This window comes from Nipponia nippon, unplaced genomic scaffold, assembly GCF_047370975.1.
Source record: "Nipponia nippon isolate SJK-2023a ecotype South Korea unplaced genomic scaffold, ASM4737097v1 scaffold_4, whole genome shotgun sequence".
Lineage (NCBI taxonomy): Eukaryota > Metazoa > Chordata > Aves > Pelecaniformes > Threskiornithidae > Nipponia > Nipponia nippon.
In genome coordinates this window covers 65,438,440-65,726,797 of record NW_028262358.1, presented here as the reverse complement: position 1 = coordinate 65,726,797, position 288,358 = coordinate 65,438,440, and the positions used below count along the sequence as shown (strand labels likewise).

Sequence of the window (288,358 nt, the reverse complement as noted above, 5' to 3'; positions counted from 1 at the left end):
TGCCCATCAATTTTTAAATTTAATTCTATCCAAAATGTTGGATGCTCTGAAGGAGAATAAGACTGGCTTCTTCCTGTACTAAAAATCTTCTAAGTTCTTAAATTTAATTGTTATTACAGGTACCCCTGCTCCTTCCAAAATTTCCAGCTAATAAAATGTTTTATGGCAAGAATGAAGATCAGATTTTTTCCAAAAGAATAGAGTATCTATGTTGAATATTTTGGTGAATGTCTACATGTTATTATGAATTTTAACAGATTGCTTCTACATAAATGTTTTTCACTAATACAACCACTGATCTAATTTTGCAGTTGGGCATGGGAGAATGGGGTGGTAGATCACTGCTGATTGCCTTCTTGTATGCACTGGTCTTACCTTATTTATGTCAATGGAGTTGCTCCAATGCAAGCTAGCATGATGAGCCAGCTGTGTGCTTCATATCGGGAGCTATACTTAAATTTGGTTTTGTTAATTTAAGATCTCTAAGCATGCCTTGAGGCTTGCAATTTATTCTTCAAGTGCTTTACATTTTCTTAGCTATGTAATAAATGGATAGGATCCCACGCTGAGGCATGCATGCACTGCAGTGGTTTTTTGTAGGCGTAGAGTCAAAGGACAAGAAATTCTACACAAGAACCTACTCTTACTTTTTCTTTCAGCTTCCACTGGGACATGTCACAAATATCCTAGCTTTGCGAAGGCCTAAGCATCTTTTCCTCCCCCCAAAATCAGAGGAAGTCTATCTTCTTGCAAAATCAAGCTTTTACCATTTCACCCTCCAGCACAGAGAATTGTTTAGAAATTCTCCTTCCCTGTTGTATGATGGAAAGAACAGTTCCTTTCCCCTCTGTGTTTTTCAAAATTATGTCATCTGTCTTCATAACAGTCTTGCTAGATGTTTTCCTTGAGGAGATACAGAGAACACAAAGGCAATACTCAGTGTTGTTGCAAATACTTTTTTTGAGCTGAAAGTCAGAAATGTAACTCCCAAACTATTTCTGACTAGAAAGCATGATACCTTTTGACACCTGTGTCCTAAACTCATCCCAAACCCCCTTCAGTTCTTGTCTGAATCTAACTGCAGGCTGGATCCCTGTTACCACTTACATTTTTGTGCATGTTCAACTTTGCTGATGAGAACAGCTTCATTGGCTTCAGTGGGGCCACTCGTGGCACAAAATTAAGCACATGCATAAACCTTTCTAAGCTTGCTACAAATTATGCTCTTCTCAATAATGCCCAAACAGCAAACATTGGCTTGGCTAAGAGTCTAATGGTGACATGACATACTTTGTCAAAGCAATAAATAGCAAAATTTTGGTCATACTTTGCATGCAAAGAGTTGAAACACAAATAATTTTATACTTTAATTGACAGAGACTAAACCAGATCAAAACCAGAGTTCTCCAAACTTTATATCAACAAAATTCCCATCATGACCCTCTGCCATTGGTCTCATGCAGAGATCAATTTTTGGAAAGTCAGTCAATATATATAGTGTCAGTTCTTCAAAGGCTTGTGCTAATATATATGTACTTTAATGTATTACTAGAGAAATGTTTTCTCTGGTATCTCCCTGTCCTGACTGACACTAATCTATTTGCTTGTCTTCTGTAGTATTTTTGTGAATAATTCTGCTAAATATCAGAAATGCCATAGAAAAATTCAGAGTTCGTATGTTCCTGACAGTTCCCTTGCTGAGCAATGGGATGATACTATATTGATAGTAATTCAAATTATATAACAAATGGATACATAGCATATTAAAAATAAATCAAGGCCTTGTGCAATGTTCTGTGTTTCCTAATGCCATCCTAGAACTCGCATCAATGACAAATATATAACAGGAAGCAATTTGTTGGATTCTATGTATTATTTTGAAAAATAGAAGGAAAACTGCTTAAACAAATGCAACCATATGTCAATATGAAAATGTATTCTAGAGGCTGATAAACTTTTTCTATGTAAGTATGATTTGTCAGCCCAAGGTTGAATGAACCTTCTCTGTTCCAAGAATACCACCAGCTGATGCTCTGAATAATCCAACGAGCAGTCCCCAGCTGCTTTCAAGGGGGTTTAAATAGATGCTGTGGTCCACTCATGAGAAGCCTCACTGACTTTAATGAAGATAAGCTGTACTGAGGCAGATGCCAGTACTCAAACCAAGGTTTCTACAGAATGACCTTATCTTGACAGATCACTTGGATGCAGAAAGAATTTGTTCGTATTTTCTTTTCTTGATTAAAGTTATTTTCTCACAGTATTTTCAATTCTTTTGTGTCCTGATACTGTCTACAGCAAAGATTGTTTATTCATTGATTGAGCTGATAAGAACTAGAAGTAATTAGTTGAGCATGTCTAAATGTGTGGATTCTACTGACTGAAATTTAAACAATATTTTATTTTCCTAGGGTATCTTTTATCCATGGGTTGCAAGCACTGAACTTGAAATGTAAATTTAACTCATCTTAATGAAACCACAGTGCAGTAAAAAATTATTATCATGCCTGTAATGCCTACCCACTTACAGAATAATAAGCATGTGTGTGAGGGGTTAAAGACCTGTTTTGCAGAAGAAATGGCTGCATATGGCACCACACATATCTGATGGGATTCCACTGTGAATCAGTGCCACGGCAGAAAGCAGAACCCAGTACTCCTCTCTCTGGCTTCCCAACTTGCTCACATCTGACTGCCATTCTAGGACAGTGTTGTGGTTTAACACCAGTTGGCAACCAAGCACCACAGAGCCTCTCTCTCACCCTCCCCACACCTGGTGGGGTGGAGGAGAGAATCTGAAGAGCAAAAGTAAGAAAACTTGTGGGTTGAGACAAGAAGAGTTTAATAATTGAAATATTTTTTTTTTAAAGATTGTAATGAAAAGGAAAACAACAAGAGAGAGGAACAAAACACAGAAAAACAAATGATGCAACTGCTCACCACCTGCCAACCAATGCCCAGCCCATCCCCGAGCAGTGATTGTTGCCCCTCAGCCAATTCCCCCCAGTTTATATACTGAGCATGATGTCAAGTGGTATGAAATAGCCCTTTGGCCAGTCTGGGTCAGCTGTCCCGGCTGTGCTCCCTCCCAGCTTCTTGTGCACCTCCTCCTTGGCAGAGTATGGGAACCCGAAAAGTCCTTGACTTAGTATAAACACTGCTTAGCAACAACTAAAACATCAGCGTGTTATCACATTTTTCTCATGCTAAATCCAAAAGACAGCACTATAGCAGATACTAGGAAGAAAACTAACTCTATCCCAGCCGAAACCAGGACAGACAGTAAATAAAAATATGCTGGGTATCTTAGCAATCCATTTCTATGTCCATATAGCCTAGCTTCAGGCCAGGATTTTGATCATTCATTCTTTCTTCTGGAGACACATAGCAGTAACCAACATTTGGCTTTGCTGCTTAAACTCGCAACACATACCCAGCATTAGATGTGCAATAACCATCATATGGACTGACAAACGAATACACAAATGCAAGCACATTTAGAAGGAGAAGATGAAGGATGATGGCCATCTTTTACAATTACAGAGCTGTTACAATAGGCATTCTCTTAAGCTGGCAGGGAGATTCTTTTCCCTCTATGTGTACAGAGTTCACTTGCACAAATTTGAGTTATTGATTTTAGCAGGGAGGTATGTGTTTCACACTGCATTGTTACTTTTATCACACATAAAACCTCATGGAAACTTTGGTGCTGATAATAAGAAGCCCCATTACAGGGGGGCTAATAAGATTTCTGAGATGTTAAAGCTATATGCATTATTCATACAATACAAATGGAAGCACTGAAGCCCACAGCTGACTGTGGAAGCCTTGGAGGCTCTAATAGCCAGCGTGGTTACATTTTTTACACAGCAGTTGCAGGGTTAGGCGTGTCAAATGAAATCGGTATATTTTCACAAAATTGTGACACTGATGGTATAAGAAAGGGGTCGTACAGCAGGTTTCTTAACAAAGACTGCTTTAGTAGTTAGATTCCTATTCCCTGTACCTGGTTCCCCAGATCAGCAGTGGCAGTTCTGCATGCATTTATCTCTCTCTTCACCCATCTCCTGCTCCCTGTTAACCTTAATGGTCCTTAGAGAGGGAAGTGTCCTGAATTTCTGTGCTGGAAGAAATGATTGATGACTGTGAAAACTGACAGTGCTCAGTACTTCACAGGAGACACTTAGAAACTTAAAGAATTGGATCCTTTAAGAACTGTTTAAGAAAAATACCTGGTGGGAACTGGATTGGGTTTGTACTTAAAATATTTTCTGGATAAAAGCTACTTGAAATACCTTTACCTGAGGGATTACCAATAGTGTAAACCGTGTTGGTAATCTTGGTCCAGGTTCATATTCTCCATACAGTCCCACCTCAGCATTGCAATGGGTAGAGTGTAAATTCATCTCAACTCACACCATTGTAACTGTTGCCTTTATTTGCAAAGCTCTGACTAAGGGGTGATTTCTCAAGGAGTAATGGAGGACACTACATTTTTCCTAAAGGAAGGGAGCTGGAATTTGTCTCACTTTTTCCTGGGAGAAATAATGCACATGAAAAATGTGCTGTTTGCTATGATAATGATCCTGTCAGTAGTAAGATATTATACTGCCCCATAGGGTAGTCTCTTCTGCTTCCAAACTATGTAACATACTTCCAGAACACACTTTATTACTCTTTTCCTACTCTTTTACATCAACATATACTCTGATTCTGATTTCTGATATAAGGGCACATTTCAAAGCTCCAAATATAGCTTTGAAGCTCAATTTACATTATTTGATAATGATCAATCAATCAGCTGTATTTTGCATAACTAGTGGCATAAGACTTTTGGCTGATGACTAAGATACAATGTCTCCAGGGAGTGGGATATTACTTGATGTACTTGGACTAATTTAGGCTACCATTTCAGGGAATATCTGGAGCCTTAAGCAGCTCTATTTTAAGGTACATAGGCCACTAAAGCCAGAAGCTGATGGAATTGAGACACCCAACTCCAAATCATGGAGTTGGTAACTCCTTCCTTGTTTGACCTCAAGGTTCTTTGGCCTCACAAGCATCAGGAAGATCACTGGAGTGAACCTGCTATGTAAGGCAGTGGGTGAGAGACTCAGAGTCACTGCACTCCTCACTGAAGAGAGTTCAAACTTCAGAGAAGTTTGAAGGAGAACAAAATTTAGGAAGCCATTAAGTCCTTCTCACCCCTGGCCAGACTGGCAAAAATGAGTATGTCTAGTGACCAGGTCAGGTGGACAGGGAGTGGTGGGATGGTCCCTGGCTGCAGATGCCCTGCCTGGCTGCCCCCAGCCAGGGAGCAGGGCAGGATGGGTGGGCAGCTGGGGGCAGTCCTAGTCCTGGGCATCTTCTTTTAGTAGTAGTCTGCTGTTTTCCTACTATGTTTGTGTTACTTCTTTTACATCCTCCTCTTCTGTCTCCACTTCACTTGCTGCATGGAATCTTGTAGCTTTCCTCAAAGAGAAAGTTGACGGAGTACATGTCCTTCCCCTCATCTAATCCTCTAGTTGACTTCCCCTCCTATAACTCTCTTCTCTCACTTTCTGACATACACAGAGATGGAGATTTCTCGGCTGCTTTTTTTTGCTTGACTCTTCTTCACTTGCACAAGTAATTTTCAGCTCCCCTTTAATACTCGTGGTTATTTCTTTTGACAATTTTTGCTCATGAGTCAAACCTACCTAAAACTGACCAGTGAGTCTGCTTCCCCCTTCAGCCCCTTCTGCCCTTCTCTCATTCATGTATCAGCTCCTTGGCTGTCCTGTGCGCTGCTGTCCTGGTCCTCACACCTCTCCATTTGGCTTCTGTGTCTTGTTGGAGTTGCTTTCAGTAAAGATTATAAAAATCTTCTTGAACACAGTGGGACACTGCTGTTCTCATTCAGTACTATGATGGTTACACCTGCACATTGCCACCTTACCCTACATATTTAAACTGGTCTACAAGATCAGCTTCCCTTGCCGTGTTATTGTCAAGGTTGACCCTCCTGCCTGGGAAGCAAAGATCCACAGGATCACCATGAAAGCCTCCCTAGGGTCTCCTTTGCCATGATGCCTCCAAACCAATCTGGACAGTGGTTCGATTGTCGGTGTACTGAAATCACTACCTTCTTTGGTAAATAGTATTTTCTCATATGTTCTGTATACTCACCCATACTTCAAGCCTGTTGTCGTGGTTGTCATGGGGCAAGAATGGTAATTTTTATGCATTCACAAAGCATATAACGCAATGGGACCATCTTCAGGCCTTCACGAGGGCTCCTGAGCGCTGCAGAAGCATAGTCTCAACTTAGAGTAAGTGATTTGTGTTAGCTCTTTGTTTAACATGGCCTGAGGAGGCAAATTGTGTCCTTGAGATTTTGTCTTACGGTTGTGGGGAGTTGCTACTGCAATGTTCCCGAAAATCTGGATCTGAAGGTAAGCAGATGTTTTTATTATTGAAATCCTTAAACCACCATTAACTACACTACATCCTCAGTAGTCATAGCTGCTTTCTTTGAACTCTTCCAGACTAAACCAAGCCTAATTTACAAACAAGAAATCTTTCAAGTTGCTTGCTCATTAGTGCAGAATTAGTTCCTTTTGAAATTTTGACAATGAGAATTCGAAGTAACTAAACACTACCGTGATTTCTGAAACAGTGTTTGCGCTTGTATTGATCACACAATAGAGCAAAGTGTGTCTAAGCCCTTGGTTCATTATGAAAGTCTATGAAACTTTGAAATGTATTAGTCCCATGTTGGCTAATTAGTTTGTATGTAAAATTTCAGCTTTCATTTCTGTTGTCTTAGACACCAGCTTGCTTTACAACAACTGCCATATTAAGCGGATTTTGTAATGCTTGACTACAAACAAGAGCATTTCCTTATGTATGCTTCTGTCTTTAAACATTTGCTTAGCACTAATTAGCACAGTATGATTTTACCAGTATTTTTCCTAGAACTTGATTTGGCCATTATTTGAAGCCATTTACTTTTTCAGTTGACCATAGTGAAAGTACTCAAAGAGAAGACAAGTAGGGATCCAGTGAGAACTGTTTCTAAATGGTTTGCAAGGCTTTGAAGGCAGCTGCCTCCTGTGGAATCCCATCTGAATGGCATCTGAGAGGGTGACAGATACATACAGCCTTCCTGTATAATTTCTATCTCAACCTCTTCTCTAGGTTCCTCCTCCTGTTTACTCACCTGACTGGTTCCAGGCAACTCAGAAAACAGGCCACTTTCTGTAGCATTTGCATTTTCCACACACTATACCTGATCCCTCCCACTTCGTAATTATTTAGGCTTGGTCCTGCAGATGTTTAATTTTGGAAGCGAAAAGCAATCTAAGCTTTCTAATTATGCTGGGAGTTAGTCAGAAGTGGGTGTCAGAACCGAATCTGCTCCATTATCTCATGACTATCTGGGAAAAGAAACTATTTTTTTGAGAGCAACATCTTCAGGCATGCAGGTGTTCCAGCTGCAAGTGCCAGCTTCTGCACTCCTGCACTTGCCACTGTGGTTGAGTGAGAATATTCATGCCTGTTGGAACGGAATAGAAAGAAATATACTTTTTTTTTGGTCAAAGGAACATAAAACTTTGCTGTCTCAGGTTCTGTGTTTATTCTGAGAATAAGCTGCAACATTTACTTTCCCAAGGACAGTTATGCTTTGGTTTTGCTTTTAAACAAACTTACTAACCAAAACTGTAGTAGTAGTAGTAGCAGTATTGTTCTAACATTTAAGTGGCTTATTCCTATAGGCAGAGTAAAATCAGGGAAAGAGTGATGAAAATGAATGATGGAGTTCAGTTAATAACTCTCCTACTGAAACAACTAAGAAATATAGTTAGTAAAAACGTTAAGTATAAGACAGCATTAAGCAATTTCTGGCATTAACCCAGTCTGAAGAAAAGATTCTCATTAGTGGACATTATGGCATGGTATATCTGGTCTTAGATATTCACCAGCATTAATGTGAGGAACACTATTACAGACACAAATTCTGATAATGGTTCAACTCTGACCTCCTAAAAATCAAATTTTTTCTGGCTTGAGGAACAGGCTGACTCATAAGAAAAATAATGTAGTTGTTATAAATAAGTGGTTGAAGAACTCTGATTTGAAAGATCTTTCAGTGAGGGACCACCATCGCTGTGTGCGTTTGTAGCATCTGACATAACAAAGCCCTAGTCCTGAATAAGAACCTGCAAACACTTTGTTAATATTAATATTAATACTATTAATAACAAAACAAACACCACCACCATCTTTGGAAAGAAGATCTATCCTATCACTATCAATATGTGTGTAATTTAGAGATTAAAATGTGATTTCTTTGCAATTCAAATGATCTGTTGCATTACTTGTGTCAAACCATGTCCTGTCTCTCATGGGACAACACGGCTTTAGTGACTCGTTCCCTTTCCCGCCTGATGAAAAGATATACATAATGAGTGCAAGGTCTTGTAATATAATCGTGTCCTACTTTGCATACTTTTTTTAATCGGGTGAAACCTGTCAGAGTTAATGTAATTTTCAGGGAAGAAACTATGGAATTCTTGGTCAAACATGTTCCTCATGTAGTTAATTTAGTAAACTAAGACTTCATAGACAGAATCACACTAAGAACAATCTCTGACAAGAATTCTTCAGAATTTTACCCAGGATATTTTGCTTCTACAAAGTGATATGCGTACATATTACTTACATTAATTGTAATTAGAAAGTGTTATTTTTCCTAACTAGTAGAAATATTTCACTAACACTGAGCTAGAAGTGCTGCAGATTGTGTTATGCCATGCACTAAATGAACTGTCTTTCTTAATTTACACTGGGTTGTCCAATCTGTATTGTCCAAAGTTTTTTCTTTGCTGAAAATATCCAATTTAATTCTCTCTACGTTTGCCCTCGCTGCTATAAACTGACCACACATACTTAGCTCATTTCTCAGCATAAAGCCTATCCCAGGTAGCCAAGTCATATAAAATATTTATTTTTCACTCCCACAAGCAATAGATGCAATGCCTTTAAAATTTAAGAGGTGCAGGTACAGTTGCCTAGCAAAACCTGAAACCTTATGGAGCTTGCTGCAAGTGCAGCTGTTTCATTTCAGGCCAAATTTATTCTGAGTTAATACTTAATTTTCTATTTTAGGAACTATTACCATAAGCAGCTACTGATTTTTGGTTTTGGGGTGAAGATGTATGCAAGAGGCTTACAATTTTTTTTGTTTCTAAATAACACTGTCAAGGTTTTCTTAAAACATATTCTTGTTGCATAAGGCAATTCTCTTTGACTTCAAGCAAAGTATGGTTTTAGCAAGTGCTACAAACTGTCATCCTGTCCAACTCAGGCAATAATTGGACACAGGCGAAACATAGACATGAACTTGATTTTTTTTGTTTCCACTGATATCATTGTTGATACAGCACAATATGTATAGCTAGCTTTTCTATAAATGTATCTTACTGTGGGATATACTTTCTCACATGTGGGTGTGCATTTATGTCAAAATGGAGAAAAAAATATATTTGAATTTAGTCTGTAAAGTCTTCAAATTTAAATAACCTAAAAATTCCTCTTTGTACAACTGCAATGAAGGAGTACCATATTTCCTTGAACTGAGCATATGGCAGGGCTAAAACAGCAAAATGAGATTCATCACAACAAAACATATCTTCCCCTTCCTTGGTTTAGTATGGTTACCAGAATTCCCTACAAAGATTACTTTGATAGTCTCCAGACAGACAACCGTATGTGGAGGAAACATACTATAAAGGTTACATAAACCTGGCATGAAAAGTTGCTTGGTGTGGGAAGAATTTTTTCAGACTTATAACACAATTAGCCATTGCAACTTTAGGTAAAATGTTTCTGAGATGTTGCCTTAGGGATTTTCTGATCATTGTTGCTTTGCAGATATGAGGGAGCTTGACAAAAATACAGATGGCATACAAAGTTCAATGGCTTTTCCCCTCAATTTTCAGTGATAGTAAAGGTAGAAGATTTTAATTATGCATTTCCCACTCCTCATGTCTTGGTGGAGAAGTTAAGGTAGGTCAAGATGTGAAAATGAAACACTGCTTTGATTCAGGAAGGAATACTGCAACTGTGCTCTTGTTTGCTCTGCACATCAACACACCTCAAGGCTTCACTATGCTGCAGAGTTCTTTATAACCTTCCTGGCATCTCAACAGTAACTAATTTATAACCAAGTATGAAAGCCATTACAGACTCTGAAAGTGTCATTTACATTATAGAGTAGACTGTCTGGGTTTACAAAAGGGGTAAATTAATTCCCAGGATGCTCCCTATGACTTTATTATACCAAAAAATTCTTAAAAAAAGAAGCAGTCTTTGGCACTGGGCACAGCTAAAACACAACATGACCTGTTTTTTGATGTTTGCTGTCCTGTAAGAGCCTGATCCAAAGCCCTCCAAAGTTCATGAACATTTTTTCTTTATCTTCAGTGCATTCTGACTGGGTTCTAAGTGTAGAAAATAACTACAACATTTTTCCTTAAAATAGACTGCTACTGTGTATTAAGTATCTGAAACATATGCTTAGCACATCCTTTGTCTTAAACATAGTAACATGTCATGTGTCCTTGCATGCTCCAGGGTGCTAATCCTTTTCACGCTTAGACCTCTAGTCTCTTCTTGCAGGCTGCTTATTTAAGACTTTGTTGAGCAAGGTACCTACAACATCCCTTTTTCAGGTATCAGCCTTTCTGAAATGAAGACAAAGCTGTATCTTTCTTAAGAAAGCAAGCTGTGTCAGTCTTAACGCTGTATCAGTTTTCAAAGCTATATCAGTCTTAACGCTGACAACACTAAAGTACATCAACATCTAGACAGCTGGTGGAATTCATAGCCATAAGTTTGGTGGTCAGAGTGCTCAACGATTAGAGAGAGAGAGGTATCTGTGAGTCAGATCTTCAAAAGTTCCATAGGCAAGGTTTACCATTATTGTGGAAATTTCCAGTGTGTTGGGAGAGCAGAACTGCAGTGTATCATTTATTTTCTGAGGCAGGTGAAGGTTTTCAGCTTCTCTGGGCTCAGGCTGTTGCACACCATAGATATAACTAAATGCAGAGTACTCATAAATCTGTTATACTGGGGCAGACCAAAGGTCCAGTGTTCTATTAGAAGTAACCAACAGAAAATGCCTCAGGAAGAGCCAAAAAATAGAGCAAATATGTCAAGTTACTTCCCCAGGACACTCTCCTAGCCTCCGACATTTTGCAGCCCAGTCAGAGACGTCTTTGTGTCTAGTAGGTGTTAATGGATTTCACTCCCGTGCACTTGTTCAGTCACGTGCTAAACCCCGTTTAGCTCCCTACAAACCCAGATAGGCTAAATAGAGTCTACAAAAGGGCAATTCAGAGCACCTCAGAAAGAAGTTCTCAGTCTACTGAGCAGTAGAGGGATACTAGGCTTAAACTTAGCATAAATGTCAGTTCCCAGCTTTTTCCAAACATCCTGAACTTGACTCTGGCTGCTCATGCTTGTCTGAAGACAGAAGTCTTCAGGCCTGAGTATCAGCAAAGTGGTGAAGTGGTCTGGTAGGAACTAAAGCATAATTAACCAGATGAGATCAGTGTGGGATGGGATGGGATGGGATGGGATGGGAAGAAACCTCATCCTGGTTAGGAGTAATAGCTTGGGTATGGCTCTTTGTGAACATCTAGTGTAAGCAGAAGTCCAGGAGTGCTAATGCATGACAGAATTTTCCTACTGTGCTGGCAGTACCTGGAAGAAAAATAAGATGACCAAAGTCTGCTTGGTCCAAAGAGGTTGACACAATATATGAAAAGGACTGAACATACCTTTCTCTGCCCAAAAGACCAAATTTATGTTTTGCTCAGGCACAGACTGAACAGTAAAGCTGTTTCTATGCTCAGAACTGGCCATCCTGGTAGAGCAGAAGTTTGTATGCAATGATTGAAAACAGAAGTTGCCATTTCTCTGCTAATAGTGCATAAATCCAATTACTCGACCAGTTCATCTAATGGATATGTGGAAATATCAGTTTTCTTTTTCTCTGGCAGATTTTAGATTTTCTAAATCAAAGCCAATCATAAAACTTTTTTTTTTTTTTTTTTTTTTTCAGAACAGCCTGTCAGGAAAAAACAAACAAACCATTAAACCAGCAGAAAGATGCTGAATGAAAATGTTTCAAAACTGAAAATATCTGGTATCCCTCAATACTTAAAAAAAAAATATTACAGGGCTCTTTGAATCATCCTTCCACAGTACAGATATTCCAGAACTAACATCTGCTCATCTTTCTCTTTCAGCTGTTACTGTTTTGACTAGTTGCATAGACAATCTAGCTGATCACCTGATCCAAATTTAGTTCAAACTCACAGCGAGCATGTGGTACAAACATGAGAAGACACAATTTCATTAAACTACCCTGTTTCCAGAGCAGTTACAAAAGTTTAATACGGGGACAAAAAAGTTTAGCACTTCTCCCTGTGCGCTGACGTAGCTCCCACCTTCCCCCTGCTGCAGCTGATGTTCCTACTGGTTCAACAAACAGGACATCCAGTTCTGAAGAAATAAACCAGACTAGGAAAGAGGGAGGCCTTTTGCCTTTCGCCTAAACATCCAAGTGATGACTACTCATCAGGACAGTTTCAACTAGGATGAAATTTGTATTTTACAAGAATAATTTTGCTATGAGGCTTCTGGATTAAAATGATAAGGGAGATCCAGGGACGCATAAGTTTCTTTTGAGACTGATCTTTTAAGGAATTTGTACTTGCGTAGCTGAGCCTCTCTGCTGCCTTTCTCAGAACCTCTGGCCAGGTGTTGTTTAATAATGTGCTCCTGACAATTTTGCCCTAAAAAACCAAAAAGCACTCCTTGTCTGGCAGGAATACCACCTCCTACTCGTGCTTACAGGTCTGAAAGTTCAAGGAGGAAGCATCAAAGCCCCTGAAATTCAGTAGCAGCAGTAAACTTACTTCTATCTACTCTGCTCTGGTCGCTCACATACATTGCGGACTGCTTACAGGCCATTCAGGCTTTCTCTGAGCTGTATCTCCACTGCCATCACTCCTGCATGCTCACATAGATTAATATGCATGTATGCAGGAGTTTTCTTCCATTCCATTTCTCTGTTTTCCTTCTATTCAATTTGTACGGGTAAGAATTTGCTAATGATGCCAAGGCAAAAGCTTCTGAACCTTTATACATCCTCTGAAGATTCCCAGTCCTCTCTCATTGTTACATTTCCCAACATGTATAATGAATTTTGATGGAGACAAAATTGCATTGACCTCAAGTCATTCTGTCTCTATAAAAATGCTCATCAGTTACATGCCTTAATTTCAGAAGTAACCCAAGTAATACTGCTCAAAGCCTCTTTGAAATGTGAAAAGTTCTTTCAATAAAATCTTTGGAGAATTGATTTATTTTAATAATAACATATACTGATATGCACTAAGAGTCAGGTATGGCTCGTCCAAATGATTTTTAGAACACAGACAAATAATTTAAGTAATACCTTGTGATAGCAGTGGCTTTGTGTAAAATTATCTCACATTTGCAGCCTGTCACTAATATTAACTGCTCCCTATCACTGCTTTCCTCTGGTTTCTGAAAAGAAATTGCTACTGCTATCTTAAAGAACAGAATATATTTTGGTATTGTTATTTGTCATTGTTTTCCTCATGATACATTTTTATAGGCTTGATATCTGAAGGATTTTAATCCAATGCAAATATATATTTTAAACCGCATTCAGAGATGCTACTCTTGGAACCCTTAGATTTGTTTTCCTACTGAGGAATCCTTGTTTCAGAGCTGCAGTGGGATCTCACTTCATTTCCTGGAGGAAAAGCATTCACATGGTCAAAATCATCACCACAATTGGCACTAATTGGGAGCCCTTGTGAAAGTTTGAGCAGAAACCAAGGTTTTAATAAGCAAGGAGTATGAAACACCCACTCACCACCTTGTGCTGGGCTTCTCCATGGCAGTGTTAGACACATTGTCATGGCAATTGGGAAAGTTTGCACTGCAGTGCTTTAGGTAATTAGAAGACTTGATTCCCTGGAATCGCTATTCTTGAACCTTGCACCAAAATTTAATTTTTCTTAGCTCTGTTTCTAAGAGGTAAGAAAGAAAAACAATGTTCTTTTGTTGGAAGTAACTACAATACAAAATTCAGCAGCTGCAGTGCATTGGAAACTGCTAATTAAATAATCGATATCACCGCTCAGTATTAATTAGTGAGTTTCAACATCTATAGACTAATGAGCCTAATCAAGTCTTCCGTCAATTCCTACTGTGTCTCTCTGGTGTCCTGCAAATTGTTCAGTGTTTTCCTGCCTATGAATTTTTTTCTTTTCAATTACTTCCCAGTAAAAGATTTTAAATATCAAAGTGCAGCAGATGTTTCAGGAGCATAGTAGACTACGCAAGGATGATCTTCTGCACAAAATGCTCTGCAGGATCCACTCACAGTAAGCTTTACTGCATTGGGTGTGCAAGGGAATTTACATGGGAGACTATTGAATCTGAAAACTTCTTTTCCCCTTCCCCCAGCACTGAGTGTTGCTTCTTGTTGCATGAAAGAGGAATGCCATTGCTCCTGTGGAGAGATCAACCCAGTGACAAGATGGAGCAGGGCATTTCTAATACTGCCTAAACAGAGTCAAAAGCGGAGTAGAAGGGCAGGAAGCTGCAACCAGCGGTCCTCCACTGTGGCTGACTGGGGAGAGTAGGGGGGGATTTAGAATGTATTTTACAAGAAATAGTGAGTGTAACTGACTGGCTGGGTGATATTTTTGGCTTTGTTGGCTGTATAAATATGCTTTTTTTTTTAAGCAGTAATTCAAGTGCAAGCTTTTTAAAAGCATGTCTAACTATTCTTGGTTTGTTTGTGCATGTGTGTGGCTAATAGCTCTTGGCAGACAGAAAAGGAAGCAGAAGAGCCATATAAGATAAGTCCCGGAGTTCCCAGCCACCACACAACCTGCTATTCTCGTCTCAGGGATGTGGCATCCTCACTTTTTGGACAAGACAGGGTCTTGCCTCCCTTTAACAACAGCGTCTCCAATCCCCCAGTTTTTCTCCACATCCTATTACACTCTCATTTGCCCACAGATACAGACTCTTAGTTATTTGTGCACTCGTATAGCTTAGACAGACCCTGCCTCCAAGAGGATCTGATCCCAAAAATGCTCCTATACATGAGTAAACAAAGAGCCTGGGAACATAAGGAGAAAGATAGCAGTTACTAAACTGGTAACAAAAACTGGTCATATAAGCAGAGTTTTGGTTAGGATATTTTTAAAAGTATTAATAAATTAGGCAATTTTTTATTACAGTGGTTCTGTCATTTTACCCTCTCTAACCACTGTTTTCATTCTTTCAGGGCTGTGTCTGTGTACTTTAGTGAATGTGTTGTAACAAAACACACAATAGAACTTTTTTTCCCCTTAATAATATGAAGAACAATGTATGGAATAATATCTGATCATTTTTCACCCTGCCCCTATGTTCATACCTACCACACGAGTTGTTTAAAGTGGGTGCAGGAGATTTAGCTATCATGAGGCAATTAAACCCAATTAGGACTCACGCACTGCTCTTGGGGCAAGCCACGCTGATTCACCAGTACTACACATCAGCTGGTATTTGCCTTGCCTAGGCTGCTCTGTGAGGGAGATTTGGGGAGGGAAGCATAGACACAGGCTTTGTTTGGAGGCACTTTTATACTTGTGAGTTCTCTCCAGGGTTTTTTGCTTTTTGATCCCATGACACTGGTGCTGGATATTAATACAGAGACAAGAAAACACCAGCACTTTGCATCAAATCCAATCAATTATGATTGGGTTCATGACAAGGCTCATGAAGATTGGCAGGAAACTTGGCATGGGCATAGAGGAAGTGATTTAAACTAGAAGAGGGTAGATTCAGACTAGATATAAGGAAGAAATTTTTTACAATGAGGGTGGTAAAACACTGGAACAGGTTGCCCAGGGAGGTGGTAGATGCCCCATCAGTGGAAACATTCAAGGTCAGGTTGGATGGGGCTCTGAGCAACCTGATCTAGTTGAAGATGTCCCTGCTTACTACAGGGGGGTTGGACTAGATGATCTTTAAAGGTCTCTTCCAATTCAAACCATTTAGTGATTCTATGATTTTTATTTTCACAGCTATATCTAGTTTCTCTTAGTTACCTGTAGTAGCCATGACAAGTGGTAAGTCTTTTTAACTCTGCTTTGTCTTTAACAACAGTAATCATACATAAAATGCTGTGGTCCTTCTACAGCGATATAAAAATCAATCCAATGAAGTGTAAAATCAATGTTATAAAGCCAGATACTCTTCCAAATAAAGTTAATTGCAAAGGTGCTTTCTGCTGATTAAATATAATGTTATTAACTCTCGGGTCCTACACATACACAAATAAAGATAATCTTGGCACAGTACCAGTAACAGAGCTTAAGAAGTTTACTTCAAAAATAATTTTTCTCTTCCCAAACAGATCTTTGACTATATCTTGTGACTTTGTGTCATGAAATCAGATGGAGAAAAACTAGAACTTCTTTAAATCATCCCCTCCTCTTGTGACAGAGATCAGCTAAGAGGCAAAAAGCTCCATCAGGTGGAACGCACCTCTCCGGTTGCAGGCAATAGGGCCCTACTGAGCCCAACCTTATGTCTCCTGCGAGTGGCAGTGTGCAATTCCCAGGCAGCTGGCATAAGTGAGAGTGGGTTTGACACTGCCCTAAACATATGTCAAAAATATCTAAATCTTTTCAAATCATCCTTAACATCTCCAGGACTATACATGTGCACTACAACCATTTTTGTCCTGCCCAGCCCCTCCAGCCTTTATTTATTTTAGGCCCTGCAGTAAATTTGGTTAGGAATTGTCTCAGTGATGTTTCTACTGACCAACTAACTTCAGTGACATGAGCACTTTCAGCCTCTTGGTTCTGGGGTATCCACCAGGGCAGCCCAGCCCCGCTGTAGCTCTCCAGGCTGCCTGCTCTCCTGGCAGTAAATATACTGGTGCTCCCATGCAGCTTGGGAGCACTGGATTTGTTACTAAAAATACTGTCTTGACTTTTTTCCTAAGCAATTCCACTCTGTGTCCTCTTTTTCTGAAAAAATCTATCCCACTGAAATCCAAAAAACTGGACTAAACAGAAGACGCTTAATTAAATAGACACTATGCAACCTTTTAGGAGACACAGAGAAACAAAGAGGTTTTTAAGTGAGAGGTGCTCAATCCAAAATTCATTGTACTGTGACCACTGTTTATAGAGGTGTGACTTAGCCTAGATACTGCAAATAATCATTAAAAAAATTTGGAAATGAGTGAACAGAAGGAATACAGTGCAATACAGGGTCAGATTTGTACAATATGAAAGGCAGGAAAACTAGACTGTTCTGTAGCCCATCACCATGACAGCAAAATTAACTGGATACTCTGATTTCATTAACAATGTTTCAGTTAACAAAACTATCAACCCCCCCTCCCAACACATCTAAAAGAAAACATTTACTGCTGGTAGTTATCAATTCACACTACACAGACAGTATATGGCAATAGTGGGAACACTTGCTGCGCTGGCCACCTCCTGCTCTGCACTCCTGGTGGGTGCAAACCCCATCCTCCTTCCTTGTCCTCTCTGGATGACTGTTTCAGTTCCCCAACATGGATTTATAAACCCAAGTGAAACTGCAAATCCAGAACTTGTGCGATGAGCAGCAGGACTGCAGAGAAAAAGTGGGTCATTTCCTGTTGCATTGTATGTATGCAGTTGCTTACCCTTATATTGGATAAAAGATGAGAAATTCAGGCAAGAGGTAAGAGCTAAGTAGCTGTGGTCTTCCAAACAACGGCATGTGAAATGGATTAACGCAAAAAATGGCAGACATCATTGCCAAGCTTAGACATGCAGGATAACACTTCAAGTGGTCGTTTCTTCCAGGGAAAATCAGATTTCCCTGCAGTGCTGATAAAACTGGTAATTTCAGATTGTATTCCTCACCCAGCAAAAATGGTAGAGAGTGCTTGTGACAGTGCTCACTGCTGAACTGCAGTAATACCGATCCCAAACCATGTATCGTGGTCTGCAGCCCCTTCAAAACCACAATTCCTGCATATAGGCTTCTTAGACTTGCCAGGTCTGAGATGTTTGGGAGCGCTTAAGATTTAGCTGTTCTAAGCAAGAACAACCTGATCTGGCTCTAGCTCTCCCGGCTGCCAGGAGTAGTGGTTGTTAGGGGATCTCTTGCATCATTAAATGCTTATAAAGGTTATGGTCACTCAGTAACTCTTTTCTTCTCCCAGTTCTCTTTTCTCATGTCCCTCTGGCAGTAGGGTTACAATACTAATATTAACAAGTATGAAGAAACAGTCTTGTAAGAACAAAACTAAACTAATTTATTGAGACTGTATCTGTGAAATTGCTTTCCAAAGCAGGTTAGCAGCCTTGACAATTCCCAGAGATGCAATGACTGACTTAAATCGGAACTGAAAGGCACATCCTATGAGACACAGTCAGCATTAGGATTCATTTCCCTCCCATTCTTCCCCCAAGAATATATGTGTTAAATTTTCCAAGAATAAACACATTGTGTTTCTTGCCTTTTGAAGGTGGGAAGTGAAGAAAGGGTTGGAGGATTTAGGATTGTTCCTGTACTACATTTAGGATTATGATTTGTTCACCTATTAGAAATGTATTTATTCTTTGAAAGGAAAGGAGAAAACTCCCAAGTCAAATCAGACATTATTTTATCCTGGAGAGTATTGTGCTACTGATGTGATGAGTGCCTGAAGATAGCTGGAAAATATACAGTTATTGAAAGTGTTATAAGCACATAAATAAAACAGCCATCTGCTTGGCGACAAAGCTTGCACTTGGTTTCGCAGCCATGTTTGACTGTGGGAATTCCAGCATGGCTGGGAGGGAAGGAGGCGTTGACGGCTTTCTGTAGTTCTCCACTGAGTACCAAATATGAGAAATATAAACATTAAGCAGTAAATCAAATGTTGAAAAAATAAATAAATACAGAACAGATGGGCAAAAGATGTGTCCAGCTGGCTCATGACACTCTTTTTTTCTCATTTGAACAATAGCCGCATGCAAAGTGGGTTGGGTATTGTGCTGAAACCGTATTTTCTGATGTCACACTGCATCTACTTTCTCCCACAGGCATTTTAGAAAAATCAGAGGAAAAGTTTCTCTGGTAAGATTTTATGCAGTCAAATAGATAGGATCTTTCCCACATTTCACTTGCTTATGAGAAAGATAAGTGCCAGGGCCCATTGCACCATTGGTGACTTGCACGTTATCATCACCATCATCATTTGTGGGCTGCACAACTCTGTGCCCCATATCATGAGCTTATTGACAGTTCATGCATTCTGCAAATCCATGATAATGCGTGCACCCTCAGCTTTCAGTAGACATCACAATGGACCTTCTCTCAACACATTAGCAGGTAAACACGCTAACCAGGCAGTCACGGGGGCATCTCTTTGAGGATGAGTCTCCTTCTCTCTCCTCTACAACTGTTGGTGGTGCGTGTGTTTTGAGAGCTAGAGAGTTCTGAGGGCAACACCTTCAGAAGAATACCATGGCTTTGACGAAGCTTTGAACTAAAAGTAGTATTTCAAGTTCTGAAGTATAAATACTGTGAAACAAATTATTTATGCTATTTTCTGTGGCAGATTTCATAGCATTATGCAGGAGGGCAAAGAACTACTTTAGAAAGACCAATTATTTCTAGTTTGTGGTACTGTATAGACCACTACCAGTTATAATTACACTTCATTTTTTTTAGCCAACTTCCAAAAAGTAAAATGGTATGAAAGCTAGATTCTCATTCCAAATGCAGCTAAGTAAATATGGCGCAACTGATACTAACATTTGGCCTAGTAGTCCCAGGAATGAATGGGATGGTCCTAGTAAGCATGTGATGTGATTTATTGACCCCAAGTACAATCACTAAGAAACAGTTTGTTCTGATGAAACCTTTTCCTGTGTGTAGAGGAAAGGAAAACAAACACTCTAATTATTCTCATGACATTTGAAAATGTCACTCTACATTTTTTTCTCAAGGAGGATACAACATGATATACCTGCAGAGATCCCTTCCAATAACCTAAATTATTCTATGATTCATGATCAGTACATTAACAAAGATCCTGGGGAATGAAATTAAAAAGATGTAAGGTCGACAGTAAGAAAACACAACTACAGTGCAAGAATTGCCCACTGCAGTGCCCATCCCTGGCATGTTCATTTCCTTCATCTGTCACCTTAATATAACATGTGATTTGTGTTTGGCTTGATCAACAACTGAAAAGTATGATCTTTATCAAAAGTGTTAATTGATTAGTCTTCTATTAAATTAACACCTGAAGGCCAGATATATTGAGTGATAAAAAATTGCAGAGAAAGATTTGGAGACAGACGTGGCACACAGGACTTCAGAGCAGGTATAGCAAAGGCACTGAAAATACAGACATAAACAGACCACAAGGAATGTGTCCAGCTTGGCTTCAAGCCACTCTGCAGTGGTGAGGAAGCACTCCTAAGACTACTTCCTCCTTGCCATCTCCACCAAGCGTGGTGACTCATGCAAAAAACACCAATGCTTTTGACTTCATAAATATCCACTTTGGCCTCTTTGCTATGAGCTGAAACTGATCCAACCTTCAGTGGCCCATGGCCCACAGTCTATGATTCAAATCCAGCTCTTGAGAAAATTAATCATCTGGCCCATTGGTCCTCTTTCCGGCTGCCTCCTTTAGACATTCGGCTTCAGGCAGGATGAATTAATCTGGCAGATATAACATCTCGCTCTGGATCACCATTTTTCCTCAGCAGCCTTTCCCGTATCAGACTGGGGTGTGTATGTGGGGCAGGGGCTACGCAGCACATGTAAAGCTATGCATCCCTATGTGACATCTCCAGAGTTTCCCCACCCAATATTCTGTTCCTGCATCTTGACTTTTTACTGGGAATTATGTCAATACCTGTCACTAGCTGACCAGCTAACAGACCTATCTTAGCCTGTGCTAAGCACAAAGCTTTCATCCTTCCTCTAAACATTTCATATGTTTTGGTGGCATTTAGACAGTGCTTGAACCCTCTAAAGAGAATACATGTAGGGGAGAAAAAAAAAACAAACAAAACCAAAGAGAACAAGATGATGTACAAATGCACAAAGTCAAACTGAGTCATCACTTATTTTTCTTGCTGATAAAAATAGTGCTTTTAAGATTTATGACTGCACATAGAAAGTGATTTCATGCTTATGGGGTTCCACTTGCTCCCCAATATGTACTTAGTAATAAATCCACAACTTCAGTTTTGGGATTTGCTTTGCACTCTGAATCAAACTGTGCTAAGTTTTTCTTTCTGAGTTTATGCTTTACTGAGCAACTCGTCATTCAAAAAAAAAAGATTGACAATATCAGTTACTCTGCAAAAGGGATAGGAAAAAACAGCTAGGCATTATTTTGAAAAACCTACTTCCTGTCAATTTCTAGTTCAAAAGGATATGTAAAGATTACTTTTCTATTATATTTATGGACAAATTCATGAAGTCTTATATTTACTTCTAAACCTACAGCAATAAATGTGTGAGTGAAGTTTATTTTCCTGATTGAGGTATCAACTTTTACACTTCTGTTTTGCTTTGAAACATTTGCATCTGTTTGTTTCATATTTTCTCAGGCTGTTCCAACAACATTTTTCAAAACTTCTACTGCCAGAGTATCTGGGAACAGCCTCTTGCATTGACATAAGCTTCTTTCTCTTTATAGTTTCATCATCAAAAGATATTGGCAAGACAAGGCAAATCATCCTCTGTGCATTTCTTGGAGAATTACATCTTCTCATAGCAGGGTAAGCTCACCTGTGTCTGCAGCAATGCCTGTTATACAGCACAGGTCTCTGCTGACTCTGTTAGCCGTTGCAATGGGGAAGACCACATTTCTTCCAGGTTCACTGCATTGATTGTACTTTACCATAAGTTCTGTATCAGAAATTTGGGTTGTGTGGTCTCTCTCATATTTTCCAGTGGTGTTTTGTGGGCAAAGGTGGATGACTCCTGGAGGAAGGCTCCCTGTGAGGGGCTTGCCAGGCAGCTGGGATCCCTACAGGGAAGAGCTATGGGCCTCTCAGGTCACTGTAGGTGGGGAACTTCCTGGTGAATCTGTTCAGAGACTGCCATCAAAAGGAAATGGTGTAACCTTGTCGAAAACAGTAATATTAGTGAAAGCATGGTGATCCAGAGCAGTTTCAGGCACAGAGACAAGACTGCCTTCTGAAAGACAGCAGACGATAGAGAAATGAGTGTGAAGAGCAGGACAGCTCCCCTGTGTAGGTGGCCACTGATACCCATAGCCTGCAGTAAGTCCACCGTGAGATGAACACTGAACAGGTGTCTAATCTGAGCTTGAGTTATTCCATATCATGGATAGCCTTTTCCATGGATTGCGCAGTCCTTTGAATTATGAGGTGCTAGCAGTGCTGCAGTTCTTCGTATCTCCGCTGGAAAGTCCCCCGGCTGCAAGGATGTCCAGGTTTCACATGGGTCAGGCAACGGTCGGGCAGCAAAAACTTTTAGGCTTAGATTATGTTTTGCTGGATTCAGTCCCATTGCCATACCCCAGCACCTGGGGGCACTTGGAGGTAGAAGAGGTCACCATCTGACCACCTGCCCTGCTCGCCCGTGTGTTGTGGAACAGCTACAATACAGTGTTTCCCATTGGAAAGTATCTTCAGACACAAACTGCTTACTGGTGAGGTTAGCTTGCCTCATGAAAAAAATCCCTGTGATGAACTTCTCACTGATCTCTTGCTGGGGACTCCATTTCCTGCAGAAAACTCCACCTAGCAGGACATTCATGCAGTAGGATGTCACGGCACCAGGCTTCAAAGCAGAATTACAGCAATAACATGTTAGTCATTACATGAAATGCTCAAAATGCTTTGGTGTCATGTAATTACAGCATAGAATGGTGAAATTTTAATGCTGTAATTCCAGTCATTTTGTGAAGTGACTGGCATTTGTAATCAATGGACGACATACATAGTATAAGCACTTTGCAAACACAATCATTTCATTAAATTGCTGTTGCACTCCCTCAGTTCAGGCAAGCCTGATCATTCCCATGGGCTGCAAGCAGACAACTCCCTACTGTTGTTCCTGTAGATACCACCCATACTGCCACTGAGCAAAACGTGGGCCCTCCGTAAGAGCCCAGGCTAACTGGTGATGCTACTGCCTTGTTCCAGTTCCAGTGATTTAAAACCAGGGTCTTTCCCCAGAGTCCTTATGAGGCTGGGACTCACCAACACCGAGTCGTTATCCTTCCTCTTAAAAACACGAAGAAAACTTATGTGTGCCTACATGCTATGTAGCAAGCAGAGGCTTTTTGTGGTCACAGCAAGCTGCAGGCACCTGGTCTTTCCCCAGAGTCCTTATGAGGCTGGGACTCACCAATACCAAGTCATTATCCTTCCTCTTAAAAACACGAAGAAAACTTATGTGTGCCTACATGCTATGTAGCAAGCAGAGGCTTTTTGTGGTCACAGCAAGCTGCAGGCACCTGATCTTTCCAGTGGCCACAGAGATCTGTGAATTATATTGTAACAGAACTGCTTATGTTCAATGTCAGTTTTGGTAGCAGAGTGTGTCAGTAGTGGTGGTTCTTAGCTTGAAGATTTCTAGGTCTTCCTCCAAATAAGCTAAAAGAGATTTTGCCACTTGGAAACACTTACAGTGAGAACGCATACATGAACAAACACCCACGGAAGAGGACTTTTGTTCTCTGCCATTAACATGCTTCAAGATACACTTTCATCACTGAACCTCCTCCTCCTCTCTGTTGGTGTGCCTATTCCTTGATGGCATCCTGAGTTACCCAATGAAGATAATGAAGCATTGTCATGGGAAAAGATTGAGAATGATCAACAGACCAAGTGCTGTGAAAAATAAAGCACTGCCTGGGCTATGCTTTGGGAATCAGCTTAAGTTCCCTGCAGCCACATGCATTAAGTTTTTTGGGTTTTCCGTGGAGTACAGAATCCTCAAGTACACAGGAACCTACTCTTTATTCATATAAAACCTCTGAGTCAGGAACTGGATGAAATCCTCAGTGATCGGCATTCCTCAGGACAGAGCCAGCTGTGTATGGAGGGATGGGGCAGGATGCCTCAGGAAGATTCTTTTTTGCTCATCTAATTGGCTTACCTGCCAGGGATGATTTTTCAGCTGCAAAAAAATTGAAACATGAAACAACATAATAAGGCACATACAGAGATACTACTTTCTTCCTCATTTTGTGAATGCTACTATAGCTGCATTTGAATAGAATGTTAAATACTGGAAGAATTCCTCAAACTTGGATCTGTATTGGTAGTCCTCAACAGGACAGTCATTTAGAAGAATTTAGGAGCCTAACTGAAGTTTTCTAATGTTTAACTGACATTAGGACTAAGATAATATAGATACTATGATGCTGGTGGCATATGTTTTCTACTTATAGTGCCACTCCTACAGTGGTTAAAGGAAGAAAAAAGAATGTTGGAAGAATAAAACATTTGACAAACTTAAAAGAATTTTTTTTCCCATGGATTTAAGCAGATCTCATGCAGTACATAAAGGAGATTTTTCTATACACACAGTGGTTCACATATGCATACACTGGAAAAGTAATAACTTGGAATGGTGCCAAGAGAATTCACATTATTTTACTATTGTAAAATGAAGGACATCATACAAGAAACCACACTGCTATTATACTTGTGATAAGGCTTTACAGCTCTTTAAAAAGAAAAGTACTGAGGGAAAATTATGTCATTTATATTAGCCATGATATAAAGCATCACAAAAACTGTAACATGAAAAAGCAGTGATTTGTTCACTGTATTAAACACTAACCAGCTGCATGTTTTAAATCACAAGGTAATTTTGAGTATTTAAATAAATAGGATCTGATTAAATCTACAAAACCAAGAAATCAAAAGTAATGACTGAAAAGTAATCAGCAACTCATTTCCCCATGTTTAAATATTACAGCAATACACTCTAAGAAACTGAATCATGCACTAAAGTGTATTTCATCTCACGGTACCAAGCCTGAGACATACAATTACCATAAACGACCAAAATAATTGAACATTCAAAGAATACGTAGACACTTTGTGAAGGATCATCTATTGTAAGTATGCCTTCAGCTAGATGGTATGCATTAGATGTATACATATTTCCTTTAGCTGCTACAAAACATGACCCCCGCAGATTGCCATGCTATTAAGTACGTAAAAGTCTCCCTAGTATTCATTCGTCTACTATACAGCTCAGTCTTTTCACATTTTATTTGACGGCCAAACACATTTTCAATCATTTCTTTGGTTACAGAATTGCCTCACATAGCTCCAAGTTTACGCTGAACAGAGTAGCTGCTGTTGTGGTTAACAGAAAGAAAGAGGCTACGAGAGGAGGTGGTGAAAAACTGACTACATGCTGGACCTCTGCAGACCGTGCCAGACCGTGCAGGCACTGTGGCATCGACAGTGTGTGCATTTCAGAAGTTGTGTTAGATTGCAATTTGACATATTTTGAATTTACATGTTTTACCATTTTTCAGCTACTTCCTCACTAGCTGCCATCACCTCAGTCAGAGTATTTCTGCTTTTGCAAGCAACTGTGTGCTGTCCTGAGCAGACTCTTGTGTGACCTCTAGCCAGCCCTCCTTATTCCCTTGCCTGGAACAAACCTTCTCCCTGGCATAAAAACTGAGTCACAAGGATGCAGAGAGATCAAATCTGGCCAAATCTTCTGGTCCACTCTCTATTTTTCTTGTTGCTGATAGATTGCTGTGTACTTATCTCAGGCATTTTTATTCCACCTCATACTTAATGCTTTCAAGGCTCGTGCCTTGATGAACTCAAACACTTTTAACCATTCCTGCTGAATTACAGATCCTGGAATCAATCATGAGGGTGGAATGGAGGCAAAGCCAGGGGTGGTAAATCCAAAGTTGGTGAAGGAGCCTGGAGTGTTTAAGGGTTTGAAAGCAAATGTTTGTAGTCAAAGATTCAATGACGACCTGTCTGGAACTTCAGTCCCATTAAAAAGGGGAAATATTTACAGAAAATCTTTAAGCCATCTCAAAAAAGAGTGTTTAAGAACACAGAGAGAGCTTACAGAATAGGGGAAAGGACTGATATGAAAATTGGGACACCGGGCCAAAGGCTGGGTGAATAAGGGGAATGGGAATGACCCAGCCTGAGGTGGAAACAAGACTGATTTTGAGTCAGGGAGCCCATAAACTCTACAGTCTACTGGGCCATGAAAGCACACATCCTGTTGCAAATGCTTTTACTTAGTTTGTTTGACTAAGAAATTACGAGGTTTTAGCCCAAGAACCATTTTGGCAGAGTCTCCTAATGCACAAAATATCTAAGTGCATCTAGCTTTAAGACAGCACTTAAATGGTTACTAAAAGAGTGTGTGATGTGATTGCCTGAGACTGCAGACAAAGTAGAGGACTGGCCTCAATGAATCAGGAGGTCTGTTCCAGCTTCATATTCCCACAGGAGGTCTACTCTGAAATAAATCTAACGTTTTGAAATTATGCATTTAGAGAAAGCTACAAGGTTGAAATCCTCCCTGTAAAAGGAGCGCTTCCTGCTGTTCTTTTGGGATGGCAAAAGGAGCCGCAGAGCGAACTCAGCAAAGCAATATTGTCTGCACCTCAGAGGTGGGTAGTCAGCTCCCTGCTTATCTCTGGGCTTTACCTGTCTCTGTTAAAAGTATATGAGTGTACTAATTGCCATCCTATCCTTAAAAGCAGAGATCCTGGCAACCGATCCTAGCAATCATGTAACAAGCATAGTCTCAATCCCTTACTGCAAATTCTAGTCTCTGGCAAGTCTGTGATATGTAGGTGACAATAAAAATTAATTCTTATTTTCCCTTATTCTTTTTAGACAAGCCAAGAAGGGAAGAATGATGCAATAATGCTGATGAACATTGGTAGAGAATAATAATTAGGGACGCAAGAGATATCTGGTTGCTAACATTGGTCACATGGGTTAAAAGAAAAACTGAATGGTTTGTTTCAGTTTCTCATTAAGAAGCTGTTCAGCCAGAAGCAGCATTCTAGAGACATTGTATTTTTATAGGTGTTTGCACAGGTTAGTAGAAAACCAAAATAGATTTTAAAATCACGTCAGCAGGAAACCAGAGATTTGAAAGAGATAGACTAGACAAGTCAGAAAACAAATACGATGAGTGTCTATTTGAATAAATAGCAAAACTACATCTTCTACATATTTTTGCCTGTGGATTTAGATCCAGGCTTTGATTCACAGGCAAAATGTGAGTGGTTGGACTTCTATGTAAAAAAAATTTAAATCTCCCTGCACAAATACCTAGAGTTATGTTTTAGCATCATTCTTGGTTTCCATTCTGCCTATCCTGGAAGCTGGGATGCAGATGATGGAAGCTGACAGTGTTAGTCTGTGATAAGAAGGTTTAGTGCATACACACAAGTAGGCACACACAAACACACACGTACACATGCACATATATATGCCCCAGATCGCATGGGATTCATAGTGTTCAGCAAAGAAGTACTGAATTTCCTCTCACTTCTTCAGTACTATTTCACAGACAAAAATGTACAGACTTATGGAAAACACTAATTTTGAAAAAAAAATAAAAATGAGAGATGAGTGAGTGTAATGCACTAACATAGGATATTTCTCTGTCCATAAGGTTAAACTTGTCAAAGTTCAACTGATTATCCAGCTGGTTTAGGTTTAACTGGTGTGCCTGGAAGTCCTATGGATTGACAGAACAAACTTCAAGAGAAAAGCCTTTCAACTGGCATTTTCACACTCCCCCCTTTTATCTCAGCTGAATCTGTGCATAGGACTGTATAAAAAGGGATAAGAAAATGCATGATTTTGATTTTTGATGTGGGTCAAGCTGTGCTCTTCTAACCAACAAAGAACAAAGAGAATCATTGTGGTTTTGTTTGGAGAATGGGGGGATTCAAGTAAGTTTTATTTTATCTGACATTTTTGTGCTTCCATACTATCACTGATCACTATCACAATTCCATATTCATTAATTCATTACCTTCTTGAAAGGTTTCTGTATTATACTTCACATTTTCTCCTTTTTAAGGTCCTAGTTCTTGCTTAATCACTACCCACCCTTAGCTAGGCTAAATACTAAGCAGTGCCACAAACCTTGCACTGGAAAGCTTTGATTGGTGAAAAAGGGAATGCAACTGAAGAGCAGAATTGCAAATCTAGCTGCTTGGGTGCATTTGCTGGACAGAGGAAGAAGCGGTGGCTGTCATGGCTTTTGTCTGGGTCTTCTCTTCATCAAATTTACATCATGATCACAGTACCACCTTGACATTTAGCTTTGGGAATTGCTGCTGAGCTGCATTTGATAGTTCAAATGTGGTTCAGGGACTGAGACTTTTATTCTAAGTTGCCTGAGATAGCAGAAGTCTACTTGGGAATGTGAAACAGTTTTATGTAGGCCAGCCTACAAAACAAATGAGGACCAAATGGACCACTTATGCTACAAGATCTATGTTGAAGGGTCTTAAAGATTGTGAAAAATAATAATAATCTGAAAGATTCTAGAAATGGGAGAAATATTGTGGCTGAAATCACGAGAATATATTTGAAACAGTTAATTTTAACCAGATCGTATTGTTGTGCTTGAATGTTGTTTATCTGATGGTCACTGAACAGGAGAAGTAAGAAGGGAAGGCTGGAAGGAGCAACCTTTCTCTAATTGCTCCCCATGGCTACTCAGCCTCTCATACTAGGGTTTCTAGCAATGTTGTTTGGCTCAGTGTTGTGATGCCGGAAAGGTAATCTAAAAGCTAAGCATGAACATGGCAGCACTGCTAAAAGGCTTTCCTGTTCCAGAATAATTTACAAGGAAGTGCAATAGCTGGTGATGTCCTTGCAAATCACCCCACATGATATTTCACTCAGCTCAAGTGAAAGGGAAAACAGAAAATAATTTAAACGAGAGAAATTTGTATTTAAATGCTATATCTGTGCTTTCTCCCCTTCTCCTTCTGGTCTTACCTTCAATGAAAATTAAAGTTTTAATAACGGTTGTTATAATAGAAGTTGCCCTTTATATGTTGGTGTACAATGTTCATCATGTTTTAATGCTGCAAGTAATAAAAGATGCTTTTTCCTCATCTTCTTCTCTGGTGAATGTGAGTGCAGAAATGACTTCCTTTTCCTTGCTGAACTATGTATTGGAACCACATTTGATCTCTGAGGGGTCTAGTTTCTAAACTCTTGTTACAGCTTCTCAGCTGTGCCACAGCTTATGGATGGGACAAACAGCTATTACTGCAATTACTGGTGCAAAGGTAGCACAGAAAATACAATTCTGAGTATAACCAAATGTTGTCATATCATGTCATACAAATTGTAGAGATTTAAGAAAATAAAAAGGATTTTAAATATGGAAGCAAATCCTCGCACTGCTATAACTGTTACATGAGAGTGAACACGGAATATTGACATTAATCATGTAAGAAAGATCGAAGAAGTCAGATAGAAAGACCTGATGGCTTTCAGCATGAATTTGTATTTACTGGATGCATCTTCCTGGTTTACCTTAAACAGGAGATCAACATAATGATAGTACCTCCTGGCCTGAAAAGCAATGACTTTATGAAACTTCAGATGATATTTTTGGATGTATATCAGAAACTGCATGCCAACCTTTCAAAGTTTGCTGAGGTTCAACAAACTGGAAGAAATAATTACAGCCTAGAAGAAATAATTGGAAGAAACAATTACAGCCTGGAATAATTCTCCATGACATTTGCAAAACCATATTTCCTCTTCTATTTATTGAAAAAAAGTTCATTCATACATTTTTCAACACTTGGAAAAACAGTCAGGTATTTTACTCTGGCTATTGCTGATGAGAGACAAGCAGCTTTTACCTGTACTTTATCCTTCTGCATCCAGTCCTGACTTTTTAAACAGATGTTGAGAGGAAAGAGTGGGAAGAAGAGTGCTCTCTGACAGCCTGGGTACCAGCAGAGAAACCGTCAGCTCACTAAACACCAGTTTGGGCACAACATTTAGGCTGCTACAGCTGTGGTAGAAAAGATGATATATAGTCTGCCAATGCCCATTATGTCAGAGGGATGCATGGCCGAAGGGGAGTGGGACGTGCCACCAGCAGAGGAGCTGCTGCAGTGGGGGACAGCAGGGACACCCGAGGTGTGGGGGCAGGCATGGGGTGCTCTCCTGTGTGAGGCGAGAGCTTGCACTGTGTGTGGTTCCTCCATCCTGCAGCGCCATTTGTTTTCCTTGTCAATGTATAAATTGCATGTATGTGTTGGTCTAATGTTTTAGGCTCTGCTTGTTGAACGTCAAAGCACTGTCCCCGCCTGTTGCATTTATCTGTTTAATAGATAGTTAGAGGGTCCATAGAAGATGCGCTTTACAAGTCACACAGTGGTTCCCAGCAGTCCATGAAAAAAAAAAAAGCTGAAAAAAATAATAGGAAGAGAGCAGGGCAAATCAAAAGGCACATTGATGGTCTGTATCCCCCAGTACAGAATTACATAGAAATGCCCAGAAAATACTTTCATTCAAACAGAAACTAAAAATGGAGAGGCCTAAAGACCCTACTATTATAGACTAAAATGTTGCTTCTAGAAGTAGCTTGGATTATGTGGAACTGAGGGTTAAAGTAGCCATGAGGAACTGATTAAAAAAAAGTTTGTGATAGCTCTACCCATTTAATCAACAGTTTTGGCTGTAATAGAGACACATCCTCTGTGTCTTTAAAAGCTCAGATTAAAAATTTTCTTTGTAAAGGAAGACCCAGCGAAATAGCATAGAACAAGGCAGAGGAAAAGACGACTCACCTTGAGAGAAAATTACTGTGTGTCTTGTACAAAACCTTTTCAACTCCAGTGAAAATATTCTCCTTTCAATGGCAGTGCACCATATTGATCAATAGAGAATTGAAAATGCTACAGTAATAAGAGACGAAGTACAATTTAGCACAATAGGAGCAGACAGGAAATTGCAGATCTTCACAAATTGGCTAAGGAGCAGCATTATTTAACGACCAGGCAAGGAATTCCATTGCAGTAATGAATTACAGAGAATAACTCTGAGAAGCACTAGAGAAACAGAAGTATCAAAAGCTTCCTAACACTGTAAAACTTCTGTTTTCCACAAGAGAAAGGCAGAGACATTTAGTTTTCTATCAGCCATGTTTGTATTGTGAAACAAGCCAGTTAATTTATAGATTTCATAAATCCTTCATTTGATCTTGGCAATGCTCCACAGCATTTGAGATTTTTTTATCTCATCCCCACCTATATTCACCACATTACTGTTTTTTAAGTTCAATATGCAAATTATTCTTTTATACTTGGCTCATGAGCATTGAAGAAAGCTCCAGTCAATGAGGGTAGCTTTCTGACTGAGAAATGTAGGATCAGATCTCTTCCATGTTTCAAAGAGTGGTATTCGAACACCATATGAAGTGGTGTATGAAATATGCTCAATGTATCTTTCTTTAAACCTTGAATAACTCCTCTTTTTTATTTTTGAATTTTTAACTGGATTAGACTGGTTTGCTTTGCTTTCAGTCATGACACCAACTTTCTCTCTTAATGACCTACTGCGAAGGTGGGGCTGTGTTTCACTAGGTGTTTGAAAGTGCTGCTATTGAAGTGGGGCTGCATTAATAACATTTTTTCAAGAAAATGTCTTTTTGTTATATTATCTGAAAGACAGATGTGAGCCAGAATTCCATTCTTCTCTCCCCAAACACAATCTGCTTTTAAGCTGCAAATCAATCCAACATGCCTCAGATGTCTGCCTCCAGCTGACTTCTCCCTTTAAACGTAAACAGTGCAGATTCCCTAGGCCTGTTACTCTGACAACCCTATAATGCCATCCTTTTGCCTGTCCAAGCTCTGTAAATCTTCATTCCATCACAGCTTGAAACAGACCATTCTATTTTCACTGCTCAAGATATGGGAAGCTATAAAAACAGCTTCCTTGGTAAACTCATCAGATTACAAAATCGTTTCAATAAGATCTAAACACCCATTAATGACAGAGACAAGTTGCGGCTTTTATCATCTTATTTTATTTGCACTATAATTACCCAGTGCTGTTTCATACCGGCAATTTGGGAGGAAAACCCCATTAATTTCAGTGGTGACTCAGGCTGAAAAAACGGATGGCCAGGTACAAGCACAGGTAAGTATGTGCATGCATACGCGACACATTAAGTATTTGACAGATGGCCTTTTAGCATCTTTAAGTATCTAGCAATATAAGAGCAAGCACTTTCAAAGTGTTGTGATGCAAATCACCAAATTCCAACCTATGGAAAAACATGCAGGAGAACATGTGCTTAATGAAGCCAAATGGTTACCATTTTTAACATGATAGCATTCGTTTTCAGCCACAACTCCAAAATTTCTAATGCCCTGCCATAAAGCAGTGAGATATCCGTTCTTCTTAGAAATTGTAACCTACAAAAATGCCATTACTTCTCATGATAATTAGCAATTACAGGCTATACATCCAATGCTTTAAGTTTATTTAGAGGGGAAAGAGAAGGATTAATAATTTGGTGTGTTGGAAGCAGAGTGCTTCTTTCAGTCTTATAAACAATGTAAAGAGAACCCCGTTTATTTTAAAAGGGGCTAAACACATGTCTTGCAAGCAGCAAACATGATGTGCTGTTACCATAGAAACAGAGGTTGGTATTATTAAAAGAAGTGAGCCATTCTGTGGCTGGTTCTCCTGAGGGACCCTCATTTACAGCTAGTATTGGATAAACTGGGTAAGTGAGTTTTACCACCTGTTGTTAAAGATCATTAGATATGCCTGTTTAAAGCTTTATTAACTCTGTGCTAATTCATGAAGAAACTGTGAGGAAAAACATTACCCCCTACCTATAGGTTCTTCTGGAGTATTTTTTACATTAAAAATCAAACCCAAATCTTCCTTTAACTGAGTTGATCTTGAAGGGTGCTGCTTGCCCCTATCCTGAAAGAAGAACAGAGAAATAATTTTGGCTCCATCTCACAACCAAAAATATTTGCTTCCTGTGGAAGCCTTGAAAGACTGAATAAAGACAGCAAGATAAAACTCCTGAAGTTAGAAGAATTGAGTGGTACCAAGAAGACAAGGCATTATTTCAGAAAGTTACTGAAGCTTTAAAATTAAAATTATAGCTATCTATCTACTCATATCTCCTGTGGTTTATCCAGGTTTTTAATGCCATGAAGTACTTCTAGATATGATAAAGCTGAAGTCTTTATTTTTGTCTGATTTCTATATACCGATGTTGTTAAAGTCATTGCTGCCCTTGGCCTTCTCAGCTTTCAGTACCGACAGAGTAAATGGCACATTGGGTAAGGTATGAAAAAGAGCTCTCCATCTCCGTGCTCTGGACACGATATGTTAGGTGCTAAAAAGCCAGCTAATCATGTCATAACATCATGTTGTGCTACATAAAAAGTATAAGGCTGGTTTAGTAAGAGGGGGCTGGAGCCGTACATATTTCATTAACACTTTTCTTTCAATTTTGAAGCATAATTTCTCTGTATCTTCTCAAATCCAAAACTGAGCTCCCCATTTTTTCAGTTCCACCTGAGGCCATAGGAAACAGTGAGCTTGGTAAACTAGACATTTTTACAAACTATGGACTTTACCACACGAGGAAGCTGAACTGCTTTTGCCAAATACAGGAACGGCATGGCCATCATGCTCTGGCTACTGTGTGTAATCCAGATATAAATGGTTTGAAAGGCTTGATATAAAACACAGGTCTGGGCTCAGTGACATAAAAAAATCTTAAAGTCAGTGTGGGACACTTCACAAACTACAATACTCCTTTGATTCCCCATTTTTTGGCCAGCTTAAGTGATGTTTTTTTATTAATTCCTCTAGAGCAGGAGGGGTTGGCAGCAGTCTGTCAGCACATTGATTATGGTGCATGGACTTCACACCTTGATGTTGCTTCTGGAAGCTTTGTTCCAGTCTGTTTGAAGAAAGGAAGAGCTGCTTTGAAGTATCTGCTACAGATACCAGATTATCACTGTTTTTCTGTTTGCTGTCACAGTTTGAAAATGAAATTCATAGAAAGACAAATTAATGACATGTTTCCAAGCTTCTGCTTTTCAGTGGCAAACAGAAGGTCAATGTGCATGGGGGAAGGGCATAGAAAATTATTTGTTCCCTCTTCCTCTTTTGCTCTAAAAGAGCTTCTCTTTTCCCAGGGCAATTAGCCAGCACTGTTCCTAAAGCTGCCTGTTGCAGCAGGAGTCATCTTTTAAGCCCTCCTGCATCAGCATGACAACCTCAAAAGGGAACCACATTGAGCTCTTCAAGATGTTAATTAAAGTTGACAAAGGCTAAAGCCTGGGTATGCTGATGCGAAATGGTAGTGCTTTCAATGCAAAAGAATTTGAGTAGATAATGTAACTATGGAAAGAAGCTGAGACCTGCACTTGCTCTGCATTATGAAGGCTGCCCCGGCTGGAGGAAGTCAGTGAGTTTTGCGTGGCTGTTCACTGTACCCGCTGGTTCCTGCTCTGAGACTGCCAGGGGTGCGTCAGGGGGATGAACAACAGCAGTGAGGGTGCTTCAGGGAGCCAGGAGAGAGCTAGTTATCAGAAAACACCTGCTTGCCTGCTGTGAGGTATGCAAGCTGAGGTCAAATGCCATCCTGAAAAACAATATAATATGTTGACAAAAGAGAAAAAGAAGGTGAGCAAGCAGCAGTAGTTTAGGAAGAGAAAAGTATATACCTCTATATACATATATATATATATATATATATATATAAACCTGGCATATATGCAGTGCCTTCAGCAGGAATAGAGGGCGAATTGGGACTTAACTCTGTGTGTGTGCTTGAGACAGCTGGATATCCATCTAAGCTCTCAGAAAGGTAGGCAGGATGCAGATGAGCAGACGTGTGTGTGTTTAACACTTTTCTGCCTGCTCTGTGTCTGTGGGTAAATGAGCAACATCACCCAGCAGAAGCTGCCCTGATCTGCTCCAACCAGCTGCTGTTTGCAGACATGCAGAGAGGAGAGCGTCATGCAGCCACCAGACACAGCTGGACTCTGCACACTCCTACGTGGAGGGCAATGGAGAAGCCACCCCACAGGAATCTGCGGGTGTCCCCAGGCTGCAGGGTGCACGTCCAAGAAATTATGGCCTGGTATTGGGAGTAGGGGACACAGGAGCCTGGTGATCCAGGTGAGCATAGCTTGAACCACAGAGCTCCAGCAAGGACCTGTCTGTGCAGGTCTGCTCTGGAGAAAGGTGGCACACAAAGAGAAAGAGAGAATAAAAGAAATCAGCCCATTCCTTCAACAGGACACCCTTCATGTTTACTTTTACATAAGAAAGTTATCTTAGGACAAGGAGAGGACAAGCTCTCTAGGGAAACACACAACTTCATTTTCAAAGAAAAACACTATATGTATGCACCAGAACAAAATTTAGAATTCAAAAAAGTAAGCATTTGACATGTAGGGGAAGCCTATACAATTATTTCACTATAGGACACACTTTTATGATATACTGTTTTTTTTAACCTCCCTCCCATTCAGCACAAGGTTCTCATGCACCTGGCAGCTATTAAATACTTTGCTTTCTCCTTGTTTTTCAGCATGCAGCTCATCAAATGTCATTTACCACACTCTATAACCTCTTCTGAAGTTAGAATTAGTGATATCTCTGCAGGCTTTTCTGCATTTCCCTCCACTGTTTTATCTGAGTGCTGCTTAGACCCGAATGCATTTCTTCAATGTCCATGCAAGGTAGGAGGGAGTAGTTATCTCATGTTCAAAATTGAGAACCAGGACATGGGAATTAGTTTCCTAGGAAGGTTTAGGATGTAATTTGTAGCATCTGCTTTTTAAATACCCTGTCATTTAGTGCCTGGCCCACAGCAAACAGAGCAAAGAACATCATTAGCTAGCCAAGGAAAAAGGTTGTCAAGAGAGGTACAGAGTCAGCACTGTTTTTCCAAGACTGGGAGACCTCCATTTCCCTCAACATTTGCAGCTAAGGACGTACCTCTGGGATTAAATGACAGTGTAGCGGGGTGATGGAGTCAGTGCCATTCTTCTTGTGCTCTGTAGTCTGTAGGTAATAGCTTTTATCTACATTACAGAAAATAGATTCAAATCCTTCTTCTGCATAACTAGATTTAATTTGGATCAATCCTAATTGGATATGACAGTACTGAAATTGAAAACAAATATATCATGTCATAACACCAGCAGGTATTGCAGTACTTATAGGTTTTTTTGAGACAGGGTTTCAGAGGGTGTTTCTTTTCTCCTCACTGCCCCGCTGCTGTCCCACTGCTCCATTCCTGCTGTGGAGCTGGGACTTGACCCTGTGGATTTTTTCCTAGGAAACTGCTCTCCTCCTCCCCTCAAAGATGTGGGATTTTCAAACCAAGCAGAGACCTTCCTGAGCTCCCCACGCTGTGGGTTCAGGAGAGGAGAGCCCCGGGCTCCGACTGTGCAGCAACGCTCCCCTCGCTTTCTAGCATCAACTACATGTGGAAAAACAGAGGCCTGAAGTCAGGAGACCAGAAGGTTTGGGCAGAGCAGCACCACACTGGGCCCCCAACTCAGGGCATCCAAGTAGCGTTGCTGACTGTTCGGCATCATGGCAGAATATGGTATGTTTATTATCAGCAGACATTTCTTACTATGGTATTGCTGTACTGTCCATGATTAATCATCTGAGCTGTCAGTCTTTCCCTGTGTAGCTCACTTTATATAAATACCTATTCACCAGAGCAGGGACTACAACCTACCTTTCCTGCCTCCCTGATGCTCAGCCTCATTATCCAAAACTCTCCCTTTTTGTTAGAAATTTTGGATCAGGGTTGAGCCTGTTTTGTGAAGCCAGCTAACCTGTGGAGGAGTATTCAAGCAACTCAGAGCTGGCAAGATATAAGTGGTTCTCTACATAAATATAGCAAAAAGTAGGAGGTCTAGCTACACATACTGGCTGGATACTACACCTCTGGATATCTTCTTGGACCTTCCCCTTATGGATGTAGGCCAGAGATTTTAGTCAAGAGTATTTAGTAATGCTGAATGGCCACACTATAATACCTAGGATCTGATTTTACAGCATGTTTGGCATTATATATTGAAGGCCCGCTCCTATTGACTTCACTTTGAGCCTGATGTGTAAACCTGGAGTAACCACAGTAAAATTAGCAGAGTTACAGGTGGAGCTGAGAAGAAGAAGCAATTGGGAGTCTCATGCAAATTCTCACAAATTATTCCATCTGATGACTTTGGAGGCAAAAATAGATGTGTGAAAAATTGCCTTTAATGTAATCTGAAGCTTTGAACTCCCCAGCAGCATTTGTTGCAGAGCAAAGATCTTGTTTGGATAGTGTATTTTGAGTTTTAGAACTTGTAATGTAAAGTCTCTTGAAGAAGATACTTGAAAAGGAATGAAGTAAAATTAGAAGCAAGACAGTAAAGCATGACTACAAGTCTGAGACCAGGGACATGGCATCATAAGGTATGTCAAGAAACTGAGAAAATTACCCTAGTTTTTAAAAGACAGTTATAAAAATAGAATTTGAATATTGTCTGCAGACTATTACATGACACTGAGATGGGCGCTACCCTGGAACAGACCTTCCTTGGCACTGTGGGCTGAAGGAAGAAACAAAGAGACATTTTAGAAAAGGTCTCAGTGAGGGAAATGCCACTTGCCCTGCATCTTTCCAATTGCCCCATTGCATCAGTACTTTTGAACTGGAACAAAAAATATTTCACTAGTAGAAATGTACTACAACAGGGGGAGGAAGACTCCAAGAAAAAACAAGTGGTAAAACTGCATTTGGAAAATAATGATATTTCTATGCCAATCTTACACAGAAAAGAGTGAGATGCAACTAAAGACTCTGTTCCCAGGCATAGCATGGAAAGGCAAACAGAGCAAAATCCTGTTCATAAGTAATAGAGTCTTGTTAAAGTGCAAAAATAGGGTAAATCATTTTTCAAAAACAGCATTTCCTTCCTCACCCAAGTTGCTGTGCGTGTGGTTTCTACTTTGAAAGAAAAAAAGAAGAGAAAAAAAGGAAAAAAAAATAAAGTTTTTGCTTTGGGTTTTGGTTTTTTTTTTTGTTTTTTTTTTTTTAGAGCCTGCCAGCAGCATGAGCACAAAATGTTCTCTCCCATGTATAATCAGTCACGGATGCAGACAGATGTGTACTCTGTCACAGCCAAGGGAAGAGTTTGTCTGTCACCCCTCAGTGCCACACCTGGCTGATCCTGACCAGTCTTGGGTTAGGAATTGTGGTCTCTTCAGACCTGAGGTTCATGATATAACTGCACCAAGCAGAGCCAGGTTAGTAAAGCGTACTGCTTAAACTGTTTAAACTAGCTTATTTTGACTGAAGCAAATTAAGATGCAGTTTACACAAGAAGCAGTTTACACAAAAAGCAGAAAACATGCTGTTCAGCCACCAAGTCTGATGGGCAGCAATTTCCCATAGAGGCACAGTGATAAGTGAAGTGAGGGATAAGTGGCCTTTCTACTTCTCCCACTGCCACAGCTGGATTCAGATCAGAACAGCTGCTGGCTGCCAGATCACCCACTGTCTCTTGCAGAAAGACCTATGCTTTAAGACCCTGAGTTAGGGGTTTAAGGCTACTAATTAGGCAATTTCAGGGATTTTTTTTCTTTTTTTTATGCAATGATTATACTTGAGTCACTGAATAACAGAAAATCTGTAGCTTCCTGTGTCATTTTTACAGTACAAAACTGTATTTTGCTACCATCAGAAATGTTCAGAGAGCTAATGTGGTGTGACAGCAGTCCAAATGAAATTAATCTGCAAACTGAGATAGTAGGTTGAGGTTGACAAGAATTTCTTCCCAGCTGGAAACCTCTTAGGGAGAGCTTCACAGCTCACTTGGTCAGCTGTATGCCCCATTAAGCATCACTGACTGATATCAGTGAAGGCTTATCAATCTCATAAACTGTGAAGAGATTAGGAGTGCTACAATTTAGTATGGAAAAATAAAATCCTTGGGGGGTTTTCTACACCCTCCAGTCTGCTTTGCTTTGTAGTGAAATTTTAATAGGAGTTGAAGGAAAGAAGATGGAGAAGGGGTGAAGGTGCATTTTTGTCTCTTTTCTCACCTGGTTCCCTCTCTAACTGTAGGAAAGTACTAGCACAACCAGATTATCAGAGCAACTGCTCCATAATTGCAACGCGTCCTGTAGTAGGGGCATTGTACTTTGGTATGAAATGTATGTCCTCCTTTCGTTACCACAGACAGATGTGGCTGTAACCTTGCCCTGATTTTACACACCAGGAGATGAAGGCAGCAAATGCTGCTGTGATGCTCTCGCTGTTTCACTTGGCCATAATGACTAAATTTAATGTAAAACCCTGCTATCTACTTATTGAAAATGATGAAGATTCTTTTTCTGATGCCCTCATAGATAAGTGTCAGTGACTTTGGTTTCTGTGTCAGCAACAAGTTAAGACCATTTTATTTCCTAATTAAGAAGCTTTCATGCTTAAGCACACACTATAGTATTGATCACTTTAGTGTTTGCAAAGCATACTTTAGATAGGAAACTAAAATAAAAAGAAACCAGAACCTGAATGTTTCACAAATACAAAACAAAATCCCTCCTTCCACTTTTTTACTGTTTGCAGTCCTACTTTCACGTTTCTCAGATATTCAGCTGGAAGTCAAAACCCCAAAAAGTTCAAATAACAAGAGATTCTACATGTACAGCAATGAAACACCAATTGTGTGTTTAGAAAAGGTCAGAAGTCTTAAAACTCCCTGAGCTATCTATCAGTTTTCTGCTTGGAAAGGAATTTTATAGACCTTATTACAAGTGAGTTTGAACCTGAGACTCTCCATTTGCATGCCTGTGATATGGGCTGTTAATTTCAGAACATGAATAGAAACATGAACTCCCGAGGTGTACATGTCAGGTGAATGCCATTCCGTATCAGTGGCAACAGCTTCTTTGGGAAAATTAAGCTGTGTTCCATGTCAGTGAGCAGAATGACCACTGACCCATTACCGAGTTAGTTTACATTGTGGACTAAAGCTAGCCAGGCTTTCTAGCAAGAATCACATTTAATAACAGAGAAAACATGTTGAGTGAAAGGGAGGGAGTTCTGATGCCAGTAACTGATTCTGCATATTATAAATATCTCTCCCAATCACTGCATAGGCAACACTTTCTTATCTACAAAACATCCGCTCTGCATGCTGGCACAGCTGCATATCTTTGAAGCTCAACAACATATCATTTTATCATTCCAAAACCAAAACAAGTAGGAGTTATTAAAAAAAGAAAACAAAACTTGCAGAAATTAGGTCTGATAGAAATGGATGGAACTGAACTGGTATAATTTTTGCATAGAGAGTAAATTTCTAATGTCATTCCTAGTTTCAGTTTGAATTTTATGCTTCAGAATATTTTTGTCAATATCAGTGTACTCAAAATTGAAATGATTTCCAATTTAAGTCAGCTGGGAAGGAAGAAGTCTTAACAAATGTCAGAGATCTCAAGGTGAAGCTGAAGCGTGTTTTAAAGATCCGTCTAGAAAACCTGAATAAATGAGCACCCTGAAGCACCTACCTATTCCTATTGACTTTACTGTTACTTCTAAATGTACCTTCTTTCCATGAAGGAGGGAGGCTGTGTGAGCATTATTGCAAATAGCATAAGAAGATGCAGGTACCTGATGTCATTCTCCTGTTTCCATATCAAATGTGGAAGTCCATCCATTTTAAGAACTGACACACCGTCTCACCATTTGAAGCATGTTACTTCTATGCTTGATATCGCATAGTGACAGCATCTGGCCCAATGGTTTTGATTACAAGGCAAAAAGGCTTCTCTCCTTCACAGCACACATAGAACAGAAGAGGAACTGAACTGACTGCCCTCAAGTTTTCATGACAATAATCACTTCAGAAAGTTTGGACCAGACTTTTCAAAGCAATCTGACGGGATTGTGCTTCTAACCTCAACTCCAAATGAGCTCACCTCAGGAAAGTCTGAGCAAGTGAACAATAGCAGTTAAAATTCATATGACTGCCTGATAAAGTAATATATGATTGCCATGAAGAAAGCAGCCACTCTGAGCATTTATTCTATGTAATTTAGATATGCCCTAAAAGTCTTTTTTAAAGGCTCCTTTTCCCCCCTAAAACTGTATAACTGAGAGACTTAAACATGTAGTTTCAAGCATGACATTAGATTTTGCTCCAGCTATACTTCCTACATTGCAGAGGTTCTTGAAATTTCTAAAATGTGCACATACACTTTCTGGTATGGATTGCAGAAGCATGTTTGATATTGGAAAAGGTCCTCCAAACAGATACACTTTGATAAAATACATTTTTAAAAGAGAATTAAATTTAAAATATTCTTAGGAGCTATATTTCCCCATTTTTCAAGTTCTTCTCCTTAAGCAGCAGAATGTCATTTACCTCTTCATAATAAAGGCAATATAGCATTTTTATGTATAACAGTACTTTTCAGTTTTTGAGGACTAAATGTCCTGTCATACTGAAGGAATTATTCATCCTAATTGGAACACAACCATAATCTCACCTCTCCTTTATTGCTTATAATTGATTTAGAAAAAAGTAATTGGACAGCTCCAGGGTAACTGGTTTAGAAAACTGTGGCAAACATCTAATTAATGGATGGGTATCTGGAAAAAGGCCTGGAATCATCAGCCTTTGGTGCCTGGTCAGCTCTAGGTACATGTAGGAAGCAGCAGTAGTGATACTGCAAAATTAAAACCTGGAACAAGGCCAAGCATATGTATTTATATATGGGAAACAGCAGAGCGAATTGAAGGTGTGCTCTGGGCCCACTGGGAATGGCCCCAGCCTGACAAGCATGTCTGCAGTGCCCCGCTTAGGTCTGTCTTGCAGAGCAAGAGGATAGGTGTAGCACAATTTTTGCCTGATCCCTGTCAAAAAATGTAGAAAAGAGGTATTTCCACATTCTTGTATAGGGATCCAAAAATTTTGTCTTCATGTAATAAAAATCCCTGTAGTGATGTACTATTCATCTTTGCCTACCATTCCCTCAGTTCCTCTTTAAAAACTGTCTGAGAAGAAAGAAAAAGGCCAAGAGACTTTGCCTTTTGCTTCAAGATGACAATAGAAATTATGGGAAACATTTGAATTTCAGTCACTTTGGCATTAATCTGGAGAAACTTCATTGACTAATGGAATTACGGTGGATTTATATCAGCATAATTGAGTGGAATCTAGTCTTGTGCATTATAATGTAGGCTGATCTTTTTTTTCCTAAGTCATAAATTAGGGCTCATCCAATTACACTGTAACAGAATACTGAGCATTTTCCTCTTTCTAAAAAGAATTAATAGCAAGTAAACTTGCATACATGGCAAATCCGTAACAGTTAGTAAAAATTTGCTACAAGGAAGTCATTCAGTGTCTCTTCAGCAAATATTTGGATCCAGTTGCTAACTCTAATACCAAATGAAACATGCCCAAGTACAGTCTGGCTGAAAATGTTAGGCTGTACTGAACAGAATTATTAGACTGTCCATCATTATGCCCACAGATGGGTTTATTACATTTTGCATACGCTTCTTATGTAGCATTTAGCTAGAAGCTTTCTTTGGGCAGTGCTGAAAATGGGCTCCATATTGCAATAGCCACTTAACCCTCACAGTACCGTGCAGAAGTAAGACAAGGGCAGAGCAGGAGAAAGAGAAAGGACTGGAATTATTTCTGCATGAAGGAGTGCCAAATGTTAAAACTATAATTGTTTGAACTTCACCTGTTCTATTCTAAGGTCCATATAAAGTAGCCTGACTGAATCCTTTGCTGTCTTGCATGTGTAAATTATTGAGCGAACTTTTAATTATTAAATATCAGCATCTATTAGGTGCTTAAGACAAAATAATATATGCACATAAGGCACATATACAAGGAAACATAAGAAATGTACAGGCACACAGAAATCATTACTTTCACTGAAATTCATGTTGTACAAAAGTAGTGGTCAATTATTGTGCATGTTCAAATAATTCTGTTAAAAAACTCCTCTACATCTTTCAGGATAAGCACGAAAAAGATCTGTTTCTGCTCAGGCTTTGGATTTTCTCTGAAGATTTTTTCTTAAAATGTTAATTATATCTAACTGAAATCATCAATATGTCATAAAATATTCATCATCCAGTGGGGTGTGGCCTAGGCAGCCTGTTATTCACACAGGTGAATGAAACCTTAAGTAAGACCACTTCAGTATGTGCAAATGCAGAGGATCAGATCCTCAAACTTACTATTTTGCTCAATTCCTTAAAATCAGCATTTAAAGACAGGATGTGTCAAGGTACAAGAATGCGTATTGATCTCAAACACGTGGACAAATCACACCTTGCTGAAAATGTATCTATCTGTTGAAGATTTTTTTCATTGACTGAGTCAAAGCATTAGCCAGTCTGTGCTGTCCAAGAAGACTTTGGAATTTAATTGGAAAATAAAACCTCAACATGAAAACTCAGACTGAGGAGTGTTAACCTTTGGATAATTTTCAGCTTATTTCTTTCAACACAAAGTTGAAATACAATGTGAAAAGTCCTCTTGTTTTCCCATCAGTTCCAGTTAGTAGCATGAAAAATAGAAACAGTCTTGATTCAGCCTGTGCCAAGTCAACAGATATATTCCCAAGAGCACAGGGGAGCAGAAGAGGCAGCATTATCTATCTCAAAACAGGAAAAATTTTGTGTTTTGCATACTTAGCTATACATTTCTGTACAAACATATTCTAGTATACTACACCTAGAATGATACTTATATCTGTAGCCCTCTGCACTTGAACTTACAAAAGTGTTGTACAGTAGAAACTGTAGGCTGAATTAATTACACAGCACAACTGAATGTGCAACCGGTTGTCTGGCAAACTCCAGTCACAGAACTGGGTGCATGAAATCCTAAGGAAACTACTTAAGCCCTCCCAGACGGAAACCTTAAACTAAGGCTATTTCACACTACCCATAAGCACTGGCATCAAAGATGTGGGAACTCTGTGTGCCCACATCATCCAGAGACTGTGAAGAAGTCACTTATGCAAGGAGCAGGTTTGATAGTAGATTGCAGTTCCTGGGAGACCGTGCAAAACTTTAAAAATGCAAAACTTGCACCATGTAGCAACTCAAGACAGTCTTTATTCATAGTAAGACATTCTCTTCTTCCATCCCTGCATGAAAAATCAAATAAAAAGGGGAAAAAAAAAGAGTGTTTTGAGACCCCTGTCAAACAAAGCAGTTTCCACAGCAGGTGAACCTTCCTGAAGGAAATCCACCTTCAGTTTCCTCTTACGGATGTACATTGAAAGCCTCTGAAACCAGTAAGGGTGTGACCAGAGGGCCCTTCCACGCGCGTGTGTGCACACACACACATGCACACAGAGTGAACATTTCAAAATATCATACAGATGGCAGGGGTGAAGATAAATCATTCTACCACTGTTGGCTCTGCATTGAGGATCCTGGTCTGAAACGTACACAGGAGTAATCTGTGTCCCCCAAAATCCTTGACATACATGTTTATTAAAAAACTTGTTTCCTAACAATCATTTCTTACACACCAGTGCAACAACTGTGGTGGTTTATACCTAATTATTAAAATAAAATAAATATCTTTTCAGATGCATATTATCTTTTTGACACTTACTAGGAGTACATTAAAAAAAAATTTCAGTTCTAGTTGATGATATAGTATTTCAGATGTAGCTGGTGGAGCCCATGTGTCTGTCCTAGGCTCTTTACTAGTGCTCATTTCTGCAGCTCACATCACAAGTGAATCGAAGTGATTTAATTTTTGAAAATATTGCTCTGTATAACTGGACACTGATGATCCTGTTTGATGATCCTGTTTAATCAGTGTCCAAATGTTACAGACACAGGATAAATTCTAGGAGCTTTTCTAAATGTTATGATTTGATGAGGGATTTCACTCCTGAGCAGGAGCTATATCAGCAGGCTGGCTAGTAGCTTTGTTAATCCTGATACGGTTCAGGAATCATCTTGGATTAAGAAAAAGCACACCAACTGTTTTTGCACATGCAGCCTCCTCAGGACTAATCTATCTGCTCACCTGCTTTGCCTAGTCCTTCGATGCCTTTTTTCAGGTCCTTGCCTTGGGTACATCCAGTTTAGCCACATAGCCAACACATGGTCTAGGGAAGCTATTCCCAACAGTCCACAAAAACCTGTATACTTTTTTCTTGATTTATCAGATTCACGGTAATCCCAAGTGAAATTATATGTCAAAGATCCTTTTGAAAATGTGAGCTATAAATGATATTGATTCAGGTCACGGAGATAGAGCACGGGTAAATCAATATGAAATAACAACACTTTTCTTATTCTATATTGCCTCAAATTAAATGAAAATGTCTGTCTCCCTAGTTTTGGTGTCTCCTTCCTTCTCATCATTTTACTCTTCTCTTCCTTTTTTTCTTTTTTTTTCCCCTCCCTGCTTTTCAGTGTAACCACTATAGTCTTCTTTGTCTTCCTTTTCCCTAACTCATCAAAATGCGGGCCTTCTACCTCTCCTTTCCTTACTCCTGTAAAACACTTACACTTTACACATTATGGCTATTCCCCTGCTATGAGCCCTTGTCACCCAGTGGTTATACCAGGATTGAACACAAAGCTTCACCTCCACAAACAAACTTTGGCTCTGCTGAAGGCTCCATGGAGACATTTCTGACCCTATATCCACCTTTCCGAGTTTCTGGGATCTGCCACTCCCCTTTACTTTGATTAAGCAAGACTCAGACCAGGACAGATGACTACTGGCTTAAAGGGATTTAGTACAGACATCTGCTTTCGGAGACCGTAGTTTCCACAGCTTACTTTGTTCACATAGACAGAACTGGTGTCTTGTTTAGCTACAAGAATCTCATGATGCTCAAGATCAGCAATGGTTAGTGGGGCTGTTGCTGACCCATCAGCAATGCCAGGTATTTTGCTTGTTCTTATTCTTTATTTATATATGACATTTCATTCTGGGACAAATCTACAAAAGTCTGATGACAAAGATTTGCACCAGGGTTAAAAAGAATGCTAGATAAAATATTTAAATACCTGGAAGAAAATTTCTAAAGCCTTTTTCATGATCCTGTTACATAGTTCTGATAACAAATCAATTTAGAATGTGAAGCATTTGCCTTCATCTTGAGCTTCATCTGATTAGATAGCATAAATGTTTAAACTACTGTAGCAATGAATCACTAAGCGATATAGCTGTGTCCATTCAAAAACTATCTGTAAATGCATATGCTGCTGTGTCACCTTCTGGACAGTATTTCATAGCTACACTATAACTGCAAGCCAATTTTAATAGCACTCCTGGGAGCCACAGGAAATGTTTAACAGGTAAATTTCACTATGTAATATCTATGATGTGGTTTCAAAGCGCAGTGTTAATGCTCTGAGAGATCCTCAAGACACACCAGGTCTGACCTCAGGCAATTAAACGAATCAGGAATTGCAGTTGCCTATAATACGGCAAAGTAAACAGCTCATCTTGCATGGTCCTGCATGTCTGTTCCAGAGATGGCCTGATCAGCTCATTGGTACAGAGATCCCCGAGTCACTTAAAATGCCATTTCTAAGGTTCTCATCAGCTCCGAACCAGGTTCTTGCTAGAAATCATTTTGGTGTAAACGACATATGTAAAATTGCAGCTAACACATGGCCACTGCAGAACAATTCCAACTCCAGCAAATGCCATTGCAAGGTACAGCTATTTTAATTTCTTTAAGAAGAAATGCCATAAGACAAATGAACTACTAGTGGCAATTAACAAGTCTTCTGTTAAATTCTGTTTTGGCTGTAACTTATAGTGTCCCTACTGCAAATGGAAGTTTGTTTAATAGCCAGACTTGCAGTAAACATCACCATACTTTACTAAATATCCTGTCTTTGCTGCAAAAGGACCTTTATAACTCCTGACTATTCCAACAGCTTATTGAGCAACAATTGTTATTTTAATATAGAGTCATTTTTTTTGCAGTCATTTGAAGTCTTGAATTGGAGCAATCCATACAGATGGTTTATGCAGAGAAAGATTTCTATTTCCAACCTATTATGAGCAAACATGCACTTCCATAACTTTATCCATTAGCCCAGTTATGTTACAGGAGCTGATCTTGTGTACAAGTGTAACATACCCTGAATATTTTCTTTTTCATGATTCCATTTCTGGTTCCACAGAACAAATCAAAGCCATTGAATTAGTTTGTTTTGTAGCCATTCATAAAAGTATGGGCACATTATGAAACTGTTTGAGTCTACAGACTATTTTTGTCTGCCTGTGTGTATCCTATCAGGCATTACAGAGACTAAGATAATTTTAAAAAGATTGAACAAAGTTGTTGTTGTCTTTTGGGGAGAATTTTTTAACTTTTGATTTCTTCCAGATTGAAGTCAGACTCTCTGCAAATTTTTTATGCAGAGTAACTTGAAATCAGGCATAAGAAACTGTATTTCCACCTAAATAAATTTCAGACAAGTGAAAGAGAATATTTGACTTAAAGTGCATGAGTCAAGCTTCCTGCCATTCTCAAAGCAATAGAATAATTGCAGTTCCATAAGTGTCAGGAAAGGAAACATCAGCACAAGGTTGAGCAAGCACAGGAGTTCCTACCTTCTTGTTGTAACTGTTTACTTTCATTTTTTATATTCCATGCACTTTAGTATTAATGTGTGTCTTAGCAAGGTGAATTCTGAAAAACGGACTTTTCATGAACACTGCCTTCTTCCCAAGGCCAGATAACTCCAGGTCATGGAGCTAACGTTAGAGGTGGTTTTAACAAAGATATCTAGTATAGCAAAATGTCTGCTTATATAAGTGCAGTGGTCGTCACTAGCAGTGGCCAACAACCTCTTTTGGGGAAAGAAGGGAAGAGACTTTTCCTGTACCGTACAAGGTTGAAAACAGACAAACTGATACATGCTGATGGTGCCGAGAGAACTTCAAGATACCATAAATGGCTTGTCCATTATTTCCTTCTCTTCTTGGACTACCATGAAACACATTAGCCAAAAAGAGCCCCACAGAAGAAGTGGCATCCTGGGACCATTTGACTTCAAGAGCAACACAATCACTGCAGTCACCATTAGCAGCAAAAGACTTAGACTTGTTATGCTGAAGAGCATCCTTCAGAGATGGCCTCTGGAAAATGTGAATGGTTTCTGACACATTGATATTCTTCATAGATTATAAGATTAGATTTTCATAATCCTGGCCAAGTGTCATGAACATACTCTTTGTCTTCCAGTATCCCTCACAGACAGCTACTTTCAGTCTTCATCAGCCCTCATCAGCAACGAACTGTGGCAGTGGACTCGACAGCCAAGGCGGACCAAGGGGGTTTCTATGCAAGTCTGCTGCCTCTCAGAGCTCCATCCTCATCTTCCTGCTTGAGATGCTGAACGTTTTGTCTCTTTGCAGCCTCTGACACTGCCAATGTTGAAGGACAAGGCTGTACTATTGCTCAGAAATATTCTGCAACCTAATTCTGGTGCAATAAAGGCTACAGTATCAGCGTGATGCTCCTCCTACATGCCTTCTGAGCCAGACTAATTAACCTAGACAGATTGCTGTGTTAATGTTGCTATACTGCTTTTGGTGCCCAAGGTAGCTTGGATATACTTCCAAGGCACTGCATTATGTTGTGTAGATACATCCAAAGACAAAACCTGAGAAAATACATGAGAAAAGAGAATTATGAGGGATGAAGGAGCATTTTGCTTCCAAATGCCATGACCAATATCACTCAACAGAACAAGGAACAAGAAATACAGTCTTCCATTGTCAAACCCATCATGCTTTTCAGACAGATAAATGACTATGTCAGTCAATAGAACTGCAAAGAGAGGCAGTTTGTGAGGAAACATTTCAAACTGGTTGAATCAGGTTGAGGACAAGACATGACCTTCAGGAAAAGATTTTTAGAAATAGACGTTAACATCTATAAGAAAACAAATTAAACTTTTCCTTTATTATATAGGTTCTGTAGACTTCTATAGAAAATAAAATTATAAGTTTATACTTCAAGAATTGCAATTAAAAGTTCTTTACCCCTAAAGCTGACAACCGAATGTGACAATTGGGATTTCTCAAACAAGGAACTAAATTGTTTTTCATCTGATCTCTATTTTTCACTCTAAATAGAAAGAAAATTCCTCTTCATACAGAATGATTTTTCAGAGAAAAACAAGCAATGTATAGAAAATGCATTTCACTTCCCAAAACTATGTGTCACAGTGAAAGATCATTCAAACTGAGTTTTAAAATGTTATAATCTGTCAAAGAATTCAGGGCCCAATGATGCAAGTTCTTACTCATTCTAGCAATCCCATCTGTTTTCTCAAGTGAATACAGATTAGCAGGACATGGGATTTTACCTGTAGGTTGAGAAGGAGGCTTTTAGTTCCTGAAAATGAGAACCTCCATAAAGGACCTCATGTTTTTTCACTAGCATTATGCAGGCACAATTATCTTTCCTGTCCTAACATGGTCAGGTGTGTGATTTAGTAAATATCTGGAGAGAAACTTTTTCTTTCTGAAGATTTTGCCACTCAAAATGTAAATACTACTTGATTTCATATAGCACTTAGCATTTTCGAGGTATTCATTTTTATACAATCATGAGTCAGATTGTGGCAGGGTAATGTCTGGGTTAGAGCAGCTATTATGCATTAAATTACAGATTACATGTGTTCTTGAATAATACAGACTTTTTTCCTCCCTTTTTTAACATTATTTCAATCCATCTGAAATCCATTTGAAACCTGCTTTGGAATCTGTTATTTCCATCAACTCATCAGCTAGACAACTTCATCATATATTTCATAAAAAGATTAACTTTCATCAGAGTCCCTTTCCTTTCCATCTTAATACTAAAAAAACCTTAATTATGGGACTTAAACCTTTTTGCTTAGAGTGCGATGATTATACTACTAATGAATAATGACTATTTATTAATACAAATATTTTGCATTTCAATACTACCTTCCACTGAAAGATGTCATTCACACATTTTAAGGCCAGTATTACAGTTGTCACAGGAAGTAAATGCAAAAACGGGCTTTCAAGAGCTAATCTGTGCAAAAAAAAACAACCCCAAAACCCAAACCAAAAGCCCAAAACCCAACACCACAGAAAAAGAGATCAGACCATTTTATTTACACTTCTTTCCTTTGAGTTAAAATGCTTTAATATTCCTTTAAATACATATATACACACTCATTATTATCTTACTAGTTCCACCTGCTCTGACATTAAAAAGTAAGAAAAGAAAGATTCTGCATGTGATCTTTAGTCTAAAAAGCAATATGTGAACCCTTCACCCTAAACAGAACACATTCTGGTTTTGTTTTGGGATGACCTAATACTTTTTGGTTTAATTTTCATTTCATGGGCTAAGACTCAAGTTTCTAACCACACTACTTCCTTAAGCTACTTATCAAGGTTATAAGAAGACTTGAAAATACATATTGGTCATTAAAGAAAAGGAGCATAGGAGTTCACTAAGCTCTCCAAGATCTTATGTAGTTCCAAGTAATGCATCAAAAGGATTTTTATCTCTTTTTATAAAATTAAGATACATCTAAGATTCACTTAAAATATGTTCTGATTCTAGAATTTATTCCTAGGCAGGCCATCCCCTCTGCCAACATGGACATGCACTGGGTTTATTTGAAATGCCTATGGATATTGCTACTCAATTCTTTGGCCTTGAAAGTGTAGGATAAATGAAAGCACCCTGGAAAAACCCAGGGGTCCTAACTGGAATTAATATTGATATTAAAAGATGGAACAGTCTAGGAGAGGAAAATTCCTGGCAAGAAAAATCTCAGGACAGCAAGAAAAATTCCCAGATGAAGCTGCAAAAATTTCCACCAGAATTTTCAAACCATAACATGTGGTTTTTCTCATTCACATATTCTTAGAGAGTGGTAATAATTATTATTCGCAAACTCCTTTTGAACAGGATATTTAACAAACACATGCAAATACCAGGATGACTTCTTTAGTAAGTTTGCAACAACAAAAATTTCAACCTATGGCCTAAACAGAGACCAAGCCACATTACTTGTACTGTAGAAAACAACCTACTGTGGGCAATAGCAGCACCCACCTGCATTGTCCTAAGCCCATATACAATTAAGCAACTGTGCTGGTTTTGGCTGGGATAGAGTTAATTTTCTTCTGCTTATTACCTTACTCTGCTGTGCCTAGGAACATTTTGATAACAGTAGTGGACATGCATCTGGGTTGGCAGATGGCCAGGGCATCGCTGCTGTTTCTGTGCTGCTGTACTGGACAGGCTGGAACTCCAGTGTGAATTCGAGTCGAAGGGACTGTGACCTGTGGATGACACCCTCAAGTGTCTGTGGCCATGAATAAGTCCACACCAGAGCAGGTACATCTCAAAGCATCTGTGGCCGTGGTTATGTCTGTGCAGCAGCAGGTGTACCTCTGAAGGGACTGTGGCCCAAGGGTAAGTCCACGCTGGAGAAGGTACACCTCGAACCATCTGTGGCTGTGGATAAGTCCATGCTTGCAGCAGTTACACCTTGAAGCATCACTGGCTGTGCATGAGGTCATGCTGGAGCACCTCAAAGCCTGTGGCCATGGACAAGGCCACGACAGAGCAGGAACACCCCTGGAGGGACTGCAGTGATCAGTAAGGACATGTTGGAGCAGGTTTACTTCTGAAGGCATTGTGGCCCACGGATAAGGCCACACTGGAACAGGTGTACCTCAAAGCAACTGTGGCTGTGGATAAGTCTATGCTGCAGCAGGTACACCCCTGGAGAGACTGTGGCTCATACATAAGGCTCCACTTGGAGCAGATACAGCCTTAAGGGACTGCAGTCTGTGGATAAGTCCAAGCCGGAGCAGGGGCAAGGGGAGGAGTTAATTGCAATGTTAAACCTGATGGTCTGGTCCAAAGGGGCCAGGGGTGGAGAGTGTGATGGAAATACCTTTAAATTGTTGTAACCCATGATTTCAGTTGCATGTTATGGGAATTACTATAGCAGGAACCCCTTGTTGCTAGCCAGGCTAGGAGCAAAGAGAGGAGTTCATTGCAATGTTAAACCTCATAAACTGGCCCAAAGGGGCCGGGGTGGACATTGTAATGGAAATACCTTTAAATTGCTGTAACCCATGATTTGAGTTGCATGTTATAGGAATTACTATAGCAGGAACCACCTGAACCAGTGGAGGATAAGCCTTACAAGAAGCAGTGCAAGTGTAGCAGTGACCCAACCTGAGCTGGCTTTAGTGTCCAGTAACTCCACGCAACACACCACCTCACCTGTCCTGAGTGACCACCATCACAGATGGAGCCCAAAGTCATGGACTAAATGAACTCAATGGACATTTGTGGACATTTTAAAGACATTTTACAGGGGTGGTCCATAGATTCAGAGAATGATATCTGTTTATTATATCAAATGATGGGAAGGGGGGGGGTGGTTAATGAGGTTGTATTGGATAGTGTGGTACCTAAGCATGACTTAAATGGTATGAAATAAGGGGTGGAGAATGTGCTGGTTTTGGCTGGATAGAGCTAATTTTCTTCATAGTAGCTAGTATGGGGCTATGTTTTGGATTTGTGCTGAAAACAGTGTTGATAATAGAGGGATGTTTTCGTTATTGCTGAGCAGTGCTCATACAGAGTCAAGGCCTTTTCTGCTTCTCACCCCACCCCACCAGCGAGTCAGCTGGGGGTGCACAAGAAGCTGGGAGGGGACACAGCTGGGACAGCTGACCCCAACTGACCAAAGGCATATTCCATACCATATGATGTCATGCTCAGCATATAAAGCTGGGAGAAGAAGAAGGAAGGGAAGGGATGTTTGGAGTGATGGCATTTGTCTTCCCAAGTAACTGCTATGTGTGATGGAGCCCTGCTTTCCTGGAGATGGCTGAACAACCACCTGCTGATGGGAAGTAGTGAATGAATTCCTTGTTTTGTTTTGCTTGCATGTGTGGCTTTTGCTTTACCTGTTAAACTGTCTTTATCTCAGCTCACAAGTTTTCTCACTTTTACACTTCTGATTCTCTCCCGCTTCCCACCGTGGGGGAGTGGGCGAGTGACTGTGTGGTGCTTAGTTGCCAGCTGGGGTTAAACCATGACAGGAACTCATTCCAGTTTTCAAACATTCTTTGATTTATTGACAATTTAAGCCTAAAATAAATTTTCTCATACTTTGTCCAGGCTACAGGGAGCTTTTTCCACAATTATTTATTCTCTTACAATATGGCCACGGTTATTTCTCTTGGTCTGTTGTTTCTATCTGTGATTCCTCATAATGGTTTCATGCCATTAAAGGAAATTCTGTCTCCAGCAAGAATGGTGTGGAGCTTACAAATGGCTGTTTTTTGATCCATAATGCCTGCAAGCAAAAAGTGCTGGTCAAATGCATAATTCATAGTTTACATGCCAATATAAAAACTGAACAGAAGAATAGAATAGATTTATAGTTATAAAGGAAAATGTAACAAAAGTTTCAACACAGATTGTCAACCTGTAAGTAACAGAATTAACTATCTGAAAAAAACCTTCAGGTGCAGGCATTACAAGTAACTCCTGCCATTAATTCCAGGTATGAGTCTTAACAGGATCATGATCTGAAATAATTCCTACTTTCCTAAACCTGATACTGTTTACTTTTTACCTATCTATATTTTTTTTCTAACTATTAGTGTGTTCTTATATCCCTGAATAATTTTTAATTTACAGGTCAAGTATATCAAATTAACTGCAGACCTTCTGGCTAAAAATCACACCTGGCATACTGCTATTCCTTTGATGATTCCAGGATGTAAATGTTTTCCCTATGGGTCCATAAAATTTTTTTAAATCAGCTTCTCTGCAATCTTACTGTCTAATTTATCATTCTGACCACCGAAGTTATATCCATTAATCAGGACTTACATTCATCCCACAGCAGCAGCAAAGTGTCCATGCATATTCAGTCATCCTAAATATTCTGAGCACAAAGGTACCCTTTGACCACATTGTTTTTAGCATGAATTAAACTCAGTTCACAATGTGTTCATGATCTCTAGAAAATAATCCTAGGAGTGATGAAGGCCTAGTTTGGTTTTGAAACAACTGCCTAATCAATTGCAGTTTCATAAAGCAATGCACAGCTCTCATCAAGTATTTATATAGCAGTACTATAAAGACATACACACATAGCATGCAGCGAGTGGTGTGTCAGTGAGAAATAGCTTACTGGTCCCCTGAGAAGCATAAGTTACGAAGTCATGGGAGAAGAAAAAGACAAGGAAACAGGACTAGTACTGAACATACAGAGAGAGGGAAGCATGGGAGCTTTAAAGTGTACTGTATAACGTGATACTCAGATATGTTTTCACAGTGAAGAGGAAAGGAAGGAAGTTACTGAGGCTGTCTGTTTAGGCAAAATGGATGGTATGAAAGGAGGTGTAATAAAGCCAAGGCAAAATGAGATATGAAGTAGGTTTTGAGAGGCTCAAAGAGGAATTTGGCATTCATCTGCTATTGTCCTTCAGTAGGAGATAGTTGCTCTCTTTTTTTATTACACTGAAAGCATCTTTACCTTGTCTGGAGTTTCTGGATAAGTTATGTACATACATCTGGGTTTCTGCCTATGTTCTCGTTTTCACCCCAGAAATGTTGTCCACATAAAAAAAGAGCTTTGGCCACTTGTCTGGAATTTCCAGATATCCAGCAGCCCTGATGAGGGAGTAGCTTTGGCCAGGCTCCAGACACCTGGAAATCCCAAATGGACAGACACTGTACATGCAGCAATGAAAAACACAAATGGTTTGGAGTTTAATGTGTCCTGGATGCACTGAACTCACTGCACAATGTTGTCCGTCACGTGCATGTTCATTTATGTTTAAAAAATACAAAGATATATGAAAGCACTACTTCCGTATTAATGAAGTATGGTAGAGATTTTATGGAGGTAATTCTGGGAGTATGTAAGCATTTCAGGGAATATGTGGCTCTCTACTGAGCAAGAAAAAGCATAAATAAATCTGTCAATGCTGTAATTCACTGTAATACTAGTTAGAATGAACTGGATTTCTAAAGGATGGATGAGGAATGAGGACAAGTATCCTGATTTTATTAAGGTCAGAGGACTAGCTGCAGCCCAAGGGACTCGTTGGTACTCCTACTAAAGTGAAAAGAAAAGATAATTTTTTTCTGTAAGTGATGGACTGGTTTTCAGTGATGAAGAAGGAAGATAGGTGAGCTGAGAAAGACCATAGCTTCGCTCATTATTGCCCTGAGCATCTGTATTCACCAATACTGTCAATATATCACACAGAAACTGCAGCATTTTCAACCATAAAGTAAAATGTTTGAAAAGTGTTGACTGATTTAGTTGGGGTGAAGAGTGGGGAGGATGGGGAAGGTGAGAGCACAAAGAGGGCAATCAGCTATCAGCACCTGGCATCTGCAAACCAGGAAGGTTTGACACCAAGAAGAGGAAAGGCAGAGAATCAAATGGTAAGGCCCACCCCAGGGAACAGATAAAATGAGCAGAGAGCAGGTTATTTGCTGGCAGCAGAAGGAAGCTGTGGGAAAGGCAAGAAATCACTCAGTGGACGAGACAGAAACAACACTCAGCCAAGCAGGGGAGTGCATGTTCTCAAGGCTCCAAAATGTTCTTGGCAGGCCTGGAACAAGCCACCTGTTTCCTTTTTTCTTTCTCTCTGTGTTTTTTTTTTTTTTGTTTGTTTTTTTTTTTACATTGCCTTCTTATCTAACATTGTTGGGTTTTGTCAGCATAGGAACTTACCCACACTGCTTATTTTCAGTATACAACTCGCAAAACACATCATTCCTGGGCGGTTCCTTGCAGAAACAGCTACACATATATATGTATATTTTTATTGTAGCCTAGTTTGTTTTTAAAATACCCAACTTGCTAACCTAGGAATAGACATAGGGGAAACCTGGAACTTGTTTTTCAAAGTGCTGTTTACCTATCTGCGAAGCTAACTGGACTTTTCTCTTAAGATTGCTTCAGGTCAGGGGCAGTGAGGACATGGTGCAGAGGTAAACACAGGCAGAAGATCTCTCATGTGCCATTAGATAATTAGAAATGCAATTGTAATTTTGTTTCTTGGCTCCTTGTAGAAATGTTCAGTGAAGCATGATGTAGAAATTCATGGAAGTTTTTAGAAGATTCAATCTCAGATGTGAGAATTGCAAAGGAAAGTAAACTCAAAAATGACAACAAAACCCAAACCAAGAAATAATATTACTTGATCTTGACCACAACCTCCTTTGGCTTCCTCCATAGACTTATTTCATATGCATATTTTCCCAGACCAGTTTACAAGGGGATAATGGCTTTCCACTTCTCATGCTTTTCATTTAATAAACATGTTCGGGGTCCTCGAAATGCCTTCCAAGCAGAAAGAAGAATTTATAGAAAAACGGTGTGTTTGAGATTGTGCCTCATGTCAGGAAAAGGCCAAATTGCTATATAAACAGTGGGGGGACCTTGACCACCAGGAGTCCCTGAGTTCAAAACCAGTTTTACCTGCCCTGTGGTTTTAGGACATTTCCCTGAATCCTTTATTTTGCTCTGGCCGCAACTGTGAAGTATAAACTGTTGTGAGAACTTGGGAGCTCCAGCATGTGAAATGTCCATTTTATCTTCTGTTATTGATTGTTTATGTTCTGGCCCAGAGCACAGGCTCTGGACAAGAAAGTGTTCATTGCCTTGCGAAGGAGACATGGCAGAACAAGAGGGAAAAATGTGGACAGGATAGGCCCTGCAAGCCCCATGGCATGGGAGGCAGGAAACCAGCTGCCTTGAGTGACACAGCCCCCCAGCACTGCCCGAATCCCCTCAGGAGCCCCAGCAGCCCCAGGGACAGCTCAAGAAATGGGAGATGGTCATGGTTTGCTCAGCAATTCTGCAAGGACTGAGCAGGGTAGTGTCAAGCTGGAGAGGGGTTCTGTCCCCTCCTGCCCTGGGGATGGCTGCCCCCAGGCCCCTTCCCACACGTAGCTCAGGCACAATCCCAGCCTACTCTGTGCACAGACCCAGGAGGAGTCAAAGGGCCTGAAACCAACCTGCCTGCTGGCTGGTCTGCTGCTTGCTGTGGATGTTTTAATTTGAAGGGAGATATGTACCCGTTTGTATCCACCAGTACATCCAGTTCCTGCGTGTAGTTAAGAGCATGTTCAAGCTTTGTTTTAAACAGTGCAATAAATTAGCACAGCTGTTTGATTCAAAACAATCTGTTTACTCGCCCACATGTGACTGTGTAAAGATTACAGGAAATTAAAACCTCTAAAAGTAGAAAGAGTATCAAGGACAAAAACAATCTAAATGTGCCACATGAGCCAGTACTGGCCATTTCCATCACCTCTGAACTACACCGGGATGTTCCTGCTTCCATCTTGTCACCCTCACTGCTCAGCTGCTCTCAAAGGCAGGCGTCGAAATCAGCGTATCTCCTTTCCACTCTTCTGATGAGAGCAGCAGAAACACCCCTGGAGCCTGCCAGTCTGTGCCTGCCATGCTGTGCCTCCTTGCCACCAAAGCCATCCTACATGAAGGCAAAGGGCTCGTGCCACCCTGAAGGCATCTGCTGTGCTTTGGGCTCTCATGGGAAGGCTAGCTGAAGCCTGTAGAGTCCCGTGATCACAGGGCAGAGCCAAGTTTCTCTTATTCTCCACTGCAGCTCTTCAAGAAAGCAAGTCGTTATGAATTCTCAGCAAATCTATACCCTTGCATCATTTTGCATTGTAGACAAAAGTGGTGCTAGCATGTGCTGGTGTTCACGGGTCTCCTCTCTGGTTAGAGGCACACCTCCTGGGAGACATTTAGGCACTTGGTGCCTCCGGGTTAGATTCAGTGTCTTTAATCCAAAGAGAAGTGCCCTGCCTCCAGGACCCCAGCACAGGCTGTGGAGGGGCTCTGCTGGGGGACGAAACTTCCAGCACAAAATAAGGAAGATGCAAGACACTCCTAATGTAACCTGGGAGCTTGGCAGGGATGGGGTGAGAGAGCATGTTGAGGAAGGATATGGCACTTCTGCTGAGGGGAGTTCAAACAGTGCCGCTGTCCTTAGATAACCAGTGAATTTCTAGCTTTAATTCTCAGGCTTTATCTAGATTATACCATTTCTTCATGTAACAGAGCATTCCCAGATTGGGAGGGTACGAACATAGTTTAAAGGCTGTTGTAGGTCTTGGGGTGTGAGCTCTGAGCTACATCTCCAGTGGTAGGCTTCTCCTTCCATGTTTTACAAGCCAGGCAATGTGATGTGTGAACTCCACTTTCTTACTGACTGTACCATTTTTCTGAGTGGAGTCTGATGCAAAAAGTGATCAAATAAGAAGATATCACAGTTTTTGTTAAAACATTCACATTTCATATCTAGGACTGGAAATTGGAAAAAAAAAACATCTAGGATGGACTAGGATGTCCTCCTTGATCCACTGGAGGGAGAGACAGACAAAGATGTTAAAAGGGTGATATTTTAGACATTGATTTCAGAAATGTATGATCCATACTGGAATGATACCTCTCTCTTTCCATCAGCTATAGAGTACCTTCAAAAATAAACTAAAATGTAGGCCTTCGATCTGACAAAAATTCAGATGAGTAACACATTGTTGCTTAATTTTCCTGCTTTCCCCTTGACTGACATTGAACTACACTTGAATTTGTTTTCTAAATTGCATTTTTTTTTCTTCATTTTGTCTTCATCAATTGCTCCTCAAACTGCACTTTTCTCTTTTCTATCTTTGTGATTTATTTAACTGTTCGGCTGTTTTCAGGAGTTGCCTTAGTACCCCACTCTGCACATGCCAGTCATAACCTTGGATGCAAGGGAAATAATTTAGTGTTTTTAAACTGGTAGAATCATTGTGAAATTCAGCCTAGTGCCTCTGTTATTATAATAACTAATTTTCTACTAAATATCTAAGACGCAGGTGACACTATTTAGAGACCAATACACTTTTCCTGCACTGCATAAAACTTCTAATAATACTGCTATGATATTGCTATGATGTGGACCATATAAAATGGAGACTATTTGATTTACAAATGAGTAAAATGCAGTATGAGGTACAGATGAGCAAGCTGAGGAGTTAAGTGACGTCATCACTCCTCTGAGAATACATTCTAATAATCTAGAAACAGCCCCAATACTGCATTATAATTATGTGTAACTTACTTACTTAAGCTTTTGCTTCCATAGAACTATTCACATGCATACAGTAAGGAACATGCACAAGAGTATTCAGGCTGAGGACCACAGTGGTGGGTGTGTGAAGTGGACATCCTAATAATTAACGCAGGAGAAAGACAAGTTCAGCAAACAAGAGCAGTGTTTTTTAACCACAAGATACAAGTCGCTTAGATTGTACAGAGGACAAACTGAACCTCAGGTAATTTTCCTTCAATTAAACAGTGCAAGGAGAGTGGCAAAGCCATGTCAATATGTGACACAATCAACTATGCTAAATCAGGCAAAGCACAGGGACAGCACACACCGTCATTTGAATATCAGACCCTGCCCAAAGGAAAACACAGGTCAGTCCTCATTAACACTTAAGAAAAAAAACCAGGGTCAGTGGCAATCAGCGTAAGGGCAAGCGGTGGATAAGATGACCTTTTCTCTGTCTGAGACAGTGGTCCTCTCCCACTGATATCTGAAAGACATGAATCTACACGGCAGGAGGGAGCAACAGCGGCAGAGCATCGGCAGTGGTATCAGGGGACAACTTCGGCAGCTGACCCAATTTACATTCAAAGCAAAAGCATCTGAGTTCCTTCATGCAGACACTGCACTGCCAGGAACAGCTGCACATGGCTCCCTATGAATTCCTCTTCTCTGTTTTTGCACATCTGGGGCAGATGATGTTAGCCCTTACCTGTCCGCCAGCAGATCACATGACTCGTGAGGAAAGGGACAAAGGACAGAGTAGTGAAAAAACACTTCATGCACAAATTGTCTTTCAGTATTAAAACTACATTATTCTAGTTCTGAGATAATATTAGAAAAAGACAAGAAAAGATCAACATTTCTTAAGGTAACAGTATTTTAAGTGAACTTCACTTTGGAGTCCTGAAGTATTTTACAAATACTGATGAACTCAAGCCCTGCATTGTAGTTCTGTCAAGTCAGTACTATTCTCATTTTACGTATGAGAAAACAAAGGTAGAGGGACTTTGGGAGTGTTATTTTTTGCCATTCTTAGGGCCGCCTTTGAGATTTTCAGTGGATTTGACAGTTTTTGCTCTAAAGACAAATGCACTGTCAGTCACTGAATTCTGGCACTTGAAACTTATTTTTAATATAGCAGGTAACTAAATCAACAAAGGCATATGGAGGACTATTTTTGTTGAAAAGAACATTTTAGAATGGATGTAATTTGCTTGTGGTTCCATATAAATGAAGGTGAAATTTATTTAAGAAAGAATTTTAGAAGATAAAATATGTTGTTAACTTGTGTTTCCATATGAGGTAATCCCTGCCCCAGACCCTTTAAAACCCAGATAGAAGACAAGGGTCTGATGGAAACATACAAATCAGTCGGGAAAAAATGAAGAAATTATAAAGTAATGCTGGTCAGCATGTCAAGCAGATGCTCGTCAGCATGTCAGACAGTGACCTGAGCACACTTTTAATCCAAATACTGAATCCCTAACTCTTGTGAATTGTGCACTTAACTTGACTTGGGACTCTGCACATAAAGAAGCATGGAAGTCTGGTTGGAAGCACATGATGCTTTTTTTTCTCATTTAAAAGAATTAGAAAGTCTATCTTGTCAGGAAAGAATCCAAACAGTACAGCAATCACCCCTTGAAAGCTTCAGACGCTAATCTCGTTTTCATTAACAGTACGTCAGTGATATGGGGATTCAACCAAAATTACTGTGATGATTTCACGTTAATGGGCATTTAAGTAAAAGGTAAGACATTAATCAAAGATTAGAGAAATGTATGCTAAATTATTGTGATATATGTATAACTGAAAAGAAGTGTTGAAAGGGAAAGAGATTTCTTCCTTGGAAGAACAAAAATTAAAACCTAGAACAAGACAGATTCAAGGTAAAATATGTCTGAAGATGCTCTAAATGACTGCTTTTATTTTCTTTCTCTGTATTCTTCTTCTTCCTGTGGGAAATAAGCAATTTGTCTGGAACAAGTATTTGGAATCAGTAATTTGATGCTATAAATGAAGGATCCAAACAAAAGTTAGCCAATCAGGGTAGCCTTGGTAGCTGCTAGGGCAAGAATTGTCTTTCAGGTTAGAAGAACTAGTTATAAGTCCTCTTTAGTAAGGCCCCAAACTTGCAAATGTAGCTGTGATGGACAGTAACACTGAAACCTGACTTAAAGTTCAGTTCATATATAAATTTTTTTTAGGACCAGTGTAGAAAGAAAGCAGCTGATGCAACGCAAAAGAGTAATTTTGGACATATTCTGTAGTGCCTTCGGCTGTTTCTGTACCGGGAGAGATCTGACTTAAATTATTCCTCTGTGGATTCAAGTCCTTTTGCTGGAAGGGAGATGAGCGGCAGCCATGGCCCCATGTCCCACTGATCCCTGAGGAGCAGCACGGCCTACTGAGGGCTGTAGAAAAAACCCAAAGCAAAACAGAACAGCTTGAAACTTGTTCTTTCCTGTGTAAGACAAAAATCGTCTTTGGGTCACAGAGCTGTAAAAATAGTTTCAACCTACTTCTGCCTTTCTTAGCTCTCTGGTCTTATGACACAGCCTATTTGGGCCCAGAGTTAAGTCGCTCTGGAAAGGAAAACCTCTTCCTGTACGCTTGAGATATGCTGGGCCTCAAGCAGAGGGACGAGGTGGTGGGACGTGAAGCAAAAGCCCTCGTTTTGTAGCCAGCCTGTGCCCCCCAGCACCAGCACTTAAAGGCACCTCCCTTTTCCAAATGGATGTTCTCCATGAAAACTCACGACCCACCTCCAGTTTTCTGTCACATCTCCTTCCTAACAAACTTGTTACCTGAGTAGAAACCCTGTGGAAACCACCAAGTCACCTGTGTGTCCGCGTGTGGTGACCGGCTGACTCTGGAGCCTTCTGAGCAAGTCCATGGCAGGTGGAAAATTGAGTTCTTACCTCTACCTTTGGGAAATATCTTTAAAAAAACAAGATTCGGTGTCACTGCTGAGAACATGGGGTATTTTGCAATGCTTACTAAATTCCATTGCTAAATTCATGAATCCACTTCAGGCAAATTAATGGTTGCTATTTTGTTTACCAGGATTGAAAGGACTGAGAGCCTGCAGTGACACACTGGATTATGTCGATCTCATTAGCATTTCATTAGTCCTCCACTTCTTCTCATTAAAATCTCAACCTCATGTAATTTCTCTGCCTCTCTCTGTAGATAAGTAAGAAGGCTCAGATGCAGAGAGTAAATGGAGTCAGGCTTTTTCCCTGTTTCCGAGGTACGCTTGCTACAGGCACTTGCTGAGCCCTGTCAAGCTGATATTTTTAATAATACACTATGTTCTTATTAGTCCTCATGCCTGTGAATCACATTGAGCTGAAAGAAATTTCCAGTAGTTGCAGGCTCCATGCACAGCTTGGTGTAACTTCCCTAGCAACAGGGATCTAATGTGACATGGCTTTGTGCAAAATGTATGCCTCAAAAATCTTCCCTGACCTTTTTTTGAAACTTTTGTGTTTCTTCGGGTGACAACTACAGGGCTGTGCTGGCTCTCGAGGGTCCCATCCTGCTCATGCACGTCAAGGGGAAGTTTGCCCTCCGATGCAGCTGGCAGAGAGGTCAGTCCCCCTTTAAAAAACAGACACTTCAATAAAGAGAAGAATAACTTTTCCACAGAAAGAGAAGAGGCACCATGAGGAAAGCAGTATTCTTGTCTTCTGTACGATGCTGTCTGAATATCTGGAAGTTCCAGGCAAAATTTATAAAAGCAAGAATATTTTGTATTCCTTTTTTAGCAGTGCACAAGTTCTGCTAAGACTAGATTTGGGGGAAAAAATTAGGACTTTACTGGGCCTGGTTAGGATAGAATTAATTTTCTTCATAGCAGCTCATATGGTGCTGTGCTTTAGATTTTTGACCAAAACAGTAATGATAACACATTAATGTTCTAGCTTTTGCTGAACAGTGTTTGCACAGTGTCAAGGCCCCCTCTGTTTCTCACTCTGCCCCCCAGTGAAGAGATTGGGGGGTGCACAATAGGCCAGGGGGGGACACAACCAGGCAGATGACCCAAACTAACCAAAGAGATGAAGTAACCAAAGAGATATTCCATACCATATAATGTCATGTTTAGCAATAAAAGGGAAAAGAGGAGGTTTTAGGGGTGTTAGTCATCTTTTGCTTGGGAACTGGCTAAGCATCGGTCTGCCCACGGGAGGTGGTGAGTGATTGCCTCTGCAGCACTTGTTTTGTTTTTTTCCCTTCCCTCTTCTTCCACTTATCCTTCACTTATTAAACTTCTGTTTGTTTGTTTGTTTTATCTTGACGCCCAAATTTTCTTGCTTTTATTCTTCCTTTCCTCTTCCCCTGTTGCACTGAGGGAGGGGGAAGTGAGCAAGTGGCTGTGCGGTGCTTAGCTACCCTGGGGTTAACCCACAACAAGGACTTAAAAACGCTTAGCAGATTTTCTTCTTTTGGTAAATATTTCTTATGGCTTGTGAGCCTGCCTGCCATCTTTGCTGATTTTTCTGTAAGAAAGGATACTGCGCTATTTTCTAAGCATTGTAATAAATTGCAGTCTGGTTGGTACAGAACAGTAGGTTTCATGGAGAAAGATGGCTTCAGACTTGTTCTTTGGATAAGAAGCTATAGATCATTACCTAACATACTCCATACCAGGAATAAATTGTGGAGTTAGAAGAACATAATTTTATGTTAAACCTCTCAGAGGTATACGCTTTTTAGCCTTTAAGGAGCCAGTTACAAATGACCAGTGAATACTTGATTACAGGCTATTTTTCTTACCTCTTATTTTGATGACCACATGCTTGCAACCTCCACACTAGGTCTTTCAAATGTGAACTCTCTGGAATAGAAACTGTTTATATGTAGCGAGGACCAATTTTGGTACAAAAAGATCCTGATCTTTAATAGGGCTTTAAAGTGCTTCCACAATAACATTAACAAAAAAAAAAAAAAATAAAGCTCCCATGGTTATGATTGTAAATAATCGTTAAAAAGTAGTTATTTACATTACTCAGTAGGGAGTCATATCATAAACGTGTACACGTTTAAAAGACAGGAAATTGCAAGAGAATAATGACTTAACATCACACGATTAAACATCTATCTGCACTCATGTTTGTTTTCTTTGGTCTGCTACAAATGAGTTGGAGATAGATGTGAAATACAGAAAGACCAGAATCAGTTCAAGCTGTTCTCATTTAGAAAATGGTAAACACAATTTCTCTAAGTTTCTGGTGGTTGTTCCATCAGTCTTTATAAGAAGGTCATTTTCCCCCAAGTGAGTAATATTTTAATTCACAGACTGCCACTGATTTCATATTTATGTATAAATAAAGGGCTTTGCACTTAAAGGCAGAGATGAAAATACCCATATGACAGCATCTAACAAAGGAGTATGAAAAGCCATAAACATTATAAAATTCTATTGCTGATTGTGGTAATTGAAGGGTAGTTGGAATTTTTTTATATAAATGTTTTTATGAATGTATGTGTACGTATATACATATAAAATATGAGCCCTTTGTGGACTCCTAATTATACAAAAGCATTCCTATGACCTCAAATACAGCAGTGTAGACACTGATAAACTGATGTTCTCTGTAGCCAACCATACCGCCATTTCTTTTGTTAAAAAATCGTTTGTCAAATTAATGCCAGCTGATTTTTAGTTCTGTAACATTTACAACATTAATAACCATTATGGCTCCATCTATTTGTTGGATGAGACATTCAAATCCCTTCTCGTACAAGATGGTAGTCCCTTACATGGAGTTCTCTCATCGGCTCCAATCAAACTACTTCACTGCCTAGTCCCAAACCCACTGAAGTAATTGAAAATAATTCTTTTAACTTCAGTGGGATTCAAAACAAGCCTTGAGTAAGTTATCATCTGCAAATGGTTCATCATCTGACCCACAAGATTTGAAGATTTGTTTAGTATTCAGTTTAATGGAGTATTTAATTAAAAAGCACCATTAACATGCAAAATAAGAAATATTTATTGTTAACTGGCTGGATTTAATCTGAAAAAATGCAAAAACAGGATTTGAAAAGTATTGTCTTTTCTGGTTGATAACTAAGCTTAAAGATAATTTTCTTCCTTGATTTATGCCAAAAATGTAGTAAGCCTCATCAGACAGTCCAGAAATACTCATTGACATAAATCTTTTAATGTGGTATAATTTTCATGACAGTCTTCAACAGTCTATTATGGTGCTTTGACTAAAGATCTTGCATGCCAGAAAAAAAATGAAATACGATGTTTGAACACCTTCCATTTAGTTTTGCAAGGTTTATAAATTAGTTTTCCTGTCTACAGTGAGCTCAAGTGCTAACCCAAGGAGATTCCTTTGGTTTCAGCAGTGCAATAGAGACATAACAGACATACCCATACAAACTGGCTCAGGACGAGCCATCCGTACCAGTACATCTGAGCAGCCCTGCTATTGCCCACTCCAAAGAAAAACAGAAGCAGGCTGAATCAAGGGGGCCATAGACAGAGTTGGAGTTTGCCACCCCAGCGGTGCAGGTAGCTGAGCTGGCGACACTGGCTCTACTGCCTCTCCCCAATTTGCTCTGTGTCTCTCTGTTCTTGTTGGCTTAAAATGTGGGAAATTCTGGGTCAGATTAAATCCTGACCATTTTATTAACTTCAGCAGTCTTAATGAAGGCAGTGAGTGAGGTCTGAAAGGAGACAGCTTGTTGTCTGTGGGTTCTGAACCCTGAAAACTGACAGGACTTACCTTGCTTATTCACTGGAGTTGCTTTACCTTGAAGTGGGATGGCTTTAGCAGTGCTGAAATTACAAAGTCTGCAGTGTCTTTCATTCACACGTCTACATGCACACTCACGTGGAGTCTCTTAGGATCGGATCCATAGATAGAAAGATGCAGTGGCCCTGAAAGTCTTCATATCTAACTTCCAGACACCTAGTTTCCTGAATGCTTGGTATCAAGAAAGGCTCCCAAATGAAAAGGGATTCAAAGCAGCCATTCTGTAGGGATTAGCAGAGGAGGAAAGGGACCACCCTCAGTCTCTGCATCAATGTACTGGGCACTTCTAGCAGGGGGAGCAGTCCCGTGGAAACAGCTTATAATGCAGAACTGAACCGTCTCAGGCTACGGACTTCCCGGGTCATGGCTGAGTACCATAGACACTATGCCAATATATAAAAGTGGCCCTGGGCAGGACCATCAGCCCTTCAGGATATATTTTGAAGGCAAATGGCTGCAAGTGACAAGCCATGGGCACAAAAGCTATAGATGACTTGTGCTGTAAGCATAACTACTGAATAGAGCTTCAGGACAGGTAGCAATCAGGTTGTCAGCCATAAACTGGCATAAACATGAAATAACACTGAAAGACTCCGCGGTACCAGCCTGGAGGCACTTCTGGGCAACACTCTGAACTCCCAAGCACTTGCAGGGCTTAGGGGGTGAAGCATGAGTTGTGGGGACTGTGTGCCTACATGTTGGACTCCAGCCTCTGCCTGTCTCCCACTTATAGCACTCATACCCGAATCCATCCCTAAAATTGAAGAATGAATACCTGTTTCAAAGAACAGGGATTTTCCATGTTTCATGCTATTCTTTCTCTCTGTATGCTCTGTTTGATAACTATAATTGTTCTTTAGCGAAGCTGCTACAAATCACAAAAGGCAGAAAGCTGTGTCTAAGCCTGGCCATTAATGAAACCAGTTCATTGATTTCTGGTGGTACACAGTGTTCCTGAACGCAATTAATTTATATGAACAGTACAATGGATTTTGTTCTCTAATCTTATTCTGTTGTTTCATGAAAGGCTAATGTGATAGAATAGATGAGACTAGTGCTAGCTCAAGGAAGAATGCTTCCATTTCTGAGTATTTTAGGTCATCACCACAGACATAATGTAGGTTTTAATAAATGGAAGAAGCTAAGGTCCATTTAAAATGCTTCTTTGGTTCCTGCATCTAAAATAGTTGCTCAATTAAGAACCAGCTGCTTGTTTCTGTTAGGATATAGAAGTTAATAATACTCACCAAGGCACATGTTCCAGGCATAGTGAACTGGAAAGCTTGTTCATTTAACTGGAGCTCACCTGCTCAACTGATACAGCTCCTGGGAATTGGTTTCCATCTAATGGCAGCAACATGACAGTGAGAGAGGCTTAATTAAGATGTAGCATAGATTCTGTTTAAACAGAATATCTATTCAGATGGTGTTACTACCATAACTGATGCTTCAGCAGATGTGAACACTAAGTTTCAGTCTACATGGCCAAATAAAGTTTTAGATCTGCCCAGAATAAGAAGATCACTAAACAAAGGGTGATTGCAATTAATGCTTTTTTTCTGCTTTTTTATTTCTTTAATCCTCATTTTTCATAGAATCATAGAATGGTTTGGGTTGGAAGGGACCTTAAAGATCATCTAGTTCCAATCCTCCTGCCATGGGCAGGAACACCTTCCACTAGACCAGGTTGCTCAAAGCCCCACCCAACCTGGCCTTGAACACTTCCAGGGATGGGGCATCCACAACTTCTCTGGGCAACCTGTTCCAGTGCCTCACTACCCTCAGAATGAAGAATTTCTTCCTGATATCTAATCTAAATCTACCCTCTTCAGTTTAAAGCCCTTACCCCTTGTCGTATCGCTATGCTCTCTTGTAAAAAGATCCTCTCTAGCTTTCTTGTAGGCCCCCTTTGGCTGCTGGAAGGCTGCTATAAGGTCTCCCTGGAGCCTTCTCTTCTCCAGGATGAACAACCCCAACTCTTTCAGCCTGTCTTCATAGGAGAGGTGCTCCAACCCTCTGATCATCTTCATTGCCCTCCTCTGAACTCTCCCCAACAGGTCCATGTCCTTCTTATGTTGGGGGCCCCAGAGCTGAACGCAGTACTCCAGGTGGGGTCTCACGAGAGCGGAGTAGAGAGGGAGAATCACCTCCCTCGACCTGCTGGTCACGCTTCTTTTGATGCAGCCCAGGATACAGTTGGCTTTCTGGGCTGCAAGTGCACATAGGTGGGTCATGTTGAGCTTCTTATCAACCAACACCCCCAAGTCCTTCTCCTCAGGGCTGCTCTCAGTCCATTTTCTGCTCAGTCTGTATTTGTGCTTGGGATTGCCCCAGCCCATGTGCAGGACCTTGCACTTGGCCTTGTTGAACTTCATGAAGTTTGCATGGGCCCACCTCTCAAGCCAATCAAGGTCCCTCTGGATGGTATCCCTTCCCTCCCACGAGTTGACTGCACCACACAGCTTGGTATCACCAGCAGACTTGCTGAGGGTGCGCTTAATCCCACTGTCCATGTTGCTGACAAACATGTTAAACAGCGCCAGTCTCAATACCAACCCCTGAGGAATGCCACTCATCACTGGTCTCCACTTGGACATCAAGCCGTTGACCGCAACTCTTTGAGTGTGACCATCCAGACAATTCCTTATCCACTGAGTGGTCCATCCATCAAATCCGTCTCTCCAATTTAGAGACAAGGATGTCATGCGGGACAGTGTCAAATGCTTTGCACAGCTCCAGGTAGATGACATCAGCTGCTCTTCCCCTGTCCACCAATGCTGTAACCCCATTGTAGAAGGCCACCAAATTTGTCAGGCACGATTTGCCTTTAGTGAAACCATGTTAGCTGTCATCAATCACCTCCTTATTTTCCATGTGCCTTAGCATAGTTTCCAGGAGGATCTGCTCCATGATCTTGCCAGGCACAGAGGTGAGACTGACTGGCCTGTAGTTCCCTGGGTCTTCCTTCTTGCCCTTTTTAAAAATGGGGGTTATGTTTCCCCTTTTCCAGTCAGTGGGAACTTCACCGGACTGCCACAACTTCTCAAATATGATAGATAGTGGCTTAGCAACCTCATCCACCAGTTCCCTCAGGACCCACGGATGTATCGCATCACGTCCCATGGACTTGTGCACCTTCATGTTCCTTAGATTGTCTCGAACCTGATCTTCTTCTACAGTGGGCGGTTCTTCATTTTCCCAGTCCCTGCCTTTGCCTGCTGTGACTTGGGCAGTTTGGCTTGAGCACTTGCTGGTGAAGACTGAGGCAAATGAGTCATTAAGTACCTCAGCCTTCTCCATATCCCAGGTAACCAGGTCTCCCGTTTCCTTCCAGAGAGGACCCACATTTTCCCTAGTCTTCCTTTTATCACCAACATACCTATAGAAGCTTTTCTTGTTGCCCTTGACATCCCTGGCCAGATTTAATTCTATCAGGGCTTTAGCTTTCCTAACCTGATCCCTGACTGCTCAGACAATTTCTCTGTATTCCTCGCAGGCTACCTGTCCTTGCTTCCACCCTCTGTAGGCTTCCTTTTTGCGTTTGAGTTTGTCCAGGAGCTCCTTGTTCATCCATGCAGGCTTCCTGGCATTTTTGCCTGACTTCTTTGATATTTTTGGCATATTAAGACTTTTCAGGTTCTGTTTAAACAATCTCCTTCTTAGGAGATTTGGCACAATAGCAGGTTTTAGAACAATCAACCATTGGCTAAGATGACAACAACAAAAAGCTTATGTTATTGTAGTAAACTGAGGCACCTTGTTTATTGTTAAGGGCAGGATTTCACTGTGATTGACTATGAAGGAAACTCACTTGTGTGAGTTTTGCTTTTATTTTGTTAAAGTTCTACATACCAACGTGTCTAAAGAAACTACAGCTAATACTGCTTAAGATATTACACACTTCCACTGCACAGGGAACCCCTCTCAGATCTGACTACTTCAGCATGCATGTACAAACAGGCACATTCCCAGATCTGCAGCTTACCTCTTCATTCTTGCTATCAGTATAAGAACGGGCTGCTTGACAAAGATGCACGCCTGGCATGGTGCTTGTCGCCACTGCAGAAAATTGCTTTTACCCTGTGATCCTAATCAGTCTGTAGTACTCCCTTCAACCATGCACAGACTGATGTCTCATTGAAGTGGGAGGGTTTTTTCTGCCTCTGCATTTGGGGATGCACACACAACCCTGCAGGCTCAGGGGACTAGATGAAGGCCTTTTTTCCAGCCACTCAGCCAGCAGCTTCCTTGCATCATGGCTGGCATGCGAGTCTTCCTGCTGCAAGTCCTGCTCCAGTCTGTATGAGTGCACCTGCAGACACAGTCCTTCTGTGGGAGCAGATCCTGCATGGAAGATACTGCACCAAAAGGAACAAGGAACACCTCTCAGGCTCCCTGGGCCTGATAAAGAGGGATGAAATCATTTTCCCATGTCTGTTCCCCACATGTTCCTCCAGTGCGATCCCAGGCTAACAGAGGTCTTGGAAAGACATTGCAGCAAATGCAGTTGCCTTCCACTTTCACACAACTGTCATAAATACTATGTGAAAAGGGACTAAAAGATGCATATAATGATCAAGAATTTGCAGTCCTCATCCAAATGCAGGATGGGATCATTTGTTTTCTAATCCATCCACCTTCCTCAGAGCAAGCTCAGTCACATCTAAATCATTTGGACAATGGATTGTCTAACCTATTTTTTATAACCGTAATTATTGGAGATTTTATAATTTCACTCAATAAATTTCAAGGCTTCATTCTCCTAAAATACAATTTAAGTTATATTATTATGGCTGTAATAATTCCAGCTCTCTCACCATGCAGCAACAAGTTGTCTAATAACTGATCCCAGGCTGCAAAACCACCTGGAAAGCTTTCAGTGTAATGGGAATTGTACTTGGAGAGTTCATGTAGAGAATTCTTCTTTTCTTGAGGTATTTTGCAATAGACTAATCTAAAATAATCCTCAGGAAAATTTCAGGTTTTTTCATTCCTCAGACGTTACTTCAGAGATTTGAAATCTCACAAGCTTCATTTCGTTGAGCAATTTTGCAGCTTATGTGGGCAAAAGGGTGGAAAGCAAAGAAAAGGAAAACTATGCTGACTTAAAATGTGCCCACCAAATAACTTCAAATAGAATTTAGAAGGTAACATTAATTATTAAATTTTCTGATTGATAGAAAAAATAAGACAATTAATGAAAGAGGCGTAGAAGAAACTTTTTCACTGAAAGGGTAGTCAGGCACTGGAACAGGCTGCCCAGGGAAGTCGTTGAGTCTCCATCCCTGGAGGTATTTAAAAGACTGGTAGACGTGGTGCTTAGGGACATGGTTTAGTGGTGACCTTGGTGGGGTTGGGTTAACAGTTGGACTCGATGATCTTAAAGGTCTTTTCCAACCCTAACGGTTCTATGATTCTATGATAAAAATATATGTCAAAAGGAAAGAAAAAAGGGGCGTAAGGCTCAACGAGTGGGACGTAAAAAAATGAAAGAAGGGAGAAACAGAACATTGCCCCAACAAGATGTGAGAAAACAAGGGAGGCAAATCAGTATTTTCAGGAAAGGATGAACATGGTCACATGGTCTCCACAATGAAGAAGAGAGGTAAGCACTGAAGGAAGATGGCAGGTTCGTAAAACAGATGGAATTAACTTTTGTGCTGGCGGTTTTCAAATGTTTCTCTTACTAATAATGGAATAAAAAATCCTTCAGAAAATAACTTACGAATCAAGGATGGAAAAAATATTACAAAAATAGCACCTACATGTTTTATATATAAAACATATATTTTTTTATTATTGCTAAAGAATGCAATAGGGTTGAGGCAAAAAGAGATTTAATGGCTTCTCAGGAAATGTGTTGCAGAATGGCAAACCTCTCAATTTCCAATGTTATGTTCCTTCTAAGAGACCAGAACACTATTCCTATTTAATCAGTAGACATTTGCCCATGAGCTTCAACACGAGAAGATGAGATCCTAGGAAGAACACATGAAAACACAGGGTGTATCCCATGCACGTGTATCCCATGCACATACATTCCATCAGGCTAGAGATTCAGTTAAATGGCTATTAAATGGGAGTAAAATCCCATAGGCAATAGGGCATTGCAGTGATCTTTGCAAGAATTACGTGTATCTTCTACGTCCTGGTTTTCTCAGGCTAATTATAGGACTTGCATGCCAAACACTCAAGAGTCCTTTAATTCTCAGTGGGAGGCTATCATCTCAAAAATCAAATCATGAGCACCACATAGTCTAATAGAAAGTGCTGAAGGAAGATGTCGGCAGTGTCTCTACTCAAAATGAACCACTTCAAGACATTTAAGAAGGTCCACATTTCGGATTAACTTTGCCTTCTAATGCTTATCAGTGATGAAATAAGTGGAAATTTGAAAATGAAAGAGGGAGAGAAGCATAGGCAGAGGAAAGGGAGTTACAGCAAAACCCATACGCAGCTCAGACACAGAAAGCAGCATCAGTGCCATGCAGTGCAGTATGAAGAGGGTAGGCAGAGCAGATGTAAAACTAGATATGAAGAACTTTATATATTATTAAAACTTGGATGGTAAAAGCTTTTCCTTAGATTAATATGTCTTTGAAAAAGGGGTTATTAGGCATGGAAAATAGGTACTGAAGCAACTCCAGTTAGAGAGAGAGAGAGAAACTACTAGGAGGGAAACAGCATCCCTCCTGTCATTCTGCTCAGCCCCAATGTTTCCCTGGGCACAGGTCCCCTCTGCTCTCCGTAGGATGTTTTTACCTATACCCACTGAGGATAAGGCTCACAGTTTTTGCAATAATTGCCATCTGGTAATTTTTTTGGTTTCCAGTGATGGCATAGTCACACCTTTTGTTGAGCTCTCAGAAAAATGAGGAATAAAAATTCCAATAATGCAGCTTCAGTTATTACCTGTTAACTGTTTGTGCCCTTCTTAAATTATAGTAGTTACCATTAAAGGCTTTTTAATAGCCACCATTATCTTTATGTACACAATTAACTTTATTAGTTACAGAGAATGGCTTTGCAGAAAAAAATATTGTAATGAATAAATGTTGGCATTTTCATAACAACCACTATATTGTTTTGGAGATTATGAAGTGTGAGTCCTGACAGAATTTTGTTCTAAAATATTTTTACATTTTTTTCCTCCTTTCTCATTCCTGAAGACCATCCTGTCTGTGTAGGTTATCTAGGAGCCAGAAGCATCCTGTTAAATACATTGTTTTTCTTACTGAGGAAACCTGGCTTTCTCCTTTTCTGATTTTCTTTTTTTGTGTGTGTGTATGTGAGATAAATCGAGAAGCGTTCACGCTGGAGCCAGAAGGCGAGGCAGGCAAAGTCAAGGTGGGTAGGCAGTTGCTTGATTCCACCAAAAATGCCTTCAAGCCACTCTGATCATCACCTATTGGCAGAACTCCCATTCATCTCAAAAGTCGAAGTGGTTTGGAAAACCATGATTGCCAGACGCTGTTGGGGCCAGGATGTCTAGTACCTAAAACACATGCTCTGAGCCAAAAAAGCTATTAACTTTTTAATTTTTAAGGGATTTCACTGTGTGGGGATTGATGTAGTTGTCTTCAGTAGTTTTATAAACCATCTGTAAAAAGGAAAAAAAGAAAATCCTCACCACTATAATGTGCCTACAATATCATTTTCATGCTTTTACCCAACATAGGTGTTGGCTACAAAGGCAGTTTGGTGCTCTCCTGCAGGTAACCTGCTCTGCCAGAGCTCTGTGGCGTGTACCACATGCCAAAGGGAATGGTGAGGAGAGGATTCTCCACCTCCCTCTGACACATGTACACACTCACTGGTGGCATGGGGTGAGCATGCGATAAGGAAGCACCAACGAAGGGCCCAGGGACGGTGCCACCGGCACATGGTGGGGTCCTGACAGTCAGTATCTGGTCTCACATTAGGGTTTTTTTCTTATTATTTTCCTTTGTTGAAAGTTATATATAAAATTAGACGAAGACATTAACTAAAAAATGAGTGAACTAATAACTGAAGCAAATGCTTTTGTAATAAACGCTGAGACTAAATTGCTGGCATGGCTCTAAAGAGCTTAGCTTGAGTCTGCACCACCATCAGTGACGCAGGTCACTAGAAGCCAGGAGAACTGCTAAAATGGATCACTTGGGGTAGTCAAGGGAATAGGCTACACTGAGTATATATATTACCCTCCTTCCATTCCTTGGCTCAGTCTTTGTTAGAATAGCTGATGCCTAGTTTGGAGAGGCTTGACTAAGTATGATAAAGAATTAAAAATCAATATTAGAATAGTAGATACTATTTATTTCCCAGGGAGCAGCAAACATAAGGCTCTCAGAGAACATTACCATTCTGCTGCAGACTGCTCAAGCATACTTTTTCTTTTATTTTGTAATATTTGCAAGCTTAAATAAATGTTTGATATCTTTGTCTGCTGGCATATATATGAGAAACAGATCATCTACCTGAATGAGGTCAGTTAATTCTTCCACCCAAATATGTAAAATATAGAAGAATTGCAGATGTAAGCCAGACAGAACAGCCATAAATCAGTATGATCTCACTAATATGAAGAACAGTGCCCTTATATCAACTGATATAAATTATCTTGACTCAGCAGATGTCACTCCTTGGCCCCATTTCATATTTTCCCAGTCTGACAGTACTCCAGCCTCCATGTTGGGGAATGCTCTGCTGGTTGCTATTTTTCCATGCTACCCACCCTGAGCTGATGAATATAGACCTATGTCCAGGCACGCATACCATATGCATTACCACACACATTTGCTTGATTAAATAGATTTCGTAAATGGCTACAATCACAGACTGTTTGCACTTGTTTAGACAGGACAAGTTTCATTTGCCTTTGCCTTTGCATAGAGGAGGCCTACAGGAAAACCTTGTGCTCGGCCAGAGGAGCTGTACTGAAGTGTAGCTCAGAGAGGCTGCCAGTCTCCCTGGAGCACTGGTCCCTGTGCATCGCTCCCATGGAGGCTCGCCAAGCCCTTGACCCAGCTGTGCAGTCTTGTCAGAGTCATAAGCAAGGAAGATTGGACCAGGCACAATACGATTCAGATAAGGCTGGAATAAGAGCATTGAGGACAGTAAACAAAGATTCAGATGGAATGTAATATTCTGTGTTGTTTGATCCTACTATAAAAGAGGACCAAGATGCGGCAATGACTGTAGTGGATTAAAGGAACACCATTAGATCTTATGTAAACTGTGTAGTCACAGGAACATGGGTTTCAACTTCTGATCTGATAATTATTATGCTAAACGTACTGGTCTGGGTTGGATGCAATAAGCCTGGGTAAAACTTTGCCACAGAACGAAGCCTGTTGCCATTTAGAGCAGTCTAAATGTTGAGATACCTTCAGTGTAAATTTTCTAACACTGGAGTTCTTAATGCCTCTACACTGAAGCCTGAGTAGCGCCTGACAAGGACAACACCAACAGTGATGGGAACCACAGCTCTTTCTGTCCTTGGTGACCACTGACAACATGCCTATTACAGGTGAGCGTTCTCTGGTACGTAACACTGCACAGCAGCGTGCATGGATATAGCTGTGGGTATATTTGAAGGAAATCATGATCTTGTCACTGATACACCAGTAGCAGACAAGGAGAATAAATGTTGCAAATTATTTGTCCAGTTCTATTGTACAGCCATGAAAACAGCAATGAAATATTTGCTGACCTAAAACTCTTCTACCTTGCCTCAGCAATTCTCACAGTATTATTAAAGACAAGAAGACATTTCCTTTGTATCAGGTCTATTGTATGGGGGTCATATTTTCATTTTTAAGTACCTCTGGGACAAACATTTCCTTCTGTTATCCCCTAAGAAAAATTCTTGACTAGATGGCCCATAAGCCTCACTTAGTCTAACATTTTTCACGGCATTTAGCTATGCATCTCTCCTTCTGGGCTAACTGCATGTGTTGTCAGCTAAACTGAAAGCCATGACAACATGCCCACTTAGGTCATGAAGGCCAGTCCTATATGGAAAAATATGTGCAACTCAAAAGGAGCCCAAAGTATCGGTTAGGAAATACCTGAAACTGTTTCTTCCAAAACATTTTTAAGTATGCTCACAGACATTGCAATGTTAAAATCAGAAGTCAGTGCTATAAAAGAAACATACATGCTAAGCAACATTTTGATGTTGCTCTCAAAAGAAGTGCAGACCAAAATAACTTCTCACAGGTATGCTCATTTTGTGCTCTATTACATTTTCTTCTTCACTCTGATTTGTTTTAATAATTACGCTTTGTTTTGACATTTTGAATAATTTCCGTGACATTCAGCGTATTATCTGATCTGCGTTACAAGCTGTCACTGAAAATGTGCTGTGCAGTAAAGTTAGATCTGAGGTGACAAGCAACTGAGTTTTTTTTTTAACCTATAAACTTTAGGTTTATGAAAACCTCATTTCTCGCTGCATAAAGTTCTTGAAAACAGATTGTTGCTGTGAATGTATGGCAAATCTTTGAGTTTTCCCATGGCCTATAATGGTTACATTAAAAAGTGTTAGGCAGAGCCAGGTTTTACTTTCCACTATATTTCCAAGATCACCACTGGGTTTTCCTATCAGTTTTCAATTTGGAAATGTAAAGTGCAGAAGTGTTTGCCCATCCTTTTGGTATATAATGAACACTTAAATGCCTTCCTTGATTTTTAGCATTAATAGTGTATAAACTTTTTCTCTTGAGACACAAGGCTTGGTCGAAGGTTTGTTCAAATGGATGAAAAGACTCATTACTTTTAGAGGGCTTTGGATTAGACTGTGGGGTAGCATTTGGGCGGCTGTGAGGCAGCTATCAGTCTTTGATTGTGAATCTGGCAGTCAAGGTTTTTCTTTCATACTAGGCCATCAGGTGCCTTTCCTCTAAATAGCATACATAATTGCCACAAGAGAGTGTACCCACTTTTACCACTCCTTTTGGGTTTCTTGGAGGGACCTGTTGTCCATACTGCACCGTGTGGATGTTGTACAGATAGAAACCCTGCAAGGCACCAGCACATGGGTTCTGTTCCATGCCCCTCACCGCTCTTACCTTAGATACCTTCTTGAAAGGTCAGTTTAAATTTGCAGTGGTGAGGCTTAATACAATAAGAATATGGATGGACAGGAGTTTTCACAGCTGTAAATTTTGCATTTGCAGTTTGATTATTCCTGTCTCATTTTCATAATTCTCATTGTTTATGTTAACAATATGCCATATCTCTCTCAGGAAGTTTTGCACCTCACTTGAAATACCCTTATTCACTTACAAAATAATTAACCCAAGCTTCCTTGAATCATTTAATGAAGTTTATTTATTTACCTTTATTGTCTAGCAAACAAACTGGGCTCCATTTTCTGTATAATTACTTTCTGTGATTGAAGCCTATTCCCTCTCAATTTTCCTCTCTCTATACCAAGGCGAGCCTTTCCCAGTACAGCTATATTTCCTTCAGACTAACAGATCTGACTATCCAAATCTTTTATCACGTTTGTCATTCTCCTGTTAACCTGTCAACTTGTCATTCTTCAATCTACCTGTCATTTAATAAAAGCAGACAGTTGGTTTTGAGCGATTCATAATGAAAGAGCTGATTAAAGAATACAACTACATCAGACAGAAAACTCTTTTTCTCATGTTTTCAAGCTTAAAGAAGAAGAAGAAAAACCTGTTCTGAATCCAAAGGAAACCAAAGCCAACTAAAATGCTAGGAAAAAGAAGTTGCTTGTTGTTCAAAGGACTTTGGAGGCATGTGAGGGACACATGTTGATGCATGTCTCTCTCAGATGAAGACTTTCCTAGGTAATTTTCTGAAACTTAGGCCACCAGCCTTTTGTCAGGATTTTACTAATTTTCCAAATAAAATACCAGATACATTTTTGCAAAACATCTTGACACTTTAGTATTAAAATATGAACAGCAACAGAGCCAGACTGCCTATAATGCTAATTTTCAGGTTATTTCTGTGAAATGCATACAGCTCTAATTCAAATAAAGATTATTAGAAGAAAAAATATAACTTGCAATGAAATTCCCATTCTTAGAGATGTCTTCCAAAACACAACCTTTGCCCTCATTTCCCAACTTGCAGGAGATCTAAGCTGCTAGAAAAAGAGCCAGCATGGCCTGTTCTGTTGCATTGCTGCAGACAAGATGAAATGCAGCTGTTCGAGAAGCAGATTTGCCTAAAGAACTCAAAGTACTGTATTTTGGCAGCTAGAACTCAACAGCTGGCTGCAGCTGGCACAAGGGAGCTGGAGGTTGCAGAGGGGACAGTCCTCCCTCCTCCTTTCCCCCATTCCTGCCACGAGCAGCAGCAGCAGCAACTCCGCAGCCTGCGGCAGAAGGGCACATTCAGAGGCTGCTCTCAGCGAGGTTTCGATTGCCACAGGGACGATCATGTATCCCTAGATCCAGCTGCTGTTGATGCTGAGCCAAACAGCGGTACCTTAAGATTTTGTGTGCAGGTTTCTGCAACGAGGTGAATGCCATCATTTATAGATCCTGCTGAGATTTTTCTTTTCAGTGTCCAGAAGTCTGCATCTGTTTCTTTTTTATCTGTTCTTCATAGGATAAGATGAATTCTTAGTGGAAGTGTTTGTGGTCCAAATCACTCTCCTACTGAAGACATAAAATCTCACACTGATTTGATGAAAAAAAATTAATATCTTGCGTTAACAGAAGTCTGTTAACCGAGTCTTTCATTTAATGACAGTTACATTACAAATCCAAAGCATCAAAGGGGCAGGGGAAAAAAGACAGGGGGAAAATATGAGAGAGATTCATGAAGAGGGCACGGAGCATAACACTGCCCTGCAGAGCTAACTAACTCATGAAATACAAGCAGCATATTTATCCAAGCAATGGCATACCGCTGGTCTTTCCTAAGTGGTGAAAAATTTTGCCCTTTGGTCATCAGGCAATCCCCTGAAAGAAATACAGCCAGGCTTCTCATAAGCAATGACCAATTGAAGTAGAGTGGGTGGGTGGCAAAGGAGACCATGGCCGTCACCCATAGGACAGCTGGAAGTGGGGGCTCCTATGTTCATTTAAACCCCGATTGCCCTCAGTTCCCCCCTCTTCCATGTCAGTTGCTGCCACTCATGGCCTTTGACTCTAAATGTAAGAATAGGTGCAAGTGTAATGTGAAACACCTGTCATAAGAAGAGTTTTTTTGAAAAACAGCAAAACCAGCTTGGCCTGATACTTGGATAAATGCAGTACCTGAATGTCACCATTGTGAAATTAATTGATGCATAAAAAGGAAAAAATAAATGAGTAATTATGCATAAAAGCTATACCCAAAAGATTATCATGGAAACCGAGTTTATTTTAAGAACAGAAATTGCTTATGATCTTCCTCTGAGTTATTATTAGGTCTAGCCACAGAAAGAAAATGCAGTTTAGAAGTGATGTAATTGGGTACATATGAGTAGTTACACATTCAATAGCTGTAAACGTAAATCAGTTTTTTTAGTAACCCTAAGTAATTAGAGTAATTAAGTATGCAGTTTATTTATGAAAATGGGATACAAAATGGCTGTCCTAGTAGATTTTGAAGAAGAGGTTGTAAATGAGAAGGAAATATCCCAGGTTAGATTAATAATTTTTATTTTTATTTGATTTATTTTACCTGAGAAAGGATACTCTTGGGATGAATGACAGAGGTAACATTTTCTGTAGTCAAGAGAAATGTGATCATTCTCATTAAGGTATCAATCATTCAGAAGAAATCACAAAATCTGGTCCTGTTCTTTCACACGGTCTACCTTATATCCCCAAGATTATGTCAAGGCTGGACAAAAGCTGTGCACTAGAAACTCTTCAGTAAGGAAACTTGTATTGGTATTTAATTAATACAACATATGACATAGCTCTTTCTGGTGCAGAGTACTGACTCATTACAACTTTTCTTCTTTTTTTTCTAGTTGCCAAAGAGCTTTATTTTCAGTTCAATAATCACTTTTGTAATTGGCCACACCAGTGATTTCCACAGATTTTCCCCTCAGTACATCCAGTTGTCCCACACAAAGGAATCAAACATGATTATGAGAGCAAGTTTCCAAGAAAAAATATTCCTATGAGCACTGGGGGCCAAAGTAAAAATAAATTAAGCATCCCTGTTGTAACACATTATAGGGATTAGATGACATTGATTAGATTTTCAGAAAACCCATCAGTCCCTGGGCCTCTTACAGGCTTAGAATCATAGAATCATAGAATCATAGCATATCCTGAGTTGGAAGGGACCCACAAGGATCATCGAGTCCCACTCCTGTCCCTGCATAGGACAACCCCAAAAATCATACCATATGTCTGAGGGCATTGTCCAATTGCTTCTTGAATGTTGTCAGGCTTGGCACCGTGACTACCTCCCGGGGGACATTGTTCCAATGCTCCACTAGCCTTTGGGTGAAGAACCTTTTCCTAATGTCCAACCTAAACCTCCCCTGGCATATCTTCCTGCCGTTCCCTCGGGTCCTATCGTTGGTCATCAGGGAGAAGAGATCAGTGCCTGCCCCTCCTCCTTCCCTCATGAGGAAGCTGTAGACTGCGATGAGGTCTCCTCTTCTCCAGGCTGAACAGACCAAGTGACTTCATCCACTCCTCATATGGCTTGCCCTCTAAACCCTTCACCATCTTCATGGCTCTCCTCTGGACACTCTCTAGTAGCTTCGTATCCTTTTTGTACTGTGGCACCCAAAATTGCAGGCAATACTCAAGATGAGGCTGCACCAGTGCAGAGCAGAGTGGGACAAGCACCTCCCTCAATCAGCTGGCAACACAGTGCTTGATGCACCCCAGACACGGTTGGCCCTCCTGGCTGCCAGGGCACACTGTTGGCTCATGTTCAACTTGCCGTTGACCAGAACCCCCAGATCCCTCTCCGTGGGGCTGCTCTCCAGCCTCTTGTTCCCCAGTCTGTATGTACATCCAGGGTTGCCATGACCCAGGTGCAAAATCCAGCACCTGCCCTTGTTAAACTTCTTACGGTTGGTGATTGCCCAGCTCTCTAATTTGTGCAGATCTCTCTGCAGGGCCTCTGTGCCCTTGAGAGTGTCAACAGCTCCTCCCAGTTTTGTGTCATCGGCAAACTTTGATAACAAACCTTCAAGTCCTGCATCCATTCTTTGCTCTAGAAAGTAAAATTAATTAAATAATAGAAAATCTAACCAGCTTTTGTTTGTTTATTTTTCTTTAGCAACATTGTGCAACTTCAGCAACATTCACAGTTGGCTCGTGGAGAAGTACTGATTATCCTAGGTCATTGGGGATAATTTTTACTGCTAGTGAAACCGCCCCTGAATCATCCTTCAGCCTCTCACCTCCTCCACACCAGGGTTTCCCTAAGCCTTGTGTAGTTTGTCTGTTTGGTCACCTGCAATCCAGTCTCCCTGAGAAGGCCTGTAACCTTCTTGCCCACACATCCATTGGCAGGGCTGCAACCGGTTGAATGAAAAAGCTTGTATTTTTTGATTTTGAGTCTGCTTCTGTCTGGATTCATGTGATGGTCCCCAGTTCTACTGGAAAAGACAGGAAAAGATTGGCACTCATAAGTTTGCAATCTCTGTCATGTCCTCCTCAAATTTGTCCTTCTTTTCTTCCCAAATGACTCAAAGATTTATCAAGTGGAAAAAGTTTAGTTCCTCTGATCATGCCTGCAGCCTTTCTCCAAAACTTGTCTAGTCCTTCTGCATCTTTTCAGAGATGAGGCGACCAGAGATGCCTACTTTATCCATGATGTGAGAGAACCGTTGATTTATGCAATGGCAGAATGACATTCTTCTTTGTTCTCTATTTCTTTCCCAATAATTCCTAACGCTTGAGTAACTTTTCAGACTGCTATTGAGCACTGACTCAATGTTGTAATTGATCAGTTGATCCTAATTACCAAGGTTTTCAGTTCAGAGTCCTTTTGATGCCCCATGAAGTTATGCCAGAGGTCTGCAAGGCTATCCTAACTGTTTCTGGACAACAGCTAACCCTTTTTCTTTCTGGCAGATATTGCCTGAAGTCTATTGCATTGCAGCAAGAAAGATGGAGATTTTGCAATCATGAGTATGAGTGGAAGTTTTTTGTTTGGAATGGACTGTTCTGCCAGAAACTTATATCTTCATGGTAATACAGAGAACCAAATTCCTTATTTTTGTCACTGTTCATTGTAAATTGTTTCTTTTTTTATCAGCTATAATTATATGACTTCTATTCTTATTCCACTTTTACCTGTAATTTAAGGATATGGCAAAGGAGCTAAGGAAAAATCCTATCATTTGTCTTGTATTACTCAGCCATCAAGACATGAAGATCTAACTTCCTTACAAAAGGACAATTTTCCCTCTAAGATGCACAAGTTAAATCTTCATGAATACATCCTAGAGCAGAATCAGCTGAAAGTATCTATATTGTCAAGAGTAGAATGGGAAGGTACTGCTGTGCTTGGCAGTCAATTTTAGTTTCATCTTCCAAGCTGCTTTAAGGTATGCCTATCTCTTCTCTCTAAAGAAATTTCATAGTGGTTAATGCAGGTAAGAACCACTATTCCTCATTTGCAATCATTGATAAATATATTGCAGCTGATAAAGTGGTGGCATTTCTAGTTCATAATTTCTGTACGTTTCCTTTGTAGTGCTTCATGTGGATAGTTCCCTTTAGAAAGATGCAATGATCATTTATATTCCTTAAAGAATTAAGGCAAGATTGAAACCCTTCAACTTAAACATATATTTTATACTAAACTAATGTCCTGTCATGCTTATCAGAAAAAGAGCAGTAGCAGCATCACTAATCTATGTGGATGGTGTTTTCTAAACAGAATGCAACAGCAATACATGCAATTTATGCTGTGCTCATTACTAAGGAGCTTTAATTCAAATCTTCACTTTTCAGGTAAGCTAATTGATAAACTAGTTAAAAACAAAGACACACAATGTTTCCAACATCATCTACCAGCTGTGGCTACTTCAGATGTCTACTTTCAGCTGAAATATGAAGCAGACTGTGCACTTGTTTTCGTTTCTGCGATGAGGTCTCCCATCCAAAATAAGTATATCCTGCTGAATCTCTTCATGCCAACAAATTACAGCTATTTGTCAAAAAAATCAAGCCCTAAGAAGCTTTAGAGGTCAGCAGAAATGCCCTGAAATTGAATTCCTTCTTTCAAACGAAACTCAAAATATTGTTGTGAGCAAACTGGGTCATTTAGTATCAAAGCTCTCACTTAGTCTAATCCTCCCAGCCTGTTTGAAGCCCTGTGAAGAGATGAACTGCCAAAATACCAGTTTTGGTATTTTGACTGCCAATGGAGTCCTACAATTTCATTGTATTGGATATAAACAGCATCATCTTTCAGATTACTCAAAATTTAGCAATGATTCATACAAAGGAACAATACATCTAAGCTAGGCTTTAAACAGGCAAAATAGGAGAAATTCTGATAGGAAGAAAAACCTGTGGAACAATTTGTCTCTTTCATGATATCCCTTGCTATCAAAACTGTCTGCCTACATAAATTCAGAAGATTCAAGATTATCAAAATTTATAGCTTAGACCAATTTCTATGAGCTATGTAATTAACAATTTAAATCAAAATCTCCCTGACTTCATCAGAATTTTTACATTTAGTCTTTTCAGAAACTGAAACAACTGAATAGCTCATTTGGCAAATTATCTTTGCAAGATAACAGAAACAAACCATATTTCTCGACAAGCGTATTAATTTTCAGCAGCCAGATGCTTCCATACATTTTCACAGCACCTAAGAAACCAGAAGAAACCATTGTGCTTTCTACTTTGGCCACCTTGGCATCAAATCTCATTACATTTCACTCAGTCATCATTTTGCCATACCTCTCAATCAATGTTTGTCTTAGCCTCTCTACCTGAGAGGCACTGAAACACCAATATAACTTCAGCTTCTGACAAGTGGTTCTTATTAAGCTTTTTCTCATTAAATGACATAAACCTCTGGCATCCACAATTTTCTCATGAGAGTAAACACTACTTCACTCTACTTATATTAGGGGAGTTTGTGTATTTTATATTTCAATTCTTTCTCTCAAGGCAGCCTCACTTGCTGTTACAGGCTCTCGTAGCATGTTTGCTAGCTGTGCAACAGCAAGTTGTCCTTAAATCTCCTGTCCTAAAACTCGTACAAACCCAAGAGCTAAAAATATGTACTGTGGGGAAGGATTAGCAAACCATTCAGTGCTTATCCTGATTCTTTTCCCATGCAGTATATAACTTTCCTGTCTCAGCCAGTGGAGGCATCTGAGGGACCGATGCATGAGGGTCCTTGTCTTGCATCCACAGAGTCAACAGAACCACTGGTGGAGCTCAGTGGAAGAAACCCCACAGTGTTTTATACAGAAGCTTGTAAATCACATAAAGTCATGTTTTTCCATTGCAGCTAAATCGTTATAAAACAGAACAGCTACTTTTCCTTGCAGTGAGGCTCCCTATCTGCCCAAGTCACAGCCAATGTCACCTTCTGGCAAGATAACTGTCTCCAACAATAAGACTCAGAAAAAAACCAGCTTTCAAGCACATTTCAGAATTAATGTGAGGCAAAAATGTCTCCTTCCACATGGGTTTTCAGAGTCATATGCTGATTAGCATGAGCATGGCTTTCTTTTAAGTGGGAAGCCTGATGTTTCCCTCATTCACAGAATTTGCATTAAATAGATGTGTCCAACAGGAGATAAAAAAGGAAAAAACAGTCAGCTTAAGACATTTGCAAAATGTGGAACAAATACTTGACAGATCCATTTGAAGGACAAGAAATGGAAAGGCAGCTTTATAGATAAATTTCTTGATGTGTTTTATTTTTGAAACGGTTTAGAAGGAAATATCATCATCTGTAATTTATAACATTTCATTATGAAATATTTCTGAGTGCATAATGAGTATCTGCCATGCCTAAATATCCTCAGAGTGTCACTCCACAGTCCTCCCACACATACCATTTCAATTCAAGGCAATAGCTTGGCAAAGTTCCTATCAGCTCCAGTAGGAAAGTAACTTGCATAAGAATACAGGATTCAACTGCTGGAGGATGAGTATTGTGGAGACCCAAATGGTCTCTCTCATATTCCTGAACACTGCAAGTAGTCTGTAAGGACAAATTCCCATTATTTGCACCAAGTCCATTACAAAAGGGAACAAAGTAAATGCTAGAGATTATTTTATGCCATGGCTTTTTTTTTTTTTCTTTAGACACACTGAAATGAATTTTGGTACGAGACTCCAGTTTTGAACTCTCTTCTCCATTTTGCAAAACGGCCTCACATTTTGATGAGATTTGGGATTTTTCTTTTTGGTCTCCTTCTGTCAACACACGCTGCAGGGGTGGGCCTACATGCAAATTATTGCAGGGAAAATGCACTCTTTAGGCACCACTGGGGGTGGTAAAAGAAACAAGGATGAGGGAAAACAGGAGACGGGGAGACAGGAGTAAAAATGAGGCTGTTTTTTTCTAAAGTGGGGTTGAGAGAAAGTCAGTGTTGTGACTGAGATTTTTTTTCTTGTTTCTTCAGCTACAAAGACTGGGGAGATGGAACACATTTGCCTTGTATCTGAAGATAAAATATGTACAGTGATGCATGGTGGGGAAATGTGTAACATTCAGATAAAAGAACTTACTTTTTTTTTTTTGCCTACTTTTTTATAGTTTCAGATTATTTGGATTCAATAATGTCATCTGTTTTGCCAGAAGGTAAACTGAAAGTAACCAGTTCAGCACTCCTTACACCTGCTGTTTGGCTTTTGTCCCTTTCCAACATAGACGCACTGAAGACTAAAAAACAAAGAACTTAAACAATGGTTTTAGCAAGGCCCAGAAATATAGGTTCACGTGTCGGCTGTAATGATCCATCGGTATGACACACACGTACACACAGATAACTGTAAGTGTGTCTTACACTAATAATTGCACTCTAACAAGGGATTTAGCATAATACAAGGCACAAATACTTTGATTTAAACAGTCTAGAATATAACATACAAGTCATGGGATGGGAATATTATGTCCAGTTAGAGGGAAAACCCTTCCATAAAGGAGGAGCAAATGCTAAATTTTTCAGTTGTCTAAAATTCACGTTCCTCAAAGCATTTTAAACTCAAAGCCAAAATCTACAGTGCCCTGTATCTTCAGTGACAGATATGCTAGTTACATTATGAGCTGCAAAAAGTGGCAAAGAATAAAAATTTGAATAGGTTTAGCCCCATTCTAAAGCAACAGCAAGATTGTCTTGGGCACTATAAAAGAGATATGTAACTGTCAACTGGAATTTCAAGGTTTTAACAGCAAAAACTATTGAAAACCACAGTCCTGGAAATGGCAGATACCTGAGGAGTAAGGCAGTAATTGCAGAATAGCATAATTCCCATTCCTGAAAATCCTTGGTGCACAGTATCCTATTTAACGCAGCCTGAGATTACGAGAGATGAGAACAAATACAGGTTTCATTTCTCTCTATAAAGGTTGTTTTTATTACCACCTAGACGCATAACATTACTAAAACAAACAAACAAACAAAAAAGCCCCAAACCACCAAGAAATACCAGCACTAAGTTTGGTACCACCAGCTCACCCTGTGGTGAGTGGAAATGACCACAGAGTAAATGCAACCTGAAGATTTCCAAGCCAAATAAACAGAAGTCATGATTCTTAGCTGCTCTCAGTTTTGCAAAAAATTGGCATGTTCTTGGCTAAAATATAGATTCAGGAGCCTGTGAGTGTCCATACTGTTTCAGTTAAAGGTCTGCCTATAGCCTATTGTCAAAGGGGGGATACTGCGAGAAGCAGCATATGATTAGAGAAAGATGAACAGGTTGAATACATAGTAATGTATTCACCACTTCAAACCCTGTGCTAGCCCTTGTTCAGAGGATTCCAGAGTTAGAGCATGTATCATGGTTATTGAGTTTAACAGCCTCTGACACACTTCCTTCCATCAATTTGACTAATCATTTTTCTGAGCCCATTTGATCTCTTGGCCTCCAAAGCCTCCTGTGCCAAGGGGTTCAGCAATTGACTAACATAGTATGAAAAATATTTCCTTCTCTTCTTTTTAAATTTGCTTCCAAACTATTTAATTTAGTGTCTCTCTAACTTTGTGCTGTGTTGAAAGGTGTATAGTGTCCTGCTCACATTCTTCATACCAATCTTGTTTTAATAAATGTCTGACCTATTCTCTCTCAGAGAGAATCTTTCTAAAAGGAAGGTATTAAATCTCAGCATCTACAGAAGAAATTCCTTACTTCTAATCACCATTATACCGTCTCTATGTTTTTTCTCCATCTTCTCAGAAATGGAAGTAACTAGAATTGTATACAACACTCAAGATGTGAGAAATACATGGGATTTCTATACTGGCATAAAGGTATTTTCTATTTCTGCCTCTCTTCCTAACAATTAATTGGATTGTGTTTGTCCTTTTGGCTACTGCTGAGTGATGAGCTGATGTTTTCAGAAGCTTCTACAATGACGACAAGATCTCTTGTCCAACTGGTAATATCTAACAAAGTCTGTCATCATAAATGCATCATTTCCCCCTCCATCTGTATCACTTCGTGTTTCATCTGGCATTTTTTTTTTATGCAGTCATTCAGTATTGCGTGACTTTTCTGAGGCAGTTTACAATCAGTTTTAGTTTGGATTACTCTAATTTTTCTACAGTAAAAAATGTCATAATGTCTCACTCTATTCACTCCCTCTTCAAGAGCATTTACAACACAGGTTGCAGCATATACCCATGGTAAATTCTTGAAGTTATTATATTATTCTTCTATGCCCCTGCAAAAATCTATTCTTTATATTATTGCGGTTTCATCTAGCTTTGCTAGTAAGGAAGTCAGACTTAGTGATCTCTGCTTCTTTGGATTAGTGGCTGTTTTAAAATATTGTCATACTTGCCACCTTCCATTCCTTTCATATTGAAGCTTCTGGTACCTTGGAACCAGTGGCATTGTGATACAGTTTTGGGTATGAGCAGGATCAGGATGTTAAGTAAGTTCTTAATTATTCATCTGTTAATTGGACGCTCTGTAGAGAATGATGTGAGGTATAATTAACGTTTCTAAGTTCACAACAATTACCTATAGCATTTGCTGAGAGTTGATTTTAGCATTAACCTTTACATGGCTGTCAATTAGCTAGAAAAAAATGTATCTTATGTTAATGTGTTTCCTATAGTAATTCTGTCTGGAGACTGCTCCATCATTTCTGGTGGCCACTATAAAGAAGGGCTGTGCCTGTTCCCATCTTTTGTTTGAACAACCACAATGGAGCAAGGGTTTCTGATGATGATACCCTGGTGCTGATACCTGTTGAGGATAATGATGGATTTGGGCTTCAGCAGAGTGGATGTAATCTTGTAGTTTATTTTGTAATTCTTGAAATTTTTAGGAGGCAGTTTCCATCATCATTAACAAAAAGGAGGAAGGGAGTTTGTACGGCAAGCATCTTTTTTTTTGGTGGTCTACCTGCTATTTTTTGCTTGATCACACAGTGACGTGAACCCATCCACCATATAAAACCATCTGTTTTGAAGTTTACACAAAGACAGTTCACACATCTGATTTCCCACGTCAATGAGATGCAAATCAAATGTAAACAAGAAGCAAATCACTGGAGAAAGTCACGGCCCAAGTATGCAAGATGAAATTTCATGCTCAGTGAACATCAAATGTTAGAAAGTTTTCTTTTTTTTTTTTTTTTTTTTCTGGGAGGGGAGATACTGCCAAATAACCATTGCCTTGAATGGCTGTCTGCTTTAAAGAGGAACGTGTCGTTTTAATGAGAGCCCTCCTGCTGTTTCACTGCTTTTGACTATTAAAGACAGTTTGTGCTATTAACATGGTGCTAGGCAAAGTGATTGCCTCAGCTTTTGTTTATGACCAAGTAAACCTGCTACTGCATGAGCGTGGTAGAGGAATACCTTTCAGCAATTTTGCTTTTGCTGAGTGAATAATTCTAATGGATATTTTTGTCTGGCTTTTGTTTTTAAAGTGAGATTTTTACAATGTGTTAGTTACTTTTCATAGTGTCAGCAGTACACAGTAAACTTAACTTAAAGGCCTTTTTTTTAAAGGTCATTTTTTCTTAGCTGCTGTTTGCTGCTGACAGTGATATAGCCTATTGTGTTAAAATTCAAAAAGTTAGTTTCTGATAATATTTAGGAGCCAGACACTGACACACCAGAAATGTACCCAGGAGTCATAACTTCATGTCTATATTTCAGTTATATGACTGTCTTTCTGACACAATATTTGTTATTGGTATTGTCAGTTATGGTGGGCTATGTAAAAACCACAAATGAATAAATGGATAAAGTGATTAACTACATTAAATCTCACCAAGACTGAGGAGCTCTTGCAAGAATGTTTTTCACTCAGTTATTGCTTGTTAGAAGAATAACATGGATCTGACTGTTTTTATTTAGCATCAAACCTCTATATTGTAAAAACTATAAGCTGCCATGGGCGAGGTTCCAGCTTGTCAGGTGCTGCTGTACAAACCAGATGACAATGGCTGTTCCTGGGGAGACTCATTTGGGCCTCTACTCATAGAGATTATTTTCATTACTTTTGGATCATCTCTATTTTGAGCTTAAGCGGTTCTGTGCAGACACGGCTTTTCCTGGCCGTGCACTTATCTGTCGGGGTGGAAGTTCCCCCAACTTTCAAGCTCAGGATGGCAAAAACTGATTTCTCTGTTTTAAATTCCCATCCATCTTCTCACCCCCTCCTTAACTCTTTTCACCTATCACCATGACATCTGTCCCTGCCCTTCCTTGTGTCTGTCAACTCTACAGTCTCATCTCCGTCTCCTCTCCATCTCTTCCAATTTCCAAATAGTTTTCCAGGACATCCAAAACACAAAAATCTGCTTCCTAGCATGGGCTGGGGCACTGCCAGCAGCACTTGCTATGGATTCCATGGGCACCATCCTCCTGGACTGGTTATATTAACTCAGCAAGACATTCACTTACGTGCTGGTGCTAACTTCCAGTCACCACGGATAGGTTTAAATCATTGAGGAAGAATAACTTCTGTCAGTAATAAACTCCCAGGCCAGCCTACTTCATTATCTTCGCTAACATATTGCGATAGCAGTAATTTACAATTCCATTGCATTGCCCACAGCCTGAGAGGTGCAACGGGGAATTTGGCTCTCGTCTCAGAAAACAGAAGCAGTTTTGTTCAGCTCAGGAGGCCACATCTGTGGCGGATGTCCCAGGGATCTTCACTTGCCGGCCTTCAGTTCACGGCACTGAGCAGCACGGGAGGGCAGAGACTGGACTCCTGAACCAAAGCTACCTGCGAGGTGTGGTCCAGCCTCCATGGCTCCTCCTTCCACAGGGCAGACCTGAGCCCAAGCTCACACCCTCTGAAAGGTATGTGGGGTGCACACCGACTCCTCAGCACCAACTCCTTTGCTCTATAAATGTGCTCCTATTTGACCACATTACTTAATAATGTAGACATAGACTTAATTCTAGAAATACAGGAAAATTAAATAAGGACACTGCTTTTCAGATGCCTGTTCCTTTTTTTGTCACAAGAGTCTTTTCCACTCTGAAAGCTTCTCCCTGTTTAAAAGGCTGGGACTAATTGTTATAATTTTTTTAATAGGAGCTTTAATGGGACTCAGAGACACACTTCAAGGAGCATTGACAGAAGAAAAAAAATCAGACAGAACACCAGCTTTCAGTTCTGAATAAATAACCCCAGCAAGAAAAACCTTGTGAGGGAGGAAAGAGAAAATATTTCAGTTCAGATCTGAAAGAAGAGCGGCAGCAGGGAGAGGGAATGTAACCACAAATGAAATCAGTTCCTAGGGCACTTGACCTTTACTGGGTATTATCGACCAAGATGTGAAAGAACCTGGATAAATGCTAGGTCCAGTTCTTTCATTTTCTGTACTAGCAGTGGTTGTAAGCCAGTAAAATCATACACACACCCCCTGGAGCGAGTTTATTCCTTACATGGCTTTGCCGTGCCTCTTCTAACCAAGCAGGCAATAATATTTACACTGGGGGGCTCCCCAGGGAGATTCATGCAAATCTCCTCTTCCAAGAGAAACTCTCCAGCAGTGCCTGAACTAAGGCACTGGAAACGAAGGCTTTGCAACTTCCTCCTCCTCGACTTCCAGCAAAAACCCTCCTAGGTAGGTACAGCTGATTCTTAAATAGCAAATGTAAGAGAGGCACAGAACATCTGCCAGCAGAGCCCACAGCGAGGAAAGGGACTTGCTGTGCACATCTGAGTGCAGAAATAGCATCCCAACAGGCATGCTCTGTGCTGAAAACCTACTAACATCTACAACAAGTGAAACGGCTATGGGATTTCTGCTCACTTGATGTCTTTCTTTCTGAGGGCCACTGGGCTGGGTTATCACCAGCCACTTGGCCATGTTTTACAGCATCGTTTTCAAGGGCAGTTGTGTTATTTCTTGGTGCCACCAAGTGGCAAAATTTAATAGTACTAGTTTCGATAGTCATTTCCAACCAGTGAAGAAACCAGAGCAGACATCTCCGGTGCCAGCAGGAGAGCAAAAAAGCCCTCAAACAGGCTAAGCCACCAAGATTTTGCAAATTCAAATAAGAATGAGTGTTACCTGTTTCAAATGCTAAATGATCCAAGTAGAGGACAAGTCCACAACAGAGAAAAACTTTAAATGCGTGTAAATCCATAAGTCTCTATTCAGTGTAAGATCAAGTGCATGCTAAAAACTACTGAAAGGAGAAAGAGGGCTTAAGCACATACTAATTTTAAGACCATCTGCTTGCAACATCTTTCTCAACAGGTGTGGCTTTCTGAGCTGGAACCAACGGTACTGGTAATTAACTCAGAGAATCAGTAGGTGGAAGTTGAAATTTCCAATAGGCTGATGGTACTTTCTGTTATAATTTAATGGGAGGAAAAAGATTCACCTCTTTCCTACTACAATGTGATTATGAAATACTGCAAGTCTTATTAAACCATGGCTGCAGTTTCATAAAGCACTGAATTCTTTTTGTAAGCATACGAACTTTACCAGGTGCCAGGAGGTCACCATGGGAGATACTGAAAAACAATAGTAAGATGTATTCATCTGAAACAAGTATTTTCCTACTTTTTTCAGGTTTCTTTTAAATTTTCCTATAAATAAAGGGACAGTGGTACAGATCCTAGTGCTACATCAAATATTTTCTGGGCTGATTTTCCTTCTGTTTTCCTCTAGATCTATGGAGAAATAAACACAGATACATTTTTGGAACATGAATTTATATTTGGAGTATTCTCCAGATGGAATTACCTAGAGTATAAAACAGGTGCTTGCATTCTTTAAAAAAAAATAAAATTGGTAATGTTTTAGTGCAAATGTACTGCATCCATCAAGCTAACTGAAAATGTTGTTAGTCTCAGAGAAGGAATCTCCTAGTATAAATATTGCAGTGAAGTCTTTCTCCGTTGGAAGTGTCTAAACAACCTCTGGGAACAGGAGGGCTTCCGTATGATCTATTTTGAGAAAGAAAGAGCGATGCAGTTAGGCCATCTGTAGCTGCAGTAAGGGCTGGGAATGTGCGTGCAAACAGGTAGCCTGTTCTCAGTGGAAAAAACCTTTTGCTCGTTTCAGAAGAATCTGGTTAACACAGTTTTCTCTCAAAGCCATGCTTTATGTAAAGCATTGGAAAACTGCACACTGAGTCCGACTGTTTATTCAGAGAGCTTGGGGGCAGCTCACTCTTTATAAATAGTGATATAAAATGAAAGCTAAAAATAGGTTAACTATCTTCCTGTTTACTAACATGATGATAAAATGTATCACCATATAAAACCAGCACATAAGCACCATTTAAGGATAGGTCATTGCGCTGAGAGTGGCCCGAGCACTTGTCCATAGTGCCCGATGCTAGTGAGCATCTCAGGCTGTGAGTGGGATGCCCGTGGATAACGGGTCCAGCAAGCAGGTACGGTCATCCCGTCCACTTCAAAGGGCAGCAGCAAGTGCTTCCCCTGGCTTCCCCTGCCTCTCTAGGCCATTTTTCTTCTCCCATTCCTAGAACACTATGTGAGATTTCTTCCCAGTGGATACTGCAGCTGCACTGCCAAGCTAGGGCACTGCGCAGGCATCAGCAATAATAGATTCTTGTGCTAGATACGGCCTTTAAAACAGCCGGTCATATTGGAGAACAGTGAACAGCTGAGACCTCTCAGACTGAAGGTCTGCCTCAATGCCACCATTTTTATAAGGCTAGGCTTGAAGAGTGTTCAGATACCCACTATTAAAAGATTAAACTGTATGGTTCTTAAGATAACATGTTAAAGACATGTTTGGGAGAAAAAAAAAAAGATGTTTGAGTTTAACTTAAATAAGGGTGAGGAGCAGTTCATTATCTTCTCTAGGAATTTAGTCAAGAATTGGAAGACTAACACTGTTTATATGCTCAGTCTAGCATTAGATATTTTTTCAGGAAGTTGATGGTAGAAACAAGCCTTCCCAGCTCTGCAGCCATAACAGCGAGACATAACAGATGGAGAATGTATCTTCTTTTGCCTCTTATACCTCTGTTACTTCAGTGGTGACACAAGAAACCAACCAAATCCCCTGTCTAGCATGCAGAAGGGCTAAAGAGGAGATGGAATAAGATGAAACAGAAACTGTGAAAGCCTCAGTAACCTACAGGGAACTCATCTATTTAGTATTTTATCCATTCTAGATTAAAATATCCATTGTAATTACATAGCAGTCTTACACATTTCCCAAACAGGTATCTTCCTACCCTCTTCCTCATGCATCCATCATATGCCTTCATAAACTGTGCAAGTTTATCCTGAGGACATTTTTCTACTGAAGTGCAATCTATCTAGCTAAATCTCTGTTAACCTGACAGCTTCTTCCAATTAGTCCTTCCTATTTAAGCACATGCCCTGTGTGCTACTGCAGGCACATTCAATTAAGGTGAAGAAAAAAGTGCCGTAGACAAGCTTTAAAATAATATAAATAAATGTGTCTTTTCTTCATGCACAAAGATATCACAGTTCAGCTTTCAATTGAGCTTTCAGTTCAAAGAGATTTAAATGCAGATAAACTTGCACCAGCACAATGTCTGTTTGCAGTAAGTAGAAGAAAGGTGACATTAACAAAAAAGTAAAAATGTCTTTGAATACCATGTACCTTTATCTGGATCACTGGGATAATAACATTAAGAGTGATTTCAGTGTCTTCTAATGACACTGAATTTTTTATACTGACAACACTGTAAAAAGGGACAACCAATTTGATAACAAGCATGGATTGCATTCTTGCTCAGAGAAAGACAAAGCTTGGTCTTCTGCAAGATCAGAGAAGTGTAGCCTGCTCTGATTCCCACCTGGAGACCACTGCGCACCATCAGTCTGCCTCTGTGTAAAACAATAAAACCAGTTTTATATATAAAATTCTATTAGGATAGATTCTTCTCAGCCATCTGCCATGAATGCCTCTGCCATCTATTTCTCTCTGTGCCAGTCTCTCACTCTGTTCCACAGTATCAACTAGCTTCTCTCTCAGGCGGTCCAAGAGACAACGCAGTCAAGCTGAACCTGCAGCAATTTGTCCTCAAATAGTATTTAAAAAACCACCACCTCTATTTCCAGTCTGGGAGAGGGCTTCTCCACTAGCAGCTTTTCTAGTCTTTTGTTTGATGAAATGATATAGCTGGGGAAAAAACCCCAAACGTTTCTCTCACAAACTTCAGCTGGGATGTCTAAAACATAAGAGACTATACCAAAGCACATAGAAATGTTAAAAACCATACTTTGTTATAGAGAAGATTCTCTCTAATTTACCTAAATATTGCAATGATTTGTCTGTTTAAAAAGCAGGGATTTCCTCAGCTAAAGTAGTGCTTCCCAGTGCGAAGCATTTGTTTCACATCAAAATCCTTGGTTGACTAGCACAGAGTTCAGCTGAGGGGCCAATCCCTTCAGCAACAGTAATTATAACCAATTCTGAGAAGGCTAATTATGGTCCCTGTTAATTAGGACCTAGTCAGTGAGACATGCTTACAGGTGTTCCTCAAGGATAAGACACATAACATGAAATATTATTCCAATGATAGTAACGGGCAACTATTAGACTATTAGAAGAGTGGTTGTTCAGACCTCAGTCGAGAAAACTGTATTTCTACCTTAAGATCATCAGGAACATTCAGGATATTAGAAGCTGGCCGTGTACTTCCACACTTCACCATATATGAACAAGACAGGAAAATATTGGCTTTACACAAGCAAGAAAAAACACGCAACTTTCTTTACATGTTTCTGTATCATAACCTAATGTACCAAAACCTGGAAAAAATTGAAGACACATGTAAGAAGCACTATGAATCATGTAAACATAAGAACCAAAAATGATAAGTTGAAAGTGTCCCCAAAAAAGGCATTTTAATAGTTTCAGAGCAAACTGTGTGTTCTGATTTAGATCAAGCATTGACCTGGTTTTTGTAAACACACACACCAGTTATGCTTTTTGCCATATGCTTACTTAGCTAATTATATCAAAATCTACTTACGCATTTATAAGGAAATGGACTGTGGACTGTTGAGTGTCATGATAACACAAAAAGCAAGAGTTAAGACCTGTTCTGTTTACCCACGCAAGTAACAGAAAACATCTTGAAAATGGCAAAGCCAGAATAAAATTTAATTGGACCAAGAAAAAAATCCAGAAAACCAAGGACACAGAGAGGGTCACAAGCTATCCATGACTTGAAATATGCTAACATGGGGTTTGGAAGAATTCCTACCACATTGAAAAAGGTCAAAAAATATGACAAACAACTGCCCTTGGGTGTTTGAGAGCAGAAAGGGAAGACCTACATTCATGGCTGCAATTCAAGTTTTGAGCCATTTGCTCTGCTCTCAGCAAAAATGGGAGTTCAGTCAAGGACATATGTTTGAGCTCACTGCTAAGCATGCAGATGATCTGATTTTCACCAGGGTTGTGTCTTAAAAGGCCTCAAGCACATGTTGAGCATTGGTCGTGCCCGAAACAACACTCCCTGTAAGAACAGTGGTAGGCCCTTTGCAACAACCAGGCCAGATGGATAGCTAGATTAAAGCACACTTATCAGCTTTATCAAGCTTTCATTTTCTGGTGCCTTTCTTCACTCTGAGATGTCTCTGAATTTCAGAGATAAACTTTGAAAGCTCTCCGAAAAACCACATAGTTAAACACCACAACAGCCACCACAACAACCATCCCATCTCCTGACATCTTGGTATCCAGTACTCTTGTAGTGTCCAGAAGTTTAATACAGATCAACTTTATTTGGACTTCTTCAGATTATGAGGTCATGCTAAAAACCAAGAAAATTTGCTAGATTGTCATCTCAATGTTTTTGCTTTGCTGTCTAGGTAAACATAGACTGGAGTGCACTAAGTGCACTAAGGGAGGTGTGATTTAAAGATGGAATTAATGCATTAGCAATTTGAATGTTTTTCCTGGGAGAAAACTGTTGAGAATCACTTGGCTTGTACACTGTTTTCTTTAAAATTTAAGGCTTATTCAAAACCAACACACTGTGAGTGTAATTCACCTCTTGACAGTAAAGCCACTGACTTGGGTGATTTCAGCTAACCCGTTTTACTTCATGGCTGAGGCATACACAGTCTGATATCACAGCTCTGCTGGTACTGGGGAGGCAATTTTAACTCAGTCATTTATGACCCTCAGAAAGCACTTGCCTCCTGCACTGGCTTAGACACACTGACATCTGGAAAGACGGACTGAAGTGCAATCTATGCTGCCCAGTCTGAGCAGCGCTGCAGGTCACTTGGGGGCAGAAGGCTGCAAATCACTGCAGATCTAGTTCAAAGCATAATGCAAATCTGTGTAAAGTAAAATAGTCAGGTTGGCTTCTTGGACAGCTGCGTGAATTCTAGCAGAATTACAGCCCGGACATTTTAACTACTGCAAATGGCTCCCTGAGGATTTGAGCTTGGGCAGGTTCGGTCTGGGGGCATTTTCAACTTGGAGTTGGTTTCATGTATGGAAACTGAAACTGAGGAGACACATCAGTCTGCCTCACCTCCCATGCAGGATTTTAGCTAGGGTAACAAAGGGAGGAATGAAACTTTTTTGGTTGGTTGTGCTTGCTTGAGCTGCCTTCCCACTGTGGCCACCATGTTCATCTGCATATGGACCCAGAACTTGAAGCTGCATTGGGAGCATTTTAGGTGGTTTTAAAAACAGCTCGGAAAATATAAACTCTCTTGTTTGTGTTTTTCTCTGGCTGAGCTCCTGTCCAGACACCTGCACACACAGAAGTGGCTTAAATTGCATTTTTCCCCATGTCATTTAAATAATTTAGAAACACTGAGCAGAGGGAGTGAATATTAAGTATTTTAAAGGTCTCTCAAGTGTCCCTAAGAGAGAATTACAGGATACTGCTTGCAATCAAAGTGGAGCTGTCACTTTCCTTTCTCAAAACTCAGAGGAGGTAGCGCTTGAGAACAAATGTTCCAGTAACAAAATATTTAAAATAACAGCACTCTTCACTGAAAATGTATTTCCTGTTTTTCCACAAGTACACAAAGACAGACCATGTTTTCCTGGTCTTGTATAATAAAATGTTTTTGCTGTATTTCCTCTTCTATACCATTCACATATAAGACACTCCATGCTGTAGAGGTTTCTATAGCAATGGAATAAAATCTTTTACAATAGTAGCTGTTCTTTTCCCAGGTATACTTATCAGGTGGCTATAGTTTAGCCTTTGGAATTAAGTTTCTTGTCTTTATGGAGCTGCACATCTAGAGTAAGAAAGGGTATTCTCCACGTAGCTTACATGAGTAAATAGTGATGCCTCAACTCCAATAAACAAATGGAGAAGTGAATATGGGAATTTTAGTGGCTGAGAGCACATTACTGTGTCTGAGTGCTTCATAAGCTTTGAAGCATGTATCCACATCTCCCTTTCCTACCCTCAGGAATTCATTACCCTCATGTCACAGGAGACAAGAAGAAGGCAGAAGCATGTGGAGAATGAGAATCTTGCCAGAATCACACAAAAGGGCTGTGGCAGAGCAGACTGCGAGATGAAGGTTTACATTTATCAGGCTTTTGCCCTGCCTGGCATACCATCTTGTGCAACACCAATGAGATGGAAATTATTGTTTCTATTCAGTTTAATCTTCCCTCCAAACTACACTAAAGTTAAAATGAACTTTGTTTCCTGCTCCTTCATTTGATGGTTCCTTGGACACTGTTTCTGAGCATCAGGCTATTCCTTCAGCATTCATTTTAAAGAATCAGTGTAATCCCATCCCCATCTCTGCTGTTAGCACAGTTCATTTCCAAGTCCTTTCACATTGTACTTCCTTGGACTCACTTCTCCGCCCAGCGCTCTGCAGGAAGGACAGTGCCGACCGTGCTAAGTGTGCTCAATCTCCATCTGCCAAAGACTTTGTAAGCAGCTACTTTTGCCTAAGAAAGATTTCACTCATCAATAAAGCTTATTTTTTATCTTTTACCTCAAACTGTTTTTTTGTCCTGATTCACATAGCATCTCTTCAGGACAAAGAGCATTTCACATTGCATTTGTTAACTGCAGTGTACATTTATGCTACTGGAACTGTACAAAAGCATAAAGGATCCAGATGTCATCATTCTTGTTTTGGGGAATGAATGCAAAAAGACAAAAATCTCACAACTCAAAAAAAAAAAAGGTACCTGTTCTTTGCCCTTCATCAATTTATTCTGAATTCAGGCTATTATTTAAACTAAGACTTTTAATCATAGAAGAAAGCAATCTTTCTGTCAAATCAGTCCTTAGGAGGCAAGAGGTACAACTTCTGCTTGTTCTAAGATGCTGGTTTTCCAGGGCCTGAAAGGCCGGGTACAGACAAGTCCCACCACCTGGCACACAGCAAGCAGTGCAGGAGGGAGGAAGACCTCCCTCCAGAGAGCCCTGGCACTATGGCTCTCCAGGAGACTATCCAAAAGAAGGCAACTCTGCTAGGACCTACCCAGCCTGGCCCAGAGAACTTAAACTGACTTTTTATTACAATTTTAACTGGCTTCTCTCTTTAAAAGCACTTTTTCCAAAGCTACTGATGTAACATTGAGTGGAGGTGGTTTCAAAGCAACCCACTCTCAACCATGCAACATATTTGGTCTCTGAACTTTAAGTCTCCAGGTTAGAGCTTCCCAGCCTCAGTTCGGCAGCTGAGCTGCAGTGCTCCTTTGCTTCCCTGAAAACCGCAGCAAAATCAACCACAGACTCAGGAGAGGCATGATGAATCTGAAAGTATATTGATTTTATTTTATGGGTTATCACGGCAGACACTTTCACGTTAACATCTTCACCACAAATATTCACTCTAATTTAACTCCGGTGCTCTTCTGTAATTCAATAGAAGATCAGTCACTCAGCAGAACAAGGCACTGAAGCAGCAAGTAAATAAAGGAGACAAGTTCTGCTGCTGCCGCGTTACTTCTGTTTTGTCATGCTGCATGTGTCACCAGGGAGCAAGGATTACTTTAATTACCAACTGCTTTAATTTCAAATAGTTATTATGGGAAATTGTGAATCATGCTAATGTACTTTGGCAGCATGACAATGGGATCATTTTCAGTCCTTGGCGGTGGCAGTGGTGAAGGAGGCAGGAATGGAAGGAAGGCCTTCCACAGATTTCAATTTCAGAGAGGGTGTTGTCATTCAAAAGAAAGTATGCGATGGCTTTCAAAATGCTGTTAAGCTGGAAATGAGCTGGGTCCCCTGATGTAGTCTGTCGGAATTTCTACACTGATAATCAGCAGTCCAGAAATGTTCATTATCTTCCACTTCAGCAGTTTATAACTGATGCAGCTGGTGGGAAAGGTTTGTTCCTTTGACTTCTGCTTTTCCAAATGCTACTGTGAACTTTCAAAATCCTCTGATGGGTTAACGAGGAAAGCGTACCCTGCCCTAGCCCAGTCTTCTGAGAATACCATGGAACGGTATAACCAGATACAATTAATGATTAGAGTCTTTTTGAGACTTCTGAGTTTGATACCCCTCAGGGACAAGATATTGAGCCTAGATGAGCTTAAAAGTTGTGACTCAGTACCACAGCACTGTGTTGTGTTGCACGCCTCTCTTCCCCTCCACCCCAGTGTCTCTCTTTAAAGGTCAAGGGAAGTTCTAAATTCAGGCAGTTTTATGTACCTTCTCTTTGGCTGCAAGACTTAGAGCCTCCTCTCTGTATGTATCCATCATACAGAAAACCAAAATAAAACTCAGTTTTGATTTATTTAAACTCAGATGATCTTGGCAATCCACTTTCCAGTTCAATCTCATGGAGAGCTGAATTAGCTCAAGAAAGGAAACTGTGAATAAATGATTGAGGACAAAAACTTCTTAACTGCATTTCTGTGCCCAAGATAATGCACAGAGAGCTGTATGATAACCCATAAATTGCAAATTAGTATCTCTTGAGATTACAGAGCATTCAGTGCCTTTCTTGATTGATACAAGTAGCATTTACGCAGGCTAAAAAAAACTCAAGCAAGAGAAGCTGCTAGGAAGGATGTTTCTTATCTTGTGGACCTTGAAGAAATAAAATAAGTCCAAATTTCATTCCCTATAACTCCTCTGAATTAATGGTTGTTTCCAACTAATTCAAATATGCACTGAAACTGATGGAGACTGGGGGAAGGTCAGCCCCCAGAAACACTCTCTAGCTTTCTTTTTTATTCCTGGCTGGAAATGGGAATCCATGAGTGCCCATGGTAATAGCTGTTCCAGGACACTTTAGTCACATCCCCTGAGATAAGACCAGGACACTGACTGCCAGGTCCCCTTTGCCTGCAGCACCAGAAATACCTTTCTCTTTACCCATGGCTCTGATGAAACACAGGTGAAGCACTGGTGGCAGATGATGTGTATTTTGGTTATGTGTTCCCAGCTCTTCCCTTAGGAAGAGGAATGGTGTGATGTGAAATCCCCTGAGAGAAGGGGGTTGATCATCTTCCAAGAGGCAACTGAGCCACACAGGGGAAGAACTAACAGTGCCATAGAGAAGGTAGTGGTGAGGCAGTGAGAGACATGGGTTTGGCAGGGAGGTTGCTGAGAGGGACAAAGGTAAGATGTCACCTTACAGGTGACAGGCATAATCTTCCTAGGGACCACAGAGGACTGCACAGAGTTTGCTACAATTAGAAATCCACTGAGCTGGCTGAAATGAAAGCAGAAAGCATCAGTCCTGCACAGGGTAGGGAGAGAATGGCTTATAAACCTTTTATTTCTGTTATCTCTTTCTTATCTGCAGGGTTGTCTCTAAACAAAATGTTAACGGTCATGGCTTGTTTTCTAATAGCACCTGGCTTGTTAAAGCTTGAAACCTTTTTGGTCTTTTAGGGATGCTCACAGAACAGGGGCGTGCAGGGAGTTCCAGTGCAAAGCACTGGCCAGCCCTTCCCAGAGCTGCTGAAAATTCAACTCCTTTGAGTGAATTATACCAGCAATATATATTGAATGCTCTCTTCACAACACTCAGCAAGTATTTTCTCTTAAGTACTTCGGTAAGGCAAAGCTGGTTATCCTCTCAGCCTCCTGTCTCCCTGGGCAGATGCTCCAGGTGGCTACGGGCACTTCACAGGACGGTACCCCAGTAGCAGCTCTGCAAGGCAAAAACTAGGCAGAGGTACTGCCTTGCAGAGGTCCAGACCCACTTGTGCTTAATGTGCTCCTGAAAAGGAGGTGCAGTGTCAGTGTGTCCTTGCTAATCTGGTCCACAGACCCAGTCCCTGTCAGCTGGCCTTACTTAAGTATGGGAGCTGCTGTGGTTTTATGGCATATTTTTTAAAAAAGGTCCATATCTCCTAAAGGCCTGCAAAACGTCCCATTTCTGAAGAGCTACTATGACAATTACTTCAACTCCACAGTCATGAAAAGGTTTCCTGGCTGGTTGGTTTGTTTCTTTCTTTCTTGAACTGCTGCTGTAAGGGCAATGAACATGTTTGTTTTCGGTAGGGTTTTCTGTTTTTTCAAAAGAGAAATAAAAAAAAAAAAAAAGATCAAAAGTATTCCAGAAATGATAACAAAATACATTTCAGAAAACACATTTACATTTTAAGGCACCATTTTGCAGAGAAAATGTTCCCCTGAGATTTCAAAACCAGAGGCAATATATTTGATAATAACAAACGATACAAGTACAAGCCACAGGTATGCTTAATATTTTCTGTGTCGTTTCTGAGACAGCTTTGAGGACTGGCTATTCTTTTATTTGGATTCCTCGAAATAGCTTCAGGCAGTTGTAAATGTAAATTGAACCCTGACGTCCAAGAAAACTAATTGGAATCAGTAACTTAAAATATTACTCTTGCTTCAAGGAAGGGTGGATTGCAAGGAAATGTTGTGCCACATATGCTGTGTTCATTCTCTACATCTATTGTCTTCCCAAGATTTTTCAAGATTATATTAACCAGAAATACATCCCTGGAAAGCATTTATCTTCTAATAAGCACTGCAATGTCTGAGCAATGTTCATTTTCCCCTTTTTTCACCCAAGTATCCAGATGCTTTTGTATATAAGAGTCCTAGAAATCATTTCATTTCAAGAATGTCTTTTTATGCTCTGACTGCCAGATACCACAGGGAAAACTGGATGACAAACAGACTAAGCAGCTGTGTGTATTTAATCCAAGAGCATCTTTTTTTTTAGCTGAGATTTATGCTAATTTAATAACGAATTTTTAAAACTTGTTTAGAAGGTTGACATCTTAGGTTTGTTGAGTAGCTGTGGTTGCACTGTGATATCTTGAAAATAAGTCTTGAGAAGAAGGAAAGAGGTCTGAGACACAGAGTTGTACCATGACTACGCCTGACATCATTCCACTAAGAGGAACAGCAATGGTAAGGGTACTGGACTGGCCTAATAGGGACAGACCCCTTAGACACTTCAACAGCACCAGGAGCTTCTCTACCCCTGCACTTGTTGTGCCTCGATCCAAATTTAGGGACCCTCACTAGGAAATGTACATTCAACCTGCTCATTCTGCCCTTATTGGGTCAGCACACAAGACTACTGACATACACCTGGTTCACAATTGTTTTTGTAATAGAAACCTCAGCCAGAGAAGCCCTCTGTGGAAATGTCCCCTTCCAGACATCAGTACTATCAGCTCCTGATCCAAGAACAGGTTTTGCATTACTTTGGGACTGCATTTGATCACATACATATGCATTTTAAATTGCCCAACTCACCCCAGCACTAAGATGTCAATGTGTTAATGCCACTCTGAGAATTTATTTAAAGCATAAGAGCAATTATTAAAGCTTTCTAAACTGCTCTAGACATTATGACCTGTTTGCCCAGAAGTACTAGAAGACAATTTGCAGTGTGATCATTGCAAGGAAATGATAACACTATTTAATCCTTTTAGTATTTCCTGTACTCCTTAATGCTGACAAATCACATAACCCCCTGAAGCCACCGTTCCCAACAGCGTGCCTGGAAGACGTATTATGTGCACTCTTACGCATGGCAAAACTTGGCAAGTCAGAGCACAAACACATTGGAAATACACAGCAGCTTTTTAAAGACAGGACCCTACATTCTCTGTGGAAAAAGTTAGAGTTATTCTCACCAGTTCAAGTACCCATTGCTATTTTTGGCACTCACTAGTGACAGCAGCAGAATAAATTCCCCTTCCTCAATTTTCAGATCACAGCGTGAGACTCAGCTCTTCATTTAGACAATATCCAGATGGATTTGTAAGGCCAGCCGGACTCCTCTCGGGGTCTGATCCTTCTGAGCAAGAGCTTCTGAAAGAGAGCAGAGAGTTATTGCTCACATATTCCCCCCCCCGCCCCCCCCATGCCACACAGCATCCCTGGTTCATAAAGAGACCACAGAGATAGCAGAGATGAGCTGTCCCATTTTTTGTGGCAGTAAATATGTTGAGATCTCCTATCCTCACGCATACAACACAACTATCTGCTGTACAGAAATGTCTCTTAAAGGCTGAGAGCTGCTGGGGGAACTAAAGTGAAACAAATGGGTAAATTAAGAGCAGCTTTTCCTCCAGGCAATTAAAATGCCAAGAGGAGGAGAGCCAAGGAAGGGGACACAAGGGAATCTCCAGGAGCGCAGCTGCCACTGAAGCGGCAGGGGACGGGTTCATTTCTATGGCACCATGTCGGATATGTTCACTTTGCTTTCAGTTTGCAGCTTGGGCCGGGAAACAGCCAAGGAAAACACCATCTCAGGGATCTCCTTGTGAGATGAACAGGTACGAAATTAGGGCAGGGTGAGAGGGGAACTTTGCCATAAGCGCCATGGATTCAGAGCAGGGTCAAGTGTGGGTGGTGGAGGACCAGAGCTCGCTTTGCATGCAGCTCCCAGGCACTGCCTTCTCAAGCTGAAAATATTTCCCCCAGCAGCTGTCAAGGGCTGATTGCCCAGACCCTATGCCATGTTTCCCCTGTACACTGTCATATTAAGATGCAGACTGGGTGGGCAGGGGCACAAAGAGGGTACACAAAGCAAGCAAGGCCTTAGGTGATACTGGGTAAGGTGGAATTAACACACGGAAAATTATATTTCCTGCGTAACAAAACCTCCTCGCTTCAGCTCTGTATCTCTCAGTACATTTAGCAGGCTAAGTAAGAACAATCAACACTACTTTGAGTTTTGATAGATAACTGAAACACATTCAAAGGATTACACAAACATATTTCATTACCATGGTCTAAATATGAAATTCTGTGCTGCATTCCTAGCTTATAACTTGTTAAGGAAACTTGTTCCGTGATAGTATTTCAATGGTTCATTAAGTTGGAATTGCCTTTCACATAATTATCTTGCCTTCTTGTCAGCCTCCATTTCTAATACTGATGCAAATCCCCCAAAATTAAATAGAAGCTGGAGCAACATTCAGTAAGAAATTATTGCTGCATATATGGCCATAATAAACTACTCACAAGCAATAAATGTAGTTTCAAGGGCTTTATCATACAGTCTTGCCAAGGCATGTGATTTCAAAGACTAACTTTCCAAGTAGTTTAACTGACAACTGTTAGATCAGAGGACAGAGGAAGGAGCTTCCCTCTTGGGTAGGGTGACACGTAGCTGTGGGCACAGCTCCTCTTAGGAAGCTGACACTCTAATTGCAGACTTTTTAGTAGAGCAGATCTCTGCAGGCCTACGATTTATCTAGGGCTGATGAGCTTCAGCTTTCACTGCAGTCATGAAAAAATCAAAGGGATTATTCACTGATTCAGGAAGCATCTGTCTAATACCAATTTATTACGGAAAATAAATCTCTTTTACAAGACAAACTCTAGTCCTTGACTACTTAATTGTCTGTGAATAACCTTGCTTGCCTTTCAGAAGATATACCAGAAGAAAGAGATATGGTAATAGTGTAATGGCTAACACCTCTCTGAGGCAAGAATATTAATTAAGCACTGAAAATACTATTTTTGTTCTTTACACGTAAAAAATGGAAAGGTGATAGAGGTGAGAAAGGTTCTGCAGCAGTTGCATTATTGCTAGAGGGTTGTATTTCCCTTTAAACAGCCACCTATAAATAATATTTATACAGTGTGAGTGGCATGAATTTATGGTTTTATTAACTTAAAAGTACTTGTATTACAGTAACCCATGGGGCCTGGACCACAGACCAAGGGCATTTAACCCCCACAGGTCTGTACCAAGAAATATGACTGTGAAGTAAATAGGATATTTCAGAGGCAATGAAAGGAGATCTTGGCATTCAAAGGACACAAAAAAGTCTTGATGTTAGTGTTAAGGCCAATGCCCATCATTGATAGTAAAGACAAAGCAACCATTAGAGCACATTTTAATTCTAGATTGTCAAAGGCTTTGTGGAGGAAGGTTCTTGTTCTGCACATATAGAAACCATACCTGAGCAAGGCACTTTTCCTAACACAGACCTGCAGACACAAAAACCTCAGTCTCATCCCTACCCAGGAAACCAGACAGCCTTCCACTGGCTATCATATTATATAATGCAAAAGACAAAGAATTGTTAAAGGGGAAGAGATCTATAAAAACTGGACAAAACCTGGAAGAAGACAGGAAAGTTTCAGGGACATTGTTACCCAAACAACAAAGAGCGATATCCAGTTCTTCTTGATGTTTGTCTGCGAGAGAAGGAATACAATGCCATCATCATCCGTCCCTTAGGGAAGTCCTGCCAGGAACAGCTCAGCTGAAAAGAATCAACAGGAATGGCAAATGAATGGCTAATATTGGGCAGTAGCCTTCCACAGCAGATACTGCTCTCAAACATACCAACTCATCTGTACATCTCTCTCATAATGGGCTTTTTGCCCTTTATCTTGTCCCTCTGGAAAAGCAGTCTGCCTTGGAATTACATTGCAGAACTTGCTATGGCATTTCTGATGCCTAACAAGAGGGGTGAGGGTGTTTTGAGACAAGGTAGGAAAGCTGAGCTGAAACCTGCCGATAAGCTAGGAGCTTTTGCGTTGTCCTGGAACAGCACAAAACAGGTCCAGCCAATAATGGTCTCTGGTTGCTGCATCCCGCAGCAGGATCTGATTGCTAGATCATGCTGGCCTGAAACTGAGACTTTAGTGAGTTGAAATAACCTCTCCTCCCTCAAACCGTCAGGGCATCTTGGACAACAGCAGTCAGTACTTCTTTACAAGCCAAGGAGGGCAACAGCTCACCAAAGAGGTTCTGGGCTAGGGGAAGTGCTCAAGATTTTGGCTGGGATGTCATCTCCTTTAGGGAAAAGGATTGGATGAAAGAGTTACACAGCCCACCATTTGACCATACTTAAGGACTGAAAGGGTTTCAAGAGGCAGAGCAGAGTCTCATTTTCTCTGTACAGAGTCCTTTTTCTCTGCTTTGCCACTGCCTTGTGGGTACATGTTGGGGAGAACCTGAGCACACACACCATAAAACACAGAAACTGAGGCTTACGTAAAGGATTTGTCTGGCATCAGGGCAAATGTGCTGGTGCATCAGCCTCTGTAGCACAAAAAAATATTTTCCAGATGAATGTGAACTAGCATAAGATCTTCCTTTAATATATGCATTCCTTTCCTGTGTGTGATGTGAAGATGTATCCTTTGAAGCCCCAAGAGTTCTTGCAGTTATCCAAACTGTTTCATGTCAAAGGTCCAGAAACATTTAAAAGCTTCTAGCTGCTCTAACTTCTAAAGAAGAAAGCCTAATTAAATCTCACTGGGGCTCTCACTCATTCTTCTTATGTTGCCACAACGCCAGCCCTTGGAGGCCAAGGCCAAGAAAGGAGGGAGCTGGTAGCACAGAAACCCAGAGATGTCTAACGTTTTAGTCCTTTCAAAAACCTCAAAAATATAAAAAAAAATACAACATAGGGCAGATTTTCTGCAGAGCTTCCAGAAATTTCACCTCCATTTTCACAAGGTCTCTGATATTTCTCTCTGACACTGAATTAATAAGTTGTGGGCAAATGTTTGTCACCATTTAGAAATCATCAATCACTAACCACATGGAAGCGTCCAAGACCCCCCAGCAACAGCTTTTCCTTACAGTATGTAATGATTATGATAAATATTTAATGCCATTTCACAAATAATCTCAACACCTTTTTTTATAGAGGAACATTGACCAATTCATTGCCTTAGATAAGTGTGTATATATATATATATACATATATAAGTATATATATAATGGTAGTTTTCCTTAAATTTTTAGTCAAGTTTATAAGTGCAAGGAAGTTGCACTTTCAGACTTCCAACAAGAGCTTGTCACAGGTACTAATGAAGCTACAATTAGGATCAAACCAACATATACTTAAGTTGGAGCACACTAGATGTCAGTGCCCAATAACAGTCCTATATATACACACATAATACACACACACACACACACACAGAACTGGGAGGCTGTCAAAACTGAAGATCTGGATCTGCTGAAATTATGGATTTATGTTCTGCTCAGAGTTGCTCTTGAATACATCCAGATTTACTCCATCTGAATAAATGGGACTACTTTGGATTCTCATGAACTTAATTCAAGAGCCAAATGACTGAAATTATTTTATCTGTATTAACTGTCCAGGGGAAGAGAAATGCTTAAACTCTGTTTTATTGCAGGAGATAGAGGGGTTTTGGTTAATGAGAGCAGTATAACAAACAATTTTTTGGGGAGCGAATGCAGAGAGGAAACAGAAGCAGACAGCTAACTCTAAATTAAAAGCATTGAGGATTAAATTCTTGGCGTGGTCTGAATAGTGGATTATTTGCAGGTCCAGTAAGAAAGTACTGGCAAGAGCCATTGTGAATAGAATTCCCTAAATCTTGGTTTGACAGTAAAATATTCCGCTAAATTTAAAAAAACCTGCAGTTGCAAAACCTTTTGTATCAGTGAAAATACTGCTTGAAAGTCTGACAGTTTCCCCAGTTAAACTATTAAGGTGCATTTAAATACCATATGCACTACAAGAGAATAATTCTGTAACATGCTTGGACAGAGTAAAACTATTACTATTAATGTGGAAAGAATGCCTGAACTGGTTCACGGTAATAGAAAGATGCCAGAAGCCTTGAAAACACCTTAAAAGCCTGGGTAATTCCACCCTAAAGTCCATTTGGTTCGGAAATTAAACTCGTCTGCTGTATGATCTAATTTACCAGTGAATAACATTTTATCTCAAATTTTATTATTTTTCAAATTTTATTATTAGTTTTCAATTTTTTTTCCACAACTTTAAAAAACTATATAGCTGTCCTTACCCTCAGTTATGATGCAATTTGCATTAACATATTATATGCATAGGCTTGGCACATGAACCTACATTTAAAAATCTATGCATGTATACTGCTTTTGTTTTGAAGTTCTCGAGTACAACATGTTTGCCCCAAGAGAAATTCTAAGATCAAGAAATACCTTTGCACAATTTTTACCAAGCTCAGAAAGATTCAGAATTGTAGTAATTAAAGATTATTATAATGGACACACAGGGATTAATTGAAATTCCATGGACATCTTCATTCTTGCACATTGGATTTTGTAATTTTATATTCTATGTATGGGTTGTGCATTCATGTGGGGCAGTTAAATGTTATCCCCAATTTTAAAAAATTAACTGAATTGTGGAGCTGTAATCTAACTTCCAAGTCGTCATTGTACGGACAGGTAACCATGCACAGAACTTTTTCTGCTACTTGAACTAATGGAGAGTCTAATGAGACTAGACATTTAGCCTCTCAGAGGGATACTAAGCCAGGTCATGGCTCAAATAGCTGCGGACTGGGAATCTCAGGTTTCATTCCAGCTGCAGGAGAGGACAGCTCAGGTGGGCAGAGGTTCTTCTGCTTGTTCTTCAGAAGTCCAGCTCTTGCTGCCTGGCCCTCTCCAGACCTCTTGAAGATTTTTATTCTCTCCATATCCTATTCCATTTGAGACTGACATCTATGGCCCAAACCATTTTATGTTTGTGAAGTTTAAGCAAGTGAAAACAGGGTCTATGTAAGTGGAAGTTCTCCGTGATGTTAGCATTGAATAGCAGCAACAGCCTGCTACAACTTACCGTGGAGACACATTGCAAATACCTGCACTGAACCTCTGAGCGTATCCAGTATAAAATAAATCTTCCCAGAAGCCAGAGCCAAATCAGACTGAACAAAGCCTCTGTGCTGCTAATGAAAGTGCTGTGTCTTTTCTACTGCCAAACCCAACCTCACTACTTATTAAACATTACACATGGTTTACTATATCTATTATCATAAACACACCATTTTAAATGTTTTTATAACACATTCACAAACAAGCACTTTAGTTGCTTCAGAGATTATGGGGACTGGAGCTCTTTGCCAGCAGTTTTTTAGGCACACAGCCCATGCAAAACATCTCCTTTCTGATTGTTTCAATTCTAGTGCACATGGAAGTAACAGAATTTGAGTTTTTTCCAGTGCGAGGGGGAGTGAAAAAGAGGAACCAGAGTGACTTTCACCAAAACCAGCCAGATCAAATCACATTGGGATTTGCAAGTTAATTTATTCGCTTCATGTTATCTTTCATTATCACCCCTCTTAGCACTTGCTTCCAACTGGAATTTAAAATAGAGAAACATATTTTTAAAAAAGTTCTTGTAAGACATCCATTTTGCAGGCTCAGAGGAGTCAGAGAGTTTGAGTTAGGGTGAGATAAGCACTCAGAAGAATGAGTGCTTATCTGAACCAAACTTTCTGAAGCTTTTCATGTTACAAACAAGCATCTTAGCTGCAATCAGGGATGTAAGAGAGCAGGGCTGGTCTTGGGACTAAGTGCTCCAGCCATCATGTTTCAGTTTCTGACTCTAACAAAGTCCATCCATCTGACCTTTGGCCAGTCATTTAGCCTCCCTCCACCAGTCCACTGCATGTAAAATGGAGATAGCAATACTTCCTTTTCCTTTAAATATTGGTCTCTGCTGTCTGTTCTTAATGCAGCCAGAATGGGGACAGCAGTTAGCTGCTTAATATGGAGAATTCCCTAACTCTGTTGGACCCCAAGACATTATTGTAACATTAAAAACATAATTGGTTAGTAGTGTGGGGTAATGCAAACCCATTCCCTTCCTTGGGAATTTCCTTCGTTTCCTTCCCAAGTTTGTTTACAAAATGCTTTTAACTGACAAACCATACTTAATAAAGCCATTCAGTAGAGACTTTAGAACGATGTATTTAATTAGAAAGCTTTGGTGGAAAGAAATTGTTGACAATTTTAAGCACTGATATTTTGCAAAGGAAAACATCAAATATGCTAAGGAAAATGGTACTAGATTGTGTAATATCTTTTCAATTCATCTGATCATTTCATATATGCAAGCTCATGTCTCAATCAAAGTGGTGGTTGCTAAAAATTTAGAGAAGTACAAAGATTGGCCTAAATGCTTGACCTTTGAGAGCATCAATTAGAAGAGACGTATGCTGAATTTCCTTCTCTCATTGAATTCCTACCAAAGTTTACTGAAAATTTTTTTGTTCTAAACATTTTAAGTGCTTTGGAAGCCCATACAAAGCAACCAGCAGTTTAAGCTAAATGGAGCTTAAGAGCAAGTTTTCACACTGCCTCTAATTTGACAAATGTTACCATACTCATTAAAGGAGAGACTGATATTAAGTCCTTTAAGACTGACGTGACAGTGACGGGAGTAGTTGCTGTTCCAATATATCTAATCAAGATTTTGGTGTAGGGATATCATGAAGTAAAGTAATGAATTTCAGCTCCTAGCACCTGTTTTATACTGTATCCAGGTCAATAATCTGAGACAGAATATGTATCCATTCAAAAGCAAAATAATCGGAAAAAAAAGCAGCTCCTGTTACCAATTACATGCATCAATATGAATTTCTGTATTAACTGTGGTGCATTTTCCTCTTAGAGGCAGTAAAGTAGGTCGATGCCACTGGGATAAAGAAAAAAAGCACATTGTCAGAGATATGTAATTTACTGCCAGCTTCTTTGCGTGGCAATGGAAAGCTCTGCTGGTAGTTGAAAGCAATATGCACATCATGTGGGAGCTGACAAAATTACCCAAATAAAAACAAGGAAGCAAGAATTTAAACAGAAGTTCTATTTAACATCAAATTTCCTTTAATTCTCAGATTTTCATTCCCAAAGCATTTTAAAGAGAGGTTTTGTTTCCACAGACTGGGCAGCTTCAGTGAGAAGGCAGAGGGAGTGCTCCGTTCCCTCCTATCATACAATACAGCATGGTAGTGAATTTTCATGGGACAAGTACAATGAGGAATTAACCCCTCTCATTCCAGGGGGGCCCCAAAACCCATCTTGTCACTAGACTTCATCCAGAAAATTTTGTACCTTCTGGGGAAAACTAAGTCTGTAACACAGAAAGCTAATGTAAACTTCACAGTGTGCTTTGCAGAACAGTTTAGATATTGCACATAATTCACTTTTTTTTCAAGAGAGATTTTCTTTGTGAATCCCTTAGGATTAAGGTTGAAGTGTAAAATATCCCACTATGAAATCTCATCTTGTTTATGATTTAACAGTAAAGTGTAAACCTAACATTGTGAGCTCATCTTGGCCTTAATGGCCTCTCTGGTGACAGCGGTTTAATCCATGAAAGATTACTGAGACAGCTGAAGTCTGCACTTTAAGCCATGAAAACCTAACAAGGCAGTTGTGAGTGTGTGTGCAGGACTGGACTGAGAGGTTTTCATCTCCATGCATCTGTTTCTGCAGCCTCCTCCTCCCTGGCTCAGGCAGGCACAACCGTGCCCTCTCCCCCATCTGCTCTCATCCGTTCAGAGCACACCTGCAAAGAGTGCTTTTCTAGACCATCAGTTTGGTATCTCATCTTGCAATCTTCTGCTGCTGCTTCTTCTTCAACATGCTATAGAACATCCAATCTTGGCTACTTCTTTTCTCTTCTAAGGTATCCCATATTCTCTCCCACCTCAGTGGCTTATTTTTCTGAACAATACCAAAAGACTGATAGGCTCGTGGTGACAGTTTGCATCACATACCCATGGACTTTCAGGTTACTACACTTTTACGTATGGAAGGTGACCCAGAAGGTAGCACCTCATAAATTGCCTCAGTAACTGCATTCAGATTATTTCTTAAAACTTTCCTTGCTGTGACCACTACCAAAAGTCATGGTTACTGTGCTAAGTCTGTGGCTTATTACATTGACTAATGTGGTCTTTTGTTCCTTCGTCTACACCTAACTTTTGGTTGTCTTGCTGTGTACTTGGGTTATAGAGTCTGTGAGGCAGGCTTTCTTATTTAACTCTATTTAAAGCTTCCAGAATAATGTATGAATACTCCATGATGGGCAGTAGATGAATGCAACACAGCAAAATGTTTTTAACTAACATTGCATGTTGTGTTATAGGTGTTGGTGTAAAAAAAGCAGTATGACCCACCTACGAAGTTTTTAAAAAGTAAAGCTTTGCTATTTTTTGGTAGTACTTCTCTTTGCAATACTAGAGAGCAAAACTAAACCAATCAATTTTCCACAGCAGGTATTTCAAGAAGAGATGAAAATAAGAATTGAGAAGGGAATCACTCCATGCACAGAAAACAATCCAATAAAGAAGATTAAACAATAAAAAATGGCTACATTACTGTTCACAGTTTTAGCAGATGTTGGATATCATGGCCATGATTCAGCTCACAACCATCTCATACTTGGTTTTTAGTGGAAGACAACATCTGTCTATGTGGAAGTAATTGATTTTTTTTAATTTACAAGGGAAGGCAGGTTCCCACTCCAAGATTCAAATTCACTGAACTTTGCAAGCTACATCATGTAGTTCCATTATTACGCTTTCAGGTTCCATTTTATATGCCTAGTGTATTAGGAAAAAAGCCTTCTGACTTTCTGATGATGCATTTAAATGAATAAAGGGAGCCATGGGGGATAGCTGGAGGCCTAAAAACTAGAGCACACTCTATGCTTTTGTGAATACTTACATTTAATTAAAGAGCACCATATGCCATCGAAAGTATTGTTGGCTGGGTAACGTCCCTTCTAACAGATGTGATTACAGACAAAGGGTAAATATTATGCAGGAAGACATAATAGTAGCACAGCCCATTGGGAAAGGAGAAACCTAGTAATACGAAAGCTACTCTAAGCAGCAGCGTGCTATTTGGCAAGAATATAGGCTTGCTCTGGAAAATACCTACCTTTCAGCCTTGCATAGAAAAGTTCACGAGCCCTTAGACTTATCTTGAAAACACACATTGTTGCCCTCGAAAGCACACAAACATGCTGTGGGCTTTGTATTTTACCTCAGAATGAGGTTGGGTAGAAGTACAATTGCCTTTTAGTGCAAAACGACCTGTATCAGATACTTCCAGTCCATTCACTCACCCTTGCAACACAGACCCCTGCCCAGCTGGCTCCCACATCCATCAGCAATGAGAAAGCCCCTGCTAGGAGCCAGCCCCTGCACCAAGAACAGGCAGAAAAAGTTGCACCAGGCAGTCACCAGCTTCTTCAGAGCAGTCCACACCCCAGCAGCACAATAAAGAGCTTTTGGGCTCTTCCATACCCTGCTGGGTGTAGTATAAAACCTGCTACCTTACTGTCTGGTGAGCCATTCCTCCAGCTCCTGGTACTTCCTTCCTTCCACTGTGCCAGACTGGGAACGGACCACAGCCAAACTATTTAACTGAAAAAGAAGAGGATGAGAAAATAGCAGAAGGGAAGTGAAACAAAAAAGAAGAAAAAGGTGAATGGAAAAGAAATGAGAAAGGAAACACACTGGGAAATCATTTAAAAGCTGCCTGAGCTTTAATGTTACATCTTGCCATGCAAACTGGACAGCGAGTGCTGTTGTGTGTATGTGCTAATGGAAAACAGGAAAGGCATGTGAAGATGCTTTAATTTCTTGCTTACTTGTTTTTGTTGCTAGAATATCTATGATATAAAAAATACATTTCTGGTTCATTTGTATTATTTATGCAGTGTAATATCAAGGACAAAATAGCTTTATAACCACCTTAGTTACTGTAAGATAAAATAACTGTTAACTGAATCAATACAGGCTGAAATAGACTTGAGCTACATGGTTCAGAGATTGTCAGCTGCAACTGCCAGGATGTAATATTTGCTGAGCATAATTATTCTTTCCTGCTGGCATGGAAACATGTTTTCAGCTGCTTTTGGCTGCAGTCAGTTAGGGCCCTGGCCAATTAAGGCAATAGAAAATCCCCCATTAATGTCAATGGGCTAGCAAACATATTCAGAAAATGGTTGTAGTTCAACTAGTATACATGTCTGACAAGAAATTAAACTGAAACAGAATGTCAAAACCGCTTTCATCCAAAGATATGAGTGGAAAAAAGCTGCTAACTTTTTATCAAGAAAGCTGATGCTCCACCATTTTGACTGAATGTCATTGCAGAGTTTCCAGCCCTGAAAGCAGGTCCTTCCTCAACAACACTGTATTCGTCAGGAACAAGCTGTAAGAAATCTTTTAATCTCTTTCTCTGAAAAGATGACTAGTCTCATGTAGGGGAAGAAACTACTGATGCAGCATGTCTTGATGTTGGTAAGCCTTTGATACAGTCCCATTTCTGTTCTCAGAAAAGAGCTTGAAAGAAAGCCTATGAGGTAGATGCACATTAATATGTTAGCCTACCTGCTTCAAATGAGAAGGTCATTGAAGTCAAGTCACATAGTCTGTCCCAAGACTGATCTATTTCATATCTTTATCAATGACTTGGGTGGTGGGTTAGCATGTAGGTCATGCCAAGATGAGACGATTAGCATTTAAAATGAATTTGAACAATTGGAGGAATAATCTGAAAATGATAAAATTCAAAGTACAAAAGGAGCATGCTAGAAGCAAAACTGAAAGGCACACATTTAAAATGGGGAATTGTCAAGATATGTTTCAGCACTGGGGGGTTTTGTGGCTCAAAAACTGAAAGTGAGGAGATACTGTTGCAAAAAAAAGATCTACTGAAAGTCACCAGCACCACCTTTCCTCCCCTCAGTTATGGGGGTAGTGGCAATGTTCTTGGCTCTTCTTCCACCCTTTTCCACCTATTATTTCCTCTCCAACCCATTCTGTAGGTACTACTCCACGAGTTTTCCCCCAGGCAACAATTCTCCAATTGTTCCTTTCCATAGGAACTCTTCTAGAGGAGCTCCTTCTCCAGGAGTGGTAGGGAAACCCAGACCTACCAACCTCAGCAAGACTCCTCCCAGGAATTTACACAAGTCTGGCTTTCTGTAAGACTCCCACCACTTCCTTAGGCTGTCTCCTACCTGACCTCTTCTTGAAGATGCTGTCTTTCCATTTTGCATGCGATGGTCCCAGTTACTAAGACTTTTCCCCTTTCTGAGCCTTCAAGATCTCCTTTTCTGAAGACAGAGCCACCCTCTGTTTTTGTTGCCCCATGACTTACTTCCTGGACAGTTTAAGGCTCTCTAGCAGTTCTTTAGTATCCAGGCCACTTCCCTGTTGATCCTCCTCGTAGGATCAACCTACATGTTCTCGTCCTTAGCCCGTTTTCTACTACTAGGCTTGTTCTTCTTGACAGCCAACACTTGCCAGACGTGGCAGACACACCTAAATGAACAACTCTGGCCAGGCTAAGACCTACATGAGCAAAAAACATTGCAAGACAGAAAATTATTAAACTCTGGAGAGTACTTGAGGTCTCCAGATGGAGTTTGAGCAGCTCATTCTCAGAAAGGTATAGAAAGGCTGGGCATCATTCAGCGAAGAATAGCCACAATTATAAAGTTTCCAAAAATGAGGTATCAAATAGACCAAAAAAAAAATAATTGGCTTTTTCTAAAACTGGAATGAAAGAATGCATAAAGCAGACTGCAAAGTTATGGAGTATGTCAAAAAAAAGACGGTGATCGACTTTGTTTTGAAAGACAGAACAAGAATTCACTTAATTTACGGTAAGGGACATTTAGGCGAGATAGTAGGGAAGTCTCAGCCTCTACCCTAGGGAGGCAATACCTCAGGAGGTTACTGGAACCTCAGTCTCAGAGAGTTTTAAGGATAGGTTATTTTGACATGTTCAAGAAACACAGGTGCTCCTAACCCTGTCTCAGAGGAGGGGTATTAGTTAGATAGCATCCTGAAAACTTTTCCAGTGCCATTTCCTTGATTTCTTAATATAACTCTCAAACATGGGGAACAATACTCAGGGTGAGAATTATAGCTGTCCAGAGATTGTACCTAAGTGATCATCAAAGCACAGTGACAGTGAGTGACAAAGGCCATAACACCTTTGGAAGGAGAGGAAGAGTTAAAGGAAGAAACGTTTTTCGGGAGAGAAAAATAATAACTCACCAAGTAAAAAGAGCAGACCTCCAAATGGTTACCAGAGAGACTGTATGTCCATCTCAGCCTCCCATCAGCAGTTACCTGCATAAAATGGTCGATGCAATAGGGGAAGGAGTCCTTCCTCTTCGCTTCAGCACAAACGATGAATTTATAAACAGAAAAGAGTATTTCATATTCACTGAGACAACAAGCCAGCAAGAAGGTCATAGTGTCACCTTTTAAGAGTGTTTTAAAATAAGCCTAACTTTTCTGAGTAAATTTTTCCTGTAAGGTACACTTCTAGCCTGAAAGCTTCTCAATACACTGTGAACTTTTATAAAGGTATAGCAAATTACTTCAATTAAGTGTTTTTTTAGCCTGATGATGCTAACTTGGTTTCATTAAACACAATCAACAGTGACAGAAGACTTGGTATTTAGGTAAATTTCCATAAATTGCACGGGAATACTGCTAATATCTCAGATAGAGTAGCTCACCCACATTATTTTTAATATTACTTCTCCCAGTAATGTCAAATTATGTCTATAGCAGTACGCTGAGCACTTAAGATTTGTTTTCACAATTAAATCCTTGTAATCTTGGCTACTAGTGTTTAAACTTAGTTTTCTTACTCCCATCAAGCAGAGAGTTAGCTTACTGGAAGCAGCATACGTGCTCCTCACCTACACACAGAGGTTACAGGAGCCATTCTTTTGCCCCCTTTCCACTTTAGCTGGTAGCGAACACATTCAACCTACATTATTATTTACAGAAGTGAATTAGGGAGAGGAGTGCCTGTTTATTTCTGAGAAACATGACTCTGTTTAGTAATCAAAAAATAGGAGGATATTTCTTTGCTTTTCCAACTTCTCAATAGCCAACAGTGCCATTAACACAATTTCTCTCAGGCCTGAGTCACCAAGACTTCTACACCATCTCTCTGGACTGTCTTCCCTCATCTGCTTTTGCTTCTTCCTCACTCAGACAGACAGGCCCATTAAACTACAGCCATTGCCTTCCCTTGTGTTCAGAGCCCAGAGGAAGCCCCTGTTATCTCCTGTCAATGATGTGCCACACCGATTTGTGACATGGGAGACGATCATTCTTTGGGTATGACCAAATAAAGATACACTAAGTTATTCTGCCACTCTGATTAAATGAGATTTATCTCTGCTTCCAACCAGCTCTAGGGAAATCTGCCAGCTACAGGCGGCCTGTGTGTCCTCCATCAAGGGAAACTCAGGAAATGCTTAGAACATAAAGAAGGTGTTTTCTTACTACGAATTTGTTAAGACAAGGTAAAATCCTAATTTTGTGGCTGTAAAATAGGAATCGCTAATCCCAGCACTCCCAGGAGGCGCTGAAGTCCCAGCACATCTAAGAGAGCGAATCTATCAGGGCTTTGCATAGCGCTTGGGGACCCTTAGATAGAAAGCCCTATTAAAACTTCAAATGTTGATATCATGACTCCCTGCCAAATGCACAAATAAGCACTACAGAAAGATAGGAGAACACATCTCTGTAATGTCATTGATTGTAACCCATTATCTGAGTATCCCTGAGTGCACAGTGCTTCTGTGATCCACTGATTGAAGAAGAGTGCTAGATAATAAATGCTGTTGGAAGCCATTGAAAAATCAGCAGGTTGCTGTCACACAACTAACTATAAGTGAAAACAGGTAATGCTACCAAGATAAAAACAGCACAAATGGAAGAAACAGTGTGTGGGAGAGAGATCTGTATAGGTGATGGGGGAAGAAAATGAATCAGAAAACTTAAAAATGTGTATTTTCGCTAATTTCTCTCTAGCCTTTCAGTCTACCAGAGAAGCAGCATGCTGCAACAATAATTATAGATGATTGTAGCTCTGCAGATGCCATGTTGTTTCTGTTGTTGTAAACAATAAAACTGCCCAGACACTTAAGACTGATAAATCATAGTCTTCAGATCCATGCCTGCATACACACATACACAAAAATATGTCACCAGGTAGAGTAGGCTATGAATTCACAGCTACTCTCTGATTACTACCCAGGCATATGCTCACCAGGTGAGTGATTAGCCACCACATGTTGACAGGGCAGGTAAAAATCTGCCCTGGGGCACATATCCATCAAGTAGCCAGAGTGCTACTCTGTGTTTGTACCCTTTTCAATCCATGTGAACTGAAGTTTGCTTGATAGCACACTGTGAGTTAGAGTCCTCAGGCGTTTAGTACATTAAACATATCCACAGCTCTTCCTGCCCATCTTTTTTTGTTTGATCTTCTTGGCATTTGTGACTTCTATTCCTCCGAGGAGTCAAAGTACTTAAGGTACTTTTTAAATAAAGATCAGTCATCTCTATGAGGGCAGCCCCTGGCCAAGCCACTGCAGGGAAGCTAAATGAATTCCTTCTGTAACCACCTGCTCTGGAAGAAACTGGGGAGACTCCCATGCTGGAAGTCCTTGGTGGAGAATAAGGGGGCAGCAAATATCTGAAATTTTAAGTGGCTGTAGAAGAAGTTACTGAACAAACTGTGAAAATGAACACTAACACATCCCCATTGTTCCCTGAAAAGTTCTAAGGGAAATCAAGGGTGAAATAGGTGGCGTACCCACAGTGGTGGGTAACTGCTTAAAACTGCCTCAGTATCTCAGGGCCTGATGATGCAAAAAAGACACTGAGTTTTAAGAGAGACCTTGGGAACTCCAAGGTAAAAGAACTGGTAAAGCTGATGTCTGTATTAGGCAAATTAGTAGAATCACTAATAAAAGAATAAAAGGACAGGATTACTCAATTCCTGGATAAATACAGCCTGATTTGGAAGAGGCAGCATGGCTTCTGCAAAGGGACATATTCTCTTACAAACTTCTGAAGTGGCCTAACAAATGTCATAAGAACAGCTTTTGTGGTTTCTGCTTGACCTGCAAGTCAGTGTCTCTGAGCATCTGCTTTGGCAACAGTAAGAGGTCATGAAGGGAATGAAGAAGGACCACAATAGGGTTGAACTGAAACTTTTTAGTCAAAACATTATTTTACGGAAAATGTCAATTTGCCAAAGCCAATTGCAATTCAACAGAAGGTTTTTACAATAGGTTCTGAAGCCCCATAGGTTGAGCTTCTGGTCAACCCAAAATACCTCACCATTTTATCACAAATGAATGCTCATATCACCATTAGGTTATTGCTTAGTTCTAGTCTAAAACTAACATTAAAAAGAGAGGAAAAAAGAGCATTTATGAGCTTCAGATTTTACAAGGTAAGAAAACTATGTCCTCACCATCCCCTAGTCCTGAGTCATTAAGCATTTTATTGCAATTTAAAGCAAAAGAGATCTCATTTCCCCTCACTCTCATCCTTCAGGATCAATTATTCAATCAATGTCTTGAAGTACCTGTACAAATCAGCTAAACAGTCTTGCCTCTCATTACAGATATATTTGCTACTATATCGATCAAGTCTTACAGGACCTATCAGCATTTTCCACATAAATCGGGCCCACAATCTGAAAAGTCAGCAAGTTGGGGCAATAGATCCCTGAAGCAGACATACCTTTTCCAAAGAGAAAACACTTGTCTCAGTTATTTCCCTTTCTTTCTATTTTACCAGTTCGCAGCTCCTTTATCCTATTGCCACAGCTCTACGTGTTTAAACATTCATGCTAGAGAAGCTGCTGCCTATAGGGCAGTTTTCTGACGAGGGTGGAGTGTATTTACCTTATCACTCTAATGAGTAAAAGACCTTAGAGTGCATTCCTCATTCAGGGGAAAAATGCAGATGTTGCTCTCTTAAAACACTACATGAAGCTCCCCAAGGCAAAACATTCAGAGCAACTATTTTAAATCATCAAGAAATGTAGGGTTAAAAACTCTTTCCATGGTCTTACACAGTTGCATGTGTAAATTAGCATTTGTTGTTGTCAGTGTCAAGGTTAAGCATAAGGTTTTCTGGATATGTTACAATATAAGGAAAAACATGAAGGGCTGTCTGCCTTTCTGCTTTCTGGGGAGAGAAAAAAAAAAAAAAAGACCATTTCATGCCAGCAGATGGCTACAACTCATTACTGTGTAAATGTACAGCATGGAAAGTGGAATGACAAATTAATTAGTATTCACCAGGAATATATAACAGAGAATGATTTGTGCTTATGCCATTTTATTTCATGTCACATTAATCAAGTACTAGATAACTGACAAAATGCGTTAAACTAACCATAGCTTTCGCTAGCAGTAGCAGATAAGCTGAAAATTTCTCTCACACAGAGATTTTATTTCCTTACAGACACTGCGACAGAGGAGGTAGCTGTGCACACACACGCACCTCTCCAGCATTACTTACTAACTTACCGTACTGTTCATTTCACTGTAAATTATTGTCACCCAAGGTTACATTAGGCCTTAGCCCAATAAGTTTCTGATTAAACCATAGCCAGCTTGTCTCCCTGGCGCCTGGCTGCACAGAGGAGCCCTCTCTCTCCAGGGAGGCAGCCCGTGCAACAGAAGGGGGTCATGGCTCGGCTTGCTCTGCGGGAATCTCACAGGGAAAACCTACATAACATGTCTGCCAGACCTTTAATGAATAACTTTAAAAGACTTAGATTACTGGCAACAGTGACACAGACACTTTTAATGTGGATCCTAGGCTTTCTACAGCTCTATCAACTCTATGAAAACCTGGGCTTTTTTTCAAGTATGTCTAATAAGGACCTTGAAACTGAGATATTGCAAAATCCTCAGCCGTCCTGAAAAGCAGATGAGGCATCGTGGCTCAAGTCACTTTTATGGCACACAAGTATGCACAAATAAACTAACATGTCTTAAAAAGCACTCTGATTTGGAAGATGCCACTTTTTTTTACTTTGCAGAGCTGTGCCTCAAATCTAATACAGCTACACACCTGTGCACATTTAGCCACTGAATAAAATGCAGCTTTTGCATCAGTGCCACCCAGTGTAGCTTGTTCACAGGGGTTAAAAACAACCTGTGGTGCTGGGCAGCCTTCCTCACCATCTGTGCTGTGGCTGCCCCAGGCAGGTGTCACTGCAGCAGCTCAGCCCCGCGCTGGATTAGCTGGGGCTGGGGTCAGGCTGCCCCAGGAGATGGCTGGGGCATATCCAGTTCAGCCTCCTGAGCTAGCAGGGCACAACTGTAACTCTTGCCCCTATAGCCCAGTCTCCATCCTCTTTTACTGCAGGGAAGTAGGAAGAGAAAATGTGCCTTGTACTACAGCTGCATGGTGACTCAAAACTATCTGAGGTATGGTAGGGTAGCAACACTAAGGTAGCAGTGATGTTGCAAAGTCATATCGAGAAGTATTAGCTAACCAAGAGGCAACAAATGGCATAACACATTTGAAATCAGGCCAGATAAAAAAAAAAACAAAAACCAGCTTAGTTTTCACAGTTGCTCTGATCACTTCTATGGACCTTTACACAGGGCTTTCAGGATCAGTTACAAATTGGGGCACCAGGTGAACATTGAATCTGTACCAGTTTCTAGAAACACATCTTGTTGCTTTGTTTGTTGCTAGGTGGAAAATGACCTGTCAGTGAGCAAGCGCTAATACAGCAAACTGCCACCATAGCCGGGGCCGTGGGTTATGGGTAAGACACAAAGATAGCACTGTGCTACCACTGCACAACTCTTCCCAGTTCAGCCTTGCCCTGCCTTTCTGGGATATCAGAGCAGCACGGTTTTTCACCAGTCACTTACCTACACTGTCTAAATGTTACATTGATTTCCTCTTCACTAATCAAGGAGAAAAGCACAGTGGGAGGCAGCTGTGAGCCATCCAAGAGATGGGATAGAAAGAGATTGGGTTTGTTTTGCAGTGTTCAGTTTAAGAGATAAAGATACCCTTCCATTTAATACACTGCGGCTTGAAGTCTCATGCAGAGAGCATTCATCATATGGCTTCTAAAGATCTATGGTCTTCTAACAGAAATGGGATTCAGCGTTAGGGATGGACCCGTAGGACTGGGTTATGCCAGGTACAGGTGAAATAATCCCTGCACTGGGACTGGTGACGAGCAGCTGTTTACAGAGAAGTCATTGGGAACTGATCTTATTAGATACAGGTGAACAGTGGGCAACTCTAACAAGAAACTGCACACACACTAAAAAGAGGAATTAGAAATTAACTTATTTCCAAAATTTTTAGTAAAATTGCTTGATGGAAAAAGAATAAATATTTATTAACTTAATAAAACATCCAACATAATAAATTTGTATTTAATAGAAAGACAAATAAGAACTCTTAAATAAATGTTTACTGACTCTCTGTAGGGTCTTATTTCCAGCCAAGGACAAGCATGACTCTGAATGAAATTCCCTATTGGTTAAATGGGAAAGGCAGCAGCTAGAAATAATTTTTTCCCACAAGCAGCAGAAGTAGCAAAGCCTAGTTTTCCATGAGCTTGTACCCTTTGCAACTAGATCCCTGCTCATTGTAATAACTCCACTGTTGGACCCATGCCCCTTGTGATACCACTAAGGGGTGAGTGGTTACACATGCTGGCGTGGTGTGGCCGATGGGTCCGGAGGCAGTGGCTGGTGTCCTGCTCCCAAACTGAACATGCAGGAGCAGAGCTCTGCTTTCCTTCCCCTCCATTTGGGCCCTAACTATGGTTTGCCTTCTACTGAGCCACTAATTTTCACAGCATTGGTAAGTAACTTGCTTTGAGTTTTCTATGCCTCTTAACTTTTTTTTGAAGTTGGCTAAGAGGTATTAGGGACAACAAACATTGTGGTTCCATAAACTTATTTTCTTGGGAAAAAGGAAAAAAAAAAAAAAAAAGAACAGGATTGTAATCAACACGTCTGAAGCCATGAATATAGAAAATGGACACTATCAGCTCCTTTCACCATGAAAAACGCTGTGGTCAAAGGATTATGAACAGTTGGATTATTTTTTTCATTCTTTTAAAATTACACTGAAAGCAAGAGAGATGTTCACGGCAGCCTATATCAAGACGGTTTAAATAAAAATGTATAGGAAGTATTACTGTTCAATAAATATTTTGATTTGTACTTGAAAAGAAAGCTCATCCAACCTGTACTGAACAGAATCACTTTGAAAATCAAGAAGCCTGGAAGAGGGCTAGAAGTTGGCCAACCAGGTTTTTATTTCACTTATGCTAATTTTTCACAAATCTTAAGCATAATATTGAGGAGACTAGAAACCCATTATTTTCACGCCAACGCTCAAATGATCTGGCCTAGTTATAGGTAAGAAAAATAAATGCAAGGCAGGAAGAATGCCAAGATTGCTCAAACAGATAGAGAATTGGAATACAAATAAGCTACTTAGCATGGTTTATGCAAAATAGTTGTTACTTTGTTAATGAGATTACAAGTTTGTTTGATAAAGGCAACCACAGCTTCAATACACTTCGATGTCCTAAGGCACTTGAATTAGTAACACACAATGTGCTCATTAAAAAGTAATCACTTTTCTATATCAATAAAGCACACGAGTAACGAATTAGGAATTGCTGCAGGGACCTCAAAAGTCATAGCCACCGGGGCGTAGCTGCACGCAGTGCTTCTGGTGGGGCGATAGTCAGGCATCTGGCAGCAGAGCTGTTTGCATCTGCTCCCTGACTTTGGGGAAGGGGCTCCTTCCCAAACGGCCGCTCATCACCACCTCTGTACGACTTACAGGCTGTGCCAGCATCCCCTTGTGGATGTCCACAGAATAAACTCGATCAGAAAATGCATCCAGTTTAAAAAGAATCTAGTTCATAGCTTTCCCTCAAAGCCCGGAAACAGTTTATGCAGCTTTTCAGCTGGATCAATAACGTGAACCAATTTACCATGTGAAGACACAAATGCTTGTACTAGAAAAGCAACAAAGTAGAAAACAGGGAAAGTAGGAGAGGAAAAAAACCAAAGCAGAAATTGATATAAAATCACCACCCCTAAAAAGTGCAGATGATCAAAGGCTTGATGCTAAGTAATGAGAACACAGCAGTTAAGCTGTGTGATCTGGTTAATTTGTGAGAGGTTGCGTTTGTTACAAGCAAAAGCATTGCAACATTTCCAAAACAAAGTTTTACATCTAGAAAAAAGATTAACAGGTCATCCCTAAAGATTATCCTGGGAAACCACAGTCCTGAAGAGGACTGAGACCCAGAGCAGGTGTGCAATGCAGCAAGGGCCTCCGAATGCTCCAGCAATCATGGCTAATAAGCCCTTTGGATGACTGAACAGCAGAGTAGCAAGGGGGAATAAAGACACAATTTTACCTTTAGGAGGGTCATGGGTGACACTCCTATGAGATTGCAGCCTTTGGTGTGCCCACATTTCAAAAGGTATCTTTAAAAATTAGAGAGCACAGAGAAAACCTGCAAGGATGTTTCAAGGATGGGCAAAAAAATTTCCTACTATAAGGAACTAAAAGACCAGTGTGTGTAGTTTAACAGGAAAGAGATTGAGAAGTGACATTGCAAGGCATAAGTACTTTCACGGTGAAAAAATACCAGGTCCCCAAAGTCTCCCTGACCCACTGAGGAAGAGGCAAGCAGATCGAGCAGCTAGAAGCAGAAGCATGGCAAGCTCTAAACCAGACATGAGGCAAGCGTTTTACACCATGCACAAGCCATAGAAAGGGACAGATGATTCTCCATCTCCTCATGTTTCCAAACCAAGGCTAAATGCTTTTTGGGAAAACAAGCCTTAAACAATACATTTTTTGGATTCTACAAAGGACACAGAAGGATATAAAATTACCTGTAATAATAAAGATACCAAACTACCTGATGTAACAGCCTTTATCGAATTTAGGTTGAACAGAAAAACAAAGGATTTTGGTGTTCTAGCAGAGCATCCAGAAGAAAGATGAGATCTAAATGCTCATTTAGCATTTCAATTTAATAAAATTAACACACTTTTCAGGAAGCCTTTTAGCTCGATAGCCCAGCAAACTAAAGCCCTTTTGCCATTCAAAATGTGTCTCCTGAGCAGTGGACCCAGCTTACCAACACCCCTCCTGGGCCAGGGGACACCTATGGGAATATCCAACCCCGTGGGACCAGTTTTGACCCTGGCTCAGGGAGAAACAGGAGTCTACGCCCAACTCACTGGTCTGTGCTGAAAGGCTCTGTCCTTACTGAGCCCAGACCAAACCACTGCCTCCTTTTTCCACCATAATTACAGAAATATTGAGTTTTTTAAAAAAGTTTCGGTCTCGCAGCAACCTTTTAGTGTTTTCCCTGAGAAAGAGCAACGTCAGCTCTGTCAGTTCAGCTGCCATGCACGCAGGCAATTTGCCTTTATGGAATATGTACTTCTTGGTTACTGCCCAAAAGGCTCTCAAACACCTGCAATAACTAGGGGTTTTTTTTTGTTTACTGCGGTTGAGTCTTCACAGGCAGATCTTACTCCTTCCCCTCAGCTCCAACAGGTATTTCATTGCCTTTTCATATTCCCTAGTAAAGCCACCTAGAAATTTTAAGAGAAAGTTTCCCTTCAGAGGCTGTAATTAAATCAAAATATTCAGCAAGAATGTGTTGCTCAACACACGCAAAGATGAGAAGTTAAAGTAATTCCTTCCAACAAGGTAGGCGTGGTGTTCAACATTTCTAATGTTACTTGGCAGGTTTTGGAAATAGAAGTCATTTAAAAATCGAAGGAATTCATTTGTGTTCATATTTTAAGTAAATAATCAAAATGATACAGCTGAAATAGGAGTTTTAGTGGCTCTAAAATTAATGTTCCTTAAATTCCATTTCACAGTAAATTAAGTTTCTGATTCAAGCCAAAAGGAAAATTTTGAAATGGCTGAATTTCCCGTGAGCCAGGAAGAGAGCTTTCGGCAGGTCCGCAGGGCTGGCAGCACCGGGGCGGGGGGGGTGAAGAGCAATCCTTTGCTTCTTTCCGATTGGTGAGCAATCAGTGACATTCTCACAAAGCTCCTGAATCCATCTATTTTCCCAAACACACCCAAGCTTCACAGATCATCCAAGAAACCATATGTTCCTGTGCTACTAATCCATGCCTGGCCCACATTTCCCAGTTTTCCTTTGACTGTGGTAGAGACGATGACGCAGCAGAGACACGGGAGGCATTGCCACTGCAGACTGGGGCTTGCCGGGGTGCAGAAGCCCCGCTCTGCCTAACGCCGCTGCCCATGCGGCACCGGAGCTCCTGTCAGCTTTATGCACACCTGCCACCATCCCAGCCAACCTAGGCAGAAAATTAATTCCCCTCATAGTAAAAATATGTTTAACCTTGTTTCCACCTGCATTTGTCCTGCTTCAATACGGAGACTTGCTTGTCTGCCGCGTTGAACAGCCATTAGCCAAGTTTTGTTCCTCGTGTACCTGCTGTGATCAGAGGTGGCACCTGCCATTCCACAAGGAGGCTCTACAAACGTGGAGGGTCGGGAATTTTCTCATTCTTCCTGGGCAGAAACTAACCACTTCCAAGCTGTCTGCTCTGCGTCCATCAGCTGTCTGGCCCCGCGACAGTCAGGTGTGACGAGCAAGGCAGCTACATGCTTCATTATCTCCCCTGACTCACATTTGACAGAAAGAACTAATATCTCAAGTGCGCAAGGAAAACCAATTAAAAAATCCAAGTGACTGTTTTGCCCTTGTGTGCAGGTATTTAGTTCCCATGAATGTCATTGTGAGCCATGCACATGTTTCAAAGAGAAATACCCCCCTGGCTCATTTCGTAATGTCACAGCACTTGGAATTTGGTCACAGACTTTACTCCCACAGACTGACATCTCCAATTGTTCAAGACTTTTTTTAAATTTTTTTTTTTCAAGAATACTGGTTAGGAAGGAATTTTTAAAAGGATCCAGAAGACCGTCATCAAAATATTGCAAATGTTTTGCAGATCAGAACACTAACATTCATGATAGCCTAAAAAAAATCTGAATTAACTTTTTATGTGCAAAAAAAAAAGTTTAAGGAATTTATTGATCACAGCTGACAGGTATCCATGCAAGGAAGGAATTATCTGGCAACATGGGCCTATAATAATATTGATATACTCACCACCTGGCTTTTAATCCATGCTTTTCACTTTATGATCATAAAGCACTTTATGAACGAGGTCAAACATCTAGTGGGAAAAGGCAGAATGAGATGTAATGGTTAGAAACCAAAGCCAAACAAATACAAGAAAGAAATAAGGCACACTCCATTTGTTTTTTTATCAGTCACAACAGCAAGTGATCAACAAAAGCAGGAATTTGCCTGCAAACTTGCTATTCTCCATCACTTCTTGTCACAGAGGGAGGATCTCATGCCAAATATGTTACAGTTCAAATAAAATCACAAACTTAAAGTAATTATTAGGCGAGGCTGTTTGCCTCTTGAACACAGAAGGTGAAGAAAACAAGGTGAACATAGAAATACCTCTTTCCCCTGAAAATCTACACTGCATTTCCCATTAACTTCAGCCTACCCACCTACCCAATTAGTCAAACAAATCTTGTAGTACAACCTTTCTAGATGCCCAGAAAGAACGGCTGTCAAATGGTAGGTTTCATCTCGAGCTCATGGTCTGGTTTCAGATTTGGTAGGCATTAAAGAAATAAAATCCTTACCATCTCTCAAATGCACATGAAATAAGTCAGATTTTTTGTCCAGGTCATAACAAGCTGCTGAAGCCACAAACCCACAATGCTTAATGTTACCTGATGCCTTCATTAAGCATCAGATCTGATAAGTCAAAGACTGAATGTTGAGGTAGATTAACCTGATCTCCAACAACCTGAAGCACATCTCTGCTGGAATTCAAGCACACAGGCAGGTCAAACAGTGAGATTCTGCATTGCCCCAAGTGAAGTCAACACAACCCGTGTGCAATAGCAATTCCAAGATGCCAAGTCTACTGACCAGATGTTTTTAGAAACCTGAAGGTGTAGGGAAGGACTATAAAATGACTGATCATCTTTTTAAACCAATCGATGCATCCTAGACGCAGTTCTGCCATAGGCTGGTGAACAGATGCGAAAAACTAAACACACTGAACACCTCAAACCCAATTACCTGAACGTTTAAAAGGTTCTTGAATTCTTTGGCACGTCTGGCCCCCAAAAATCACACATTTTCAACTTTGCTAAAAAAGAAACCTTCCTGAGTTTCACTGTTCTGCAGCTGCTCTTTGGAAAAAAATGCTGTTGGTACAGCATCCACTCGGTCACTTGCTGCTTGCCTCAATGGTCTGGTCTGAAAACTCTTCAGAGCAGAGACAACGTGTAAGCCTGTGTGGTATGTATAACAGGGTCTTCACCCTGCGTGAGCATTTGTGATCTATTGTAAGATTAATATTATATCTAGAAAGAGGGTGCTTATTGTTTAGACCGGCCTGTACAACATTAGCAGATGACAGAACCATATTTCTCGAAAGGTAGCAGCCTTACATATTGAGCCCTGCCTGGCCCAACATCTCCAAAAGTTTCAAAGCCCTACATTACTTCAATATGCACTTTCAAACTTTGTGGTTGAGTCATTTTGCAAGTGAACTCCAGTCCTACTAGGAATCACAGGCCTACACAAACAAACCAAAGTCCAAAAAGAGATAACAGCGTGAGCAAAGGGCAGAATGTGGATGCAGGGAAAAAAGGAAGAAAGCAGGATAAATAAGGTCCACACTTGGAGAGCTGAAGGATCTTGCTCAGCACAGCTGCTGCAGAGGAAAATGAGCCCGAGTTACATATTGTCGGTGTTTGTGAAGGAGCTGCCCGGCTACATTCTCTTTGCTGGGATCTTTTTGCCCGTGACTTTACTCCTGCTGCTGCTAATTGCTTACTTCAGGATCAAACTATTAGAAGGTGAGTCAGGGCTCAGGGGTAATGAGTGGGTAAGCAGGCAAAACTTCTCGTACAACAGGCTACTGTTAAGCTTGTACCATTAACTAAACTGAAGAGAACTACGATCATAAAAAATTTTCTGAAGTTGTACTGCATTTTAGACCATTTTCTATTTGCAAATTGTTACAAGAATTTGTTTAGAACTTGGACTGAACCCTCACTTAAAACTCCACAGTTTTACATACCACACTATAGAAGATTTTACTATACTACACTATAGAAGAGGCAACCAAAACGGAGAAAAAGAATAGGGTGGCTAAAGTACAGGTCATTTTCCTCTGTGCTTTCACCGTGCAAGTCTTCAGTGAGACAGTTAACAGCAGTTACACCCTATAATTGGTTGGTTATTGAGTGCATGTCTGTGTTCTTTCAAAGGCACGTTCTTGCTTTTACTTTGTACCTAAATGCACAGTTGCCATGTTGCCTTTTCTATTTTAAAATCAGCTTGTACTCACTTAAAAAATCTTTCTTCAGAGTAAAACCAAAACAAGAAACACCCCCACCCAAGTAAATGCACAGTCAGCGCAACGCACCTGGGTACTGCAACCCGAGGCTGCTCACGGAGCCTGACTGGTCCTGCACAGAAAAGACACTGGGCTACAACTGTGGCAGGCAGGGAGTTTCTTTTAGAAGGGAAACTCCTGTACATCAGACTACCCATTTCAATGGGACGATCTTCATGCCTTCCAGGTTTGGGTCCCAGCCGCAGCAGCAGACTCACCCATGTGCTGCTCTCGTTTTAGGCTTCCAGCTGCCAAGGCCAGCCCCAGTGCACGTTCAGATCAGCATCCTCATCCTTTCTTTCCTTCAGCCCTTCTAAAACATGTTCTTGCAGACACTGGGCTAAGCTTGTTCTTCAAATTAGCTGCCTTTTGAACCTTTTCTCAACAGGGAGTGTCAGGAGAGCTAAGATGATATCCTAGATTTCCTCTGTAAACTTCAGATGCTTCTTGGTACAGCTTGGTGAGAACCCTGCCTGGGACAACAGTTCACGATGCATGTGCTACATGTTTCAGCTCTAGCAGCTCACCTGTGATCTCAAAAGCAGGGACTTGGCTAGGGCAGGCAGGACAATCCTGACCACAGGGCTCTGCAGCTAAGCTGGGACATTCACCTCCAGCTGGCCTGAGGTGCATCAGCCCAACAGGAGAAGGTTAGATTTACCCATGAGCTCAGGGCTAGGGAAGAACCCTTACCTAGATGCCAGATCAAATACTGTAATTTGTACATTCATTCAAGTTTGCTCTATCCTGCAGTCTTCTGAAATCCTGAAAACTGGGCAATTCAACACAGTTCCAAAAGTAAGAAAGGCCACACGTACCCAGAAACGTAGAATGAACTCACTTCCTATTCTGTATAACATCTCCGGGCATTTAGACCTGAGGCTTTAACAGAGGGGAAGGGTGTTTGCATACAAGCGTACACCACAAGTTACCTTCAGGCTGCTAAAACTCAAACATTTCCTGTTCAAGATGTGCTTTAGGATGCTGAATTAATCAGCGAGGGAAGCCTGTTCCGCATGCCTAACCCAGCTCTGCCTTCGGCTATAAATTATGCTTACAGCAAGGTGCTGACAGTTTTCCACACACTGATAAACAACAACCAAAAAATGGTGTGGTGCCAAAACATCATACAATTCAATATCTATGAGGGAATGGGAAGGCTAAGTATTGAGAGCTCTTTCTTGAAAAAGGTTGAAATGGAAACTAATGAAATTATTGCATTGGACCTTGGATAAAAGAGGTGATTCTCCCTTTCAGCAAATAATCATGTCTGTGTCCATCTGTGACATTAGTTATTGTGAAATAATACTGAGATACTACTGAACTCATTCTTACCTGGTGATGCTTTTGCTTTCCTATTCCAGCTAGGATCAAGCGAAACGGGAAAAGCAGGTGGGTTACGGATCCCATCAGTTCAGGTATTTTGCTGAGGCTCAGACAATACTTTCATTAAGCGAAAAGAGCCCATCTGGAAAAAACCACAGATGTTCGCATTTATGCTGCATGATCAACTGCTGAAACAAACTGGCCTGCCCTTTTTCACAGTGCCCGTATCCTCCTTAGCTGCACTTTCTGCAGGTCTGTAAATAATCTGCAAAACCAGATGTTAAATCCTGCTTCTCTTAAAGCACAGAATTTTTAGCTTTGGATTTGTAGTGAGTTTAAGTAAGTAACGATTTCCTAAATTTTCTGAGATTAGCAATCAAGGCTTTAAGAGAGAGAGGTGCATGAAGTAGTTGGCAGACTAATTTGCCAAAGGAATATTGCTTTTGTGCTTCTCTCTTTCATAACTGAGAAGGATGCTTGAAGGGAATCATCTGGCTGTTCAGTGCCTCAGGGCAGGAGATTCTCCATTTGCAGATCACAGGTGTTCTGGCTGTGACTCTCAAGAGAATGCGGGATGAATTCCTGTCTATTTAATACGTTGGGCATCGCAGTCCCAGCTCTGCCTCCAGGCCCTTCTTTTGCTTGATCCGAGAGTGCCAGAGTCCAACCTACCACTTAGGCCTCCAGCCAGCTCACACAAATCATCCCAAGCAGCTCTCCCTGTATAGGCAAGGGGAGCCAGCTTCAGCTTAAGACCATCCGGTGAGCGAAATGACTAACCACAGATAAGCCTGAGAACAGACTCCTTTAAATGCCGACCCTCCCTCTCTGACAAAGCCTCAGAAATTCAGCAGGCTTTAGATGCCTATTTCCTTAGAACTCTTTAAAAGGGGGGAAAAAAAAAATATCAAATTTGCATTACTAAAAGCAAGGCTGCCTTGTTTCATTATCAAATAAGCATTTCATTTTTCTCTGTGCAGCAACCGAGAAGCTCCATGTAAATATATCAAAACCCACCTTGGTATTCTCCCTTCAAGTTTCCTTTAAAATAAAACTAAAGCCAACAAACAAAACAGCACACATTTCTCCTGAACAACTAGCAATGACAAGGGAAGCTAATATCCCGTGACAAAGTGTTTTATGCTAACTGGGCTTTTTTTTTCATTTTCTTTTTTTCTTTTCTTTTTTTTTTTTTTTTTCCCTTTTCTCTGTTTCTCCATTGCTCTCCAAATATTCTCCAAGCCTCTGACGATGCCGTCCTGTTCTGAGGATGCCAGGTTACGGGGGCAGAGATAATTTTTCTGTTCTCTTTGTACCACAGGTGGCATCGGGAGGATCAGGCCAAATTGAGGCTCTCATGGCACTGCCACAGTAAAGCAGAAGGCGAATTGCCAGTACAAGCTAACTGCTCTCCTTGCTGTTGTTTAAGGATTTTATTCTGATTGAAAGCTGGTGGAGGCAAATAAGAACAGAGTATTTCTGTTGATGTCAATAAAGTTTGTGTCAGTGCTTCACTGGGCATAGGCACAGTCCCAATCTCACACTCAGAAGACTTTGTTCTAGGAGCATGGACGAACTGATACTAACGTGCTACTTAGGTATCTTCAATTTAATAAGATTAGTTCTTACTAATACATGCCGGCTCCTTTTCTTTATAAAAATTCACCATCGGAAATTAGCCCATTCTTACGGAATTTTGTGTTGTTTGGTTTATTTTTCAGTTGATGGGGAACTGGCCATGGCACAAGACCCCCAAAAGGTTCTCCTGAATTACCATGGCCAGTGGCAGAAACCAAGGAGATCTGGACAAAAAGAGAAAAAATGCAAGAACTGAAGGACATTTAAGGGAGTCTCACGCCTCAAGAAGCAAGCTTAAACCCAGTACTCAGCTCTGCAGGTTTAAAAATAACCGGCTGTAGATAAATACCACGGAGGAAAACAAAACAGAGGGAAGAAATTAGTGCTGTGCCGTACAAATGAAACAGCTGCTGCCATTCAAAAGGGTTTGGTAACAGTTTTGCTTCCTCACAGGAGGCCAAGTAAGCAGCACTCGTGCAACTCATCGGACACCAGAGACCTCCTACAACGTACCGTGCCAGTTCCCTTGCATGACACAGGATCTGGGGGGAGGGAAAGCACCTTGCTCACTAGCCCTTCCCTAGCCTACTGAGAAGAAAGCTATATAACAAGCTCCCGAGAGAGCTGAGCTGGCGTATGCAAGGAAGGCAGTCTTTTTAAATTGGAGATGCATAAATAGCAAGTTCATATCAAGCACTGACATCTAGGAAATTGAGAAGGGTGATGAAGGGGAACTGACTTTATTTATTAGCTTATACGCTTTGTGAAAGGTTGTAGGTTTTGTAAGTATGTTTTCCATAGAATTTGGAAGCAAAATGTAACAGTGATGGGAAACAAAAGGACTTCTCTCTGCTGACTGACCATGCCAAATTTTGAAACCATGAAAAGATTCCGTCAGTATTCTGTAAACCAGTTATTATTCTAGTTTAAGGACAAATGGATGATTTTTCAAATTAAAAACCCCGTAAGTATGGAGTTTTCTTTTCTGCATGTCATTTGTCACACATAAAAAAATCTTCCCCCCCCCCATTAGCTGTAGATGTACAATTTTTAGTGCATCTCTGGCTGTGGCAGATGGTCCACAGAAACGCATCTCAAACTGTTTGAAAGCACTTTTGGCTTCTCTGTTTCTGACTCTCAAGTTTAAACCCAAACTGATGAAGAATGAGAAGTAACTACCATTACTGTCCCTGATATTTACTGTCCCTATCTGCTAGCAATTGCCATCTGCAATTACCTTTCATTACAGCTGTTTGTCATTACCTAGCCTGCAAGAACAGAGTGGATAATGCCCTGTCTGAGATTATGTATGGTTCTGCACAATTTCGGTTCTCATAGACTTTTAAGAACTCCTTTGAATCATTTTATAAAAACACTAATGAGGCCATGACCACAGGTTTAAGAAACACTGTAATTTATCGAAGTCTATGAGAAGAAAACAGGAGTCAAACAGTGAGTACCTTTACTACATGTAACAGTCCTCTATCACATGTTAATGCTATCCTATTTTTAAAAATATATAATTCATCACACTGGTTTACATCTATGCAAATAACATAGAATACATTGCATTGAAGAGGTGACAAGCTAATTGGTTTTTACTTGGGAAGAGCTACCTTTTGTGTAGTAAAAGTAAATCTTAGGATGCTTAAATGCAAGACCTCTAATAGACTACCTCTATTTAGGCTCCCAAAAGAATTACCTATGTTCAAAAGTGCAAAGCACTTTGTAGTTCCATTTGAAATCAGCAGAAGGTGCTGGGTGGAAAAAGCCAGGCACTGATTCAGAAGTCACAGCATTAACATGAACAGCAAAAGTTATATACAAGATAGACATACGGACTTTGACTTCAAAGGAAGCAACGCTGTCAGAGAACCACAGCAAAACCTGGAAGAGCAGAGACAGTAAACCCAAAAGTTTATCTCAGCCAGCTGGCAGAGGAATCTGCAGTTCAGTTGCAGGGCTCCCCACCTCCCGCTGGCAATTCACTCCAGATGCCCATTAACAGGTTCTCTGTGTGTTTCAAGATGCTTCACCTGCGATCATGCCAGAAGTGCTTTCCGAATATTTTGCAATCAAAAGGCTGAAGACGCTTTTCTTCGTTTCTTGTATAAACTTGTTCTTCCCAGTAAGAGCAAAGCGTGGAGTCCTTCGGTTCTTAAACTTCACACCAGAAATTTCATTTGGCTAGCAACAAACATGATGGGTTTCAAAGAGCAGAAGGAAAGAAGCACTCCAAAGGCAGGTCTCAGATGGGAAATCCCAGTAGCTCCCTATCACCCAGCTATTGAGGGGACCTCACGTTCACAGCTACTCGGGACACTGGGGAGCACCTGCTCCCCGACCTCCTCTCGTACCTGGACTTTCACGTTGCCTGGCAGGCCTAGAGCAATACAGTCCAAAGCAGTGCATACTTTATACCTAGTATATTCAGACTTGACTGTAAAGGCAGAGTCTCAAAAGGTCTTAATATTGGCCTACTCACACCTCTAGTGAACTCCGCTCTTATACTTTAAGTGCTGGCACTAAGCAAACAAAATAATGCTGCTCTCGGTGAAAGATCCATCATGATCCCATGAAAGCAGTGATGATGGAAAGCAATGTGATGCTTTGTTTCATTTTTAATGCTTCTAAGCTTAGATCTATGTCATTAGGTAAAGTATTTAAAGTTCACTAAAAAAATAACAAGAGACAGTTATTACGCAGTGTCAGAAGTGTATTAATGAATACTTTTGCAACACAGAGATTGAGAGCCCAAGATGTAATACATAAAGATTTTTAAGAAAAGTGGTCTTAACTCATACAGGTATTATTAACAGAGATAAAAAGATCTGTTCTCCTGGTTACACAGGTAATGGTTTCTTCAGTGTCAATGTTCCTGTAGGCTGTAACATTAAAGGTCAAATACACCGCAGATAGTAGAGATCCAAAAGTTAAAGCCAGGTATAACATGGTGTCTAAGGAGAGAGATCTGAAAGTTTGATTCTAATGATCCACCTCTGCTTACAGCTGTCTCACGTAGAAAAACCGTGGTACATAATCCATGAGCCTGACCTGCTGGCCTCCTGCCATGCCTCCGCGCTGTACCTCTCCAGAGGTATGTTGTTTCATCATTTGGTATTTCAGTGACCGACAATTTCCTCAGAAGCAGCTGGTATAGATCCTTGCATGGTGCAGGGGACACTGCCAACTGATTCCGTACCCTGTTCCATGGAACCATTCCCGTTTTCCTACATTATCCTTAGATAACACATTTTTGCTTTCTAAGTAGACCAGCAGCTTTGAAGTGAAAGAGAGTCCACTCTTCAGCCCCGCCAGTGAAACTGTTGTTTACCTGAGTACGTAAACTTCTGTGATATTGATATCTTTCAAGAAAACCTTTAACTACTCTCCGTAGTATATTTTCTCTTCTTTTATTAACTACATTCTACACAATATTTTGCAGGGAAGTTGAGACAGCTGCTGCAAAGGATTGACTTTTTACATTTAAGAAAGATGCTGCCAATAGAAAAGCAGCGATCTTGGATACTGATTGGAGGTTAAAGGAATTGTAACACCCCCCTCCCCACCCCCCCCCAATTCCAAACACCCATTCTGCCACCACTAAAGAAAAGATTGGCCTGGACCAAATGTAAAGATACAGAATTGAAGTTTAGCAAGCCTTCCCACAACACAAAATTGATTTTGTTGATTTCACAAAATGACTGATGACAGAGATTTAAAATGTTGAAAAGTGAGATCACACTTCAACAGCATGTTACTGTAAAATGGTGGTACGGATACTGAAAAGAACGCTATATAGATATTAGGTAAGAATTATAACAGAAAGACACTGGATGCCTTTGACACAACTGCTTACTGAGCTGTAATTTCTAACGCGTAGAAGGATCTGACAGTCAAGGCTCAGTAACATGTCGTGAAAATCCTCAGGCCTTGCTGTTTTCAGTTCCGTTACTGAACAGTGTCAAGAAAGATCTCTGTTTTCACGCTACTGGCATGAAATGCATCACGGTACTTACATAATTCCTTTGAAAAGGAATAGCATGTATTTAAATAACACCATAGAACTAAGCCTCTGTCTAGATAAATTATAAAAGCATTCTCTAAACATATATGAAAACAGTGATTGCAAGGAAATAATTTGTCTTCAATTATTGCTATCACTGAGGAGTCGTCCGTCCTCCTCTCACTAGCAATCATGCAAAGCTAGGATTCCACTCCATCTACAGCCAGTAAGCACGTTTAAAACCTTCCTGCCTATCTGTGATTGCTTTCTATTCGCTTTTCAGAACAGAATTTGAAGTCTCAACATTTAAGTAGGAAAGGCACAGAGAAAGGTGATAAGAATGATAAAGAATTGTGGAATAGCTTTTGGCTGGGGAGCGACCGCAGAGAGAATGAGCGTGAGGTGTCTCTTCTAGTACCTGCAGTGGTGCTATCAAATGAAGCTAGCCGAGGCAGGTTCAAAAGATTTTTTTTTTAAGACACACGGAATGGTGAAAATGCCTGCCAGAGGAATTTTTTAACAAGCAATTAGCCAAAAATCCAAAGAGGCAGATAAATATGGAAGACTGATAGACCAGGAAGAATCTGAAAATTGTTGAAAGCTGGAAGAGTATTTGGGAACGTACTATTTTCTGGTACAGCACCTATTCTTACACACCCCCCTAGGCAACCACCAGTAGCCTCAGAGACAGGAATCTGGGAGCGCTAGTCGTTTAGCGTGGCGCAGTCCAGCCATTCGTATATACTTACCTCCAAAAACTCTTGCAGGATTTGCTTCATGCCAAACAGAATAATGTAATGCTACAGGTATTAGCAGCATTTCTAATGCTTGTAATTTGTACTAATATTACTAACCCAAGTATCTTTATTCAAGTGCAGTATAAAAAACCCACATGACTGAGCAGCCTGAAAATCAGAACCGTTTCACACCTGCCAGGGGTGCAGTCAAGCTCAACAGCGCGGGCACGAGCTGCTCCAAGCAGCCCACTTCCATAGTTAACGTGCCCAAAAGCTGAGGAGCTCCCCCTGCATCCTGGCCAAGGGTACAGTTAGCTGTCATTCTGATTGCTATCGAATCTCACAAACTCTGACCTCTGTCATAGTATTTCATTTATTTTATTCCATCTAGTTGATTTCTTCTGTGGACAAACTAAAAGTTGCCATTCAGCTTGAGTTGTCAAATAGAAGAATACTTCAAGAAACACTTTGTATTGTAGCTGCTCATCGCTTTGAGCAATAAATCTTTTTTAAAAAAAAAAAAAAAGTCTGTCACCAGAGTTGCTTGCTTGTCCTTTATGAAACCTTAATCTAGGAAACAATCTGTGGAACACTTCCAACATTTATTGTGAACCCTTAGGTGATCATGATTAAAAAGAAAGACGTATTAAGTATTTTTGTGTAGGATCCACATGACTCACTTTTCTCAGTATTTAAGCAGAATTAATTACTGAAATATCTTCTCATTAAATGGGCCTGTAATTGTATTTGAAATTGCCTATGTATTACAAAGCCAGCTTGTGAAGTGCCTTGAGAACAATTTCTTTTGTTGCATGTTACAGTTTTTGCTACAGATATGTTACATAAAAAAAAAAGTAACAATGAAAACTCATCAGACTTCCACAATATTCCAGAACATTTGAATAATTACATACAACCAGAATCTGTAAAACTTGACTATTTTTAGGACTGATCACACTCGGGGCTTAAGTTTTTCTGCATGACAATGGTTGTTTAATTAGTACATGTTTAATCAACGGAAGTGATAGCTATGCACAAGCTATGCTGACCTGAAAGCACTATTGATTTTTCCCTGACAAAAGGTTCTGATTACTGTTTGAAGAAATACAGCTCTCAGTGAAAATAATACTGTTTTCAAGAATATTATACTTGCAGTTTTAAGGATTAAATACAACTGCAATAAAAAACAATATTGACCTAGTGTCTAACAAATCAGAAAGACCCAAATCAATAAGGAATTCAGTAATACGCTTTCCTCCCACCAAATGATTTCTGCAACTAATACTACACTACATCAAAAATACCTCAAAGATTTTATAAAGCTTTTTCTTACACACTTTTGTAAGAAAAACCCATTAAGACATCCCCTTAAATGCATATATCTCCGTTTTGACCTCCACTTACATATCCCAAACTCACCACTTCCTCGACAACCTCCCTGCTCACGCAGCGTGTTGTGGCAGTGTCCTCAGGTTATTAGGCTGGGTGGGGTTCTCGTCCCCTTTTTGAAAGGCAGAATGTCTCTGCTTTTGAAGAAAAGCAGGGCAGAATGTTATCTGCTGTTTTTCAGGGTAATGTGGGATGTAATTGAGAATACCTATATGCATATATAAATCAACATCTTGGTTACTGTTGCCTTATGTTATCCAAACTGTATGAAGCCAAAACTAATAGGAATTTCTGTTAAGCAAGCATACTGACAGATGGCAGCAATCTAAACTGAGAATAGCACCAAAACCACATTGCTCAGAAGCGAAAAAGAATGTACTGAGATGTATTATGATTTGTTTTGTTACTTGAAGGTCATAATACATCCTAACTCCACGAAGTCAGTAGAGCCGCTTGCAGGCTGCGGGGCATTTTAACTTGCGCTGTGCTGTCCAAATCTCATCTTTTTTGGCATCTGAAGATTTCTTCTCTGAACCACAGAAACCAGGATGCTTATTGGAAGATGTCTAAAAAACACTGATACTTTAAAATCAGTATCAGGAGCCATACAATTGTGCCACCCCTCTGGGAGCCCTGGAGACTACTTGTACTAAGCCCTGCTTTTCAAGGTTCCGTGGCCTCTAGAATTGCAGTTCTCATAACTGACTTGCTCACTTTAGCATCTTCCAAGTTTATGTCTGAGTGCCAAAAGTCATACAGAGAATAAACAACTTTATTTTATAACAGAATTACAGAAAGCAAAATATCACTTAATACAACTTCAAGCTGCTATAAATCTAATTTGGCATATTAACTATACACAGAGTCAACAGCAAAAAAAACCCCAAAATAACAACCCCCTGCAAGAACAAAATAAAAATAAAATCCAAAATAATTAACAGGTTTTCTCAATGGCAGTCTCAAATGATGGTACTTATTACTTTATGAATTAAGTCCATCGTACACTTCTACTCAGTATCCTAAAAACCTGCATTAACCATTAGATGAAGCATCTGAAACGTATACCTTCTCGATAACAGAAATGTCAGTTCTAACATGGAGACAGTGAGGTTTAATAAAAAGTGAGCATTCTACACATGTATTCAAATAATGGAAGTGTTGAAGTTTGGACACAGTAAGAAAAAAAGCACTAAGGTTTTAAGCTGCCTAGATCATCTCTTGTTGGAAGAAGAGAAAGATATTTTGTTCTTCCTTCTTCCCTTATCTGGAATGCTGCAGACAGCAAAACGTCTGCAAAAAGTTGAGCATTGGCACCAAAGTGCAAAAAGAACACAGTGCTCAGTCAGAAGAAATATGTCTGCAACTCCTTCTCCTCTATAGACTGTCACACCACCTCTGCTCCACAGAGAGGAGAACCTTAGAACAGAAAGAGTTACAGAGAGATCAGTATAAAATTTTTTCAAATTTTAGGAAATGTTGTATTTTTATAAAAATCTTTGTTATGTGATACCATATATTTACCTGAATATCTGGAAAAAAAAAATCTGTAAATTACTCCAGTAAGAGATTTCATTTGAAATATTTGGAAAAAAACGTATCTAAATTAGTTAAGATCCCTCTTCCTGCACAATTACCACCTGCTCCAGTGAACAGTGCTTTGCAGACTTCTTTTTTGTTCACTTTCATATAATTAAGAATCAGCTTCAAAAATACAAGTATTTGTGCAAAAGAAGATCATACCCTCTAAAACTTCATTTAAAAAAATTTAAGATTGTTAAGAAGTGGTTATAAAAAATAAACAAGAAAGACTGTAAGGGAATATAGACCAAAGATGTTAAAATGGAGTTTGGTATTGGCATTTAAGTCTTGAACATCTGGTCATCATTGCGAGGCTTGGTGAATTCGGTAGAGCAGCGATGACTTGGAATGATTACAGTTCTTCATGGTCATGATCACGGTCAGTATCATTTGTACTTCTGGAAGAAAAAGGAGGGGGGAGATGACATAAGCCTTCATAACGGATACTATGTGAATGTCACATCATCAGAGTCAAAAAAGTAATTTTTCCCATATAGGTTATTTTGGGGGAAGGTTATTTCATTAGAAACATTCTGTTAACTAAAGCCGCCTTAAATCCTGAGGTAAATAGTAATTCAGTTTCTATCAATGTTTTTCTTGCTTTAGTGTATTTTTTCCATCCCCAAAAATTCTCATGGTACTTTAATAGCCACCTCTTGCAGAGTTTACTGAAAATTTTAATGCACAATCTAGTGCATAAATAAAACAATGAAGGTATTTGTTCAATTAATAATCCCTTGGAATCAGAGTGTAATACCTCTCACTTTTATTAGAGAAAACAAGTCTACACAAACAACACTGTCGTAGCCATCAGGGCAGAGCTTTCATCACCTTAGAAACAACCAAGCAAGATTCGTGGCATGACTCCATTGCCTAAACACAACTGTCTAGAGCCATTTCTGCAGTCCCACCTGCCCTTCACTTGCTGGTACAGGAGGGCATAGGTCTCTTGATGGTCCAAGCTGCAGACAGATATCCAAGGCACTTCAGGTGACCTGTGTTTAGACAACTCAGTTTCTTCCTTAATGTTCAACTGAAAGGCATCATCAAACAAGTCACCAGCTCTCAAATCCAAGAGCAGCATGGTGAAATGTCTTCATATTGGTCCTCTTTTACTCTCTCACAAGAATTTCAGACTAAGAGCTGTAAAGCAATCAGCAAACTCAGACAAGAACATCTGACACACTCTGATACACTGCAAACACCATTCCACAATGTATGTATTTCTCAAAAAAGCAAAAAAACACCCTCAGCAGATGGAAGAAATTCCTTGAATGTTTTTTTCTGAATAAAATTTTTACAAAGCAGTTAAGTATTTGATGAAGGAACAGAATCAACTTTGTAGTTAGTCGCTAATGTAGAAATGTGGTGCAAACCTGCCTGATTGCTTCTTGCTCCCATGACACACTCCCTTCAAGAAAGATGTAACTACTTATATGGGATAGATTATGTTGAACACTGACTTGAAAGATACTTTTCTGGATTAAGGTAGCATGAAGAAACTGGAACATTCTGCCCAGATGTAACCGAAGAGGCAATCCCTGCCCCCAAGACCTTTAAATTCACACTGATTAATAATAAATGAAAAATGTGATAGTAGCATACATTATAATAGTAAATCCTTGCAAATCAAAATGATCTGTTCTGCTGTCTCAGTGTATCTTTCCAGCTTAGATACTGCTACGTGAACGCTGAAAATACGAGAAGGATGGTTTGAGCATGCATGTTTAATGTTGCCGTGTACCAAGGGACCAGTGAAATTACCTAAACCACAGGTATTCTCCTTGCTACAAACTAATAGTTCTCTCAAAAGTGATGTTGATTTTTCCAGGCTCTTCTGGAGTTGCCGATAACCAGTGTAAGAGCATGTTTATTCAGTGTTCATTCTGATCTTTCTATTGAACACATCAAGTAGAGGAGGGTTTTTTTGTTTTTCTTTTTTTTATTCCTAGAAATGAGGGCCTAATAAACTGACATTCCTTCAAATACCTCTTTCAACCTTTAAAACTTGAGCTTGCAATGCATTTACCTCCTTGCCTGGGAAAATGATAAAAGGTTAAATATTTCAGTGTGCTTAGGATTAAGAATTAGCTGACTAAATTAAAATGTCCAAACGTGCCCTTTCACTACTGAGGACTGAACATAGTCTTCCCACTAAACAAGCTAGATGTAAGGCAAGGACTGTAATTGTACAGGTAAACAGAAAAATGTGACACTTCCTTCATGTTTTGCAGAAAGGGCCCAAACTCACTTCAATATAAACTCCAACAACTTGACCAAACATCGTAGGAAATGCCATGAGAGTACTGTGACAAAACTGGGAGACATATACAGGAAAATTTGCAATTAAAATTAATGTCAGATTGGACTTAAGATAAAAATTCTTACACTAACAGTCTACTATTAGCGCCTGTTTCAACTCACCATTTTGTGATAGCATATATCAAAGATGCCCCATATTTTTCAAGCCTTTTATTACAGAACACAACAAAAAACTGACACTACGTTTTCCTATGTTAATTATATATATAAGCCTACCTGCCGTATTTGCTTGAGGGCATTTTTGATTTTACTCTTCATCTTCCTCAGCAAGTTCAGTTTCTTTGTGCACCACCACTCTTGTGACAGACATGTCAGGGTGCTGTTCTTTGGCTTCTTTGATTGCCTGTGCCAGTGCCTGCAAATGTATTTGAAATATGTAACTCAACAACAGCAAAAGGACATTCATGTGGGGCCAGAGAATGGGAGAGTAGCATCGGAAATTTTGGTTGTAATTGTTCAGAATTCTAAATTTCTGAACTTGAGAGGGCTCAGGCGTAAAACCAACCAAAAACCAAAACACAAAACCAACTGACCTCCAAAACACAAAACCCAAGCCCCCCCAAAAACCCAACAACCCCACTATGCTAAAAATATACCAAAATTTCCAGGAAGTAACAAATAACCATAAAGTTACCCTGTAACTTCTCTAGCTCATTCCAGGAGACAAAAAGTATTCCTATCCCCCAGAAGTTTTTGAACTTCTGCAACAGATCTGGCAAATAAAGACTTAACAAGAATGTACAGAGTACAGAAAAATAAGAGTTCCCTTCAGTTTCCTGAACAAAATGGAAAGATACTTTGGAATGTGTACTAAGTATGGTACTGAAACTCTGGAAGAAGATCATAACAGAAATTTCTTTCTCAGCACAAGAACCTCCTTTTCTCCTTTTACTGGTTTAAGAGAACTTTCTCTAGTTTAACTCAGGGAAGTGTAAATATAAGTTTCTTATAATCCCTCCTCCACATTTTAAGAAATTTTATCTTCTTAAGAGATGTACCAACACACACAGCTGGCAGTTGGACTAGATGATCATTGTATGCCCCTTCCAACTGAAATATTCTATTCTATTCTATTCTATTCTATTCTATTCTATTCTATTCTATTCTATTCTATTCTATTCTATTCTATTCTATTCTATTCTATACAAGGCTTTACAGTTACCCACATAAGAGCATCCTCTGAGACAGAAGAGGCGAAAGAGCACCTGGGACCTTCTATTCCTTCCCCTGATCTGAATCTTATTTTAGTGAGCTGTATTACTGTTGGAACCCAACATAAGGAAAAAAAGAGGAAACTGGAAGGCATTCCAAGGCAACAGTAAGCTCACTGTTCACCTTAGTATCAACCATAACTAAAAAAAAACCAAATACACTAAAAGGAGCAAGAAAAATATAATGCAACAAAAAGGTTTATCTTGATTTAGAAAAGTGACATTTTCCTAAGCCATGGGTGGTAAGTGGGAGAAGAAATAACTAACTCTGAAGAGAGACTGGAAACACCAACACCAGCCACCTTAACTATTACATGATAATGAATTTGAAGTCCTCTTAAAGAAATACGTACAGAAGAACATGCAGTGTGCACTGGTACAATACTGATGTTTGCTGATGTATTAATCCTCACAATTTTTATTAGTTTGTCTTTGCAATGCGCCAAGTGTAATCTCTGTAGTACAAATGAGGATTTAAAAGAAAGTGGCTGCTGAGATTTAAGAATCTGTTTATAATCAAACCATAAACAATGAAAAAATTTTAAGTCTCTAATTGTTAAATTACAACAAGTAATACAAGCATTTGTATTCTGAAACTCCAAATTAAAATATTATTTTCCTATTGAAAACTGTTTTAGTGATGTAGGGAGCTAAAAGACAAAAGCATAAACATCCAGCATGTAGTTTGTGTATCTGAAGAGCTCCATATCCGCTGAAGAAAAAGTGGTAGAGATTTCTTAAATCTCTTAAAAGCTGCTCACTGCTGCTTTAAACTTCAGGGATTAAAATCATATTTTGTACTTCCTTTTTTATAATTTCATTTTTACTTCATTACCCACTAATGTCGAAACAAAGAAGGGCTTATAGAATGGTTTTACTAAAGCATTGTCTGGTATACTAAAGGTATTGTGTGACCTTTCCAGATGTCTGAAGTGCACTGAACGTGTGGTCAAGGCAAATGAACCATACCTGACACTGAACAGCCCTGTCATTTAATTATGAGTTTTAAGAAGAGATTCAACTTGTCAGGAGCCACTTTCTGGAGGCAAATCAAAATGTGAAATTAAATTCCCCAAGAGCTTTTTAAACTAAATCCTGTTATGTTGATTTGTGTAGTTTCATAAAGTTAGAATTGGATTCACTGCACCTTTATGTAGAAGGTAGGCTTTTCTATTTGTATTATCCAGTGACTGTTGATTAACTTTGTTACTACAGCTTCTTAGATGAAAAACAATAAAAACTGTGTAATCATCACTACAAAAAATAGACAATTGCACTTTCTCAATTATTTTTCTGTGTATTGCTTAAATTCAGCCTTCTTAATTGGGCAGGTAGAAGTGATTTGAACCTTAGTTTCTAAAACATCGTAAAATACTGCTTTGGTACTGACAGAGATGAAAGGTACTTACATAGGATTCCAGCAGATCAACAATTACTTTTGTTATACAGAATTCTATAAATACAAGTCAAAAACTATTTTTTAAATTTGAGCAGTTTATGCTTTAATGCATTTCAAAGCTTTCAGTCACAATGAGTCCTGCATTCAGATGTTGCTGACACAACGCAGTAGAGACTCCCATCTATCCAGACTAATGCATCAAAATAAGATTATTTTAGTAATGCTTTTCCTCCCAAATGGCAAAAGCACCACTAAAAAATTGTGTCTCTTCCAAAAAAAAGCAATCCTTTTAAAAATAGTAAGAAATCCATTTACATGATCTATGATGCAACGTTACAAATGCTGTTTTTCTTTCAGTTATATTCTAAAGGCTCTTTATTCACAAAACACGCTCCCTTAACAACTTTGCCACAATTAACAGTGTCATGGTCTTTCTATGTCCTCTTATTCAACTTCTCTACCTTTCTCTTATTTCAGGTTTCTGAAATATCATCTAGATCTCACTGGACTACAAAAAGCACACTGTAAGTGTTAACAGCTTACATACTCACCTCATCATGGTCAATATCTGCATCTCCAGTAATGACAATACGCTTCTCGATTCTTGTTTCTGATACCCCACCTTTTACCATCTACAGATGGCACAAAAAAAAGCAGAAAACATCCTTGTAATTGCTTCATATTGCCACAAAGCACTCTTTTCTGTGGCACTGAAGCAAATACATTTCTGTTGCAATTAGTAGTAAATATTCTTGGTGCTAAATCATCCTTTCCTTTTTCAGTTATGCAGTTAGTCACATTCTAGCAATTGCTAAACTTGATAAAAAACAACTAAAAGAGAATTCCTTCTGTTACTGGAGCCTAAGTTTGAACAGCTCTAGATATGCAGACAAACTGGAATTCCAGCTTCTTCCACCATATAAATCTGGCAACAAGGAAATTCCAGGAGCCTTTTCTTTGATTTCAACCCACCTACCATGGGCCTCTTCTCAGTCTCTGAGTTGAGTTTTCCCTTCCTTTTCAAGCATGGAATGCAGAGCACATAATTCAGCACCACAATATGCTTGCAAAGCAATCTAGTGGTATGGTCTGTTTTTAAATACGCTCTAAACCTAGCAGCACACTGATCATCAACGCTAAGGCTGAGAAAACAATGTTTCAGTTCATCCTTATAACAGATGCCATTAGCAGAGCTCCTGTGGACCTCAGACAAATTAGTTACATTAACAAAGATTCTGTAAGATAGTGAGTGATGACAGGATTGAAACTGTAAAAATTTAGGTACATACTCATTTGTCAAACACAGAAATAAGACCTATATGAAGTACATAAAAAAAAAATATCATATTTTTGTCCCTTTCCCTGCCCTATTCCCAGATATTCCTGCTTATTCATTAGGGCTTCTCTGTTCAAAACCTGTGTACAGAAAGATTAACTCTCACACATGCCTGGAATGAATCCAATCAATTTCAAGTCAGCTTGTTTCAATAAATTAGCAGATATATGAGAAACTACCTGTAAGACTTTGAGGGTTTGGGGTTTTTTTCAGTTCAGAGAGACACTTTATTATATTTTACCTTTGTGATGTGTGTAGTTGTCGTAGTAGAAATTGACTCTGATGTAATTGTCTGTGCACTCAGCAGCACACCAGCATTGCCACTGGCACTGCCATCAAACTGTAATGAAAAAAAACGGTATTTTTGTAATTTGGCATTTCAAAGCTTTGTTTTCACAGGAGAAAAGGATGGTTTTCTTACTAAACACATTCTTTAGTTCAGTTAGAACTGAAATCTAAACAGAAGCCATCCAAGTTTACTGAGTCATGTAAGACTGTTGTTATGGTTCATTCTTGTGGAAAATTTACAATCAAAGCTACATTTTCCTTTCAGGAGCAATGAGATATTTTAATCAAGTTTCCAAAACTAAAAATGAGTTGTACATTTGCAGATGGCAACTAAGTCCTTACATAAAAAAAAAAAAAAACCACTTAGAATTTAGGAGTAACGCTGCTTTGTCTACACACATTTCGCTTCCTAATTCATAGCCAAAGTATAATCTTAGCTGCTAGAAAAATGTATAGGTTTTTGAAAAGCATTTTTTGGACATTATCTATTTAGACCTACAAGTAACTGGAATAAAAACCAGCTTGCAAACAATATAATAACCCAGCCACCATACCTGTGGAGATTCATATGTGATAGTTTTAGTTTCTGTTTGAACAATTGGAACTTCTTTAGTGGAGATTTCAGTTCTCTGTGTGGCATCTGAAATGGTTACCATCTCTGTTTTCACTACTGGAGGCTGTGGTGCAAGAAATAACCAATCAATTCAAAAGACAGAAGAAGGTTTGTAAAGTGGACCAAAAAAACACAACCAAAAACTCAAGAAAAGCGTAACAGTAAGATAAGTATTTGACTGTCTTCCCAATCAAAAAGCATGCAATAAATAAGCAAAGTGAAATGAAGACTAATGCACCAGCCCTCTAGTATCTACATAACATGGTAGGAAAATTTAGTCTCTTAATAACCTTGCCGAAGTTCTGTGTTTTAGCCAACAGTACGTATCACAGAAGGCTACTGCTAAAACCAAGCTGTAACACAGGTATTGAAAATGTGTAGAAGAACATCACTAGGGAAAAAAAAATATCTTAGTTTGCATAAAGAAGCTGATAGCTAGCTCAGATGGATAAGCTTCATATTAGAGTCAATCTGGGAAAATACCTATCCCTGCTCAAACTGCACATAAGCACTAGAAATTCCAAGGAAATTACGTAAAAGTTTAACTTTTTAATATGTACTGCTTCTGGAACAGAAAAAACCAACTTTGACCATTGGATTGTAAGCAGCCTACTTCTAATGTAATAATTCTGGAAATCAATGGCTTCTTTTGACAACAATCCTAAAAAGCCATTTTAACCATTTAGAGTTAGCTAGTGGTGTTCTCTGCAATATCACAAAGAAAGCAATTGGGGTCTGTAAGCCAGTGAACTTGTGACTTATTGGAGCAGATTTTCAATATGTTTAAGAACTTAAAAAAAAAATCTAGCAAAGCCTTTTGATATTTTTCTAGATGCATCAGTTGCTGTCTCCCATTGATTTTTGATGCACATTGGGAGAATCCCAGGAAAAAAAAAAAAAAAAGAAATCCTTTCTTTCCCTCACGCACACTTGCACACACAGCAGCCCTTCTCGCTCCAAAACTAGCTGTTTTTACGAAGTGTGGGTGCCTGCAATTTCTAAAGGTCTTATAAACTAATTCTTTCACATCATTAACCAGAACACCTGTGTATGCAAAAGACAACAAAAGAAAGAAGGTAAGTTGTTTGGATTTAAGCGCAAAGAAAAAAAAAACTTGCCACCATTACAAGAACAAGCAGGCAGACAAACAGGAAAAAACCCACTCAACTGTTGAAAAACTCAGCAGAAGAACATGCCAACTTTACAAAGAGATGCATCCCTGTGCTTCATTTTTTCCCTTTCTGCTTCTTTATAAAGTTTGCCCAGTAATGAACACTTCAACCTTGTTTGGCTTAAAACAACCGACTGTGACTGGAACGCATGCGTGCTTCCTTAAATATCTACTGCACTAGAGGACTTCATTGTAAGATTGCGATATATGTCTCATACCTTTACAATGCAGCGCTCTCACCTATGCAATTTCTAGCCATACTTAATCTAGTCTATAAATTCACAACATTTTCTGAAAGGAAAAAAAAAGGTAAAAAAGCTAATGAGGGAAAAAAAAGGAACAAAAATTTGTGACGGGTGTTTTCTACTTTCACTTGCCAATAGTTTTCCAATCACAATTACATGTCATGGACGTGTCAAAAACAATTGACAAATAGACAAGACAAGACTTAAAACATTGGAAACATGTAAATAATAAATATACATTATGTATGTGCATATAAAACAAGGGGGAGATAAAAAGAAGATGGCAGTCTTCGGAAGGTTTGCCTTACTGGTGATTCTCACTCAGTTCTAGCAAAAAGTCAGAAACCATAACTGAAGGAGACAGAATTTCACTGCTCATCAATGGTTTCCCCTTCCAAATGATCTGAATCTTGTTGGATGCCTGAAGAGCTGGAGGAATAGGAGAAGAAGAAAGGCAGGTATATTTTCACCCCAAGAAATATCTCTGCTTAATCTAGTTGTCAAACTGTTCTACCATTTACCTCAGAACAACAAATTATTTGTGGTGCAACATCAATGTCAACATGAGACACATCTCCATTGAGTTTGAGCTCTTCTTCCTCTCTTTCTTCACCTAAATCTTGCTTAATTTCCTGTGACAAATTCTGCTCTTCTGTAGCTATGGTAACTGCATTTTCCTGGACCAAATCTTCAGCTGTAACTTGCGTGTGCTCAACTGGTACATGTAGTTTACTGCCTTCTGGTGTGGCTTCCACATGCTGTATTTTTTCTTCATGTTCTTTCCTTTTCACGTCTTCCTCTTCTTCCTGTTCTTCCCTGATGACTTCCTCAATTGCCCTATGATGTGGCTGGTATTCTCCCACCTCTTCATCCTCACTCTCACTACTACTGCTGCTGCTGCTGCTACTATCTGATGGCAGTGATGAAGAGTCCTTTTTTGACAGATGCTCCACCTTACATGCTTCCCCAGCATCAGCGGCAACTTGCATTTTCCCTTTGTTGCTTTCGTCTACGACTAGTGTTTCTTCTATCCCAACCTCTGCCTGCTTCTTCTCCTCCACTATGTCCAGAGTCTCATGTGAACTCTGCACAAAAAACACGGATGAGGAAAAACAAAAGTAGAGTATATGAATAAATTAAAATGACGGAAACAAAATTAGCTGATGGCTGGTTCATGTCATGTAGAAGACAAAAGATGGTTGTGATGGTTAACTGAAAAAGGAAGGAAAGAAAGAATGAAGATGGGTTGGAAGAGTTAGAGCCAAATTTAACTATGGAAAAAATCAGTAGAACCTTATCAGCATCGCTGACTCCGGTACAAGGCCCTCCTGCTCTGGAAGCATGTCTCTGTGAAACAAAAAGCAATCAGAGGACAAAAATCAATGCATAAGCCTTTTCAACAGGTTAACATCCTCCAAGCAAGCTTGAAGAATGTATGTACGCGATACTAGACAGATACTGTGTATTCACTGCAAGACTCACATGGAACTACGCTCCTTTCCTCCCACTTTATTGAAATATTCCATTCAAAAGTAGGTAAGAATTATGGACGTTATTAATTGGGATAAGGATTTAATTACGAAAGACTGAAAATAAAAGCATGAATGCACTGGCCAGTGATGCTACTGAGGCAGTTATTTCTCTCAGTTAAATCAGGAATTAAGAATAAATACTATTAAGGGAAAGTAAAAAAAAAAAAAATATTTAGCATTCTACTGTCAGTTTATCATCACACAAAATGAAAAAAGATCAGTGTAAGATTTTATTAGTTGTTCATCTTTGGTCTGTTACTTCACAAAACTTAACAGATAACAAGAGGAAGACTGTTTAGGGCGGTACGTTGTCAGAACAGCAATACACCATTACCAGGATGATCCCATTAGGATTCAGTCTGGAGCCAAAATGATGAGATTAAAGCAGTTATATTAGTATTTGTTCCGTAACAAAACGATCTGCGATGGATATTCCAGAAAGCCCACCGTAAATTATGTGTTAGCTAGTTTTTTTGATCTAATGCATTTTTAGTGAACGGTTTGCAGCAAAATTTGGGTTCAGACAATAAGGATACAAAATCCGACACATCATCTGTGACTTAATCCTAGCTTTTATTGCTGCTTACCAAGCAAAGCACCCAGGGCGTGTAAGCCGGCATTCCTGGTGAAGCCGAAACCAGGAAAGCCCCAATTATTATTTCTGGAGTGCTGCAAATGCAGAATTACGCTCTCTACCCGGGTCTCTCTCCCCTCTAACACAAGCAACCAGCTTACCGGCTCCGATACACGAGAGGTAAGCCGCAGGCCACCTTTCTGGCATTTTTAAGGCGCTGGGGGCCGGCGACCGCTCTTTAGCGGGCCCGGGAGCCGAGCCCGGGAGGCGGCCGCCCCCAGCGCCGCGGTGCCGCGGGGGAGCGCGGGGGCGGGGCGGGCACCTGTGGGGGCGGCGCGGCCCAGGCGGCGGTCTCCTCCCGCGCAGCGCCCTCTGCTGGCGCAGCGCCCTCTGCTGGCCCCGCGCTGGCGGCGGCGAAGGGCCGGCTCCTGCCCCCGCAAAAGCCCTCCTTGCTAAAGAGAAGGGAGGCGATCTCCTCTTCTAGGCTCTAGACGGGTTAGGAGAGGGAAAGGAAAGAGTTAGACAGTGGCGGACGGAGCGGCAGCGACCTACAAAGGAAAGGTCTGGCAAGGGAGACGCGTGACAAAGACAAGGAGCACGGCGGGGCACGGGCCCCGTCAGGCGAAACGAGAACCGGCGGGACGGCAACCTGTCCTCACCGCAACGCACAGTCATACTCTTAAGACTGCATCTCTCCACCATGCAGATCACACTATAAAAATCGAAAACATTAGCATTTCCATGGAGTTTCCAAACAGAACAGTTTACTTAGGCGGTAACTCCGTATTTACTACTGGGATTTTTCCCTTTTAAAAATCCATTTTTAACACCTTTTCATGCTCAGTCGGCTCAGAGCTTCAGGGCAGTCAAATGCATTTCTTTGAACAATACATACCCACAATGCTGAAACGATGTTTTCTTTATAATATATGTCATATATATGTTTTTCAGTTGCTTAAATAACCTAAGCAAATTCCTTTCTATTAAAGACTCTGTTTCCAAAAAGCCTTTCCCGTTCTACTGGGAAAACTTGTTTTATTCAAACGTACGTAAAAGGGTACGTTGCTTTAAAGCATAAATTTTGTTCATAGTCTGATCTATTTTCTGTAGTACTATAAATCCATGCAGTAAAGCAAACTTTTAAAATTCATGTGGGTACAAGCCTCTGAAAAGGCCGAAATTCTTTACTCCAGTTTTCCTTCCACGAGCTCTTGTATTCAGTTAGAAGCAAGAAGAGTTAAAATAAAAAGCCAACAATGTAACAAATACCTAACATGGATATAACACACATTTTGACAACATTCAGTAAGACACATTTCTGTCTTAGAAAAGAGTACTACAGAGAATCGCGGCAGAAGCACACGCCAGAGGAAAGCCAAGGTGCCATGCAGACAACTGCAGCCCCTGCGGGCTCACCGTGTGAGCAGCAGTGTAGAATCTGAACTGACGTAAGTTACACCATGCTACTGTGCGTATACTACAACACATATGGCATGCAGAACGAGAGGGTAGGAAAAGAAAAAGAATCCCTGTATTTTTTTCCCTACAATAAAATTTAAAGTATATTTCAAAGGTGGCTAAGAAAATTTAATGTGAATGCAAGTTATTAAATCCGCCCTCATGCCACATTCAGTATCCATCAGGGCAATGTGTTCCTCACCCCAACTTTCCTTCCCTAGTTTACCGCGCCCAATAAATGTTCATCTATTAATAGACTGCATCAAAAGGCAAAAAATGTTCATGATACTCCTTCTACTGTACTCTGGTACCACGTGGTTTCTAACCACTCAAAGCAGTAAAAAAAAAAAAGGCAGGGGGGAAAAAAAAAAATCTTTATGTGGTATGTGGTCAGACTGTGCATCTCTCTCTCCCCCCCAATATATGTATATAATTAAAGACAGGCACATACCACCCATCTTTTTGCATTTTACCACCTTCAAATTTCTAGGTCTTCTAATCTTTCAAAAGGAAAACCCTAGTCACACAATTTGTTTGATAATGTAACCCCTGTTCCCTGAGGAGGCATTTAGTAAAAATGATTAAATGTATGGATAGAATTGGCACTTTTCATCAAATTAGTGTAGTTACAATAATGTATCAGCCTGTGAAGATGTTCAAATTCCTGGCAAATTCCTTCTGCTACATAGTCATATACACTAACATGAAATACTGTTTACAAGCCGGGTGGGGTGGGTGGGGGGTGGATTAAAAAAATAAAATATTGTGGGCAGCCATAACATAACAACATTTCACATATTTATTTGTGACATACATATAAACGTGTCACAATTTCTGTTATAATTAAGTCACAGATGCTGTGCATTTGTGGGAGTACGGTGATACAGAAGTATAGTGGCACGAATGAGATGTACCCAGAATAGCATTTCTCATACACAGAAAATGACTTATTTGCAAGTATTTTCACTGCAGCAAAAGAAGGAAGAAAAGAAAGAATATTAGCAGTGGTATCCCTGTTTTATTCTTGTCTATTTTCCAACTCTCCTAAAAGAGACAGGCAAGAAAACATACAGTCCAGGAATAGGGCTGAGCAACGTATTCGTCTACTAATACCAGCAAGTTTATAAATTGGGGGCAACAAAACACTTGAACACAAACTTCTCTACATCCATCAACATATAATTCAGGATAGAAATACGCTGTTTTCCAAACCTCATATTTATATATGTTACTGAAATAGGACTGACAGCTTTACATTAACTTACTTTTGTCCCAGTTCCTAGGTGGTGGAAAATAGTCAAAAAGTGATGTAAAAAAGCAACATCACAATTGCTACCCATCATCACTATCACACTGCTAGTGGTCCCCCTGGTTATATAGTGTTTTTCACTGCATAGATGTTAAACCAGCTTAGGGGGGAGAAAATCTCCCTCTTTTCCTGGACGAAAAGAGAGGCACAGAAGTGTGGAGGTCCTCAGAACCAGGTTGCCTTGGAAATGAAGCTGCTTCTACAGCATTATTGATTTGAATAATATTACATAGTGAACATGTAAAGCAAAAGTTCTTGTGTGGTGTCAAGTAACTGCAGACAATTATTTCCATATACAATGGAAATACATGTTTTGCTGTCATCCTAGTCACATAAAATACAGTAATTTTCCAGTGAAAAATAGGTTTTCTTTTCAAATAGTAGCCATTCAGAACTTCACAGCTAGTTTGGTGTTTAAGCAGGATGTTGCTGGCATTCATGTATGTGTATATACACACACGCACACACAGAGATCCTGGTTTACAACTCAACCTTCTCCTTTCAATACTGGCTTAAAGAAAGTAATTTCCATCAGGGAGAAAAAAAAGAAAAAGAAAGAAGTGCACAAGCTAGCCCACAGGAGATACAGCAAAAAGGCAGTAGGTTTCAGGGCAGCCACCTTATCGGTCTCCTCTGGTTTTGCTCCAGCAATCCTTGGCATTGCGGTCCACTGCTTCTCCTTCCCAGGCAGCGTTTTCACTTGGAAAATGTGGTCTCCTTTTTTCTATTTGGTTTTCATTTTATAAAACCAGTGTAAATCAACAAGCAATAAGACAGACATACACTACACATAAACATAAAACCAAACCATCTGAAAGTGACAGAACATACTGGATGAGGAAAAAAATACAGAGATAAAAGAACTTGGAGAGGCCTCAACTTCGATACAAAGAAATCAACACAGAAAATACACACAACCACATAACAAAAATTAAGTTACGATTTTACTTAAATGTCTATTTTAACCAAAAAAATATTTATAGCTATTAAATGAACAAATGTGTTGTGGACATTTGAAAATTTGACCAGCATTTGTACTATGCATATACCACTATGCGTAGAAATATTCAGGTACTACTCAGAAATTTGGGGGAATAATTTCTTGGCAGTAACCATAAATTAACAAAACAGTCATTAAAGAAGTGATCCATACAGTCAGTGACTGTATTATCTGTATGCACATACTCACAGTTCAGATTGCTTAAGTATCTTATTGAAATAACGTCTTATTAACAAAAATCATTTGGTAGCATCAAGCAAGCTTGATTGAAAGCTCACCTCTCTGGAGACTGAAGAGAATACTTAAGAATTTAATGGGATGGGACAACAGTACATTTAGGAGGGAGGGGTAGGAATAATGGTGGAAGAAAAGGATAACAACAGAAGAGAAATTGATTGCTTTCGAAAACTGATTTCCTCTTCTACTCTGTGAAAGAAGCAGCTAATAACTCCTCGTAAAACTAAAAGTTTCACAGCAGCAAGGGAAATTTGTTTGGGTAGTTTTCTTGCCACAAGCATTCAGGATGATATTTGTAGAAAATGTTTTTCCAAACTGCTGTTTTAAGGTTCAGTCAGGAAGGCGGTAGAGAGAAAAAAAAGGTAAATTCATTTTACAGACTTTTGGAGATTAAGGTGGGTAAATTTTAAGAACTACATTAAATATGTCCCAAAGAAGTCAACGCTGTAAATTAACTGATCACGTAAGGTCCTTCTGAAACAACTCACAGGCCGTGTGTGTGTTTATGCACAAGCTGTCTATGAAGAGTTAAAGAGAGGGAAAAGGAGGGAAAAGTGCTACTGTCACTGAAAAGTTTTCTCCATCAATCTGTGTAAATCAGAGTGAAATTTAAGCTGTCCTTAACACACAGGAAAATACTGCCATCACCTCCATTTTTTTCCTAGTGATTCTAACTCAGGTGTCCTTGTAAAAGAATAAAATTCCACACATTATTTAAAGTCAGGTCCAATGGTAAGTGGTAAAAAGTTAATGTATACTTAGTATAAACAAATATTACATTAGCCAAGGAAAGCGTTAATCTAAAGGACAAACTGCATTTACTATTTTACATAGAGTTTGTACGGAAACGCGTGCGGACAAGCGTCTGCAGTGACATACCCCGTGTGTCTGTAGGGACTGAGGTGTGATACGCCGCTTTTCCCACTCATTTGGGCGTGGTTCAGGTGTGGATTCCATGAAATTGCGCTTGAGCTCACTAATGCTAGCCTGGTGTTTCAGTAAGTCGTCCTGGGTCTTATCCAGGTCCTAGCAACCCGCAACGTAAAACAAAGTAGGACAAAACACGACAACAAAAGCAAACTTAACTGGAAAAAAAAAAGAAAAAAAAAAAAGAAACCAAACCAAGGAAAGTGCCTTGTGTCTGAAGAGCTAATTCTTCTTTGGAGTGCCTTAAAATAAAAAAGTTTAAGGCTACAAGGGAACTAAATTTTTTTTGGTTTTGTTTTTTTTAATGAAGGGCCACTCATACAGTGTTTCTTCCATATTTTAAGGCAAAGAAAAAATAATGCTGTGCATGGTTATTTAACAGAGGGCTATTTTCATCCAAAACATGAAACTACTAACCCTATGAAACAATAATAATTTCCAGTAGTTGCTTGCTTTCATCTGAAATTTGTAAGCACAGAAGCAAGTGTTTTGGGATATTGCACAACTAACATTACTGAAGGCAGCTGTAAGAAAGAATAGTCTAGCCCAAGAAGCACTATAAAAATGCATCTTTCTTGATATTACAAGCTCCATGAAAAATACTTACTTCTGTGAAGACAATACTACAGGGCCAAATATGCAAGTATCTAACACCTGCTTAACTTCAGAGGGACTAGTCATCGTGCCTGTCACGTAGGCTTAAACCTACTGGAAGAACCAGATTTAAAGACTTAAAGCCTGATATCTGGCAATTCCACATTTAAGAACCTGACAGCAGACACAGCACTGAAGTAGGGATAGTTTTTGTGCACACCAATACCAAAGAGATGTTCTCTCTAAATTGCACCTACATAGGCAAGTGCCAAAGGGGACACCACAGCGTGAATATTGAATTAGATTTTGTGATGACCCATTGAGGCTAAATTCAAGTTTAAGCCTCAAAATCATTTTTAGTACAGAATTAAGGGACTGAAGATTAAAATAGAATAATATCAATGTAGACATAATTATTAATGAAGTTTTATCAAAAGAATGTAAACAGATACAATAATTTAGGTAAAGCATCTGGGTTTTGTATTAAGATTTGATATACTTTGTAACAGAACATTTTGAAATTTTACTTTAACATTTTGGTTAGGATTTTTATAGTCAGTGCTCGCAATGCAAAGACACCCTGTCTTAAGTCATCAAAAATCCAAACCCAATACAAACTCATCAGTTTCTAATTTCTTTTCACTTGCACGTTCAGCACCAGTAACAGTTTGGTGCTGCACATCTATTTCTTAATTCTGCGAATATTCACATATCCACTTCGAACACTAAGAACGTCTCCCCTTCTGGCAACTCAGTAGGTTCATATTGTCACAGGACCAATGCTTTACTTTTAATCTAGGACTAACAAATGAGACATGAAATATGTCCCCCTAAAGTATGTATTTTCTGAGTGAAGTAAAACCTTATGCCAAAGGCATTCTATTACTCAACTGAAGCTCATAACAATCATGTCATAATTTTAAAACCTGTCTTTGCTTGACACAAGGCACGTTTCTTGGACTTGATCAAAGCACAGTTACGCAATGCACACTTTCAGTCCTTTAGTGAGTTATACACAAGCAAAGTTTCAATAGTGATCAAAAGCTGCAAAAAGCCAAAAAACGTATTAGTTGGGTTACTGCGATCCATACATCTCCTTATTACTGAACAAAACCAATGATTTTTAAAAAGACAGTTTTTGTGACAAAGGGAATTATTTATAGCCCCATCTGGATGAATAAAATAAATTAAAGACAGCTGTAGGATTTTCTAAAATGTCTTCAGTTACTAGTTTATGTTATTAACCACAATTTAAATTACACTGATCATAACTACAGACAGTCTTTGATAAAATAATCCAGATTAACAGACTATATAGAAATTCTTATAATAAAGATCTCTACTTCAGTGACAAAGCACTACACATTAACATACTGTTCAAAGCTCTTTGTTGTTGCTTATCTTCAGTGAAAACCAGCCTTTAGGAAGCAAGAATTACTTCCATTTGAAAAGCGAAAAAATAAGGCAAAGATTTCAGAAGTATATCTAAACATTCCCTTTAAAAATCTGATCCTCACAAACATTTCTCAAAGCTCTTAATATCAATGAGCGAATGAGTTTTTCCATACTTCTATCACTGCTTGTGCCTTACTAACTCCATTTATTCAGATAAAGTATTTGATAAATGTTGATTAAACTGGTGAAAACTAGAAACCCTCCTCAACAGAAGACGTACACATTGAGGAGCAATGTGTAAAAATCCCATTTAGGATTATGAATTGGACCCACGTGTTTGCTTTATCTAAATAGGGCTATTATTCCCAGTTGCCACCTTGAAAACATCTAGAAAAAATATACAACATGTACATCCAACATACAAGCTGAGGAGTTTTTTGGTTTGTTTGGATTTTTTTGGTGTTTCTTTTTTTTTTTTCTATTTAAACTCAGAAACTAGAATAACAACATGCAACATTTCCAAGCTGGTTTTCCCCCATGCACTTCATGCACTGTGTCTGTCACAGCCTGCAAGTGACCTCCCATCCCATGCAGCGTGGCAGCCCGTGAGAAGGGAAAGTGTTTCTTATATTATATACAAACCTCCAACATTAAATTGCTATGTCTGACATAAATATTTTCCCCGTCTACTCTCAAGGAATTGCTCTGTGAAATTAAGCCATACACAAAAATAAAAAACAAAAAAACCCAAAATGAACACAAAATGTACCAGCAAGTAAATAAAAAAGACCCTTAGAATCAGACAGTTAAATAAAAGAAACAAAATGGTAAGGTGAAAAGGCACTATTCAGACTAAATCCACAGAAAGTTTAGGGTGCTAACAAGGCAGGCAGCTACAGCCAGAATTAATTGTAAAAAAACAACCATGCACCTTCTGCTGTGTTTCCTCCTCTTCAGATTCCACCTATGTGAGCACGTGGCAAATTATCAAGAAAAGGAACCATTAACATACGCTTACAGACTAACGCAGAGGCTTCATCTCTTTGTAAATACTGCAAAGCGTGCTATATTTACAGACCTTTACTGTTTCGGCCCCAGATGTTGTTGAAATTATTAAGCGACTTTGGTCTTCCTTCACCTAAATTGCTGTAGAATGGCTGAAGTCATATTTGGCGTAAGTGGCATGAAAAATGGAAGTTTCACACTATGTCCCTTTCTTGCCGTACTTTTCAGTGTTTTCCCAGATGGAAATTTAAGAATGAGTAAAGAAAAGAATGATATGCGTAATTTCTATGGTAAGCGCCTTGAACTCTGCAACAAGTTGATGGGAAAATGGAACCTAATGCATGAGCTCTTTTGGTAAGAGAGTCTAGAATTCAAGCCGAACACCTCAATACTGGATTTACAAACTGTCCTAATTATTTTAAGAATGTTGCTGTCTTGGGATGAGTTATTTGCACCCCGCCCCTCCTTTTTAGGTTCTTCCCCAAACTGCAATGCACTCTGTTGGAAATGATAGCTAATCTTCATATCTTACCTACAAGTATTCTGACTGCCTTAAGGAGCAGCATTCTTTAAAAGGCAAACCACTTCCCAGTCTTTCCACAGGTACAAATATCAACTGCTCGTCTTAGGAAAAGATGCATTTAAAAGGCAACACTGTGCAAGTACATAAATTTGAAGAGGGGTTTACTTATTACACATACTGTTGCATTTTGGATTCTGTGTGAATGCACACATAATGTGGTACATATCACGTTTTTATTCATTTCTCACTTATCTGGGGTTCTGTTTTCTGCAACTTTATGTTACAAATGATGGATTGAATAAGGTTACAGAAACATTGAGAAAGTCTTTAAAGTCATGTTTTTCATTATTTCAGATTGGTGTTTTTAATGGCATCACGTCATATTTAGCATGTTTTTAATATGTACATTGTATTGATTTTATCAAGTTTAACAAACTTTGTTAAATGTAACATTGAACAGGCCCTCCCCCTTTTTGATTCAATAATATTTGCTTTCATATTTCTTTGAAGATCAAAATAAACCACCTTTTTCTAGTGGTATTGCTGTAACATACACAGCAGACATAAGGGAAGGAGGCATTTTGTCAGCCACTCCAGCTGATCAGAGCAACATATTAGTGTGACTGAGCCTTCTGTACAGCAACTTTAACAGTGTATTTCAAAGAATGTTCAGACTCCAGTGATTAAAGTTGGACACAACCTGCAATTCCCAGCTAATGAACGAAATCAGTCTCCACCTTAACTGCTGCTAGAGATTAATCAAAGCACTTAACAAAAAAAAAAAAAAAAAGTGCCTTGGACAGACTCAACTTTGCACACACCCTTGTAGAGCAGAAACATCTGGAATAACGAAAAAAAGCTGATTTTAAAGCATTCACAGTTTTCTGAATTCAGCTTTTAGGAATCTCTCTTTTCAGATCTAAAGAGAACTTTGGAGAGGTGCATTCCAGTCAATGCACACAGCAGACATGCAGTTTAACACAAACTCATAGTGCAAGTAGCACAACTTGCAAATAGTATCAAGTAATAATATATCTATTATTACACAGCACTTTCAGTATTCAGATTTATGTGCTCATAAACATTTTGAACTACAAAGCAACTCTACCTGCAGCTCAGTATCTGTGGAATCTAATGAAATTATGCATGCTGTAGGAATTCAGGCAGAAAAAAACACCAGCTGTCTACTGACTAAAAATCCCGCAATGGCAATTTTTCACAAATGAGAGAAGTTAGAAAGATAGAGATAGACGTGTGTGTGTCTGTGTGTATTTCTATATATATAGGCATGTACATTGACATATCCCTGTGCTAGGAAGTGTGCAAAACTGAGCAAACCTCTGGGAGAACAAGCAACAAAAACCTATGTGCAAGTGTCAACATTTAAGCAACAAAATTACACACCTCCTCTTCCTCTGCTTTGTCATTCAGGTCATTGTCATTAGAGGCACTAAAGGAAGTCGCCTTAGGCTCCAGGTAGCAGAGGGACAGAGCAAGAGGAAGGGAAAATGTGAGTGAAAAAGGAATAGACTGGAAAGCAGACAGAAGTAGCACAAAGATAAGGAGAAAAGAGGGGATGAAGGAAGGAGAGGTAATAGGAATATAGTGCTGAAGGCCAGATGGGAGGAAAGAGATGCAAACATCAGGAAGGCTAGGAAAAGTAATATAACCGTCCTCATCGAGCAGTGAACGGAAATAAAAAGAAAAGCATCTAATAAAGCTGAATGAGACACACAACTCAGTGCTTTTGTAGTCATTTGTATGGATTTTTCCCTCCACAGCAGAGGAGCCTCCACTAGCTAGGCGTCTCATAGGTTCAAAGATATTATTCGGTGAAGCTATTTTGCTTTTATTATGATCTGGTGTTTCTTTCATGGAACTGCACTCTGAGATGTCTGGGATGGTAAGGAGAGGCTCCCCAAAGGTATCTTCCTCTGAGATATCTGAAAGCATGTCCATCTCAGGGACAGGCGACAGGTTTGTGAGATGGGATGACACAGAATGGATGGGTAGTGGTGATGGGTGTATGTGAGTGAGCTGAAGAAAAATATTCTGTGCACAGTGGAAAATGAAAGCGCAACAAAATGCAAGTTTGAAGGCACAAGAAGAGGGGAAAAAAAATAAATTATTAGTTAGTGAAAATTTTTACTTAGAAGCAGGGATAGCTCTACTAACGCAATAGAAATGCCAAATAAAAATAGAAATCCCCTTGTGTTTTACAAGCAGCCAACTTGTTTACTTCTGTGGATTATGAAAGGAACCCATTACGACTGTTTTGTTCTCAGGCTGTAAAGAACTGTGCACTTTTGAACTGTAATAGTCACAACAGATGGAAGCGGACAGATATTCAAAGCTTTGGCAGAAAGGTCAGGGGACAGTGCAGTACACGAAAGACAAGCTGGCACTTTGATTCTTGGTTTATAACCGTTTCCTCTAAGACTTAAAGAGAGCCAGAAAGGAAAAGAAGTATCTGCGCTAGGGGGGAAAGAAAGCTGTTCACAGAATTGGCATGTGTAACAAAATCTTACTGAACAGCTTCCTGAAACAACTTCCCAAAATACTGCTTGCTTTTTTTTTTTTTTCCTTTTGGTTAAAATATTGAAAGATACTGCCACTCTGAAAACAAGGGAGTATCACCATTTTACCAAGCCCAAAGTCAAAAAATAGTAATTTATTTTACCATTTTCTCCCATAAAGAAACTCTGTGTGTGCCTTTTTCCTAGGCTAATTCAAAATTATTTCAACTTGCCAGCAAACAAAAAAAATGCAACTGTTGTTGGTATTTGTTCCCTTCCTACACTTGAATGCAGTGGAAACATGCAAACCGCACAGAGAAACTCAGCAGTCCCCCGAGGAACCAAATGGGTAGCTAACTTGCAAAAATGTTTGAAAACAAAATTACTCTTTAAATACGAAAGAAAGTTCTGGAGAACTGCCAGAAAAAGAAATGATGTCCGAGAGAGAAGAGCAGCAGATTTTAGCTGACGCTTTGGAAGGAAATTGCTACATCAAATCATATGAGATCTAAATTTAATTTTTTGACCTATTCCCCCAGTAGCTCAACTAAATAAAACAAATAAATGGTTGTTTGCAACAGCAACAGGCCAAACTACTCAACTTTTCACAGAAATCTATGTCTCAGTCAACATACAAGTTTTTAAAGGATGAAATAATTCTGCAGTGGCTACTAAAACAATACTGCTACCTATGGTAATTAAACACAGTCATAATCATAATATACCCAACTTTGTAGAATGTGCACAATATACTAACAATTTTTTTAAAGTCTAAACAAACTAAGGAAATGAATAAAACACTATTTACCCTTTGAAACATTTTTTCAAGAACTCATGTAAGCTTAGTGAGAATTCAAATTAAATTTATAGCAATAAAAGAAACCCTAGGTCAATGCCATTCAGAAGTTTGTATTCTTTTTTTGCTTACATACACGAACATTAAGTTAAACCTACAGAAAGCACTTGACAATTTTCCTTTAATATTTTAATATGGTGTTCTGTATGATGCTCAGAAGTGAGAGGCACTAAACAACCACACCTGGACACACACCACATGAACAAATAATTTTGGTGTGAAAGTCAGCCATACCTTTCCATCCTGAATCAATTCTAATTGAGGAGTTTTGATTGGGCTTCCGTCTTCTTCTCTGCCATCTTCTTTTAACTTGGCCTGACCAGCAGCTTCAATGTCAAGGATTTTATCTCCAGCAGCCTGCCCTCCAGGAGCAGGGAAGTCTCTCAACAGACTTTGATCTGAGATACCCATGGGAGCTATTAGAGAAGAAAATAATTTTGGTAAATTGGGGTAAGTTGGAACATTTTGTTTTTAAGACTTCTTAACAAAATGATTTTATGGTTATGTCAGCAATGAGCAATACAGGCTAGTTACTCAGTGATACAGTATTTTTCAGCCTCTTGGCTTTGCAAAAGGTCTGTGGTTCTCATTGCACTGATATGAACAGCAATGTACCCTTGTCATACAATGTCACTTACTATGCAAGGGAAAAAACCCTTCATTATATCAGGTAGGTATTTAATTATCAACTTTCTGATTAGTCTTGGAAGACAAATTGAAGGTACTTTTCTTGTGACTATGTAAGTCACCATAACAAGAGAGAGGAATAGGCAACAGTGTTTTGTGGAAATCCACTAATTTGAGAGGACTGTTTTAAGGCAATATAGAAATAGCTATGCATATAACTGTTCCAGCATTTTTCTTCCGGAACCTTAGCAAAACTGCAGAAACAACAGCTCAGTGAAAGTAAGACTATTCCTCCCTATATGCTCACAAAAAATGGAAGGGGTAAATACTGAATATGTGTACCTGAATATAGTCAAAGCACAAGAGAGTGAAAGGCCTTAAATTAGTTTTTTCTCTTATTTGATTCAGCATAATGGGATTAATGAGCAGGATGGCTTTTTTTTTTTTTTAACCAGGATGACTGGCTCAGTCAAAACATTAGCAATGAAATACAGGAGAATTCATTAAATTACGCAGCTTTAATAAACACAACTTTGATATAAACTTCATTCATTTAGCAATCTTCTGTAATACCTCCATATGCCTTGACTTTACAAAGCCAAGGTGCAGAAAGTTGAGAGGAAGAGGCGTTTCTTGGAGTACCTTTGGCGGATATCCTCTTTTGAAAACAGTCTCAGCTTCAGATCAGAGATTCCCTTAAGCTGCTAAGAAGCCAAGGCCAGCTAATGGGAAACGTGGGATTTGGGACGTTAGGCTTTCAGGGCCTTTCTAAGTAGTAAGTTCTGCAATTTAAGCTTCTGATCCCTTCTTGGGTGGCAAATAGAGCATTTCTTGGGTATACATCCCTCAAGTTCCACAAGTAACTTCTGACAAATCACAGAATAATTTAGGTTGGAAGGAACACCTGGAGGTCAGCTAGTCCAACCCCCTGCTCAGAGCAGGTGCAATTAGACGAGGTTGCTCAGGGACTTGTCCAGTTGACTTTTGAGCATATCCAAAGTCTTTTTAAACAACAACAAAAAATTCTTATTTCTAACTGAAATTTGCTGTGTCTCAACTTGCAGGCACTCCCACTGCCATATCACTGGGCACCTCCGAGAAAAGTGTGGCTCTGTCTTTTCTATACCTTCCCTGTAGGTAGCCGTAGACAGCAATATCTCACTAAGAAGAGAAGGCTGTAAAGCCAAAGGACCACAGTTCTCTCAGCCTCTCCTCATATATTATGGGCCCCCAGCCCTCTGGCCAGCTTGGTGGCCCTTACTGGGCTCACTGCAATATGTCGATGCCCATCTAATACCGGGGAGCTCAAAGATGGACACAGTACTCCAGATATGGTCTTCACAAAGTCCTGAATAGAGGAATAATAATTTCTTTTAATGTGTTGGCTATGCTCTTGCTAATACAGCCCAGAATATACTTGGCCGCCTTTGCTGTAAGGGCATGCTGTTGACTCATGTTCAACTTCTCCAGCGGGAGTCCCCAGATTCTTTTCTGCAAAGCTGCTTTCAGTGCAGTTGGTCCCTCAGCATGTACTGGTGTATGGTGTTACTCCTCCTCAGACACAGGATTTTGCATTTATTTTTGTTGTATTTCATAAGCTTCCTTTCAGCCCATTCCTCCAGCATGCTGCAGTCCCTCTAGTGAGGGCGAGGTGGGAGTGGGGCAAGAGTAACGCCTACAAGGATGAGTATGCAGCTCTAGGTGTTTGGGATGAACAATGGTACTGCATATGCTGCTCACATAGGAGAGGCAGAGTGCAAGCACATTCTCTACAGGATTTCTCGTTTCAAGTGTACACTCACAGTATGAACCTACATCTGGACTACTGCCTGAAGAAAGAACAATATTTAAGTTTGACTTTGAATGAACACAGTTTAAAACTATTACAAGTCTGCAGATGGCAACACCAGCAAGATGCCTTAAATGCTGCCAGGAATAGCTGGTTTCATTTGAGATGAAACCAAAGATGATTAAGGGGAAAAAAAGGAAAACCAAGAGCAATGTTTCATCATGCTCAAAATTTTGTCTGTGATGGCTCCGTAAGAGTGAAAGTTTGGGCCTGAACACGCATACATACACATCCGTATTCTTCAGATGATGCACAAGGGATCTCAGAAAGGCTTGCTGATACAATCTCCGAGAGTTGGGCAGAAATCAAATTGTTTCTAACCAAAAGTAGCACAGGAACTAAAACCAACTCTGACAGTAATGCTGATGTGGCAACAAGGCTTTTGGTTGCCACAAGGACTCATCACACACTACTAGTGCAACCGCTTTTGCCTCTTTATTTTTTTGCTTAGGTTCTCAGACGTAAGACTTTGTAGGTTTCCCAAGCAAGTGTCACAGTTTGCTCATTTGTCCCAGTACAGAAGAATGAATATCTGCAGAAGTAAAAGTCTTCTAAGTAAAAGATTTTTGGAGAAAAAAGGTAAAGTTAACAGGAGAATTGTAGCTGAAGTCATACCATTGCCACAGTTCTCTTATTGATTCAGGCATACAGAACTTCACTAGAATAAACGTCAAGCTTCACATAATTTTTCTGAAGAATTTTTCTACCTTAGATTTATTTCAGAAGTGATTTAGAGTAAAACATGTGCTTCCACATCTCTCACTCATACTGCTGCTATACCTGCTTTTGGAAAGCATGCCTGTTTCCAATAAAGGAAAGCAGAAGTATTTTTGCTCAAAGAGACCAACCACCATTAATGACACAAAAATTTGGGCTATTCAAACAACCTCAATATAAAATTTGTTAACTAAACACAGAAGTAACTAATAAATACACTAGGATAAAAATATACTGAACAAAATGATACAAAACTAGAAGAAAAAAAACTTTTTCTACCTTTTCTGTTTGGTGTAGAGAGGCACTCAGGCCCACCCAGAGCCCAAAAGATGCCACTGACTAAACAATTCTAATCAACAGCATATAATGCATGTCTATCCCAGAAAGCAGATATGAGTAGTGAACACAGATGCTGTGTCCCCAATATAGAATCCTCCATATATTCACAGCACTGCCATACAATTTAGACAGTGACTTAACTTACTGTTTAAGTCACCTAAAATTGACAAGTAAGCAATGGGGCTGCTCCTCACATCACCCATCAGAAACTGAAATTCATGTATTTGTCAATTGACATTCTGGCCATCTGTAACGGCAACATTTTTGAATAGCGGTCAGATCAGAGTGATAACACATAATGTAATCATTACACTGAAGAAATAAGTAAAATTTCATACCTCCATCAAGGCTCCTGGAAACACGTTTGCTTGAAGTGCGCTCAAAGTATGGAGCTGGTCTGTCTATGAGGTTGCTAGCCTGTCGTGTCTGTGCTTGCGTACGTCCACTGTAGCGGAACTTGGAACCCAACGTTAGAAACTTTGCTTTTGGAGGCTGTTCTGGTGATACAAGTCTAAAAAGTAAATATGAGGGAAGTCAGTTAAAAAGGCTTTATTTTATGTATTTAATGAGGTACTTTAAAGCTACTTATTACGTTTCAAATTTAGTTCACCATACATGATTTATGCACTCCAAGAAAGGATTCTGCCATAAGCTCTGAGAAGAACTTCTAAAACAATGCATGTTATTTATTACTTGCAGTTGGAACTGAAGTGATGCTGATAACCATCACATTTTCCACAGCATGACTAAGCATCTGGGATGCTTATCTTTTCGTGCTATCTTGGTTTAATGGTATTTTTTCTAGAAAGCTGAGGCCATTATAGGTCCATGTAGAATACCTCATAGATCTCTCTCCTCAGAATGTTACTTATAGTAGAAACTACACATCCCACTTCCACTGTCTTTCCTATATTGTGAGATACTGATACGGCAGCTGCTATTCCTCAAAGTTAGGGAATGGCATCTCAAAGCTGTGTAGAAGGCTGTATCAAATGAAAAAAGATTGAGCTTCACAATGTCATTTATGGACTTGTGTGAGCTGATGCTTGCTGGATGTAAAGAGGGGGGGAAAAAAAGCATATCATGAAAAAGGTGAAAGAGATTCAGTTACAAGTACTATTAATGCGGGGTATGTATGTTTGTACCTAAGTGTTAATGTCAGAAAGTCTAAGTAATAATATGGCAGAATTTGCTATGAGGAATTCTGCTTTGTTCCACTGGTTTTTGACACCTCCTGAGTTCGAAGAGACAGGTCCTCTATACCTCCCTAAATTTTCTTCAGTATGAGGACTTCAAGCTCTTATTCATCTAACCCTCATTGCTCGTACTTTGTTTTTGAAATCTAAGCCATCAGCTTCAACACTGAGGGTACTGTTTGTTCCAGTGCCATCCTTGCTGATAGGATAAACAGTCATCACTGCAGGAACTCTTCCCAGTCTCAGCTTCTCTAGAAAGGTCTTTGATGTTGCTCCTTGGATCAATGTAGCGCTGCAGATGCATGCTTACCCAGCATGGCAGTCTCCATGGCCTATTCTCCCTCTATAAAACCATCATACTATTACAGAAAGAGCTTTTCTATTTGAGGATCTGCAAAGAATGAGAAGCTCACTGCGCATCAGCTTTTTTCAAGCAGAACCAGCAACTACTGTACCCTTTGTACTCAGGATGGCACAGATGGGCAAGTGAGACTTAAAAGTATGCTGACTTTTGAAGCATTTGCACAGGGAATATCTGTGTCAGTGGAACCTGATCCAACATACAGTAAGACAGCATCCAGTGGCGGGTTCTGAAAATGGACAGTCATTCTAAAGATATTTCAGCAAAACTGAAGAATTTTCAGATACTTAACAAAAAGAATGGTGAGCTAGGTAGTAGGTTACCGTTTTCTCTAAGAGAGGATGTTTATGGCTTTGTCAGAGTGCTAGCCAGAAAGGTCCAATCCTGCGTGCCTAAGATGCATATGCGTGCACCTGAATCCTAATCTGTTCCAACACATTTTTTCAAAAAAAAAACAGAATTCAAGACAGACTTATCCACCATTCTGCACTAAGGCCACTTATATAATAAAATCACAAGTATCTGGAGCTTCACTTTCATTGCTTCTATAAAACAGCGTTATGCAATCTTTGTGACAATTTATTTCTCCACATTATTTCCAAGAGAGAGTGCATTATGCATTAAGAGGAAGAAGGCTAAGAGGGTTTTTCCAAGGTTCTTTCTGTTCTTTTCCAGTCTTGGCAAGGCTACAGCATTCACTGCCATTTTTATCTTCCACCCTGCTGAGATAAACTTTTAATCTTTTCAAGGGGAAAAACAAGAGAACTAATTACTTCCTGATTAAGGGCATTTGAATGGATTTTTTGTATTACAAGCTTAATTACATAAAATAACTGAAGACTATGCTTTTACCATTTTAAGACGTTCTGGGGAGACACTGAAACAATCATGAAAATTTCAAATAAAACATTATAAAGCAGAATTATAAGCAGGTTTCTGCAGCCATTTGTTAAGATTCAGAGCTGCAGACTAAGCTTACCTCAAAAGATTAATGTAGTCTGACTGTATTTCTTAAATCAGATTGTTGCTCTTTGAAAATGTTACTGGAATCCTATAAGGTTGAGCTGATGCAAGTGAATTCAATGCCTTTTGGTTGTCATTTTCTATACAGTTCATTACAGGTTTTTATAAATAACTTCATATGCTGTCTGAATTTCCCATACATTATAAGATGATGAATGTTAATGTAATTATTTGAGAAAAACTGAAACATTGCGAAAGACAACACAAGGAAACTTACAATGTTATATAGGGCGTGCTAAGAGATCTGGAAGCTAAAAATGTACATCTAGACTGAATACAATTTTCTGTGATATCATACACAAGCTTTACACATGCTCTGAAAGAGCTACAGTCTCTTGGACTGTGGCAATTGTTTTCTACTTATTAACTTTGGAGAAAAATAGAGCTGGATTTATTTTACTGGTTTTAAATCAGGATGAGAGGTTCTGAGGATTTTCTGTCTGATGACATCAGTGGAGTATATGGATTTTACAGAATGGTTCAAATATTTGTTATATAATTCTCATTATAATGTCATTCCTGATTAGGAGAAGACACTTCTGACTGGAATAAAATCCAATTATTCTTATTATGTCAGAATTTATGTAGTAAAATTATCTAATACGCTCCTGGAAACTTATATTTGCAAATGGTAGTTCTCAGTTTAGGATTTTTGACTTCCATAAGATTTGTTTTTTCCATATTCAGGTCCATATTATTACCATAAAATTAGGAAATACAGTTTCCCAGCAAAGCAAACCACTGCATGATTATTTGAAGGGCGTCGATAAACTTTTCATTGCAGACAGAACTGCATGCCATTTGTGGTAACGGACATCACCAGCCAAAGCAGACTTCAAATTTTAAAGAACAGAATGGTGGACTATGTATCTTAATAAACCTAACCAATGAATTATATCAAACATGAAAAAAAATCTTTGATCAGGATATCAAAAAGAAGTGCTTCTAAATTAAGTATTTTGAGACTGACTGCCAATCTCACCACAAATTCTAATATTGCATTCAAGAATATTCTGCATTCAATGAAAAACTGAACACTGAAAACCATCCAGTGAGAGTTCCACTAATGACCTGCTTAGGTCTCACGTTCCCCAAGTTCTTGCAAGATCTTAGTCTAGCAAGTATATTCAGCTTAGACCAGTATGCAAAGACAGGATTGCATCTATCTGTAAACACAATTGCTTTTTTAAAACTAAAAACCAGGCTGCTGAAGAAGAAAGCTTACCTTTTACATGCCCTAGTTACCATGCTCATTTGAAGCAAGAAACTCAGATTCAATGCGTAACAGATTCAGCCTAAATCTGTGACTCCTAGGCTGCATGGGGCACATGCGCTCCCTCCTGGAGTTTGTGCTATTTTACAAATCAAATGAAGATTTTTCAAATTCCTTTTCAATGGAGGAAGTAGAAACAACTCTGTAGCCTATTGTTAAAGTGCTCATATACAAATAGACCGCAGTTTCAATGACCAATTCAGAATTTTATGTTTATCAGTTACTGGGGAAAAAATGCAAAGAAAATTATGGATTATTATATAAACAAATAGTAGTCTGTTTTTAAAGTGATTCTCTGTTCTTTAAAGAATGACTGTGAGCCCAGCTCAGTTTATAAATAAGCAAAAATTCAGCTGTAAGCATTTACACTCAGCAGAATATTCTGAAAAGTGAAGTGAATGAAGATCACTGTCAGGCCCTGAGAGCTTCTTGTGAAGGAGTATAGTGGCTTTCTAGACGGTCACTCTGAAGAATCGATCTCTCAGCAAGTCTTACATATGATCACTAGTTTAGTTCCATACTGTTAGCACTCTGAAAGTTTAAATAAAACAGTTAATTGTACTTCAGAGCTTCAGAATTCGTAATTTGGGGTCAATGATCGCTATGGTGTCTTCTAAGAGGTGTTATTGGACTGAGAAATTAGATTCAAAGAGGAGGGGAAACCTTCTCTGTTTTCCTCATAGCCTTTCAAAGAAAGATATGAGCATACCTGGGAAAGTGGGGGAAGCAGAGAATTACCTGAAGAAAGTATGGTGCTCCACACAAACCTTCCATAACCTTTTTGCAGCGCGATGGTTTGGCAGTTTGAACCCAATAGTACTCTCAAACTGTTCCAGCTGGAAAGAATCCACAAATAAATTAACCCATTTCCTTAAGCTGGCTATTAACTAGCAGGCAGAGTTCAGATAGTTCCATAACTGTAACAAGCTGTAATTCTCCTCTCATAAGACTTCATAAGATGTAAAAAAAAAATAAAATCAGAATTTCAGAATAGCCTTTTAATAAAATTATACTTGGCAGGCTAGTCATGATGGGTAATAATCACATTATCGCTTCCTAGCTGTATTAATGACTCTCTCAAGAAATCCAATAATACTTCAGTGTTCCTTGCTAATTTTCTGACTAGCTGCCCAATGTATTTATTTCTAAACTGCATGAAGTAATTATATTGCAGGTTGTGCTGCACACTTTCCTTGGATTTAATAAAAGTCTGAAATCCATACTGCAGTGTTAAGCTTACCTGATCTGTTTCACTATATAATAGTTTCTTAGCAAAAATATTACATCTATGCACCATCAGTGAGTGCAAGAGCAATACATCTGTGTTCCAAAACTTACAAAACTATGTTTGTATTGTACTGTTGGTATTTAGACTTCTCTTTTGTTTTATTTATTCACACAGTAAAAGCTACCTTAAACATTTTAGAGTATAATTTAAAAAAGCATTATAGTGTTTGACATTTTGTTTTTCTGCAAAATTTCCAGTTACAATGTGTTCAAAATGTAACCCCCCCCCTCCTTCAGGAACTCCCACAAACTTATAATGGTATCCGAAAAGAAAGTTGAATTCACTATTTCCACAGCAGCTAACAGAAAGAGTTATAACATCCACAGGACAACTCAAGCCTTTGGTTACACCCATACAGCTAGATGCGTTGACATTTAGTGAACAATTATACCCAAAAAGGAAGAGACTGGCTCTCCCCCAGGACTGCAAGTTTGTATAGACAGTAAGAACATGGCCAGTGTAACTAGCTTTCCTTGTAAAAAAAAGTTACAGGATGGCATCTATTAACAAAAGAAAATAGATTTTCTTCCTGGTTTGCATTTACTAATCAAGACAAGCGTTTAATACAATCAGTAGAATTTGAAGAGGAAAATAAAACCCTCTTAAGTTCTGCTCCAATCCAACAGAAGCCTGTTAGGACATCTGGGAAAAAAAATGACGCTGTTATCTTGTTGCTGGATAGAAATGATCTCACAAAAGAAACAAGGCAGAAAGGTACTACTTACTTCTGCTGGCCTGACTTTGATGTAGAAATTACTTCGCTTATAGGAAATCTTCAGAATTTTTGGCCAAGCAAAGCGGTTGATCCGGAGTCTATCTTTGTAAATGAGCAGTCCATTAGCACATACACCCAGCATGATATCCACACCTTCAGAATCCTATCACGTATGAGACAATTTCATAAAAATCAGTTTAATAACATTCCAAACAAGTAATTATTGCTGGCATACCTTGAGGGAATAAAGCAACTGGGACTCATTTCATATTCAAACGTGAAAGACCCTGACAATAGGATTTGTAAAGCAGAAACAGCCAAGTATATTAATTTTATAGGAAAGGTTTTGGACTCTTAAGTAATGGCTTTGGCACTCATATGCCATTGCGTATGTCACAGTTCTGGGAAATTCTTCAATATTCTGGCAACAGGGACTAAGTCAACAACTCACAAGCAGTGAAAGGTATGGTGGGTGTGCTATCAATAATTTCAAGAAACATTAAAAGAAGAAAAATTAAAAACAGGCCTTCGAACTTAAACCAGTCAGGGGAAGTCTGAACAAGTTCGTGATCATGGTGATCTTTTACAGTTACCTATTATTCCAGTAAAGATATAGGAAGGACTGGATAGTTGGCTGAAAACGTCAACATAATGACTTTGAAGTGCTGGTGGCCCAGGTCTCTGAGCATTCTGTTCTACTGACAGCATTTGATGCAAGTTTTACAGGCTACTAAACTAATGACTTACTGATAAAGCTTCAATACACTGTACCACTACACAGTACAGCAGAATCTCATGTCCTCCCCAACAACAAATCAACTACATCAAATGCCAATACTGTCATTAAAAAGTTGCTTCACTGGCATAACTAACAGCTGCAAGTGAATCCTGGCAAACAGCAGTTCTAATGCTTGCAGCTACTTCACTATGGCAAAAGAAAGCTCCAATAAAACTCTAAAAATCTAAGTTCCTTAAAACACTACAGACCAAGTGAACTGCCACACTGCACTTGTATTAAAAGATGAATAAATGCTACAGACGTAGTTAATGTACATGAATAAAAACTTAAGTATATTTCTTTCAAGTGCTTCTAACAGAACACAGAAAAAAAGTCTATGGAAAACTGCAAAAACAAGTGCACATTGTTTCCGTATGAAACAGAGTTAAACAATGTTTCTCCAGTACTTAAAAATCTTGGTTTTCTTTTTTAAATATAAGACTGATATGCTTACAATGCATTAGTTTTCCTAATGATTTGAGACCTGGATTTGTGCGAGGGAGTGGGAGGGGGTTGGTTAGTTGGTTTGTTGGGTTTTTAACCAAAAAAATCCCACTACAAATGCAAATTTGATTTGACCTACACAGAGGAGTGGAAAAAGCTCCAAAAAACACCCTCCCGCAAGACCTCCCCGCCTGCTCTGTTTGTATCTGTCATGGTATTACAAAAGCAATTACATGTTCTTTTAGGCTTTACTTTATGGCCCCACGTCTCCTTGGCATCAAAAATCTGACATGTAAAAACCAGCTGCTCTTATGAATAAAATATTATTTCCAAGCTGCACATACATCTATGCATTAAACAAACTTAGATTTAAAATAAATTCTAAGGATGTTAGAGCTGTAAACTGAGTAATTATTGTGACCAAGAGATAAAAGGCTTATACCTAGGAATTGAAGGTATGAAATTTTTTACATAATCTATATATACTATGTTCTTTAATACTAAGCATGTGTATCCTAAAACAAAACAAAACCAAACCAATCCCCAATACCTTGGCATGATGTAAATCCACTCCATACATGGAGAGTCTCTTAGCATTTTCTAGGAACTGGGAATCCGCCTGTGCTGGAGTCAAGCCCCTAAAACCATTGAATAAGCCTTGAGTTTATTGACAAAAGAACTGAGAATCAAAAGTGAGTGGAATCCTGGAATTCAGACACATAGAAAAACCTCAGTTTGTAAGGTATCAATAGCATTTTTGCCCTAAAGGGAAAGTGTTCTTTCTGAGCATGTTATATTCCTTTAATAAAGATTTCTACCATCACTCTTTCAACATATTCTACCTGCATGTTGCTTAAACTAATTCATATGCTCAGATAAAAATATTTTCTCCAAAAGTTCTCTTCTGAGATCTTAGTGAAGCTACTATTTTCAAACTGAAATTTTTAAACACATGAAATTAAGAGGTTCTAGTTACATAGCAAAAGATTTCCAAAGTAACAATAACTTCAGCTTAGCAGTTTTACACATACTCTTAAGAGAATTGACATAAACTTGACAAAGCATGATGATTTCATTTAATCCCACTGTATCTGACACACCTGTGTGTTTTGTGTAGCTCAGCTACTTTTTCTTCCATTTCTTGAGTTTGATTGGGTGCAAATTGGAATTCACTGATATAGTCACTGCTGTGCTCCTCTGGGTCATGATCACCCAGCTCAGCCTGCAGGGTATATGAACCAAGGAGGGCATGAGTCACAAAGGAACATGGCAGTCGACCAGAAGCAATATCCTGACGAAGCTGTAGGCACAAGAAATATCTGCAAGACAAAGGAAAGGGGAAAAAACCAAACAAATGAAAACAAGAACAGAGAAAGTGTTACCAATGGCAAGTTTATGAGAGAGACAGCAGAATTTATCGAGATGCATGTAATCATATAAACATATTTTAAAGTAAGCCAATGCATCAATAATTTGTTACACCTTACGTTATTTGAGCATTATTGCCACACAGTAAATTTCCCTTCCATTTTTAAGAGTTGATATTACTTTCATAAATAACGTGAAGAGAAGGAAAAATTCTGATTTCCAACATAAATGAATGAAAAACACTACCTAGTTTGTAACAAAAGCTGACTTAGGAACTCCTTCATTTCACATTGTAGCCTGCAGGTATCTAAGGTTTACAAATAAAAACCCATGCATTTCCTTTGACATTTCCCTTTGGCTTTAAAATTCTGAATTTTATATCCCTTGCAGTTCACAAGCTAATCGAGTCATGTAATACACAAAAGAAATCCTGTTTAATACTGAACCCATAATTGCCTTCCTTAAACCATGTATGTATTAGGATTTAATATTTCAGGTACTGCATACAGTCTTCTACCAAATTTAACAACTTAACAATGAGTAGACATCCTATCCTAGCACAACTTTTTAATGTAAATAAAAAAAAAGTTTTACAAATGAAGCTTAAATTTTAAGGAATTTAGCTTTAAGCTATAACCATAAAAATGCTTTTATCAGTTTCAAGTGCAACTGAAAACCAACCAACTCACCGAAAATTTTCAAAGAAAACACAGACAGCTTCTTTAAATACACTGCGTACTAAATGTCTCAGACTATTTGTAGTAATATATCAGCTACACACTTGCGTAGCTATCTTATTTTGTGCAGAAGACTGATCCAATGCGATGTGTAGTAACATATATCCTGCCTCAGCAGAGTCTGCTAACTCCAAACCAAATCTAAGCATTTAGGTTTTCCATAACTCCTGAAAAAATGAGTGTCATCAATTCCCTGCATTCTATCCACTGGTTATGTTAGTCTTGCAATGCTAGTTTTTATGTGCCTAGTATCCACTGCATTCTAAGTATTTTGTATTTGAGAACTTTGGAAGAGAATTATTTTCAGATTTTAGTATGTTTTATGGTTTTATTTAATGCATATGTATAAAACTATGTTTTCACCAACCTAGCCTAGATTATTACTGAAGTACCTTGGATCTCTTGAGCTTCGCTCTGAATATCAATACTCCCGCACTCTCATTTGCTATATAATAAAGCAGCAGCCTGACAATAAGCCACTGGCTTCTTTCAAATATGATCATTCACATCTTACCTCCTGCCCAAATCATATCCCCACTTATCATTAAATCCTTTTTTCTTGGGTTTCTTCCTGAAGAAGAAACTTTGCCACTTTGCCTTTTCAACCTTTTTCCAAAAAGCAGTTGATGTAAGAACATCTATAGTGTTCTACAGTAAAAGCCAAACCTGTTACGGCATCCAGAAACTGAAGAAGAAATTTTATATGGCCTTCAAATTAGAGTAACAGTAATTTTTAAGTTTAAAATTAGAAACTATGCATACCTAGTGATGTCTTCAGTCAACTGTGAAGGATCAGGGGGATAAAACTTCACATTAAAGGTGAACATCCAAGGTAAACCTAAATATGGGAAATGTCTGATTGTTAATCTCAAACAAGTTGAAGAAAGCAAAGAAAGAACCTTACTGAAAAATGTTAGGCAGTCACATAAATCTTAGATCACTGAAATCCTGAAGGAAGTTTTCTCCCTCTTTTTACAGTATACTAGTAAGAAGCATAGGTTATTTTCATTATCAGGTAGTAACTCATATAGACATACAGTGAAAGATTAGCATGTTAAAAATTATCTTCAAAGAATGTTTTACAATAAGTTATGCAAATATCAGAAGACTTTTTAATTTGAAAACTACCATAATATATTAACACTTTTAAGATAATCTGCATTCAAAGACACTTGCACAGAATTTGTGTTTATTTCCAAATCCTCCAAGGCTAACCATCTCCTCCTGTTTAAATTGACTGTCAGTTTGAGAGACTGTACAATAACTATAAACAGGAGATGTCAAAATGAGGTCTGTGTTGGGTACAACAGAAAGATAATAAGTGAATTATACATACTCATAAAAAATGCATGGAAGACAAAAAATATTAGCCATTCCTCCTTTAAAATATTTTTTTGAGAAACAATACCTTTAGCAACTGTAATAGCAATGTAATTAGAACAATGATAACTTTGTTTCCAAAATAAGGCAGGACTCCTTAAATGAGAAAGCCTAATTTATCAGATGTACATATAGTACTGAACTGGGTAAAATATGCCTCATTGCATCATCTACTGAAATCCAATGAAAGATAAAATTAAGACAAAAATACCTTTAAAAAATGTCTAATGCTAATTAACACATACAGCATGACAAACAGAACTAAACCTGGAAAAGATTAGCCCACTTCCATCATTTATCTCCCAGGGAATTAGCATCATTTAGTGAAAAGCTGTTGATATTGAGTAAGCCAAATTGATGAAGGGAAGCAATCAGGCCAAAATATCTATGTAAAATGTGTTCAGGAAGAGTTGTCAAGTTAACAGGGCTGTGGGATGGGGAGAGGTGGATGAAGGATGTGTCCTTCCATGCAGGTATTAAACCAGTCTTCAAGTTTTCCTGTAATGAAGCAATGTTTCCTGGTATGGAGCAATTTTTCCTGGTGTAAAATTGCAGTTAAACTAGTCGCAAATGAAAAAGAGCGTAAGTCCTCTGAATGTATAGACTATGTGAAAAATTTCAGATGTCTACTCATACTAATTCCATAGCTAATCCATTGAAAAAATGTTGTAGTTGACTTTGTATTAAATATTTTCTGGACAGTTGGTGACCTTATATTTTGCCTGATTACTGAAAGCACATTTATCCCCTGAATATAGACTAGCAAGTATATTACAATGTGCACAGTCTATATTTACGCTTCTCACTACAGCACACTGTTTATAGCCACATAACCAAGGCATACAAACGTAATTGTCTTCACACAATAATGCACATTATTACTGGCGCTTTGAATTGGTGGCCAAGACAAAAAAATAAATAAATCTGATATTTAAAATGATATTTAGCATTCTGTCCCTGATAAGGCTCTCTGTTTTGATGTTTAATAATATGGGCTATAGAAATGTCAAAAATCTTTCTAGCCAGCTTGTTACCTCAAAAATGCTTCTGTGGCAACTTTAGGCACATTCTTAGAGAAAAAGAATGCAATATAACCAAACAGCTAGCAGCATACCATTAGCATGATTCATCCCATTTAAACTGGGAAATCAGTGAGGGTTTTTTTCCAGTAAAGGCTTTTTCTGGCTTTTATTCATGATATCTCTTGTGTCTCAGTTAAAAATTTTTAGGGTACTGTGTGACTAGGACAGATACGCTACTCACAGGCAGATGTAAAAATGCCCCATAAAATTAAGAAAATTGCTTCTATAATTTTTCTTAAATTACCATCAAGAAAATCAAAGAAATAAGGAAGCTCTATATCCAGTCCACATTTTCAAAAATGCATAAAAAGTAGAGTACAGACAGTCCTGGTTAGACTGACAAGATTCAGCTCACAAACTCAGACATCTCCAAACTGCAAAATCATTCTTTATAATTAGTAGACATACAGAAGCACTTCTGCAGCACAACCCTTCCCTTGCCACAGGTGCTTAGTTCTCTTCACCAACAATAAGCTAGCCTCTAGTGTATTTAGCTTAGATCAAAATTAGCTACAACTTCTACAGATATATATTTACCTGAAATAGATGGATATAAAATAAAGTGACCCTGCATAAAGTGACCCTCATATTTTGATGCCTGAGCATAACCATACGTTTTGTTAGCATTAAAATCAGATAGCCAGAGCTGTACATTTAAAATGCAAGCCCTTTCCTTAATTAATTCTAACTTCCCTTAGCACTTCAAATACAAACTTTAGATTTCTTAAATATTTTAGAACATTGTGCTGAACAATTCTAGAACTCATGTTATATTAATCTCACAGAATTGTATTTATGAATTTTTCTCCATTTGGTCTACTGTGTATTTTGAAAGTATACCTATTTAACAATATCATTAGTCTTCTATTAGTCTTCATCCTCTTTCCCGAGCAGTTGTTTAGGCTGTGTTGCAGAATATATCACAGAAGCAAGAATATAAAAAAATCGATTTCAACTCCGTGACATTCCCAGAACTACCTTAGTTGTTAGCTAAGTATGTCTCAAAGACTAGGCCAGTATTGCATTTGGCTGGTTTTAAGTTCCCCAGTCTGAATGACTGGATACCCGTTAACAAAAGGATGTTGAGAAGAGTCTTCAGCATGATTAAAGAGAAAGGTTTAAACTTATAGCCAAAGATTTGTCACCAGCTGCCTTACCTATTGTACTATTTCATCTGTTCTAATCCACTTCCATAAAATTACAGAGGATTTCCCTCACCCCCCTAGATAATTAAACTGAATCAAGTAACAAGCAAGTTAAATTTTCTGTCTTCAGTCCTTCAGTTAGTCACTCCTTTCTAAAAAGAAAATAACTTTTCTATCATCATAACCATTATCTCTTTTGATGCTAGTGGACATAGTTTCTTTCAACCCTAGACTGCAGAGATGTAATTATGTACCTAAGACACCACCGACTCCCTTCGTAGGCAATGGAAGAAAAGGGGCATTTCATTTGGTTCCCCTCTCAGGCACCTATTTCAGAATGCGCTCACTCACCTCCTGAAAGTGGCTGTTCCTTCAAAGAACAAGCGCATTTACCTTAGGTGGACACAGTTAACCTAAATTAGATCACATCAGTCATATCCTGGGTACAGTGATAAGTTTCTAGAATCTTCCTGGCTAAATAAGTATTGTCTTGACAAAAGACAGTAAGACAATTTTACGGTTAACTTCAAGAGCAAAAACAGTTAAATGTATCCTTTATCAGGTGAGAATGTACAAAAACCCCCTATACCACTCTATTCTGCCCTCAGAACATGGAAATCCTCTCCATTTCTTATACAACACAGGATATGCAATATGGAAGAATTTTTTGCAATAAAAATACTAATTGTGCTGCAGATTGGAAATGGATTTAATTGACATAACATTAACTTGGATTTAAAGTATTCTGCACAGCATACAAGTCTAATTTCCACGTGGAAGAGAATGAATTACATCCACACCAAAACCAGGATATATCCCAAAAATAGTTTCAAAGTTTGTGTGAACAGAAAGATAACCAGGCCTATAAGTCTGTTTCATATACTTCAATTACACAAACAATAAAAGCAAATAATTAGGCTTCCCAAAACAGATGGTTTATACATTCACATCTCTAACCTTTACTCGTAACTGTGAACATTTAAATTGCTGACAAAAGATTAATCTTCAATTGCAATAAACACTATGATGAAACCAGGTTTATGTAGTTTAGTCATTCAATTCTGTTACACTGAGAATGAGAGTTATGAAAATACCTATAGACAAAACTGAGCGGAATATCATGTGTTCCATACTAACTGCATGTACAACATCTCACACAGATAAATTCTCAAATTAAATTTTATATAAGGGCGAACCACCACACGTTCTGCGAAGTCTGGGATTTGACTATTCCAAGGTCAATTGCTACTGCTTGTACCATCACAATATTCAAGCTGAAGTTCTTAATTTTACAAAAGCCTGAATCCACTTTAGATGTAGCAATTTTCAAGAAGATAGTGACAAAAATGTAATTACCCCACCTGTCCCTGATTGAATTAATTAAAGGTTTTAATGCATACCAGTGGATATCCAATTTCATCAGTTAAAAAAAGTCAAGAATTAAATTTCCTGAAGAGATCAGGCTGGCTGAAAGCAAACAAGCTTTTTGCCACCTTTGTAGCCCTGAGAACAGAGTCAGTAATTTGTGGATCATGTTCATTAGCCGAAGTAACATCAGTAGTTGCTGAGGTTCAACATAATTGCCCAGCCAAAGGCCAACCTGAACAAATAAGAGATTGCATAGAAGGCCTGAGGACCCTGACTTAGCAAGAGACAGCCTGATGCAGAACATGACTTGGGGGAGACTACAGGGTTCTTATTTCGTCTTCCCCAGTCACAGGTGGTATAGAGATGCCCACTGTGCAGAATATCGGTATTGTTCATATGTGAGAGACAGACAGAGGTTGTTATAAATATTAAGTTGCAAACTGACGTGCTGAACTCCACTTCCATATTTGTCACCTTTGTGTATTCAGATCAATGTATTTGTCCAGATATGCTTATCTAGCATGCTAGTGCTTCAGTTTGTGCTGTACAAGAGAAAAAGAAATGAGTTTCTTCATTTCAAATGAACGAGTAGATTTTACAGGTACCTTAAATTTATTATAATTTAGTATTTTTGTACACAGAATTTCCATTCTTGATTCAAAGACAAATATATTTAGAACTAAGCCTGAAACAAAGAAAAGCCTCATTACTTGACACTCATGTAGCTGGGGGATAAAATTTGTCTTTGCAGTACATTCCAATATCTGGAAACTTTAATACACTGCTTATGAGGAACACAACTGACATTATGCTGATTACTTGCAAATTGGTGTAAGCAAGTTTCATTTTAAAATCCTTAAAATGGTGTTCTTACTTGGTTGTTTGCCTTATACACTATGCCTATCAACTCTGAAGTGCTATAGACCAGAGAAAAAATTCCAGTCATGATGCCTAATTCAAGAAACTGGACTTGATCTCCAATATAAAATGTAGGTCTTCATGCTGTATGAAAAATCACATCTCCTTAAAATATTTTTGTAGTACATATTATATGGTATTAAAAAGTGTAGTGCATCCAAAAAATTTTCAGGTCAGGTCTTTACTCTTCAGATTCATGAAACTTACTTGTAGGCTATATAGCATGCAGATCACTACAGAAGACAGTAACAAAAAGTATCAATGTCCTCAATCTTTTGTCAAATATTAAAACCAAACAAAACAGCCTTTAGCCCATGTGTTCGGACAACTAATAGGTTTTTACTGAAGACCTGCAGAATAAGAAGTTACAATACCAGTGACTTTTCCTTAACTAAAAGGATGGCCCCTACTTGCGTAAGTATATTAGTACATTCATCATTTTAATAGGTCTAGCTTGGTTATGCAAGAGCATATTAGATCAAAAAAATAGTTTCCAAGGAAGCTTCTGTAACTTTCATTTCTTTACTGAAAATATAAACCACACCTTCCTAGTACAGGATTTCATCAATTGGGAAAGGTCTAAAGAAAACAGAATTAACACAGAATTTGTGGAAAAATGTGAGCGTTGGCTTAAAACAGGTAGTTAACAATAGTAAAGCAACTACCTGTTTATCATTGTAAATAACACACTGCTGTTCTTAATTACAAGTGCTCCCACTGGATCATATTCCCCAAAAAAGTTCCAAGTCAGTTTCTTAAATAACTTAAATTCTTGTTGTGTCGGAAGTGTAGACATGTAAATCTTACCATCACCATCTCCTCCCCACTTACATTTCTTATAAGGGACTACCAAAAGGTTTCCATCAAAAACAAAACAACAAAAAAAAAAACCTGCATTGGCCACAAATGAGTAAAGCAATGAGAAGAATTTCAGTAAGGGCAAGGGCTGTCTAGCACTTCTTAGTGGCTACTTATTTTGTGACATGTAGACTCAGGAAGAGTGTCTGTCTCCTAAATTTACTCTCCATTCACTCCCCTATCTACTACAAAAGCTACCTGGCTAGTGAAGAGTTTTGAGAGAGTTGTATGCAAACAGAGTAAAATAAATTACTCATTGTGTATTCAGTATAGGAAGTAGAAAAACTTTTCGCATGGATTCAGTCTGAAAAGCATTATAGCAAGATGTTCCAAGATTATGCTATTTCATTGATGGAACAGAGATGGACACATCAAAAAAGCCACTGCTGGACTGATCAGTATTGAAGAATACACATTTTCTGTAAGACTTTGATTCTCTTTTTATAGTTTCATATTCTTCTGGCGAGTCTTTGAAGTTAGAAAGTCCCTATAGCAACAACCATGACCATCTTTGCAAGATGACATTCTCCATCTCATAACCTAAATATCAGCCCAAACTTGAAAAACATCTACTGTTTCAGGATGCAAAAAGATCAAGTATTAGTCACATACAACACAGGAAAATTTTGGGGCAGCAGCCAGGATAATGATTAACTTCTACAGCACAAAGCTGAGTGATTCTTTCTCTCCTTTTTGGACAGTGGATAGAAATAGCAGCTTTGCTTTCTGTTCTAAGGCTGAATACATCATTATTTTAATGCTGTAAGTATACAATTTAGTCAACACCGAGGCTACTAAGTTTATGAAGAATATTTCTGTGAGGAAATAAAAGGAGCATAACATCTGAATACAGAAGTACTTACTTCGAATTTGTCTCTTAATTTCCTTCGAAGAATCTAGCCAGTTCTGAAAAAACAACACAACCAGCATTTAAATTCACTTCAGACTGAAGATGGTGAAGTAATTTCATTCAGTGCAGTTAAAGTTTGTATTGTTCAGACATCTGTTCTATTTTAAAATAACCCAGAGAATTCTAAAATTGAACTTGTGATTTGCTAGCAAGTCTCCCCACCCAGGCACATAAATGAAACTGCGTAATGCCACTCCCTTCATGGTTGTCTTATTGCTTTAGAGTATTTATGCCCTGTAATTTTAAAAAGTGGATAGTCTTCCAGTGGAGGTGGTCTAACAAATTACATTTGGCAGATGCAATTTTCTCTCATACTCCTTTTATTGACACAAACAGACTTTTCAGGAATGGCTATGTAATCTCTACACACTTGTGCTTACACACCCATGTAGAGTTACTTAAGACAATACTTCTCTTGAACTCCAGAGACTTATTATTGCCATCATTTATCTTAAGGCATATGCGTTTAGTTCTGATAACGTTCAAAAGTGCTTGGAAAGCCCTAATCAAATTTCATACTTTTTTTCTGACCTCCCCCAAAGCAAAGTTCTCTATGAACATGTGTTATGTTAACACTGATACACTGGCAAGGTTCAAGTCTATATACTCAGCTCTACTTTAGGCAATGCAAATAAAGTCGTTTTTTCATATTTAGATGCCTCACTATTAAATGTGATCTATCCCAATACCAAAAATATTTTTATATAATCTGTGCAACCTATTAAATAGCTCATAGCATTTCAGTTACTACTGATATGTGCAAAGAGACTTTTTTTGTGACTGATCATCCAAAAACATAGCTTTGGGAAGTGAGACTAAGAAATCAGTAATGTATATTCATCAGTAACTCAGACAATCCTGTTTACTAATTTTACCCATAGATGTTAGAGAATAGATAGAGTGAGAGACTAGAAACATAAGCCTTTTAACTGCAGTTACTGAGAATTTACTTTATACAGTGTTTGAACCTTTATTTCCCACGGCCAGACACGCATACACAAGCATATACGTGGAAGAAACACACATGCACACAACCAGCCTGCCAGCAGCACTTAGCACACTTCAAAGACAGAGATGTGCAAAGTAGGGAAGAATTAGCAACTGACTTGTAAGGTCAAGGACAACATTTGCATTTGCAAACCACTGCACATATTAGCAGCTTTAAAGTCGGAGGAGACCTCAGTGCCAGGACAAATGTTGCTAAAGGCATATCTCTACCAGTGTTTCTTGCCTAATGTAACCATGTAGTGGATACTGGGTATAATGTGACTCACCTTTCAGGCTATGGTACCTAACTCCAGATGCAACAATTGTCTTCCAATACCATATCCCTCAGTCTTTATTACAGGCTTTTCCACCCAAAATCAAATTTATTTCAAGGAGACAAAACATGCTAGGCTACAGTTTTATGGGTCTGTATGGATTAGAAGAATATGGAACTATATGTTTTTGCACTCATGCAAATCCTTAATGTAGATCACCTCTGCTGATAAAGGATGTGGCTTCTCTGAATATGACCCAAAATGTTCCCTGTTGTAAATGACCTTGGTCCAAGTTGATTTCATCATAAATGCAGCATGTATATATTAGACAAATACAGTTTATAAATTAAATGCAAAAATCCCTTTTTACCATTTTTACAGATGTAATGAAAAAAAACCAGAATACTTTCACATTTCTTGCTTTAAGAAGTCTGTGACCTCTACATTTCATAGCTACTATAATTCTTCCAGAGAGATGCACAGTCTATAACATCGTTACAAAGGAAGAGATATAAAACACCCCTCCAAAAAATCTGGACACCATTTATTCTGCTTCAGTCAGAAAAGCTGCTATCTGTTGGAAGAGCCTTGACCTGGAAAGGCCTTGGAAGACAACGGAAGTCTTCAAATAATTTTAGCTGAGACTCACTTCAGCTACAGTTATCCTAGGTTTAAATGAAATGATACACAGCGATATTCTTCCAATTACAAAGATAACTAAAAGTAGCTTAAACTCTTAAAATTTAGATAAAGTATAGTATAAAGTAAATAAAGTAAATAAGTATAGAATATAGCATGGCATAACTACAGCAGAAAACTAGGATTCCTGAGTATATGTTATTTTCAGTGCTTTAACTTCTATCAATATAAAGCAGGAGAAAAGAACATAGAATACAGAATATGCTGCAAGAGGAGAAGAATAATCCTTTCTTTACAGAAGTTACACAGTTCATTTTCTGATTTTCCAAACCTGGAGTGAGCTTATTGGAAGCAGACTTTGCCACCAACTTTCATTACTGTTCTGTCAAATAAAATCAGATGCTTACATTTCATTTATATGCATAATTACAGGGGTGGGGTTTTTTGCATCTGTGCCTTTTGTTATGGATAAAACAAACAGTATTGAAAGAATCTACCCTGAAATAGACCTCTTAATGCAGAATAGACAGGTCTGTCTTTCAAAACAAAAGACAAAGTGTATACACACTACTTTGCTCCAGTAGGCAGAAATCTATTTGTTTAATTTGTGAATGGTAAGGTTATAGATGAGACAAAGTAATGAATTGTCAAAGAACAACAAAATGTTCTCTACCAGTACAAAAGTATTTTGTACAAATCCAGAAAAGCAGCATTTCCAGCTGGCGTCCAGAACATAAGAGCAGAAGCTTTCTAATGCTTCTGCAGACCAATTTCAGCGTGAATGGCGTATTCATGAACTTTTGAGTGTGTAATGCAATGAAATCGCTAACTAGACTTCAGACCAATAAATTTAACATTTGCAAAACAATGAAAGAAATCATCAGGGAGTAATTTGACCTAAATAGTTTTAAAATGTGTATTAAAGCTAACAAAAAATCAGTCTGATTTGAAGACACAACATCTCTCCCAGCTGCACAGAACACCCATAGAAAAAACTTAATGGGACTCCTCCTCCAATGGTACCCCGATGGTGCATTAGGGAGCAGCTCTAATTCAAAAGAGTGCCTGGCATTCAGTTTCCACACCCCACAGCTGCTGTCGAGTTCAACAGCTGGCTCATAAATGGTGGCTGTGATGAGTGGACAAGAATGAGAAAAACACATCATTCAGCATTTAGTACTGACTGGCCTGGAGGTCAGAGATTTGTGGCATTTTAATCTGAAGAGGCAACAGTCATAACAGGAGAAAAAATGCATCAGAAAGAACTTGTACTGAGATGAAAAAAAGAGTTCAAACTTACTACAGAGGTGAACAAAAGAGAAGTCCCTAAAACCAGTAAAAGTTCCAAGTCCCCAAGCTTTTTTTGGAAGCTCTTGCTGAACACAACTGCTCAACCCCCCCACACTTCCATCTATTAATTAAATCAAAACATAAAACGTTAAATGTTTTTTCCTTTTTTAAAAGAATGAAAAAAGGTTGAGACATTTAAACATCCTAAGACAGAAGCATTCATTAAAAACATACCACAAATATACTGAAAACAATTTAAAAATTCTTCATCCATGTATTAAAAAATCCCTTTAATAACAAAAATGAGTGCTACAATCTCACTGAGCACATTCTGTGTAGCTAAACAATTTCAAACTTACCTGCATGAAAGGTAAGTTCAAATGGCAGTTGGGGAGGGGGAACTTTCTCAGCACATAACCAGTAATTTTGCCATATTAAGATACTGCAGTAGCTACCCTTCACATTATCAGGATATGTTTATACCATAACCGGTGTAAGAACTTCCAAACACGGTGTTGTACAAAAGCAGTAGCTTTGAATTAGGTAACTTGAGTGACAATAGCAGTAAAAATAAGCAAGCCTAAATAAACGTGCACGTTACAGTACAGGCTGTCCAACCCATAAAAGACTGTAAGCACTTAGCCAAGTGAATAATTCATGCCAAAGCCCAGGTTTTCAAATTCTTCTTTGAAAAGCTGGGTATTCCCACTCACCTGGTAGTCACAACTTAGAGCTGCACCAGAGGCATAGTACCATCCACATAATGGCACTTTGGGTACAATCTAGGGCATATGGGCTATCCAGCCAGGAAATATCTAAAATAAACCCCTCCTTCACTGTTACTCACTGACATTCAAAATCTTTTCATTCCTGCAGTTCACCATAAATTAAGCTTAATTCTGCAATAGAAAGTAGGAGGTGGGAAATGCGAATCTGCTAGGAAAGACTCCATTCTAAGTTTCTCCAAATAACACTAAGAACTTATTTGTATGAAGAAGAAAAAATCCAACAACTGTGTTTTTTTAGTCTTCATAACAAATTGGACCAGATTTCTCCAGAAATTTTTAAATAAAAGGCTGCTACTGTCCATAGTTCAGGTGACAAATGGTCTACTCTTCTCTTGAATAGAGTGCTAGACTTAGCCTGGGCATATAAATAATTGAACCACAGGGGCCCCATATATTTCTTGCTTAATTTATGTAAATACCGCATTTCTGAGTGTTGCTACAGTAGCACCTCCATAGTCAATGGATAGGGAGCTCAAGGCCTCATTCAGGCTGAAAGGGACCTCTGGAGGTAACTCAAGTTTTTAGTATCTCCAAGGATAAAGACATTTGAAAAAACAGATGGGCTCTTTTTAAGGTGCAGTACTCTATTCCTCCATTCACATGACTGAGGAATACCAACAAATCTCTTAGTCCAATCAGAAGCACATTAAAAAAGAAAAAAAAAGAAAAAAAAAGGAGAAAAAAAAAGAAAAAAGAAAAAAGGAAAAAAAGGAAAAAAGGAAAAAGGAAAAAAGGAAAAAAGGAAAAAAAGGAAAAAAGGAAAAAAGGAAAAAAGGAAAAAAAGGAAAAAAAGGAAAAAAGGAAAAAAGGAAAAAAAGGAAAAAAAGGAAAAAAAAGGAAAAAAAAGGAAAAAAAGGGAAAAAAAAGGGAAAAAAAAGGGAAAAAAAAAGACATAACTCTACACCAATCCAAAAGTTCTTGCTCTACTTTCTAAAGCCAAAGGCTCCGTATTCCACCTCCTATGATCTACTCAAGTGGGCTATTTCCTGGTATAGTTCAAGGATCCCAGGTCTGCTATTAGATCTTTCCTCTCTTCCCAGAGATCAGACTGTTGTTTTATTGTGTGTACAGTGTAGATTTTCAATAGCAAGTAGCACAAATAAAGGGACAGCATGTGATAACAACAAATAACAATTAAGATAATGATGTTACTCAGAGGATTAACTGAGATGCTCTTCATTGTTACACCAAAGAAGTTCTCATTTCTATAAATGGTTTACAAATCAAGAACAAAAATAAAATATCCAAGTAAAAATACATCAAGCCCATTTTGTATATCGGGATTTTTAATACAGAGGGATTGAGTATTTCGCTCAATGCTGCACAGAAAGCCTTGTAGCAAAGCAAGTAACTAGCAAACAACTGTATTTGAATGGAAGTTGTCAGAAATTCAGATTTATCCAGACCACTACATTAGACTTCATTTCAAACACAATAACGGGATGAGAAAGATGACAGAAAAAAAGCAAGAGCTTCTAGACTTAGCACTCGTGTAATGATGTTTCCTGATACAAATACAGAAATCAAAAGGAAATACAAATTTTTCTACTTCAATTTGTAATTATTAGTCTGTTTTCTTTATAAGGAAAAAGATGACTACAGGTATATCTTTAGTTCACAGACAAAGCGACAGCCGGCCCATAACTAACTGTAAATGTTCAGATGCTGGGAAAAGCTAAATTGGCTTTTGGTAATTAGTGGAATGAATGCCACCAACTGATCTAAGCTCAGCAGTCTAGATGTGCTCGACCATCCAACATATAAGCAAGCGCAAAAGAAGACTGAAAATAAGTTACCAGTAGTATTTAAGAGATCCTTTTGAATGTAGTCATATCAAAACACCATTAATTCGTAAAATTAGCATCCAATACTGGTGATGGGCTAGCTCCAGTCTCATCTTTACAAATGCCAAAATTTTCTTTAAGCTTAAAATTAATAAAAAAGGAACTCAAAGGCCTAATAGTTACAGACTTATGGGCAAGATTTCCTTCATGTTCCTGTTCAAAGCATTATTAAACTTAAATGAGAAAAGGCAGCTAAGTTATTGGAAAGTCAGGTAGAAGATTTTTTTTTTATTATTATTATTATTTATTATTATTTATCATCCCAAGTTTGTTTGCTTGTTTTTTTTAAAAAAGTAAATAATTAAAGTTTTCAGAAATTTGGGAAGTTGTCAGACTTTCAGAAATTTGGGCAGTTGTCAGACTTTGCCTTAACAGGCAAAGATATTAGTTAAAATTTCCTATCCTCACTTGCAGGGATGGCATACTGGTTTACTATACTATTTTCCTGTATTACTATAAAGCCTAGCAATTACTCAATTAGTTTTCTCAAAAATGCAATTCCCTTACTTTAAATAATGAAAGGGTACTTTGTTAGGTATCAACATAAGCATTAGTATCCTGCACATGTTGCAAGTTTACAGCAGACTAGAATTGACATTTTGCAACAGTTTACTCAAATGTTTGTAATGGTATACATTTAATACAATATACCTCACTAAACTATTGAAGTTAGTAGCAATATAGAAAAACAAACAAAACCCTCATATAGGCTTACCTTCTGTTCTGAATTCTCATAAAACAACAGCCCAAAATAGTCTTTTTCCAGTAAATTGAGATGTTCACACACTTTGTCAAACAGCACTTGGCCTTTTGCTCTTTTCTGAAAAAAAAAAAAAGAAAAGAAAAAAAGAAAAAAAAAAGTACTATCAGTCTATCAGTAAAATCCTTAATTACAGGTACTGTTATTCGATGGTATTAGTCAGGAAAATCTGAAATATCAATAAAATAGATTATAAAGCTGTAGCTTTCTTATGATACACTGTTCACCATATTTTGAAAGCTATACATATCACTGACAAAAATAAAGACATTGCAATTTTTTTTCAATTTATCAAAAAAATTGACTTGAATGCACAAGGAAAATTCAGTACCTAAATTGATGTAAATATTTTGCACCATTAAGTGTCACTAAATATTTCTTAGTTTTTCTGGATCTTTATTTTTAAAATAAGGAAGACTTCTTCACATAAGCCAACTTTTTCTATATCATTATCTTCTAAAAATTAATATATTTCCTACAGTGTTAATTTCTGTTAACTTCTGCATTTCTAGTACTTTGGCATACCTCTCAATGACTTTTATGAATAATATGATATGAACTCTCAAGAAAAATAAAGCACGTTATCATCTTTGAGAGACAAGAAGAACAAGCAGACCACTATAAGTTGGTGAACAGACCAGTAGAAGTAGCATACAAGTGTGAGCAGAACATAAGCAACGTGTCTAGGTGTCTGTATTGCAGAAGTTTTGAGGGGCAGAAAAGAAGAAAAAAGGGCTACCTTATATCTGTAGATTTATGAACTCTCAGTAACCAACAAATCCATTAGATACTCAAAAATAAAAACCAGTCTTAGAGAAGTTTATTCTTCCTAAAAATAGTATTTGTAGAAATCAGTAACAAAAAAAAATAAAAATGAAGATCACATTTTTATTTGAGGTTAGTTTCAATATTGTAGTCTGCTACTTTATAACAGAAATCGAAGACTGATCACCATTTTAACACACACTTAAAAAGGCTGCTTGCTGTAGCTCAGTATTACTACAGCTTAAGCAAATGGCAGTTAGTCCTGAAGTTTTATCTGTTGTTCTTCTACCTGGAACAGGGAACATAAACAAGGGCATCCCATATCTCCCTAGTGCTGGTAATGAAGCGCAGGCCCAGGCCCTACTTCTGTGCGCCAGGTTTTAGGGAAAAGATTTGTTGTACTGGAGATGGCAGCTGACAGGAGACAAAGTTTTAGAGCAGACGGCTCACAACACATACTCAGGGATGGGGAAGACAAGAATGTCTTTCTCCAGTTAAAATTTGAACATGAATGGCATGCAGTCTCCCGGGTTGAACCAACTCCTTCATGACTGTTCTGCTATTTGTGGCATTTATCAATGAGGCCACAACATGGCATTTTCAGAGGCCTGGCAGCGTAAAGGAATTTTTGCATTTGCTTAATCTACAGATTTCAGTAGATGCCATACACCACTGCAATTCCACAGAAACGCCATCAACTGCCCCTGTGTAGGCCCTGGCGACACTGCAGCCATTGTCCCTGTGGGCAGGGCGCTCACAATATGCCCCAGCTCGGCGCTTGCCTGCAGCTCCGCTCCACGGCACAAAACATCAAGGCCGGGAGGGGAGGGAGGGGGAGAAAAGAAGGTATGCACTGAGCAAATAGTGAAGGCATTGTTGTTTTATTCCCCAAGAAACCAAAGCTTTATTTATTCAAGATCGCATTGTTCAGCAGACATTACAGTCCCAAAGATCAGAAAATTTTCAAAGAAACAAACTTATAAAATGAGCACGTTTAGTAACACAAGCATCACAGCAATGCAGTGGAACTTAGAAGTCAGAGTCACTTTTGAAATGGGGAGCTGGGAATCTTAAGTTTGTTTGGTACTTTCAAAAATTTTATTCTTCAGAAAGACAGAGGACTATTTGCCCTAAGAATCTGAAGTAACCACTTAGTTTTTTTGACAGCCTCACCTCCAGCTTAATAAAAAAATCAGCAACATAGACAAGAGCTAAACTGAAAGCAGGAAAAGTATAAGCAAAAGAGGGTTTGAAGAACCTTAGCCTGCTTAGATGCATGTAATAGATATCATTTTTCTCCCTAAATCACTGTGCACATCAGTGATCAAACCTTGTAAAGGCAAGTTCCAGGTATACGTATTTCAGTGAAGGAAATCTAGAGATTAGTGCAGAAATAATAGATGCTATCATTAAGTCCATATCTGGAGTCAGTTGCTAATTACATAGCTTTTTATAAAGCTCACAAACTAAAATCCATAGTTAATATCAAGTCTTTGACATACAGAAACATAAAGCAGCCAAATTTACAGGAAATACATTGCAAGTGTAACAGTAAAATATTGCACAGTTTCTTCTTAGGAAGTCACAGTCAACACAGAACTTGGATACACTGGCAATGTCCACTGTATCTTTAAAGATCTTTTTGTAAATTTATAGCTCTTCCACATAAGGAAAAACACCCCCATGCCATGAAGGCCAAGTTATGTTAGTCTACATTCCAGACAGCAGCATGATACAAAGAAGTTAGAGCATCAGAAAGTGACATTTATAGAGCTCTGTTGTGGATTCAAAAGCATAAGAAGCCTCTCAGTATCACCAATGGTTCTCATTATAAAATCCTACTTGTAAAATTAAAAGACTCCTAGTTATTAAATACTTTTTTTTATATTGTGATATAGTTTTTTAAATCTGCAAAAGTATTTGATTTGCAAAACCAATCTTTTCAAGTGCAATTTCTTTGTAATCCCTTTGGGGACAGTTTAAATTATATAATAACATATAATTTTTCTGGAAAACCCCATGCTCCTAGGAGAGTGTCTCTAAACAAGAACTGAAGTTGCACAGAGAAGACAACTGTTGTGATCCAGTCATTTCAGAAGTTAGAAACTGTTTAATAGAAGAGCAGGGGACTCTAAGAAGGCAGCATCATGGTTTGCACAGTTTAATGTTACTCTTTAAACTGGTTTCTGTTTCTTTCTCTACCCGTTGACTGCGGTGTCAAGTGATAGTCACAACCAAGATGTAAAATGATGATCACTAGCCTTATAGATGTATGTATGTATAGATACGCATTCATGTACAGGTATACACACATATATGTGTATATTGCACAGCAAACATTAGCACTGCAAACAAGGAAATCTCCTTATCCCAGATTCTAATGCTGAAATGGCAGTAAAAACGTAAGTCCATACTCAGCCCCCACAAGAAGGGAGGCATATTTAGCCTAGCTATACAAAGAGGCTGAGAAGTGAGGACAGGCTCGCAGAGTTAGTAGTTTAAAACACAACAGTACTCAGAACAGCAGTATTCTGTATTGCCCCCCAAGTTATGTTTTTTTTTTTAAGTGAGAACACAGAAAGAATGTATGCAACCAAAGTTATTCCAGTACCAATTCCAAGTCTGCGTTTAGACACCACAGATGCTACCTCATAATACAACCACTTCATAAAACCAGGGGTAACAAGGTTTCGGTCCTTTACCTCCTTCTCACAAGAAGAGCAAACCAGAGCAAAGCAATTGCAGCAGACATACAGAATGGAAATTTCTATGCAGTTGGGAATTAGAATAGGATATTACGGATCTGTTTGGCTATAAAAGAGTTGCCAGCTACAAACGCAATATAAACACTAGCAATGTTCCTTCTGGCTACTACTTCTGTTCGATATTTTTATCAATGATCTGGATGCAGGAGTTGCATGCACCATTAGCAAGTTTGCTGATGATACCAAACTGGGAGGTGCTGCGGACTCTCTCAAAGGACAAGAGGCCTTGCAGAGGGATCTAGATAGATTGGAGCATCAAGCAATCATCAGCGGCATGAAATTTAACAAGTGCCAGGTTCTGCACCTAGAACAGAGGAACGCCAGGCACAAGTATAAATCGGGTGAGGAGTGGCTGGAGAGCAGCCCTGCAGAAAGGGATCTGGAGGTGCTGGTCGGCGGCAGCAGGCTCAATAGGAGTCAGCAGTGTGCCCTGGTAGCCAAGAGGGCAAACCGCACCCTGGGGTGCATCAAACACAGCGTAACCAGTCGGTCAGAAGAGATGATTGTCCTGTTGTATTCAGCACTGGTGTGGCCTCACCTTGAGTACTGTGTCACAGCCCTCTGGGGCCCAGAACTGCAAGGTCCTTGAATGCATGCAGAGGAGGGCAACACAGCTGGTGAAAGGGCTGGAACGCACGTGTTACAAGGAGCGGCTAAGGACTTTAGGCTTGTCTAGTTTGGAGAAAAGGAGGCTGAGGGGTGACCTCATTGCTCTCTACAGCTTCCTGAGGAGGGGACGTGGAGGGGGAGATGCTGATCTCCCTGGAATCCAGCGATAGGATGCGTGGGAATGGTTCAACGCTGCACCAGGGAGGTTTAGACTGGACATTAGGAAGCATTTCTTTACCGAGAGAGTGGTCAAATACTGGAACAGGCGTCCTAGAGAGGTGGTCAAAGCCCCAAGCCTGTCAGTGTTTAAGAGGCATTTGGACAATGCTCTTTTAATAATGCGCTTTAACTTTTGGTCAGCCCTAAATTGGTGAGGCAGTTGGACTAGATGATCGTCGTAGGTCTCTTCCAACTAAAAAAATATTCTATTCTATTCTTCTTCCTACCTCCTCCTTTCCCTACCAGTACATGCTGAGAAAATCTCTGATGACATTTCTTCCCAGCTCTGCCCTAGTAGAAAGGATTGAATGAGTAACCATGTCCCAGCCTAGGCATTGGCTCTGTCCCTTTGTGGGAAGGATGCATGTACCTTCTGATGGGGGTGAGAGCTGTGGATCATCGAGATAATTTAACCGTCTGAACAAATTTGAAAAAAGCACATGTGAAGTACGGTTTCTGAAAGTCTTCTGTGTTCATCCAGTTTAGCTGGGTTTCCACAGGATGGCAAAAACCCACATCTCTGACACTAGCGAGGCTCAAATGGCATCCTGGCTGGTATCAGAAATAGTGTGGCCAGCAGGACCAGGAAGGTGATAGCGCCCCTGTACTCGGCAGTGGTGAGGCCGCACCTCGAATACTGTGTTCAGTTTTGGGCCCCTCACTACCAGAAGGACATCGAGGTGCTGGAGCGTGTCCAGAGGAGGGCAACGAAGTTGGTGAAGGGTCTAGAGCACAAGTCTTATGAGGAGCGGCTGAGGGAGCTGGGGTTGTTTAGCTTGGAGAAGAGGAGGCTGAGGAAAGATCTTACTGCTTTCTATACCTACCTGAAAGGAGGTTGTAGCGAGGTGGGGGTCAGTCTCTTCTCCCAAGTAACAAGCGATAGGACAAGAGGAAATAGGCTCAAGTTGTGTCAGGGGAGATTTAGATTAGATATTAGGAAAAATTTCTTCACCGAAAGAATGGTTAGGCATTGGAACAGACTGCCCAGGGAAGTGGTGCAATCACAGTCCCTGGAAGTATTCAAAAAACATGTGGATGTGGTCCTCAGGGACACGGTTTAGAGGTGGACCAGGCAGTTAGGTTAATGGTTGGAATCTATGATCTCAGAAGTCCTTTCCAACCTTAATGATTCTATGAAAGATCAAGTCCTCGGTCTGAAGGAGGACATGCTCCTGAACTAAATGGTTGCAAACCTTTTTGAGATGAGCAATACCTGTTATTTCCCTATGGATTTTTTTTTTTTCTCCTTGTATTCATTTTTAGAAATGCCTGAGCCATTTCCCTTGGAAAAACACAATAAAGGAAAAGAGCCTGAGAACAACAGTACTCCATCAGAGTGAAGGTCCATCTAGCCCAATACTTGGTCTCCAAAGTGGCCAACCATAAATGTCTAAAGGAGAGCACATAGGCAGTGCAAGTCTACTTCTGCCAGGGTTCTGGGGGTGCTCATAGGCCTCAATGTCTGGAACCGACCTCTCCTGAGACCCCCACCCACACCATCTCCTGCCAAGGGTGCTGGGGACATGTCTCAGCTCAGCCTGGGACCTACAGTACCTGCCTGAGCAATGTTGTAGGTATGCCCATCTCCAGCCCTGTCTCCTGGATGGGCCTGGGACCTGCACTGCAGAGAGCTGCTCTCCTGGATGGAACCCTCAGGCCTAGGTCATAGGCTGTCCTGCAGAACTATATGCATAACATAGCATAACTATTCTATTGCCTGTGCTCGCCATGAATAACGATGAGACTTCTCTGCCTGAAGTGGCAGGGCTTTTTCAGCTCCAAAACCACTTTCAAGGACACATCTCACAAAGGTTACAAGTGGAAACAGGATTTGATTTGATTTATTTTATTTTTCTGAATCTGTTTAAGGACTGGTGCTCACAAGCATTAACACAATGCACATGTGTAGCCAGGAGCAGGCTGATGAATTCTTCAGTTTAGGTTGAAAAAAATGATCCCTTGCAGTCTGGCAAAGACAAGTCACAGAAAGTAGAAGCAGGAATAAAGGCCAAGCAGTCCCTGTTTCCTGAGGAACGAGAACCTGAAGAATGCAGATCAGTACCAATCATACACAAAAGAAGAAGAGGTGTGTGGTACCCTCAGGTATTTTCAGAAGTATGACACATATCAATGACAAGCATACTTTTTGGCTGCAAAAAATTGCTCTGCTGTGCTTCTTGGCCAGTGATGCATGGCCGTGCCTGCCTCGTGCTTGCATTGTATGCAGGGAGAGCTGAAAAGTGGCAGCTCCTGATGGTGCAGCAAGCATGGAGCCCTGTCCAGCACAGGCTGTTTTGCACAAGCAAGAACACCTGGGGAAACCAAACCAAGGGAATACCAGAGCTCACTCCCGCTACAAACTTGCAATGTCAAAGAGAGCTGGAGAGAGCCAGGGCATGAGTGGTACCTTGGAGATGCAAGAGCAGCAGGCAAGAACCTAGCCAAAATGGCCCAAAGAAGCCCTAGCAAGGGGCCATGCTCAATGTTGCTGAGGAAAGCAAAAAAACCCTGGGGACCATTGCCAGCCCACTCTGGGGAAAAAAAAAAGCCTTGTTCCCCTCACTGCGGGGCACAAGAGGCCGTTTTTATGGTCCATGAGCAGCAGGCAGTAACCTAGCCAAAATGGACCAAAGGAGCCCTGACAAGTGGTCATGCTCAGTGCTGCAGAGGAAGACAAAAAAAGCCCAGGGACCAGTGCCAATGTGCCCTGGGGGAAAATTCCTTCCTGACCCCAGCACTGGCGATCGGCTATTTCCTGAGCATGTGAGCAAAACCTGTCTCTTTGTCCCACAGGTTCGTCATGCCTCCCAGGAGATGCCCAACCCCTGTTCTCCCTCAGACTTGAGCCATCTCAGGGGCTTCTAAGAGCAGCAAAATGCCCCTGGCCTGATTGACCTTGGAGGCAAGAATCCTACCCATGCCTGGCAGGACACCAGTGGGTGCTCCAAAGCACTGAGACCCCTTGCAACATCTCTGCATCCCATTTCTTACAGCTGCTGCCCCTGGCTCTGCAGGGGATGAAGACAGTGGGCTCTGAAGTGCTCCTCAAGAAGGCATTCCCTTGGTCTTGCCACTGCTATCCAGCTGAAAAGGCCTGATACCCTCAGGCACCTCTAGGTGTTGGTGGTTCTTCTCATATTCTGAGGAGCTGTCATCTGTTCCCCAAAGGCTGAGGCAGGATTTCAGTCCATCAGCCGAGCTTTGAACGTGGCCCTGCCAGGAGCTGTGCTTGAGGCAGAGAACCTCCAGCAGCCTTGTCCAGCCTCCAGTCTTCCTCCCTCAGTCCCCTTCTCCAAGTAATTCCACTGGTTCCTCAAGGACTTCCTCTCAGATGTCTCTGGGCTGCCCCTGGGCCAGCTCTGTCCCGACAGCAAAGCTGGGCAGGCTGGCAGCAAGACACAGGAGGATGCCCCCTTTATCCTGCCTTTGGATAGTGCTGGGTGGCACTTTGACATGGGGGTGACGGGGCCCCCTGCAGCCCCAGCCACTGCCCCTGCACCCAGCATCCTTGAGAGGAAGACCTTTGGAGTGCTGGCGCTGAGGCAGTCCCTGTGCCCAGGAGGCCCAGGGGGCTGTCCCTGCCCTTGGTGGCCGTGCACTGGGCACAGCTGCCAGGCATCCCCAATGCATCCTCTCCCACTCAGCTCCCAAGGACACACCCAGTGCTGTTACTCTTCTGTCAGGCCACGGCAGAAGCCAACCCTGCAGCCCAGAGACCACCCTTATTAGCCACCCCCTCTATGCACCAGTGCTTACATCCATCACTGCCACGCAGTGTGGAGGACCAGGGACTTGATCTGTCTGGACACAAACCCTTTTCCAGGGGTGTAAGGGGGGTGATTTTGGCAGCCTGGAGGAAAGCCAAAGTGTAACCAGAGCCATAGGTTGGGCTGGATGGTGCCAATAGACCACCATGGAATTAACACAGGCTTTAAAAAAGATGTGAGCAGAAGTTAGACTGGTGTGGTGGAAACGTTGGTTGTTTTCAGACCTAGAACATTTGGATCCATGCCCAAAGCACAGTGAGGCAAATGATGACTCCTCCAAACTGTAAAAATAGCTGAGTGCTGCTATCACTGTGACATCCCCTTTTCCCACTGAAACCAAGCTGCGCAGTTGGCCGTGTTTATATGGGATACAAAACTCACTTCAGCCATGCGGTAAAACTTTCAGAGCTCATTTGTGACTTTAACCTTTCTGAGAGTTATTTGCCTACTTTGATTTGTGAGAAGATGTTCAGATCTTATCTAAAACCCTGGCAAATCTCTTTTTCCTTCATGATTTAGTATTTTGAGTACTGAAAGAGCAAGGAAGGTCCTATTCTTGTCATTTTGTATGTTGGTGCCAAAATTGGTATGTACATTCAAGACTATGTAAATGAGAGCATTTACACCATCTACATTAATTTGGTTGTGGTGATGCCAGAGGTGAAAGGGTTTTGGTTCCCTCTGCATGAACTTTGCAGAGATGTAGAGAGCATCTTTTGGCTTTGAGATGACTTCACACATAAACATTACTTTCAGTGGTGTCTGTTGAATCTGGACTAATATTTTGAAAATGTGTCAAATTTAATGTCATCCCTATTTTTCTTTTTCTAAATAAAAGATGTCATACTTCAAACAGACCACTTAGGTTTTTCCAAACACTAGTCTACATATCTGAGCAGTCAGGAAATAAAGATTTGCAAATCAAAACTCAACTACAATTAAACATCTGTTCCATATCAAGTTCATTCAGACTTTTCTTAATTCAGGGTTAAAAACTGATCTTAATTGTACGTTAAGCAAACATATTTTTACTTTGTATTAGCAAACTGTAAGGAACCATAGAACCTATGTCAACCTCAATATATTTCACTTGTTCATACGTGCATAAAATACGGTCAATGCTGGCATCCTTTAAATGCCTTTTGTTAGAAATATTTAATTAGACCACTGACTGAATGCAGTAAACAAACCCCATAGGATCTTCATTTGCTTTTAACTAATAATCATTATGCAGTTAGCACTTCTTTGTTTGTTTAAACTGTGTTATCCTCTACTAAAACCCAGATTATATTTAAAGTAGAAAATCTAAACAAGTCTTTATTGCAGATCCCAAATTTAATGACAAAATTTCCTCTCAACTACATAAGAAACCACAGAACAAGAGGGGAAAAAAAGCAAGCTGATTTTTTTACCCCCTCATTAAAGCAAGAGGCACATGTAAATCACCCTAAAAGATTAATAACTTACACCTGCTCCCACAGATGTCAATTATCAGGAAAGCAGTAGGTCACAATTATGTCATTTGCACTGTGCTAAAAACAACTAAAATATTGCTTCTAGAAATTAAGTCTCAAATATTCCAACAGTCCAGTCACTCAAGCTATTAAAACTCACCTGCCATTACAACTCACAAATATTACACTATTGAATCATGAACCTAAGTTATTTTACCCTTTAATATGGTTCTGTCATTTCAAGTAAGCACAAAGATTAAGTCGTTTACAATTTTGGCAAATACCACTCAACATCTTTCATCCTCACATACTTTGACAAGTCTCTCTGATACACTTACATGTTGTTATCCCTATAAGTGAACTGAACTCTCTTTAAAGAAAGTAATAAAAGGTAACTGAAAGTTCCTAGCAGTTCACTGCCTGTGGAAGTTGTTTTAAGTTGTGCTCCTCCAGAACTATTCAAACAATAGTTTCTTCTTCCTTCCTCCTCTCCAGGCATTCACACATTACTCTGAAGAGTCTGAGGCTACATGGACATTATCTTTAAGAGTTACAATAGTTTTAAGGTTAAAATAAATTAATTGGATTAATTGCTCATGATCTGTGTATGCACATATTGTGTACCCATAACTCATCTTCTTTAGTATAATACTTCCATATAATATTATTTTGTGATATATTTCAGAAGCTTCCAAGAGATAAGGAGCTTTGGACATTTTTACATTAAGCTACAGAACACAGAAAATCAATCTATTTTGTTAATACGGAACCTGTGGACTTAAGGAACTTTATACACTTTAAACTAAAAGTTAAAGGGCTTAAATGTAACATTTCAATGGAGGTTATTTTGCTTCCTTATGAAACTTTCTGGATTCCCCAAAAAAAAACCAAAATAAAGCAAGTTTGAAGAGTCACTGGTATCAAAATTCATAACACTACTCCCACTTAAAGTTTTTAATTCCTCGGAGCAAGTAACCAAGATACAGAATAATCATTTACAGACCACTGAGACATATTTTATCAACTATCCAGGATAACAATGCAGAGACACTGATAGTAGAATTGACTACAGTTCATTTTGAGGGGGTCAGGAATCAAAGACCACAGAACACTACAGTAAGAATTTCAAGTTACAATGAACCGAGGAATAGGTTTCACCCAGACAAGGCCTAGCTTCATTATGCTGACAGGTCATGGACTTTTCTGGGCAATAGTGGAGTACCTTTAATGTTGTATCTACACTGGCATTCAGACAAGCATAACCGCAGAAGCTGTACTCAAGAAAAAGACGATAAACCAGGTCCTTCAAATTTGCATCTACAAAAGCAAAGTAATAAAAGTACAAAGATAGATGAGAAAAACACTGAAGGAAGTCATCACGAAAGAAGCCGAAATAACTGTTTAAACAGTTCTGTAGGAAAAGAATTATTGACTTAAAGTTCAAGCTGGCAAGTTGACACCAGTCAGAAGACCTATTAAGGCAAAACAAAGAGTTCTAAGGGCAAAAGAACAAACAGTTTATTCTCAGAGGTGATAGATTAATTTACAAAGTAACCCTCAAAAAAGAGAAATATCCAAGATGTGCTTTATGTTGGAAGCCAAACATCAACCATGTTAGGCATGCCCTGGGGAAAGGGAAAGACATGCAAAAACAAGCCAGAAGAAATAAATCCATTGTCAAACAAAACTAGGTGGCTGCAAAAAAGAACTTAAAGTAATTATCAATATACAAAACATACAAGGGGCAAAGAAACTAGAAGGGTACAAATGTACCTGTACTCCTACAGCAACATTTGATGACAAATTCTGAACAACGAAAGAACAGCATCAAATTATAGTTGTTTGCAAAGATGTCTCTATATCACAGTAAAACCATGCTGATTCGCCATGAGTGAACTGTTTTTTTCCCCCACAAACATTTTCATATATAAGCTTGCTATCTCAATATGTTAAAGCTATTTTTTTCTAACTGAGTATCTCTTATCAGTTTCTATTCTGTGGCGCTCACCAACAAATGACACAACATGTTAGAGAGAAGACACACACAGGAATTAGCTTTCAGAAACATTTTGTCACACAACCCAATTTTTGTTTACTCTGAAATATCTCTCAATGCATTCTGCATGTCACATATATACTTTTTTTCCAAAAAGTGCTTTGACTCAGTATAGATTCCAAGAAAATGTCTTATTATGCAGAAGTTAGGTCAATTTAATTTAAACTAGTCTTTAAAATTGTAATAATTTTATTCATATAATACAGGCTAAGTTTGCACATGTACCTAATCCATTCAAAATAGACTAAAATATTTCCAGTTAGGGCAAAGTGCCTGTCCATGCAAGCTTTGTACCGATATAACTAAGTTTATAATTGCATTGCAATTTGTCCTGGTTTATCTGGTTTGATTTTTTTTTTTAAAGATAGTAATAGACTCATCAGAGTTTCTTATAAATATTTGCTCCCAAAATTCAACTCATTTCTGAAGATTCCAAGGGAGAAGGAAGAAAAAAAAAAAAGAAAAAAGTGACATGATGTACGATTCCCTTATGCAAAACTTACTTCTGCCTCTGCCCTTTTCAACTGATGATAATGTAGCATTAACCCTTGCTTACAGGGTATAGGGATAAGAAGCCCTAGAGCACTCCTGTTTTTCCTGGTGAACTTTTTCAGTTCACCACTTTTGCAGTTCACCATTATTTATAGGTAGTAATCCAGAAAGTTGGAATAAGTAACACCAGCCACTTTAAGCAGCGTGTGTTACCAGAGGCATAAGGAAGGCTCACGTAGCATGCGACACAGCTCATCATGACAGAGCCCTCCAAGATGCAACAGGCTGAAGACAGAACTTCCACAGAGTTCCTGGGCTTCTTCATTACTCTCTCCAAGTGATGATATCAGGAAACTCTGCAACAGAAATCTTAAAAAAGGATGCGGAATGTATTCAACTTCCAAGTCTTTAGTACCACAAAAAAGAGGCTTGGAGTAGTTTTGTGCATAAACTGGACATGGAGTGGGCAGAAAATTTATTTTCCGTCCTCCCTCACTTATCACATCTATTATGTGCACTCTTCAGAGTCCCATTACTTCCTCTTCCAGACTTACTGGGCGCATAGAGAAGGAAGGAACTCAGGTACATGTATAAAATAACAGAAGTAAGAAGGCTGTGTAGAAATCAAATAGAGCCACAGACCCAGTGAAATGAATAAACTTTGATCTGAGATGTGTATTTCCTCCAACAATGACTGATCACTGTGGCTTGTCTCAAAGGAAAAAAAGAAAAAAAAAAGGGAAGGTTCGGACTTTTTTTTTTCCTGCAAAGAAAAAAAAAAATCTAAAATAAAACTTCCCCCCAACCTCTGCCAGAGGATGACATAGGACAATCCCCAGACAATCTCTGGGAACAACTCATCTCTTTCACTTTTCTCATGGTTCCAACATAAATTAGCACTTGTAAAGAAAAACTATGATGTTGTCCGTTCAAATACACCACAAAAATGCAGGAACGGACAAGCTATTCAGTGGGATGATAGGGCTTCAAAAAATATCCTTAACTCTGAGTGCAATACAAACTTATATTGTTCCTGATTCTTTTTTCCCTAAGGACTTTCATGTCGACATCTTTTGTAAGAAAGAAAAATCAAGAAAGGAGAGCAAAACTGTTTCATCTGGATTAGTCACTGGCTGCACTAAAGAATTACAGTCAATGAAACTGAGACAGTTTAAGTGATGAAATTTGGTACTTTAAATGCTAAATAATTATTTTGAAAGGCCAATCATAATTAAATAGATCAAGAACATGAAGCGAGTGGACCTTGCAGCAACTTGTGTCCACTCAAGAGCACAACATTTAGCTACACTGCAACTTCTGGAAAACAACACAAACTGTGTTAAGGGAAGGCTGTTCTTGAAGCAGCTTAACCCTGCCCTCTTTGAGCTGAACTATGTTGATAATACGCATACTTAAATACAATTTTTGAAGTTTTTGAACACAAATGCTGCAGAATACTAGCAGACAGAGGCACTGAAGAATAAAATGCTAACATTGGAGTTTGGTCATGAAAACATATCAAGGATCAGATACGAGTACATTTCACTCAACCCAGTAAGCCTGCTTCACGTAACCAACAAACATTTGCTAAAGATTATAATTTTCTGAATAATGCCTTGAAAATTCTTTTCCCTCACTCCCTCAGTTAAAAACAAAGCCACTGCCACACATGGCAGTTGAGAGCTATGTGATGACAAGACAACAAGATCCTTGAGCAGTATCAGGATTATTATTACAAAAACCAATCTGTGGTAACCAAGACAGAAAACAGATATCTCAACATACACAAATTGGCTTCAGTCATATCACAGTTACAGGACTTCACCTATTCAGTTAAATTAATCCCTCTGCCTATCTCAGCTTCATATTACAGAATTCAAGCGTTTAGGAATATAGCTGAATTCAATTTTCAGCAAGTTAGGATATCCAATTGTCACTTCATAAATACTAAATTTCTGGAAATGTTTAGTGAAGCATGGAGAGCCTGGTCCAGACGAACCTCTATAGAGCTTTTGCTGCTTAGTCCAAATCTCAGAGATAATACACTTCTAAAAACTAATTCCAGATGAACAACTTTTGTTAAGCACCAACCTTAACCAAAAACTGTAACCTCTTTTCCAGTACAATTATTTTATGTATTCTATGAAAGCTCACTAGCACCTTATTGAATTGAAATATCCATTTTTTTAAGTTTGAAAATATTCTTTCTATATCCAGTCAACTTTGTGGACTAAATTAATCTAATTAATTTAAATTTGTACCAAACATGTCACTTTGCAAAACCAGCTGCAAGGCGGGGGGGGGGGGCGAAGCTGGTTTTTGTGTAAGATGTTGTATGAAACAAGGTTTAATTCTTTCAATATCCAAAATTCAAAAGCCGTGTTATAAAACATTAAGTATGTTGAAGTGTTTTAAAGCACTGGAGCTGAAGAAACGTAGCCACAAATATGTCTAGAACTAAATTACGCTCACAAAGCAAAAGGGAATATAAGCAGGATAACAATCTAACTACCAACTGCAGAGCAGCTTAGAGAGCAGTTTCTGGTCTACTGAAATTGCATTTCTTCCTAAGCACACAGACTATTGTCAGTGGATATTCTGTTCTTTCAGAAAAAAAGAAAAACAAGATGGACAGAAAAAAGAATGGAAATTTAAGTAAAAAAAAACTGTCAGAACTGGGACACAGGAAGACAGCCAGCACCTGAATCTATGGTAAGATTACTTTTTAAAATAAAGGAAAATAGAGGGGAAATAAAAAGATAGGTGTCAGACTAAACAACTGGCCTAGATCATGGAATTCAATGAGCAGCAACAAAAGAGAGTTGCTTTTTTTAGAAGCTGTTTAATAGGGACTGCTAGGGAAATTATGCCTGAACTCATCTGTACTCCCAGGCAGCGTAAAGTCTCAAAGTGGAGTCTTCCAATTGTACAAGTGTGGAACAAGCCTAAGGAAGTTCTTCATTATTCAGAGATTTACTCTCTTACTTCAAAAAAGCTAGAGAAAAACAGGCATTTGGGCAACAGTGATAAATGGATGAGATTTTATGGAATTGCTTTTTCCTGCAAGTGAAAAAAAGTGAGAAGTGACCATCTTGCTAAAAGGTGCACATACAAAACTATTACTTTTTGAGAACCTAAGGTGACATAAAAAAGAAAAAAAAATGGAGTTTCCCTTCATACTCTAACTTAAAAATACGAAAAATATTTTATACTGAATTATGTTGTTTCTCCATTTGCACTTTTTCAGCAATTGCACCTTTTCAGTAAACTCCACATTATTTCAAAGGTATCTTTTTAAAAATTTGAAAATTGCAGAGCACAGCTAAGTATTGCTGGCATGGGGATTAACATTTCACCGAAGTGCCTAAGTCACAATCATCATTTCACCTCAATGATATGCCATACCACAACAGGTAGTAGGTGCTAACCCTCCAACATAAGAGAGCTTCAATTCACTAAGACTAGGTATGGGAAGAAGGGTTACTGGCTAGCACATTAGATAGCTCCTTGCAAAATGTCAAGATGGTAGCGTCAACCAGGGATCAGTGCAATGTTTTTGGGAACCTTTTGCATATAGGCACTGCGATTGTTACATTATTAGTCAACTTCATGGATTTTCAGCTATGCCATTGGTCTTATTTCTTTAGTAATAATTGTATGTTAATACCATTCATGCTATCATCATTTTTTATCTGACAGAGTATGTGTGTAATGTACACTATATAGTCTAAATTAAATTATTAACACAGATAACATGTTTAGAGTAATTCCTGAATTATACTCCTACAATGGTGAAATGTGGCTATAACTATGCACATTAGTTGAGGCTTGAAGTCTGGAGGTTATCTAGTCTAACACCCCTGCTCACAACAGGTTGGTCAAGGCCTTGCCTAGTCAGATTTTTAATATTTCACAAATATTTCCATTACCTACCTAGGCAATCTGTTCTAGTGTTTGATCACCCTCAATTGATATACACAATTCACATTTCGATGGAATTCCCTGTATTTTAGTTTGTGCTCGTTTCTTCTCATTCTGTCATTGGGCACCACCGAGAAGAGCCTGGATCCATCTTCTTTACTCATCCCCCAGCCAGGTATTTGTACACAGTGCTAAAACTTCCCCAAGCCTCCTCCTCTCCAGGCTGAACAGTTCCACCTCTGTCAGTCCCTCCTCATACATCAGATGCTTAAAGCCTTTAATCAATGTTGCAGTCCTTTGCTGGACTCTCTCCAGTACGCCCAGAACTGGACCCAGCACTGGGTCCATTAGGACACCCCCCTTTCTCTGCAAAGCTGCTTTCCAGCCAATCGGTCCAGCCTGTACTGGTTCATGGGATTGTTCCTCCTCAGGTGCAGGACTTTGTATTTGTCTTTGTTGAACTTCATGAGACTCCTGTCTGCCCATTTCTCCAGCTGTCCGGGACCCTCTGATATATCAGCCACTCTTCCCAGTGTTACCATCATCTACAAACCGGCTGAGGATGCACTTTGTGCCATCATCCAGGTCATTAATTGCCTTGGTGTCAATGCCTTTAGTAAAGCATTAGTGACTAGCCTCCAGCTGGACTTCAGGCTCCCGATCACAACCTTTTGAACCCAGCATTTGCGCCAGCTTCTGGTCCACCTCACTGTCCACTTACTTAGCCCATACGTCATCTGTTTGTCTAGAACAATCACGGGAAAGTGTCACAAGCCTTGCTAAAGCTGAGACTATATCCACAGCTCGGCCCTCATCCACAGAGCCAGTCATCATATTGTAGGACGTATGGTTTCCCCTTTGTAAATCCATGCTGACTACTCCCAAACACCTTCTTAGCTTGAAGAAGTTTGGAAAGGATTATTTGCATTATTACCTTCCCAAGGATTGAGGTGAGGCTGCTCAGCCTGACATTTCCCACATCTTCCTTCTTGAAAATAGGAATGACATTTGCCCCCCTGCTCATATCTCAGGAACCTCCCCTGACTGCTGGGACCTTTCAAAGATGATCAAGAATGGCCTTGCAGTAACACCAGCCAGCTCACTCTGCACTCATGGGTGCATTCCATAAGGTCCCATGGGACTTGTATCTCTAATTTAAATGTTCCCTAACCTGACCCTCCCTTTTTCCATTAATTTCCAAATTGCATCTTCAGGTTTTTGCCATTAACTATTTACTGATAAGATGACGATCAAGCTGGAAAAGTAAAGTTTTTCTGACTAAAACAGCTTATGGAGTAAGAATAGTGCATCAGTACTTTTTTTTTTTTTTTTTTTTTAAAGAAACAAGGCATTACTATCCACTTCAAGATTATCTATTAAGATTCTAGTGAATCTAAGGTATATAATATCCAAATCTTCTTACATTATCATTACACCACTGTTACAAATTAATTGTATAGTATTTTATCTACTAAGTGGACACAAAAGTTTCAGTATTTAGTTACTACTGAGAATCCTATCAGCTTACACTAACTACAGCATTGATCTGCATGCTGACACCGAAACTACTACATCATGGCTTTATCTCCTTTTACGCCCTTTCCCAGCTATTGTCTTATATAAAAGACAGGCAATAAGAATGAACAACGACAAAATTTAACAGACAATAAGTTGCTGGGTCATATTTTGTTTTCTTTCACACTCCTTTTAAGTTATGTGAATACAAATTGATGCAGTTCTACAAGAAAAAAGGAATGTGATTGTAACTCAAACAGAAAAGACCCCAAGAAATAGTGTATTAGCTCAGATTTTATTACTGATTTATCATGAAGGTTTAAGATGGCAATTAGAAAAAGACAGGATTCTAACAAAAGCTGTCTGTAAAATAACACTAATGAAAACAAGGTATTTTTCAGTTTTACTTCCTTATTAGCAAGTATTTATATTTAAAGTGTCTCTAATATAAATAAAATATAATGAAGCTGCTCCATAGTGCATAGTAAAAACTGGAAGAGGCATCAGGAATGTCTCAACTATGGAAATTGCTCCAAACTAAAACCTGATTTACTAGAAAGTCAGCCAAGGTAAACTGGGTTTTGCACTTTGTGCTTAAGACTGCAGAGTTTTTGTTTATTTGCTTTTTAAATCTTGTATCATTTCTGTTACTTTGTAAAGCAGAAATAAACCAACATTTACCCAAACACTAAATATTAAAGGAAGACTAAAGAAAAGATCAGTATCAGAAATTGACCTACTAGGATTCACTGCAGAGAGCACAAACTGAAATTTCAGTTATCAGTTGAAGCAGCTTTCTGAGATTTTTAATATTTTGGTACAGTAGTAGAGCATAAAACGCTCTACATGTATTTAAGAAAATGAATTCATTTATAAAATTGCCGTCAGCACTGCTCATGTCCTATAAATGATTCAAATGAACACATAAAACAGATTGTTTCTATTCCACTTTGTCCCCCTCCTTAGTTAATTTTTGCTTCTGTTCTTACAGCAGACTCTTATTTATTACAAATAATCAGAAAACATATTTCTTAACAAACAACTTAACTGAATCATGATAAACTTAAAATACCGCAGAACAGAATTTTTCAGTTGTAAATGCAAAATGGTATCTTTTTAAATCTGTGGTAAGCCACAACTTCATTTAAGTCTCATTTTTGGGTGGGGAAAAAGCCCAGGAAGATAGAATTCATATAGCCTTCAATTAATGCAGAAATACTGTTCAGATATAAACATCCTGATTTATGCTAAAAATCAAAACAGAACTCCAGGGTTACTACACAATCTAGATCAATTTTTGTTTTATATATAATTTCTATAGATATTCCTCCATATATATTGATAAGAATATATAAATAAAAATACTTCTCAAGAACTTTTAGGTGAGAAAATTCCTGCAACTTTAGACCATAAGAATGCACAGCCATAAGCAACATGTTCTGGAAAGCAATTATTCTGTAGTATATTTTTCATGTTCGTGTTTTGTTTATTCTGATAACATTTTTTCTTCTGCAAACACAGCATAAAAAATAGACTTAAATAACATTAACAAAGGCTTCACTATTGCTTTTTACAGTTGACTTAATTTACGGTGAAGCGGTCTACAATTGACACTGTCAAGGAGAGATCCCTGTAGGGCTAAAATATTGTACTTTAAGACACATACACTGAAATTGTTCAGTTTTAACATCAAGAATAGGAATTCTTCAACAAATGGAGGCTTCAGAAAGCTTGTATTACTAACAACTATAAAACACAAATGTTAAATTCCAGCAAACCACAGCAAAACATTTCCAAGCAGTATTTCATAGATAAACAACAAATAAGAATTTCTTAGCTGACAGGAAGAGTTCTATTAGAGAATAGGTTTGAAGAAAGCTGTACTAATGCATGAAGTAAGACTTAAGTTGTGATGAAACTTCTAGAAGTCTTAAAAACAAGTAGCTTTTTTTTAGTCTTCTGTAACTATTAGTTTCGCAAGATCTCGAAGGACAGGTGAGCAGTGTCCAGCCAGTATCCCATTACAGTACACAAAAGCACTTGTACACAATAAGCAATTAGACTACTAGGAAGCCTAATGAAATCCACAGTCAAACAGTGTAGGGACTGACTGACGGACACTGGAAAATGAAATGGCACAAGAGAAGACAAAAGGCTTCAAGCAGAAGCCTGCACTACCGCAGGACTTGTAACGTGTACTACGTTAAAAATTAAACAATTTACATTAGACAAAAATAGGAATATTTTCAAGGAATCAGCTGGGTCTAGAAAATGCCACAACATCGCTACTGTTTTGTCCTTAGATCAATCTGAAAGATATATCTAGATGTCTGGTTTTAGAAAAGATGCAAATTTTAACCACTGTTCATAACTCCAATATTCAGTCTAAGCACCACAGCTAATCAGTTAGTTAAAACATCATGCAAAATGTGACAACTATGTTCACCGGCATAGTCCAGAACAACCATTTTTCCCCTATTCCAAACAAATGGGTACTCTAGTGCAAAGCATAAGACAGAAATGTCAAGGAGGAGTTGACTTCAGTGAGGAAACATATCACCTTCAAATATTAATTCTCCACGTAACTACCAACGCATTGTGGTTCTAATACTCACTTAAAAGTCTGCTTGCTGTGGTGTCGTATTAGGTACCATTTTGCAGAACACACTGAATCATATCATGTTGCTTGGTCACATCTTTAGCTTACTGAACCCATAAATGAAAACTACGATATTCTAAACTAGGAGCTTATATGGCCATAGAAACTCCTCATTACCTTACAGCCATCTTGTATGACTAGGACAAAGAGCAATAAGACAAATTTCATAAAGAGAAGTGACTGACTGGAAGCAACAAGTAGAAATGAAGCATCAGAAAGCCAAACAGACTTCACCAGCTGTTTAATTCACTGGATTCCTCCTTTTCCCAGAAGTTTACAAATAATTGAACCCAAGAACAGCTTAGAGCTCCTGTCCTGCGAAAGACACTGCTGAAGAGCAGAGGGGTTTTTAGGATTGGGATGCAGCTGTGCAAGGGAACCAAGCCTCATTATTGGAATCTGCCTTTGGTGCTACTAGCTGGAAGAACTTTTGAAAATATCACCTACACACCCTTTCAGATACAAAGCTAAAGTCTTCAGTTACTATGAACATGGTTTTCAAGTGCTTGCAAAGTTTATCAAAATTACAAAAATAGAACTAAGCAAATTTTAATGTGTCTTACAACTGACTGGAAGTATGGTTTCCAAATATAAACTGTCCTACAAGGAACACTGTCTTCTTTCCAAGGGGGCACTATATCCTAGTATTAAATAAATGAGCTTATTTCTGGGGTATCCATCAATCCAGCATGAAATAAGGAGTTTCTAGTTAAAACAATTCCCAGCCCTTCAGAAAGCGTGCCTGAAGAAGTCATGCAGTTTATAACAGTTGGTGCTGCATCTTCTACTGGCAAAAGTGATTACAATTGAACTTTCTAACAGAGAAGAACCTCTCACACCTTTGTACTGAAGTGACTGGCATCTTTTGGGACACAGTATTAGCCTGAAGTAATCTGCTGATAAGATCTACTTACTACCTTACTCATAAAAACTCTCATAATAAATCAAAACAAAGGTTATTTCACTGAAATAAGATTTGGAATGCAACTTTTTTCCTCCTTTCATGTAATTACATGTTTCATAATTTAATCTTGATCTAAAATATTAAACGACTACTATTTGACTTAGAATTTGGACACTATGGTCAGACTGAATGAGTGTGTGTGTATATATATATATATATATTCAAAGGATATTAAAGCCATAAAACCAAAGAAGTTATTTTCCATTTAGCTCACAATCCCTATTTCTGTTAGTGATGTTAAGTCAGACTGAACAGCTAAATATACACAATATCTAACCCAGTGATTTACAGTTGTAAACAAGCAATCCATGCGTCCATGAAAATTTGGAACTAGAACATAACTTGAAATACAAATATGTATTTTATACCTGTTACAGAATTTTTCTTTGAAGCATACTTTTTTAAAATTTTAGTTCTCCAGCTAAGATAACTTAAAAAAAAAAATAATGAACTCAAGACAACCTTTTTAGTACTGTGACACTACCTTCAGGAAAATCTTAATCTTTTGCAAAAAAATCAAGTTTGAGCTATCAAACAATCACCACTGAAAGGATTTGTATATTGTGTTTTCTCTTATTTGCTAGTGTACCTCAGAGTACATTTTTAAGGATAAACTGATAAGGTCTTAAAGGTGGAGTTTTAAAATGGAACGTTAACTGGCACCTAATAATAGCAATGTGAATGTAGCATTGTAATGAGCTCACTGGATATACACAAATGTATTTGTTAAACTCTCAGTGCAATGAAAGCAAATTTTGTTTTTCGCTATAGAAAAAGATCTATTTATATAAAGACTTGATGCCTTACCTCTAGGTCACAGCTGTATTCCGTGCCATCCAGAAGCATCACTTTACACTGCACAGTTTTAATTTTCTTGGGAGACTTCTGAGGAATGTTTTCTGTTTTAATTTCAGCTGTCTGCACTTCTTTTGTCTCCCTTTTTTCTTTTTCTTCTTGTTTTTCTTCCTTTTCCTCTGTAACTTTCTCTACTTCACTTTCTTTACCATCTTCTTTGGCAGGCTATATAAAATACATTTAAACAATGACTGAAACTCAGAAAGGTGGATATTTTAAACTTTTTCATTTCTTTTATAAGCTACTAATAAATAAGACATGAAGCTTTCATTAAAGTTATGCACATACTGGGAGCACAATAACCAGCATAAGCAATTAAGGTCTTCCTTTGGGGATCAGATATTCTTGCTCTCAAACCACAGAAAGTGCCTTTTTTTTTTTTTTTCCTTGAACTGAGATATTTTTTTTAATGTTTTATTGGCTTTTTTTCCTAACAGAAACAAATTTAACAAGAAGCTCCAGGAATTATATAAAACTTAAAGAAACGGTGTTTATTAAAGTCAAGTGATACAAAATCACAGAATGGTTGAGGTTGGAAGGGACCTCTTGAGATCATCTAGTCCAATGCCCTTAGGGCCCCTCTAGGGCCACCTAGAACAGTTTGCCCAGGACTGTATCCAGTTGGGTTTTGAATATCTTCACAGATGGAGACTCCACAACCTCTCCGGGCAACCTGTTTCAGTGTTTGACCCGCCATCACAGTAAAAAAGATTTTTTTTGCAATTTGAGATGGAATTTCGTGTTTTTAGTTTGTGCCCATTGCCTTTTGTCATTTAACTGCATACAACTGAGAAGAGTCTGGCTCCTTTTCATTCTCTCCCTTCACGTATTCATACGCATTGATAAGATTCCCCTTGACCCTTCTCTTCTCCAGGCTGAACAGTACCAGCACTCTCAGCCCCTCCTCATATGAAAGATTCGCTATGCCCTTAATCATCTTCGCCACCCTAGAATGTGAGGTTTGAGTGTTAAGAACTGACATGCAACTTTTCAAAAAGCAAGACTCTGGAGCACTGCAGAAGGTGGCGTTTGGCTTGGAACTCAGCACCAACCTCCCAGAATGAATCAGTAAGGACAGGGACCACAAGCATGGTTTCTAGGTAAAGGATAACAAAAACTGAGATCATAAGGACTCAGAGATAATCCATGTGTTATTTGTTGTGGTTAAGTCACTAAGGAGGTATTCGTGCAATCTAATGGCTTCAGAGACAAAGCTGACTTAAGAAGCTTCTCCTCTTATCCTTGCTCATTTCTACCACAATGATACAGTTCAATGTTCCTTTGAACTATGCCAAAGTGTCAGGTTACACTAAAATTTGACATCTAGAACTGGAGTAAAAAATGATCTGCCACAGAGCAGGAACCTTTAAAACCAGCTATGCTACTCGTAACTGTATCAACCCAACGGCATAAAAGGCCAGATAGTAGCTGTCATTTTTTCCCCTGATACGATTCTAACAAAGGCTTACATGAATTGCATAAATCATGAATCAGGTCTCATTAAAATTACTCCAAAGCATCCATTAGCCTTCCCACATGTACCTGTGTTTCAGCACTACTAACAGAGTGTTTTTCTTCTTTGTCGTCTGCTTTAGCATTATGCTGATTTTCAGCCGCTGCTTCTTCTAAGCTCTTTTTAGGCTGAGCCACCCCCTCTGCTGCCTGGCATTCACTTTCTTCAACTACTTGTTCTTCCCCTGTGGTCCTTTTCTTGGTCTCATCTTTGGGCTCTGCCAAGGTGTATGATTTTTGTTTCTTAAGCCAGGGGGGAAGGAAACGAGAAATACCCTTGCTTTCAGGTGAACCTTTTTCCTTCTTCTGGCTACTTGGACTACTTTGGCTAGTTGGTGCTGGGACAGAGGAAGAATCTTGAGCTCCTTCAGAGGATGTTTCCCTGGACTTTTGACTTTCTGGAGTCTCTGATGCTTCTTCAGGCTTGTCCTTGGCTTTGTCTGGTCCCAGCTGCTCAGAATCTTTCTTTACTTCAGTCTCTGAGCCAACTTCAGTTGTCATTGTCACAACTTAAACTAAAAGAAGCAACCATAAAAATAGTTTTGTTATGTAGCATCACTACTTTTACTGACTCTTACATTATTTGCAGTAATTTGCAGTAATAATCTACAAGAGTTTCTAAATTAAGCTTATCAGGGTTAAAGAAATATACTTCTTTTCAAATTCTCAGCTCACAAGTAAAACCAGTAAGCTAAAGCTTAGTGCTCTGCAGACAAAGATTTTTTAAAAATACTACTCTAGGGAGATAGATCTACCAATACTTTCCTTCTCCTTGATAAAAATTTAAGTGTGCTCACTGAAATGCATTTGATTTATTATAAGCTACTCCTGATGTTATTGGCCAAGATTATTTCATGAGTAACTTCAGTTCTCTTATAATACTATAACAACAGGATATGCAATAATAATCCTTACTCTTAACATTATTGGTATTTCTTGAAAAATATTAACTAGAATAAACAAATTGTTAGCTGTGTGGCACTGGATTTTGCTGCTTTATTTTAAAAATGCAACATAATATTTTTTTCCAATTTATTGTTGTGAGCCAACAAAAATAAGCACACCAGGGTCCAACAAACAAAGTTTAAAACAGTTAGGTCCCATTAGAAGTAACCAGTATTTATTTACAACCTTCTTCAAACAATTAGTTTTAAACTGATGGTCTGTTTGTCTGGCCTGAAGGTTAGCAGGTTAGTTACAATCACATTTATAACTTTAAAACATTGGGCCCTCTCCATTAAAATTGATTGCCATCAGTGCCTGCCAGTAGAGTCAGGAGGCTATTAGTTCAGGGCTCCTGCTGAACTCAACAGCTGCTACCCCCACCCCTGCCCAAAAAAGAGTCAAGGAGAAGGAGAAAGGAGAAGAAGGCGGGGGGGGGGGGGGAGGAGAAAAAAATAAGGAAACTAATAAATACCCAAATATACAAGAGATAAGCCCTTCTGGCAAAAGAGATGGAGAATATTGAACCAAAGGAAACAAATTTGACAGTTATCTTAGTAAAAAGCTTAGACATAGGAGCCTTGAACTATCTACAGGCAAATTCATATTAAGCAAGCACATTGAGACCAAAAGTAACTGCAGGTTGTGGGTGTTTCTTTTTTCGTTACTTTAAACTTCACTCTCTAAAACAAAACATTCACCAACAGAGAAATTAGAAGAAAAGTTATATCTTTACTGCTATACTAGAAACTTCTGAATACATTTCAAGCTTAAATATTACAGTTATGTAGCTATTTGTTTGTTGTGATAGAGTATTCATATTTATGTAAATATTATTTATCTCAGAGGTAACAGGTCTCCGAAAGGTAGGTTTCCATTTGAGTAGCTGTTGAGATTAAAGAATTTGCTATTGAAAGCCACATATTAGTACACTAGTTTCAAAGCTGCTAATAGTCAAAGTACATTTTGCTATCACCTTCATACCTTACACAGAATCTATACCTATCATTACGAAATTACAGCAGCAATCTTAATAATAGTAATAGTAAATAATAATAATAATAATAATAATAATAATAATAATAATAATGATGTAAATGTTTATTATCAAAATGAACAATATATAGAAAACCAAAATCAACTTTTCCTGAGAGAAAAATCCACAAATTTCTCCTGATCAGACAATAGCGATCCACTCTGCTTAATAAAGTCAAAAGGCAGGTTTCATTATTAACAGATGGTGGTACTTTTTTCTCATGCATCTCTAAGAACAAACCAATTTCTTCTCAGAAAGTAATTAAAAGAATTCTGGAGAACTTGATAAACAAATCTTCAAAGATGCTACAGGAAAAGGAAAATCACTGTATTTCCTGCATGGTTTTTTTGCTTTTCAAAATAGGCAGAAATGCATGAAATACATGTGCATACTTATAAAAATTAATTATATGCTATTCTCAAAATTAAGATCATATTTCGCTTATACAGTCCAATAGGAGGCATCTCCAGAAAATTCCTTAGAACTGAGCAGCAAATATCACCCTGTAAACATGTTCCTATGATACTGTTATAACAAGAAAAGGAACTGAGGTTACCAAGTTACACATCTTAACTGGTTAAATTTAGGCAGGGTAACAGTGGGTGGTACAAACTCGCTCAGTGTAAAACAAGAAAGGTTCTCCAACTTCAAGTGTCCAGGTTTTTCATAACTGAAGTTATATTTAAAAGGAGAAGTTGGCTTTATACTGCAGAAGCAAGGGAAACTTGTTACAGCCCCTGTCTGAATAGGTCTGTCCACATTCATGCCTTCATTGGATGCCCACAGCAGGAGGTGATTTCTTTCATGAGCTCAGTTTTCCATAAGCTTCTAACTTTGGTGCTTTTCCAGCAAAAAAAATGAGAGGAAAAACGTACAAAACAAAATACACCTCTTCACTAAGCCCGTAGATTTCTTTATACTGCCAGCAGTCTCTGAATGAGTTGTTAAAGATGGATAAGTTTAGTGAACAAGGGCGCTGACCAAGAGTGTAAGGGATAGTCTTCCCAAAATATCTACCTCCTCTAGCACATAAGCTGGATATATTTCTTTTTTCTAGAGTTTCATTTTGGCACAAGAATTAGGCATCTCTTCAGAAAGAGAAAATCACCTGCCCTTCCCTGCACTCACTATTTCAATGCTCTGTCAGATCCTCCAGTTTTGTAGTTCACAGGAAAAGCAGAGGTAGGGGGGGACAAAACATCGGAGTTCTGCATTCAGAGTGTACTGTTGCAGGTTATAAAGTCTCTGATGTTACCTGCACTACAGTCAAGCACATCAAGTAACCAGGTTATCTGCAAATGGCTTTTTCCTGATCTGAGAGGGAAGACCTTGGACGATCCCATCCAGCCCTGTGTCTTAACAGCCAACAATGTGGCAGAAAGAAAATGGAAACAAGCAGCAGACAGCATTTGTCTCAGAAGTGAGATCGTGAAGGAATAAATGAAATTACGTTGAAAATTTACCATTGTAAACTTTAACTGCATCTTTTCTTCCCCTCCTGTCTCCAAGGAAGCATTGTAAACTCTCATTTGCCCTTACTATGTAGCATAGGTACAGTAAGTATTTTTGCCCGTTTAATTTTTTTAAGCTCTGTAACAGCTGCAGCAGGATAGGGTTCTCCTTATCTCACCTCTTTCGTATTGCAAGGTAACATTAAATCCATATTTCATTTTGAAAGGAGAGAGTAAGGATCTTGCAGCAAGAGTGGACAACAGAGAAGGAAGCTTAGGGATACGCTGAAACAGAAGGATTACCGAAGTCCAAGCGAAGTGGAAAAAAAAAAAAAAATCTTGTCAGATTTTGCAATTGGCATTAAACCCATGCATATTAAACTACTAGTGATAACAGCCATATCTTTTGTAATCCTCCTGAAAACTTGGCTCATGCAGATTGAATGTCTACCCAAACTGCAAGGACCAAGGTGGGAGTGGTAGGACAAAAAGTATCGCAAACAACCTCGCAGTTTCTGAAGAGGAATTAAGTTCATTAAAACAGGTCCCATTTTATGGGGAGCAGATGTCCTGCCCTAATCATAACTCTACCAACTTCCCCAAGCAAGGCTGCTGGCCAGGAAGCAACTGAAGCCAACAGCTATTCTCTCCCCTCTTCATTCATCCCTTCCTCTCCATATTTATTCTGCTGAGGAGAAATTAATGCTGGCCAGAGTTCACACCTGAAAGCAGGGCAGAACACTACATTCTTTCCTTACCACTCTCTTTCCTCTCAAATATACAGATTTGTCAGTTGGTTGATACCTTTCTTCCAGTTCCTAGTATAAATTCTTGAAATGTAGTTGTCTGACCTGAAGGATTCTTGCCACCATAGATAAACCAGAAACAGAAGACAGAGTATAACATGAAGTTTACTAAAAAAAAAAAAAAAAAAAAAAAAAAAAATGTGGCTCAAAGATTACAACTGAGTATCCTGAAGAGTTACAGACAACATCAAACTACAACCATAGAAAGCTTCTTTTCACTGTAGCTGATAATCTGCATCTTAATTCACTGTTTATGTTACGGTATTTCTTATTCATCAGTACAGATAAACAAATCCAAAACCTTTTTCCATATATTTCTGGATCTCATTTTACTCATTTTCTGAGTATATAAAGTAGGAAGAGGCAGTCCTAAACTTGTTTTTTTCTTTTTCAGTTTGTCACTGAAATTCATAGCAAACTCAAGAAATCAAAATCACTTTGATGGTTATATCCCCACCAGTCAACTAGAAATCACAGACAAACCATCATGTCATAGAAGAAAAAAAAAAATTCATTCTACTTCTATTGAAATAAATTACAACTCAGTGCACTAAAAGCCAACATGGGTGTCTGTGCAAGTTGTGCAATTTTCTGGATCACCATATTATTAATAATTCCTTTTAATAATCATTATCTTCATAAAAATTAATTGATTGCACACTTGCACTTCCAAATATTAAAGTTCACATGGGGTACACATAAAAGAACAAAAAGAGAGCAAAGAAAATTTCTAATGTCTGAAAAATATACATAAAACCTGAAACAAGGTCATGTGTACTTCAACTGCTTATTTGGGAGTTTTTTTATTTTGTTTTAAAGAAAGCATTTTATTTCTTGTCATTTTATGCAGAAGACTGCTCTGCGTTTCACAGTTGATTAGGACAGGTCATTTACGAAGAATATGCTTGCTGGTTTCAACACAAAATTTGTTGACATAAAAGCCATAAAGAAGTAAAATGCTAGCTGGAACAGCCATTCAAATTTTACAGAGTGTAAAAGGATCTGTTTTAACCACTAGGTAATAACTGAGCAACTTGGTACTACCCCCAGCAGATTTTTCAAACGCATAAATCAATTATTTTTCTGTAAAGTACAATACTTGATACTCCAAATCAGGCTGAATATACTAACTAAAAAACTTTGGTTTGTATTTCTGTTAGATTTTAAAACATGTATTTTATCATCAGTATGTGAACAAGAAAACTTATGACATCACATGGTTCTGTGCAGCACACCACTGTGTTGCATCATTTTGCTGAAGGTGCCAATACAACCTGCACACATTTTATTAGCAGACAAAGCAAAGAGTAAATCCAATTTCACCTTTTAGTCATTATTTAGGTGGATTACTACAATTGCAAAGACATGGAGCTCTCTGAACGCAGAGGAATAAGTTAACAACTAAAGAATATAATTTTCAACTTTGAAATCCTTATGGAAGCAAAAACATCCCTAAAATTGGCTTACATCAATCCGCAACATTTACATTGTATGGCTTCCAATAAAATACTGATCTGCAATCAAACATCAACTCAAAAAAGCCTCAGTTATCCCATAGGAACCTGCATCCTTCTCACTATTTATATATACACAGGATTGTATATACATCCAGACATAACTTTGACTAATGAACCTAATAATTTGGATTAAGTTCATTTTTAAGCACATTCCTGAAAAATAGATGAGAATAAAGTCAAAGATCAACAATTTAGCAAACTACTGAACATGTTTTAAAAAGCTGCAACAGAGAACCCACAGGAAAACATGTTTTGTATGTACAAAATCTAATCACCTATTTTCAAACGATTAAGTTGATCTCTAGCAATTGAACCCAAACCTAAATATTTATACACTGACTGTGACAAGGACTGTTTTGGTCTGCTGCTTCCCTGATGATCACTGTGCACAAAAATCAAGGTTAACCACAGAGGCTGAAGAGACAGACTGCAGACTCTGCTTTTTTGTGAGTCTCAACAGTAGCCACAGGGCAGAAGCCTGCCAGGGTCCATCGGCTTCCCACGCTGTGACAAGACCACCGGAGCTGGGGCCTGAACTGACCTCACGCTGTCACAGCTCTTCTTTGTATGCTTAGAAGGTAACACATTGATAAACAAAATACCAAGAACAATCTTATGCCATGTATAGCCAAAAAATCCCTAAATTATTTCTTTTAGAGCTTCACAGTTCATGGAAGAGCCTTAGGCAATAATCCAGGTGACTATACAACTAAAGATGTGTTACAATTCAGACTTTTGCTATTGCAATAATATCTCCTGCTAGAAATATTTATCCCAAACATAAGCCAACTAAAAATCACCCTTTCTCCTTATGGTTCTGCCCCAACTGCCTCCTAAACTGGAAGCTTATTTGCAAGGAGGGAACCAGGTGAGCAAACTGTCATTGCCAGTCTGTATATTGGTCAGCAGATGGTGCCATAACAGTTCTAAAAAATCAGTAGCACATTTCAAAGGTCAAACTTTAAACAGCAACGCTATTCCAATTTCAAGTGTAGTTCCCAAGTTACAGGTAATTGAATGTTTTCACAGAAGTATTAACATAACGTATTTTAATAAATATAACCTCAGAGCCAGACAGTGAATTACTGCTCCCTGACAATAAAAATTAAAGTTACATGTGTACATGAACATGCGTGTGTCTAAGTATATACACATATTCACACAGCCTCTAAGCTTATCTCCAAGAGCAGAAATGCTAAAAAACAGTATCTTCCCAAAGGATCCTGTGTCTACCAAATCCAGTTTCCAGAGAATTCCAGACACGTCATGGTGGCTGGCAGCCCCAGAGTTAATGGCAACTAGACTCCTAAGTATCCTTTTACCTAGATAGGGAAGTCACTATTCAAAATAACAGGTTTTTTTTTTTAGCTTTCATGTTTACATCCATGCCATCCCACAGCTGAATATTTGCAAGCATACAATGTTTCCCTCCCAAATACGGTAGCCTACCTGCATTACTAGGAAAACATTTTTGTCCTTATATAAATATTGAAATATCATCAACTCTCTAGAACTAATTTTTGTAGTGCTAGAAAATTACTGCAAATGTGCCATCATTTCTTGCAATACACAGAATACACAGGACTCACCAGAAAAACACTGACAAGTCCCTACATAGGACAGTGTGAACTTAAGAGATACTTCTGAAACAATGATATAAGACAAGTACTAGAGTAATTCTGAAGACCACTGTGAAGACAAAAAAAAAAATAAAATCAAGAATATAGACAGCAAATGAAATGAGACTGAGAAAGGTACTTCTGTCTAAAATTGCAAAGTGAGTATCTGCAGTCTAGATAGTTTTATTGTGAAAATAGTCTACTATGCTGACAAATTTCTGTAAAGCAACTCTAGGGAAGTTACCTCAACTCTTTGTAAAGTCAAACAGAATCCAGGAATGTGGCTATTTCTCAAAATCTTTTTCCCGTTAAATGAGCACAACAACACATATCTATTCCTTATCACTCAAGCGCTCCTGACTTCTCACAAAACACCTGCTGCAGGCCATCTCTATTTTGTCTGGTGAATAACTTGGTTACTGCAATCCATATACAACTTAAAAGGATTAGTTTTAAAGGATAATTCAGTTGAAGGGGTACAACTCTCCAGAAAGAAAAGATAATACTACTAGAGATGAAAACAAGTGAGAATTCTTTAAATGCTATTTTGTTAAAATTTGTCTCCTGACACTAGGTAGCAGCCTAAAAATGTATAATAAAGCATAGAAACTAATATTAGAAAGTGCTGTTTCCCAAACTAAATGAAATGCATTAAGAACTGCACCGTTTGTATAACAGCACCCATACAACATGTAAAGCTCATCGTAAAAAGAAAACCCAAAACTTTCAACAAAATCAGAACATAAATACCTTTCAATTGCTACATGTAGCCAAGTTGCGACTCCCACATCGAAATCTGAGATTACTTTTAAGCAAATATACATCCTGTAGCGCTCTCAGTGCTATCTATACCATACCCAGAGATAACGGGAATCTGTTCCTTCTATATTTTCAATCTACAAATTCTCTGGTATACCAAGGCAAAAAAAAAAAAATCTCGAAGAGCAACTTAATTCAAATCGAGAAATCTCTCTTTGCCAGAGTACATATGCACATTTATCTGTTTATCAAGCTAGTTTTGTGCTGTTCCCCAGCGCTGAAAAAAATGTTGTAAGCTGATGAGAATCCAACAGTCTTTTTGAAAAGCTGTATTGAACAAAAGTGACCCCACCCAAGCCCTGACACTGCTAGAGAAGGGCATGCTCAGTGGAAAACCAGGATTTAGTTCCAAATTCATTCCAGCAGCCAGAAAATGAACATGGGTCAAGAAACAGCTCTGTTTTCCTGTTATCTGTCCAACAAACTAAGAACAACACAGTTTGAGAAAAAAATCTCTACCCTATCTTTAAAAATCAACATTGCAAGTTTATAGTGGGTTTTGACTGTCCACATTAAGCCCTCATGATAACCACAATTTTAGAGATTAAAAACAGCAGTGAGCAATCATTTGTTCTGAGCAATGTTGTCCCTCCAATCTCCATTCCCTTCCTTCCACCCCATCCCACCTCACCAAATGGCTGTTTCTCTAACAGTGCCACATATTCCACTGAAGCACAGGCAAACATTTCATTTTTTCCAATTCTTATTAGAGATTGGGGGGGAGAAGGGAGGAATCTATTTGGGTTCTGTAAATTATTTAGCTTGTTCTGATTTGGAGGTGATTTATTTCTAGATGCCACAACAAATTTTTCATTTCCAACTTTCATTCCTTCGATTTACAATGTATTCGCAAGATTAAAAACAGTTTATTTTTATACTTACAACATTAAGTTTACTTTTGCATAAAGTATGCTTCCAAGGCACTTAAAATAACATGGTGAATCAAAGCACTTTCTAACTCAGGTTGAAAAACAATGTACTAGTACTCGAGAATTTTTTTTCTGCAAACCGAGAGGCCCCACTGTAATAAAGCTCCTGGATGCTGGAATCCCAGATGCACATCATTGTTTTGACAAGTATCCATTTCCTCTTCAGTGGAAGTCATATAGAGAATTATTACCATCTCACACGTTTAGGAAATGTACCACAGCATGCAAAAGAGGGAAATAACCGCGATACCAGGATTCAAGGTCAGGAAAAAGAAATGAGAAGCGACTAGTCTGGGCTTTTGGTAGAACACTAGTCACAGACCCCTACAAGCAGAACACATTTGCAAGTAATTTTCATAAGGAGATATAACCATTAACTTTATTTCACTGGTATGTCAAGGCTGAATGTCATACAGATGCAGACGCTACTGAGAACACATTCAAAATGCCTGTTAGCTTTTTATTTCAGCTAATCCAACTGAGGAACAATGGCCAGAAACCAACTGACAAATGCATTAAGACAGTTTGCTCTGTCATGTACAAGAACAGAGTTCAATAGACAAATGTTGTTTACAAAGCTTCAGGGTGTAAACAGCGGCACAGAAGTGCCTTTTTTGGCAGCAACATTCTGTATTTCAACTTTAAAGTGCACTTCAGCATTTTTGCAGTTGTCAAATACAAGCACTATAGAGAGAACAGTTCTCTTTGGCAAGCCAGTTTAACAGTACTGGTTGATGTTTGCACATTACTGAGGGAAAAAAAAAACTTGGAAAAAGTGACCTGAAAGTTATAAATTATTTTATACAGGTGACAGGTGTAGAATCATGTCCTGCTACTATTTTTTTTAATGTCAATTTTCCTGAATCATGATGCAAGTTGAAATACAAAAATTGATACTGCCATCACTTCCTACCGATAACGAAGTCAATTTCAAATACTTGGTTAAATGGCATCCCTGGCAATTAATCTTAAACAACCTTAATCCAAATTCCAAATAAGTGCAAAGTTTCAAGCTATACAGCGAAGTATTTCTGGATTTCTGCAGGTAAGTTGCAGCTGTCTCTTTGCTGGGTATGTTGCTACCAGTATGTGAATCAACTTTTGAAGGACCTGCAGAAATCCTGACACACATGCAAGTAAACAAATCTAGGCTATTAATTGTACAGTATACTTTATGAAAGATAAACAAATGAAAAATAGAATAGCTAAAAACATGATAATTCACAACTGCTGCTGCTGCAGTGAATAAATGCTGTTCCATATTCCCTGCTAGCTATCCCACATTCCCCAAACCTCAGAGGTTAGCCACTTGAGATGTCTTGTCTTGGCGTTTTAATTTTTATGTTTGCAGCTGGCACAAGCTAGCTGCGTCTTTCGTGTGCTACTGGAACAGAAGTATTCCCTTGAAAGAGCAGAAACAATTTGTTCAGTGTTTCCCCCCCCACTCCCCAAATAATTATAATGCACCTGAAATGATATATGTAAAGCAGGACACTGCAAACATTTTCCTACATACTTATGTTTACTCAAATTTATAACAAAGTATTGAAACTACAGATAATACTGCTCTTTGGGAAAGTATGCATCTACTGCTCCTGTGGGAGCATAACATTGCCAATCCCAAGCAACAAAAAGCAGTGAAAGAGAGATGCCTCTTAGCTGAGCAAATAAAATTGGCAGCCAAACCTTCATCACTCCCATAGGCTCTTCTGAATGCTGGTATTTGATTAGAAGAGTGAAAGTATCAGCAGCTTTCTAAAAGTTTCCTGCTGTTTCACGGCAATGGCTTCGCCACTAACAATATTTTCACCGCTGCAACATCTCTAGGATAGACAAAGTGAAATGATGCCCTAGAGGTCAGAAACAAGTCTAATAATACTAATGGGGGGCGAGGGGGGGGGGGCAAAAGAGAATTTTATGCTAATAATGCTGGTTTTGTGCCTGGACTTCAGCACTTAACATGTTTGTTAGTCATCTAAGTGCTTTAGCTGTTTTGTGCTTTTTGGAAGGACATTCCCAGCATGAAAGATTGTAATATAAAACAGATAACAGGATATGCATGGAAGTCCCAAGGGAGTAACTATTTAAACAAAGTTTTCTTTGGAGAGTTAGGGAAAGACGACAGATAAAGATTTAAAAGAATAATTCATTTGCGAACACCAAGAACAGGGTGGAGAAGAATATTTAGAACTGTCCTGTAGACAAGGAAAAACAGACTGTGACTTGCCAAACCACAACTGCAAGGACATTCCCATATGAATATACATCGCAAACTGCAGTTGACCAAAGCAGCCTCACCCATTGCAGAAAAGCCTTTTCATGACCACATACAAATGGGGATGGTGTGTTATTACAGTAAGCTTTCGGGCCAAATTAAGTACATGCTTTATTCTGCCGCCTCCTTGGGCCACATTTTCAGCTCTCATTTGATATATCCAGAGAAGGTTCAAAGCTTTGAAACAGTCCTAGGCAAGGACAAATCCAAGTTGACAGCAATTTATCATCTAACAGTTTTATTACACAAACACACGTAGCACAACATTATGAACTCCACGCCAAAAAGACTTATTTGTTTGAATGAAACACCCAGTCTGCATGGGTTTGGGGGTTTCTTTGCCTCCTTTGGGGCTCATCAGTTCAGGTGCTGACTGAACAAATGCTTGAGAGCATATTTACCCCCAAGTGTACTGCTGTTCTCTATGGGTATGCTTATCTTGCATTTAAACTTAGATCCAAGACCATGTTTGATCTCATAGTCGTGGATTGCCCCCATCCTAAGTTTTCCTTAACTCTGGATTCACCTCTGAAGTACTTTGAAATATAAAGTAATGAGAAAGGGAAAACTGGTATAAGTATATAAACAGACCGAACTAAGTTCAGGTATTTCTTGACCATAGTATACTGGGTAACAACTGTTCCTTTCTTGCAAGAGCATATTCCTGTGTGGAAGCCATAGGTAGGAAAGACTAACAAAAAGAGACTTATATTCTTGTTTAAAATCACATCGTGTTCTCTCAAAAAATCAAGACCACTTGAACAATAGTTCCCAAGGTGAGATGTCAGAGACCAAGAACTGGGGCTCTGGTCCGGATAAGGTCTGGGATGTGCTACTCTAAGAAGTCTGCCTAAACATATGATCCTCAACAAATAGAAGACTGAAAACTTCTAGCACTTAGAAAACGTGTACATCTGTGTCTCCATGTTAAGATGGGAGAAATACATCCATATGATAGACTTGAGTTTTGGGAAACAGTATGAACAACAAGCAAATTAATGTTCAATAAATTCAGTAACAAGTGTGGATACAGAAACACAGTAAAAAGAAAGGACTGATGTTCTAGCTCTCAATACTCTCTTCCTTTTATTATGAACAAAAACTTGGGAAAAACAAGCTAACAGTGAAAGAAAGTAAAGACACCACTGGAGAGAAAGTCAGGAGTAAAAAATGGGGTGGGGGAGGGAAGGAGAAAACAGGAAACAGACATTGAAGACAAAACAGGAAAAAAGGTCATGATTTGTGTAAGAGCCAAAAAACTGCAGTGAGGCCAGAGAGGGGGGCAGGGTGGGAAGACACCAGAATCCCAGTATGGGCTACGTTACATTGCAGAGGCTACTGGACAGAACAGAAGATCTCCAAGTGTTGGTCCTTCAAGTGCTAGGCCGCAGGAGATGCAGCAGCTATCATTTCACCCTCACATATAAAATCCTGCCCAGTAAAGTCCTTTAAGCACAAAAGAATCTGTGCAAGAAAGGGCACATGCACACCTCTAGGGCTGAGAAAAGCAAAACCCTTAAACCCACTGCCCTTATGACATACTGTTTCCACAGAAGAATTTCTCTTCAAGAGCCTAACATCTCTTTCCTATGCAATGAAATGCCTTACAAGAGGGAATACTTTTAAGACTTTTCCAGTAGCCTCCTCATTTTTGTACAGTAATTTCATGACAAGTTTCAAGACCTGTTCCTCTACTGTAAGATTTAAACACAGTGCTCCTTCCTTTGCACTTGTAATTATTTCTGTATTTATTTTTAAGTAGCTAATGCTTGCTTTGCAATGTCTAATGGATTAAGTGAAAAGTTGGACTTCCTGGAAAAAATGGGTTACTCTATCCCCAAAACCCTAAAATGACAGAATTCTTATTAGGTCACTTTTGTTTCTCAGCCATACCTACACATCCGTAAGTGTTTCAGTTCCATTCAATACCAAGATTTGAGGCACAATATTTCAACAATTTAACTACATCTTTGGCTCACCAGTTCCTACATAGTAAGCTTCTTTCTGGTTTTAAAACACATCATGAATTATATCCCATCTATTTTTTGTTGAAGAACTCAAACACCTGTCTAAAATACCTATCTGAAAACATGAGCTAACTGTTTTGTGATAGTTATAAAACAGGCTAATCTATGCAAATATTTCTGATTTTGGAAAAAAATAATTTTACAGATAGAGAAACTCGGGCACTATGAGGAGAAAGTGACACCCAAGACACTCACTAGGACAGCAGTAGAACCAAAACAAAAATAGGTCTCAAGGCCCCCTCGCTTACATACCAACATCAAGTACTTCTAGATGTTCTATGTAAGGAGACAACATCATAGTCTTTCATTTGTTTTCAGCTGAAACCCAGAGGTCACTTCTCTCCAAAAGTATAAGGGTGACAGTCCACAGGAGAAGTTTAGTTTTGCTTAGACAACAGCAATACTTCCAAACTTCATATACAAAAGAGAAAGTGGAGACAAGCCTTTTTAAACTGTTTACATTATTAGATCCTCTAGGCGCACACAAAAATGTTATGAAATGTACCGAGTATCAGTACTGGGTTACGTGGGAGTTATGAAAACTACAGAAAGTTATGAAATGAGCTTTTTTGCCTTTAAATTTATAATCTGGAACAGAAATATTCCCAGCTCAATTTCCACTGAAATAACTATTATACAAGCTAAAAGTTTGTTCTTGTCAAGTGATGTAACATTTTCCTGTGGAACAATCGAAGCTAATTCACACTTGTATGACATCACTAAAAATCCGAGGTCAAATCTAAGTTTGGAGGAAATGGACACCACTAACTATGCATTCCAATTCAACAGAATTAGAATTCACTAGTTATACACAAATGAACAAAATTCTTATCCACATCAGGTGAAGAAAAAATTTTGCATTGGCAGATTCCTTTCATGAGGTACTGCTGTCATCAAGTGATTCCCTGCAACTTCATTAATCACCATGACCACATTTACACAGGAACAAATCAATACTTGAAGCAGAATGAATACGCAGCCTTTTTTCTGCAAAGAAAAATTGCAGCATTTCTTGTACATGTCTTATGCCAATTAAAACAATGTTTCATTGTCTTCTTTAACAAAGGAGAATGGATTTTAGACTGCACATATCTACAAAATACACTGCAACACTTGAGATAAAAATTGCAAGGATTAAAGTAAGCTTACTGGAAAAGGGAACCAGAGAAATGTAGCTTAAGACATTCCTTTTAAGATATTCAGATGAGTAACATAGCATGCTTGGTGTGACTTCCAAGTAAGAGTTTCAAATCATTGAAAAGACAAAATAATTTTTCATCCCACAAAGCTTATATGAGCCAAAGTATTGGACCATACTTCACATAAAATCTAAAGTATGCTAAGCGATCCAAAAAGATTTCAAAAAAGTTGAGAAGTTATTTAGATAATTCTTATTCTGAAGATGTATTACCAGCTTGTGTTACCCCATGTTAAGATGCATAGATAAGCCTTTTAAATATATATCCATATATAGCACCATACGATAAAGAGACGTTTAGATGGAAATGGTGAAAAAAGAATTATGTTGGAGCACAATGTACCATAAACCTGTAATGGGAAACATATTCCCTGAAATTCCCAAGACATAGCAACAAGGCTGTTTTAAGCTGTGATGTGTGGGCTTCACTATGTGCAACATACATGCACCCTTCCCACTTCATATTAGTTTCATGTATAAACATCTCTTTCATCCTCTTTTCTTCTCCCTCCCTTCTTGTACCTTCACTTAATCTTATTTACTTTTTTTAGAATCTTCCTGATTATCAATTAAGTCCTATGCCTTCCACTCTTAATTCCATCACCGTTGCTAGAAAGCCAGCATGCCAAACCATGTCAAAAGCCTGGCTTACATCCAGACAGTTTAGCATCTCACCTGAACAAAAAGAACATAAGCGATTCAATATGCCAGCAGGATTTTTCTTTCAAATCATATCCACATGAGAACAAGCAAAATCAGCTGTTCACAAAATTATGTGAATGCCTTTATTTGCTAACTGATCAAAAACAAACAAACAAAGAAATCAAATGTAGTACTTAAAAGCTGTTCAACTAACCACAAATTATGCCACAGGCAAATGTTCAATATGAATGAAACAGCTTCAGAAAGAGAGAATGCATTTCTGCAGCTAATTTTTTAATCAGAACTATACTACTACTTAGAATTGGGGATTTGTTTCTGCCCAAAGCAACTGGAAACCAGTATAGCCAATATATCACGAAGATGTACTGGGAGGCTGAAACAAAGGGAATTCAGTTCTTCCTTTTCTGTGCATCACAACATATGTTCCAGTTAGTGTTCTCAACATCCCCAATAACTGGGGAGATGACAGAAATCCTCTTAAAACAAAGAGATAATAAAATCTGAGAATGGTATAAAATCACTAGATTTTTCTGCTCTAATCTCCCAAAGTATCTTGTTCTGAAAAACGTGGATTGATTATGTTCTTGATCCGTAGTCTATGAAGACCTCTGCATTCCCTAACTGAAGAAATTACAGGCATCAAAAACCAACACTAGAGCTCCTTTCACTGGGAATCTCTTCCAGTGCAGCCCTGATTAATGGAGATGAAAGTGGAAGGCCTTAATACTTCTGAAAGAATCTGCCTGACAAAAAACCCAAGGCGAAGCCTATCTCGAAGAAAAGGATTGTACGCTCTGTTGACGTTGTCAGTGACCTCCTTTAAACTGTCATGGCTGGGATGAATAGCCTAAGTCACCAATCCATTTTATGACTGCTCAATCTGAGCCAGGGTTTAAGCAGCATGCTGCGCTTCACAGGCTATGTTAATCTGTCTACAAGTTAAGATACGCGGAGAGCTGCAATCTGCTCATGCCCAGCAAAGAATATCCCTCATCTTCGCTCTAATCAAGGACTGTGCTTATTCAAGGAGTAAATTTTCCAATTCAAAGAATGAATATAAAAGTTTCAGGAAAAATATATATTCTGCATTACTCAACTCAGAGCAGGTTTTACTGTTTGCAGACCTCATGTAGAGGTGGTAGAAATATCACATTCTTTTTCTTCTCAATTTTGACCATGACACTATCTTAAGAATTGGCTCTGACTAATCCTTAGTATATCCTTTAGTAAATGAAAATAAACCCAGCAGGAACAAAAATCAATTATCAAAAGAAAAACTGTAAGAGGGGGAGATGCCATTTGTCTTTTCACTAATTCCTAGCATTAAGGGCCTGCGGAAAAAGAAAGAATACTGAAGTCTCTTGGAAGCTGTGCAATATTTCTTCTACTTAGTGTTTAATCCCTTCAGGAAACACAGCAAGAATAAGAGGAATGCAAACAAATTTTAAGAAGCTGTGTTGGAGCAAGTTTTTCTTCTTCTAGTTCTGAGCACTTTGTTGACAGTGATCCAAGAAAAGCCCTTAACATTTAAAAATTAAGTTGATGGAAAAAAGCTAATATTTATAAACGCTGTTTAGAAAAAAAATAGGTAATTTTGTAAAGAAATAGCTCTGTTTGGATCGCTGTGTTTTTAAAATTCTTTTAGGTTGCTTTAGTCACAGGTGCTCAAACAGATTTGACAGCTGGTTTTAAAACATTAATATCTTTAAGTTCATTAATGAAGTGACTGTAAGATTCTGTAAAGCCACGTTCTAAAAATGTTCAAAGTTGTCATTTGAGACATTTGTGAAGCCTTTCTAAAGTATTCAGTCTAATCTCTCAGGAATAAAGGGGTTTTTTTTCTAAAAAAGATAACCAGGAACCAGAAAGTTCTACATATGGCAAAGCAACAAAAACCTCAGGGTTAGATGCCAACTTTGAGTTATGTTCTAAATAGAGCCAGAACTGACTACTTTATGGACTGAAACAGAATTTATTGTGGTATTTCTTAACTTAGACAACTAGAATAAGTATCCCAGTATATTATACATCCTGCTTTTAAATCAATTGCCCTGTAGCCAGTATTCATTGATGAAGTCCACCAATAAGGGGGTGAAAAACTTGTTATCTCTAAGCTCAGCACAGCCTGCGGAAGGGCATTATTTCTCAGGACTGACTAAACACATGGGTTGAACTAATCTGAAGATAAAACTATCTTAAAAGAATACATCCCTGGATTTCAATTGGTTGGCAGTAACGCTCTATAATGCCTGCACACAGATGTTTTCGTGATTTTTCTCAAGAAACATCCATTTCTTTTTGTTCAATAGCTGTTAAAATGGATTTATTTCAGTGGAATGCAAGGCTAATATTACATTTGGTGTTGCCGTTGTGATAATCAAACAAGTATCCACACATTCAAGTTATTATTTACCTTAATATATACTACTTTTATTCTTCACTTTACGATGTTGAATGACAATAATTATTTTTTATTTGTGATTAATGCATCATACATTTTTAGAATGAAGTTGAAATTTGTTTTCAAAACACGGCATAGAACACTAAAACTACATCAGTGAGATAAAAATTTTGCAAAGATACCCAGTTTGATTAGAGACTTGGTGTGTACAAAATGCATCGCTATCCTCAAATCTGATTTCAAAACTAATCATGCTTGCTAAAAAATAGTGACTGGCTTTTTAATTTAAGTGTGTCAGGCCCAGCTTCTAACCAGAATCTGAAGACAATGATCGTTTTCAGGAATTAGGCAGCCCATAGGTCCTTACTATTTTTCCCTTGTTAACGTACTTCTATATTAAATCATCTCACCTCAATCTCTTGTTGGTAAACTAGTTTTGATAAACTCAACAGGTCAAGATCCTTAAAAACTATTACGCAAGAGCTTTAAAATTAGTTTTCTTCTCTCCACTTTTCAGCATGCTTTTAAAAATTGTCAATGCTGAAAGTGCTAATGGTGTTTTAATAAACAGTCACTTACAGTATACAAAGCAGCAAGGTCTTTTCCCCACTCCTCCTCTTTAGTCCCTTGCACACCTATCAGATAATTCCCATCGGTTCTTTACAGTTCTGGCACTACACTAATGGCCTGTCACCCTATTTTGAAGGGTAAGAAGATGGGGTATTATAGATTCTACCAGGCTTGGTAGAAGCTTGATATGGGTGGGTTTATTAGTACAGATGTATCCAACAGGAGTTCGAGCTATCCCTCCTCTGAATTTAAGTTTTGTGTCCGAATATCTATATTCATGTCAATACTTGACAACAAGCATTTAGTTCCCAAACTAAACTACATACAGCTTCAGACAGAAGATGCTATATTACAATTCTGAACATGTACATCAGCACATGAAGTTCTGTTTAGATTAGCACCTAATGAACAGCATCAACGCTTCACATACTTTTTTGTTGACCTAACCATATCTCAAAAAAATGGTACTGCTGAACATAAATAAAAACCAAGGATTTCTTATCCAAGATTTCCCTTTTAAAAATCACATATCTCTAGAAAACGTATGTTCTCATAGCTGCTTTTCTCTAGTGTCTCAAAGCAGCAAGTACATGCCTGCACACACCCAAACTACTTCAGAAACTAACAACGGTTATAAAGGAAGAATGGTAAAACTCAGATAAAACTGTTACATTTGGGGGCCAGCAGCCCAAGTTGCAGCATTTTTCGCATTTCAGCCAATTCACCTAGCTACATCAATAGCAGCTGCAGTCACATTTTTTACTGTAGAATAAATGCATTCTAAAACCATCCAAAAATAGTGTAGACGTGACCACCGGAAAGAAACTCTGTCAAACTTCTTTCCCCTTACACAACTATATTCCTTAACCTTGTGAAATTACAAATATGTAATCAGCAGGCAGGCAACGAGACTAACTCTAGGTAGAAATGAGGGTATTTTTACGCAAATCTTGAGTAAAAGATGCCCTTAGTGAGCCAACAGATCTGTTTCCAGTATGAACAAGAAGCATGCTATATGGATAACACACCCTCCCTAGCTTTAACCTAGATATCACCAGTAGGAAATGACATATGCCAAAGAAGATACAGTGAGTTCTGATCCCTACAGGATACATTATCAAATCTCCATATTGTTCTAACACGAACTTTAACAGAACACAGCTCTAATATGCATTATCCTATTCAGATTTTACATAAGTTTAATAAATTGAGCAACACCGCAGATTTTTCCTCAAATGAAGGGATTTCTTTTCATACTTGAAATCATGTATGTACTTTTAGTGGGCGAAACGTGAAAGGAAAAATAATGACCAGACAGTTACTAAACCAGATTCTCCATTCTGAAAGTGTCTCAACAAGCAGGGCAGAGTTTCAATAGAATCTTTAACTCATTTCCCAGGTAATGCCCTTCATGCAAATCCCACATGAAAATCCAGTGTGTTTTGCTACTTCAGGATCATGAACCCTCCAAGGAAACTTTTCATACAAATTCTGCAGCTGAATAGCATAGGAGTAAAACAGGAACAATTTTGTCCATGAGCAGGTGTGTATGGTAATTCCATCCTGCCAGAAGACTTCACAAACAAGTGACTCCCTTTGTATTGGAGCTGTGTAACTACAGAATGAACTTAGACTGAACACCAACAACCCTTTATTTTAAGCTGGTATTTTTCTCAGCCTCTCACTACTGTTAAGATTAGTTGGGGTTTTTTGCAGATCAAATAGTTACAGCTAAAAGGGTCACCAACCTAGCTGTTCTAGTGCTCTGCACAGTACAGAAGACCACACAGATTAGTCCCTGTTTACTAGCAATGTGCAACACAGTTTAAATCTTTCTCAAGAGTTGCATCAAAATATATTTCAAAACCACCAGATCTATGAAGAACATTAAACATTTTAGACAAAAACGTTGGTCGAGTGTTCCTTTCTCCTTGCTATACTCCCTTCCTCCGTGCATGTTACCTCAGTACCCTGAGATACTGACTCCAACGCAACCCTTCACAAGGCTGGCAGCCCCTCTCCACACAACAGAGCTCTGCTCCAGCACTTGGCTGGAGTGCCACGCACACGCTGCTCCTAAGGAACATGAGAAAGGGGAAAGGCAAGGTGCTGGATGGCCTAGCCCATTTCTTGCTTCATCATTTTTCCTGCAGGAGCTGAAAAGTCAGGTGTCAGGAGGGGATGGAGGCTGACACACAGGACAAGGCAGCACGTGGAGTGCTGTGCCCGGCCTAGCAGGCTCACCCCAAGCAGCACTCTGGTTTTGTATTACGTACTTTCATGACGCACATCGTCTGGTTAAGTCTGAACTGAATATATACCCATAAATTGGAACAGTCATTTTAGGAGGGACATCTTGTGTCAGCCTGCACAAGATCCAGTACAGGAAAAAAGTAATATATGAAGTTCACTAAACACATTAAGCCTGACACTTAAGCAGCATCTACAAAAGAGCAGATAAAGACCCGTTAGAAAGTGAGCTGTACATAACACGTGCTAATTCACTCTGACAGAAAATACAATGGAAAAGTGATTTCCCATGAAAAGAGTCCTTTTTGTGTTTCAGTCGATACCTGCATCATTTTTGCGTAGAAATGCATGCAAGCACTGTTCTGTTTCTCCCCATCATCTAGGTTAAAAAATAGACATGGTAGTAGAAGAAAAGGATTTACAAATGCTTACTGAGAAAACAAACTAAGTCACATCTGTGCCACTAATATTACTCTAGGTATACCATATCAACCAACTTCGATGTCTACTCCCTAGCTCATGTAATACTCTGTACTAACAGACTACAATATTTTCCCACTTTGTGCAGAACTCCATTTGCCTTGTTTCTGTAAGTTTCATGGGAAAAGAGAATAAAAACCTATAAATGAAGGATGAATGGTAACTGTCATGTTAGCAGATCATATATTATAGTACCCAAAATAAAATAAAAATTCTATTTGTGCAAAGAAGAAAAAAATATCAAAATATCTCAAGACATTTAAGATTATTAATGTTAATTCTTAATGAAGTCTCTAAGTACATTTGACTTACAGAATATTCTGTACCACATCACTTCTGAATAAAAGTGATATTACCATTAAAGTAAGGAAAAGCATGTTATAAACATACACACACACACACGTTATGTTCATTTGTTTGTTGTAATGCAAAAGCTACAACAGCTTTCAGAGTTGCCCTACCACTGTGTGAGGAAACCTGAACTACACAGTAACACTACAGTGGAAAGAAACTGTAAACAATTTAATTGAGAAATTCTGATATAAAAATGAATGGGTATAAATTTCTGGACTAACTGTATGAAAAAACACGTAACTTATATTTAATATAACATGAATGAGATTTTTGGGGCCATTTTCCCTAAAAAGTAGTAAGATGAACAAACCAAACCAACCGTTCCACGGCACTTTCAAAGGTCTTGAAACAGGTGATGTGTTTACTTTCAATTCTTGGTGACCCCGCAGACCTCTTCCAAGTCTTTAATAGTTAACAATTCAAACATCCTAACACTCACCAAAACTGAAACTAGGACTTTGTCGACTTATATTGCTGTCATAGCGCTCAGCATCTCCACTTTATACACCACTTTACTCTTTCAGAATAGGAACACAGAAACGCAGTGTACTTTCTCTGCTGCTTTGAACAGACGACTCTCTTTGTAGCCACTCAAAGAATGTGTTCTGCAATCTCTCCTAATTTAATCACTGTCAGTCATAACAGCCTATTGTGAAAAATAATCCACTCATTTATTTTATCATCAGTGCACTCAAGCATGGTCAATTTACGAGCAACATAGTCACGTGTATCAGCCACGAGAGATCCATTACAGAGCTGCTGGAAAGTTTGTGACCAAACAAGTTGCTTTCCTCTGATTATCCATAGGCTAAATGCAGAAGTCTCACGGTCTTTCATACTATTTTCACAGGAGGAACAAAGGAAAGCCTTCAAGCAATAGTTTTAAGTGTTTAGTTCAACACATGCTCACACAGACAGTAGGCTAATTACAACTTCAAATTGTAATATTAAGTTACAGTAATAATATCTCATTCAAATCAGGCGCTCATGGAAGAAAATGTCATCTTGATACCATCATAATAGCTGACAGGTCCTCTGATATAAGCAGCCTAGCTGTTCCTGCTGAGAGACCAAAAGCAGAGCTGCCATTGAAGTGTAGGAGTTGTCTGGAGCTGCAGAAGGTACCCTAAGGTTTGGGAGCCATCAGGCTGTGCAACAACCAGGAGTTGCAAAATACCAGTCAGACCAATACACCTGCATGCATTTAACAAGCCCTACTCAGGCAGTCAGGTTAATGAGGTCATGCAAGTAATATCAGCAATGGCTATGAGACAGCGCTAAGAGATCCAGACATTGCTGATCCAAGAATTGTCATTATGTATTAGTAGTTCCTAACAGACTGAGGAGTTCCACAGAAGCTACACACACAAGAAATGCATGCATACACACATTTTTTTAAATGTTTGCACACACACGTGTGTGTACAATAGTCTTATCTCTCTCAACCAGCCAGGGATTCCTCAGGAAATATTCTCCTACATGAGACGTCATACAAATTTCTATTATTATAAAGACTGACCGTTCAGATTATTATAAATCCTAAAGATGTGTAAGAATTTATCTGCTAATTGTTGAAATTGAATGGTTGAAAAAAAAAAATAATTTCACACAGAGCAACTCATTGAATCCTGCCTTTTTTTGTGCCATATGCAGAACACCTACACGATGCCCTGCTCCTTAAAAAGTTCTCTCATCTCTTCCATTTTAAAAAGAAGATATAATTAAAAACATAGTGGTAAAAAAAGCCCAAATTTCCAGTGTTAACATTTTTAGTCAGGATATGCAGATAAATCTAGAGGTGGTCTACCACTAAGTTTAAAAAGAAACCCAACTAAAGAAGGATCACTGTGAGCACTGAGCCACTGAAAACTTGGCAAACTACAGAAGCCTCACCCACCTATCCTTTTGGCAGCAGTATGATGCTACAGGGTAACCTACATGGGAGACATGGCAGACGTCACTGTACATCCTGCCAAAGCCCCACATGTTTATCTGGAGAAGAACTGCAGAAGAACTGCAGACGCTGACAATTTGGAACACTCCTGGTTTGTATTATGCTGTATTCCGCAACGTACCTGACCAAAACAGCAATGCAATTCTCACAATCTACAGAGAGTAGGTATTTCTCTGACTTTGTCAGAAGAAATTCCCAGACTAATCAGAGGAAGTTTCTTGTTTATTGCAATAAGATTTGACTATGAGTCAGAGTATAATTAATCCTCCACAACGGACACTCAACCACTTAATACAATGCACTCCCGTTAATTAATAGAGCCAATGTACTAGGCAAATGCTTAGGTATTTCTTGTCTTGAAGTGAATTTTCGGCTGCTAGAAGAAAACCTGCTTTGAATGCAACTGCTTTCACAATGAAAGTTAGTAAGTGACTTCCATAAGAAACTCACAGTGTATCAGAGATGTCTAAGAAAGTATAAATACACATCAAAACTGGTATCAAGACTATCATGCCTATTCCCCCATTTAAAGAGATTTAATTTAACCTCTAGAAGTGTTGGTACCATAAAATACGACTTTTTTCAGTTAACTGAAAATTATATACTTTGTGTTACTTCTTCATAAGCAAAAAAAAAAAAAAAAAAAGACCAATATAGCAAAACTCCTGCTTACTTTCTCACTAAGCTATGAATCATTATACCATTCAACTTTTAGGTGTCAAAACTGTAAAGTAATAGAGCGGCATCGCAAATACCTGAAGGAACTGAAGTAACTTTAATTTAAGCCAATACTTTACAGGCAACCTTTTCAGGCTCCAAAGGTTACTATTGTTGAATTTTCCAAAGGAGTTGATGAGAAGCAATTTTTCATGCAGCGTTTAGTTTTAAAGTCTGCCGAGCACTCAGAAAAGGCTGAGAACAAAAGCTGGAATTTACTACCCAATTAGGTCAGACACACTAGCGCCTCAATAAGCAAACACTAGCAAATACACCGAGTCTTTGCCATGGTTAGAATCTCAAATTCAGAAACACTCATGTTTGGGACTCATGGACTGAAAATGTAATTCTGCCACTTGTCAATTAATAGATGTAAATTCTGAACAAGACAAAGCAACACAAAAATCCACCCCAGCAATCTCATCCACAAAATCAGGCTATCAGGCTTCTCTTCAAAAAAAGGTGGGGTTTGGGTGGTTGGTTGTTAACTTTCTAACTTTCTGCCCCTGCTACCTCCCTGATCTACAAGTTGTTTCCTATCAGAAAGCACTGATGGCAGTCAGACTGTACACCTCACTATATACACGTTATACAGATATTTAATATAGATTATCTATAAACTCCCAGAAACTGCCAGTTGTCACTTATACAAAAGTCTTGAGTTTCAGAATTAAATCTGAAATGTAATGTTGTTTTTCAGAAATGTCTCTGTGAACTTAAGCATAAGACAAACATGTTTATATAAGACTTACAAAAGCCTAACTCATTAACTCTGCTTTTCCCCTTGAACAACAACATGGTCCCAGCCAGTCCGCAACTAGAGCAAATGTAGCTTCTGGCAGCCTAGAAGTGGCTCCCCTTCTGAGGTAATTATCAATATCAGGCTATCACAGGGGCAGACATGGTCACCTGAATCCCCAGTAGCCACAGGGACATCACAGCATCATCCTGACACTCAGCAATGGCATGGTGGGTCCATGTGGATCCACTGCACTCGGTGCTCCTGCCCATTAGCTACTGCTGATGCTTCCCTCTCCTTCTGAGAAAGGATGTGCGACTCCTGGATTCCCAGCCAGAGAAAAATTTTGGTGCGAATTCACAAAGCACAGAAGTTTACCGTCACTTCCACAGCAGTGCTACTTTAGGATGCCCCTAGACAATGAACAATTCGGTTTTTCTACTGACTGTTAAAGTAGATTTGTTTCAATGTCTATTTAAAATGATGGGTATTTCTGAAATTTTCGAAATAATTAAAGGAATGCTTACTATAAGGAAAAAAAAAAGAAGGAAGTGACTAGACCCATATTGAAAATAAGAGAGATTCTCCTAATGTACTTTTCAAAATTCTAATAGACTGACACAATGCAACTGTTTGTATCAGACTCCATAGGACAATGAGAAAATTATTCCACAGAAATAAAGTTTTCAAGGAAAACTTATTTTATCCTGGAACACATAGCACTTTACTTTGCAGTGACTGACTTTTCAATATCTCTAACCTGAGCCTGCCTTTGGAATCTAGTGTGAGTATATCATCAGTTCCAGTTTGAGGTATACTGTATTGCTGAAACCGAGAAATATCTTTCCATGGCACTACATGCATTAAAAGTTACAGTGGATGCATTTGATCATTTCAGAACCCATTGTCAGGGCAACCCCAAGACTGACATCCAAGAATCATTTAGGTTGGAAAGGACCTTTAAGATCATCGAGTCCAACCGTTAACCTAGCACTGCCAAGTCTACCTCTAAACCATATCCCTAAGCACCACATCTACACATCTTTTAAATACCTCCAGGGATGGAGACTCAACCACTTTCCTGAGCAGCCTGTTCCAATGCCTGACTACCCTTTCGGTGAAGAAATTTTTCCTCGTATCCAATCTAAACCTCCCCTGGCCCAATCTGAGGCCATTTCCTCTAGTCCTATCACTTGTTACTTGGAAGAAGAGATGAACTCCCGCCTCCTTTCAGGTGGTTGTAGAGAGCCATAAGGTCTCCCTCAGCCCCCCTTTCTCCAGCTCCCTCAGCTGCTCCTCATAAGACCTGTGCCCTAGACCCTTCACCAGCTTCACTGCCCTTCTTTGGATACACTGCAGCACCTGAATGTCCTTCCAAAGAAGGGGCCCAAAACTGAACATAGTATTTGAGGTGCAGCCTCACCGGTGCTGAGTACAGGGGGACGATCACTTCCCGAGTCCTGCTGGCCACACTATTTCTGATACAAGCCAGGATGCTGTTGGCTTTCTTGGCCACCTGGGCACACTGCCAGCTCATATTCAGCCAGCTGTCAACCAGCACCCCCAGGTCCTTTTCCACTGGGCAGCTCTCCAGCCACTCTTCCCCAAGCCTGGAGCATTGCATGGGGTTGTTGTGACCCAAGTGCAGGACCCGGCACCGAACCTTGTTGAACCTCATAGAGTTGGCCTCAACCCATCGATCCAGCCTGTCCAGATCCTTCTGTAGACCCTTCCTACCCTCCAGCAGATCAACACTTCCACCCAACTTGGTGTCATCTGCAAACTTACTGAGGGTGCACTCGATCCCCTCATCCAGATCGTTAATAAAGATAAACAGAACTGGCCCCAATGCTGAGCCCTGGGGAACACCACTCATGACCAGTCGCCAACTGGATTTAACTCCATTCACCACAACAGGCACAACAAATGCTAATGATAAATTCTCTTCAAATGGTTGTACTGTAGAACAAGTAGAAAACTGTTTTAAAGGTGAACATTTAGTACCTCCAGAAATATTAGGAAGAAGCAAATTTGACAAGTGAAAGTTTTATTAGTAAAAAGTTTTCTATTGCCATGTCACAACCATCTTTATTCCAATATTAAACTAGTTATTCTGCATTGACTTTTTTCAAGAAACCAAAGACTTTCATGCTAGTTAACACATTTATTTGATTTATAACGTATTTGTTGAAGGTGGTCTTTTTCCAGAATACTGTTTTCTACACAGTGGATTTACTGGTTTGGCTAGTTCATCCATTTCCAACAGCAAGCTAGAGCAGTATCATAGGTCAAGCACCACATTTCTCAAATTACCTTAGCTCTAAGTTTTGTAGACGTTATTGAAACACTGAAGCTTTTCGAGATTCCTTCAACCTTTTCTCCTATTTGTAGCATCTTGATATGCCAAAGAATTAAAGGGAAACATTTTAAAGAAAAGTGAAGCTATCCGAGGAGATGCATGATATCACTTATTATGAATGCATTTTCAAAAGCAAATCACAAAGACACTTTTAAACATAGCTGATATTTAGTTTTTCCAAGATTTGTCTATTCTGTTAAAAGGCACCAGTCACATAACTGAGTAAGCCCATTAACCATATAGTTCATTTGAAAGTTTAGGGACAGAGCAGCGCAAATTCTAGGCTTCTCAGCAGTACTGACAAGACTAACTTTTTCCAGTCCAATTAATTTTTCCTGCAGCAGCAGCAGCAGCACTAGCTCCCACTTCCATCCTTCCTCCCATAATTCAGGAGCCCCAGTGACCTCCCTAGCCTCACTGTACAGTGACTCCAGTTCTGCTGCCCTCATCTATGCTCCCGGTTCCTCTCTGTCCAAATTTCTAACCTTTGACAGCTTCCCAGAAATCTGCCCAGTTTCAGCCAGGAGAATAGAAACAGAGGTAAGGATACTGCAAGAATCAAGCTTCACTCTAGCTTGCCTCTGCCTGTCAAAACAGAGAGCTAATAAACGCCAGTACAGGATGGGGCAAGATGCAGAGGAGTGGGCTGCAGACCTCGCTCAGTGTCAGCACCCTAAGCCAGTCAAGCAGATCTTGTGCAAAAGCACGCAAAGCACAGAGCCTCCACCCAGAGAATCTCATCCTTCTGTTTTAGGCTGAGCTTTTGCTGCCCTTATGAGCCCCCCACCCTACCTATCAATTCTGTGACAGAAGACAGTTAAGCAAAGCATATAACAAAAGCAATCTTGGTCTATACCTTCTCCTTCCAAAAACATTAAAACTATTACTTTGCCCCCAACATCAACTTTTCATAAAAAAAAACCCAGCTGTTTGGCAAACTTTTGTGTGATCATTCCTATCAGGTCTCACAGTTTAATTTAAACATCTCAGTTGAACTTCATTTTTCAGGGGGTGAGGGCGGGTAGAAGAGGAAATTAGGCTAACACTACTACTGAAACAAAACAAAGAAATGAATTTGTTTCCAGCTACAGCTAAATTACTACAGTGAATTATTTCACTGGAACCTCCTGAAGTGCCTCAGGAGACATTCTTCTGCATTAAGCTTGCAATTACTCTACAAAGCTATACTATAAATTCTTCATCCCTTTACAGCTGTCCCTCTGTTTACAGCTACACTTAACTGAACTGCTGCCATCAGCTACCTGCATTTTACACAGACTCAGGCTATATAAATTTTAAGATCTATTGTATGACATCTGCATTTTCCCTTCAATACTGCTCTTGGTATCTACAGGATCTGTAACTTGCCAGGACTTCTCATTCTTAAGTGTTTAAAAACTATTCTCCACAATCTGTCAGTCATTAAGAGCTTTGCAGTTTAGTCAGAATTATGCCATAGGCATAAAGTATTTTCAACAGTAATTTCGAAGAGTTATTTTTGTGTCTTATTAAAGTAAGAAGCATTGCTACTTTCATTCAGGAATACCAAACAGGTGTATGATTGTACTGCTAGGTAAGATAGCACCATTTTTTAAACAATGATATCCGTTCAGTTAAATCTTGCACCATCTGATACCCCTAAGAAAAGAAATTTACAGAGCTCTTTTATTTGACTTTTCATTGCAGTGCACATCAAGTGTCCCCATTCCTAACCAAGTTAAATTTGAACAAACCGAATGAACACCAGTTCCACACCTGGAAGAAGTATGTTAGGTACCATCTAGTAAAGCTACAATTACTCATTACGATTTGGTTTAAGATGCGTCTCCCCAGCTGATGTCTAAAACGAACTATTTCATATACCTGGTTTAGGGAGAAGCCACCTAAACAGCTAACTAAAATAAACAAGGGAAAATATCTCTGTCTTCATAGGACATGTGGAGAAAGTTGAAGCAGCAGTCTCTTATGTGGTAAGAGAAAGAAGAGGGGATACAGGGAAAGTGTGTACAGTGGCAGAAGTTTCCTAAATGAGAACTGCTGGCAAAGGAATTATAACAAGTAATCAAACCTTTCTGTTTGTTTTTATGCTATAAAGACAACAGGGACTTAATCTGCAAAATCAACAATCAGCCTTTTCTGCTAATGAATACCAACTTAATGACTGAACTACATGATATGATTAAGGCAAGTAGTAATAGTAACGTATTTTTTGTCTTGTCTATAGCTACAATCTCTTGTGAAATATCAAGTCCTCACAAATGAGATTCAGGATCCTTGGCTCAAGAGAGATATCTAGAGGTAAAGATCAAGCTTTACAAGCTGTGGTACTGGCTTTGGTAATCCACTTTCTGAATTTCTGTACAGAGAAATCTGGTCTTACGAATATCCTCAGGAAGCAGCATAGACACATTAGTGATGTTACGAACTCAATTTTTAGACTTCCCACTAGATATAAAGACAACCCTCCTTTATCTTCATGACTAAGTCGTGTTCAATACCTTGATTCTAATAAGATATGAAACACTTTGCATGTGGTAGATATAATTGAAACTATGGAAGACACAACAGTTATTTCAACAGTCCTTTTATTGGCAGCACCTCAGTGCTCCCTTGAAGAAAAACAAATACATTGTTGTGTTAATCCAATTCCTTTGAATTATGGAGGATAGCTTCTATATGCACAGTAACCAAAGTTTTTACTCTTTGTAGCTTCAGCTTTCCTTGTTGCAGACTTAAAAAGCTACATTTGAGATCAAACCACAGACTATGTGATAAAATTGAGCTAAGAGCACCAACAATTTGTTATTGTCAGACATTTCACACAATAAAATACGTAGATAGGGAATTTACATGCCACAAAAATATACCACAATACATAGCTTGCATGAAGTCAAAAAGAATGTCAGTAGCTAAGTTTCCATTTTATGTTAAGATGCTATTCAAAACCTAAATACCTCCTTAGTATTTGAGAAAACTGACTGGCTTTAAACATCTTCCTTAAAAAACAAAAAAGTCACCACATTTTAACCAAAACCAGAATATGTATTTAACTGCCCCATAAAAGCAGTTTACAGTCAAACAAGTTATTCAAAATATTCCTTACACATTTGTCGCCAGTCCCCCAAAGAATTAACTTTAACATTAAAGGGAATATACTAGATTTTAAGATGCAAGCTTTACACATTTTAAAGCAAGTTTTAAATACAATAAAATTTGCTTGAAGACATAAGTTGGAAAGACATATGTGATTCCATGGTCTGGTACTCTTCATATTCGTGCCACAGAATGATGATAAAGTGTATTTGTAGATAGAATGTTCCCATAAAATTTCAGAACGGTATTCTATTCAAATGATTTAGAAGAACAAATTTACATAAAATACTCAAACTGTGTTAACGTAACACTTTAGCTACCTTATTAAACATATTAACAATTTGGAGTTTCTAAAAAAAAAAAAAAAAAAAAAAATGCATAAAAAGGTACTAAACTCTTCTTGAAAACGAAAGTATATTGAACATCCAGTCTTTCCTTCAGAATCTTTCCCATACAAGCGCATCTACTGTCATCATTTGCCTCTCTTCACAATTCATTAGTTTTAGCTTAGATATTTTACATGAAGTATTTTAATAGCATGGTCATCACTATCACACAAAGTCTTAACAGAAAACATAACTATGCTCAACTATTTTTGCCCCTGTTCTTGTGCAAATGGGGAAGCCGTGTCACGTCAAACGGCACAGTTATCAATGCAGATCTGATCACTGACTGAGGACTAAATTTCACAACACTGTTTGGCCCCAGAGGAACTTTACAAAAGATTTAGCCATATACTTAAAAATTGGAAATAATGATCAACTCTGCATTTGATAAGCAAGAAAAGACTACGTACAAAATTTCTGGAATGCCTGTGTAGGCAATGCTATTTGTAATTCTGGGGGCTGGTGCACTCAAACAATGGTGTATAGAAGATCTTCCAAATACAATTAGATTGCAGACCATTGGTTCCATCACAAGAAGCCTGGAACATCCTCAAATTTAGGCAATATTCACAGGATATTTAACTAGGATGCAGAGAGGGTTACTACCAGCATGACCATCTTCTTGCTTTCTCCAGCTATTCCTTACTCTCTCTTTCACCGGTGCACTAGGAAAGGAAAAGAAGCCAAGACGACCAAATAGTACCCATCCCCATGGAGCTTTCTCCCCCACTGCAGGCACTGGGATTTACAATCAAAACTGTCTGGGACACAGACTGCTGCTAGTGTTGCCTGCAATGCTGGCAGGCTGTTAAAGTTACAAAGAGAGAAGTATGTGCCAAAATATGTACTCTTGCTTGCCAAGCATATAATCCTGATGCATACTTCCTGATAGGAAAAGGATTTAATAAATATGAGACAATTTCCTTTTCCCTTTGCTTAGAAACTATCTTCTTTCCCATGTGCTTAAGGTCAGAGAAAAAGAAATGGCACAGCTTCCACATTTAAAAGAAGTTCGGTTACTTCTCTGCCTGGAATACTCAACTTCATTTGATCAAGCACATTCTATGTTTTCTTAACAACTCAGATGACAACCACCAGGACAAGTTTTGGAATCTAACACAGAGTCTCTGTCTCCCATTACTCATGAAACACTTCAAAACATGTTGGAGGGTTCGAATTATTTGGTGAATATGGCCCCAGTTGTTGCCAGGCCCACTCTACTCTGTGGTCTACTAGTAGGTTCTCTCCCCCTCTAAAACAGTAGAGGGGTACCTGTGAAGGACTATGGTTTTGCACTTGAGTCACGGCATGCCCTTGGTTAAAATAGGCAGGGAAGTTTGCTACAAACTTTCCATTGCCAGATGTTTTAATTAACAAAGAGGATACATATAGGTTGATGGATAGCTTCTGATGCTTAAAAAAGCAACAGAAAGATAGTAACTAGAAAAGCAAACTACATGGGTCAGGGAATCAAATAACAGACAGCATTACAGTGCTGAGGCACTCTGTTTGCTTTACTACAGCATGGCAATGTTCTAGTAATTGATTTAGTATAATGCCATATGAGCAATACTAATAAAATACGAGACAAACCAAGGCTAGGATTTCAAGAGAGTCCTCATTAAGGAAAAACTAAGGGTAGCTAACAATAAATTCAAAAGATCTTGTTGAAGAACAAATGTGAAGGAGGTATTAATAACTATGTTAAAAATAATCTTAATGCATTTATGAAAATTCTTACTTTCATAATAAGGCTTCCAAAGAAGAATCAGTTGTCATTTAGGTCTAACAGAGAAGAGTTGTCCACGTACTGAAAGATGCCCAGCAAATGACTTAAGGGTTACTAAGGGAACGATCATGACGGTATTTTCCTTCACTTGCAACATCCTTCTCCTAGTTAACATTTCCTATTTGCAAAAAATAGAGGAAATAAGACCTTTTACTCATGACAAGCTGTCAGAGATTTCAGTTGCCAAATAAGATATATTCAGTTGAGTGAACTTAAAAGCTTACAAAGGATATAGCAAAACAGTTGACATGGGTTTTGGAACAAAAGTCAACAACACACAGAGTGAGTTTGTATAGCAGCAAGATTTGCCTGACACCAAAAGGCAATCTACAATTGCTCAGTTTTACTAGAACCATTCTTGAATTTGAATTCTTCACCATTAACCATTCTTGAAGCAAAAAGCAGGCAAAACGGTAAAAGATTTCAGAGGGGAAAAAGCCTTCTAAAGTAAATCAGAATTCTCAACTAAAACTGGAAACATTAACTGCTCTCTCCCAGTCGTAAGATTTCCATAACTGCCGTAAGTCTAACTACTGTGCCTCACGTACAGAGTTTAAGCCCCACCTGACATCTCAAGACATATCTGTACAAATAAACAACGATGAAAATGAAACAAAACACAAAAAAGTCTCTTGCCTTTGCTTTAGAAGCTAAATCATGTAACTTTTTATTTTTAACCATTAGTTTAAAAATCACAAGCTGGGCAAACTTTTCATGTATATATGTACATACATACACATAACATACTTAAAAGTAAAACCCATTCTCTGTATTGATCCTCTTTTGACTAATCGTCTCCTACCCTATTACTACCATCTGAAATACCTTATACAAGCCTGGAAGCTGGTCTTCAGAACCAAATATGAACTCCACGTTCTTATAAGGAGTGTCACGGTAATCATTGGCAAACTGTACACAGACCATACATGACAGAGCATTACAAGACAAACTAGTAGGACCCTCTCCCATATCTAACAGATGCCTATGGGTTCACGGTAGACAGCTGTCTGGCACCACAGCCCTGCTGCACATTATGATTTACAGGTTCATCCAGTTTCAGGCTCCCCAGTACAAGAGAGTTGAGGATATACTGGAGCAAGTCCAGCAAAGATGGTTTAAGGCTTGCAGAATCTGCCGTATGAGGAGCGGCTGGAAAAGCTGGGATTGTTTAGTTTGGGAAAGAGAACCAGGGGATCTTATCACAGTGTATAAATACCTGATGGGGGGTAGTAAAGAAAACCGAGCCAGGCTCTACACAGTGGTACCTAGTGAAATGATACGAGGCAATAGGGACAAACCAAAATACAGGAAATTCTACTTAAACATAAGGGGGAAAACAATATCTTTTTTACTCTGAGTGTCAAACACTAGAACAGGTTGCCCAAACAAGTTGTGGAGTCTCCCTCCTCAGAAGTATTCAAACCTGACTGGACAAGGCTGCGTGACCCTGCATTGAGCAGAAGGGGTTGGACTGGGCGATCTCTGGCTGTCCCTTCCAACCTCAACAATTCTATAACTCCTGGCACAAATAAAATGACTAATCATGTTCTCCAAGGGAAGCAGGGAAACTAAAAAATGTAAAGTTAAGACAAGAATGCCTTTATGTTCACCTCTGACAGATGCCAAGTACTTCACAAAAATAAAACTAGAATCCCTACCTCAAACCTGCTAATAATGTAACCAAACTGAGACCAAGAGATACCAACTATCATCAGATGTGTTAGGAATAGGATGACAAAGACTATTTTGAACTCCAGCAAGAACACTGTTTGAAACATTACAATTGTTGGCCTGGTTTCCTACAGAAATGAGACCTGTGCAATCATACTGCCTGTTCATCTGTTTGTTATCCTTCTCTAGTAATGTTTAAGTTCAATGGTCAATTTTAACCAAATTTAGTAGTGGTCCAGAGGTCTCAATAATACTTAATTTTTACAGGACTCACAAAACCAGTTTGGCGGGAAAGAAATCCAAATTAGTGAAAAATGCCTAGTATGAACCTATAAGTAACGTATTCTGTTTGGCTTACTAGCTTTACATTCAACACTTGTCAGCCAAACAAAATACATACTTACCTAGTGATACCGGATGGTTCTGCATCAAGTATATTTAGGGGATAATGGAAGAAAACAAAGGAAAGAGGTACTGACAGTACAGAAACATTTATTAGTGACAGGAAGAAAGCTGACATTTTGTTATAAAGGAGAGCAAGACAATGTCACAGAAAACCATGCTTCATGAGTTCTTCCATTAGAACTTAGTTTTAAATATTTAAAGTCCTGATGCTTTCAGGTAAACCTGAAATGAATTCTGAGGAGGATTACAAGAAGGTCAACAACATATTTGTCACCACTAGCTAAGACAGGCTAGTATTTCAGTATTCTCATATTACTGCTTCCAACTATTACTGAATATTGTACAGTGGAGCATCAGAGCACGAAGGGAGGAAAAAGGAGAAAGACCAGAAGTGGAGCAATATTTCAAATACACAAAAAACTGATTATCACCTAAAAATTTTACTGCTCATGGCCTGCTTTTACCACATTACTACTATATTCATTAAAAAGTTTTTGAAAGAAGTTAGCAGAGGCAAATCCAGAAATACAAGCCAATTTCATCTGATATTAAGTAGATGGGATCTCCAAATACAGTTTATTCAGCTTGCCAGACTCTCATCATGAGTTTTGCATTCTGGATTTCTTCCCTTCCCTCCCCTCCCCATCCATCACGATTGCACTCAGAATGCAAATTAATTTGTGCCTTTAACCCAAAGAATCGGCACTCAGAAACACGTGAAGAGTTAGCTGATCATAAAAGCACAAAGAAGGAAAGCTCTGCTTGCTGCAGGTATTTGAACTGATAACGCAGACAGGATGATGTAGATAAAAAAATCTGTCTCCTGAATAGCTAGTTTGATAATTTTGGTCAAATATTCATTATAGTTTTGCAAGTACTCAAACTGAGTTAGTTCACGCTGATTATCAGTGTACCTCAACTCTTGCAGCTGACAAACCTGAGAAAACAAAACTTTAGACAGTCATCCTGGAATTTTGGCAGCAGCCAGTTCCTCAGATTATAAATAACTCATGGCATCATTTCTGTACCCCTGCCACAAGGGCACAGAATTTGTTGCAGTTTACTTTATTGGGCATGGTGACCTCTTAGACTGGAAGCAGAGAGCACAACCACTGTGTATGGAAACAAAAGTGTCATGTCCTGAATCAAAAGGTTACCTTTACCCTCAGCTGGGTAGTCCATCTACTTCCAATCTGAGCACTAATGGACAGTTTCAAAGCTGCAATGATAGATAGACACAGACACATCTTCACATATAGACAATATATAAAGCACTTCGGTCTCACCCAGGGAACTGACTATACCAACTTCCATATATTTTTCCTTTGAAGAACATACCAACTTCGGTAGGCTATGTTAGAGGTATCTATTATAAAATACATCAGAGAAGTTCATTTGCAGCCTGTGTAGAGCTTAAGCTGCTTAATTAAGTTTCTTGCCTTGGAAAAAGAAAAAACAGAAGTATAAATCAAGTTACAATACTCTTGAGACTCTATGGGGAAGAGAAAAAAAGTGAAGGGTCTTTGGCATCTTATTACAAGAACTCAGCAGATCTGATTTAGCACTCTCATAATGGCATCTCAACCTTTTCCAAAAGGTCGGGAGATACCTCATATTTAATAACACCCTAGTCTCCTAATGCTTATGTAAGCTACAGAATAACACAGATACAATAGTCATGAGACCACCAAAAATAAAATCTTTAGAAAACATTCAGAAATCTCTTAATGCATCCATCTTTACATTTTTGCGTAAAAAGAATAATTTTCACCACAGAAAATCTCTCCCCAAAAGGTATTTTCTGCCTGCCTATCAACTGCTATATTTCAACACCCTCTCTTGTGAGAACTGCTGGTAATGATTTTAGAAAGTCACTATAACTAACCATTTTGATGCAAGAACTTTTTAACTGAGAAATCACACTATTTAAAAATATGATATTACTGTAGGCAATGACAGTCTATCATAATCAGAAGAGATTAGTTCTGCTAATTAATACTCCTGTATTTCTTATACATTCTTTAAGTCAAACAGCAACAACAGTCAGCGAAGATGTTTTAGAAATATTTTAGCTTTATAGACTGAGTTGAATGTTTAAGTCAAAATTGCCTACAGAAGAGGAAATAAAACCATCCACAGGAAACAAGGCAGCATCTTACTGATCATACATTCCTATGTTGACTCAAATGTCTTGTGAACACAAAACCACAATAATGCAGAGTCATTGCATTACATCAGACTGCAAGTCTCTTCTCAATTCTTCTGCTTCATGCTATTCAAGAACTAGATGCTAGTCAGACCTTTGAATATTGCCATTTGCACTATGATGCTAGACAAACAGCCACAAAGCCCACTAGCTGTAAGAAGAAAAAGACTAGCAGCATTTACCCATGAGGTAGAATAAGTACAGCTTATCCTAACAGGGTACAAAAGGCTGCAAAACAAGACATAGGTGACTTCTGAACAAAAAAAAAAAAAACCCAAACAACACACAACAAAAAACCAAAAAAATCATGCGACTTTCGACTCCTCCTTTTATCTTACTTCTCACCCCAAAAGAAAGTTATGCCCTCTTTAGCACAGGAACCAAAAAAGAAAAGCTAGTGCAAGTCAAAGCCCAGGAGCTTGTACCTATGCTCTCCACATGCATTAGTGATTTTTCTCTTGCTATCCCTTCTCCCTGTGCAGCAGCAAGCTAGGAATTTCAAGAAGAGTTTGATTTTTCTGCTCAGTTCCTCAAAACTTCTACACTAAAATTTGCAAGTGTGCTTTGAAGAATAGCAGCAAGACAACAAAGCATACAAATCATTCAAAAAAGTAACTACAACCAAATCAGTGGATCAAACTGGAAAACTAAATATAGTACACATTCTCTCTTGGCTGAAAAGCACTGAATTGCTAGCAAAAATCTTGCAGAATATTTTAGTCCTTTGCAGAATTACCAGCCTTTCAGGTTATCAGCCTCAAAGACTATTTTGTCATGTGAATGACTGCATACTCTTGAAAAGTAAGTGTAGCCTGTGGCAGTGCTTTTCAAGCATACAGACAGGTCAGTAAACTGAAAGGTTTTTCACGCAAAGGAAGATATATCTGAAAAGATAACAAGGCATCTCCCTTAATCTAGCAGGGTGAAAGGAGCAACAACTGTTTTCAAAATAAAAGGTTAGAAGCACTGTGTGGGAGCATATTCAGCTTAGTTTGATTTTGCAGAAGAGTCTTTATATTGTAATCGTGCTGATGTAAGGTCTATATTAGATTATCTCATTTGCAGCAATAGTTATGTTGACTTTTTTTAAACAAAAAATTCTGAGGTGGCTGCTTCAGTTTCAGCTAAAGCCCTGAATGTGATCACCTTCATATAAAGCAACAAGAAGCCTTCCATAGTCAAGCAGCGTAGCATTTAGAAACCCCAGCTGTGGATCGGGTAACACTGTACTGCTCACAGCAGAGACAAGAAGTTTTGCCTATCTTTGCAGGGCATCACTATCAGACCACTCTCAACTCATTGCAAATGTTTCATTAGCGATGACTAGCAAAGCAAAAGCCACCTTCAATTCTTCAGTAGTATGGGACTTTGTAAACAACAGTAGCGTTTACTTTAGAGCTAATTCAAGGGAAGACCAAAAAAGACAAGAGAACAGAAGAAAATGAAGTGGAGAGGAGAGGTTACAGAGGGCTTGCTTGGAAGTGAAAGGATGAAGGGGAGAGGAAATATGGGGAACCAGGCCTTTAGAGGATAAACTGAAATGAAGGGGAGGGAAAAGAAATCATACTCCAAACAGTACATTTACTGCTGAAAACGGAAGCCCAACTTCAGTTGCTTAATGTAACCTCCATACAGACTACAGGTACTCAACCTCCTACTTTAAAGGCATCTCTGTAAATATATTCTTGTTTTAAAGGTCCCATGATAGGAGTAATAGTTCAAAAGTACTGTCCTTGAATGATCTACAGACACAGAATTGCCCACTGATATCACTACTTTAATAAGCTCAAATTTAGTATTGAAGAAAAAAACTACAGTCTGGTTAATGGCCAAATTTGCTGTTCAAATGTTTGCACATACAAGAGACATGATCAAAGGTACAAAAGTCACACTCTACTCTCTAAGCTCACCAAACCAAAGAAATAATGAATCATAGTCAGAAATGTCTCAAGTATCTCCAGCTTCAATTCACTCCCACACAGTGGTACATTCTCCCTCCATGCCATCATAGTTTACATACCCGTTCAGCCTAATAATGCTCTGCAAAAATACATTTCAAGAAAACAAATTCCTGTAATTTTACTTTATGTTACTGAAAAGTACATGTAATTATCATTTTAAGCTTGCAAAAAATCTAATGGCAAAACATGGTTTGTCTTCTATAAAAAAAAAGGTAACTGCTAATACCCTAGCAATAGCAAACAAACAATTAGAAAAATGGTACAGGTGGAATTCCCATTATAGCAGAATCTTGCTGTTGTAATAAGAATATTTAATACTCATGAAGCTTTGTTTTGACAGATGTCAAAGTTGCTATTTTATGATTGTTTCTCTTTCATTTTATAAAATTATATACTGCAAAACTTTCCAACTTTGTTTCTGTATAGAAATCAAACTAACGTTCTGTCATGTGAGGAAAGTTACTCAAGCCTCTACAACACCAACAAACTTCAGTAAGCAAATTTCCACACAATTATTCAAGTACCAGCTACATTCTTGAACTATCAGAGAATAATACTAAACCTGAATGCAGCGGGGGGGGGGGGGGGGTGTGCGGGGAAGAGACTTAACTGCACAAAATCAGACATTTTTGCATCTGTGTAACAAAATTAGACTTAATCCGAGTCTCATTTATCATGAAACACCGTTGCTTTGCATACGTATATAGGAACCCTCTTCCTCAAATCAGGATGAGATACTTTCAAGAATGAAAGTGTCATCTGACAGCTGACCAATGCCATCACAACACAGCCCTGTCCCGCAGACTCCCCCCATGCACATACAACAGCAATAGACTTGGAGGTAAATGACTGGCTCCAACACATTGCCGGGAGGCAGAACCTGAAGGTAGTCAGAAGCTGCTCTTCTCTTAAAGAAATGAAGACTCCATACCCACAAAAAAAAACAAAAGCCAAAAAACTTTGTTTCCTTAAAAAAGAGGGATCCAGAAAAATCCCATGACATCAATGTATTTTATGATACTGTCTTGCATCAGCTCCTGATGCTTAAAACCTAAAGCACTTTCCCTATTACAAGAAGTAGGATTAACTTCTTCATATAACATGTAGTACAAATTCTAACACACAAAATCCAAGTACTTCAGTTCTGCTTTGATTTTTATCACTGCTGAAAATACAGCAATTTCAGCTCTGAAGTGGTAGCTGATCAAAAGCACAATCCAATATCAGAGGAGTATGGTCAGAGCAAAGAATTGACCTCCAACATGAACATGTGAAGTAAAAAGAAACAAAAAAAACCAAAAAAACCCCACTTTATAAAGTCTCCTGTATCTTTTATAAGAAGTTTTTATCAACACCATTTTCATATCAACCAATCTACCTTTAAAGTTTTTAAATAAAAGTATTAACCATCTCTCCTAATGATGACCCACAAAATAGACAATAAAAAAGACTTACAATACCTTAATCAATTTTTTTTTTTTGTTCCTGTTCACTCTGAAGTGCAGGAAGGTTGTTTGCCTACACCTAAATGACAATTTTTTCCTCTACAATTTTTCTGAATAAACCAACAACTTCCTGACACTTACAGCAAAATTTAAAAGCATTCCTCAAGAACAGTATCTCTTAGAAACCTATAACCATCACTTAACTCTACTGTGCGAACCTATCCATAGCCCTGGATGCTTAAAAAAACAAACACACACACACAAAGTAATATTGAATAGGATCTCTGAGAACATGAACTTTATTTTCCTTTACTTTGAGTTGCTATCATGACTACGTGATCAGTTTACCGTGACACGCCTATGGACATACTGCCCGAGCTATATGAAACAACGCTTCAGTCAGGAAAAAAATAAAACACCCCACCAAAAACCAAAAAAGAATCAGCCAGAGGAAAACCGCATTCTTCCAGAAGAAATGTCTATGCTTTTACCTTCTTTACATAACCAAAGGTCTGAAAATATTCACAGAATATAAAACTATTTGTTGTGTCTTGTGCACTTAATTTAAGTGCTGATATATTGATCCTTCTAGCCAGCATCATATACTGTTGTTAACCTTGAACAATACAACACAAAAACCTGTTTAGAATTTGAAAACTAACATTTGCAGAAGAGTCTGATGTAACTACTTAAATGGAGCCTCTTAAAACATTTAACCAAAAAAAGTCAAAGAAAAACTGACTTGTTTTTAAGATCAGTAAAACAAGAACACCCTTGTGAGCTTTTGAACAGAAAGGATCCACAGATTTTTAGTGAGTATCCTCTGCAAGCAAGCAAAGATCATTCAGCAGTAAAAGAAAGCAGCAGGTTGATTTTAACTTCAATAAGCTTGACATCTAAACCGCAACATACTACCTTTTTTGCTTCTTTTTTAAAAAAAAAGGAAAAAAAAACCCACCAAAAAAACACAAAACCAACTCACCAGGCAAATTAATCTTCCCACATCATTCAACAGTTTATGGATACAAGATGTTTCAAGTCAGAAAATTAGGGCTCATGACAGTGACTAAACAGTTCAGACAATAAAAGCTGTTTTCATGTGGTCCCATTCCAAAGTTTGAATGCTGCTATGTATGGTGTACATCTTGCCCTTTATCTAAGGCATATGAAATACTCTAAAAGAGCACCAACAGCTGGGGATTTTATGGTAAACCAACCATCTTCATAGTAGCTGTTGCCTTGGAATGCAAGTTAAGAGAATGAAAGAAAACAAACCTAAAAATCAGGGAAAACTGAAAAAAGGTCTGAAAAATGCAAAGAAGTTGCATTTTTATAAAAGCAAAAAACAGCTGAAGCAAAACTGCTCCCAGCATATCAGGAGCTTATTTTGTGTTTTTCACATTGGCTTTTAAAAATCCATTTTCAGGCAGTAAATGAAACACTTTTCATTCTTTGCCCAGTACTTCAAGTCTCATGATTCCTCAAGACAAAGAGTTAAGTCACTTAGAGTTTAGAATAAGTTAGCACAGTAAAATATACTTCAGCTAATGTACGTGTATTTTTTATAAAGCTTCATTATGCTTTCTGAAATACAAGAAACAGAAGTCCATAATACATACGGCGACAAGAAGTACTGCAGCTTCTAGCATCATCCTTTCATATCAGAGCTAAAATTGAACAAACTTCATCCAGAAGGATCTGTCTCGCATTTAATACCTGGTCTCTAGTTAAGACAGCAAATATTCTGTCAGGATTATTGAGCTTATCTAAGGATGAAAGTAAAATGTAGAGTTATGTATCTTTTACTAAATTTGCCAGAACAAGTGTGCATGGGTGTGTATGGGGAGGCAGTGGTAAAGAAGTTTGTCTTCACCCCTTCAGGTCTTCAAAAAGCAGGAATATCCAGTTAAATTTGTTATATATGGTTTCTTTAAAACTTGATTATTTGAATATATTGTGCAGGCACTCTCCCCAGGTCAGAATGCTGTTGTTCACTACTGTGGTCTGTAGCAAGATTTCATTTTGTGTTTGGATGAGGTTTTTAAACATAGATATCTCTGGCAACGTAAGTCATTTTACAGAGCATTTCTTATGGAGAAGGCACCTTTTCTCCAAACATTTTCTCACCTACAACACAGGATTGAAGTATTCCCAAATTCACTTATATATAGTTTCATTTCTGCTACAGTACAAGAACAATGTGCTAGTGACAGTGTAAACTTTTTTCCAGAATACCTCAAGTATTCGGTCTCTACTGTAAGTCATTATTCTATTCAGCAGTTATCACATGGAGCATCCTTACTTTCTGAAATGACACCAGGATCAAATTCAACTGTGACAAAAAAAAAAAAAAGTAATGTTTTAATATGCTGTATGTTTTACCTTTTCTACTGAATAGAACTAAGAGAGAAAGACTGAGAATATGGATTTCAGTCTTTAGAAGTGTGTCTACCCATCTGAATGAAAATATTTCAATGTATTTGAAAAAAATTACAATGGTCTCATGTTGTAAGCAAATATCATACTCAAGGTGGGGGCAGGGAGGAAAAATAAAGCACTCTAAGTGCACAAATCTTATTAAACATTAATTGCTTTCTATAAGACACATCCTCAAGCACACAGAGTACAGAAAGCACACTGTGAAATTGAGCCCAAACATTCAACACCTCAAGTTAATTAACATGAGATAATTAGAGGTCCAAAACAGGTTAAATACTGAAATCACTTGCAACTGGGATTTGTAAAGAAGGAGTGGTAGCATTGATATGTAGCAATCCCAGGCTTGATCTGAGCGGCTGCCTCTGACTGTTATGTAGCTAACCTCTTGTCAAAGACTACTGCAGTACAAAAGTGTTGACTATAGAGGGGACAAAGCAGCCTTAAGACCAAACATGGACTTAAGAATGAAGTCTATGCTATGACATTCTTTGGGTTTTGGCTGTGGGTTCCCACCCCTTTTCCTCCAGACATTGGATTTGCTTCAGATTCATGGTCCAATAATGTGATATCCTACCAGGAAAAGTATCCAAAAAGCCATGCAAGAAAAAGGATCCAGTCCTTTAAGAGACGATCAATGATATACAGGTTTACTATTTTGCCACATTTCTTTAATTGATTGATGATGGAACAACAGCAGTTACAGTATTATTTAAGTACGGCACTTAAGTACAACTTCAAAAGGAGGAAGCCAAACAGGATAAAAGAGCTTCTTTCAGCTGAGGAAAGAGCAAATAGTTTATTTACAAATAGTGTCTACAAGTACAAAACACTGTATTTGGAAATTGAACAAGAGCTTTCAGATCCAAAATTGAAATGTTCAAACTCAAAGGAGTTTGCAGGACATACGCAGTATATTCGAAAATATTTTATTAATGAATCCTTGCTTTTGTGAGTAACTGGAAGTAATAAAAATGTTTCAACAAATGTGAAACCCAAGTGCATATTTTTAGCATCAGATTTTAATTTTGGTTTGATTTTCAGAAGAAGTAGGATACATGCTGAGTCAATCAGATTTTAAAGGACTGCCTATTACCAATTCAAAAGCTTGCAATAAGAATATATATTTTAAATCCCATATACAGGATAACTGAGTATTTCAAATTAGAAAAAGCTGTTCTAATTTTCCATTGTGGTCAGAGATCACATCATGCATTTTAAATACGTACTGAAGAATGTTATTAAAAATACAAAAACTATGTTCTTAAAACGTTGTAGTCAAATTCTTATCCAGGCCACTAAAAAGAATACCACAGTTGTAGTCTATACTTCTCAAGCCACAGTAATGGGATAGCAGTAATTTACAGTAAAATCTGGTGTTACATTTAGCTGTACAACACTACTAATTACAGAGTCATTTCAACAACAAATATTTGGTTAAACTCTGCTTTGTCATCAGTGCAAGCAATTTAAGATAAAACTGATCTTTCAGAGAGTCCACACTTCTTTTTTAGAGTCTATTTTTATTTTCTGGTAACTGAACATCTTTTCCTACAGAACATGTCTCCAGAACTAGTGCTTTCCAAACAGAAAACCGCATAGACAATGTTAGAAGCATAAGGGAAGATTCAAACCTAGAGCATCGATGCAATCCATAGTTCCCTTTAAACTGTCCTTAGGTAACCCTATTTTACTATTCAAGGCCAAAGTCTTCTAACAATGACCTTACAGAGCACACAGGCTGCTCTTCACTTACTAACAGCAAGGTAAATTAAAAGACAGGCCATATCACACCCTTCAGAAAAAATCCAGGGAGGAGAAACCAAGGCACAGACATATATGACCACCATGGTAGATACAATATCACGTAAAACACTCAGTTAACTCCCTAGACACTGACAAAGAAGCCTCCAGTTTTAAAGAGAGGATCCTCCTGCAATGCTTCTTCACAACAAGGTCTCTGAAGGACTAAGCTACTATTGATAAAAACACTACATAGATGAATGGCAGTAGTACCCTATCTCCACTAGGAAAAAACCCAAACAAACAGAAATACCACAACAAAACACTACTACCTGCTTCTGAGAATATTCAGAGCCAGCCAATCAGTATTTATACAAGAGGCCAACTTAACAGAAGTCAGGCCTTCAAAGCATCTTATACTTGAGTCCAGTCACAAAACAACATGCCACCATCAAAGGAAGTTGTGATATGCAGAGCAGAGGGTAGGCATCTGAAATTCTCCTTTATGAGACCTCATAAACATCATCTATAATTGAGCCCTCTAGTCTCCTAAGAATGAGAAAAGATCCAGCCCCATCTTTCCTCCAGAACTAGAAAAAAACCCAGGGTACAGAAGCGTAGAAGGCAAGAAGGTGAAGAGAATTATTTGAGAAGGGAAACAGGATTTGAGTTTTGTTGGGGTTTGAAGTTTTAAATACTGAGTCCATAGATTTCTTCTGATTTTTTCCTACTTTCAGGGTAGTATGTCAGAAGTAAGGAACTACATAAAGAATATAAAATGGAGAAACCAAGCCATGAGCTGTAGACTGAAATTAGAGAATGCTATTCAGCATTATTGTCAGCAATGCCTATACAGCTTGCTGAGCAGGTGGCAGCACTTCAGTGTTGCTGTAACGCAGTGTTTGCATACTGCCACTGAAACATCAGACACTACTGCAACAGAAACAAACTTTTTTCCCCCTAAGTCTGTTAAAATAAACAAGCATGTATTCTTGCTGAGCTGTCCCACTTGCATTACATGCAAATCTATAATCTCATACCATACACAGAACATACTTTTCTCATTTCACTAGACAAAGAGAATGGCTATTTTTTGATTACCCAATAGTAATTAATCAAGATTCTGTTCATAAGGCCTTCACTTAGTCTGTAAATCTTTACAAAGTACTCAAAGACAAGGTGAAGTCTATGGAGGAAATAAGTCACTAGTAAAATTACCTTCACAGAAAAGTTTATATCACAAGCTTTTTAATTAAGAATTTAACACTTGCAAAAAGACAAAATATTTAGAGTATCATTAATATGTTCTTTCCTGTATAATATTACAAAACTGACAACTTAAACCATGTAAATTTATCACATGAACAGCAAAAATATTTGAGAAGTCGAAACAGAACACAGAACTTCACCTATTTAGTAAATTCCTACAGTGAATCTTCTGATATTAAAAAAAAAAAAAAAAAAAAAAAAAATCACAAGTTACCTCTAACTCCACCACGAGTCTTGAAGATTAGTAGAATGCAATCAACTATGACAACTGGATAACAGCACAATATCTTCTTTACCTACAAGAGAGTTAAATTTGGAGTCAAGTTACACCAAAAATTATCCTGCCAGCTGAGTGAATTTGAAAACCAGATAAGTGAAATCGAACTGTGCTTAAATGAGAAATATATTTTTTACATGTGAACACCCTTCCAAACAGGAAGAGAAAAATACACAATCATTTAACTTGCACTTTGATTTTTCTCTCTTTAAAAAAAAAAAAAAATAGGCGTGTGGCAGCTTATTATAAGTCTAAAGCTCTTAAAGTCAAAAGAAGCCTTTTCTTTCAATTTAGAAGGCCAGAAATAACCCCTTATGATGCAGTTTGACTTCTCGTATAACCCAGGCTACAACACAATCACATGTTCCCACATCCCCTTTTCTTGCTCCTGTCCCCTTTCTTATGTCCAGCCATTGGGTGAGTATACAGTGAACAGTTTTCCAACACTGCTTTTCTTGGGTTAATTTTGCTTGCAATAAGGAAGAAAGCCCACCTTCCCTCTTCTCGCTCCCCCCCAACTTAAGATCAGTTCCAGAATGAAACTGCCATTTGAATTAGTACATCTTTGTCAGGAAACTATTACATCTTGCTTTAAAAAATACCTAGTGGCAAATACACTACTACAACCTTTGGTAAAATCATTTTTACCCTATTTCAATTTACACATGGCAAACTAAAATGAAGAAAACTTATCCTCTTTCAATAATTAGAGTAATGCTGTATACTACAGACATACCTATTAAAAATGTAAGCCATTTAGATCTTTTTCCTGCCACCGAATCCTTTCATAGCCACTATTATCTGCTCTCATCCACATTACAGATACATCTATCGCCATTTTATTTTGTTCCCTCCCTTTTTAATCCTTAAATACATCAACCTTTTGTACTAAACATTCTTACCAGTTCTTGTAACTTCTTAAGTTCTTTCAGGTTATTACCATCAACTTTCTAAAGTTTACTGTCAAAAGTGAACACAGAATTCAAAAAGGAATCCCATAAGCACCAACTACAGAAAGATTTTATTACCTTGTCATATATTTTATATGTTGCTTATATACCTCGTTTGATTTTTTGAACAATGACTTACAGAGAACTTATGTTCAAATTATTATTAAATCACAACTCACAATACCTCCTTTAAGTGTCTGTACTTTGCAGAACACTTTCCCATTGACCCACGTTCCTCACCCTTAAATGTATGACTTGGGAGTCAGCCACATGAAAAATGCATATTTTGCCTATATTCACACTCATTAAATGACTCAGATCATATTGAATACAATACGTAATTCAATTATTCTTACCATCTCTAAATGAGAACTATTCAGTGTCGTTCAGAGAGCTGCCTTTGTTTGCTCCTACTTTTAAATTATGTCCAAAAGTGCTAATAAAATCAGAAACTTAGTATGAATTGACCGCAATTGACAGAGCCTTATCAAATTAGAAGTGGAACAAAAGGTATATTTCCAAAGGAATGAAGCCTGGAAGTCTATTCCACATGGCCCTGGCTGTTAAGAAGTTTGAACTTTCCCTCGTCTCCATTTTCAACATGTGCGCACACAGAATATGTACAGTCTTGTCTAGACCGTTCTAAATGACATTGTTACAATGCAAGCCCATCTGCTATGGGTACAAACTGTTGATATAAACTTTGAGATCCATAACCACTGACAATGCGGAAGGGAAGGTCATATTCTAAGCCCAAAGGGAATCAAACTCAGCAGAACGCTGTGATTTAAGCAAGAGAAAGCAGCTCAACTTCCCACCATAGAGGTTAACACCAGAGAAAACAGCATGGCAAGCAGAAATAGAAACTTGTTGGAAGAGAGGAGAGTAGCAGCTGAAGCAGAACACTTCTGCTGAATACCTTTTCAGGGCCGTTCCTGCGTAACCCAGGATGCCACGAAACAGGTTCTGAACCGGGTCTATAACCAGTTGGCTCTGTAGCTTAGGGACTGAATTTTTCTGCTATTTTAACCTTAAAAAAGACATGACAATGGATGCAGCCTTATTTTTTTAGATAGTTCCTGTTAAGAAAGTACCTTGCCATTTCAAACTCTGCAGGCCTGGAAATATGCAAGTTTATGAGAATTTGCTGAAGGCTAAGTTTTCCAGAGCTACATGCTTGTTGCATTTCACTAATACCCTGGAAGCACCCATGCTAGCAGACAGGAAAATGAAGCAGTAAAGCTAAGCAAAGCACTATAGGTCAATGCAAAAGCTACAAATTATATGGTTTTAATTAAAAATGGGTCTTAGACAGCTTTACAAGAAGAAAAAACATCCTAATTGAACTGTTTGCTAGTTGTTACTGCTATCAAAGCACCTCAACCTAAGTTTACTCCCTAGGTAGCTATTACTTGTTCCCTGGCAATGATTTATTTCAGAAGCTGTTTCTGGAAATCATAATCATTAAGATGACAAATCCTCAAACCAACTCCCTTTATGTCGATCAGCAGTCATTCATTCTGTAACCTCCTTTAAGTCCATTCTAGCCATACACATGCATGCACAACACTATTAACATCAAAAGGGATTAACTTCAACTCAGGGGGATCTTCACCTGTGGAAAAATGCTGCACTAAAATTGTTACCACAGTGTTAGTAGCTCTTTTGAGAGTATTCAAACTTCACAGTGCTGTAATCAAAGCCTTAGAAAAGAACAATAATAGGAAAAGAACTTTGGACTTAAATTTATAAATAACATCTCACTTTTTTTTTTTTTAAAAGACTTCAGTGCATAATGTTCACACAGAGGCCAGGTCATCACATCTTCAAAGGCAGACTATTTTTTTTTAAATAGCAGATAAAGAACATACAATAGGATTCTACACCGGTTTTTATTCTAATCCTGAAGAGAAAGGAAATTGGGAATGTACACACTTCCTCAACTTCATCCCCTACCTAATTATTGACAAACAGCTTCAGTGCTACTTAGCTCACTTTTCTGCAGTTGCTCACTTACAGCTGAAAGAAACAAACAGCCCAAGATGCAAACGGAGGAAGTTATCAGAATGAGGAGTGGTGCTTTAGGAGGGAAAAAAAAAAAAAAAATCACAGATCTCCTCTCCTGGCGCAGTATGCATACGACGGGTGCGGGAGAGTAACCGGCAGAAACCCGGACAGATTTTCAAGGAAAAAACCCCGCTCCTCCGTGCCTCGCAGCCTCCGGCCAGAAAGAGGGAGACCCAAAAGCGCAGCAGATGCGGGGACGGCCCAGCACCGGCCGGGGCGCCCTGAGGTGCCGTCCCGCGGCGGGGCGGGCTGGCGGCGGGCCGAGGCTGCGGGCAGTGCCGGCGGCGGCAGCCCCGCCAGGGGGGATCTGAAACGCGAGGGGCGGTGAGGCGCGGCTCCGCACGGCCGGCCTCGGAGCCCCGCGGAAGGGAGGAGGCCGCCCCCTCAGAGACCCCTGCCCGCCCGAGACGGGAAAAGGCCCCACCGCGCGGAGGGGCTGCGGCGGGTCCGCCGCCAGCAGCGGGGAGGGGGTCGCGGCGGCGGCGCTCCGGACACGCTTCCTCGGGGCCGCTGCCGCCCCCTGCCGTCCCCGCTCCTCCCACGGCCGGCCCCGGCTCTGACAGCCCCCGACCGCCCTCCCGCCCGCCCAGCGGCCGCCCGGGGCCGGGAGGGAGGGAGGGAGTGAGGGGGCAGCCCTGCCCGCAGGACGAGCGCCCGGCCCGGCCCCGCCCGCGGCGGACAGAGCGGAGCCGGGGAAAACCCCGACGGGTCCGCGGCACAGCGGCCCCTCGGCGCGCGTCCGCCCCCCAACCCCGCAGCGCGGACGCTGCCCGGCGTCCTCCGCCCCCCGCTCCCCACCGCCGGCGGGAGGCCCCGCTCCGGGCCACGCCGCCCCAGAGACCCCCGCTGCCCGCCGGTACCTGCCGCACAAACGGCCGCCGCTGCCGCTCACATACGAAATTGAAGTTCCCCAACGGCGGCCGTCAGCCCAGCCCGGCAGAAACCCCCGCCGGCCCCGCCCCCCGGCCAATCCGCGCCCCGCCCGCCCCCGCGCCCCGCCCCCGCGCCCCGCCCCCGCCTCCTCCTCAGCCGGGCCCCCGGCGCCGGCCCGCCGCCTGCCCGCTCCGCCCCCGCCCCGCCGCCGTTGGCTGGGGCGGCCGTCAATCGGCAGCGCGGGAGCATCGCCCCGCCCCCCTGCCCGGGCCACCTCCCACGGCCACTGCCCGTCAGGGGCGCGGAGGGTCCGGCCCGGCCGGCGGCCGCCGCACCCGCACCGGTGGGATGGCGGCCCGGCAGCGCCGCTGGCCAGCCAGGGCCCCGGCCGAGCGGCGCAGTGTGCCGCAGGGGCCGCCTCGCCCCTCCCCGGCTCGCCGCTGTCCCCGCAGCGCCTGTCGCAGCGGCGTCCCCGCGCAGACGCGTATTCCGCCGGTGTGAGGCGGAACGAGCTCTTGCCGGGCTGGGAAAGGGGCCCGCGGCACGGCGGGCTGTGCGGGCGGGGAGCGCGGCGGCGGCTGGAGGGGGGCGGTTACCCCCTCAGCCCGGCTCTCCTCACGCCCCGCCTGGCCCCTGCCTGCAGCCGGGCCCCCGCGCGGGCAGGACCCGGGCGCGCCGGAGGGAGCAACGTGCGGGCCCCGGGGTGGGCGGGCGGGCGGGGGCACCCTCCCGTGCGGGGCGGCTGAGGGACCGGGCTGCTTCAGCCCGGGGAAGAGGTGGCGATGGGGGGCTAACAGCAGCCCCCGGCACCCGTGGGGAGGTGGTCGAGAAGATGCAGCCGGGCTCTGCGCTCTGCTGCACGGTGGGAGGCTGAGGGACAACAGGCATGAGTGGAAACGAGAGGTTCAGGCTGGGTGTAAGGAAAAGGTTTTCCGTGCTGAGGACAGCCGGGCAACGGAGGGGTTTCCTCGGGGGTTTTCCACACCCGAGTGGACACAGCCCTGAGCAGCCTGGTCTGACCATGCAGCTGTGAGCAGGAGGTTGGACTGGAGACCTCCGCACAACCTGAGTTTCTAATGATCTACAGTCTCGATGGGGGTTGTCATCTGCTTTGTTAAAGATCTTTCGGTTGCCTTTGTGGATGCTGACTGCTGAAAGGCCTGGATATGAGAAGCCTGCGCTGCACAGGCTGCAGGCCCCAGGAGTTCTGTGGGCAGTCTGCCCTTGGCGCCTTCCCCACCTGAGGGCATCTCTCTTAGCCCTTTGGGCTCTCCTTAAAGCAATGTATTAGCCTTTTCATTCACTTTATAACTTTTCTTCTAGCATATGAAGGGTGTGTCAAATCTTGGACCAAAAGGTGATGCTCTGGCCTGCAATTTGTGCATATATGTACAAGAAGGAAAGAAAAAGCTGGGAGAGAAATGTAGTACTAACAGGTGTAAAAAAACCAAAACCCAACAAAACAACAGTCTAGTTAAGAAAGCGAGGCCTCTTTTAGCTTTGATCTTTTTCTTTTCTCATTAAGAAAATTATTTACATTACGCACACTCATACTGAATTTGCAAAATCCAGCACACAGTATATGTTGCCTGTACAACTTCAGTTCATCCCTTTTATGCGTTATAACCTAAAGTTAACTACAGACTTTCCACCTCACCTCATATGCACATGGAGCTATGCCTTATTTAGTGCGCAGAATAGATTTTTCTACTTTGGAGCAGAGCTGTGCAGTAAAATAAGCTATTTTCTATGTAATCCCTGTATCATTTCTAGGAAAATTAGAAGGGGGGGGGGGGGGGGGGAAAGCAGGATCGTGACCGAGGCTGATGAGTGTTCTTTACAGAATTCTAAAGAAATTGTAACATACTAAGTTTTCATTATCAAAAAATTCTGCGATGCTATGTGCCACATCGTTTGAGTCTGATTTTGTGAAGGGATTGAGGGATGTGTTTTCACAATGCCAATCTTTTTACTACTGAAAATTAAGTCAACAGGCAATATACCATAAATATTCTGGGTATTTCATAATGCATAAGACCAAAAAAATCAAGTCCTGTTAGGCACTGATGAATATCTTTTCTATAATCGTGGTGCTTCAGAAGTAAAAGCAATGCTGCAGCTCATGGGAGCGCTGTTAAAGGAAATTAATGTAAGCGCACAGAGAAGCAATGAGTCGGCAATAAACAGAGAGCAAGCAGTATCGGATATCTGTGCTTAATTCTGCATTGTTCATTCTGCATCCAGTGAAAGAGGTTAGGGACCAATAATTAAAGGAGAAGATATAATGCATGTGCACAAGCAGTTTTAATTCTTATTAGCTATAGTGCTTGATGTTGTAATCTTCATGTTTTATTTATTATAGTGTATAATTTGAATAAAGCTAATGAAGTATTTTCATCTTATCTCTTGCTCCACATTCAAAACCAGCGTTAAAAAAAAGCCTTCAACTCTTTCAAAGGGAGATGGAGTATCATTTTGCTTTTTCAGGAAAACCAGTCACTGTGGTTCTTTCTTTGATCTAGCAGATGCTACAATTACCACAATACCAATCAGGTTAGGATTTTACCTCTAGATGCTTTTCATATGCAGAACAGTCTCTAAACCTGTATGTATGAGTCTTCCCTGGTTCATTCCTCAGACGCTTTAACATCTCTAAGCATGAAGGAATGGCAGCAGAATATGCTCCAGTTCCTCAAGAAAATAATACAGCAGCTTCACATGTCTTCCTAAAAACAGTAACTGCTACTTTTAAAGGCTTAATTTACAGACATAATGGGAGACAGCTGGTCTCTGCAGCTTTCTGAGGCTACCTGAGTTTGCACCATCCAAACTGCTTTTTCTTACTGCTAGCGCTTGTGTGGCTGCCAGTATTTAATACCATTGGCCTGAGTAAGTTTAATTGGCACAGTACTAAAAACAGCTGCGCCTGCAACAATCTTGTCTTCAATAAGGTTCCCAGTGTTGCTAAAACCAGTGGAAATGCCTGTAGTGAAATTTCCCTAGATTAGAAAATTCAGGAAGATTTTAGAAGGAACCACTTCAGCCTTGCTTCTTTTTGCTCCTTTCCTCAGAGAGACTCCGGCACCTCTGCTGACAACCCCAGTGAGCAGTGCCCCCAGAGAGGCTGATTTACGCTGATGCTTCTTCTCACGCTGGTTTTAGGCTATTCTTTTCTGGAAAAATCTGCTGCCTTATGAAAAACTTTTCTTCTTCTCTGATGTGCAATTTTGGAAAAGTAGTCTAGCGGTTTCATTGGTTTAAAAAAGCTACATTTTAGAAAATATAAAATGTAATACCATTTTTGATATATGCTTTTCCTTAACTCTCTTATTGTGGGACATGCATGGCCTAAGGAGTAGAAGGATGTAGACAATTTCATAAGCAGAGTAATGAACCATCTGGGCAGCCAAGTGAAGTCTGTGTCATTCTGTCTACAGCATGTCAGGTGGTGATCTTCATAGTCTGCTAATTTTTAGAAGATGTACTGCTGCTGCGCTAGCACTAGAGAAGTGCCGTTAATCCAGTTTTAAATATTCCCCTCTGCCCTCTCTCCACTTTTCTGAGTTTATATCTAAATTTTGTCTAGGTGCCACAGTGATAAGAACTGTTACCAATCCGTCGTTGCACTCAATATGCAAAATTCCTTGAAAGTGCCGATCCGACCAAAGCGCTGTTCAACAGAAATAAAGATGCAGCAATACAACTGAACGTAAGCACAGCAAATTTGAAACCTCATATTGGATCTGCTGACTGTACAGATTATAAGTCTTATTATATTAATATATAAGATATATTACTATAAGTCACTGTATAAAGTGGTTGTTTGCTCAACTCTTGCGCCAGTAGGCTTCTCGGCTTTACCTAGACAACAGTAATGTAACTCCCCCTTTATAACGTTCATCCTGCAAAGACTCCACATTAGCCTGGCGGCACAGCCACCAGCAGTGTCTGGTACAAAAGAAAAGAAATGAGGGGAAAAATACACATTTCCAATTGTAAACTCTTTGGTGTTAAAAGAAAGCAAGGCATAAGGAAAAATACTCGTGCTGCCTTCTTGTATGTAAGGATTTCTCCATTTCAGAGATTATGAAGGAAAAACCAAATTTAAAAAGTTCCAAGAAATGGCTGAAGTAAACACAATAAAGCTGCATAATCTGTTCCTAGTACAATAATATAACTACTGTTAAACTTAATTTTTAGTTACTTTAACTTTAGTTATTCAGCACCACCATTGCGGTTTTTACTAAGTAAAATCCTGAGTGGTCTAGAAACTGGTCCTGAAAGAGTGCATGTCTCCTTCTTCCATAAGGTTTTCTTATAGATGGGAATAAGCTTCTAGAAGGCTGCTTTCTGGAAAGGAAATGCATCTCCTTTTTTGTCCAGAGGTCCGTCTGCTGGCATCCAGCAAGGTTCAAGGGATTGAAAAAGCATGTGAAAATATCTTCCATAATTAATAGAAAACATGCTACAGCATAAAAATGTGCACTAGGAAAAGAAGTTCATTGTACCTGAAATTTTAATGTGATAAACCTGCATTATCAATCACGACCCTCTTCGTGGACAGTATTTTCAATCTATCAGCACATGTGGTTTCTTGTGCCCGGTAATATGATTTGTACGCAGCGTCTCGGGGTCACACAATTCATACATGTGCATGAAGCCATGTGAAAGGTTCCCTTTGGCACCGCAGGAGCGGGTCTCGCTACTGCATTTGATTGCTGGTCAAGGAATGCCCCTTCCAATTGGGTACTTTTTAATGTGTGATTCTGCTTTGCATTTCTGGCAGTAGAACAGGGCAGTGGATTCCCTCTGGCCTCGGATTTTGACACGTCAGGCACAGCCCAAAACAAGAGACAAGTTATGTTGCTGCAGTGTGAAACACCCCAGCTGCGGTGCTGCCAGGGGGGACAAATGCAGCAACGCCACTCTGACAGCTCTTATATGGTGATTATAAGCTGATCAGTGTAATTGTGGGGTTTGGGAATTACTAAGATTCCAATCTTACAGATGCCACTGGTTAAAGTGCTCTTTCTTGTGGGTGCACCTTCTGAATTGCTAAGATTCTTCCTGGTTACCGCTGTACTGACTTGAGGATTGTCCTCAAGTTAGGACATGTCACCTCTGTAGAAGCAGATGTTGATTGTCAGACCATACCATTAAAGAAAAGAAGCTTGCTTTTATCTCTGGAAGAAAAGGCATACCTTAAGGGCCTTTGCACCTTTTATAGCAATAGGAGTTGTAGAGTTAGGAGTGTTAAAGGCAAAACACAAAATCACAAAAAGTCCGGAAGATGAGCAGTGTGTGATGTAAGGTAAAGACGACGATTTTAAACTCTTTATTCAACTGGAGGAAAGGGGGGCGGGGAGAGAATCGCATGGGAAATACACCATGTTGGTCGTGAAATTGATACCCATAGGTGATATTTGTCTTTTATCTTTAGATTCCCCATTTGTTTGATTCTGTAGTGTTGTTAAGTGTCAAAATCAGTGCCACAACATAAATTCCCCTGAACAGCAAAAAACAACTTGTAGTTCAAAGTGACTGCTGATGTGAAAAGCCTGTATTCTCTTGATGTTGCTGCTTGGCACTGCTACTGACTGGGTAGTGAAGCGGATAACAAATATTGGCATGGGTAAGTGGCAAGTGTTGCTGAAGACCTACATTTTGTTTGTAGAGCAAACATCCACAACAGACGGAAAGATCCAACCTGGCAGGCCAAGCGGGGCTCGAAATTGGTTATGCCAAAAGAAATGTAGTTGAAACATTATTGTGCAGTAATTAAGCAGAGGATGAAAGCCATTAAGAAAGAAAATAATTTACTTATTTTACAGCTCCACCATACCAACCACTGGAGACTCCAGGGGAAAAAAATAATTTTAAGAAAAGTGAAGGATGCATGTCTTTTGTAACTTGGTAAAAACATGGTTGTTGCGTATCTGGGATTTCGATTGCAAAGCTGATAATTCTCAATTCGTATACAATCTCTGTTAACATGTCTCTAAATGTTTCTGATTCTAGTTTATTTAAGTACTGATGAAAGCTTCTGGACTCTGGTTGGAGAAAGCTTGTCTTCATCAAGTCAAAAGCTGTGATGGATAAATTTGGCACATAGACACTAGCTACAACTTTTAGGTGTAGGGCCATAAAGTGAAAAGCATTTGGGATGAGAGAATGAACACCTTGTAAAGAGGCCAAAACAGTTGGCTCCGTCATACAGCACAGAAGAAGCTGAATATCAAAGAGAGGACTGGAAGAAAATGCTGTCTGTCTACGATATCAGTGTTAGTGTGGAAAGGATTAGATAAAATGGATACATGTGCATTTAAAATAATAATAGTAATAATCATCATCATCATCGCCATCATCATCTAACTTGCAGAGGCACATCCTATAGCTATTCCATTAGGATAATTCAAGGAAGTAGCCTACCTGTTCTTTGTGCAGGGATGTGCATAGGCGCTATTGCCTCATTGGGAGATTCCTGTGTGCCTGTATAAGCCCTGATCTCTGCTCCTGCTTTAAGAATTGTTGCTACAAAACGCCTGTGGACCATGTTGATCATGCCAATCAGTTTTCCTCCTGAGGGTAAAGATTTTCTTGTTTTGACTTTTAGTTCGCAGTTTCAGGGTGAGCGGATGGGGTTGTGTGAGAGAGGGCTCTCACTTAGCTGACAAAACTATGGATAATTATCACATTTGAAAGGCATTTTCATGGGGCTGATAAATAGAATCTTGGAAAAAATGTAGGCTGGGAGGGATGTTTTTTATTTATATTGGAGTCCCATGACACCTGTGCCAAACAGGCTAAGGTCCCACCCTGGTCCCATTATCCTCAATGGTAAAATGGATATTTATGTCACCAGCGTAGTATCTATCATAGATATTCCTAGAATCATCTGGCTAAAGAACCTGAGAACAAAGCTGTAAGCAACCTTACCACTCAGCTAAATTCAAAGAAACTGAGGCTGATTATAACTCCGTATAAATCACTTAACACCTCATAGGAAGAGACTCACCAGGATGCTTTGAAGAAGTCTTCTATCACAGTGTCCTATGGTAGGAAGCCAAACCATGCACCAAGAATGCTTTGGAAAGAGCATATCGCAATGTGGCAGATCGCACAATGAGAGAAGATGACATTGGTTAATTAGATGAGTTACGGGTTAACCCCACAACTCTGCGTGGCAGTCTTGGCCTCATTACTCTAACAAAGACAGATCTGAGTATGTATCAGAATACTTGTAAAGGAATAAAATCAAATTCCTGCAAGAGCTTTGAACAGAATATTTCTTTACTTTCTCTATTGCTTTCTAAAATGTTTAAAGTTTCTACCACTCACTGACTTTATTTTCCTGCCAAGTTTTGAAACTTTCCAATGGCAAAATGTTAAAATTGTAAAGAGGGTAAACCACAAATTTGATACCACATCCAACCACTTACCTGTTTCCTGAAAGCTAAAACTTTTTCAAAATAAAAAACCATATCCAGCATCCGCTCTGCTTCTCTTCTTCGGGGTGTGTGCTGTGGATCCTCTAAAGCAGGCTTTCCCAGGCTGTAGTGAGGACCACAGAATACTGGTGGTGTGGGTCATCTCCCATTTCGTGTGTGGAACAAACAGGGACAACCACAGCAACTGCTCCAATGGAAAAGTAACATTAAGAAAATATTTAGTCATTCCTAACTGTTCCAGCTGTGGTTCTGGCCTTCACTTTCTCTGCAAGGACAGTGCATACAAAAGGCAGTTAAGATGCTTATTACTGTCCCATTCCAAGTGCTTAAATAAGATTCCTGACTTTTCTTTTCCTGGCTACTCCTCCAAGTATCTGGAAGCAAGGAAGCAGCACTACCATACTATCAATTATCTACAGACCATTAGAAAATTGCCTGCTGATCCCATCTTGGGGATCGCTGCTATGGAAAACACAAAGAAGTTGTGTGTCTGTAACTGTCGTAATAAATCAACTTCACTTGATCGTGATATAAAACAGCTCCAATAGTTCAAGCTTATCGATGAAGATCCAGATATTTACAGAAATATCTTTTCCTCACACCAGTACTTGTGTGACAAGCTTACTTGTGTAAGCCCTTCACAGACCAAAGAAAAATATAATCAATAGGGAATGCATTTGTAGCGGCTGTAGAACAAAGGAATATTCAGGTTGGTGTTAATATGAAAAAATAATTTAAAGTTTCCTGATTAGCAGGGTTTTTATTTTTATTCATAAAAATTTATTCAAAAAAATGTGTCACTGGAAGTGTAGCATGTTATATGTATTTTGTGACACTTCATCACAACTAAGAGATAATTTTTTCTTCCAAATAACTGAAATAACTGTTTTTTTCTCAGTACAGTCCCAATGTTCCTCTCTTAGTTTATCCACATATTTTTCTACAATTATGTGTGTTTTCGTAAGCACACATTTCCAGTATCTCTGAATTTGCTTCCCAGGGCATGACCCAATCATTAAGGCTGAACCAGTCAAGTGATTTAACATACAAGGATTTCAGGTAGGGTGTAACCGGAGGAGGGAATGCAGCCCACCCAAGGCTGAGCCTGTGAACGCCAAGTTTAAGTAAATTTACTAGCAGGCTTTTTCCCTTTAACTCCCCCCCCCCCCCCCCCCCAACAAAACATATAATCAGAAGGTGAAGAGTTCAGTTATGGAACAAACAGGACCTCTTTAAAAATATGTAGCTTGCTGTAGCCAAAGACAAACTATGATGTCATTGGGTGGGAACTTCCCTTCACTGTATGCGAGCAGCAGTGGAGCGATGGGATGCAAGTTGTGAATAAAATCACAGGGGTGATTTTAATATATTCTGGTTTTTAGTTGTTACAACTAATCTGCAGTATCAGTGATTTTCTGGTTTACACCTTTGACTGTTGTTCATCTGCCATAAATTGGGGCCCACGCAATTTTCCATTCCTAGCCACGCTACTCTCATACGCAGACGGAAAGCTAATCTGATTTGCAAAGCTGTCAATCACAGCATCGATTAGGTGGTAGATAATGGTGTTAATGCAATCATTAAATGGCAAGCAGCTTTTGCAATGTTTTCTTTGAATAGCTTGCGGGGCCCCATCTATATTACAACCGTGGCTGATGCGGGGAACCTGGCTATCGACAAGTTACCCTATAACTGGGTTTTAACGTTTGTATTGATTGGCCCAGGGTTGCTAGGACCTCGGTCCTGCAGACCTTTAGGTACATAGTTCATATTTTTTGTCCGGTTGCAGAGCTAGAAACGAGTTTTGCCCACAAGAGGTTTCCTGTGCAGCCAGTTAGGCTTAGATACCTTTACAGGAAATTCCTTGAGAAAAGGCCATGTGTGATGCCGTCAGAAAATGTGTCAGAAAAATATATTTTAAAGAAAAATTGCTACTTATGTCGATGTCTCTAATTCTCACTATTCCATGTAAGACTTTAATGGTGATAAGAGAAACAAAGGCCAAATACTGGCTTCACCGCATCACTAAAAAACAACCTCTCTTGGCAGCAATGGGGCTAGAGTTTCATCCTGTATGTTTTACACTGAAATATGGCCCAGCAGTGTGAATCAACTCTTTTACTTTTGAGAGCTTAGATCAAAATAAGTTGAAGAAGCAAATTAGCTTGCTAGTTGTTTCCTACTACTGTATGGGCATTTGTCCGTAACATTAAGCTTCCACATAGTGTTTTCTGTTCTCCTGGAAAGATCAGGATTGACTATTACTTTCCAGGTCTGTGATGAATTACATTAGTATATATACCTGAGAGGGATCCAGATAAAACATCCATCTCTTTTACATTTTGCTTTTCCCAGGAAGAATGGAATGAATATTTCATTTTTAATTAATTAGAATTTACAGTTTCACTTATATGATTTTTTTTTGTTAATCACACTCAAGAAAAAACAGTGGATAACAAACAGCTTCGCAACTGACATTGATTTTCAAAGAAATCTGTTACCAGTTTTCAAGTACTATATTCAAAGGACAATAAACTCAAAATGCACAGACTCATTGGTTGAGCCTACAGATTGCTGAGGGGAAAATGTGCATCACGAAGAGCTAACCTCTTTAAAATCATCTATATCTCAAGTGTTTGCCTCAGGTAATTTTTTAGCATAAAAAAAGCGTACCATGTACAGCCATGACCTTGCCAAGACATCTGTGATGTCTTGTGTCAAAAATAATGAATATCCTGATTTTCAGATGATTTTTAATTTGCCTGACTCAAAGCCAAAAGCTTCACACTCTTCTTTTTTCAATACAGATTATTCATTTTGTTTCTTGAAAGGAAGAAATGACAACAAATATCAATATTGGGCCCAGTTATTCAATTTCAAATTCTTTAATATTGCATGTATTTATAAAATGTTTAATCAAAATGGTTACTGTACTGATATTTTATCATGATACTAACTTTGATTATTATCCATATGACATTTAGCAATATTTCAGTTGTATACAAGTAAAAGCATCCTTCATTGTTAAAATTTATGTGATTGGTTGTATCATCAGTGAAAAACACGGTTATCCCATATGCAATTTTAGATTAATGTGAATTAGGCAGCTGTGTTGTCCTTTGAGTGAGTGGAAATAGCCATTATATATATAAAATCAAAAACTAATAGTAACACAACGCATTTGTTTATGTCACTACTGCTGTGCCCAGAAAGTCTCAGAAACTAACTTTTGCATTCAAGGTCTGACTTGCAGACACAACAGCGTATATCCATGCAAGCTGTGCTCAGAGCAGGTTAGAGTTTCTTGCCAGTTCCATATGCACAAAGTAACCTCACTTTAAATTGATTTAATGTCTGCGCAGCAGGTGCGTGCTAAGTGTTTAAACTGATTCAAGGGAGACCAGGAGCGCAATTCTCTGTTCGGAGTAGGCCTGCTACAACTTTTGAAAAAGAAGCGATAGCAGCATCAGCGTTGTTTGTAATGTCCTTTGGAGCCGAGCAGAGGAGCGGTGCCCCTCACAGCTCCTTCCACTGACACGCTGCGCTATGGAGAGGGAAGGGGGGTCTGGAGTGAGACGTGGCTGACTTCCCCTCGAATGCCCTCCCAGTCCGTAATCCACAAACCCCACTAATCTGCACTGGGGCTTCCCTGCATTATTGTGGATTAGTGACGTCCCGCTGTATCATATAGCGTATTTACGCACTGTTTGCAAACCCGATGCAATTTAACTCTTGGCAAGCGTTGGTCTGTAATCTCATGTACTGCCAACCTTGTTTAGTACAGGTATAAAAAACAGGTGCAAGAAAAGATGTATCAATAATGTTATGCTTACTTTATGGTAGAGTTTTATACAGCATATTGCCTTACCTTACAGCCAAACAGTTTTTCACAACATTGCAAAGTCTCTCGTCGCATTCAGCCGTTCCTTCACACAATGGGAGCCTCTCACAAATCTGTCAGGAGGCGGTGGTGTTCAGGGACTTCGCCTGGATTCCCCTTTACTCCACAAGTCTTTTCTAGCGACTTGGCTTCCAGCCTAGCAGCATTACTTATTCTCCCTCTCTCAAAAAAAAATCAGTAAGCCTCTATCCTACAGGAAGCCTGGCAGTCTCAGCCTCCCCGCTCCTGCAGGCTTCAGTCACCCTGTTTTTGTAATGTCCACTAGTAGTCCTCTGGCAAGTGTGGCTCTGTTGAAAAGTGGTCCTGACTCGTACAAAAGGAGGAGCAATTTACAGGACACACAGCATTCCTTTAATCTCATGGTTTATTGGCTTTCTTCCCTACCCATCACCATCATATTGTCTCTTTTCTGCCACTTTTCTGTAGTGAGCCAGAGGGCAAGTTGCTGTAGGCAAGATCAGGAGAATTGGGAGAGTCCTTTGCCAGGCTCCTCAGGCTGCTTCTGGTCTTAATGTGTGCAAGGTGCCCGGCATCCAGAGTGGTGGCAGTCCCTCTCCTCCTCTTTCCACTCCACCAGTCCCCAGTCTTACTGTGCATAGCTGCCATGGGAAGCCGCCATCCCAAATGCAAAAATATACCCACAGGTCCTACGGGAGGATGGCAGCACTGAACTGTTTTCTCTTGTTCAGTAAGAAGGGCTGGAGCCAAGCAGTGGGGTGTGAAGTGCAAGAGCCGGAGAGGAGTAATGGGGTGCTGCGGTAGGACAGGGGCCTGACCCTGCAGGGAGAAAGGGTAACCGAACGCCTTCCCAAGAGCCTGCTACAGCACGTGGAGATGCACACAAAGAGTTCTGCATACCTCACAAACACTTACATTACAAATCCTCTTAAGTTCTTCTTCTTTAAGAGGAGAAAATACTATAGCTGGAGTTGCTGGCGAAAGTCATGTCTGTCCACTCCTTCAGGGCCCTTCCAGGGCACCCTGCATGAAACACTTTTCCTTTTAAAACTTGCAGCTCACTCGGCATCATCTATCTCATCTGCAGCCTCTCCCCTCTCTTCCTTTCCCTGCCTGACTTGCTGTAGGACCCTGTATTCAATCCCTGCTCTCTGTGAAAGCTTCAGCGGGGTGATAAGATGTGGCAGGGACAAGGGGTAGGGAAGATTCTGAGGCTGGTGAGAACGTGCAAGCCTGAGCCGTACGGAAGAGTAATTTTTGTGACAATGAACTGCTGACTATTGCTGTACAGTCTTCAGCTCCAATGCTAATTTCACTATGGACAAATTGCAGCTATTCCTATATAATAGATTCTCTCCTTCTTTAGGTACTCTGGCAGCTTGCCATACTTTATGTACCATTTTTTACGAACAGACTTAAAATAGAACCAAAAAAAAAGTCTTTCTTCTCTCCTAATGTGGATGAAACTATAAGTTTCCTCTTTGGTCCATTTTATTTTTTTACTAGGATCGTAACTCCCGTGAAGGCAGGAAAGTTAAGTCAGATGAGTTTTGTGGTCTGTGAACCTCTGGACTACTTCCATCAGAGTGTCTGGAGATGTTACCTGTCTCTCTCTTCTCCCCACCCTGCTCCATCAGTTGTTTTTTTTTTATGGTGCACAACTGTCACGGGAAGCTGGCCTCACAAATAAAATGTATATCCAGGACAACCTGCATACAGTAATGACAGCACTGAACTGTATTCTCTGTTGTCTGAAAAATGTAAAGGTTTAGTACGGGGATGCTGTGTCTGTGGAAGCAAACCCAGTAACACCTATTGAAGGTATTATCCTGATTGAAGCATTTTTTTCTGTTGACTTGAAGCAATCTTGGAGAGGCTTCTGTAACTTGCATCTCTGTTGAATTTTGCATTAGATGCAGCATTTACCAGCATTTGTGAGGAAATTTCTAGGCAAACTGAACTGTAAATTGGCTATGACTGTGGCATACTCTTAAGAAATCACATACTCCTTTAGAGAAGTAGCAGGGACACTCTTCACACAACACGCACAAAACCTCTTTGATTTAAATGTGAACAGACTATGTACCTTTGCCATGTTAGTTCAGTAATCCAAATTTCCCTCAGGCGAGTTGCCTATGTGTCTAAACAGCACACATCTGTTCTTTACCACCACTTGTTTACATGTTCTTCCTCTCCATGTGCCTGCACCGTCCTCGTTTTAAAGACATTCCTTAATGCTTTCTTTATTTCTCACGTATATTTCACAACTGCATGTTGTAACAGTAGTATGTGTTGAGTACTGGTTTTATATGATTTATGACCCAGTTTTGTTTTTTAATATATTAGCATGTATTAAGAATAACTCCATGAAATCATTCAAGGTTAAAATCAGGTTTTCTGGCTTCAGGCTGACTGGGCAGCATTGCAAAATACCACATTGTATGGTAATGTAACTAATGAATCTACCATGATACATACTATACTAAAGAGTAAGGGATTTAGGATAGGAGAAAAAAATCTAATTAAAATTAGCAATTTAATAGTGGCATTCAAAACGTTATTTTTACTAAGCGTAATAAGAGGAAAAATACACATTGAATAAAGAAGGTATATATATATTTTTAAAAAATAATGACTTTATCCTTAGTTTTCTGTTCTCAGGTGTTAAACAGCCTCATTTTCAGAAATGTTGAGCAAATATTTGTTCAGTAGTGCTGAAAAAATGATGCCGAATAGGTAGATTCGATGAAGTCCACCATCTTTGCAACATTAGTACAATGCTGTACAAATATTAGGACAATGAAGATGCTCATTTTACCCTAAGGATGGAGTAAAACATTGCTGCTGTTTGAAAATTGTTGCTAGAGCAGCCCCGTTCTGAAAGTGGATTACAAACCTTTCTGCTTAACATTATTTTGTGTTTTCTCTTTACTATTTAAAGTGTTCTGCAATTAATAAGCCAGTTAGGCTGAAGTGGATTGTTTGTTCCTCTAGTGAAATGACAACCGGTGCTACTAAAACAAAGCACTCGGCACAGGACTTGTTTACATGTTTCATCTGCTTGCTTATCATATTTGAGTGCTGATTAGTGCTGCCTCAGTCTCTTTTTCCAGAGCCTCTGGTTGCCAGCCTGGAGTGGAGCCTGCAGTGTGGGTTTTTATAAAAGGCTTAACAATAAAAGTAAAATTCACAGAGAAATATTTTCCCCTTTTTATGTAGAAATCGCAGCAATAGAGCATATGAAAAAATCTATGACATTAGGAATAGGCACATCTGACATTTCATTCCTAGCAAATGCGTCCCACAGATTAACAATGCATCGTTCAGAAAGGAAACCAAGTACTTTCAGGGTATAAAGACAAACCAGAAAAGTATTCCTGTATATAAGTGGATATTGCTATAGGAAAAAGGTTTCTGCTGATTAATCCATCAGAATGAGAAAATCTGGAAATTGGCAGAACAGAAGATCAGTATGGAATTAGAAATCAAGCACTAAGGAACTCATTGAGATAATTACACTGCTTCTTAGGCTTTTTTTTTTTTTCTTTGTAAAGTAACTTAGCAATGCACATCTCTTCCCTATTTGTGATGACTATAAAGAATCAAAAATATTTTTTCAGATATGTATAAATACTATTGCATAATGTCATCTTGATCTCTGATCATTGTAAAAGCTATTATTTCCTTTGGACAAAACCGTCTGTTCATTAGCACTGAATGGTATTTATCAGTCTTTTTCCTGTTTAGATAATTTGTTCAGTGTTGATATATTTAAAAGCATTCAATTGGTTGGAATAGTATCCGCGGCTTCCCATCAAAAGAGTCATGGCAGTAGCTGTGGGTCTAAATCTCAAAGCACCACTCTGTAGACTTCCTAAGTGATTAGTACAGAGTATTATCGCTCTCCACCATCTGGCTATCTAATATGGAAACGATATTAAAGGAATCAGAAGACCTATACAGGCTTCGACACTTTGGACATACAGTGTTTTGCAGCAAAAATGTGGAAGTTACGTTTAAAACAACAGGAGATGTGCTTAAACAGAAAAGAATTATTTCTACTTGCAGAGAAGATATACGTCTGTCCTCCCTCTTTTTAATTACTTGCAAGTATATAAAGCCATACATATGTATACTGAGATAATGCAGCTTAGCACATATACGCGGGCTGCATGTTTAGCATGCTAGGAGTGAAATCTGTTTAAATTAAGAGTCTCATTCTGGTTTTGATGTCACTACAATTAGTTGATGTGTTGGATGGATTCTGAGGCTTTGATTCATCTGTGCTTTAAGGGTTTTGAAGTCAAATGCGTTGGATAAGGCGGAATTAAAGAATCGTCAGAAATTCCTGTGTTAAAGCCTCACAATCCAATACATAAAAACTCTTCTAATTCAGTGTACTGTATATCTTTGTGTATAAAAATATCCCTTTATAAGGAAGAACAAAAGATACGCTTCTCCACTCCAGGAACATTACATGGAATAAAGAGCCTCTGAAAACCTCCGAAGCACAGAATGCAAGCTTGTGCTGCCAGACAAAAGTGAAAGCCTATCCTGTTTTCTCTCTCCCTGATGTAGTTGCTGTGTCAGATGAGGGCATCAGGGCAGATTCAAAAGTCAGAATGGAGAAAAGAGAAACAGTGCAGAGGGGAGGAGAAGCGCGGTGAATTCAGTCCTATGAACACCTAGGTTTTCCGTGCGCAAGCCCAGCTTTAGGCTTTTTAATTTGTTTGCTTGTTTTGCAGCAGTGCAGATAAAGGCAGTAATTAAAAATGGGCTATCAGATTCCCCTCATTCATAGGTGTTACGCTCCGGGGTATTGGGAGCCCTGCATCCGGTAAAGAGGGAAGCAGAAAAAAGGGAGGTCTTTTCTCCTGTTTCCTTCAAGCTGTTTAGGAAGTTATTTCTTTACTTCTTTTTTAATGGTTTTATTTTTACCTCATAATGAAAATAAAACAGTTTCTTTGCATTGCCAGAGAATCCTGAGCTAGTGGGCTTTCAACTGTGTTCATGTCAGAAAAGCCATTAATGAGGAAACAACAAACGTTTCGCTGATCAGCACACTAATGGAGTCTGGTTTGGTAAAGATCTGTGTCTTTTGGTCCTGAAATCTCCTTCCCCACTGCAGTAATCTCAGGTCCTCCTCTGTCTTCTGCGGCATCTGCCCTATGCAAAAGAGAGCGTGGACTGTGGCTAATCTGAAGAAAGGACAGTAATGGAGCTAAGCCTGCCTTTCCCTCTGCTAAAGAATTATTTTCCTTTCTCCTCTAGCCAACCATGGGGTTTTTTTTTACAAAGCTTGTAAGACATTAATTGTCTTTAAGATCGCTATCCTCTTGCACATATGGCTGAAACTGGTCACTGATTTCAAAAGCCAAAGGGCAATGGCTGACAGCAGCCACATGCACCTTAGGAAACTAGGCTATCAAATTGCTTCCAATATGTTTTTTTGTGTTTTATATTCTCAGTACTTCTGACCACAGTTCTCTGATCATTGGTTATGTTGTCCATGATAGCCAAGGAGTGTAATAAGTAAAAACCCAACAAGCACCATCTTCTTCCCCAAAATTTCAACTTCTCCATATAGAATCATAGAATCGTCAAGGTTGGAAAAGACCCTTAAGATCATTGAGTCCAACCGTCAACCTATCACTGCCAAGTCCATCTGTACCATGTCTTCAAGCACCGTATCTATCCGTTCTTTACATACCTCCAGGGATGGGGACTCAACCACTTCCCTGGGCAGCCTGTTCCAGCACCTGACTACCCTTTCGGTGAAGAAGTTTTTCTTCCCATGGTGCAGCTTGAGGCCGTTTCCTCTCACCCTATCGCTTGTTACTAGGGAGAAGAGACCGACCCCCACCTCGCTACAACCTCCTTTCAGGTAGTTGTAGAGAGCAATAAGGTCTCCCCTCAGCCTCCTCTTCTCCAGACTAAACAACCCCAGTTCCCTCAGCTGCTCCTCATAAGACTTGTGCTCCAGACCCTTCACCAACTTCGTTGCCCTCCTCTGGACACGCTCCAGCACCTCGATGTCCTTCTTGTAGTGAGGGGCCCAAAACTGAACACAGTACTCGAGGTGCAGCCTCACCAGTGCCGAGTACAGGGGCACTATCCCCACCCTGGTCCTGCTGGCCACATTATTCTTGATACAGGCCAGGATGCCATTGGCCCTCTTGGCCACCTGAGCACACTGCTGGCTCACGTTCAGGCGGCTGTCAACCAACACCCCCAGGTCCTCTTCCACCAGGCAGCTCTCCAGCCACTCCTCCCCCAGCCTGTAGTGTTGTATGGGGTTGTTGTGACCGAAGTGCAGGACCTGGCACTGAGCCTTCTTGAATCTCAATCATGAAAGGACCACAGCATCTTTTCCCATTGTGTACAAGCTACTTTACACACGAACGCTATGGTTCCGTGTAGCACTGCTTTTGGCAGCAAAGCCACCTCAAGTCAAGTCAAGTTGATGGGCTCTGTTCTATTGCTCCCGATCTGATCAAATCTGCATTGTGCTTTGCATCCCCATCAGTTGTGTGAACAGAGCTGTTTGTGGACCCTAGGGTAAGGTGGCTCACTAAAATGACTGGGACTAAAAAAAAACCTCAAATTAATTTTTTTAAGGTATTGCTAATCCAGATTTTTCCAATGTTCTCATTCTCATCTCTTCCACTTTAGTGGTGCAGGGGCAAACGTGCACAGCTGCAGTGGGGAAAGGAACTAGGAGACAAGTCTTAAACTGGTTCTGCTACCAAAGGGGAATTAATTTTGAGTTAGCCCTGAAGTGTGAAATTCTGTCCTGACTGGAGATACTAGAAAGTTTGTCTTTTACTGCAGAGTGGATAGAATTTCATCTTGTGCCGCCACAGGGCAAGGGCAAGAATCCAGGCCCTACCGACATCAGGAGCAAAATATCCCATGAATTCAACATCTTGGCACTGAATAAACTCCAATAGTTGTGACTCTGTGCTAGGGTAGCAGTAAAACCTGTGAAACATTATCTGTGGGTAGAATCTCCCCTGCCATTACAAATTCCAATCATAACTATGGAAAAAGAATTATTAAAGGACCGAAAGAGAAGATTAATATTGCTCCAGACTTAACTGTACTGATTTTTTCAGAAATTAGTTAGGATACAAAAACCTTTTAATTCTACTGTGCCTACATTTACATTCATAGTTTAGGCAAATATTTTATGCAAGTATTTAAACTTCCCTGGTGTGATTTTTTTTTAAACCAGTGTCAATACAGATTGTGACCCATTTTCCATAAAATTCGCATTAACAGTACAGACAGAGATATGAACACCAGAAATGCAAAGAGTTTGGCAGTATTAAAAATATGATTTTCAGATAAGTAAGAAAAAAAAGTCAGGTGCTGGCAGGATATACAAGGAGAGAGAAAAAGAATTGTCAGCCTCTGTGAACAGTGTTCAGCCAGTTCCTAATGACCTTCCATGCTGGTTCATAATGTACAGGACCTGCTCATGAAGTCCTAATTCTGGCAAAAATTCCTTTTCCCTGAGAAAGGAGAGTAGAGCAACCCTGACAGTGAACACTCACAAACAAGGCATGTAAAAGCTAGCACAAGATAGTTTTTGATTAGGAAAAATACATTAAATACATTTTCCAGACAACTTATTTTGATATTTTGTCTTCTGGTTTATACCCAGATACTTCAATATCGTCAAGAAACTGTAATAAGGTAACTCAGTTAAATGTAATTGTGCTCAAATTTTACTCATTGTTAGGCATGTACAGTCTATGGCTGAAAGCAGGAACACAACAGCATGTTTTTTTTCTGATCCTAAGGGGACAGTATTTTTGGCACAAATTGCCCTGGTATTCCAAAAGCTACTGCCTCCTTTCAGTGTGCTAGTAGTCTCGTAGTAACTCTTTAGCAAGAAGCAGGGGGATTTAACCACCCTTTGCCAGCAACAGGAGAATCACACAAAAAAAATCTGTGTCCAGCATAATCACAGTAAGCATATACCCCTTTTGTCTGCAAAGGACTTATTAAATATTCTAGTGTCCTCACTGTAGAGAGGCAATATACACATTTCCTTTTTTATGGTGTAAAGCAGGGAACGAATATATAAAAATGCCACTTCCAAAATAGCAGATTTCAATAAAATATAAAGGACTTTATAATTCTTTAGATAATTCCTCCTGGTACAGATTTTATTACAGCTTTACATCCTGGATTTCCACGAACATAGATGTCATCTCATGTAATTAAACTGGACCATTTTCAACAGTACTGGATGCAATGAGTCACTCAGAAATCTACATTAGGAAATATACTTGGAGGAAAGTAAACTTTTCAAGTAATAATACTTTAAAAGATTCAGGAATAGGTATTTGCAGGAAAACGTGTCTTTTATGACATAAGATTTACTGGAATTCTTATGGGTTCTTTTTGAAGTGATTTACTAGTAATTTGAAATGAGCTTTTAAAATAAAGGTTTACAAAGGGATATCAGCTTTTTTGTCAAGGCTCGAACTGATGGTACTTATCACACAAACAAGAAGTTTTCTTGTCCAGTTTTCATTAGACAGATTTTTGTTGTTGGTTGTTTTTTTAGTTTTAAAGCAGACAAGCTCCATCTGAGACAGATAGACTGGGATATGTACAAGGGAGCCATGAGACAAGTGTTAAACGGCTTAGAAGATTGTCTTAGTGCATTACTAGCTCAGCAGTTGTAAGGATTATTGCTGTTGTTGTTGTTTGGGATTTTTTTTCTGGCAGTCTCATAGCAAGTAACAGTTTAAAGGAGAACAACAAAGTAGTTTTGCTGATGCTAACGGCAAAGTTTTTCCAAACAGAAGAGGGAGCAGAGGGAAGAAACGTGTATTCTGTGTCTGCACAGTACTAATGTAATGATGTGCACAGATATTTGAGCTGCTTCTGAATGAGTTAACACGGCAGAAGCAGAACAAATTCATTCAGTATTCTCTTTGGGCTGTTTACCCAGCTAAGAAGCGCAATATATTCATCCAGATGTATAGCCACAGGAACACAGCCGTCCAGTTCCCAGTACCCACGACCGGTTGTTAAGATCTGGACTCTGTTTCTCTTGACCTATGCAGGCAAAACTGATAGCTCCTGTTCAGAAATTAAGTTACAAACCCTTCAGAAAAAGAAATCAACCTTCTCAGTATTAAACAAAAGATAATTAAGGCAGGCATCAACCATAAAGAATGAAAGTCCTGACACCTAAGTTTGCTAAAATACAGAAGCTGTGGAGGAACTGAAAGAGAGGTGACATTGCCAAAGTTGAAATTCTAGAAAAATTACCTTTCCAAAGACTTTCTAAATTACTGCATAGGAGAATTAAATTGTATTTGTCAAGGCCACAGAAAAGGATGTTTCAGTACTTCAGATGTAAGGTGAAGATCTGGACAAGAATTTCAATAGTAAGCATTATAGGATACATTGACAAGACTCTATCTTAGATAAAAAGTTAACTTCTGCGTAACACATCTTACGACAGATTGAGAGAAAAGCTTTGAGAGGTTTGAGACAAACATAGCGCCTATGTGATGGGTACTAACTGACGGGCAGGAAGCTGTGGCTCCTGGCAGCTGAAGGAGTATGGAGAGGGAGGATGAACTGTGTTTAATGATGTTGCACGTGGGCTGAAAGCCAGACATCCACAGGCAGACTGACAGTCAAAGACAGGCTGAGATCTTAATTTGAAAAGAAGGAAACATATATGAAGGAGAGAAAGAGCTGGGAGTATTTTGATAAAGATGGTAACTTGTGCTTTAGATGAAAGAGGGTAAGGAGTGAAGGGTACACAGAAAGGGGTGAAGGAGTAAGACAAATCCTCCAAAGGCAATGCTGAAAAATGAGAGAATCATGAGTCAATGTTGTCATAAAAAAGCAAGCGAGACAAGATTTCAGTGAGAGAAATCCGACCATATGATTTGAAAGATGTCAACTAGCCACTAAGAATAATGATGGAGTCTTGTTTCTGGGACTTGGGTCATTCGAGACTTGGGTGAAAACAGTTTCAGCTGGAAGGCACAAACTGGACTGCAGAATGTGCAATTTTAGAAAAATTTAGACAGCAAATGTAAACAGCATATTGACTGAGCCTGGAGCTGAGTGGGTAAGACGTAACATCTAGAAAAACAAATACATACAGACTTATTGTCAAAGGGAAAAGGCCCCTTAGGTTGCCAGTTCTTGTGAGAAGTCAGTGAGCTCTATCTAATCACTCTCGCTTGCTCTGAAATCTCCCTAATAATTATCATTCTAATGACATGGATATGACAAGTCAACTGCCATGGTACTTCCCATGAGTCTCTGGAGTCCTCCAAATACAGTACATAATTGGTAACATCTGCTGTAGATCCACACATAGATTTGACAGAAGTGCAACTCAACATTTCCTTTGGCAATTCAGTTTGCTTTTTTTCCCCCTTGTTCTTCTGCTGGTCCTGCTCCTCTTCAATTAAGGGAACAGGTCCTGGCCATATTATATCACTGCAGAAAAATGTGACTTCTTTCACTGAATGCCCCTCAAGTGAGGGATCCTATTATTGCCTTCCTAGCTGTCCCAAAAGCATAAAGCAACCTTTTTCTGGGTATGATTTCACCCTTTTTGAAAGTCTCCTTGCAGCTTACCTGTCTCAGCCACCTCCGCTGTGAGGCAGGCTATTCTTAGGATTGTAGATACCATTGGGCCAAGACACAGCAGAAAGACAACTACATGTGCCATACTATTATTTGTCTGCTATTTTCAATTTGCCTATTATTTGCAATTTTGATGCTTATCTGGTTTGCTCAAAATAATGATGATGAAGTTTTTAGGAACCCATGCAAATTAGAAAGAAAGAGAGCAGTCATGTCACAATGCTATGGGAAGTTATCATACCATTTGGTCAAAACTGAATGCAAGTATATCTGATACTGAAATATTTTAAACTGAGTATGAATTACGTGTCAAAAAAATTCATTGATTCTCTGGCTGCCCACCAAAAGTAGAGTTCTTGACAGAATGCATTTTAACATATGCCTGAGCTCCTTCCTTTCAGTGTTTCAAAACATGTGTAAGCCACCTTTCATGACTTTTAAGCTGTAGATTGATTTTCTTACATAGAAGCAAGTCTGGCACATTCTACTCTTAAAATGAAAATCACCCAGAAACTGATTAAAAAAAAGACTTTTTTTTCTCTCCTACATGGGTACAAGTTCTTGTGGTAAGACCAGATAGCTGTTGTGATCAGACCAAATGAATTACAGTTCTTCTGGAGCCCTGGGGAGATGCTTTTCCCCACCCTCTCCTCACTTCATACTAACTGTATTAAACAGCTGTTAGTCCACTTTCACAGATAGGTGGTGGTGGGCACATGCTGGCTTACAGAGACAGACTGGATGCCTGATAAAATGACCCAAATCTGGTCCTTTCAATAGGGGTGCTGAAAACACTGTTCCAAGCTGGACTGAAAGTCAGATATACCAGTGTAAATGTAAACGGTTTCCTTCCCTTCAGTTATTGCAGCATATTTAGTGCTACTGTATGAGTGAATGTGAATTGAAAACAGCTCAGCAAAAGCCTGGAGGATTGAATAAGGACTGTAAGAGATCGACTATTAAAGACATAGCAATGTGCTAAACTGGAGAATTAAAACCTGTCTCTTTCCTCATTAGCTAGAATGTGTTTAGGTGTCTTTGTTTAATTGTATTTGTTTCCTTTTTCATGCTTTGTCGTAATACTAGAATGTGGACACAAGTTAAATCTTTCACTTAATGTAAATTAAAATAATAATTGTAAATAAGGGAGCTTTAAATTGGTTCACCCCTGTGACCTGATACATTAAACTCTTGAGCCTCAAGAAGAGGATCAGGAAGCTCCACCATCCGCAAAGAAATGACGAATACCCTCAGAACAATACAGACAGGCTGATCCAATAACTCTAAGAGATTTCAGTGACAGAAACTGGATGCCAGATCACATTGCTCCAGGTGTGAGCGGCAGCTAAAACAAAGTTAGCTCTCTCATTTCTGTTTAGGTCAGGGACCCTTTTCTCCTTCAAACAATAAGTTACTGTTTCCCTGAATAGCTTGTAGCAAAGGTATTTTGAACATCACTGTTTTTTTGTTTTACACTTCTGGTTAAATATAAACAGACATCTTAAGAGACTGCTGATGTGAAAGCAGTGGGTGGGATTTTTTGTGCAGTTAGGCCCAGCAACACCAGGGGTAAATCAATTTCAAAATTCATGTGAAACATAAAACAACACCACTTAATTATTTCTTCCTAGGTAGACTCTAACTTGGCAGAGTCCCAAAACCTACACTGCATGAAGTTTTCTGAGCACTTGAGCTTTGCAGCATTAGCCATAGCCATCATCAGGTTCTTCCAACTGGATGAGGGTTAGTAGAACATTTGAGAAATGCTGTTTTGACACAAGTGTTGCCAGTTAGAGAGTAGATGTTGAATTTAATTGCCTGGGCTCCAAGAGTCTTTGCCAGAGCCTGAAATATTGGGCCAGAGCACAAAGCTTTTTTCCTAATTCTGAACCAGGCCTTGATCCATCTCACCCAACTTGAGCCTTCTAACTGACGTGCCTAAGCAGGACACAAGCCTAATTGTCCTGGCCATCTCTGTTGTCCATGGAGAGAGAGAAGACTGTCTCTAGAACAACTCTTACTTACTACGTGAATTACAGTTTCCCTCTGGAAAAGCCTCTGTCTTTATTGACTGGTGAAGAGTCCCAGAGCAGGTACATTCACATTTTAGGCTAAATGAGCAACTGGCTGAAGCTCTGGTAGTGCTTGTGGACTAATGTCTCAGCTGCTCTTAGGAAGAAAGGCAGGCACGTACCAGAAATGTGTGCGGAGGTAAGAGTGATGATCTGAACTTCAGGAAGGACTGTACTATGTTCTGGCAATAAGAAGCTAAGATTTGGGTTTTTTTAATTAGACTTCGTGCTCTGCAAATGTGCATGAAAGATACTGCCCCTGTTCCTCAGACATCCTAACTTTACAAGAAATCCGTAGATAAAAGAGAAAAAAAGATGCAAAGCCACACATGAAGCCTGCACAGCAGTGACAAACACATAGCATGTTTGTGCAATACGTGCAGCTTGGGAAGGTAAGGAACCCAGAGCTAAAAAAGAAGCCTGTGGCTGAAGGAAGAGACAGACAGAAGAGCAAGAGGGAGAGGAGAGCAAGAAACACAACAGACAGGCAGCTGAGAATTAAGATTTTTCAGTTTAGTTAGTAAATACGTATTTCCCCCACCCACATCTGGAATAATATGAATTTTGGATTCAAAACTGCATTCTTTACTTGCCTAAGACGCCCAGTAAAGTGTCTTTCACTCAAGGAATGCAGGATCTAGTGTCTCAGCTGTATGACTTCCTCATGTAGTTGGCAATATTCACTGCATTCAAAATCAAACTAGTTTTTAATTGCAGGCAGTGTCTTCTTCTTAAATAAAACACTTTCCCTCTACTTTTCCCATGCACATACTTTTTTTAACATCTCTATTTCAGTCAGAAAATAAGAGCAGCTCCGGGAAGCTGGAGATTGCAGATCAAAC

General features: G+C 39.3%; 2 protein-coding genes across 12 annotated transcripts; one reads left to right on the top strand and one right to left on the bottom strand.

The window, feature by feature from the left end:
- The first annotated feature begins 129,436 nt into the window (after positions 1–129,436).
- On the top strand, positions 129,437–134,044 carry SMLR1 (small leucine rich protein 1). The gene is given in 2 exon segments (XM_009460829.2): positions 129,437–129,646; positions 133,236–134,044. Coding segments are annotated over 2 exon segments (288 nt in total). The 5' UTR covers positions 129,437–129,513; the 3' UTR covers positions 133,391–134,044.
- Positions 134,045–139,978: 5,934 nt separating this feature from the next.
- On the bottom strand, positions 139,979–263,576 carry EPB41L2 (erythrocyte membrane protein band 4.1 like 2). 11 transcript variants are annotated; one of them, XM_087773309.1, is made up of 23 exons: positions 263,490–263,576; positions 259,550–259,631; positions 213,856–214,340; positions 212,266–212,478; positions 190,228–190,332; positions 183,643–183,685; positions 176,791–176,866; positions 175,024–175,242; positions 174,474–174,561; positions 172,712–172,864; positions 171,437–171,534; positions 167,184–167,356; positions 163,548–163,729; positions 159,056–159,118; positions 156,377–156,523; positions 154,880–154,984; positions 150,681–150,734; positions 149,909–150,472; positions 147,913–148,035; positions 147,312–147,410; positions 146,286–146,366; positions 143,341–143,479; positions 139,979–141,200 (listed from the first exon to the last, which is right to left on the bottom strand). In XM_087773309.1, exons 3-22 carry the CDS (start codon positions 214,324–214,326, stop codon positions 143,372–143,374), a joined length of 3,165 nt encoding a protein of 1,054 aa, XP_087629435.1. In that variant the 5' UTR covers positions 214,327–214,340; positions 259,550–259,631; positions 263,490–263,576; the 3' UTR covers positions 139,979–141,200; positions 143,341–143,371. The 11 variants fall into 11 exon arrangements, with proteins under 11 accessions (XP_087629435.1, XP_087629433.1, XP_087629434.1 ...); XM_087773307.1 differs by lacking the exon at positions 154,880–154,984 and adding an exon at positions 151,816–151,980; XM_087773308.1 differs by lacking the exon at positions 154,880–154,984 and adding an exon at positions 151,816–151,980 and having other exon boundaries at positions 213,877–214,340.
- Positions 263,577–288,358: the final 24,782 nt, after the last annotated feature.

Bases quoted from the DNA above. Each gene is read 5' to 3' on its own strand.
- EPB41L2 (XM_087773319.1), bottom strand. From the start codon at position 214,326: ATGACAACTGAAGTTGGCTCAGAGACTGAAGTAAAGAAAGATTCTGAG. The intron at 150,473-150,680 runs GTTCTACTGATT...TTTTTTGTGCAG, and splicing joins GAGTCAGCGATGCTGATAAG to AGTTCACATGAGACTCTGGA. The intron at 143,480-146,285 runs GTGAGTATGTAA...ATACATTTGCAG, and splicing joins CAGATATTGACCATGATGAG to GCACTGGCACAGGCAATCAA.